At 62.0% G+C, this 216,283-nt stretch overlaps 1 protein-coding gene across 15 annotated transcripts; it reads right to left on the reverse strand.

The window, feature by feature from the left end:
• Nucleotides 1–44,723: 44,723 nt before the first annotated feature.
• TSNARE1 (t-SNARE domain containing 1) lies at nucleotides 44,724–195,232 on the reverse strand. Of its 15 annotated transcripts, none has more exons than XM_053896404.1 (15): nucleotides 173,703–174,458; nucleotides 158,603–158,728; nucleotides 151,935–152,084; nucleotides 150,419–150,913; nucleotides 137,866–137,943; nucleotides 136,977–137,046; nucleotides 128,544–128,634; nucleotides 125,813–125,887; nucleotides 125,267–125,326; nucleotides 114,821–114,982; nucleotides 104,823–104,895; nucleotides 103,161–103,592; nucleotides 99,443–99,525; nucleotides 57,915–58,021; nucleotides 44,724–44,869 (listed from the first exon to the last, which is right to left on the reverse strand). In XM_053896404.1, the coding sequence occupies exons 1-14, from the start codon at nucleotides 174,073–174,075 to the stop codon at nucleotides 57,926–57,928; spliced, it is 2,364 nt and encodes a 787-aa protein (XP_053752379.1). In that variant the 5' UTR covers nucleotides 174,076–174,458; the 3' UTR covers nucleotides 44,724–44,869; nucleotides 57,915–57,925. The 15 variants fall into 15 exon arrangements, 14 of the variants coding, with proteins under 14 accessions (XP_053752379.1, XP_053752383.1, XP_053752381.1 ...); XR_008419971.1 differs by lacking the exons at nucleotides 44,724–44,869; nucleotides 57,915–58,021 and adding exons at nucleotides 76,748–76,938; nucleotides 77,840–77,947 and having other exon boundaries at nucleotides 173,703–174,459; XM_053896408.1 differs by lacking the exon at nucleotides 103,161–103,592 and having other exon boundaries at nucleotides 114,821–114,979; nucleotides 173,703–174,460.
• Between the last annotated feature and the right edge of the window lie 21,051 nt (nucleotides 195,233–216,283).

The following is a 216,283-nucleotide window of genomic DNA, read 5'->3' on the forward strand; positions in this document are numbered from 1 at the left end:
AGTGCCCCCAGGTCGGCCTCCCGGCCGGGCGGCCGTGTTCCGCTTCTGCAGGACGTGAGCGCTGCAGAGGCCGAGCGAAGGTGCCCGGGGCGTCTGCCCCACTTCTCGCGCTGCATGCGAACCCGCCCCCAGCTTCCAGCTGAAATCTCAACCCTCTCCCTTCCTCCTTCCACCTGCTCACGCTCTGAAAGGTGCCTTTCAGTTCTGGCCCCTCTTGCTCTGTCCCTCCTTCTCCCCTTTCTTCTCCCCTCCCCCGCCCCCACCAGCAGAACCTGCCAGAACGGAACGGGAGAGGGAGTGGCTCACTGGCACACGGTATAAAGGTCAGCCTCGCGAGACACAGATCAGAGGGGAGGTGACGATGATGGCCACCACGGTGGTGGCGGCACCGTGACAGGTGCCAGTGGAGCAGCCCCCGGGGGTGACGGCACTGGGACAGCAGCCAAGGTGCCATCGGTGGCCTCGACTGTGAGGCCGTCACTGTCTCCACGCATCCCAGAACGCGGCCTCGGTGCGTGGGCTGTGCTGTGTCCGCCCTGAGACCGCCGAGCGTGACTCCCCTGCCAGCTGAAGCCAAGCTGCGCGCTCCGTAGAGACGGGTCTTCGGTTGGGGAAGGCTCCCCGCAGGAGGACCGCGTGAGGGAAAGCAGACGGGGCGTCCGCCTGGCTGCCACGCTCATTAGGCCCCGTCCCCACCCTCTCGGGAACAGCCGTCCTTTCCACTGGCTCCTCCAAGCTGTAATCTGGCTAATTAGAGCCAATTTGCTTTGGATCCAAACAGCGTTTACTGTCACAGGCAGGCAGTCAGGGGACAGTGGAGAATAGCCCTCCAGACGCCCCGGAGAAGAGAGAGGAGGGCGTGCCCCGTGCACACGGGCCGTGTGAGCAGCGGGAGGGCGCTTCACCCCCGGGGCCTCAGTTTCCCCTGCACCCCACAGAGGTCAGGAGGGCCCCTCCCAGGGCCATGAGCGTGAACAAGGTGACGCTGGCTGAGGGCCACAGAGCCTGACGGAGGGGGGGGGGGCTCACCTCACCCACCCCTCCCTTGGCCACAAACGGCAGCATCCACACCATGGACAGGGACCCCTCTGCGTCCAGAGTACCCTCCTTGGTGAACGCCCGCCCCGCCCTGACCCTGAGTCTGCCCCACACAGGGGCTAAGGGTGCCCAGGGATTGTGGCGGGGCCCCGGGCTCCCGGCCCTGCCCGGCGGCAGGCCCGGCATGCAGTCCGCCATCAAGTGAGAACAGGGATACTTCTGCGCTCACGTGAGCCCCGCAACTACCAGGAAGCTGGAATAAAGGGCACAAGAGAAAACCTGCTCCCTGCCCCCAGGATTTGCAGCCCAGGGGAGACCCACCTCCGTCACATCCTGAAGACGCAAGTCAGGACATAAACACCGGCTTGGGTGCCATGGGACTCAGAAAAGTGACGGCACAGTCCGAGCGGGCCACCTGGAGGAGGTGGCGAGGACGTGTGAGAGGCGTGTGAGAGGCGTGCGGTCCGGGGGCAAGGGCGCAGGGGTGGGGCTTGCAGTTCTGCCGGGCTCTGCCCCTGCCTTGCTGTGGGATCCCGAGACAGTCGCACGGTCAGCCGTAAAGTGGAAATCTCCCTCGGGCGGCTTAGGGATGCAAGCAGGGGGTGCCCAGGACGCCCAGGAGACAGAAGGGGTCGCCATGGGTGTTTCTAGAGCTGCAGGGAGAGGAAGGAGCGGTGATCCCGGGGTCAGTGCGGCAAGCCCTGGCGCTCCTGGCTGAGCCGCTGGGACGCATCTGAACAAAAACGCCTTCGACTCCGGGAGAACGCGTCGAGAGGCAGTCGGGTGCTCAATTCAATCTCAATAGGCCACCGACCCCTGGAAGCCACCAGTGGGCAGGCAGCTGGGCCACTGGATGGTTAGAGGGGACCCAGGGAGCCGAGACGGTCCTCAGAGCTTCTCCCTCGGGTCTGATTCCGGACTTGGAGACCAGCTGGGCTCGCCACCCCTCCGTGCGTGCCGCAGGGCATGGCGAGGGCGGGCTTGCAGATGAGAGAGTCCGGGAGGGGTGACGCCTGCCTCACCCACCCAGCGTCCCCCAAGGTAGGGTTCCAGGTGAAATACAAGAGGCCCAGGTTGACCCGATAACAGATAAACAGTGAGCAATTGTCAGCCGTGTGCCAGGAGGGCTGAGGGTGGATAGGACACACTTATAATAAGAATCATTCATCCTGCTTCTGAAATTCAAACGTTCCTGGCCGGCCTTCCTAATCTGGCAACCTTACTCAGAGGTCCCCCCACCAAACCAAAGCCCTTGTGAGAAGAGTCAGGCCTTCCCCAGGGAACCCCAAAGGCAGAAGCTGTATGCCCCTCATCAGCATGCGGTGTCCCCCCAGAACGGGATCGTCTCTCCTGCCGGACGGGGCACCCCGGGAGTGACGACTTGGAACCCCAAAATGTCTGTCTTACTGAAAGGGGCAGCTCTGTGGCCAGCCCACTCCCAGGCATTAGACCCCGACCCCCACCCCCAGCATTAGAACTTCCCATCACTCTGGGGGCCCCAGGATGGGGAGGCTGGCCAGACACCCTAACGCCTCCCCACCCCAGTCCATGGCCGCTTTGCCCCCTGCCTGCCCTCAGCCCCACCAGTGCTGGGAAACCCCCCTCCCCAGAGCCTCAGACCTGAGAGGCCATGTCTCAGGATCCTACACAGCTCCAGTCCTGGCAAGTCTGTGTTTCTTCCATCATATTCCATCAGCCGCAGAATCCCTGCCCCGTGCCCCCCACGTGGGGCCACCCGGCATCTACTCCCCTCTGAGAAAGGCACCACCCCCCAGGACGGCCCGTTCCATTCTGGAACTGATTTGGCAAGCAAGAAGCTCTTTCCTGAACTAGACTCCAGCTGGCACCCCTGTGGCCACCACCCCCACGGCACGGAGCTGCCCCTGGGCTCTGGGTCCAGTGCCCACAGAGGGAAAGCCCCCTGTGGCACGAGAGCAGAAGCATGAGCCTTTCCTCCTGGCGTGCTCCTCTGGGCCCTGGAGCGGCCCCCACAGAGCCGTGTGTCCAGCGGGGCCCCAGCCCATCAGCTTCTGTTGTGTTCTAGAAGATTCCACAGCATCCTGCCCCCCAGCGGGCCCACGGGAGGCTCCTGGGACTTGTTAGTGCGAGGCCCCGAGGAGTGTGCAAACTGCCTCGGCCCGGTAATGAGAGGGTCGGGCACCCACAGCCTGGGGTGTGCTCCTATGTGTTCCCACCGCCCCCCACCTGGCCCATGGGACCACACCTGACTCACGCAGCCAACAAGGCTGCCCGAAGGCGGAGGAAAAATCAGGCTCATTTCAGGAAGGCTCTGTCGGAAACTAAGGTGAGCGGCAGCCCGGCCCAGGAGAGCTGGGGTTGTCCCCGGGCACAGGCCCCAAGCCACGGGGGACAGCAGCCCACCGCAGGGGCGGAGGGAGGGGGCCACCCAGCTCCCCAGGAGCGTCATTCCCACAGGCCCGGCGGAGGCAGGCGTCAGGACCGGCACGGCAAACGAGTCACTGGTGGGGTGGGACTGGAGAAGCTGGCAGGCTGCTGGGTGCGGAGTCGTGCCGGGCCTGTCCTCGCGGCGGCCAGGAGGACGGCTGGGCTGGAGCAGAGCGCAAGGGGGTCGCGGGCTCAGACGAGGCATCCTCGGGCCTGGAGAGGGTGCACCGTGCCCTGCGTGCGGGGGCCACGGTGGTCCTGGGCGGGGAGGGAAGCGTCGGTTTCAACAGGCCCCGCTCTTGGAGAATAGCCTCATGTTAAGGCGGACACAGGTTCCCAGGTGCGTCCTCCTCCCGCACCCACCCGCTCGGGGCGCTCGACTGGAGTTCTCCAGCGGGTGTACATTCACCGCGTGGCACGCAGGGCTCACTTTGAGCTGGCTGCCCCCGCTCTGGAGACCCCTGCGACCCTTGGGGTGATCAGGGCGGCCCCTGGGAGAGGGCCCTGTGAGGCGCACCCCCACACCCCGAAGCAGGGGCGAGCCCAGGCAGGGAGGCGTCTGAGCCTCGTGGCCACCCCCCCTGCATCTCACGACCCCCCGCCCCAGGCCCCCGCTGGACTCTGCCAGCAGCGGGGATGGGCTGATAGGACGGCCCCCTGCATGTACCTCCAGGGCCCAAACGGCACAGCCCAGGACAACGTGCTGCACGACATTTGAGTGAATAACCAATGGGGAAGTCAGCGGGGGAGCCTGGGGGCTGGGGGCTTCCGCTGCCTTGGCCACCAGGGAGGGGGCCGTGTCCCCCAGGGAGAGCTGCCGGCCGCTCTCCTGGGCATCTGGGGGCACATCTACCCGCAGGGCAGGAGGCCAGGCTACTTGAATATTGGGGAGGCATGGCCCCTCTCTCGGATCAGGAGAGGAGAAATCATTTCATCAGGTCGGGGCAGAGCCCTCAGGAAGCAGTAATGACACAATTCTGCATAATCGCCTCTTAAAAGCACTTTAACTCCCCAGAGGTGAGGGGCCTTTCGGTTTAATTGATCCTCAGGGCACCTAAACCGGGTTGGCAGCAGGAAAGGGGTCCTGACCCCAGCTCCTCCCGGCCTGCCGCCTCCAGCTCAAACGGGGGTCAGAGAGAGACAGGGCGCGTGGGGACAGAGACCACGCTGGGGGCACAATCCCTGTGGGCCCCCCTCCGACACCCCCAGCTCCCTGGGCTTCGCAGTGTGCCTGCCAAACACGTGGGGGACCCGGAGCGGCCACTGCCCTGCAGCGGAACGTAGTCTCCCTGTAGCCATGACCCCCGGGTCAGGGGTGGCCCTCTACCCACTTTTCTCTGCACAACAGGGTGGCCTTCCCCCACTCAGCCCAGGAGGGCTCGGGATGAGTTCACCTGGGTTGTCACAGCCGCAGCAGGGCTGAGCCTCAGAAGCCATGCCTGCACAGGGGACTTGTGGACACGGGCCGACCGCCACAGGACAGAGCCCCACCGAGCTGGGTTGGGTCTCACAGGAGTGGGTTCAGCCGGGCCGAGCCGCCACCAGCTTGAGGGAGGGGGCAACCTCGGGCAGAGTTGTCCACAGGGGCACGGAGATCTCAAGGCTGGACCCAAGAGAGTCAGTTGCTGATTTATTCTTATGATTGATAACAGTGATTATAATGTCAGAGAAAAGGATAATAAATGGCACTCAGGGAAGGGGAAATGTAGCCGTAAGTTTGAGCGTTAGGAAGGGAGTCCAACACAGCGTCCAGCTCGAGGGGCTGCGGCCGGGGCAAGAGAACGGGTAGAGAAGAGAACGGGTGGCCAGGGAAGAAACAAAGTAGAGTCAGATGCCAAGGAAGGTGCAAAAAATAGTCCCCGATATGGATTGGTGGGAGAGCGTTCTGCACACGGGCCACCTACCTCCTTCCAGGACTGTGGGCCTTTCGCTCAAGGAAGATGGGCTCTTTATAAAAGTATGGTTGTTTTCAAAAACACAGACCATGTCTCATTATCTGGGTAAATTGTCCCCCCCCATCTCCCCATCCCACCCTAGGTGGGAAAGGGGTCCCAGCACACAGTAGACACTCAAAAAATAATTGGTGACTGACTGGATGGCAGGTGGATGGTGGTTAGATGGTGGGTAGATGGATGGAAGGATGACGGATGGAAGGATAGATGGATGGATGGATGGATGGTTGATGGGCAGATGGATGGATGGATGGATGGATGATGGACAGATGGATGGATGGATGGATGGTGGATGGTGAATGATGATGGATAGATTGGAGAGGCAGTGTTATCTAGTCCAGCCCCTTCCAGACTGCCCAGGGTCACTGCGCCAGGATCTGTGCTGACCTCCTGGCCTCAGTCTCCTCTTCGCCTACCCCCACACTGAGGCCGGCACACCCTATCGCTCTGCAGTTGTCCTTTTGCCTTTCAGGACCCTCACTCCTGACCATAACCTGCCTTCTGTCTTGCCTCTTATTTACCTCCTGCACCCAAAGAATGTCTCTGATGGCCCGCTCCCTGATTTGCCCCAGGTGCCATGGTGCTGCACACCCGTTTCACCTCCCAAATCCCTCTGGGCCGGTCCAGGCCCATCACAGATGCCCCCTTCCCTAAAGCCTCTCTTCACCTGCCGGCAGATGGGAGCCTTGCTGCCCCCAAGCCCCCTCCCCTGCTCGAACCTGGGGCCAAGCTGGGCCCCTGATTCATGGCATTGATGAGTGGGTGAACGGGACCCAGCAGATGCCTGGGAGGGGACACGGCTCGAAGCAGAACTCCAGAGAAGACGGCTTGGCAGCCGTCCTCCCTGGCCCCGGGCCCGGAGGCTAATGTGCCCAGCAGGAGGCTGCCTCCACTTCCAGGAGGGGCCATGAGGGCCCAGAGAGGGAGAAGAGTTTACCCAGGGTAGCCCAGCATGGGCCAGGGAGGCTAGCCCGCACCCCTCCAAGGGTTGTTCCAGACAGAATTCTATGATTCCAGAGGCACAGCCTGGTTCCCTGGCTCCTGCCTGCCACGTGGCCCACGTATCTCATGTGTCACACCTAGGAAGAAGTCCGTCAACAGCCAGGTATGCCCTGCATCTGTCCTCAGAGAGCTGAGGAGATCCACAGCCGGGACCCAGGAGCCCAGGCTCTGGCTCCAGTGTGCTGTGTGCCCTAGGGTGGTCCGAGTTGCCTCTCTGAGCCTGTCTCTCCCACAGCCACGTTTGGGTGTCCACGGTCAAGAGCAAGAACTCGGCAGCCGCTCAGTCGCACCAGCAGGGAGCTTGGGTGCAGGACGGGGTGGGGGGCGGCGGGGAGGGTCCGCACCGGGCAGAGACGGCAGCCCCCTCCGAAACCCCCGCCCCCCGGGGCTCGCCCGTGCACCAGCCCCCCAGCGTGTTTATTCACAAGCCCGTCTTGCCTGCGCTGCGGTGCTCGAGCTGGCGTTCACGCTCTCGGACGCCCCGCGGGTGAAGCCGCCACACCGTCTGGACCGTCTCGTTCCCCGCGGATGCCGCTGTTTCGAACCCGCTGTTGCCGCGTGGACCGACAAGGGGTCCGTGTGCAAGAGGGCCGACCTTCTCTTCCCGCTCCTTCCTTATTTCTGAATGCGTCGCAGCTTAAATCAGTGCCGTGAAGGAATCAGACACACGCAGCCCGGGAGGCCTGACGGTGGGGTCCTCGGTCGCAGCAGAGAGCTGGAGACAGTGGGCGGGGCTAGGCGGGCCACGCGACAGCCACAGGCAGGGGCACCAGACACTACGAGCACGAGGGCCACGGCCTCGCCGCCACTCACAAGCAGACAGACATCGGGGTGCACGGAGGCTGGCGGGCCGGGGCTTCACGGCTGTGGGACACTGGGGGAGTCCTTGCGACCCTACACAGGGGCTGCAGACCCCACACGGCACCCGCCAGCTGCTCTGCTGGGTGTGAGGGCCCGGGAGGTCCAGGCAGCGAGTTAAGGGAGCCCTGGGCGGGGAGGGCCGAGAGCTGCACGGGCCTGTGGGGGCCAGGCCGGTGCCCAAGACCCTCGAGGGTAGGGCCACCGTCTGCCCGGGGCCAGCCCACAGCAAGCCGCCGGCAGGCAAACAGGGTGCAACGGCGACCTTCACGGTGACCCTCATGACAACCCTCCGGGGAAGCCTCCCTCTGTTTCTCCGGGGGCCTGTTCTCCAGTTTGGTAAGTCTGGGGGCCACCCCGGGAGCCTGCTGGGCCCGGGGAGCGGAGGCTGGGGGAAGGGTTGGTGCAGGAACCACACCCGCTCACCGCCTCCAACGTCCCCACACTGTCCCCCCCGACTGGCGGCCGCGGCTCGGGCTCAGGAGGCTCAGAGGCCACGGACGTTGCTGGAGCAGGGCTCAGCTAGAGCAGGTGCGGCCGCGGGCACCGCCCCCCGGGAGCTCACCCTTCGCCGCCCTGCCCTGGGCTCCCCAGACTCTCTGCCCTGTTTTGTATTCCACGGTTTACAGGAAGGAAGAAAAGAGGTCACTAACTGATGGGTTAATACATTAAGGACAAATGAGCAACGTTCTTTTGTCTCAAGCATTTTCCCACAAAAAGTAGCACCCAGTTATCCATGACAAGAAAAATCAAACGCCAACAAGCAGGAAGGGGGAGGGGGTCCCGCACAGTCCCAACCCCCCACCCGCCGAAGGTAGCTGGGTTTTTTTTTCTAGGCAGAGCTTTGTCTTAAAAAAAAAAAAAATAAACAAATGTTGCATTTATTCTTTGTGATTAAATTCCTCCAAGAACCCTTCCTGAGAAGGAAGCTGGGCCGGAAGGAATTTGCACATTCAGTTACAGGGTTTCCTCGAACCCCCGGGTGCCCCGTCAGGGGGTCCGGCCCTCCCCACAGTCAGAGCCTTCGCCAGAGGTGAGGACAGGGATGCGGTACCTGCCCAGGGTCCCAGGACCACTCGCCCGTCCTTTCCTGCCGTGACACTCTGGGACTCAGAAACCCGCGGGCTTCAAAGACCCCTCCACTCCTCCGATTTGCTTCCGGAGGGCCCGAGGGACAGCGGGCAGGGGGACAGCTCTCCTGTCCTCCAAACCCGTGAGCCACCACGTGGCTCGGGGTCCGCTCCAGACCCTCCTCCCCCGACTGGGCAGCCTCTGCTCCGGGCCATTCCACGAGCCCCTTGTGCAGGGAGCCGTCTGGGGACGCGCTCCTGCTGCTTCCTGAAGGCACACCTCGGGGGGTCTCCTGCCCAGGTACTTACTGAGCTCTTTCCAGAACATCCTGTTCCCTCCACAGCAGGTGCCCCAGGAGACGCACACCCAGAGCTCTGGCCAGCTCAGGTGCAGTGACCCCCCCCCCCAATGCCACGCCTGGATCACCCCTCTTCCTCTTATTCCGATCGCTGCACAGGCTCCCGGAGACCGCCCGCGACCTGCCTGGCCCTCCGCCCTGGACCTGCGCGCCTCCCCGCTGGTGGGGACCCGTGCGTGTCGTGTTGGGGCTCCGTGCTCTCAGCCCCGCCTTCTGCGCCCCTGCTCGGCTTCAGAGCCGGCGTGTCCTTGTGAGTCTTTGCGGAGGAATTCAGAGGCCGGCCTTCTCCTGGGCCTCAGGATAACGGCCCGTCCTTTGCCCCAGCAACTTCCACAGGGCCTTTCTTGCTCTGGTGTCCCCACCTCAGCGAGGTCCCCCTCCCCCAGTCAGGGACACAGGCACAACGACGCCCAGTTAAATTTCAATTTCGGACAATGTATTTGTCTCATTAGTATAAGTAGGTCCCCCGTGATAGTTAGGAAATCCTACACTAAAAAGTTCCTTGCTGTTCATCTGAAATTCAAATGTAACTGGGCATCCCGTAGTTTCTGGCAGCCCCACCCCCAGCCGGCTCTTCTCTCTGAGGCTAAGGCCACCTCTTTCCACGTCTTCTAAAAACCCTTCGCGGGCTCTGCCCCGGCCACCTGGAGGAGGCCGGGTCCCCTCAGGGGTGGAGACAGGTGCTGATATGTTTCACAGCACCATATAGGTGGCTGTGTCTGGGCTGGCGAACGTCACGGGGGGTGACACTGTTGACTGGAAGATGGGGTGACGGTGGTGTGGCTGGCCCATCCAAGTCGCAGCGCCCTGGGTAAAGTGGCATGCTGGTCACCAAGTGGCAATGACCGTCACACCGGGGCCACCGACATGGCACGTGTCGGGGTGCGGGTAAAGGCAATTGAGCCAGAAGGGAGTCTTGGATACGACCTGGGGAAGGGACCTGGGCCCCCCAGGCCCATTCTGAGTTGACTGGCTCTGCCCCACCAGACGGGACTCAATACACTCTCGGGCCAAAGTTCAAGAAGGGGCCCACGTTGGGGGGGGGCACGGCTTCCTGGGGCACGGAGGGCATGAAGAACACACAAGGCATAAATAAGACATCTAGTCGCCCCTCAGATGAGCCTGAGCCAAGAGTCACAGGGAGTTATTAACTGTGGGCGAGGCTTCTCTCGGGAAGGATGTGATCTATGAATAATGAAAGGCCCTCTGTCTTCCGTCTCAGGGCGTACCGTGATGAAAGGTGCTGTTCTGGGGCTTAAAAAACACTGACACCTTAAATCAACCTGAACGAACCTGCTGTCATCCAGGCTCGGCCCCCACGCCCGGAAACCGGCCATCCGCATCGTGCGGCTCAGAGACTGTTTTCTGGCTGCCGGGTAATCAGGAACCGTGGCTGTTTCCTTTATTTGCTCCTTTTCTGCTATCGTTTTCAGCCTGAGCGTGGCCCGTGGGCCTCTGCCTCCTCCGTGCCCCTCCTCGGCCCCTGGCTGCCCAGGGCGCCGACCTAGGGCCCGGCCCCGGGGACCTGGGCCCATCTGCGACCAGCCCACGTGTGGGGAGGCAGGTGCACAGGCCTAGGACCGCCCGGTGTCGGGGCAACGGTCTGTGAGACCTGGCGATGACTGTGAACGGGGGGAAATAGCACGGCAACCCGGGCCACATCCTGCCAGCCACCACCGGGGGGGCAGGGGGGGGCGGTGGTGTGGTGGCCACGATCTACTGGGGGGCCTGCTGGGACCCCCGCCTCCTGAGTAGGGGTGCGCCTGGGGCACAGGCACACACACACAGACGACAGTGTCACATGGCTGAAGCTAATAACCATGTGGCGAATGAGGAAACCAAGGCTCCGAGCAGCAGGGCGCCCACTCCGGGCCGTAGAGCTCCCAGCAGAGAGGAGCACCGGCTTGGCACTTGCTGTATACCTGGCCCCTTCCATCCATCACCTCTGTGGCCCCACAGAGCCTCGCCTTGTCTTCCTAGGGCATTGAGACTGTTCGGAGATGGGAAGCTGGGAAGCGAAGTGACTTCACTGGTAAGTGGCTCGGAATGACCTGTTCAGATTGGAACACGCATGGCTACGTTACGAACGCAGCATGGATTCGTAAGATGCAACAAGGGACGTCAAGGAAGCACCAAGGCGCTTACGTTTTCCTCTTCTCCTCGCTGGGCTCCCTGACTCGCCGGGGCCAGAAGTGACCCTCACGGGGTCCTGTGATGCAGACTTGATTCTGGCTAATGAGAAGGGAAGTCGTAGAGAACGAGAGAGCAAGCTTCTAGCTCAGGGTCACCCAGCAGCTAATAGGCAGATTCGGAGCTTGAGCACGTCTCACGTGGCCCCAGAAGCAGGGTGCCCAGAGAGGGCTACAGCCCGGGCAAGGCGGGGACATGGGGAGGTCTCGCCAGACGCAGGGATTGGAGCCTCCCTCCCCTGAAACATACACCTGACTGGGCAGTGGGACACCCGGGATTGACTCCATTGTTTCTGTTTCCAAATGTGCGTCCTGTCCCTTCTAGGCCTCAAGGGCCTTACCTCTACAGAGGGAGAAGTGACACTTGTCACATGGGTCTACAGGAAGGCTGGGCAGGGACATGTGTGGACAGCAGCCAGCCTGCACTGGGGCATCAGCCCTCTTGTGTCACCCACACCCTCGTGTGTCATCAGTTGTGTGCCCACTTATCTCACAACAGCCTTTTGCCTACAACGGCCCTAGCAATACCTTGTTCAAGGGTATGGATTCACAGCCAGGTCACTGGTCACCACCACCCGTAGATGCAAGGATGGACGAATGGCTGGGTGGAAGGATGGATGGACAGATGGACAGATGGATGGACGGACCAACAATGGATGATGAGTGGGTAGGCGGATGTCACGTGCAGGGGACGATGAGGAGAATAGATCAATGGGGAAGTGCCTTCTCCCGAGATGACCACCAGCTGGCCCTACGCTGACCCCTGAGGCCCTCACCCTGAAGGTCCCTTTGTGGATCTCCAAGGTCTCAGAATGGCGGAGGGTATTGGCCCCAGAAGGCAGGGTTGTACAGATGGGGTCACTTCTGAATCCCCCCTCCAACTGGGTCATCACAGAGAATCTTCTTCCGGCTGGGAAGGACAGTGACCTGAAGGAGTTCCACCACCTTCTCAGCACTCAGACATGACTTGGGACACATAGGTGTCCCTAAGGACGAACCGTTTTCCTTCTGGACACCACCCTCCCTGTTTTCCAGAGGGGAAAACAGAAGGCCTCGGGGTTCAGGGTGTCACCTTTGTCCCCAAGCCTTCTCCGCACTGGAACCCTCAAGCAGAACCCAGACCGGGAGCAGGGGTGGGTGGGCACTGGTGTCAGGGGGCAGGAAACGAGGAAAGGCAGCCCCCACCAGCACCCGCCCCTACCTGGCTGTGAACAGGGGTGCCCTGGACCCCGGGTTCCCCAGAGGCGGCCTGGCCTGGTAGGAGAGCGACAGCCACGGAGCCCTGTCAGCCCACCCTTCCTGACCGTGGGAGCTGGAGGTGCCCGGTCCCCCTCCGGGAAAATGGGGACGTAACAGTGCCCATGGTGCAGCCCAGCCCTGCACACAGAGCCTGACTCCCCCGGGGCCCAAAATGTCAGCTGTTTGTCCTTGCCATCGAGAAAAACAAGGCCTTGGAGAGGCGGAGGTCCCCTGCAGCGTGGCCCCCAGAACACGGAGGCCCTGGCTCCCGGCCGAGCCCAGTCCTAACCAGACCTCCCCCTCAACCTCCCGCCCTGAACTCCATGCTCTGCACAAACTCCGCTGTGTGCAGGGCGAATCTTCCTCGACGGCGGGTCCCGGGCCAGTCCCGTCCACGGATGGTGAGAGGACTCGTGGGGCGGAGTCTGAGTGGCACTGGCTCAGCGTGTCCTCCGTGGAAGGACGGGGGTGGGGGCTGGGAGGAAGAGCTCGGATTCCCACCCAGCACGGACCTGGCCCGTAGTAGATGCTCAATAAATGTTTGCTCAACTGAACTGAAGGGGAAAATTGACTTTCTGTGCTGAGTGCAGCCCAGAGCCCTCTGATCGATGGCGGCCATCGCTCCTTCCTGCTTTAGAAAGTGGCCGCAGTGTTTGTGTTCGTAATGGCCAGAGAAACGAGGAGGCATGTCTCCGACTCTGGGAAAACCCTAACCTCACGCCACCGTGTTGATGGGGCCTCAGGCCGCCTCTGGCTCACAGGGTCCAGGGGAGAAGGGGCCGTCCACACAGACGCAGGGATGGGGTTTGGGCCACCACTCCCTGCGGTCCAATCACTCGGTGGCCGGGAGGAGCGGCCCCCTGCCCAGACTGTCTCAGAGCAGGAGACAACAGCGTGACGACTGAGGTGAGCTACCAAGCAACGGGGTCGGAGGGGGCTCTGCTGTGCCCCCTCCCTCTCCCCACTGCCCTGCCAGCCTGCGGAGGAGGGCCCGCCCCCTTCTGGACTCTCTCTCTCTCAGCCCCTCTTGGCCTGCACCTCTGGCTCCTTTGTCCCCCAAGGCCAGGGTCTAGCCATCGGGGGCAGCCCCAGCCCCTCCTTCATCACTACCCCTGGGCCCTTACCTGGCATCCGAGACCTGAGGGTCCCGAAAGACTCGTTTCAGCAGGCTCCCCAGACCCCCCCACCCTGCGTGCCAGGCCATGTGCCAGGAGGTGAGGTGGGACCGGGGGGCAGACCAGGACCCCGCCTGGAGCTGGGATTCTGGGGCAGGAACCTGGGGCCCCCGTGACTGGGGTGGGCGGGAATATGAGGAGGAGGCCTCCACCGAGGAGGGAGCGGGGTTGGATGGGCAGACCCCTCTGGGAAGGCCGCGGGGTGGGGGGCTCCACGGAGGAGGTGAGGGGGCGGACAGGCGAGGGGCAGCCAGGGGTCGCGGCACCTGCCCGGGGGCTCCCACTCCAGCTTCACACCAGGAGCCCTCCTCCGGGTCCGGCAGGTGCAGGGCTATAGGGGGTCTCAAGGACACCTGGGGGCCTCTGCTCACAGGCCTGTCTCCCCCTCAGCCCACGCTGTCCTGAGGAGGCCGGAGCAGCCCTGGCCTCTGCACCCAGCTTCGGCGGATTGCTCCTGTCACCCCGTCAGGGCCCTAGAAGAATCCAGGCAGACGCAGGAGGCCCAGGCGTGGCTCCCCCCCCCCTCCCCCCCCCCCCAGGGACGTGCCTTCCCCAGTGGGTACCCTGGCCCTGGACTCCCTGGGCCGTTTCCAGATGACCCGGGGACACAGGGCCTGCCCACCGGCCACCCCTGCAGGAGGAGACATCCTGCCCCTCCCAGAGCCCCTTTCTCCTGTCTGATTGGTTTCTCCCCAGCTGCCCCCCTCCCAGATCTATGCAAATCCAACTGCCGGATTGTTCTTTAATGTCAAGCCCTGGTGGGTGAATGTCAGCTCTGGCCTCAGCCTCAGTCCATAACCGCTCCAGACAGGCTAGCTCAGAATTCCCTCCAAAGCCGGAGGGATCCGCTCTTCAAACCCGTGGCTCAGTGAACCCTCCCTCCCTCTCCACCACCCTGCCCACCGCCCTGTCCCTCCGACACAGTGACACCCACACCCCACACCAAGCTTCAGTGAAACCGGGGGTCGGGTGCTGGCATCGATTCTGCTCGGCAGATCGGGGGCACGAGCCCCACTGCTGTCACCTTGTCACCTTCCCCACCACCAGTGAGGTCACCCAGTCCACCTCCTCCAGCCCCCAGTCACCACCTCTACGATGTCATCGCCCCACCGGCACCCCGTGCCCGCCGGGCCAGGGTATGTGATGTGCCCAGTGCCCGTCCCTCTGTCCCAGCTCACCCCTGCCCAGAGCGCCCGGGGACACCAGCCCGTGAGCTCAACAATGGCGTGACTGACAGCATAGACCCCGGACTTGAGACACAGTCTCAGCCCTGCTGTCTGCCAGCCACGTGATCTCAGCCAACCCCCTTGCCTCTCTGAGCCTCAGTTTCCTCCTCTGTAAAATGAGATGGCAGCGTCCACACCGCAGGCTCAAGGGGAGACTCGAAAGGCGTGAGATAAGGGAAGGCCAGGGCAAGGTGCAGGTGAGAAGTCCTTGGGTGCTGAGCAGGGAGAAGAGACTTGGCCTGCCGGAAGCAAGCAGGGAGCCACGGAGGGCACTGGAGCTGGGGAGTGACACAGGCAGCCTCTCTCCCCTGTGGGCACGCCCCCAGGCCTGCAACCCCTTCCCTCTCCCTAGCACATGGGGATGGGGACAGAGCCCAGGTTTTCTCAAGGGGGCACCGGCCAGGAGCCGGCTCAGGAGCAGCCCGCAGCTGCTAGGGACAGGGCTGTCGTCACGGGGACCCGCGGTGTCTGTACTCACCGTCTAGGTCCAGGGGCCACCCAGAGGCGAAGCTGCTGAGTGAGAGAGGAAAAACAAAAATAGAAGCCCCTGCCTCACTGGCAGCAAGATGGTGAGAGATTAAAAGAAAGAAGTTGGGGCAGGGGGGCAGGGGGGCAGGTGGGCTGGGGGGGTTGGGGAGCCAGCTGGGAGATGTCAGGTGGGATATTTCTGGAATTCTCCAATAAAAGGCTGGGAGGACGCATATATTTATGATTCAAAGTGTCTCTCCTGAAACAATCAGGCTCCTTGGAAATGTATGCAAATTCATTTAAATGCATAGGGAGGGAGGGGGAGGGAGGGGGGCTGTGGGGGGCTCTGCAGAGGGCAGGGCAGCCAGTGACCCTAGACACAGCCCAGCCACCGGGCAGGGGTCGCGCTCCCTGGAGGGTCCTGCAGGGCCAGCCCACCCTCCTCCTTGTCCCCGGATGAGGGTTCGCCTCAGGCCCGCAGAGTCTCTAGGGCAGCGGGGAACCAAAGGTCTCCTCCTCCGGGAAGCCCCTGTCCTCTTTAGTGTCCTCTCTCCTGTGAGGACAAGGATTTCCAGGGCACTGTGCACCCTCCCCGCCATCACTTACCCATGAGTCTCTTCTACTCGAGCCCTACAGCCCTAGAGGCAAGAGGACCCTGACCGTCTTGCGCCCAGCGGCCCCCGCTCCCTGGGACGCACTGCCCCTCGATGGGATGGGTGAGGGAGAGACAAAGGAGCGAAGGAGGAATACCACCCCCCCCCCCCAGCCAACTCGCCCTCAGGGAGTCGTTCACTTTGTCTCCAGAACAAGCTGGTGAAAGAACTCACTTTGCGGCCAGAAACCTGGAGCTGGGGGGGCATGTGGCCACCTGCCGCGGTCTGGGTCCCCCAAGGCTCTGTGCTCCGGGGACGCGGTGCCAGCGCTGGACACAGACGCCTGACGGGTCTTCCTCTGGGACTTGCCAGCCACTCACGCCTCTCCCGAGACCTCTCTCCGTCTGGAGGCAGCAGTGGCTCCACTGTGGGTCGCCTGCGTCCCCGCAATGTCTCCAAAATCCCAGTGATGCGTCCGACACCTCGGGGGTGACCGTGTCCGGAGATGGGCTTTGTGAAGGTGGCGAAGGCACACGGGGTCACTGGGGCCCCCATCCGAGCTGGCTGCTGTCCTCATGAAAAGAGCCCAGGACACGAACACACCATAGGGACGCTCAAGGGACGCCCACATGAGGACACAGGGCGGAGACATGTCCACATGTGCAGGAAGGAGGCTCAGAGGACCGGGCCCGCCACACCCTGGAGCCACGAGACCACACGTTTCTGCCGTTTGAGGCACCTGCCTGCGGTGCTTTGTTACACAGCCGAGCTGACTGCTACACAATGTGGCTTGTAGTAAAGGAACGACCAAGGAGAAGCCGTCGGAGCAGCAATGGGAAGAGTGGGGCCAGGAGACAGTCCCCGCTTGTCCCCCACCCCCCTTTTGATTTCATTTTATAATGAATCGGTTTCAACTTAAGTAGACACATGCGGCCAGTGGCCGGCACCCCCGACGGTGTGGTTTTAGTTGGATCCTCTGGTGACTGGGGCGGACGGATGGTGTGGGGACAATGGGTGGAGCTGGGGACCGGCCAGGACCTGCTCATGAGGTCGGCCAGTGAGATTCCGCCAACAGGCCCTGCTGGAGACAGACCCAACCTGGAGGCCGCGCACCCGCGTGGGCGCCCGGACGGCTGTCCTCGAAGCAAGAGGACACTCGCGTCCACAAACCTGAAGGGGAAGATCCCGCACCCGAGGAGTTTCGGAGATGTCCTCCCACCCCAGTCCCCACCCAGCCTGCCGGATGCTCCTCCTGACGCACGGGGCCGGCTGGCACACCCGGAGGTGGGTGACGGGGCAGCGAGCGGGGGGAGGGCAGGGGGAGGAAGGACTTGGGGGGCTGCCGCCACCCTGAACACAGACAGAAGAGTCCAGCGCCCTCCTAGCTGAGAGCCCCCGCCAGCAGCCGCAATTAACACAGAGCCGTTGGCATCTAAATAATGTAAGAGTTATCATAAATAATATGCAGCCATGATGAAGATCAAGTTATTTATAAAAGAATTAATATTCGCTACGTGAGTTCACGGATGGATGAGCATTCGGTGGGGACACTGCCCAGATCCCTGAGCAGAATTTCTAAGGGGAATAATGAGTCCCAGAAGAAGACAAAGACCTTGAAGCTTCCTCTGCTATTTACAAACTCATTCCTGGGAACGAGGAAATTACTGTGGACAGTCACCGAGCTCTGCGGACAGAAGAGGCTGGATGCACAAGCTGGCCCCGGCATCCCGGCCTGGGGACAGCCACTTTGTCTGTTGTTCCAGAACAGGATGAATCAGATGAGCCTCTAGATCAAAGGGCCGGCCGCCGTCCAGAGCCTATGAAAGCACAGACCGCCCGGATGTGGGGTCTGCAGGCCCTCCGGGGCAGGGTCTCCGCACAAACCAGAGACAGAGGGGAGATCCGGGGGGGGGGCGGGGTCACAGGATGCCATGGGGAGAGGAGCCGGACCGGCCCAGGGGGCTGCCAGGAAGGCTGCCTCAGTTTACCTCTGCTGCCAAGGACCGGCCCCACAGCGGGAACAATGAAGGAGTGTCTGGTTTCCGGATGCCAGCCCGCCGCCAAGGCCCCCTTCCTCGGTCCTTCGCCTGGGACTCGGGCTCCGGGGACCCTGGGACGAAGCTTCGCAGCTGGCGGCTTCAGCAGGAGACATTTACCGTCTCGGCTCTGAAGGCCGGCAGTCCCAGACCAGCTGTCCAGGGCTGGTTCCTCCTGGCGCCTCAGGGACACTCCGTTAGGGGCCCCTCCCCAGCTCCCACAGCACCCACCGTTGCCTTACAGAAGCCTCGGGCCCTGCCTTCATCCTCCTGCGGGGCTCTCTCTGGGAGCACGTCTATACACGTTTCCCTTCTGCAAGAACCCCAGTCCTATGGATCGGGGCCCACTCTGCTCCAGTTTTTCCTGGAACGACCTCATTCCAAGTACAGCCATACTCCGAGGGGCCGGGACCTGGGACCCCAGCATGAATTCGGGGCGACGCAATTCAGTTCCGGACACCCGCGTGGGCAGGGTCCCCTGGCGACCGTGGGAAAGGGCGGGAGACAGTCCAGCCGGATGCCGGCGGTCCCGAGGTGCGGGAGGGCGGCGGGGCTGGGCACCTCGGTCCTGCACACCCTGTGTCCCCTGCACGGGCGTGGCTGCCGGGCGAGGAGGTTCCACACCCGCCCCCACGCCCCCACGCCGAGGGCAGGGGTCAGGATGGGGCTACTTACTCATGTGTTTGTTTTCACAGTTTACATGCCGACCAGGAGGGTAGATCCTTGGAACGGAGACGGATCCCCCCACCCCCCCCGACATGGCCAGGTTCACAGTGCCATCCGAGTCGTGATCCAGTCCCCAAGGAGCCGTGCAGTGGCTGTGGGGACACGGCAGGGGAGGCAGAGGTAGGAACACGTGTCCGCGAGTCTGCTCTGGGCCTGGTGACCGCAGGACGGTCCTCAGTTTGCTGTGTATCAACCGGGGCGGCCGCATCCCCTCTTTACAAGCGAATAGGCTCAGAGAGGCTCTGGGACACACCCAGGGTCACACAGCCAGCTGGGACAGGTGGCCAAGCACTCCAGGCCGTGCCAAGCCCGCCAGCCCCTCCCTGTCACTTCTGGGTGCCCTGAAGGGGCCCTGGCTCTGCTGTCACCTGCAAATCGGGGTCACAGGACTCACCTCACTGCTGGTGGGACGCCACCATCGCCCTGCCACACGCAGTGCCTAGCAAGCCTGGGGCCGGGACGACAGCTCCCTCCCCCCGGACGGCCTTTTAGGGATCCTGAGCTGCCCCCAGAGAACTGCAGAGAAGCCTGGGAACGTTTCCCAAGCCAGGAGCACTAATGGAGCTCCACTGCCTACCGGAAGCTTCCCAGCCCTCGGGCCACAGCCCTGCCCAACCCCTCCTCTCTTCCAGGTGCTTCTTTCCTGCAGGCGCTGCCTGCCGGGCTCCCGGCCTTCCACGGAGGCTCACACAGCCTTTACACGACGCATCGGAGGCCCAGGCACCGCAATCTGGAACTTACCTGCTTCGAGCCCTCCGACAACGCGCCATACAAATGGGAAAGTGATGAATTGCCTGCTCGGAGCTCCACCCCCTCCGTGGGCACCCACCTTCCCTAACTGGGCCTGGGGGGAGGCGGCCGCTCGGGGCGGGTGGGAGGGCGGTTAATGCTGAGCTGGCTTTATTGTCGCAAACAGAGCCTCAAATCACGAGTCCCGCAATGGGGTCAGACCCACCCCTAATCTGGGCAAAGCCCTGCCCCCTCAGGACCTCCCTTTCCTCCTTGGCAAAGACAGGCTGTCCCCCAGGGATGTGGGAGTCAGACAGTTGAGGTTCCCGTAATGCTGCTCACTGGGGAGGTTTGGTCCCTCCGATGCTCGCACGCCTTCCACCCATCTAACCTCTCACCACTTTCCAGGTTTCTCCTCAGAGGTCACCTCCTCCAGGCAGCCTGCCGGGCTCCTTCCCTCTGCTTCACTGGCATCACCTGTCCCGCCCAACCTCTCGTGTGGCCTTAGACCCGTCCCTGAGGCCTCTCTGGGGCGCTGTTTTCTCGCCTATAAGGTGGGGATGATTGTCGGGGCCACTTTGTAGGACCGTGAGGATCAGCATGCACGACAAGCACAGGGCCGGTGAGTAGTGACGTGCTGAGTAAGTGTCCACACCCCCTTCCCACCTCCAACTGCAGGACCCGGGACCAGGGGATTCCTCTTCCTGGACCCAGACTGGGCGTGCAGCGCCCTGAGGCTGGGACCAGCCAGAAGTAGGCCCAGACGTTCCCCTCGGGCCAGACTGTAATAGAGACCCACCCGGAGGGGTCAGCGAGGGGCTGCGACAGGGGAGGCCCCTAGGCGACTGTGTGGGCCAAGCCAGGCGGGGCCAGCTGCCTCAGTCAGACCTCATTCGCGGCTCCAGAGCTCAGGGGGGCAGCTGGCTGCAGACCACCGGCCCCGACTGTGGGCGACCAGGAGGGACCAGCACCCCAGGCATAGCCCGCCCGCCGTCCCTAGGTCCCCAGGACACGGGACACAGGCTCTGTCTTTGCCGCATTATTGCCTCCAGAGCGCGGGACGGGCCTCGGTTGCGTCCCTAATTGTAAGTGTCCTGAAATACTGCCAGAAACACAACCTTTTTTTTTTTTTTTTTTTTTTTTTTTTTTTTTTTTTTTATTTATTTTTGGGACAGAGAGAGACAGAGCATGAACGGGGGAGGGGCAGAGAGAGAGGGAGACACAGAATCGGAAACAGGCTCCAGGCTCCGAGCCATCAGCCCAGAGCCTGACAAGGGGCTCGAACTCACGGACCGCGAGATCGTGACCTGGCTGAAGTCGGACGCTTAACCGACTGCGCCACCCAGGCGCCCCAGAAACACAACCTTTGAGACGTTTCCTCTCATTTAAATTCTTCCGTGACATTTGCACGGCAGTGAACAGAACAAAGCACCAGTCCCTGTTCGAGCGCAGAAGGGGGAGGAGGAAGGAAGGGCCCGCGCCCAGGGCCAGAGAGGGGCCGCACAGGGACCAGGCATGCGGGGGCGGCGGAGTGGGGCGCCCGGCTGGGGCTCACTCAGCCCCGCAGCCCCGGAGGGGAACCAGTCAACCCCATTCCTCGGGAGGGAAACAGGCTCAGAGGGCCCGGTGGCCAAGGGCGCACAGCCGGGGAGGTAGTTAAAGCTCATTCTTGCAGGGCCTGCTGTCCGGCAGGAGCACGATTCGGATTCAGATACGCAGAATCCAAAGGGCGGACGCGACCACCTGCCCCGGGGCTTGGCACACCAGCTCACTGACTCCCCTCAGGTACTGGGGCCAGTGCCTCCCGCCTGGAACGCAGTCAGCTCTTTGCTCCGGTGCAGGGAGGGGACGGGCCTGACCCACCCCGGCCGGCCCTGTGGCCTCAGGCCGGCTCCCCCACAGACAAGATGGAGAAGCCCCCGCCCGAGGACGGCTGCTGGCCCACATCCAGTCAGGGTCAGAGAGCCACCCGTCCCACGACAGCTGTGTCTAACGGTGATGCTCGGGGTGCCCGAGACCCCCAGTGAGGGGTTCTCTCGGCCAGCGGGGCCTCCCCCGTGACAGCGATGTGTCTTCTCAGAGTATTTGGGATCTTGTGTATCTGCAGAAGGGGGGCTTCTCCCAGGGTCACGGCCCCAGGGAAGAGTAGGGTGCAGCCAGCGCTCCCGTGGGAGCTCAGGGGCTGGGGCAGCCACAGACGGCTCTCTGCGTGGCCCTCCCGCTCTTGACCGGGATCTGGGGCAGGCTCCCCCGAACGTCTGCCCCTCCCTCGGGCTCTGGGCCGGGGGCCAGCCACAGCTCAGCCACCGGCCCACAGACCCACGGCCCTCGGCCTGGGCAGCACGGGAAGGTCACCAGCGACCGTCCCACAGCCTGGGCTCCCTCTCAGATGCCGGCACTGCGTGTGGTTAAAGCTCCTGGGGCCTGGAGGAGCACCAGGGGGGTCGCAGGGGTCCCCCCTGAGCCACCGACCTGGGTCCTGGCACATGAACTGCCCTGCTGTCACCCTAGGCCTCCGTGTCCAGCCTGGACCAGCCCGGGCTTTGAGATGCCCAGGTTCTGGGTCTTCTCCGATGGGCAGCCCGGGGGCACATCCTCGGAGCTCCGGAAGCAACTGTCAAAAAACTTTTTCCGGGACAGTGACTCATGAGAAGAGGGGAGGCGTCTTCAGTGCCCCGTTGGACGAGCCGGTGACAGTGAGGAAAGGGCGATGCCCCTCATTCCACAGCCCACTGTGGGCTGTGAACGTGCCCACAGTGTGTGGCAGGCCCAGCAGGACACGGGAGAGGGACCCAGGCTGGCTCGTAGGGCCTCACAGGGCGCTACTGAGACCTTGGGAGCCTCTGGGGAGTTTGGGACAGGATGAGGGACGTGATCTGACCCTGGTACTGACCGGGACCCCTTGGGACTCTGTTGCAAATGACCGGAAGGGTACCGTGGGTGCCAGGAGGCCCTGAGAGGCTGCAGATGCTGACAGCAGCATGGACAGCGTGGACAGGGAAGGCACAAACAGGGCAGGAGGGGCCGCCTCTGGGTCTCCCGTGAAGACACAATCCAGCCCACAGGGCCTGTCCACAGATCAGATGCGGGGGGTTGGGGGTTCCGGGCAGCGCTCCGGCTCCCGAGTGTCTGGAAGGAGGAAGGACAGAACTGTGGACGGCACACGCAAGGTCTGTGGGAGGAGCTGGTGGGGACAGGCTGTGGGGCCCAGGACGGGGACGCTGCACCTGTGTGCCCGTGAGCCCCCGGCAGAGGCGGTGGGGGCCGCATGTGGGGGTCCTAGAGGCAGGCCTGGCACAACATGGACACGAGGGAGCCGGGGTGGATTCGGGGCTCAGAGGGAGCCGGGGCGGAGCCGGGGGTGGCACGCAGGCCTCGGGTCGCAGCTGACGCTGGCCCGGCCGGGGGGCGCCCCGCAGGGCCGGGTCAGCAGCTCCGGAGGCAGGACCCCGAGCCTGGGCTCTCCCCGCTGGCCAGGGCGGGCTGCCAGCCGGGCAGGAGGGGGGCTGGGCCCGTGTCAGGCCCAGCGGGTCCTTCCCAAAGCTGCATTCCGGAACGCCGGTTCCCAGGCCCCGGCGAGCAGGCGGGGTGCGCACTTGTTTTCCCTTCCTTCGATAAAATTATAGATTAATTAGCTCTCACCAGGCGATATCTGACCTACATCGGTGCCTCTGTAAGACGCGGAGCCGGGAGAAAGGAGCACCGGCTATATAAAGACAAGCGATCTATTTTAGAAGAGGCCTGTGTGTGGAGAGTCAGCTGTTCCGCGGCCCTGTTACATAAGGCTTATTTAAAGGCGGCGGGCGCTCTCGCTGCGCGCAAGTCACGGCTCGGTAGGTCCGAGCGTGGGGCTGATCGCCCGGTGGAGTCTGGACTGACCGTCGGGGCTCTGGCGGGAGAGCGGCCTGCCCGGGCACACGGAGGCCACGGGCGCGGCCTCACCTCCCCGTCCGAGCACCGGCCGCGCTGTGTTTAACCGTGGGAGCCTCTAGGCCAGGGGCCGCCTCTCCGAGCCGGCGTCCCCCAACACCGGGGAGAGCCCGGGGTGCGGGAGGCGTCACCGTCACCGCGGAGAATGAAGCGTGCTAACCATTGAGATAGGCAGGTGCTAATCTCCCCTGATGGCCTGGCCCCTGAGAGGTGGGCCACCTCAGAGACCCCCACGCTGACCCGCCTCCTGGAACTTGTGCCCCGGGGTCATTCCCTCCCCTCGACGTGGCCGGACTGCTTGGCTCACGACTGGCTTCCAGGCAACAGAAGGGGCAGAAGCGACTTTCCCGAGACGCCCTGCACGTGGTCCCTGCCCGTGCCCTCTCCCTCTGTGCTGCGGGGCCAGGGGCAGAGGCCTGCCAACGACCACACAAGTGAGCTCGGATGCTGACCGCCCCAGCCAGGCCACCCTCAGATGAGACCACAGCCCCGGACGGACGGCAGCCTGACAGCAGCCCCCGCAGGGGTCCCGGGGAGGCCATGCCCGCCTTTCCGGCCCACGGACGCCGAGGGAGCATAAGCCGTGCTGTGTCGAGCCCCCGGGCTGTGGGGTGACTGGGTCCACAGCAGTCGATTTTGAGTACACGGCCTCATTTTCGAACTGGGGGCACGGACACCCCGAGACGTTGACTCAGCTCAGGTCACACCACGTGGCCAAGCCCGATTCAAATTCAGATTCTAGAGTATGCTCTGGCCTCCCTGCTCTCCCCACACCTCGCCCCTGCCCTCGGCAGCACCAGCAGAGACCTGCCCTACCCGCCCCCCTCTGCCCCGGGGATCACACCTGCCCCGCCCCCTCCACCCAGGGTCACACCTGTCCCGCTCCAGGCCAGAAGACGGCCCAGCCATTCCTTCACCTCCCTGAGCCTCTGCCTCACCTGGAAAATGGGAGGGGACAGAACAACAGCTCCCGAGGCCCATGAGGCCCCAGCCCAAGGCCCCGAGGGGCCAAATGGCCCTGCAGAGGACGAGGCAGGACAAGTACACCACTCACAGGCTGTGGGTACAGTAGTCCCCTCCCTGGTGGCCCCGGCCTGGTGGCCCCGTCCGGGTGACCCTGTCCCAGTGGCCCTGTCCCGGTGGCCGTGTCCCAGTGGCCCCGTCCCAGTGGCCCTAGCCTCGGGGCTCGCGGGGCTGGGGGCCACGCGGGGCTGGCAGAGGTGGTGGGGTCCGACGGCGGGCCCCCTGCCTGTGGGCTCGCTGGAAGTCAGCACCCACATTCTCTCGCCCCGTATTGTGCACTCCTTCAGCCACAGTCCACGCCGCTGCTCCGGGCACTGGGACCGCAGCAAACAGCAAAGTGCTGCCTCGTGGACACCATGGTCCGGGGAGTGACAGACCGCGGAATGCACGTGCACGTCGGGGAGCGAACAGCATCTCAGAGGCAGCAGCGGTGGACACGGGGCTTTTCGGTGACGGACCGGCAGGTGCTCTCTGTTACCCCCCACCCGCTACAGGAAGTGACTCGGACCAGTAGGTCCTGATAAGAGGATCCCTTTGCCTCGTCCCCTCATCTTCCTGGTTATTTCCAGCAGGGCCCCAGCTGAGAGGCCCCCGGGGCCACGGCCACAGGCCGGAATGAAATAACACGGGTTTGTTTTCACTGTGTTTCCATCCATTCGTGGAGAAGGGGAGAAACCCAAGGTCTTTCCATGTGTAGACAGGGTGGAAGCACCCCCAGGTCATAGAAAAACACATTGTAGGAACGATGCGAGGTCTTTGCGTATCTGTGAAGACCGTGGGGACAGGTGTGGGCCACTGGGAGGGAGGGAGCTTGGAGGTATGGCCCCTGGGACGGGAAGAGCTCTGTGCTGTCCGCTGTCCGAGGGCACGGCTGGGGGAGGGGCCCCCCAGCTCCCAGACCTGCCCGGGCACCCAGCCTGGCACAGGCTGGGCCCCCGGATCCCGGCCAACGCCCCTGGACGGAGGCCGGCTGCCCCCTTCCTAACGCAGCCTGAGAACCAGCTCTCCTCCCCCCACCTTGTTCCCACTGCCTCCTCTCCTCTCCCTCGCGGCAACTATACTTAGGTATCCCTCTAGCACGGCACTCGGCGACACCGTGCTTGGGTGTTACACACGCCACGCAAGCCAGAAGGGGACGGCCGGGGACGTTAAGTCGCTTGCCCGAGACGCACACCAAGAAGCAGAAGCAATGTCTGTGCCCACACCCCCAGGCTGCCGACCCCCGCCCTTTCCAGGCCCGCCTCCAGCACAAGCCCGGGCACAGACTCCGAACCCCCACGTGGTGAATCCCCGCCTCCGACCACCCTGGAGAGGTAAACGGAGGCCAAAGTTCGATTCAAATCGGGCAGCATCCGGTCCAGCCGACGGCGCGGGGCTCTGCGGAGCTGGGCAAACTGAAGGACTTTTACGGACGGAGCCAAGAGGAGTGGTTGCTTGCCTACTTGCCTCCAGGGGCTGTTGGGGGTCCATCAGCCGATGACCTAGCCCTTGCTGATCAGACCGGTCCTGGCTGTCTGGCCTAAGGCGCCACCTCTGGGAAACGGCAGGAAGTTAGCCTCGGCTGAGCGATGTGTGGCCTTGGCCTGAGCGACTCCATTTGGGGGTCGGTTGTCTTGCTTTTGACAGTCTGAGCATTGACGGCTTTATAAACTGCCCGCGCTCTCCCGCCTAACATGGCAGGGTCGGAAAACCCCTATCGCTGGGGGATTCCTCACCGAGCTTGCTCTGCAGAGTGGAGTCTGGAGATCAGCAGGGCCGGGGGCACCTGGGAGGGGGCCAAGAAATGCAGAATGTCAGGCCCAGGCCCAGATTTGCCCAGGAACAAACTGGATGTTGACCGCACTCTACACGCGGAGGGTAGCTGTGGAGGGCAATGCCTCCTGCCCACTGAGGGTGGGATGCCGGGCACTGGCGGGGAAAAATCGGGAATTCAGGAGGGACCGCCGAGTCGGCTAATATTACGCCTGCTGACGGCTGCCCGCAGTAACGCTGGCTCAGACGGCCAGCCTCTGGCCAGATGGGCCCTGCCCGGGCCCGGGTCTTCCACAGGGTCCCCAGGCCCACAGGCCAAGCCAGGCTGTTGATGGAGTCTGGGCTCCTGGCCAAATATCATTCTGGCTTTGAGAGCACTTGATGTTCCTTCAACGTGTTATGCATCCACGTGAATTGCAGAGTGAATCCTTCAAAGCTGTTAAACAGACACACGCACACACGCACACACGCACACACGCACACACGCACACACACACACACACAAGCTAACCTAGTAGTCAAGATCTGTCTCCAGTCTAACCCCATTTCCACCATACCTGACCCCCGGGCCCAAACGTACTTCCCAGCTTCTCTCCCCTGACTCGGTCCAGAAAGAGCCGGGACTAGACGTTCTAATGTCAGGACTCCAGTTGCGACTCTGCTGTGTGACCATAGAGAAGTTGCTTTGCCTCTCTGGACCAGACCTAAGTACCAAGACTCCTAGAAGCTCAGATTGGAAGGAGTCTTGGGGCTCTCCCGGGTCAGCAACCCTAGCATACCCTAATCCTGTCAACAGCACCTAGTTCGGAAGGCGACCCATGGAATGCTTGAATGCCTCTGGGGATGTGGAGCCAGCCCCCAGATAAAATCAGAGACTTAGCACAGATAACTGAGGCCCCCCAGCTGTGAAATCTGTGATCCTGCCTTTTCCTCCCTCCTCTCCGTTCCCTCTGCCCAGAGAAATATTCTGGCACTGGTGGGTCGCCAACATACCAAATAAAATCAGGATGACGGGTAAGTGATCAGGGAATTGTTGATTGGGTTTCTTATCCTTTTCTTTTTCCCTTTCTGACACTTCAATTATCTCAGTTATGACTTTTTCATAAAACCGTTCATAGATTGCAGGGGAACAAGTAACCTTTAAGTCTCCCATTTAGCACATTCCAATAATTTCCTAGGAAATGCATTAGAATATCACAGGTGCTCACGTCGTATGACCTACTGCAGGCGCTTGATCAGCAAATTAATGTCGAGGTTAATTCAAACTTTGGGGGAAAGTGCAAACTTGACAAAGATTAACCCAGCCACTCACGGTGACGATCAGGGCAGCCCAGGCAGGCTGCCGGTGCCTTCAACGGGAGAGCAAGCCCGGGAGGCAAGCGAGCCTGTGGTATTTCATCAGAAGTTTCAGTTAGGAGCGGGCATCCCAAGATCGGGTTCCCGGGGTTCAAATTCCGGCTCCAACACTGGCAGACGTGGGATCTTGAGCAAGTGACTGTGCCTTTCCCGACCCCGATCTCTTCATCTGAAATATGGGTAGACAAGAGCATCCGTCGGGTTGTGAGAATGAGATGCGTTAATACACAGTGGTATTCGAACCATCATTCACGTAAGGACAATAAGTGTTAGCTTTTGCGATCCCCTGCATCACTGCCGTCAGCAGCAACACCATCACCATCATCACCTCAGCGGGTCCTAACAGCACCCCTGCCGCCCTGCTGCTGCCTGGCCCACCGGACCCTCGCAGGCCCGGATCCAGGACTCCACCCAAGCCTGCCCGCGTCACAGACCTCAGGCAGCATAGCCCCTCCCCCCGAGTCGTCACCAGCCTGCCTCCGTGTACTCACGGCACCTCCCTAACGGCTTGTTTGCAGCCGGCTCTTTCTCCTCCCGGGAAGGGAGCATCCCCAGGACCTAGAACACTGCAGACAGAAGGTGTTCAGGGAAGATTTTGAATAAATTAATTGCTGAAAGAGGGGACGAATGATCCAATGAATGACCCAACGAGCAGTCCCATTGCTTCTCCAAGCGGAAGGCCAGCATGCCTCCCTGCCCACTTCCCTACCTGGGAGAGGAAGGAGGCTGGACCCGATGTCACCGGAGTCTGAAGCTGCCCACACGCTGTCGCCTCTCCACTTTACTCAGGCAGACAACAGCCCGAGGAGACTATTTTACAGATAAGGAAAAGGAGCTCCTGGGGGTCAGGCGTCCGGGGACCAGGGCTCAAGCCCATTACTAGTAAATGGCAGAGAAAGGTTTCCCTGAATCAAAGCTGTTCCTTCTCTACCTTAACGCCCCTTCCCCTCCCTCCCCTAAATCTAAGAGCCAGGAGTCACAATCAGGATAAAGGACGTCTGTCCCCTGCTCTCCTGCCCTCCTCATGTGCCACGGTCTCACTTCTGTGGGCTCTGAGAGGCAGGACTGTGTCCTCATCCCTGGTCACCAGCACGGAACCTGCACACAGCAGGTGCATAACTAAATCTCAGATGGGGTCTCTTGAATTGCCAAACCCGGGACAGGATAGGGACAGCGGCCATTGGGGTGGGACGCCCCACGTCCCCAGATGCAGGGGTGCAGAGTGGCGATGGTCTCCTGCACTCACCCTGGACAGGCTGCATCCCAGCTGTGCAGATGGGCAAAGGTGCTGGCACCCAGAATCCTGGCAGAGGAAGGGAGCCCGAGGTGTGGAGAAGTATCAGGAAGGTCTGGGAGGGGCCAGGGCAAAGGGGCAGAGCCCAAAACCCCACCTGGGTTCCCGGTGCCCGGAGGCCTGGCCCATGCAAGGCTCAAGGTTCAGCTTCCTCCAGGCCAGGGTGAGCCCGTCAGCAGGACACTCTCCAGAGACGGGTGTGGGACAGTTTCCCCTGGGGCACAGGGTGGGGAGCTTCTGGGGTTCCATGCACCCCAAAATTATGACTCTTCACTAACAATTGCCCACAGAGCCGTAAGCCCCTGGACAGGGAGGAGCTTCTCACAGTGTGCCCTTGATCCTGGGGACCCTGTGACTGAACAGATTCTGATTCTGTGGGTCCACGGTGGCCAGGCTCCCGGGTGACGTGGCCACTGCAGGGCCCAGAACCTCACAGACCGGCAAGGCCTGGTCCCAGGGGAGCAGGGCCAGCACACAGGACCCCCAGGGAGAGCAAGCTGGTGGGATTAGTGGGCCACAGGGGACAGAGGGGGACTCTGCTGCATCTTGGGAGCATGGGGCAGGGGCAGATGTCCAGGGACCCTATGGCCCATTACCTCCTAGGGACACAGGCCCTCAGGGGACTGCTGGCTGGGGCTGGGAGCTCCTGGGGCCCTGCAGTTGTGGGGAGGGCGGAGTCCCCACACGAGCAGCAGAGGCAGCAGTGGGCCGCATGTTCACCACCGCAGGCCCCAGGAGGCGCAGGGCTCCCCATCATCAGGACAGTTTAAACTCGACCTCGCTCTTGGCCGTGACTTGGGAGAAGGGCTCAAAGGTCTGATGGGGGTTGGGCTGGGCTCCCGCAGGACCACTAGGCCGGGAGGGGCCGGCCGAGGCCCCCATTGCGTTGGACCCAAGAAGGTGTTTCCCCAGCTCGGGCTCTCCAGCTGCCGCCTGGTGCAGACTCCCTCCACTCCTCTCCCTCGGGGCTGGTTCCAGGAGCATCTCACGGGGGCTGGTGGGGGGGTGGGAGCACAGAGCTCACAGGAGACTCCAGGGGGGAGGCGGGGGGAGGAAGAGCATTTCTAGCCAGTAAGTGGTATCAGTTCCGGAGAAAAACCTACCAAGTTGGGACGGAGGCCCAGGAACCAGTGACAGCCGGGGGGTGCGTCCAGCTCCCCCAAGGGGCGTCTCCAGGAAGGACTTGAGGGCCTGGGGCAGAGACCCTGAGCAGAAGCCCGGCCGGGACCAGAGAGCAGAGGGCGGCTGGAGACGAGACTCCGCCACCGTCCGTTCATTCCTCAGCAAGTCAGAGCAACACGTCGTCGCCCCTACAAGTCCAGGCAGGTTCGCGGTTAGAAAACACGGCAGGCGGCCTGCCGGCCGGTGTTTGGGCAAGGGACCCGGGGACACCCGGCCGTGCCCCAGCCCAGTCACCCCGAGGGGCTCGCGGAGGGGCTGTGCCCCTAGAGAGGCAAAGACAGCAAAGGGCCCGCTCAGGCTTAGTCAGCTTTGTGCCTGGACCCCCTGCTCGGGACATGTGTCCGGCTAGCCCCATGGGCCCGGTGAGAGGCCGGGTGCCCAAGAGGATGCGGGCAAAGAGCAGCCACACCCACACACCTCACCCTCCACACGCTAACCCGGTCCTCCCGCGAAGGAGGCTCCTCCTGGTCCCAGACAGGGCAGGCGCACTGGCTTTGCTCTCTGGGCGGGAGGTGGGGCCTGCCTGTCCGTGCTCTGGGCCCTTGGTGACACAGACCGTGAGGCAAGCCACCTGGGGGACATGCCGGCTGCCTCCTGACCCACAGTTAGCCCCACACGCAGGCCCCAGATCCACCCGGCGTCCCCTCCAGGCTCCCCGGACCCCGCCTATGGTCAAATCGCCACCATCAGCAGGGAGGTATCCCCACTCAGAGATCAAAGGGACAGCACGTGCCCCGGACCCACAGCCGCTGGGGCTGGTGGCTCCCGGAGCAGGGCCTGGGCACATGGACCAGCCCCGTCGCGGCTCTGCCCACAGCCTCCCCACCCATGTGTACCCACGGCCTCGGGTTCTGAGCCCAGCCTCCCACCCAGGGCCACGCGCTCAGCAGGGGCAGCCAGGATTTGCCCCGCCCCGTCCAGCAGGGCAGCCCAGAGGACCTGGCCAGGCGTCTGACGTCAGCACCAGCACCATCCAGGCAGGGCTGAGGGGGCAGGGCCGAGGGGGCAGGGCCGTGGGGCAGAGTCGGGGACGGTGTGGCCTCCAGGCCAGGACTCGACCTGCTCCCTCGGGGGAGAAGGCCATCAGCAGGGCGCTGGGGCCTCAGCGGGCTCACCTTGGCTGACCGGGCCAGGATTCCAGCCCCGCGTGGACACTGCCACCACCCTAAGGCAGGGCGGCCCGTCAGGCCCCGGCTGTGGCTTCCCCCTCCACGTCTGGTCACGTTGACCTTTTGCAGAATATCCCCTCCTCCCTTCCCTGGTCCCTCCGCACCTCTTCCCAGCTCCGAGCTCCTGCTGGTCTGGCAGCCCAAGCGGCTCTTTCGGCTCTAAGAGGGGACAGACGTAAAGTGCGGCTGACGACGGGCCCTCGTCAGTGCACGGACCGGAGGGTTCCCGGCAGACGGGCGTTCGGCTGGATTTTGACGGATGTGTAGGAGTTCACCAGCTGGTCAGAGGGCCAGTGAGAAGCATTTTGAGCACAGACGCAGAGTGTGGAAAGTGGGGGGAAGGAGAGGGACCAGCAAGGCTCACGTGAAGAGTCAGGGCCGGGGAGGCCTGGGAGGTGACTGAGTCCCCGTAGGCGTCGGGCACAAGGCTCCGGACTCTCACCGGCAGGAGCGCAAAGGGGACCTCGGAGGTCTGGGAGGGGCAGGGTCACCTGGCCGCTGCTGCCGGATCTGGCCGGACCCTGGTCCCGTCGGGCCCGCCAGGGCTGCCAGGAGGAGGGCAATGGATAGGGCCATTCAGGAGGCAAAAATAAATGGAATACTTATTTTTGGTGCTTTTTATAGATTCAAAGTCACTTTGTTAGCTTAAGAACATAAAAATGTATAATGCATGGCTTGATTTGTTCATAAAATTACCATGTTTTGGTCTATTTAGAGAGAAGGCCAGAGGGAGGGGGCCGCGTGGGAGGAGACTGCTTTCTCCAAGGATTTGTTTAACTCACTTTTTTCAGGTCTTTGCTGCAACGGCAACCTGTCATCTGGGTTACGCTGCAGCGTGTCAGGGGTCAGAGGTGGGAGGTCAGCCCGGTGGGTGAGCCACAGCCCCTGGTCCCGGCCAGTGTGGGGGTCGGAGGAGGGACACCTCTCAGAAGGAGTCTGGGGAAGACAGATGGCCAGCTATCCCGGGGGGGGGGGAGGGGGTGGGGGCGGGCTCCTGCCGTGGGACCAGCCCCTCCCACAAGCCCCGGGGCGGTGGCCTTGGTGCCTGCTCAGAGGCTGGGGACAGCCAGGCACTCCGGGCCTCTGCTTGATTTTCCCACCTGGAACCCACTCTCCCTGGGGAGGCTCCTTGCCCCACACCCTCCCCAGTCCTGCTCCGAAGGCCATCCCTCGCCTGCCCGTTGGCTCCTTTCCTGGGGGTTGTGTCTGATGGCCCGGGGGACCCCTGCTGCCCCGCCCAGGACCTGCCTCAGAAAGGGGCCACCACGCGTTTGTTGAGTTACTTGATGACGGGCCTCTGGCTCTTGGCCCAAAGCCCCAGCCAGGAGGGCCCGCGCTAGGGTCCGGCTCCTCGGCTCCGGCTGGGGGCCCGAAGGCGGAGCAGGAATGAGAACAGTCTCCTCGCCCCCCCCCCCCCCCAGTAGTTTCAGTGGCGGAAGTGATGCCTATTGCTGAGCACGTGTGCTTATGAAGACATGTGACCCCTCAGCAGAGCCCGGGGATGCCCGCGTTGCACACTTAGGGACTCGGGCGCAGGGAGGTGGCAGGGTTGTGCCCGGGGTCACGGCCGCACAGGGGCAAGGCCTGGATTTAAGCCCAGGCTCCCTGAGGGCCCGCTGCACTGCCTGCCCCAGGGGAAGGGGAAGGGTAGGGCCTCTGACGTGGGTGGGGCGGGGGCCTGGGAGACGGCCGGGGACGGGTCGTGCCCTGCCGCCTCCTGGAAACGGAAGGTCAGCTGGACACTGAAGCGGCCGTCCCCTCGCCCGCACCAGGGCCGACCAGCCAGGGCCCCCAGGCCTGCCGGGAAAACGTGCTGACCCTCGCTGCCCCGTGTGAGGGTGGCCGCTGGCGTGGGTCCACACGCACACCGCAGCGGCCGGTAAGGACCCCAGGGGCAGGTGAGGGATGGTCTGCAGGGCAGGACTGGGGAGGCTGTGGGGCAAGGACCCTCCCCAAGGCAGTGACAGCGGCAGCAATGGGAGCCCCTGTGCCAAGTGTTCTCCAGGTGAGAACGTTCATAAATTTTGGTAAAGTTTATTGATTTTTGAGAGACAGGGAGCGAGAGAGAGAGACAGAGCCTAGTGGGGGAGGGGCAGAGCGAGGGAGACCCAGAATCCGAAGCAGCTCCAGGCTGCGAGCTGTCAGCACAGAGCCCGACGCGGGGCTCGAACCCACGAACCACAAGATCACGACCGGAGCCGAGGTCGGACGCCCCACCGGCTGAACCACCCGGGCGCCACTGTTGAGCAACCATTATTTTGTTCTGGTTTTTCGGGGAGCTGTGACTCAGTGGGGCTCTTGCCTGCACCACCCACCGACAGGGGCGGGTCACGTCCACGAGTCCAGCCCCACGATACATGAGCACCGTCTACAGACAGCAGCGAGGGAGCGCCTGCCTCGGCCTCCCCGGGACCTGGGGCTCTCTGAGGAACGGGCAAACCCCACCAGCCCCTGGACCCCACTGGTTGGGAAAAGCAAGCCAGCGCCCGGGGCACCGTCAGCTCCTCGGAAGAGGGAAGGGTTATTAAGCAGAAGAGCCATAAATGTTGTATTCTGCTGGGTGTCCTGCCGGCCCGGAGAAGATCGATTATTTCTGGTTTATGGACAGCTTACCCGCGAATGTTGCCGGAGCCCGTGACGCCCCATTGGTTTGTCTCTGCCTCTCCCGCCCCGGGACCGGCGTCAGGAGCCTGGAGTGCTGTGATGGATGGCACCGGCCGGTGCTCCCGCCGAGGCCAGAGTCCGCTCTGCGTCTGCAGGCCGCCCCGGGGCCTCACGCGGTGCCGCAGGTGATCACGGGGGCACTGCCAGGCAAGAGGGCTGGGGCCCGGGCTCTGCCTCTCGAGCGCTGTGTGGCCCCGGACAAACGTCCTGGCCTCTCTGGGCCCCTGTGTGTGACTACTCTCCTGCCCCCCTGCCTGGGCTGAGGGTCCGTACAAAAATGGGGCGCCGTGCGTGAGCCTCGCCATCGATGCAAACTCCCCACGGGCCGACCGTTCGATCCAGAACCTTCCGTGCCTGTGCTCACCTCACCCCCAGGCAACTCCGCAAGGTTGCCCACGTGCCCGAGCACAAGCGACCCCACGGTGGACTCAGGCCCGGACTCCGCGTGTCTCTGAGACTCGCTTCCTCTGGGTGTCAGGTGGCATGGAGGGCAGGAGGGGCGTCGCTGGGCCCATAACCCAAGTGCCGGTTCAATGTCATCACCCCCAGGCAGGGCCACGGAAGGGGAGGCACGGAAGGACCACGTGGTCAGCTCCACCCCAGCGGACGCAGCCTGTCTTCCTGCCCAGGAGCTGGGGCGGCCCCTGCCCACCGGGGCTCCCAGTCACGAGGACCCGGCTGCTTCCAGGCACGAGGCGAGTCCCCCGCGAACGCTGGTCCCTCTCCCCTGCCGGCTCTGTCCTCGGCCCAGTCCCACTCTCCCTCTCCCCGCTGCCCCTGCCCTGTGAGAGGCTCTGATCCCGCGGGATTCCTGGCACTTCCCAGGGGCTCCAGGCCACGCTTCTCGGGGACGGAGGGAGGGGCCGCCAGCCCTCTGGGGACAGGGCCGTTTTGGCACCTGCTGATTGGGAGGCCTGGGTTTGAACCCACATTTTCCGCAGGCTGAAGGAGCCTCCGCACTGATTCTGGAAGAGGCCAGATTCCTCCTTCCACGTTTCCAGCCCTGCCCCCCCTTCCCTGGAGCCCTTATTCTACAACAGGACCGAACCACCCGTTATTTAATAAAATTGTCAGAACAACTGATCTGTGCGACATACACAGCTCTCTCTCTCTCCCTCTCTCCTTTCTTTCCAGATTCGATAAACCCTGAGAGTGTTCCAAGAAGCCAGGAAAGTGATAGGAGGCATCAGTCACACGTGAGATAACGTGGCCGTGCAGCACCCAAGCCCAGTGCGGGGAAGCCCCCCCTAGAAGAGGTCAGACCGCTACTCTGGGCAGGGGAACTGGCCGCACGCAAGGGCAGCAGCTCACAGGGAGGACAGGGCAGTGGAAGAAGCTTTGGAGGATGGATGCAATCCGGGGAGGCTTCCTGGAGGAGGAAACATCAGCACTGGGTCTTGAAGCACGAACAGGAGAGTTTGCCTGTGGGAAAGAGCTGGGAGGGACTTGCCTGCCAGAGGAACACTGAGTGTGCACGGCCACGGGCAGGACAGCAGGGGCTATGGGACGATCCTTGGTGGCCGAGTGTGAGGCACCTGGGGGGCCAGGTCAAGGCCACAAACTGGATGTGGACGTGAGGTCCTTGATGTTGGTGGCCCTGAGATCACTCAACGGCCACAGGATTTCAGGAGAGGGGTTGCTCTTAACCACAGGCCCTGGGCCCTTCACCCCCTGAGGGCGAAGGCATGATGGGAAGCCTTCTCCTAACTCGTTGCCTGGAGGGCGTCACTCCCCACCCACAGGGCTGTCTGGGTGGACCCTGTCCCCTCCGCACATCTTCAGCGTCTCCTGTCCCCACAATTTAGGGCCCTGAATGGGTGACAGTCCTGGATTCCTGGGTGAGTCCTAGTAGTCACAAGGGTCCTGGGGGGGGGGGGTGGGGACGGTGGCAGAAGGCCCGCCCACACGAGCAGATGTGGCCACAGACCAGGAAGGCAGGCGCCTGCAGGAGCCAGGAGAGGCAAGGAGCGGGTTCCCCCGGAGCCTCTCGGAGGAAGCAGCCCCCTGGCCACGGGGGTTTTAGCCCCTGACCCCCAGGCTGGAGCTCTGGACCGGCCGCGGCCGCGCAAAACTCACGCGGGGCGCTGGCTCCCAGCCGCAAACCTCAGCGCCCCTCCTTAACCTGGCTTCTCCCCACCAAACACCGCGGCCCCAGGATTTGAGGAGGACCCCTGCCCCGGCTGACACACGGCCCGGGGGCGGCGACATCTCCCTTCCACGCCGAACAGGGCCCGGGGCTCCCGTCAAGGCCTCGGTGGCCACATTACCGGCAATGGCTGGGTGTTTTATGCCGAACATTAAAGATATTTTACACGGGAGATTTACTACGGAACATTAAGAACCATTGAGATCACTCATATCAATTGAAGATACAGTAATTGAACCCCATAAAGATTACTGAGAAGCTGGGGCAGCTCTGAGGAGAGATGCGCACAGAGATAAACTGGGCCCCTCCCCCCTCACCGTCCCCTCCCCCCCCCCCCCCCCCCCCCGCCCCCGGACGCACTCCTTCCAGAAACGCAGGGGCCGCTCCCCGGGGGCTGCGGCGGAGACCGGGGCACGGACAGGTGGGCCCGAGGCCGCTGGTCTCAGAGGGCCCGAGAGGTCCGGAAGTTTCTGTGCATTTCAGATATGTGGCTAATGGAGAGAGCAAAGGGCCCGAGACATTAGCAATTTCATTTCATGTGGCCAGAGTATCTCACTCTGTCACAGGGCAGTGCCCCATGCCCTGACCCTGGTCAGACCCTGAGTCCCGACCTGGTCATACAATGAACCCTGACTTTCTTGCCCAGGAGAGTCCTGATCCCAGGGGTGGAGAGCCCCTCACCCACTCATTCACCAGCCCCTCCCCCAGCGCCCCGTGTGCCCGGCCCCGGCTGCCTCTGTGCGTCTCACGCAGGGTCCCTGCCCTCGGCGAGTTTGAGCGGTGGTGGGGGGTGGCAGGGAGAGACCGCTGTGGTCGCCCAAGTGTTGAGACACAGTCCCAGGTGCACCTCCATGGGGGGCAGGGAGCCCCCCCCCCTCAACTCCCACGCCCCGGCCACCAACTCTGACCCCAGGGCCCTCCAGCTTTGGCTGCCCCTATTTGGGGCCCTCAAGCAAACCGAAGTCCTGCTCCTGGATGTCTCCTCCCTGGTGCTCTGTGCGGGGTCCCTGTCCTAGTCTGAAGTGTGTATAAGCCGAGGTCATTCAGGCCAAGCCCTGGGGCTGAGCCCAGGCCCCGCTGCGGGGCCTCACCCCTGCTGCCCCCCAGCCTAGTTCAGAAAAGCTGAGTGGGAAGGAAGGTGCACCAGTCAGTCTGTCTGGCTTCAAACCCCTGGTCTGGCCCTTCTGCGTGTGACACCAGAGCAAGTCACTTAACCTCCCTGAGCCTGGCTCTCCCCTGCAGCCCGGGATGATGATCCATCGGATTCCCGGGGCAGGGGGTGGGGGTGAGCATCATCGCAGGGGACCCAGGTAACCCCTCAGCAAGTCCCTGGGACACGCAGCCCTCGTGAGCTGGGCTCTGGGCCCAGGTCCCGCGGCGGTGACCACGGCGGGTGAGCGGCCGCTGCCCCCGCCGCCCTGCCGGGTTCGTAGACCTGCCCCAGTCCCCTCGAGCCGACGCCCAGCCAGGCTGCCTGCACCATCTCCTGTATTTCATTTACAGGCTGGTCTGCTGCCTGATTCATGACCGATCTGTCACCCTGAGGGATCGATGCATTCCTGGGGAATCACATACATAACACCTGGTGCGTAATTGGATTTGGGCTTCCTGGCATCTCGGTGCGGTTCAGGGCCCCTCCCCGCTCCCAGCCCGGGGCACGGATCCCTCCTGGCCCCGGCACACCGGAATGGGGTGTGATCCCAGCAGCAGGGCACAGGAATGTGATCTCGAGGACAAGGGCAGGCCGGTCAAGGGACCAGTCGCGTCGGTGACTGGAGGTCACCCTGGAGGTCCCGCCTCTCTCTTTGACCTCACTTGGAAGGGCCTCCGAGGCCAGCCCCCCAGGCCCGAGGGCGCAGGGGACAGTACTGGCCGAGTACCCACCTACGTCGGCTCGGGTCATCTGCTCAAAACTCCTGGGGAAAGCTATCATTTTCCCATCTTATGGATAAGGACCCCGAAGTTGAAACGCCAGCTTCCCCGAGGCTGCAGTGCTGGCTGTGAGCCTGTGTCAGGGCCCCGGGGCCTGCCCCCTGCAGGGGTGCAGCCGTGCCCGCAGGCGCTCTCCCAGCCCCCAGTCCGTGGGGCTTGCTCGTTCCCCGGCCCGGCACCCCTGCCGACATCACCTGCAGCAGCTGCAACGAGGCCAGGCCCTCCCCTCCCCCAGATCTTTCTGGAAGGCTGTGGGGCCGGCCTCCCAGGGTCAGGCTCAGCACAGGGCTCCCGCTCGGGGCCCTCCCCTTCCTCACTCTGCAGTTAATGATTCTTCCTTTCACAGACGGGGCGCACAGGATGATAACGGCATCTTGGCTGCTACAAAGATCTATATCCCAAAATAGCAAAAAAATCCCCATCGTGCAAGAATTTTTCAGGCCGAGGCCGTGCAGGATGGAGTTATCGGGCTGTGTTTCCACAGGTTCCTGATTTATGGACACACCTAGCCCTGGGGACCGCCAAATAAATCTGCTCGGAGACCCGGGAAGCCATTCCCCTCCCGGGATGCACCAGGGTGGGGAAGGCTCCAGGGGACAGAGACCAGACTCTGGGCCTGCTCGGCCACGGTCCCTGTCCTTGGTTTCCCCATCCATCACAGGCAGGTGACTGACCCCTGCCCCACAGTAGTGTAAGGGTCAGGCCACATCTGGCCATCTGTAAAGGGCCACACAGATGTCCCTCATCCACAACCCACATCACAAATGAGAAACTGAGGCCCAGACAGGGACATGAACTGCCCCAGGTCTCCCAGGGCGGGCCAGCGTGGAGCCAGGACGCTGTTCCCTCAGGCTTTGAGAACCGCCCTGGTCACACAAACGTGTGCACACACAGGCACAAAGAGACACACACACACACACACACCCAGAGAACAGTTTTGTTTCATGTTTAGGGGAGTGGCCATGCGGTCATGGCCTCTTGTTCCCTGGTGGCCTGGCCTGCAGGGTCACCCCCTGGCCGTCTGGGTGCCGAGGTCCCCCATGCCTCCCACAGGACATGCTGGGACAGGGTGTGGGGCTCAGCCAGAGAGGCGTCTGCACAGCCACCCCGCCCTGGGCTCCAAGGCTTCCCAGACGCGGGCACTGGGCAAGTCCACACTCTGTCCCATCCCTCTGACCCTCTGTTTCCCGTCTGGAAAGCAGAGGTGGTGACGATGTCCACCTGCACACCGAGGTGGCCTATGCCAGCCCCCAGGCACGGAGCCCAGAGCGGACAGTCCCGCTGGAGGTGACGGTCCCGCTGGAGGTGACGGGGGAGGGTGATGGGCAGAGGAAGCCCCTCTCAGAGCAGCTGTGCGTCACAACAGGAGAGGCTCTCCAGGCAGGACAACACGAGGAGCGGGGTGGGGGCGGGGGGGACAGGGGGGCCACAGAAGGCCCGATCCAGCACCGCGTGCAGTCCTTCTTCCTGATCCTACTCACAGAACGTCACAGCCGCAGGACCCCACGACCTCCGGCCCACCTTGCAGATGTGGAAACTGAGGCCCAGAGAGGAGAAGAGCTTTGCTCAGGAATACCCAGCAGAAGCAGAGCCCTCAGAGCTGAAAATGCCTCTTGCCCGCCTCCCTCCTGCAGGGGGACCCAGGAGCAGCACTGGGCAGGGCAGGATCCCCGCCTCCCCCGGTGGCCTAGCGCCAGCCCGCGGGGCCTGAGCGGTGATGGGGGAGCCCCCTGGGGAGACGGGTTTTATGGGGACCTCAGATCACAAGGGGTGGCAGTCTGGAAGGGAGGACACAGGGAAGGAGACGCCGAGGCCGCGGCAGCTCTGGGAGCACAGCCTCTGTGAACTGTGGCAATTCGTTATCCTTCTTCATTTGATGAGGATGAACTCCAGGACAATTAGTCTCGGAATGACTGACGGAAGAGAACGTTAAGAGAAAAATAAATTAAAAAGAAATCCATTCACGCTGTAATTGTAATACCGTGTATCATAGTCAATTGAATCTCAAATACATGCTGGTCCCTTGTCAATTGATTTCAGCGAGTAAACAATTTGGGTATTTAAATTGGAAACTCACAGGGGAAGGGAGCAGGGATTTGGTGAAAGGGACAACTGAAGACTTCGGGCCCAAAGTTGGCTCTGAGCCTCCGGTGCTGCTAGACTGAGCCAGCAATTCTGGGCTGGAAAGAGGTCACTTGCTCCTGCCCTGCCCGCGGCTCACGGGTCACCTCTGGGTATCATCCTAGACCCCAGCCGAAGCACACGGCGACCTGCTCTGTGACACCGCTGTTCCTGTGCCCTTCCACCGCGCCTCCACAACAGATTATGGCTTCTCTGTTTACATGTGTGAATCGGCCTGCACACCGGGAGCTCGTGGTAGGAAGGGGTCCTGGTTTACTTCTTGAAACAAGACCAAGTGGGAGGACATGCGGCTGACAAGAGGATACACAAATGGATACGTGGATGGTGGATGAATGTATGGTGGGTGGATGAATGGAGGGATGATGGGTGGATGAATGATGGGTGGGTGGGTGAGTGGATGGATAGATGGATGGATGGGTGGATGGATGGATGGGTGGATAAATGATGGGTGGGTGAGTGGATGGATAGATGGATGGATGGATAGATGGATGGATGGGTGGATGGGTGGATGGATGGATAGACGGATGGATGGATAGATGGATAGATGGATGGATGGGTGGATGGGTGGATGGATGGATAGACGGATGGATGGATAGATGGATGAATGAATGATGGGTGGGTGGATGGTTGGGCGGGTATGTGGATGGATGGATGGATGGATGGATAGATGGATGGATGCATGCATGGATAGATACATGGATGGACAGATTAATTGATAGATACATGGATGGATAGATGGATGAATGAACGATGGGTGGGTGGATGGTTGGGCGGGTATGTGGATGGATGGATGGATGGATGGATAGATGGATGGATGGGTGGATGGATGGATGGGTGGATGGATGGATAGACGGATGGATGGATAGATGGATGAATGAATGATGGGTGGGTGGATGGTTGGGCGCGTATGTGGATGGATGGATGGATGGATGGATAGATGGATGGATGGGTGGATGGGTGGATGGATGGATAGACGGATGGATGGATAGATGGATGAATGAATGATGGGTGGGTGGATGGTTGGGCAGGTATGTGGATGGATGGATGGATGAACGGATAGATGGATGGATGCATGCATGGATAGATACATGGATGGACAGATTAATTGATAGATACATGGATGGATAGATGGATGAATGAACGATGGGTGGGTGGATGGTTGGGCGCGTATGTGGATGGATGGATGGATGGATGGATAGATGGATGGATGGGTGGATGGATGGATGGGTGGATAAATGATGGGTGGGTGGGTGAGTGGATGGATAGATGGATGGATGGATAGATGGATGGATAGACGGATGGATGGATAGATGGATGAATGAATGATGGGTGGGTGGATGGTTGGGCGGGTATGTGGATGGATGGATGGATGGATGGATAGATGGATGGATGCATGCATGGATAGATACATGGATGGACAGATTAATTGATAGATACATGGATGGATAGATGGATGAATGAACGATGGGTGGGTGGATGGTTGGGTGGTGAGTGGATGGATGGATGGTGGGGGACACATGGATGGATGGGGGGTGGGATGGATGGATAGGTAGGTGGGTGGATGGTTGGGTAGATGAGTGGACAGGCAGATGGATGGATACATGGGTGGATGGACAGATAAAAGAGACTGATGGATATTTTCTGAGCTCTTGAGGACAAGTGGCCACTTCTCTGCAAGAAACTTTGTGCCTGAGACTTTGGAGCCTTCCTCAGCTTCCAACCAAGAAACCCTTTCCGAAGCCAAAAAGAGCAAACCAACGCATGATGCTCAGAGGACCCACTGGTCTCCCCATCACCCAGAGCAACTAGCCTTGAGCACAGTGGAGACCCACCAGGGACCACACAGCATCAGGAGTGGGCGCCATCTTGCAGGACGGGCGTGTGCTGGGGCCCCTTCCCCCACCGTCAGAGCAGATGAAGCTGGTGTCTCTCAAAGTTACGCCCTCCTCCAAGTTACATCGTCTCCACCCGGGGACTGCCCATGTTAGTGCCCAAGGGAAGAACGTTCCTGCTGGCGGTCGCGGGCCCGGCTCTGCTGCAGGGGCGGCCACTGTCCACTGCCACTGAGGGCAAAGAAGGCACGGAGGCCGTGGCCGGGTGATTGGGCCTGACAGCCCAGAGCAAGAAGGTGGGGGCGAGGCAGAGGCGGACGGAGCCCAGAGGAAGTCCCGGTGCCGTGCGTGTTAACGCGGTCGCCGGCGGAGGATGCCTCGGCCCCCCCCCCAGGCAGGACCCCCACGCCGTGAGGCCCTCAGAATGAATACGGAGGAAGAACTTCCAGCCAGCTGAGACCGAAACAAAGGAGAATTGGGGCAGATTGCATCTTCTAAACGCGGTCATTTGACCCCTCCCAGCGAGAGGGCTCGTCTCCTGGCCCTTCCCTGGGACCCAGACAGCCACAGGAGCGCTGCAGAGGGGATGCTGAGACGGGGTCCCGTAAAAGGACACGGTTTCTGCCCCGCTGTCCCTCGGGACGCTCCTGGGGACGCTTGCCCTGGATGTGTGCCAGGCTGCGAGGAAGCCCTGACCACGGGAGGAGCCACGGCCAGCAGCGCCCGGCAGGCATGTGACCGAGGCAGCCATCAGGCGATCCCAGCCCCACAGGCAGGTGGAGGATGCTTGGCACCCGGTCTGTCACGGCAACTGGCCGTTTCCCTTCTTTACTGCGCCGCTCCCCACCCCACCCCCCTCCAGCACCACACGACCCTGAGGGGACTAGTTTGCCACTTAGCACAGGACACTGCGGTCGCCTGGTGACAGCAGTGCCAGCAAGTGTGCTGATTAAGAGCAAAGCCGCATGGACGGACCTGAGCAACCCCCCCCCACGGGAGGGGGAAGGGGTTTTGCTCTCTGTCGTCTGTCGTTTGCTTGTTCGCCCAAGTTCTATCCTAAACGGAAAGGCTGGGGACACAGTGTCCGCCCTGAGCTGCAGGGCGCCCTTGCCTGTGGCCCCGGCAGGGGCTGGCTCGGCTGGGGGCTCTTGCAGACCCACGGCTCACAGTCAGAGGGGCCCAAAGCGCCCGGGGCCAGCTCCTGGGCAGAGGGTCCCCACGGCAGGGTCCTCGTGGGCTCCTTTGGCAAGGAGGGTGCCAGACGGCCCAGCCAGGGTGGGATGGAGGCTGAGCCCCACACCTCTGCAGCCTGCCCCCCACCCGCCCCCCTGTGATGAAGGCTCTAATCCCCTCCCCCCCTTCATAGCAGAGGAGCTCAGGCTCCCGAGGGAGGGAGGTGTGCGGGGGGCTGCGGGGTTGGGGGGCAGGGAGGTGTGGGCTGACGATGAATGGGGGAGGGAAGGCTCCGTGGTTCTTGAGATGCGATCTGCGACGGCCCCAATACCCCCGGGCCCCCATGAACCCTGTCCGGCCTGGGAAAGTCCGGCCTCCAGTCTTGCCTGTGCCTCACGGTCCCTCTCTGGGTCCTCCTTCCAGAAGGGGGATGGGGAGGGTCCTTCCACCCCGAGCCGCCGGTTCCACCGGGTCCACGCCGTGCCCACGCCAGACAGGCACCCGCAGGCGTCCCGGCCTCCCTCTGGCTCTTAGCCAACCCCTGCCCCCTGCAGCGCGGGCTGAAGGTCACTCGGACACCTCGCTCGAGAGCTCAGAGGCTGAGTCCCGCCAGCTGGTGGCAGCGGCCGCCTCCATCAGCACTGTCCGCGGTGCCCTCCGCCTGGCCCCGTGCTGCCCTCGGCCCGCCGGCCTGAACTCCTCACCTCAGAACACCTGCTCCCACCAGGGCCACCGACAAGTGCCGACGGGGCCGCGGGGGATGCCTGGGGCCCTGTGGATCCCACCCCCACGTTCCAAGGTCACGCAGCCAAGAGGGAGTCCCAGCCGGTCTCCTCCCCGGGAACACTGAGGCCAAAACCCCAGCCCGGGGACCTCAGTGTGCGGCCCCTGAGCCATTGCCCTCCACCACTCTGGTCTCCCGGTCCCCCATCCCCATTCCAGGGCTGGCCTTGCCCCCGGGGCCCATCCTGGACGCGGCCACCAGCTGCAGGACTGCGGGCTCAGACACGGGCCAAGTGGCCGGCTATGTCTCTTCGTGTCTTCCCTCGCACCTGCAGCTGGAGGTGTAAAATTCAATTTGCTCCCAACGCCTCCTCCGGATCCCCCCGGGGCTTGGCCGGCCCGCAGCCACTGCGCAAAGCTGACGAGGCGGCCACAGCTCAGGCGTCGGGCGGGGGTGGGGTGGGGGGGGGGTCCGTGCACACCCACCTGTCCCCCCTGCCCACACCTCAATGGTGTCGCCTTTCAGGCCCCTGAAGGAGAAAGAGCTGAGACACGCAGGGCTTCACAGAATCTTCTGAAACATCTTTGGAACAAAGCAGCCAGGATGCAGAAAGCTTTAGAGCTGCCCCAGCCCCAGCAGAGGACCGGGGCTGCGGGAGGGGTGGGGAGGGGTGGGGAGGGGCGGGGCCCTCCGCTCCTGCCCATGTGAGCTGGAAGCAGATTCTGGCAGGCCTTTCTGGAATGTGCCTCCCAGGTGGGCTCACCCGGGGCATCTGGTGGGCAGCCACGCGCCCCCTCCCCCCGTGAGGTCCTGAGCTCGGCAGGGGCTCCGGAAGGGGCTCCGGAAGGGCGCTGCTGACCCTGCACTGTGCCGTGGGGCCCTCAGTCCCTCCCCCGCGGCACCCACTCCCCACCGTGAGAGGAGCTGCCTCTTGCCCTCTCCCAGGGGCCTCTCTGGCTCCAGCCCCTCCTATTTAGGGGTGCCTCCCCCACTCCCTGCCCCCTTCTCCACGCCCTGCCCCTCAGCAGGATGCCCGGAGACAGAGAAGCTTCTAGCTAGGGAGCAGGAGGGGGCTTCAGAGCTGCATCCCACCCCCAACCCCCGGCCACTGCTTCCGGGGTGGGGACACCGAGGTCCAGGGAGGGGCTGGGTCCTTGCTGTGGGGGGAGGGGCAGCCCCGGTCCAGCCACCCGGGTTTCACACCCCTGTCACCATGCCGCCTGGAACACACTCACGACACGCACACACCCTCCCACTCCGGCCACGGCCTCTCCTGCCCACTGCAGCCCAGGGTCCGTCCCCAGGGGCCCCGGAGCCGGAAAGGACATAGACCGGGGCCAGCAGCACCACGGCCAGCGAAGCGGGCGGTTTATTAGGCCAGGCCCGGCCAGAGGTCGGAGTAGAGATGTCCGGTAGTGCCCTGGAGGGAGGCAGGCAGGTGGCGAGCTCTCCAGGGTCCCTGCAGGCCAGGTCACAGCATCGATCTGCAAAACAGACTCCATCAACTCCCAGCTGGGAAAGCGGGGGCTCAGGCGTGGGGAGGAGGCCTGGGGGCAGGATGGGAGGGAGGCGCTGGCTTCCCCCTGGCTCTCTCCACCACGGCCCCTTCCTCGGGGAGCCCACAGCTCCCCCACAAAGTCAGGCGGGGCCCCCCTTCCGGCTCACCCGGGGCGGGGGTGGGGGGGGCTGGGGGCTGGGCAGGAAGGCCTGAGGCAGCAAGTTCACCCTGGTGACCCCCCCCACCTGCCATCCTCGGGTTTGCCCCAGGAGGGTGCCCCCCGCCCCGAGGAAAGGTCTCTATTTCACGGATCAGAAGCCAGCCTGTGACTGCCGGGGACCACGGCTGCCAGCACGACTCTCCCGGCCGGGTCAGGCTGCCCTCCCGCCCCGCTCGCCCCGTCCTCACCCCCCGGCCCGCCTGAGCCCCCGACTCCGCTGCCCTTTGTGCACGCGCCCGGGGACCCCACCAACAACCCCAGCTCCAGGGAACCGGGGAACCCTGCCCATTTCTCCAGGGCTGCAGCTGGGCCGGGGAGGAGGGGACGGAGCTCCGGGACCTCTGCGAGTCTCTCTGGGTGGTGAGCCCACCAGAAAGCGGACTGCCCGGAACATAAGTGGACACCGGACAGAGGCCCCCCTGCCTGCCCATCACGCTCGGGCCTCAGGTCAGACAGGGGGGCCTCTCCAGCATCCTCCCGTGACATGCCAGCTCCCACGTCCCTCCACGGGACTCCTCAGGCCTGGGAGGGTCCGGAGGCGCCGGGCCTCGGGAAGGACCGCCCCTAGCTTGTGTCCCAGCCCACAGACTGGGCTCTCTGCCGGGGCCCTGCCTGGGGTCGCCTCCACCTCCCGGTGGTTACACGCCGTTCCGTCCATCTGGAATGCTTTTCCCTGAGATACTGGGCAGCTCTTCAAACGTCACCCTCTTGACGGGTGGCCCTGAGCACCCTGCTGAAAACCACGAGCAGCCTCACCCCCAGCCCCGAGGTCAGGAGGCGCACCCCCTGTCCCCTGATCCCGGGGCCCAGCCACAGGAGGTCCCCAGCACGAGCTGGGCCCAGGCAGGCCCTGTCCCGAGAGCCGGGTGCGGGCCATGCCTCCCGAGCCTGGTTTCCTCCGTGACAAACTGAGGAAGTCTCAGCTGGCACCCCTCAGGCTGGCTTCGTGGCTCCGGGGACCTTCCCGGAGGGCTGGGGCCCGGCTGGCCCGTCCTGGAGTCAGCCACGCTACCCCAGCCCCCTGCCTGCCTCTGGGCGTGGGGGCACCCGCAGCTGAGTGGCCTCGTGCCGGACGGGGGTGGGGGGTGTCTCAGAGGGGGACCCACCCCGTTCCCAGCTCTTCTAGGTGCCTCCTGGCCGCAGGACCCCAGCGCGGCGCCATGGCAGTGTGTCCCCAGCCCCCAGGTGCCCGGCCAAGTCCCCCCTCGGACAGAGCCTCAGCCACAAGCCACATAGAGGGAAGCACCAGCACACGGGATTTGGGTGGACCATGGAAGGGACAGGGGCGAGGCAGGGGTGGGGCAGTTGACGCCCAGGCTCTTCCTGAACAGCTGGGTTGCAGGTGGCCCCTGGGCTGGGGTCCTAGAGGGGCCTCTGGGACCTGCACTGCCAGCAGGGCATCTGCTCTCAGGGGGCTGGGGCTTGTCCCTCTCCAGGCTGCCCCTCCCCCTCCCCGGTCGGTGGCCCCCGTACACCTCTTCCCTTGGCTGGGGCCCCCCAGAGCCACCCCTCCCCGGGCCCCCCCGCACACCCTGCTTCTGTTTCTGCCCCGTGTTGCCTGTCAACTCTCAGAGAACCCTCACGCGCGGCCACCTTCTCCGTAGCCACCTCAGATACAAACTTCCCTGTCCTGTGTCCCTCCTCTGGCTCATGCACGTCCCCGCGGAGAGGGGGCGGGGGCTGGTCGGCACAGGAGGGGTCAGGGAGCCCCTCCCAGCTGCTGTCCTTGGGCAGCCCACTCACCGCATCTTGAACACGGGTGCACGTTTTCACTGACCCCTCAGGTTGAATTCGATTCTCCTCCCAAGCAGCAAATGTGCCCGCATCCCTGGGCCACACACACTCTGGGGTGACCCAGCAGACTCGCAGGCAAAGTCCACAGGGAGCCCGTGGATGGACACAAAGAAACTGCCCAAACTGGCCCTGGGCAGAGAGCGACAGGGCTACTAGCAAACTGGACGGTCCCTGCCTGGCCCAGGGAGGGCTCGGGGGTGTCCCTCACCAGCTGTGCCACCCGCTGTGTCACCGGAGCGTGTGGCTGAGGGCCAGGGACCTCAGGGATGCCAGATCACAGGACTTGGCGCCAAGGACGAGGAAAACAGAGCCCCTGCCGCGGGCAACCCCATAGGCCGTGCTCCATGATGGTGGGGCCCTCCAGCCCCAGGAGCCAGATGCCTGGGCTCCCAGCTTCACTCCTCCCACCTGGCTCCCCAATGGCTGAGTGGGGGCAGGGACAGCGGGTGGCAGGGTCCAGGCCTGCTCTCTGGCCCTCCAAGCCCCCCTGCCCTCCACCCTGGAGCACCGAGCCCAGCCCCTGTCTCCCAAACCCCTGTCCCACCAGCGAGGCCCACACCGGCCTTCCCAGCAGAGCCTAGGCAGAGGGCAGAGGCCGCTCCTCTCAGCTCCCGGGAGAGCACCTTCACTTCCAGTGCCTATGGATGGACGGAAGGGGCCTGAGGGGCCTCTCACCCGGACCCGCAAATGCCCCGAGCCCCACGATCACAACAGACCACACTTACTTCCCAAGCGCCTGTCACACACTAGGGGTTCCCCTGGATTTGCTCATTTATCCTAAAAAGAGCCTGCAGGGTGGGGACTCAGCCTGGGGCGGGGGCGGAGCTGGGACCCCGCTGAACCCAAGCCCTGACCTGCCAGGACGCTCAGAGGAAAAGTTAGGCACCTCCTCCTCCTCCTCCGCCCCCTCCACACCTCCTCCCTGCGCCTCACCCCTGCTCACTGGCTCCTGCGGTGACTTCTCAACCTCTCCTGTACCCGGGACACCAGCTGCCAGGAGCCCCGGGAGGGGCGGACGGCCCTGCCGCGTGGGCGGGCAACATGCAGGACGCCAGCCTGCATGTCGCGGGAGCGGTGAACGCTTGCGTTAGTGCAAGAACGTCCCAAACGTTGCACGGGGCACGCTCACACCAGCAGATGGTTTGTTCTTGATTGGAAGTTCACATTTAACCGAGCTCTTTTGAGTCGGCTGAATCTGGCGATTATGGCAGGGGCGTCCACTGGCTGAGCTCTGCCTGGGGCCTCTCGGTGCCCACTGCTGCTCGGCCCCCGACCGCGCCTGGGGGATCAGGGCGCTGACACAGAGCCCCGGGGCTGAATTCGGGTGCAGAGCCAGCTGGGGCCGAGCTGAAGGCCGGAGGGCCCAGTGGAAGGTGAGCCTCAGGCAGTAGTCCCAGCAGCCTCCGGCCCGGCCGAGGGAGCAGGGCCTGGCTGGATCCAGCACAGGCTGTACCGGCCCCAGGCAGGCCCTCCTGGGGACCCACCGCTCGCGGCGCCCGCCCCTCCGCTCCCCCTGCCCCAGGCACGGCGCACCCCCTCTTCCAGCCCGGGCCCTCCCACTCAGCCCCAGTCTCCTGGGCAGGGGCCACCATCACGGGGCCAGCACATCCAACAGCCCCACCACCCCTGCCACGGCTCTGCCTGGCTCCAAACACCCTCAGTGCCCCAACGACACTGGACTGAGACCGGTCCCTTGGCCTGCATTCGCCGCCCTCCAAAACGTGCCCCGGGCCTGCCTACCTTCTCCACCATCACCGGCTTTTTGCTGCAGCCGAACACAGTTGTCACGGTCTGAGCTTTCTCATCTCTTAAAAAGAGGTTCGGGACCAGCTTCGTCATGTGACCAGGGTCAGGGCTCAAGGAGTGACCAGGGTCAGGGCTCAGCATGTGACCAGGGTCAGGGGCCAGAGTGTGACCAGGGTCAGGGCTCTGAAAGGGACCAGGGTCGGGGCTCCGGGTGTGACCAGGGTCAGGGCTCTGAAAGGGACCAGGGTCGGGGCTCAGAGTGTCCAGGTCATGCCCCGCACGCACCCTGGAGCATGCCCTCTGACCGGCTGAGGCCAGGCCACCCATAAGCTCCCCCAGCTGCGTGGTGATGGCTGAGAGGCCTGGAGCACAGGTGTCACACAGAGCCCTGGCCTGGCTCACCAGGGTCCTGGTGGGGACAGTCCCCACCTCTCAGGTCACCGTCAATGTCCTTCAGGTGCGTCCTTCTCTCGTCCCCGAACCACTCCGCCAAATGGTGCTGCTGCCCTCCCACGACGAGGGGCCTCGGCTGCCAGGGAGGTGCCACCCAGACCCTGTGGGACCTCCTCCTGCCGATGGCCCGATGCCAGCCTCATGGGCCTGCCGGCTTCCTGGCAGAGTGTGGCCAGGGCGTGACAGCACATCCGGGCTAGCACACTGTCTCCCTCCTGGACCGAGGCCCGTGAGGGTCAGTCCCGCCCCGGGAAGGGGGTTCCTGGGGGCCTGGCGGGGAGCACCCTGGGGCATACATATTCTAGTGGTCCTTGCTGGTGACACTCTCTGAATAGCTTATTAGAGATTAATATTTAATTCTCTTCTGTGGATTTAGCTTAATTATTCAATTTATTATTGCAATTGCTGAGAAGCACCCAGAAGCAAAACTGCCTGCTTGGAGCAGGGAGATGGCACCAGAGGAGGGGCTTGCCACCTGCAGCTGGCTTGGCCGACTCTGCCCAGCGGGGGTCCTCCTGGGTCCCCCTGAAGCGTCCTTTTCTTCAGAAAAACCCTCTTTTCTCTGTCAGGATGGGCCAAGGACGCTCCCGCCCAAGTGTCTTCCCTTCGGTGGGGCCAGAATCCCTGCGTCTAAAGGGGCCCTGAAGGCAGAGTCCCGTCTCCTTCTGCTTTGTGCTGGAGGCCACAGCCCAGAGAAGCAGGATGAGGAAGACGGGAGGAGGAAAGCGGTCAGGCACTCCCATGTCCCCGCTGACCTGCTCTAAGGGAGAGACTGGTTCATTTCACACCTGACGCCAATGTTCCACGAAGTTCAGTGGCTTAGTGGGAACAGTAGGCGGGGACTCAAACCCAGGGCCATCCCACCATCACAGACAAGGTCTTTCGTCAATCGGGTCCTCCGGTCATCGTGCCCTGCTTCCAGCAGGGGGCTCACACCTCCCCAGTGAAGGGGAGGGTTCCTCCCTCCCTTATCTGCTGCTGGGTGTTCCTTGGGGGAAGAGCAAATGTCCTGGGGCAGGCAAGCCCGTGTCTCCTGCCACCTAGTGAGCAAGGGACACAGCAATGCCTGTGTGGCTGGCTGGGAGGGCTGACCCTGAACTCTGCCCCAAGGCCGAGGTGGGCATGGGGGTCAGGCCTGGCTCTGACCTTCTTCCTGCCCTGGATGAGCCCCTCAGAGACTCAGCCGACACCCATCAGGTGTGGCTACAAACTCTCGCTCCCACCCTCCTGCTCACTGAGGGCCCAGTGCCCTGGCACAGCCCTCAGGCTGCTGTGTGTTTGTAGTGACCGTGGTCACTGCAAGGAGGGCGTGGCCCAGTGGAGGGGCGCTGGCCCAGAGCCAGGAGTCGTGGACACCAAATCTGAGGCCATTGGGAGCTGGGGATGAAGGGAGGTAGGGTGGAGAGATAGATGGCAGGGGCTAAGCCCGACCCTCTTTCCAGGAATGAGGGTGGGGTGGCCCACAGGGCTCACGCTCCCTCCCTGTGACCGGGACAGGGGCCTGGCAGCTCAGGTCTGGGGGATGTTACCCCAGGCCGAGGTTTCAGGGCTCAGCAGGGGAATTCGAATCCCCACTCTGGGGAGCTACATGGTGGGGGCAGGTCGGTGGCCAGTCTGGGGACAGTTCGCTCGAGATGGGGCTGTACAGAGAAGAAGGGGTCAGGCCAAGGCCCAGAGCAAGACAGGACGTAGGGAGGGGGGAGGAAACGCACCAAATGTGTGCACCAGCTTCGTGCACCAAGGGCACCCATGGCTTCACCCAAGCCGTATAAAACACCCCAGCGAGGTCTGAGTGTCCCGGGCCCAAAGAGGAGGAACCTGGGACTCCACGCGCCACCTACCCAAGGCGCAAGGTTGGAAAGCCGGAAGGGTTCGGCCCGGGTCCTTTGACTCCACTCCCAGACCAGTTCCGGCCCTCCAGCCCCGGCCCCGCCCCCAGGTCTAGACCCGCCCCGCCCCGCCCCGCCCCGCCCACAGCTCCAATCGCAGGCCAGTCCGGCCACCAGTCCCGCCTGTCAGCCCAGCCCCTCCCTCAGCCACGCCCCCAGATTCGTCCCAGGCCAGCCCCGCCCCCAGACCCTGCCGGGTCCACCAGCTCCAGCACCGGCCTGCCCATGCAGCACCCCACCTGCGGCGGGAAACTGGCCAACCCGCCAGCGGCCCCAACTGTGTCCCATGGTCCCGCCGTCCTGCCGAGTCCCACCCAGGGACCACGGGGCAGCTGTTCCGGCCGTAGATCCCAGGCTGGGTCTGGTAAGATGCCACCCCCTCTCCATGCTGGCTGACAAAATGCATCATGTCCGTCGACACCTCCCGCGCCACTCACACACTTGCCGCCTTCTGTGCCGGCCACCAGCACGCTCGTGCTTTTCTTTTGCTTTTTTTCATCTTCTTCCTGGCCAAGAGCCGTTTCCACTGGCTGCTTCAGTCCTGCCCTCCTCATATGGCCATCTGCCCGGCCGCGGTGGGAGTGCCAAGGGGCGGGGCAACCACATGCAAAGGGAGGGGGTCTGGCGTCTGCTATGGCTCCCTCAGGCCCACTAGGAAAGAACTGCTCCGGACAAGTGCCCCAGGGAGCCTCTGGCCTCTCGGCCTCTCCACCTGCCACCTCTCTCCTACTCAAGGCCCTGCACAATCCGGCCCCACCCAGCTCTTGCCTCAGTGCTGCACCCACTCTGCCGTCACACCTCTGCCTGGGCTGTGTCCTGGGCCTGGAGTGCCCTCCTCCTGGGCTGACAGAGGAGCCATACCCACCTCTCAATACTCCGCTTTCAAGAGCCGCCTCCTCCAGGAAGCCCTCCAGCAGCACTGCCCCTATTACGGCTCCTGGCAGTTCACACCTCAAGGGCCTCCCTCTCCCTGAGGCTGTGAGCTCCTCAGGGTGGTGCTGGATCTGACCGCACCTGCAGCTGGCCAACAGGGAGGGACTGGGGTAGTTACCGAACCACATGGACACATCACCAACCTCTAGGTGGCTCTGGGCCCTGCCGTAGGCAACAGAGAGAGCAAGATATGGCCCTGCTGGCTGGAGGGCCACACGGGAACATGGGAGGGAAAAGGCCAGCTTTGTCGCACCTCCATAAAGCAGAGCAGGTGCGTAATAACAGCGATACGATTAATTGTGGTAGCAATGATGGGGACAGTGAAAACAGCCACCAGCATGGAGTGCAGACCCCCTCCGGGCCAGGCGCCCAGCAGGCTTTCATCACTAATGCTCACCGTGACCCCAAAAAGTATGCCCCCATTTCACAGAAGAAACCGAGGGTGAGATCAGGGCCATGGTGAAGCCCACCGCCCTCAGCTCTGCTTCCAGCCTTCTTACTGGTCTCTGTCCCATCTGCCTGTGACCAGGAGCTCTGGGAGGCAGGACCTGGGCCCCAGAGGAGAGATTTCCATGTGTAAACCCCCACAGAGCCCCCAGGACACCCAAGGAAGCCTCCAGCATCCCAGGCCTGGGCCAACCTTGGCCGGCGTGCTTACAGGCTCAGGCAGAGCAGCAGGGCGGCCCAAAGCCACCAGATCCCCGGCGACCGGACTCTCGGGACTTTGGCTCAGCACAGAGAGTTCATCCAATTCATCTCCCAAACTTTGGGGATGAAAGGTGCCACCACGAACGACCATGCCCCCACCATGAACGGTCACCACTGAGCCATCTGGAGCCACCCGGAACACACGCAGACCCTGGGTCCACCTCAGGGGCACGAAGACCGGGTCGGAAGCCCGGCCACGGCACGCCCAGCTGTGTGGCCCGGGGCTGCACTTCACCTCCGGGCAAGGGTTTCTCTAACAGTCCCAACAGCGGATGATCATCCCCTCCCCCATGTCGCCCCCTTCCGGGAACGGCCCTCCATCGGCCTGCACCTCAGTTCACTCGTCTGAACAAGGATCCACCAGCACCTCCTTGATAAGGCTGTGGATGAAGTGAGACAATCCCCAGGCGAAGCTCCTACTAAGCGCTTGATGAGCAGACAACAGAGCCACTGCTGTGTCCTGCCCTCCCAGGATGACGCACTCAGGCCCTTATTCGAATTACAGCTTCGGGGAGCGGGGCCGGGCAGGGAAAGGTCTTTCCTGACCACGCACGTGGAAACACGCACACACGCAGACACACGCAGACACACATGAAAACACATGCGTGTATGCACAGCAGAGAAGCATGGACATAAAAATCCAGGCTACACGTTTCCCAAATGGAAATCAATGTCTTTTGGCCGATATTTCACAGCTTTCAGAAAACATTAAAAACATGACTTGCTAGAAGCCTCCATTTAGCCCCTTAAATTTTTGGGGCTCATGGAAAACACTCCATTGACTGTTGCCTAGATACTGTCATCTTCTGTCCCTCGAAGCCCAGCCTGTGACTCCAGCAGGGAGCCGGGGACCCGGGACAGGCCCCCGTCAGCGCTCTGCTGGCCCTCTACCCCTTCACTCACCCATTCTGCCCCGGGTGCTGCACTTGGCCGGCGACCACAGACGGCTCACATCCCACAGGGACCCACGGACAGTCCACGGCAACCAAAGTCCAACACGAAAAGCGGTCCTGGGCTCGGCCGCTGCAGCCGTGTGTGCTCAGGAGGGCGGTGGGGTGGGGGGCTCTCCGGAGCCCAAGGACTCCCCTGCTTCTACGAGGTTCCACAGCCAAGATCTGGACAGGGGCGCACCGGGAGCCCGTCCCCGCGGTCTGTTCAGACGGCTACTGTGTGCCCACTGCAGCCCGGGAACGAGGGACACAGGGTGCACCTGCAGCCAGAGCCCTCTGACCCCTGGGCCCGAAGGACTCCCAGCTGGGCTGCCGGGGGGGAGCTGTGCCCACCTCTAGACACGTCAGTGCTGTGGGCAGTGCTGGGGACCCAGAGTTACCCTTACTTCCTCTTCCAGGCCCAACATGCGAGCCTGACCCCGAACTTCATCTCCAGTGTGAGGCCTCCTCACCAAATGGCCAGGCTTGGACATGCTTCTGGAAACAGTTGCACTTTCCTGGGCGGGAAAGGGGGTTCCAACAGGGACATCGGGGCTCGAGGCCAGGGCGACTTAAGGAGAATGGGCACGTGGGCTTGTCCCACTGTGTTTTGCCACCTGCCTGCCAGGGCCAAGGAAGCCCAGGCCTGACCACAGACTCAGTCTACACTCTGGTCACACCCGGAGCCCCGACTCAGTCCCAGACCAGCCTTCACGCTTACATAAATTGAGCGCGGGGACTCTGGGGGCACCTTCCCCACTGTGGAGCCTCCAGACGCCTGCTTGGTGGCAGCCGCTGTCCCCACCTGAGTGAGCTCCCCCTCCTGACTCGTCCCTCAGGCCCCGTGAGGACCGGGTGCGAGCTGGTAAATGGGAAAGAGCTGAGCCACGGTGGGGGTGCACAGGGGGTGACCCAGACCGCGGTGTGACGTCGGTTGGGGGGGGCTCCTCTGCCCCCTTGGAGCTGCCCGGATGGCAGGGTCTCACCCGTCGCACAGAAATGGGCACGTGCACCCGGCCGTCATGTGGGGGGCCTTCTTCCAAGTCGGGGAGCCGAGCTCCTCCCCCAGAGACTGCTGTTCTCTGAGGAAATCATACCCCAGCATTTGCATCAAGCCTCTTCCTTCCTCAGAGTGCTGTTTATATTTAGCTGCCTTCGTCCTCAGAGCAGCTCGGTGGGGCGGCGAGGGAAAGAGGGCAGCCTCCCCAGGCCCGCTTCTCTGGGACCCGAGCCGGAGGGCGGCCTCCGCGTCCCCCAGCGAGACCCTGCAGCCCCGGCCGGCTGCTCACAGACGGCGTCCGGGGTGCCCGGCCCCTCTTCTGGCCCGGCTGGCGCACCTGAGCTGATGTGTCCCTGCGTGGCCCGCGGGGACCCCTGGCCCAGGAAAGGGCTCCAGGGTGCAGAGTGGGGAAGCGGCTGGGTGGCCACGACTGTTCCCCAGCTCCAGAAGGGAAGGAGGGGGAATCTGAAGGGGAGAGAGGGTGTGCTGGCAGGAATCAAGAGACCCAGCCCTGGAGGAGGAGCGAGGGGAGGGTCTGGCCCTTACAGCCCCGCCTCGCCTCGCCTCCAGATCACTGGGCATCCGTCTGTGGGGCCCCAGCTTCCTCCCAGGCACCTCTGTGTGGCTCCTGCAGACGTGGGTCGTGGCTTCAGACAGCAAGATGTCCCCCAGGCCCCCTCTGTCCTGCTGCCCTGCCAAGCCTCTTCCGCCCCTTCTTCTGAGCTCGGCACACGAGGGGCCCAGGCTTTGCGTGACCGAGGGCAAGCCCTGAGAACGGGCCGGTGTCCCCGGCAGAACGGGGCACCAGTGCTGAGGGGCGTCCATCCCGTGGGTAACATGCCTGCCAGCCTCAGGTGTCACACAAGTGGAGCTCTGGCAGTGTCCTGGGGCTGTGGTCACACGTGACCGCAAATGGAGTGACTTAAACCAACAGGAAATGCTCTCCCACAGCGTGGAGGCCAAAGTCTGGATGCCCGTGTCCACAAGGCCTCCAGGGGAAGATGCTTCCTGTTCTGCCCAGGCCCCCACACCTCCAGCCGAGGGGCACCAGCTGTGGACCCCAGCAGGAGGGGGCCGGGGACAGGCTCACTGCTCCTGAGTCCCAGCTGGGGACCTCCCGGGTCGGGGGGCAGGAGGCACCGGCTCCCCAGGTGCCCAGGAGGATGACAGTCCCCACCAGGGCAGCCACGAGGGCGGGGCAGGGAGGCTGCCTGGGCCCTGGCCCCCCCTCGCGGGGCTCCAAGGCCTCTGCCCCCTCGGGGGTCCCACCCCACCCAGCCTGCCACTTGAGGCAAGCTGCCGACCTCACCTGGAGAGCAGGCCCCTCCCATAGTCCCACCACCCAAGCAGGAATTCTCTCTGCGGGCCCAAAACTTCAGCAGCGAAGGGACCCCGGGGGAGCCAGGCCACGCGGGGCTGCCGTGTGTCCTCGGGAAGTTCTGCAGCAGATCCAGGGATAAGCCGAGTACTGGGCGCCAGGGCCGGTTCGCACGCAGCGTGCTCCCGGGGAAAGCCAAGACCTTCTGAGTCCGGGGCTCCCTTGGCCCCGGGGTTCAGCCAGGGTGGGACCCTGCCCAGCTCGGGGCACCAGGAGGACCGGTCCCTGCAGGCTGACAGCAAACGGGTCTCCCTCTCCACCCCCACCCCTCCTTGTTCTGGCTGCCTGCATCCCAGCCCAGCCGTAGGGACAGTGTGACCCAATCAGAGGCTGCCCGCCAGGACAGGGCTCTGGGCTGCCAGGGCTCCCCACTCCTGCCTTGTTGGGGTGGCTCTCAATGAGAGTGGCACTCGTTTTTGTTTTTAATGTTTATTTATTTTTGAGAGAGAGAGGAAGGGAGAAAGTGCGTGTGCATGGGGGGAGGGGGCGCAGAGAGAGAGGGAGACACAGAATCCGAAGCAGCTCCAGGCTCTGAGCTGTCAGCACAGAGCCCAACGTGGGGCTTGAACTCATGAACCACGAGATCATGACCTGAGCCAAAGTTAGTCGCTCAACCAACTGAGCCACCCAGGCACCTGGAGACAGCAGGACTTCTAAGACAAGTCTGGATGCGGGACCCTGAGGGCTCTGGGCTGTACTGACTGTCCACAGAGCACCCTGCAGCCCCCCCTCACCTGCTGCCCGCCACAGACACTGCCGTAGGCTGTGATGGGGATCATGGGGACAATGACTGGGGGGGACACCGAGGGAGGCTATGGAGCCCAGTGGGGTCTGCTTGTTCCTCCCTGAAACCCCCGCCCAGCACCCGCAGTGTCCCAGAGCTGGGCCCAGGTGCTGGACACCAGGGTGCCCTGAGGAGACAGACGTCCCTTTGCACCATTGCCCCCCTCCACCCACCCCCTCCCTGCAGCCAGAAGGACCCTTCTAAAGTGCAAAGCCTCTGCAGCGGCCTGGATACAAAAGCCAGCCTCCAGGGTGACCCCCTGGTCCGCCCTCCCTGGAGTCACGCCCAGTGAGGCGCCCCTCACACCCGCGGGGGCGGCCCCGAGGGAGTGGTAGGGTGCCGCAGAAGTGACTAGGTGCGGCGTCTGCCTGGCTCCCTGGGACCCCTCGCTCTGGGGGAGCCAGATTCCAACCGGATCGTCCTGCCCCTCATGTGCTGGGCCCCTCGTGTGCTGAGCTCAGGAGAAGGGGAGGAGGAGGCTTGGCAGGGCAGCAGGACAGAGGGGGCCTGGGGGACATCTTGCTGTCTGAAGCCATGACCCACGTCTGCAGGAGCCACACAGAGGTGCCTGGGAGGAAGCTGGGGCCCCACAGACGGATGCCCAGTGATCTGGGTGCAGCCCCAGCCCACATCTGCCTGCACCCTCGGGAGAGACCCTGAGCAGCGCTTCCATATTCCTGACCCACAGAACCTGTGAGATAGTAAGTGTTTATTGCTGTTTTTAGCCACTAAGCTCTAAGCCAATCTGTTTCGCAGCCACAGAGAAGCCAGACACCTGCTCAGCACGCCGTGCCGGCTCCCACTGTCGCTGCGGCCGCGTCCCATGCCCCGTCTCAGTCTCCCATCCGCTCCAGCTCCTGCCCAGCCCCAGGACAGGCCCAGCACCTGCTCTCCACTGTCCAGCACCCCCACCAGGGTCCCGGCACCCGCCCGCTGCACCTCCCAGCATGCTCTGCTCGCTGGCCGGCCCAGGGGAACTGCCAGTCGGGACCCTTCGGAAGTCGGTGCCTATATGAAGGGAGCTTTGGGTCAGCCGCCCACACAGCTGTGGGCTCCAGGAAGGGGGCCCCCACCTGCCACATCCCCTGCTGGGTCACCGGGGCCAAACCCTCGCCTGGCACAGAGGAGGCTGGATGGATGCACAGATGAGCGGAAGGGTAGAGGGCCAGATGGCGTGGGGGCAGCTGGGACACTCACCGTCGGTGGCATTACTTTCGGATAGAGGTGGCAGTGATGAGGATGATGACCAGCAGGACAGTGACTCCAGCCGACAGGAAGCAGCACTTGATCTTGCGTCTCTGGAGCTGGGAGACAGAGAGAGAGAGACAGACAGAGACAGAGACAGAGAGAGGGAGAGAGGTTGTTATGGTGACCTGTAACTCAGCCTCCCATCCTGGGGGCATTTGGTACATGCCTGCTTCGGGCTGTGGGCCAGGAAGAGCCTGTCCCTTGCCAGGCGCTCTGCCCTGAGCTGGCACACATGCTTCGCGCTGGCCCTGGAGCCAGGCCCAAAGGGAAGGAGGCAGCCAGGCCTCGATGTAATGCCCAGTTGGCCCCCTTTAGCTCGGGAGGGGGGGAGTCCTTAGCCACAGCCCTTCTTCGAACCTTGTTTTCTTTATAAGCACAGGTTGATGCCCCTGACTCCAGGGGGGACATTTGAAAGCCTTAATTAAGATGAGGCATGGAAAGTACAGAATGTAGCCCTCACCAGATATTCTTATTCCTGTATATTGTTGTGGTTGCTATTAATTGAACAGGTTCTGGGCCCCACCAGCAAAGTCCTCATGGAGAGAGAGACATACAGATCTGTGCTGGGGACTCATGGGTGGATGACGATTGGGAGGCTTCTGGAAGAAAAGATACTTTATCTGGGCCCTGGAGGAGGGGTGGGGACTCTCCAGGAAGGCCAGGAGGTGGAAGGCAAGGGACCAAGGGAGAACCCAGGGCAAATGGGGGCTTAAAATGATCTGGTAGGTCACCAAGTGGCCAGCGTGGGCAGGGAAGGTAGGAAGGCAAGGGAGACAGATGGGATGGGCCTGCAGATTGTACAGGGGTTTGGGCAGCAAATCCAGGGACAGCACAGAAGACAGTGAAGAATTTTAAGCAGGGAGAGAGTGTAGTGAAGAGGCCACTTGGGAAGCAAATAGAGAAGGTGGGTTGGAAAGTGGAGAAGAACCATGAAGACTGGTCACAAGGAAGGCTGATCCGTGGAAGGGAAGGTGTCTGGAGAGAAAAGGGAGGATCAGAGGGGACAGAGGCAAGACCAGGAGAGGAATCCTCAGAATCACCTGGTTGTGACTGAGTATGCAAGGGAAGTGAGGTAAATAAGTCAAGGATGACTCCCCCAGGTTGCCCATCTGGGTCATCAGGTGGGTGCTCTGGCTGTCCATTCATTTATCCATCCATTGATTCCACCCATCCACCCATCCACCTATCCTTCCATCCATCCATCCATCTGCCCATCCATCCATCCATCCCTCCATCCATCTACCCACCCACCCACTTATGCATCCAATCATCCATCCATCCACCCACCCACCTACTCATCTACCCATCAGCCTATCCATTCACCCATCCACCCACCCATCCATCCACCCAACTCCCTATCCATGCACTTATACACCCATCCACCCACCCTTGTCCATCTTTCTCAAAATGGCTATAGGTGGGGGTGGGGGTGAGGCACAGAAACTCAGCCATGAGTGAGGGGAGGAATTGGTGGTGATGAGGGGAGTCAGGGGGCTTCTTGGAGTAGGTGTGACTGAACTTGGGTTTGGGGGGGATGGTGTCCACAATGAGTTTTGGGGTGAGGGTCCAGTCCCACTGTAGGGTGGCGGGGGGGGGGTCTGCTGGGTGTTGGATGGGTATTTAGCTCCTTCAAGCTGCCTCGGTGTCATTCTGCTTTGGAAGGGACGCACACGCCATGTGAAGATCAGCCATCATCTGAACAGCTCTGCTTCCCAGCCTTGAGTGCAGTATTACTACCCCGGGGTTCCAAGATGGTGCATACAGATCTGAGACTCAGGTCTCCCTGCCCCCAGCTGTTGTCACCAGTCACATGCCAACTGTGTGTGGGAGGGAGGCAAGGAGGGGCCGGGAGGCCCAGAGTAAATGAGAAACAGACCTCTAGTTGCTAAGAGCCGGGGGTGGGAGGGCAGAGAAACCCACAGCCCTGCTAACAGGGAAAGAGAACCTGAGCCAAGGAGCAGTTCAGGACCCAGGACAGCGCCTGGGCTGAGGACCCTGGTGTCTCTGTCCGTGGTGCAGACGCACAGGCCCCGTCCTCATCGGCAGGACAGCTGCCCTTTCCCGAGCCTTGCGTGGTGCCGACAGCAGGCTGTGTGGATTTGTTCACACTACCCTCACCCAGAGCTCAGAGGGTGCCCTGTCAACACCCTGGTCTGCAGATGATAGCTCAGACAGGTGAAGTAGCCTGTCCAAAGCCACCGGCTTGTGAGCTGCAGGGTCAGGATTCAAATCTGGCCTCCAGCGACGCAGCCAGCTCTTAAGCACTGCACGCCCCCCACAGATGGGATGCCCCGAGGTCTGACCCTCCACACACATCCGGCCCCTAAAGGAAGCTTACGCACGGAACCGGTTACACGCTTCATCACCCGCACGGATCTGGGAGCCCCCAGGGGAGGCGATGTGCCGTACGGAGCACAGCACCGTGACATGCGACATGCGTGACACCGTGACATGCGCACAGCGACATGACCTAGGGCATGTCGCTCGCCTCCCGGAGGCTCCGGTGTCTGGCTATCCCATCTGTGCAGCCCAGGCGGAGCCCAGCCAACGGGACCCTGCATGGCCTCATGCTCACCATCTGCCAGGGTTGTGTCCACACCTGCTCTGCCTGGGCCCAGATCAACCTTCCCGGACCATGACCTTGTCCTGGATGGCAGCCAAATGCCTCCTTGGATGTTATCTGCACTCAGACCTGTCTCTCCACCTCTACCCTCCAACCCTCCACCTCGCTGAGGCAGGGAAGGGAGGCGGAGAAGCTGGGAGACACAGGAACAGCCAAAGGGACTGGGCTAGGGTGGAGAAGGATCCCCAGAGAGGCAGGAGAGATCACCTGGAGAGGAATGGGGGGGACAAGTGACTCCTTGGCACCTTCCAAACCTACAGCAGCCTCCACCAAGCCTGGCCCCTTCCAGTCCCCTCTCTACCCCACCAGCAAACTGCCACTGGGTCTCTCCACTGACTTCAAGGGGAAGAGGCAGGTGGGGCCGTGACAGGCAGGGCCCAGGGGCTGCCAGAAGCCCAGGCTAGGACATATGGTGGAGGCGGAGGCAGTCCTTTGATGAGGAGCTCTGCAGACCCAACCCGCAGCTCCCCTCCTGGCACGAGGCAGAGCCCCACCCCCAGCCACCTCGGCTCCAGCCCCCAGCACCTGCCGCCTCCCCTGCAGGGAGGGAGCCTTGTGCAGAGGCACCAACTCCTGAGGGGGCCACTGGCCAGGAGCTGAAGATGTCACCTCAGTTCAGCGTCCAGCAGCAAGATGAGGGGCAGAGGGCAGGGCATGGGTCACCTGATGGGCTGACCCCTCTGGCTCCCTGGTGACCTTCCAGTAAAGCATGGAGAGACTTCCTTAAGGAGGTGGGAGGGTTTTCCCATTGAATATCGCTGACTCTGAAAGGGGAGGAGGCCACACAAGGCGCCAAGCTCGGGCCATTTTTAAAGGCTGGAGGAGGGCCCTGGACCCAGGCAGGGACTGCTGAGTGGGCGGATGGCTGGGGCCTCAGAACAGCGCCCCATGAGCCCCCCATTTCCCTGTGCTGGGGAGGCACCCTCATCTACAGCAAGCCCTTCAGTGGTTAGAGGGAAAGTGCCAACAATGATGCCACAGCACTGACCTGGGCGATCTGGTGGCACGGGCTGAGCTGTGTCCCCCCAAAAGGATATGCTAAAGTCCTAGCCCCCAGGACCTCAGAACGGGGCCTCACTTGGAGACGGGGCCTTTATGGAGGTGATGCCGTTAAAGCGAGGTCATCGGGTGGGCACTGATGTATCATGACCGGTGTCCTCGTAAGATGGGCAATTTGGACCCGGGTCCACAGGGAGAACGCCGTGTGAACACAGGGACGGCTGTCTGTCTACCGGCCAAGGAGAGGGGCCTGGAACAGATTCGCCCTCACGGCCCTCAGAAAGAGCCAGCCTCGGGGCGCCTGGCTGGCTCAGTCCATAGACTCTTGATCTCGGGGTTATGGGTTCAAGCCCACGTTGGGTATAGACATCACTCAAAAATTAAATCTTAGGGGCGCCTGGCTGGCTCAGTGGGTTGAGTGTCCGACTCTCAATCTCAGCTCATGATCTCATGGTTTGTGGGATCGAGTCCCAAGTTGGGCTCTGTGCTGATAGGATGACACCTACTTGGGAGTCTCTCTCTCCCTCTCTCTCTCTGCCCCTCCCCACTCACTTGCACATGCTCTCTCTCTCTCTCAAAATAAATAAGTAAACCTAAAAAAATCTTTAAAAAAATTAATTTAGAAAGAGCCGATCTTGCTGACACCTTGACCTTGAACTTCTGGTCTCCAGACTATGGAACAGTAACGCTGGCCTTTCAGCTGCCCCATCTGTGGTGATTAACTGAACAGACCGGGAGCCATTTCCTTGCTGACCCTGGAGAGTGGCCTCCTGATGGAGAGCTCAGGGGCGGAGCCAATTCTCAGCCTCACCCAGCCCAGCGTGGGCACCCTTGCCAGAGAAGAGCTGTCCCTTCCTCCCCTGCCCGGGTCTCCCCAAAGCCCTCACTGCCCAGAGGTGGGGAGCCCCCGCAGCAAGGGGCCACAGGTCACTCTCTGGGAGTAAGGGTGGGGTCCCCCAGCCCTCTACCCATGTCCAATACCCAAGGGGCTGTCACGAGGCCCCCAGTGACCAGACTTCCAAGACACAGAGTCCCCCTGTCCTGATGGCTGCCCGTCTCCGTCCTCCTAGGGATGGCGCTGGGCACCACACACCGGCCACGACGCTCAGGACAGCCCGTTTCAGAGATGCAAACACCGAAGCTGGGAAACGCCCTCCCAGCCCCTCAGTGTGGTTTTGGGACAAAGCTGTCCGGGGACCGGACAGGAAGGAAAGGGCAGGGAGAAGACACCACAGGGGACAGGGACCCCAGCCCTGCCTTCATGCCCAAGTGGGGTCTGGATCCTCTCTCCGCTTGGCTCCCTCACACTCCAAGAAGCCACTGTGACTAATCACTCTTAAATGACAGCCCTGCATTGAAGGAGCTGATGGGGCTGACAGTGGGGGGGCCAATTAACCCAAATTATGAATTAAGCTCTTGATGGGGGCCCAATTAGTGTCAGCTGTGCGGTCAAAAGCTCCTGCGCAGTAACAGCTGGGGGAATGCGGCCCCTACCAGGCCTGCTCAGGCCTCCGAGGGGGTGGAGGGGTGGAGTCTAAGTTACAGGGGTGGGTGGAGACAGGGAGGGGGTGGAGTCTAAGTTACAGGGGTGGGTGGAGACAGGGAGGGGGTGGAGTCTAAGTTACAGGGGTGGGTGGAGACAGGGAGAGGGTGGAGTCTAAGTTACAGGGGTGGGTGGAGTCTAAGTTACAGGGGTGGGTGGAGACAGGGAGAGGGTGGAGTCTAAGTTACAGGGGTGGGTGGGGTCTAAGTTACAGGGGTGGGTGGAGACAGGGAGAGGGTGGAGTCTAAGTTACAGGGAGAGGGTGGGGTCTAAGTTACAGGGGTGGGTGGAGACAGGGAGAGGGTGGAGTCTAAGTTACAGGGGTGGGTGGAGTCTAAGTTACAGGGGTGGGTGGAGACAGGGAGAGGGTGGAGTCTAAGTTACAGGGGTGGGTGGGGTCTAAGTTACAGGGGTGGGTGGAGACAGGGAGAGGGTGGAGTCTAAGTTACAGGGGTGGGTGGGGTCTAAGTTACAGGGGTGGGTGGAGACAGGGAGGGGGTGGAGTCTAAGTTACAGGGGTGGGTGGAGACAGGGAGAGGGTGGAGTCTAAGTTACAGGGGTGGGTGGAGTCTAAGTTACAGGGGTGGGTGGAGTCTAAGTTACAGGGGTGGGTGGAGACAGGGAGAGGGTGGAGTCTAAGTTACAGGGGTGGGTGGAGTCTAAGTTACAGGGGTGGGTGGAGTCTAAGTTACAGGGGTGGGTGGAGACAGGGAGAGGGTGGAGTCTAAGTTACAGGGGTGGGTGGAGTCTAAGTTACAGGGGTGGGTGGAGTCTAAGTTAGTTCGGGAGGGCCCTGCTCCGCGGCTCCTCCTCTGCCTACCCGGGCGTCACTCAGAGAACTCCTGCTCCATCGGCAAAACCCAGGCCGGCACCGCCACCTCCAGGATGCCCTCCCCCAGCCCGTGCTTCCTCCCACACAAAACCTGCTGCTTCTGCGCCAGCTCGGCCCCTTTCCTCCCACTAGGAGACCGCAGGTGGGAGCGTGTTGGGCCGACTGCTGCCCTGACCTGGGCAGGGCTTAGCGGAAGCCAGAGGACCAAGGGGAGGGGACCGGCTGTGCCCACGTGGGGCCCTGCCGCCGCCCTCAGGCCTCCACAGGCTCCGTGTCCACGCTGAGAGAGGACGGACGCCGGGTCATCAGTCCAGGGGGCACACACGCAGGTGCCGCCACCCTCCGCCTGCTCCCCCTTCGCTAAAATGAGGGAACAGGGTGTACCCCCAGCACAGGGACTGAGGCGGCAGGCCTGCAGGGGGCGGGCGGGCCCGGCTGAGGGGAGAGGGGCTTCAGGGCCTGCAGAGGTGCGCAGTCAGGTGAGAAGCAAGGCCGGAGCCAGCCTCAGAAGCAGGGGAGGGTGAGCGGAGAGACTCCCAGGCTCCCTCCTCCCCACCCCTGCAATTCTCTGGGACTCCAGGCCCAGTGGAGGGAGCCAAAGCTGTGATCACAGTAGGGGCTGGCCGGCCCGAACCTGGGAGAGCTTTCTCCAGAGGCCCACGGGCCAGGCTCTGGGAATACCCCATGCAACCCCTGGCCTCTGTGCGCCCCAATAAAGGTCACGGCCAGCTCACACTAGGTGAAGCCCCAAGGCGCGCGCGCACACCCTTCTAAGCAGCATTTCGGTGCCGCAGCCTCAGATACAGCACCGCGTAAGGACCCCACACAGCGGGGAGCACTGTCATCACAAGGGACGGAAAACAAAGCAAACAAAAAAAGAAATTCAAAGAACCAGAGTCTGTGCAGGAACAGAAGGAAACTCCGCACAACTGACAGATCCTCGGAGAGCAAAGAACACGCCCCCGGGACAGTCTGGGGGAAAGGCCTGGGGGGAGGGGCAAGTCCCCCAAGCTCTCCAGGCCCTGCCCCCTGCACCTGCAGGCTGCGCGAGGGGCGGGGCCCGCCTCCCAGAGCCGGGCCAGGGAGCAGCCAGGCGGGACTGTGGGGTGAGAGGACCCCGGGGCAGCACGGGAAGGCTGCTCTGCCCACTCCCCAGCTGCCCGACCAGCACCAGGGGCGGGGTCTGGGGGCGTGCCGGTGACCTAGTGACAAGCGTGGCCGCCCAGACACTCCCTGAGGAACTGAGGACACTTGCCCACGGAGCTGCCACGAAGTGGGGTGTCAGGCCTCCAGCCGGCAGGCCGGGCCCCCTAACCTGCTCCCCTCCGGCCTCCACCTGGCTCTCCCCGCCCGGAAAGGGCCTGGATGGGGCTCCAGGGCGACCCGCCCTTCCCTCCAAGACTCCCGCTCTGAGCCTGCTTCCTCGTGTGACAGGAGGGGCGATACCACCCCTCATGGCTTCTCTGAAGGTGTTCGCCTGCCTGGACCCGGATGGCGCATCTCTGCACACCTCGGCCTCGAATTCTAGGGCGGGCCCCTGCACAGGCGGCCGGTGACCCAGGCCAGCAGGGCCTGCGTCCGGTGGGTGCTCACTAAAGCCAGAGCCTCTTCAGGGGTCCAGGGCAGCTGGAGGCCTCTATGCCTGACCTGACGCTGCCCTCAGCCTCTGGGTCCTGCTGTCCTGTGTCACAGCGGTCCAGAAGGGCCAAGTGGGGGTCCTGGAAACCCGTCTCCAGCAGCCATGGGCTCACTGGGGAGAAGGGAGCCAAGAGAAGGGAAAGCAGGATGGAGGCTGAGGGGGGCGAGGGCATCGGGGCATCAGGTGCTGGGCTTGGGACTCGGTGGGACCAAGGGCAGCCCCTGCCCTCGCCTCCAGGGACCCTTGCTGACACCCAAGGCCTCGAGTACTGGGCCTGGTGGTCCGGGTGAGGACGCAGCCCAGGGAAGGGCAGTGACTGGCCCAGGGCCTCCCAGTGAGGGGGCCGGACCCCTGGGCCAGACCCCGTGCCCCCAGCCCACACAGCTCTGTGCCCTCTCTCGGCCGGGAGCTCGGCCCCTCCGCCCCTGCCCTCTGACCCACCGGTACCCTCCTTCCCCGCCCCCCCCAAAGCTGCCCAGCCCCCACCCCACTCCTCAGAAGCCGCTTCCCATGCAAATGTATTCAGAATACATGACATTTCAGAAACATCTATTTGTATATATTTAGACTCCATTTCAAAAGAATTATTCAAAATCGGAGCCATTTGGATAGATGGGTGTGGAACGGATTGTTTCTTAAGTGTTCACGTTAAAAATATCATGTTTTCTAAGTGGATCACAAATGCTGTAATTATTGAAATGGGCACATTCTGCTGGGGGAAAATTACAGAATCATGACTTGATTTACGGATTCTGTGTCCTGAGGACAGTGCTCAAGGGGCACCTGTCCCAGGACAGCACTGGGGCACCTGCTCCAGAACAGGGCACGGGGCACCTTCCCCGGGACAGGGCGCAAGGGCACTCACCCCAGGATGGCATTGGCCAGAGACCCGGGGGCTTTGGTGGATGCCACACTCCGCCAGGTGAGTGCTGGCCCCACTGTGCTGGGACCCGCCCCAGGGGACCGACAAGGTGTAGGGCAGGAGGGGGCCGGTGCAGGTTAGTGTCTGAGGCCGAGGTGGGGCTGGAGGTTCTGAGGTCCGGGGAAGGAGCTGGCTCATCCAGGGGCCTGGGAGTGGAGGGGCTGGGGCTGGGGCGGCCAGGCCTCATTCTTCTCTCCTGGGCTGAACACCTGCCTGGCCCCCCAACCCCAACTCCACCCACCCCCACGAAAAACCCCACCTGTACACCTGCCTTTCTCAGCTTGATGCAAGGCCTCACCAGACTGCCTCCTCCTCCCTAAATATGGCCCCAGCCCCAGGACCTTTGCACTGCTGCTCCTACTGTTTGAACCATCCTAACTCCCTTTCCCACGTGGCTCAGGTTCCAACCTGAAAGTATGTCCTGATGCCTCAGGGGATGCCCACCTGCCCACCCCTCGTCGCTGCCCTCTGTGATCAGGATGGTGGGCTTGTCTTCCCCTCCCCTCTGAGCCCATGACTTCTGGTGGGCAGGGCTCAATCATGCCAGGCTCAGGACTCCTACCCTGGGCAGTGTCACTGGTGGGGACAGAAGCGGGCCAGGGAGCCAGGCTCCGTGCACTGCGGTCTTCACTCGCTGGCTGTAGAAAGCAGGCTTGGTGACCACCCTTCACGCGTGTGTGCAGGGGTGAGGCCGGCATCCCTCCGAGGGGGCCCCGGGGGTTGGCAGAGCACTTGCCATATGCCGGACCCAAAGCACCTACCAGGGCCAGTCCCTCCAACAGAACGTCTTGTCGGTGAAAGGAACCCAGCCTGTGCTTTCACGCCGGATGGAGTCAACCCTGACCAACGACTCCCTCCGTCGGGGACCAGGTGTCTCCGGGCACTCAGGGGAGGGTCCCCTGGTGGGACCTCCTCAGGGCTCAAGGGGACACAGCATTAGGTAGAAGCCTCCGAACAAAGTCCCCAGGCCCAGCAATGCCTGGGGCAGTACTTGGGGAGTACTTGGGGGACAGCTCATCCCAAGGCCGCTCTAGCTTCCGAAGGTCACTGGCCACATACTGGGCAAGTGCATCGGCCCCTCGGCCAGCCTCCTGCGGCGTCAGAGGGGGGTCCGCTGCGTGTGCTGCCGGGAGAGAGGCCCCGAGACGCGCGAGTGGGAATGAGCGTGAGACGGTGCCCGTGGGCAGCCGTCCGCGTCACAGACACACGAGCACACGCAGGACAGTCGGGTCACTGCAGACACGTCACCACTGTCACTTCCCAGCACTGCTCTTCTCCGGGGGGAGCTTCTATTTTGTTTGATTTTTGCTTTTGTGTTTTGGCTTCAAGGAGCTTCTGTGATAAAGACACAAGTCTGAACGGGGAAGCCTTTTAAGACCCACTGCGGCTTCTCCCAGCTGCCCGGGCTGTGGGACGAGGGACAGTGGGGCCAGAGCGTCTGGGCTGGGACTCGTGCCCCCAGGAGGTCACGGACAGGACCAGCCCCCACGAGCCAGGGGCCAGTTTGCAGGTGTCAGGCACGGACGTCCCACCGAGGTCCCGGCCCCCGCCCCATCTCCGTGACTCAGTCCTGAGCTGCTCCCCACCAGCTGCGTCCCCAGACCCCCTCTTGCCAGAGCTCCCTGACAGCCGTGTGAACAAGTGAAGGCCCCTACCGACATCCACCCCCACCCCCAGCTGATTGCCCCGAGCTCCTCTCTCCTTTCCCAGAATTAGTAACAAACACGCATGGGCCCCCCCACCCCCCGTGTGCCAAGCGCCGTCCCAGCGTTGGAGCGGCAGCAGGGAACGACGATGCCTCGGCGTGGAGGCGGCTTCCCAGGAGGAGCCAGGTGAGAAGCAGGCTCTCGGGAAAACCCACAGGGCGCAGGGGGGGCAATGAAGAGTAGGCGAAGAAGCAGGGCTCAGGGCCGATCGGCGAAGGCATCACTACGAAGCTGACTTTTCCATCTAGACATGAAGGCAGGGAGGGAGGGAGTCAGCAGATTTGTGAGAATGGTCCAGGCAGCAGGTCTGTGCGTGCCAAGGCCCTGAGGCAGAGAGTACCTGGGCGCCCCCGGAATGAGGGGGTAAGGCTGGTGTGGTCTGAACAACGGAGAGCAGGACTGAGGCCTCGGGCCTCAGGACGTTTGCACGCACTGTTCACACCACCTGGGCACAGCCCAGCCTCACCTCCTGCAGCTCTTTGCTCGTTTGTCAGCAAAACCCTCGCCGGCCATCCTAAGAGGGCCCGGCCCTCTTCATGCACACCGGCCGTGCCCACCCTGGCCTCCTCGCCCTCCGCTCGGTTCCCCGCGTGCGGTGCTGGGTACCTCCCGCACTCCCGATTGTGTCCGGCTCTCCCGACTAGCGTGTCCGCCCTACGGGCCCAGGACCGGGGCTGGCTCACAGAGGGGCTCGTATCTGGGGGAGCCGCATTGCTAAGCATCACCACATGGGGAATCCACGGCGATACGCCCGCTCGTCCCCGGAAGGGGCCTGGCGTGAAGGCGGCTCTCACGGAACGAGCAGGTCTCCCAGCTCCGCCCCTGGGCGCTGGCCGGCACCTGGCCCCCTGAGCCTCGGTTTCCGGTCTACGAAACACGGTAACGAACGGTCTCATGGAATCCACGGCGGGGACGCCCGTGGTCCCTGGTGACTTCACTTCGGGCTGTAAACGCACACCCTCTCGTTCCTGTTAAGGAAATGTCCCCAAACTCTAGGATATGGTGCCGTGACGCTGCTGCCCCAGCAGGCCGGGGACCCCGCTGGACCCCGAGCGACAGCTGGAGGAAATGCGCATCTTGGTGGAGTGGACACTGCTCGCCGGGCAGGTGTGTGTGATGACACCGCACGCGGGTCCCCGCGTGTCACTCAGGCGAGTGTCGGTCGGGGCCGCTGGCAGGTCGGTCGGAGACAGCTGTCTGCTTGTCCTTCCCTCCTGGCCCGCGCCATCCGCCTGGGTCTGTGCGTTCCTACCGAGGGCGGCGGCCAGCCCCACCCAGCGGAGGAAGCCGGGCCACTTCGCCGACGAGCCCCCGCCCCCCGCCTGCCTCTTCTCCGGGAGAAGGACGCCCCTCTGTCTCTTTGGGGCCCCAGGACCCCCGCCCCTCCCAGGCCGCGCAGGAGGTACTCAGCTCCCCCAGACCCTGCCCCCCATCAGCACCAGTCCCCAGCTTCGCTCCCCCGCCTCCCACCTCCTTTGTGTTCCGCTAGCTGAGCTCGTCCGGCTGGGGGGGCGTCCCGGACAAACATGCAGAGACACAGAGGACAGAGGGAGGGTCCCACCTGCAGCTCAGCCCACCGTGCCGCCAGGGTGCCAGCTGCCAGCCGCTCCCCAGAACCCCATTCTCCAGCAGGACCCTCAGTGGGACATCAGCCCCTGTCCCCTGCCTGCAGCACCCACAGCCGCCTCCACCCCCCTGGGTCCCCCCCCCCCCCCCCACGCACAGGCGCTAGCCGGGCCTGGGGACAGGAGGAGAGGTGCAGGTCGGGGGGAGGCTCCCGGAGGAGGTCCTGGGGGCGAGGGCAGGTGGAAGGGGAGAGGGTGGATGGGCCGGAGCTCCGAGGTCAAGGTCCTGCTAGCAGTCAGAGGCCGCACCGCGGCCACATCCCCCTACCAGGGCCGACCTTCTTCTGCGTCAGTGTGGCCCACTGCGGCCCCTTCCTAGGAGGAGCCTGAGCCCTGGGTCGGCGCCAGCCCCCACCTCAGCCATCTGCTTCTGTCTCCCCACGACGCCGAAGGTGGTCCTGACTCGCAGGTCCCCACCCTGCGCCCTCCCAAACCCAGTCTGCCATGCAGGCGGGGAAGGGCTCGAGCCTGTGTGGAGGGTCCTGCCCCTGTCGCCAGGGCGCTGACCCGTGCATGCCACTTCAGGGGCAGCAATGACTGCCACTGCCGCGCGGGGTCCCTGCTCCGTCCCAGGCCCTGCGTGGCCACCTTCGGGATGACAGGAGAAAACAGTCCCTACCGAGCGCTCTCACGAGCTAAATCCACGCCGGGTCCGCCAGTGCAGAGCATCTAAGGACAGGGGCGCCTGCAGGCGCTGGGGAGCCGACGGGGGGGGGGGGGGGTGTCACACGTGGATGATAAACACAACGTGTCTTGAAATCAGACGGTAGGTGAGCAGGCAGAAACCGTGGTGGAAAGAAGATGGTGTGCGGCGAGGGCAGAGGCGAGGCGTGGGCAGGGGGTGGAGATTAAAAGGCCTCAGGGTGGAGCTCACTGGGGGGATATTTGAGTCGAGCAGGGCGGTGGAGAAGTGCATCTGGGCAGAGGGAACAGCCAGAGCAAAGGCCCTGAGGCAGGAGTGTGCTGGCGGGGGTGAGGAACCCCAAGGAGCCTGCTGGCCGGTCCCAGTCCTGCCCCTGTGCCACGTGCTTTCTCGGGGACCTGGCAGCCTGGCCCTGGGGACCCCCGCCCGCAGGAGACCCCAAAGATGTGAGCAGAGGGAGAGATGCCTGGGGAAGCTTTGTGGCGTGGGCAGTGAGCCTGCGCCTCCTCCAGGGTGACCCCCTGGGATTCCACTCTCCTGTGCGGGGACAGGTCTGCTGGTGAAGACACGGGCACTGGGACAGACGCCCCGACCTACGCCCCGACCTTACCACTCCCTAGCTCTTACAAACCGTGAACCTGTCTGCGCCTCGGTGTCCTTCTCTGACACGGGCCGAGCACCCCCCTTCTAGGGCTGCGGGGGCACCGAGAAAGGTCACCCCAGTGAGCGCTGAGCGCGGAGCCTGGGACGGAACAGCTGCCCAGAAACGACAAGCGTCTGCCTGTTGCTGAGGCTGTGGCCGCCAGCCCCGCCCCAGACGAGAGGCCCACAGGGCAGACGAGGAGAGGAGACCGGAAAGGGGTCCCCTGCAATGCCAGCACTGGGACCCTCCCCCCGGTCCGTCACACAAGGCGGTGGCTGGCAGGAAGCTCAGCCCCCCACCCCCACCCCCACGCCGGCTCCTGGTACTTAGAATTGCACCATTAGAGAGTGTTTCCTTCGGGGTCAGGAAAAAAAACCCAGATCCAGCTTGAACCACTAGCGCGTGTTGGGGAGGTGTGGTGTGGACACCGACCTTCCTGAGCACAGGTCACCCGCTGCCCCCCTCCCAGGGGGCGTGCCCGCAGGCTGCCACAGCTGCTCCCACCCCACCCGATTCCTGGCTGGGACGGAGCCTGCCCAGTGCAGGCCAATCGGCCGGCTCCGCTCAGTGGCGAGGCTCACGGTGCTGCCGCCTGGGCGGGACCCTGCAAGGGGCACTCTCCGGGACACGCTAGTCCCATTCGAGGTGGGCCTGGTCCCCAGGGACGCCCCTGCTTCAGAGAGTGCAGCCGGCAGGGAGGACAGGGGGCGACGGCCGCCTCGACGGTGAGCCCCACCTCCTGCAGGGACGCCAGACCCCAAGGCCAGCTCACAGCCCAGCGAGGGCCCTGGCGGCTGGGAGAGCGCAACGGAATGCCCTCTGGAAGAGAGTTTCCCGGTTCCTGGTGAAGCCCAGTCACAGGCTCGTAGCCAGACGTCATCCAACAAGCCAGAAAGCCACACGTCAAGAACGGGCCAGACAAGCAAAGGATATAAAAGTGGCGGGGACACAGGGGTCAGGGGTCTGAGGAGTGCAGGATGTGGCCATAGAAGGCAGCACGAGACTATCAGGAAGGAGCAGATATCCAAGAACAAAAGAAACTTTCGGAAGCGAAACCGTAATTTTTGAAGACTTTGCTGGCGGCCTGGGCAGACTCCACCCAGCTGCAAAGCAGGGGATACGCCCCAGTAAGTTACCCAGACGCCACAAGACGCCCAGGGCTGCAAACCAGGACGCGGCGACGCGGGTCTAACACAGGTGCCGTCAGCGCCCCCGAAGGGCCGCCGGGACAACGGGCAGAAGCGGCATGTGACGAGTGACAGCGACCACTGTCACAAGTCACGAAAACGGGAGTCCACCGACCTGAGAAGCACAGAAGGCAGAAGTTAAAAAAAAAAATCCATACCAGAGGCGCCTGGGTGGCTCAGTCAGTTGAGCGTCTGCCTCTCGATTTCCGCTCAGGTCATGATCCCGGGGTTGTGGGATTGAGCCCTGCGTCAGGGTCCATGCCTAGTGTGGAACCTGCTTGGGATTCTCTCTCTCTCTCTCTCTCTCTCTCTCAAATATAATTTAAAAAAATCCATCCCCAGACATATCGTGGGAAAACTGCAGAGCCCTGAATACAGAAACAAGACCTTAAACTGGCCAGAGGAAAAAAGACAGATCCCTAAACGATCAAGACAGATGGACAGACAGCGATGGAGCCCAGAAGGTGCAGGATTAAGTTCGCGCCCAAACCAGGAGTCTTTGTTGAGCGACGTTCTCCGTGAAACACGTGAGCAAACAGCACTACAGACACACACACACCGTCAGGGTACCAGCAAGGGGCCCGCACTAAGGAGAGGCTCTGGGAAGAAGGAAAAGAGGCCGGAAGACCTGAGATAAAGGAAAGAGGACCGGGCAGGAACACATCGCACGTCTGTGTAAGTCCCGCTCGGCCCCAGCTGCGTGAGTGACCGCGTCCCGTGTGCGGGCAGGAAACAGTGGGAGGCAGTGGCACGTGCTTAGGAAGAGCTCGTGCCACAAGGCACCAGCCTTAGGTGGGGGCCGCGTCAGTCCGACTTCAGACTCCGTTAGGGAGGGGTCACCTGGCAAAAGCTCAAGAAAATCAAATGAAAGTTTGAAATAAAGTATATAAGAAAATTTTAAAAAATAAAAGAAGAAAAGCATGAGCTAATTTTTAAACACTCACTTGATTAGAGCCACGGCAATGAAGCATAACAGGTGGTCCTGGCCTAGATCCTGGCCCAGATCCTGGCCCAGATCCTGGACCAGATCCTAGACCAGATCTTGGATCAGATCCTGGATCAGATCCTGGACTAGACCCTGAACCAGATCCTGGACCAGATCTTGGCCTACATCCTGGACTAGATCCTGGACCAGATCCTGGCCTAGATCCTGGCCTAGATCCTGGATCAGATCCTGGACCAGATCCTGGCCTAGATCCTGGCCTAGATCCTGGATCAGATCCTGGACCAGACCCTGGACTAGACCCTGAACCAGATCCTGGACCAGATCCTGGCCTAGATCCTGGACTAGATCCTGGACCAGATCCTGGACTAGACCCTGAACCAGATCCTGGACCAGATCCTGGCCTAGATCCTGGACCAGGTCCTGGCCTAGATCCTGGATCAGATCCTGGACTAGGCCCTGAACCAGATCCTGGACCAGATCCTGGCCTAGATCCTGGACCAGATCCTGGACTAGATCCTGGACTAGACCCTGAACCAGATCCTGGACCAGATCCTGGACTAGACCCTAAACGAGATCCTGGACCAGATCCTGGCCTAGATCCTGGACCAGATCCTGGACCAGATCCTGGCCTAGATCCTGGACCAGATCCTGGACTAGACCCTGAACCAGATCCTGGACCAGATCCTGGCCTAGATCCTGGACTAGATCCTGGACCAGATCCTGGCCTAGATCCTGGACCAGATCCTGGACCAGATCCTGGACTAGACCCTGAACCAGATCCTGGACCAGATCCTGGCCTAGATCCTGGACTAGATCCTGGACCAGATCCTGGCCTAGATCCTGGACCAGATCCTGGACCAGATCCTGGTCTAGACCCTGGCCTAGATCCTGGACCAGATCCTGGACCAGATCCTGGACTAGACCCTGAACCAGATCCTGGACCAGATCCTGGCCTAGATCCTGGACTAGATCCTGGACCAGATCCTGGCCTAGATCCTGGACCAGATCCTGGACCAGATCCTGGTCTAGACCCTGGCCTAGATCCTGGACCAGATCCTGGACCAGATCCTGGTCTAGACCCTGGCCTAGATCCTGGACCAGATCCTGGACCAGGTTCCGGACAAGACCTGGACCAGATCCTGGGCTCTTAAAGAATGTGCTAGAAAAATCGGCACCACCTGAATGGAATCTGTGATTACACAGTGATTGGTGTCTGTGTGCTGCTGATGGCGAGTGGCATGGTGTCCAGTGCTCATCCACCGCGGCTGCGGGACAGAGGAGTGCGGATCCCCGAGTGGCAGCGAGGTGGTGACGGGGAGCATGGCTAAGGTATGTAGTGACCCCACATTCTATCCCTGCCACTGCTGTGCACATTTGCAGTTTTTAAGGAAATAAAAAGTTAAAAACTCTCGTACTAAAAACCAGAGAAGCTTTCAAAAATAAAGATAAATACAAATCAGAAAGGAAGATGTGAGAAACCGGTGCGAATACGTCAATAATGGATTATACTCACCGGTGGAAAGACGGGAGTTGTTACAGGAGATTATTTACACCCAGACACACGTTATTCACCGCAGATGTATCGGAAGCGTAGAGGCACAGAAACGCTGACAATGAAGAGTAGAAAAACATATCATGAACACACTAATCAAAAGAAATTTGGCACAGACCGACTGACGACAGACGCCACGTGGGGTGGAGAAGTCACGTCATAGCACTGACAGCTTCATTTTGCCAAGAGGAGATGGCGATTCTTAACCTGCAGCCTGAAAACGACAGCCAGAGAATACAGAAGACAAACATTCACAGACCTGCAGGGAGGAATCTCCAAACCCAGTGACGCGGCGCAAGACTTCACCTTATTTCCTTCATTCCGTGACGGGCCCGACTGACCACACACGGCAAAGACACAGACACTCTGAGCTAGCAACTTAACGAGCTCGACTCACGGATGCCGACAGAGGGGTCCACGCACGCGGCTCGCACGGCGTGCCCCTTTCTCAAGCACACGTGGGACACCTGCAGAAATGGCATTCTCTACGCCTCACGCAAAGCAAGTCTTAACAAATTTCACAGAACCAGCATCACATAAAAGACATTTTCTGAACGAAATGCAGTAGAATTAAAAAAAAAAAAAAGCACACTTAAAATGCTCATGGGTTAAAAAAATTTGACAATTCGCTTCTTAATAGCTCATGGGTCAAAGAAAAACTTGTATAGTGATCATACATCACACTGGGCACTGATGAAAATACACGGGGTTCCAGCGTGCGAGGCGCAGGAAACACAGGCTGCGGCTCGGAGTTCTAGAAAGTGCCAGGCTGGAGCTTCAGGCCTTGGCAGCGAGAAGAAGGGGCTCAGAAAGCCCCACCGTGAACCCCAACCAGCACGAAGCAGAACGACAAGGCACAGACGCTAATGAAAAAGACAAGCGTCTAGAAAGACTGATCAGGGCGAGAAGTCACTGGACGAATAAGACTGGGACTGACTGGGCACAGGACACGGAGTGGGGATCACGCAGAGGCGAGGGAACAGTATGAACACGCTTGCAGCCTTGCAGTCTGAACCGGGAAGACGGACGAATCCCCGTCTTAGAAAAATACCATTTACCCAAAGCGACTCCAGAACAAGAGAGAACCCAAGCGGTCTTACATATGCTGTGAGCACAGAATATGTGGTACATAACAGAGGAAAAAGAGTGATCCCTGACTCGTTATGTGAGGCTGATATAAAACCGATACCAAAATCAGACAAGATCGGAGAAGTCAGGACAGGTAGAGGCCGAGACAGGTGCCAAATCTCTAAATAAAATAGGACCGCACAAGACGCTTCCATGACCGTGAACCAGCCGCGTTGAATTAGAGCGGCTCAGTGCCAGACGTGTGTGCGTGTGTCGCTCACGCTAACCGAGTGAAGGAGAAAACTGAGCCATCTCAATGGATCGAAAGCATATTAGATGAAAATCAACAGCCGTCTAGGATTTAAAACAAACGACCACCCAAAACTTTCGAACCCTTGGCAAACTTCCTCGATCTGACCAGAGTATCTACAATAAATGTACAATTTCTTCCCTCCGTGGGGCAGGACCGGAACCACGGGGCCTTCCCCCTGGGCCGGCACTGCCCCCACCCCCCCCACGCAGGACCCGGGAGGGCAGCCAGCGAGGTCTCTACGCCAAGGACAGACACACAACCAGGTCATCGGCAATGACAGGATTATCCCGAAGCCTCAAGCGACGCGCCAGAAATGCTGAGCCCCTGGTGTGGGGCTGGCTGGCGCTCAGCTTATGGGATGACACCCATCCGTGCACACAGGCAACACGCTGCCACGTGGGCCATTCAGGGAAACAAACAAAAACATACGTTTAGGAATCAATCTGAAAAAAGATCCGAAAGCTATACACGGAGAGATTCATCGTCTAAATGTATGTAACAGCGTTGAAGAAGATAGGAATACACGGAGAGGTACCTAGGTTCACAGACAGGCAGACCCAGCGTCGTGAAATGTTCGAGTTCGCCGGATTACCTCAAGTCAGCGCAATGGCAGTGACGCTACCGACTGGGTGACTGACGGAAGCGGACGGGGCGGACACGGAGGGCGTCTTACACGCGGTGCGGGGCCACTGAACAGCCGGGGGAGGAATGTCAACGCACAAGTGCCAAGTCCTTAGAAGAAAACAAAGGAGAAGGTCTTCCAGACTCGGGACACGGGGAGTCCACAAGCACGCACAAAATCGGGGCGTCTTCAAGAGACCCCACGAGGGACGGGGCAGGAAAAGCGCAGCGGGAGACGCTATTTGCAACACGTGCGGACCAAGTGGCATCCAGACAGAACACACACTCGCCCATATGTGTGTGTGTATATGTTCCACAAGCCATTAAACGGGGAAAAAACAAACAATCCAATTCTTAAAATGGGCAAAAGGCATGAACAGACTTTTCACAGCAAAGGAAACACAAATATAAACATATGAAAAATTCCAACCTCGTTAGTAATCAGAGAAATGCAAATGAGGACCACAATTAGATACTATTTCACACCCACCGCATTGGCAAAAATTAAAGATTCTGACAGTGTCAAATAGCACAGAGGCAACGCTCTCACGTCGCTGGCGAGCGCAGGACAACCCACAGCCGCCCTGGAAAACCACGCGGTCTCGCCCGGTAAAGCGGAGCCTCGCGCCCCAGCACAGCCACGACCACGGACGGGGTGGCCCTGGCCCCGAGCACAGACCCAGGGAAACTCCACGCCCTGCAGCGAGGCGGACACGCGGCCTCGGGGCAGGGCTGGCCCGCTGGCAGGAGAATCACTGGCCACAGCAGAGGAAGCACAGCTCTGCACGAGCCCGTGGCCCGGTCTTGGAAACGAAGTGGAATGAAAAAAGCGAGTCCTGGAAGAATACAAATGGTGCGGCTTGATTCTTATGCAGCTAAAAATAAGCAAAACTAGACAATCCGCCGCTCAGCGAGCAACACGTTTTACCGACGTTGTCTGTTTGATGCAAAGCTATTTTAAACTATGTGACAGCAAGAGGATCGCACGCGCAAACTTTAGGGGAGAGCTTACGTGTGGCGAGAGCAGACGGCAGGACGGGGACGCGAGGGGTAGTTTGGGCCGTCAGGTGAGGAGCGGTCAACCCAAGTTCATCATGTTACACCTTGTATCATGTTGCACCTGTGATACGTACGACCTCGTGTGAGTATCGAGTAACAGACTGGAGGGCGCCTGGGCGGCTCAGGCGGTTCAGCGTCTGACTTCGGCTCAGGTCGTGATCTCGTGGTTTGTGAGTTCGAGCCCCGCGTGGGGCTCTGTGCCAACAATTCGGAGCCTGGAGACTGCTTCGGACTCTGTGTCTCCCTCTCTCTCTCTCTCTCTCTCTCTCTCAAAAATAAACATTTTTAAAAACTTAAAAATATATAATAGATTGGAAAATATCACAAAAAATGACAATATTGAGACCTGCTAGGGCTTCCCTGATACATCATCTCGGACCATCACAGAACCTTCCCTGTCTGTGAACGTGACTCTAAAACCCTAGGGCTCTAAGATTCTAGCAGAATTCATGGCTCTTCTCATGCAGCGATGCTGCCTGTGTGCCCAGGGGTAAGATCCTGACATCCAGCATGAGACCCCCCACCAATGTCAGGTCCCAAAGACCCATCCCATAAGGAGAAAGGTCCCAGGAGATGTGTCTGCTTGCAAGGCCACGGGGGCCCCATCCTCGCCGGCCAGCACTGAAGAGGGCCGTGCCTCACACACCCCCAGCCCACATCCCACAACCCCCCCCACGGCAGCCCCCCATGAGAGGCCCCCACAAACTTCCCCCTGTGCTGATGGTCAGGGGTCCCTTCTCTCGGGCTCAGCCAAAGATGCTCCAGCTGCCGTGCCCCAGCCCCAGCCTGACCCCAGAGCCAGAGTCAAGAGCCAAGAGCCAGCTTCCAAACCTTTGCCCACCGCCTGCCCGGCACGCCCCCCGCCCCCTTCCCCTGCCATCTCTGGGCACAGTCCTGGCTCCTTCCTTCATCCTCAGAAGAGGAGGACAGCCAGGCCCTTGGCCTGGGGTTGAGCACACAGGGTCCCAGTCGAGTGTAGTTCGGGGAAAGCCCCTCAGCTGCGCTGAGTGTTGGCCCTGTCCTTGCACACAGACTGAGGATTCCGTGAGATGCCGTCTACACAAGGCAGAAACTGGTCGATTCTGAATCCCTCCACCTGCGGGGGACCCAACACACGCCTCTTCCTGAGCAATTTCTGCCAGCCTGTGGAGCACCTGACAGGTGCCAGCGTGCCCTGGGCTGTTGGGCACGGGCTGAGTGAGGATATCACAGAGGCTGCTGCCCACAGTGGCCACAGCGTGCCGTCCTCCACGTGCCCATCGAGCCCTCACGGATTCAACAACTGTACATTCGTGCCCACGAGTGCCAGGAGTGGCCACAGCCACACAGCGCCCCGCACGCACGGCTCTCCTCCTCGACCGGCACGCCCTCAGCCCTGGATCCACTACACCCGCAAAGCCCCGAGCCTGGGTGCCCAAGGGAGGAGGGAGGGGCGGGGAGTGGGGGCTCCTCCAGGGCCCTGAGGCCCCACCTGGACCAGAGGTGGAAGCTGAGACCTGACAGCTGGCTGAGGCCCTGTGCCAGGCGAGTCCCCTGTCGGGGCTGGACTGAGCAGCGGGGGAGGGCTGAGGAGAGCGGGGCCCGCAGGGGTGGTGTGAGGAGAGCAAGGTCCAAACGTGGAGGGTGGCCAAGCTGAGTAGGGGGGACAGGATGGCACCGGGGCCCCTCCCTGGCACAGGGGCAGTCTGCTACTGGGAACTCACCCCAGAGAACTGAGTCCGGGAGCGGAGGAGCAGCGGGTGAGTTTCCCAGACCCCCAAGGTGGGCGGGGCCTGGCAGAGGGGAGGGGAGGAAGGGCCGATGAAAGCCGGGGGGGGCAGGGGCACGGCAGAGGGGGGCGGCAATTCTGGGGATGTGGAGGGTGCATTCTGTTCCGTGATGCCCACCGCCCTCCGCTGCCTCCCCCAGGGCAGGGGGACCGCCCCTGGAAACCCGGGTCAGCGCACCCGAGCAGGAGTCCCCGGCTTCCTCCACGAAGACCCTGCAAAGCCACGGCGGGCTCTTCCTCCACTCTGGTCTCTCTACCCGGAGCCCGGCGACGTCTAGGAGGGCGCTGCCCCGCCAGCCTGGGCCCCCGAGTCAGAAGCACAGGAGCAAAGCCACCACCAACCCGCCATGGACGTGTAAAAACCAGGAAAAACCAGCCACGAGACTTGGGATCCTTCGTGACCACGGCCACACAGCCGACTGAGGCCAGGAGGCGCGTGAGAAGCTCCGATCAATGGAAGGGCTGTCGGCAAATCCCGCCACTAACCTGCTGTGTGACTCTGGGGCCCTTGCTCCCTTCCTCAAGGTGGACAGGGAGGCTCTGGTGGCCGCCAGCCGTAGGGACCATGGGTGGCACGGTGGCAGCTCGGCGGGGGGTGCGCCGGTCACACACGCAGGCTAGGCCAGAGGAGGGGGGGCAGCCACGCGTCACAGCCTCGTCAGCGAGCGGGAAAGCCTGCTCTCCGATGAAAGCATGTGCGGCGGTCTCTCAGTCCTGGGACCACAGGCGTCCCTGTGCTTTTGTATTTTCCTTCAGGGCCTCTTCATCTGTCTCGCCAATAGTGCCATTAACCAGCGCTCGCTGGCGTTCCCGAAGCAGCCAGTACAGAGGGGTGGAGAACACAGTCCATGCAGCCCGGGAACGCACAGACCGGATGGCCGCCCGGCACCCCTGACCCCACCGCGCACAGGGGCAGGCGACCCGAGGGGTCAGGTGGAGAAGGGCAGAGCCCCACACACAGACGGCCTCCCCGGCTGTCCCCTCCCGTGTCGCTCGCACAGTGACGAAGGCACACCACTGCTCCCCGAGGCCGGGGTCTGCACCTGGGCAAGGAGGGCACGGGGACCCCGCACGACTCAGCGGCCCAGCCTCGCCCCTGCCTCCGGAGGGAAAGGGGGCTGTCCGTGGTGCTGTCGCTCAAGCCCGAAACTCCCTCCGTGGACCAGAGAGCCCATTTACAGGATGAGAATACTGAGGGGTGGATGACCCCAAGTCATCTGTAATCAGATGCACACCTCCCACCCCATGCACTTCGGGCACATCCTTGTTCTCCAGACTCTGATCCCCTGTTCACTGGGTCCTCATCCCGAGAAGCCCACTCCGGGGGCTTCTCTCGGAGCTGCGGCTCCACGAGACGTGGCCATGGCTCATCAGGGGAGCAGGTCACGTCCTGCGGTAACTTCTTAGCGGGCCGGGCACCGTGTTCTATCACAGAGCACGCGCTTTGAGAGAGAGCTTGTTTGACGTCTGAGCGATTTATTTGGTTTAATTTTGTTCTTCTCCCTTTCTGCTGTCAAGAGGTAAACAGACACACTGCTTCATCTTCCGAAGGTGGGCCAGATTAATAATGCATTGGAGCAGGCGGGAAGAAGGCCAGGCAGGGCCACCGGCCGGCTGTGTGACCCAGGCTAAGTCACTGTGCCTCCCGGGGCCTCTTCTCTTCAGATGTAGCTCGGGGCTGGGACCTGGCCTGGCCCTGAGTTCAAGGCGGTGCTGGCAGTGGCTGTGTTCAGTGCGAGAAGAGGCACCCGCGTGTGCTGAGCTCCTGGCAGGCAGTCACCTGCATGGTGTCACTCGAGTCCCCCAGACCTGGGAAGGAGACATTCCGGATGACGAGGGACGGCTCAGAGACGGTGGTTTCAAAGTCCCGCAGCAATTAACTAACACAGCCAGGACGCAGGTCAGGGCACTTCCAACCTTTGTTTCTTCCGTGACCCTGAGCTGGTGGGGACAGTGAGGTGCCCTGGTTTACCGATGGCCGTCACCGCCCTCATCATTCCTGTCTGCAGTGGCTTGGAGGCAGGCCTGAGGTGGCCTCGGCACAGAGTCCCCATCCTGGCTCCTCCTTGCGCCGGGCAGTTCCCCTAACCTCCCTGCGCCTTGGCTGTTTCATCTGTGTGATGGGCATGTCACTTCCTGCCCTGTCTCTGGCCTAGGACAGGTGTGAGGCCGGGCTGAGTGACGAGGGGACAGGCTAGCTCTTTGTCAGGTCCTGCCCAGGTACGAGGACATGCAAAGGAGCACGCAAGGCCCCCTCCCCTGTCCTGCACCCCGGAGGATGGCATTCTGTGGCTCACACAGATGAGTGGCCTCAGACCAGACACAGCTCCCCCTCAGGGGGCATTTTAGGGAGACTGGACTGGGCAGGCCGTGCTGACGGAGGAACAGGCTCGGTGGCGGGAGGGGCTCTGAACCACACAACCAGGCCCCGCCCAGCCAGGGCTGGGCGTGACCTTTCTCGGTGACGCAGCAGGGACGGCGGGGGCCACACTAACAGCGGGGCTAGTGAGAGGGCAGGAGATGGCCTGCTGCTCATTCCTGCCGCCTCCAGCCCCCTTCAGACGCCAGGCTGGACTGGGAGGAGGGATGTGGGAAGAGCGGAGCCCTTTCCAGAAGACAGGAATGATTTCACGCAGGTATTCCCAGCTTTTTGCTGAGAGCAACACAATTCTGTGTCTCCTTTCCCTCTTTCCTGGCAGAAAGCACAGTGGAGCCGTGGGCCCTGGTCCCGCGGGCCTGGCAGCATTGAGGTGTTCCAATGAAATCAAACCTGTGTCTGTCTGTCTGTCTGCACAAGGCAGGGCTCCGCCAGCTGGACTCAGCCGCCTCCAAGGCTCGGGCTACACTGGCTTCTCCGGCGGCCACCTGCACGGCCTGGCACGCGGGCCCTCCCTGCCTCCATGGCTCCCTCAGCCGAGCTGCCCAGCCAACCCCCTTCGGCCCCGAAGGAAGCTGCCTGTCCCGTCAAGCCCACTCCAGACTCCAAGTACACCAAACAGTCCCTGAGCTTCCAGAAAGTTCAGAACACCTCTCTGTGCACGGTGGGTGGGAGTGAGGGCTGCCCCCTGGGGCCGCTGCACCCGTGGTTCTCCCCGGGCCACCGTTCTGTGGCTCTTCCCTCATACCGGTCCTCCCTGCCTTTCTGGCTCTGCCAGAAGTGTTTAGGGACCTGGGAGAGCCTGGCCATCAGAGAGACCTAGATTCCAATCCTGCTCCATCACCTCCCAGGTGCACGATTCAAGGCAAACGCAAGCCTTCTGGGGTTTCAGTGCATATCTACAAACTGGGCAGACAGCAGCCAATCGTGGACGGCACGTCGGCCCAAGAGTGGGATAAGGGACCGGACCACACCCGGGGAGCTCTCGGTGCCCCATGCCCTCTACCACCCGGCAGTGCCCCAGGGGGAGCTCCGAGAAGGCCAAGCGGGGCCCTCTGGCAGGTCCTGTACCCTCACTCTGCACTTAGCCCCGTGCCGACCCCCAGAATGGCAGCGAGAGACAAGATTGGGCCCTCCCTCTGGGAGCCGGAGGCCAGCTGGGAGGCAGGCCCCTCGGGTGTAATGAAGACAGCGGGGTGGGGGCTCTGACGTACTGACGAAGTCACAGGGCCCTGCAGCCCACAGGGAAGACAGGACAGGGTGTGGTCCTGGGTGCCAGGCCATGTGGCCACAGCCTCCCCTATGCTCCCGCCTGCCTGGCGTGGCTCTTTTCCAAGGGCTCTGGAAAAGGTCAGCCACGGTCCCCACTAACAGGAGAGGTGGCCGTGGAGAGAAGCTGAATAGTGGAGCTCTTAGGGACAGAGGCCTCCAGTGCTGAGAGAGTCGGGACACAGGGTGGGGTAGGGACACAGGTTGGGACACCGGCTCCACACTAGGGAGGCCTCTGCATAATAAACAAGCGTCTCAAAGACACAGATGCCTTTCTTCTCCACTATCCCAGTGCTCTGTGCCATGCCTGGGAAGAGGACCCATCATCACCACCACCACTGTCATCAGAACAAGTCACTCTGCCAAGTGCCTCGCATGCAACCCTCTGAGGCATTACTGGTGTGTATTTTACAGAAAAGAAACATGAGAAGTGGAGAGATTAAGCAATGAGCTGATGGTCAGACACAAGCAGTTCATTCACAGAACTGGGATTAGAACCCATGTTAAGTAAACAGCAGTAGCTGGCCCTAAGCAGCACAGCTTCTGGAGAAGGGGATTCTTGCTGTGAAGGAGGCAAGGGGCTGGGCTGACTCTGGGCCTCTAGAACATGGTTGCTCTGGGCCACAGGTACTGGAAGGAAAACGGGTTCATTTGCATATAATTTGCATACAGCTGCTGAAAATAAGCCCAGATTCCCGGTCCCTTAAAAACTGCATTGTTTCGGTCTTGAATGGGACCTTCCCACGCATACACCCACCCCCAATCACCCTGCTGTGGGGTGGCGTCCCCTCGTCACCCCTTTCAAGGAGGCAATTCCCCACTTGGGGGTGACCTTAGACACAGAGCCCCTCACTCTGGAGGACCTAGGCCTTCCCACGGCCCTCCCAGCTGAAGCCTGCAAAGCTGGCCCGGGGCAGGGTGGGAGGCCGACTTCTCCTGCAGCAGAGAGGCCGAGCAGGTCCGCTTGGCGTGGGCACGGGTTCTTTGTGAGCCTGTCACATCCCTGACAGCCGGCCTCGTGCATCTGAACACAGGAGCTGGGCAGGAGGCCAGGTGCTTCTCCAGGGGCAGGCTGGTAGCTGCCCGCCCAGCCCAGAGCCTCAGGGCGCTCCTCCCTCCTCCCCGGCCACCCACCGTCTTCCAGGCCCGGCCCTCCCACCTGCCTGCCCTGTGGCCAGGGCTCAGGGACGCTGAGCAGCTTCCCTGCAGGCACAGTCCTCCTCCGGAGCTCAATCTGGGACCTGGAGCTGCCGGGCTAGCCAGAAGCTGGGCTAGAAGGGACCCCCGGAGGCCGGCCCCCCAAGTGCAAATCCAGAGGCACTTGTGGATCGGGTCTGGGCCTCTCTGGAGATCCACCCTAGACAAGGGTCTGTCTGGCAAGCGGCCTGGGTGGTCGTGAGGTGCGGCCGGACGCCCTTTCCTCCTCGCACGGTGAGGTGGACAGCTCAGAGGCTGGGGGTCGGGCCCCGGGCCCGCTGCTCTTCCCCGCCCCCCACCCAGCTCCCTGCATCCCCATCAGCCCTCAGCCGCTTCCTGCAGAGCTGGCCAGCTCCTGGAGAAGCCATATCCGGAAAATGGGCCACTTCTTCCTCTGTGCTCCTATCACCGCCCCAGAAGGCAAGTGTGCTCAGGTGTACACACACCAGCGTGCACACACGCACTTGCACACACACACACACACACACAAAAGCTCGCCGGCGCCCCCAGGGCATGCCCGTGCCTGTCTCCCCCGGGGCTGTGGGCAGGTGCTCCCTGAGCGCTTACTGAGTCTGGGACAAGTCTCCAACTCTCCGGCCTCAGGTTCCTCACCTGTGCGATGGGGTGACAGGCTTCTCGCCTCATGGGGTCGCTGTGAGGACCCAAGTCTGAGTTCCCCCACCCTAGGGGGTAGGCCTTTCCAGCTCTAAGATCCCGCTGGTGTCTCAAAGCAGTTTCATTCCCCTCCTCTGGGAGGCCTTTCCCAGTCAACCTAAGCCATGCTGATTTATCCTCCACCTTTGTCCGGCCCACAGTGCTGGCATTTAATTAGCCTCTCTCTCTGGCAGTTTCTCCTGGGCCTCAAGGACACCCCTGACCCTGGCCCATAAAATAGGAACACGGTGGCCAGGCTGGCCAGCCGCCTCAAGTCGCCCTCCCACAGCTTGCTGGCCGGCGTCCTGCTGTCCCTCCCAGCGCCGAAAATGCGCGCCCACTTTCCTGACCAGCCAGACAAGAACACGGAGTGGGGTCGGCACACGGGGTTCCACAGCCACGCCCCAGGACCAGCCCTGTTCTCCATCTGGGCAGATCAAGAAAGGGTAATGAGGCCTCTGCCGGGGAGGGGCTGGAGGGCTGCATCAGGCTTGGGGGGAGCCCCCTGCGGGAGCTCCCTGCAGCCCAGAGCAGCCCGGAGGCCTGGCCCCAGGACCCGCACCCGTCGCCCCGCGTGCCTGCAGGCTCCACAGGCCCCAACCCCAGGATGCCCCCACCGCCAGCCCAGAGACCAGACCTGTCACCCAGTGTCCCCGACATCCTGGGCGTCGTACGGCAGGCTCAGAGGAGTGGGACCACCCCAGAGTCACGATGGAGCAGGGCTGTGGCAGTGCCGGCCCTGAACTCAGGCCTGCCCGATCTGAAGCTGCTCCGAGTGGCCAAGGACAGTGGGACAGGTAGGTGGGGGGCTGAGTCAGGTGCAGGGCCCTGTCAGGAGCTCATCTCCCAGGGGGCTCTGGGACAGAGTGCCCGGCTGCTTCACACTGATGAAGGTAGGAGAGCATCCCCCTCCCTCGCTGGGCCCCCCTGGCCTGTCCTCCACCCCAGCCCCGCCCTGCAGGTGGGAGGGGGTCTGCGGCTCTGGCCCCCGGGCGCTGCGCGCAGGGCATTTATTAAACACTGAGCGGATTGATCTAAATCTTGGCCGAGGGTTGTTTTCCTGCACGGCGCTCATCCAGAGCAGGGCCGGTGGGTCTCCGCACAGCCGCTGCAGACGGGAAGGGCAAGGCCCTGGGGCCCAAGTGCACACAGGGTCACCCTCTGACTGCCCCCCACGTTCCCACCAGCTGTCTGGAACACAGTTCGCATGTACATTTCTCAGCAGACGGAGGAGAGAATCTGTAACAATCTGATCACGAAAATGAGATTGTTCCCTTCACCCAGGGACATCGCACACACTTGGGCCCTCACAAAATCAAATTGCTGCTTATTTAACCTGCTCAGTCTCCAAATGAAAAGGCAGCCCCAACCCCCGTCGATACACACTCCCCTCCCCCCACAGCAGGCGTCAACAGGCCCGGCCAGGGGCAGCGGGGTCTCTGGGCAGTGGTGCTGAAAACACCCCGTCACCAAGAATGCCAGGAAGAGCGCGCCCAAAGCCTCCTCTGGGTGCTGGCTGGTGGCCAGGAAGCCAGCTGGCCTTCAGGAGCGGGAGAGGGGCTCCACCCACCCAACCCGGGCCCAGGGATGACCCCTTCCTTGGGCCTGGACAGCTTGAGCCCAGAACCTGACGGCTGGCAGGCACCCAGCAAAAGTATCTGAGATGCTGACCAGATCCAAACCTCTAATTTTACAGAGAGGAAAATGGAAAAGGTCAAGTCATGATCAGGGGACAAGCAGCCCAGAGCCTGAGCACCAGGGAAGGTCAACTGACTCTAGAAGGAAGGAAGGAGGGAGGAGGGGAGTGGAGGGGAGAGAGGAGGAAAGGAGGGAGGGGGAAGAAGGGGGGATAAAGGAACAGAGGAGGGGAGGGGAGGGAGGAGGGAGGAGGGGAGAAAGGAGAAAGAGGAGGGAGGAGGGGAGAAGGGAGAGGGAGGAGGGAGGAGGGGAGTGGAGGGGAGAGAGGAGGAAAGGAGGGAGGGGGAGGAAGGGGGGATAAAGGAATAGAGGAGGGGAGGGGAGGGAGGAAGGAGGAGGGGAGAAGGGAGAAAGAGGAGGGAGGAGGGAGGGAGAGGGAGGAGAGAGGAGGCGAGGGGAGGGGAGGGGAGGGGAGGGGAGGGGAGGACTCCAGGCCTGACCCCACAGGACCTTCATGTGCCTCCTCACCTCACTGCCCAATGCACCAGGCCCAGCCTTGCCTCCCGGTGGGGGGGGGGGGGGCGCCTGTGAAGCCCCACCCCCACCAATTCCTGCACGACGTGCTTTTACTGAGCACCTACTGCATGCTAAGCACTGTCCTAGGCACCAGGCAGGGACGCAGCCAGAGCTCTGCCTCGCGGAGCCAGTGTCATACTCGGGAGAGACGGTGCCCCAGCAGACAAGTCGGCACGGGGTCAGCACGGGGGTGCCAGCCGCAGGGGATGAACCAGGGGGATCCTCTGCGATAGGAAAGCAAAGGGGAGGGTGACCGGGGTTGAAAGGAGACCCACACTGGTTGAGCACCTGCCCTGGGCCAAGATGGACATTCACCACTTCCTGCTGCCAGTCGGGCCGGTTATTCGGTTCCCACGGGTCAGGCAGCTGGGCTCGTGGGCAGAGGGCCAGGCAAGGGGCCGCAGGGCGACAGTCAGTCAGCGTGCAGCACACAGGTATTGTCGTCAGCCCTGGTCCTTGCAGCAAAGACCCCTATGCGTGCAGGTGTGTGTGTGTGTGTGTGCGAGTGTGCACGTGCATGCATGCATGTGTGAACACGTGTGTGTCCTGCACCTCAAGCTCTGGAAAGGTCGGTCATGGACACAGTGTGGCTGGCTGATGCTTTACTCGGGATTGCCGTGTCTATGGTCCTGGGACAGGCGGGCCCGCCATGCTCCTTTGCCGTGTGGCCATCTCTGATTTGACCCTGTATCACGAATTTGGAATTCCCCTCTCTCTGCTCTCTAGAAAAGTCTGTAGAGGCCGGACCTCTTCCCTGGAGGTCAGAGGAGCATACTTGAGAGGCCACACGGGCCCAGTGCTCTCCGTGGCAGCCGCTGGGGGCCCTGTGCCTGGTCTGTGGCGGCCCAGCGCTTCTCCAGGAATCGGCCCGTTTGATTTCTAAGTTTCTAGCTAGGGTGGCATAAATTGTTCACAGAATTCTTATTTTGGAATTTCTGCTCTTTTCCTCCTGCATCCATCTTATCAGTGGCTTGTCTATTTTCACGGCGTTCCCGAACAATCTGCTTTTGGCTTTGTGGAGACTCTATTATGACTCACTGTACATGCCCCGTGTCTACACGGTTCTCCCTTCTAACTCTGGTTTTTTTCTGTGGTTCTTTTACTTAATCTCTTTAATATCTTCATACAGTAATGTTCCGCCTCTTCCTGGTTCGTGGTCGAGGCGTTTCGGGCCAGCAATCTCTGAAGCGTCCGGCAGACGAGGACATGGCCCGCTTCATCGTCACTCGCTCACGTCTTTCTCGCACACCCGTTGACGGTTTCTTCTTTGACCTGAGTTACTTGGAGCTCTTCTTAAATTTCCAAACATACAAAAAAAAACGTATTTTTCAAGTTACTTACATCTGAAGACTGCATTTGTCCAACTGCATTTTCTAGAAGTCGCTGTTTTATGCAGCACTGACTCGGGCTCCGCAGTCTATTGACCCTTTATATCTGATTTGTGGTCGAAGCGTGCACGGGTCCCAGGCGTACCGGAGAAGGGCCACGTGTGCTCACCGGTGCAGTTCAGTGAGTGTCGGCAAGCGGAACCCTGTCTGTCTGCTAACTTCCTGTGCGCGAGCCCCGCGGGCGGCTGGAGCCTCCGGGACGCTGGGCTCCCTCTGGGGAGGGAAGGCCGTGACTGACCTCATTTTGAGCTGTTCTATTAGGTGTATCCAGGTGTGGAGTTTTCATTTTCCTGCTGGGAGGCCACTGTTACAGGATAATTCTCTTCATCACATTTAATTCATTTACTCCTTTTCCTAGTATTTACGAACATGTGTGTGTCCTAACGTCCACTGTCTGAAGCCAACACTGCCTCCTGCACTGTAGGCGGTGGGGCGGGGGGAGGGGGTTTCAGCGGGAGCAGCTACATCGTCACCTTGTCCTCTTATAAACGGCAGAGACCTTTTGCCTCCAGTCGGACGATCTTGGACATTCCCCGGGCTCTTTGAACCCACCTGCGGAAATGTGTTTCCCGGACAGGACTGCCCATTTCCCTTTTGCTGTATTTTTTTCTTCTATATTATTTTCGTTTCCTTGTTTTCTTCTTTTCATGTTCAAAGAGAATTTTTGTTTGCTTAATTGTATTCTTACTCCATTTTTACTGGTTTGGAAGTTAGATACCCTAACCCTCCTCTTTCAGAGGTGACCCTGGCCTCAGATCTCGCACTTCTTACTAGTTCCTTCTGTGCACGTCCGGCCTGTGTGATCCTCCCAGACGCACAGACTCTGGCCAGCACCGTGGTGACCCACACACCTCTGCCCTGCGGCGCTCGGGCTCCCTCGGGCAGCCCCCCGCAGCCACGCCCGGCCACCTCGGCTCCCCTTCCGCCACGCATCGCCACAGCGCGGCAGTGGTCAGTTCCCCTCCCTAAGGAGCGAAAAGCAACCTCGAGGCAACCTTGCTCTTTGCTTACTTGACAACATCCGTCACGACCTTGTAACATGAGATCACCGAATCAGACTACACGTTTGCGTGTTACCATATATGGGAGTCCAAGAAGTAGAAGATACAGAGAAAACCATGCCACACGGCGTTCGGGGCTCAGTCCTTTGGGTACGAACCCAACTGAGCGGTGCCGGCAAGAATAAAGTTGCTTCCGGAAAGAAGAGCCTCGGTGTCACGACTCTCTGTGCGAGACTCCTGCTGCACAGCCACTTGGCGAGCGTTCTGTACAGGGACACACGCGGCACATGACCCCCAGGCCTGGCCAGTGGGCTCAGAGCCCGCAGGCTGCTCGTCCTCCTTCACCGCTGGGCAGCCCTCCGGCGTGGACACGCTGCAGTTCCCATCTACCACGGAAGGACACCTTGGCTCTGTCCGGTTTGGGACTCTCACAAACGCAGGTGCTGCGAACATGTGTGTGCAGCTTTTGCTGTGAACGTGACTCTCTGCTTCTCTAGGGTAAATGCAACTGGTGGCAGTGTATTTAACTTAAGAAACTCCCAAACGGGCTTCCAGGGTGGCCGTCCCGCCGGCGGTGCACAGGCAGCCCGGGCTCCCCGCGTCTGGGCGTCTCCTCCTTTGGCCACTCGGGCAGGCTGGCGGCGGGAGCTCCTGACGTGCCAATTTGCATTTCTCCAACAGCTGGTGACGCTCCGACGCCATCTATGCATCTTCTTTGGTAAATTTCTGCTCAAATCTTTTGCCCATTTTCTTCCTGCTGAATTCAGAGAACTCTTTATATATACAGGATACAAGTCCTCTGTCAGATGGGTGACTTGCAAATATTTTCTCTCCGTCAGTAACTTGTGTTCCCAACCTCTGAACAGGGATTTTTGCAGAGGCTAAGTTTTTAACTTTGATGAAGGAACCCTTGAGTTTTTACCAAGTGTAACTATTAACAGAAGCTAAAATTAACCAATATTTAACTTCCCTGCAGATAACAGATGGGATTAACCATTCGTCCCAACCGGCATACTAGCTTTGTCCGACTGTTGGCCTGTGCTTTCTAAAAATGCAACCCGCGAAACAGACGCTCTTGTCACAATTATTATTTTATCGCAGGATAACTTTATTATTTCACACGCCCGTTTGTTGGACCCGCCTCCGTATTCACCTGTGTTACAGACCCTCCAGCTTTGCTCCCTCCTTCCTGCAGTCCAGCCTTCAGAAACCCCTCTGGGGAAAGTCTCCTGGTGGTGAGCCCTCCAAGTTCCCACATGTATGGAAACATCTGCATTTTGTCTTTGCTCCTGAAGGACCGTTTTGTTGGAAACACAACGTTACGTTGACAGTTTGCTCAGCGCTCGGTCAGCCTCCCTCCTGGTTCTGCAGTTGCCCTCGTTGCCGACGTTGATGTAAAACAGTCGCCTCTTCCCTTCTCTTCGCTGCGACGAGATCCCTTCCCTGGGACCCTGGTGTCCACGCTTCTCCCCGCAGGCCTGCCGCCCGCGTCCCTCCGCCTCCCCCGTCCTGGATGGCGGGCTGGACGAGCTCCTCTCTTCGCCGCCGCCGGCTCACAGCTCTAACACTGTAGCATTTCCGGGGTTCCCTTCATCTGTTGTTTGGCACTTTCTGCGACCAGACGCCCAGACACGCGGCCCTCCGTGAACTTCTTCATGACTTAAAGTTGCACTTGATTTTCCAGACACACTGGGTCGCTTCTGATAACCTCTCATTGTTCACTTTTGTGATTCCATCTTATTTGAAAATATTTCGTAAGAACTATCTATGTTACATGCTTGATTCATTCCAACAGCTGAAGCCACTCTGGGGCCTGTGTGGTCAGCTCGGCGGACAACTGACACCACGGGCTGGCGCCTGAGACCACGGATACGGGCTCCTCCCGGCCGTGGCAGCCGTGGGTCCGAGACCCAGGAGTGGGCAGGGCCGGTCCTCCTGAGGCCTGTCCCCGGCACATGGGGCGCGTCCCTTCCCCGTGTCCTCACGTGGTCGCCCCCCCAATCCCCGTGCGTGTCTGCGTCCTGGCCTCCCCTTCTTGTGGGGACACCAGCCTGGATCAGGGCCCCCAGTGCCTTCCTTTACCTCAGTCACCTCCGCAAAGGCCCACCTCGGAGCACAGTCACCCTGCGGCCCTGGGGGTGGGACTCGGGTGTGGCTCCGGGGACACGGTTCGGCTCATAACGGGGCCTGTTTTGTCATTCCTGCCATTGTTGCTGTGTCCTCAGCTTTCCACTCAGCGGCCCCGTGACTCACGGGGTGACCTCCGACTGTGGGCTCGCGTGGGCCTCTCGTTCTGTGCGCAGCACAGACGCCCGACTGTCCTGTTCCCTCAGTGAAGGGCCCTGGCAGGTCTGGGATCGCAGGTCAGCCAGCCCTAAACTTGTTCCCCATTCCAGCACATTCCATCAGGGCGGTGGGGGGAGGCGACGGCCGGCAGGGAGCCAGGCCAGTTACTTTGTTTATTCTTTGCAAGGCAGCAAAGCATTTTTCTTTCCTTGAGGGAAAGACAGAGAGAGCACGCTGGAGCAGGGGAGGGGCAGAGGGAGGGAGAGACAATCCCAAGCAGGCTCTGTGCTCAGCACCATGCCAGACACGGGGCTCGACCCCACCACCTCGGGATCATGACCTGAGCCAAAATCGAGAGTCAGACACTTAACCGACAGCCACCCAGGCGCCCTGGAAGCTTTTTAAATCGTGGGTTTCCCACGTTGAACTGTTCTATACCGGAAGAGCCGTCTGGGCTGGCTAAGCTCCAAGAGCAGATGTGCCCAAAGGCCCGCATGTCCCGAGGCGACTCCAGGGCGGGACCCGGCCTCGCTGGTCTGCGGGGAGAGACGTGAGGGGACAGGGCAAGGACCTGGGCGTCACTCCTGCACCCCCAGTGCACCCCAGGCTCTCAGGTTTGCCACCTGTACAAGGGGCGCGGTCAGGTGACCCGCAGCCTCTCCGGCCTTCTGGAACACACCACGGAAGGCCCTGTGGTCAAGCCACAGAACCACAGAAACGTCTCCCGTCTCGGTCGCAGACACCTTCTGGATGCACCCAAATCGGGTGCGAGGCCGACGTCCAGGACCACTCGGCTCCCCTTCCGTGCACAAGGACCCGCACTCGGGGCTGGCCAGGGCCCCTGCTCTCCCCGCATCATCGCCCGGCCCCCTCATGCCCTGAGTCCGGGCCGCTGTCCCCGCCATGCTCCTCCCCGGCCCTCAGTGTGCGGCACAGGGCTCCAGCCGCAGGGGCCGGAGGGCGCACGGCAGCCTCAGGACCTGGACGCCCCACCTCTCAGGCCCCAGCAGGGTGGGGTCGCTCTTCCCCAGCCTCACCCTGGACTCTCTGCCGGCCCTGCCCCTCTCACCCGCTCCCCTGGCCGCATTTCTACCCGGTCTTCAGGGCCACTCGGTCGTACCACTGGCTCCCATGGTGGGGTCGCCCGTTCATCTCCCTGCCTTCAGTAACAGAACCTCCATTTTGGGCTAAAGCTATAAAGATACTTCCCAGCTTCTATTAGGACTTAGTGGGGGCACCTGATTAACTTCCTAGCCCATGGGAGGAGACGCAAGGAGAGGCGTCCTCAGAGGGAGTGGATGTGCCTACTTATCCCTTCTCTTCATCCTGCTACCTGGGACATGAGCGCAATGGTGGGAGTCCTGCAGCCATCCTGGACCATGAGCATCGCCACGGAGCAGGGGGCCATAAGCCACGTGGGTCCTCGAGGACCACAGGGCCACCCTGCCACGCTGGACCACTCGCCACAGAAATCTCTTAAGTAATTAAGTCATACTTGTAGTCATTATCTACAACATGCTACTCGGGGTTTCTTCCAAATACAACCAGATCTAGTTTTGACTTCTACACAGAAAACACTTACCTGACACGTGTTTACTTGCTTAGTGTCGTTTCCTACAGCAGACCGTGAGCGCTGGGAGGAGAGGCCTCTGGTCTCCCTTGGTCACCTGTGCATCTACGCACTTAGTACAGGGCCAGGCCCCAAGGGGGCTCCTGATGGACATTATGGAAGTAAGTGGGGCCAGGGCTCAGGGTCAGGGCGCAGCATGTGATCAGGGTGAGGGGTCAAAGTGTAACAACAGTCAGGGCTCAGCATGTGACCAGGATCGAGGACCAGCGTGTGACCAGATCAGGGCCCAGAGTGTGACCGGGGCCAGGGCTCAGTCTCCACTGGAGGTGGCACAAGCAAGGGGCAGCAGTGCTCATGGACAGTAGGGAGGTGAATGTCAACCAGTCAGGCACGTTTCATCGGACAAGGACAGCCCATCCCTTCCACCCACAGAGAAGACTAACGGTGGCTTCGAGAGCGTGTGGAGAAGGATCCGAGGTTTGCGGGGCGGACGGAAGGCTTCGCAGGGCGGGGCCACCTGAGTAAGGCGGCCACTGACAAACGGCACCCCCTGCAACTAGAGGGAGAGGAGGCTGCGAGGGCGGCCAGGCCGTGTCGCGGGGGGCAGCTGGCTGAATCGCCAGAGAGCTCTGGCTCCCTTCTGTAGACAAAGTCACCGACACGCTGCTGGCTCACGGTGAAAATGGAAAACCAGAAGAGAGTCCGCCCAATGTGCCAGTGACGCGGGTCCGGGCCCTCCTCAGTGCGGGGGCTTCCCCGGGAGCCCTGGCACCAATATGCTGCCCGGCCCATGCCGATCCTTCAGGCTCCTGCGTGAAGGATTTTATCCACAAGGGTCAGGAGAAGGAAGTAAAGGGGAGGCGGGCAGAGGGCACGAGGCCCAAGACCAGCGAGGCCCTGGGGAACCCTGCCCTCCCCTCCTGGCCCCCAACAGCCTCCCAGGCTGTGTGGCTGCAGCCCAAGCTCGGTCTGAGAGGGCCAAGGGCTGGCCCCAGCTCCCTGAGGGACCCCCCCCTTCCCCCCCCTCCCCCCCCCCCCCCCCCCGGGGCACAGGAGGTAACGGAGAGAGCAGATCTGAAAACCCAGCAAGCGCTCAGGGCTCCCTGCCGGGGCCGAACACAAAGGCACAGCCGCGTGAGGAACAGGACCGGGCTCCGTCTCATTTGCTCGCGAGCATCACCACCGGCAGGGCCTTCTCTGTTGTTATTTTATGCTTATGTAGGAAAAATAATTCTTTTTGCAAGAAACATCAGTAGGTACAAAATGGTATCCCGCCCCATACAGTACCAGGTGACATATATGCACACGTGTGTCTGTCAGACCACAGATCTAACACCGGGCAGAAATGACCGCAGGCTGCAAGACGGGGGCGTCCTGGGCAGAACCAAGAAAACCGCAGGAGCCCAGCCCGCAGCGTCCACACGTCCAGGAGGAGGAGGCTTCCGGCGGGCCCTCCGGGTCACCCTCTGGGGACCTTCCTGACACCCCGCTGAGCCACCCCTCCAGGTCTGGGGACACCGAACCCTCTATACCCCCTGTGGCCGCAGGGGGGTGCTGGCTCTGCCCTCCAAGGCACTCGGCACAGCAGGTGAGAGCGCGGGACGGGAGCGGAGGCCGGGCCCCGCCAGCGCCCCTCTGCGTCTTCCAGCCACAACGTCCCTGAGTAGACTTCTGTCCAGGACCACCGACCGGCCCCAGAGCCTTTCCCTGCACGAGTGTGTCCTGTGTCCTTGCCGGCTCCATCGAGGCCCCAACTCCGCCCTGCTGTCCCCCAGCCTGCCTCTCAGAAGGGCTGGGGTCCCCGCTCCTCGTGCAGCCCTCCAGGGACCAGACCCTAGACCTCCTCTTCCACCTTCAGGATCATCCCTGAGAAGACCTCCAGGCCCGGGTGGGGGCCCTGGGGGCTGCCCTGGGGGCCTCTGGTGGGCCCAGAGGCCACTCCCCCAGCAGGGGTGCCGTCCAGGACTGTGGGCGAGGCTCCCCGGGCCGGGCAGGCCTCCACCAGCTTCTCGAGGGTCCGGTTGAGGGCCTCGACGCCGTCGGCCAGCCGCTGGGTCTGCTCGGCCAGCCTCTGGAGCAGCAGGTTCTGCTGGGCCATCAGTGCACTCTGCTGCTGAGACCAGTGGGAGAGCAGGGCGCCCTGTCGCCGATGGGAGTCCAGCAGTCGCTGCTCAAACTCAGAGGCCTCCGCTGCGGGCCTCCCAGGGGGCGGGGGTGGCACAGTGGAGGGCGGGGAGGGTCCAAGGGCCCCTGGGAATGCAGCTGCAGGGGGCACCGAGGCCGGAGAGGCTGGCGGGGAGGGTGAGGAAGCAGGTGCAGGGACAGTTCCTCGTAGGTCCAGGGGGTCAGGTTCGGGCAGGCTTGGCCCATCCAGGGTCCGCAAGGGTAGCCACAGGCAGCTGGGGGCCTCGTCTTCCTCGTCCGCTGGTGAAGGGGGACAGGAAATGTCAGCCTCCAGCAGCCATGACTCTGGGGCAACACCTCAGAGGGATGGGGAGGTGACGGGTGGGGGCCCTCTGCACATGGCCCTACTTTGGTCTCCTGATGCCCCTCCATGGTGGGCAGCAGTACCCACATGAGGAAACCAGGACTCAGAGGTGAGTCTTCCTCTAGTAACACTTAAGTCCAAACCTCAGCCTGGCAACCGCAAAGCCTCGGTGCTTGTCCCCCATGCCGCCATTTGTCTACACTCCACCCAGCTGGCTGTGGTCTACCATCCAGTCTGTCCATCTGTTCACCTCCGCATACCACCCACCAATCTATCTGCCCATCAATTTCTTCGTCCGTCATCCATCCATCTCCTTCCTTCTTTTCATCTCTCCTTATACTCATCCACCAATCTTCCTTCCACCCATCCATCCACCCATGCCTCCGTCCGTCCATCCATTCACTATCCGTCTATCGTCCATCTACTCATCCATCCACCCATGCCTCTGTCCACGCGTTCATCCATCATCCATCCTCTATCGACCCATCCATTCACCCACCCCTCTGTCTACCCATCCCTCCATCATCCATCCTCCATCCACCCATCCATTTACCCATGCCTCTATCCATCCACCCATTCACCCACCCACCCACAAATCATTCATCCACCCATTCATTTACCCACACCTCTGTCCATCCGTCCATCCATCCATCCATCATCAGCCTTCCTCCATCCACCCACCCGTTTACCCCTGCCTCTATCCACCCATCAATCCACCATCCGTCCACCCATCCATTTACCCACGCCCTGTCCACCTATCCATCCACCCACCCATTTACCCATGGCTCCATCCATCCATCCATCCATCCATCCATCCACCCATCTGTCCATCCACACCTCTGTCCATCCGTCCATCCATATCCATCTTCCATCTACCCATCCATTTACCCATGCCGCTGTCCATCTGTCTGTCCGTCCATCCATCCATCCATCCATCCATCCATCCATCCATCCTCCATCCACCTAGCCATTTACCTATGGCTATTCACCCATCCGTCCATCCACGCCTCCATTCATCTACCCATCCATCCAGGAACCCATCCATCAACCTCTGAGTGCACGCCTCCAGCAAGGAGATGTTCCAGGAGGGTGGGAGGGTGTACATGAAGCAAAGCTTTCCCAGTGCAGCAGGAAAAGCCCTGGACGTGAAATCCTACAGCCTAGGCTCCAAAATCAGCTTTTCCCCTTGAGACCCATGTGGCTTTGGGAAACCCTTTTGCTCTGGACCTTCAGTCCTCAATCTGCACCTGAAAGGTCTGGCTAAGGACTAATCCTCCCTCCTGTCTGGGTGTGGAGGTTACGTTGGTCAATGCCCCAGGGAAAACCTGAACCTGAAACGTGGGGCTATGTCATGCCCTGTCTTGGTGGACACTTCCACCCCTCCATCCAGTGGAGGTGAGAGGAAGGACATTCCTGCGTGGCAGCAGCTTTGGGCCGCACCTGTCAGTCTGAGCCCCACTCACCTCACCTAGGGCACAGGGGCTCCTGAACTGCCACGGAAATGGGGTGGTGACGGCATCACCCCAGAGGACAGGGTCCGATGAGCAACATGGGGCTGGGGTAGGGGTCTGAGCCTGATGAGGTGTCCATGGACACAGGTGGCCCCCCATGCCACCTCCACCGCCTCCTGCTGCTCCTCCTGCTCCGCTGTCACACCTTCTTTCTGGGGTCCTGGCATCTGCAGGTCCTGCTCGGATGGCCCCAGGGCATTCGTGGAGGGAGCCACCCTGCTGGCCTGTTGCTTCCCTCTCAAGACGAGGCTTTCTGTTGGTGAGGGCTTCGGGCAGGCACTGCCACTCGGAAGAGTTTCCATCAGAGAGAGGCCGGGCCCTGAGCTTCTGGCAAGTCTGTGTCGCTTCATTCGCAACCTGAACCTTCCGCTCCGGGAGGCCCCGGAAGGACCAAGCCTGGTGGAGAGGCCCCAGGTGACGGCCTGGCTGCCCTCGGTGTACCACAAGGTGGCAGGGGCCGTGGGCCGGGTGGGGAGCACCGAGCTGCTGTTCTCTTGCCTCTGCTCCCATCTTGCAGATGAGACCTTGCCACGGCCCCTGTCTTCTCCTGGTGTGGCACTGACCAGCTCCCACGTGTGACCCACCCATAGGCACCCTGACTTCAAGTCTGACGGCCATTGACGGAGAAAAGAGGAAGCCGACACGGCTTTGACTTCCCGGAGACCCAGGGAACGAGAGCCCAGGGAACCATCCGCCCACCTCTCCCGGGAGCCCTCTGCCCCGCTCCTGCCCGCCACGGCCCCCACACAGGGGTCACGTCCAGCCTGTGTGTGGCATCCTGAGCTTGCCCGGGCAGCTCCTCCTTTGGCCTCCGAGCACAGCGTCCTTTCCACCGAGACGATCCCACTTGGCCTTCAGGACGGAGCGTGTACTCTCCCAGGAAGCCGTCCCTGCTCCGCTAGCCCGGGGTCCCCCTGTCACCAGGCTGGACCATCCGCGCCGCCCCACCCCCCCCTTAGGATGTCCACTGGTGGAGAGGCGGGCTCCATGGGGTCCATCTGCGTGTCAGAGCCCAGCGTGGAGCAGAGGGCAGTGTGTAAGCGATGAGTGAATGGGTGCTGGCTCCCCAGCCCTCCCTCCCGGCCGGACCAAGGCCCAAGCCCGCCTGGCCTGATCAGGTGCTCACATGGTCGCCGCGGGTCAGCACAGAGGCCCAGTGGTCCGTCCCCAAGGCCGCTCTAAGCCCCGTCTCAAGCGAACAAAGGTCTGATATTTGCTCTCTCTCCCTCTGAGCCACCCAACTGGTCCCAAGCCAAGCTCCACTGGCTCCAAGAAGGGAGGGTCCCTCCCAGCTTCCAGCCCGGGGCCAGGCCAAAGGCAGACCCGAAACACACAGGCACCTAGACTGCAGGTGCAGGAACAGGAGGGTCGGAGGAGCCCTCTCCACGGCCGGTTCCCTCTGGGAAGGAGGCAGACACTGCCCGACACACGTCGCCCTTCTGGGGAAAAGAGACCACAGAGCTTTCCATAGGGCACCTCGGTGAGAGTGGTCCTGGGAAACCATGGGTGTGCACCCACACAGTGAGACCTCCCGGGCGGGCGCCGCTCGCACTCTCGACCAATTCCCTCCCTGCAGCTTCCACAGAGCTAGGCCGGCAAAGGCCCTGGCCGCCTGCCTTCGCGGGGGTGCAGACGGCGGGCGACCGTGCACAGCGTCCTGGGTGCAGACCCCGCCGTCCTGCCTCTCCCCTCCCGGACACCGGTCCACCTCGGCTCGGAAAAGACCCTGTGGGCGTGCCCCTCCCACGCACAGGGCAGGGCCTGGGCCTCCCAGGGAGACAGGGGACGGAGGGGGCCACGGGCCAGCCGGGCCGTCCCCTCAAACTGACTTACTTGGTGCCGGCTGGCTCCGGCCAGGAGCTCGCTGGCCGCCTCTGTGTGCGAGGACGCAGCCTCAAGGCTGGCTTCAATACTATCTGCAAATCAAGACAACGGAAGCAATTACAGAGTGGCGACCCTGAGGGCGTGACGAGGGCGAGCCCAGGGAGCCCAGGCCCAGGGGCTTGGAGTGGGGCCTGCCCTCCCGTGGCCACTAAGGCCCCGTCCTGGCCTCACCAGAGGCCAGGTGAGGAGTCCAGACTCCAGAGAAGCGGAGGCTGCAAGGCGCTGGGCCACCTGGCTGGGGCAGGCGCTGGCCGCCAGAGCCGTCAGAAGGTGCCCTCGGGGCAGGGGCCACCCACTCGGGAAAGGTGGAGGCCAGCCTGGAAAGAGGCCTGGCCCTGCTACTTTTCTGCGCCCTTGGGCCGTCCTCCAACTCCTGACCATGGCCCCTGCTTCTAAGAAGGGGCCAGAGCCGCCGTGAGGACGACCGTGACCGGGTCCGTGAACGCAGGTGCAGGGGACCGGGCAGCGGCACGCGCTGGCCTCTGGCCACTTCAGCGCGGGGCCCCGGGCACGGACCTGGTGGGGGTGTCCACATAGCCCCTGACACCTCACACCGGCAGCAACACCTAAGCCACCGTCCCGAGGCCCAGAGCGGCCCCAGGAAACCAGAAAATTCCACTCAGCAACGCTGGCGGGAAAGAGGCGGCATCATGAGAACGTGTCCGAATTCATAACCAGACCCATTCGGAACACGCAGCCAGGCCGCGGGGCCGTGCGGAGCAACGGTGAGCTGAGACGAGGACGTTCGCCCACGGTGGGAACTGGCTTGGAGTCCCGGTGAGGGATGCGGCTACACCGTTTCCTCTCCTACCACCAGGGATCCTGGTGGCGCCGGACAGAGGGAGCGTGTGACCATAGCAAGAGGCGCGCTCTCCCCAGACCGGCTGCTCTCACTGCTGGCCACTGCAAACGCGCCGAGTCCCCTCTTCAAGGAAAAGGAGACAGGCCTCCGAACGCCTGAACTTTGCTTAGGACTTCGGAGGCAGAAACAGGTCAGTTCGAGTGGCACCCCTCCCCCGGGGCACCCCGGGCGCCACCTGAGCCGAGCGACGCGGGAGGCCCGAGGCCGGGGACAGAGAAGGTGCAGATGGACACAAGCGCCTCTGGGGCACCGCGCCCTCTGCCCAGTGGGTCGCTCTGCGGGGGTGTCTTCCCCGGGGCTCCTTCCCCTCGGACTAAGCACAGCCCCTCCACGCGGAGCCCCACTGGAAGGAGAGGAAGGAGAGCTTGGCCCCTCCTTGCGCCGGGTCACCCCTGCTTCTCCCGCAAGTGCGGCGCCCACCCCCCAGCGTCCATCCAGGCCCCCGCCCCTGCCACGGCCCAGCTCCTGTGCCAAGAAGCCACCTTGCACCCCCAGGCCATGGGCGGCAGCAGCCCCACCTGGCTCCCGCTGAGGAAAGAGGCGGGTGCAGGGGGCAGGAACAGCTGCCACCAGGCGCAGGAAGACAGCGGGGCCACGGCCGTGCCGGGCGCTGGGGGCCGCACTCCTAGCTGGTGTCTCCCGTGCCCGGCAACCACACGGAGCCTGGGCTGCCCCAGGACCCTGCGCTCAAGCTCCGACAAAGCCCAGGTCTGGTCTGCACCCAGCAAGGTCCTGGGGACACCGAGAGCCCAACTCTGATGGTAAAATACTGCCCGGATTCACAAGTGGTCCCCACAGCTGAAGCCCAGCTGAGACCAGGAACGGGCGCACTCAGCACTCAGCCAGCAAAGCCCTCCCCAGATCACAGTTCTGCCCCTGGCCACCCGCTCACAGCCAGCTCCCTCGTCCTGAGCCCCAGGGGCAGCCAGGCAGGCATGGGGCACCCCGGTGCTCCGCTGGCCGTGAAGCACACGGCCTCTGCCTCACCTTGGAGATCCCAGGTGGGTCAAGGGCAAATTGCAGGAGCCCTGAGCTGACCCCCAGGCCCCCTGCAGGGCTGCTCAGTGGGAGCTACCTTGCAGGGCTCTGCTGCGGAGAGCTACAGGGCATCTGGGCACCGGGCCAGGCCTCCAGGGCCCAAACAGACCCCCCATTAGCACTGCTCCCCCAAACATTGACAGAAATCAGGGGGATGCACCCCAAGGTGCAGCAGATAGCACCCTGTGGAGGCCCCACAACACTGTCAGCTGGCTGTCCTCACCCCCGTGGCCTTGACGGGGCCCCTGCAAGCCTGCCCCTGCCCCAGCCCCTGGGCCAATGCTGACCCAGATAGAGGAACTGGTGGGACCTTCAGCAGCAGTCTTTGCACAACCCCCACCCCCCCGATCAGGCTTTGCAGCCACCTCCCTGCCCCATAGCTCAGCCCTGCCAGGGAGGCCGGCCCCATGCATTCCCATTCGGTGACAATCAGCACTGTCCCAGGAGGGACACTCCCAGGAGGAGCCCCAAGCGCTAAGAGACCAGTCGGCTGTCCCCATGGGGCTGCAGGGTCTAGGGAAGGGAGCGCCTGGTTCAGCAGGGCAGACAGAGTTGTCTGGGCTGGACTGGGCCCCACCATCAGCCAGCACAGGGCACCTTCAGGAGCAACACAGCCACCAAGTTCCTGCCCTGCTCCAGGGCTGGGGACTCGGGGGGTGGGTCCAGGCACACCAGTGCCACCTCTGCCAGTACCCCCTCCAGTGGGCACACCCTGGACCCCAAAACCGGGTCTTGCTCTGCCTGTAAGGAGAGTGGGGTGCCCCCTCATCCTGAGAGTGCCCCCCAGGATGACAGGCTGGCCGCGATCAAGGCCAGCCCCCAGGGACGGCAGCAGGTCCACACACGTCCCCCAGCGGGTCACCAGCAGCTCCGAAGCGGCCATCCGTCATCAGGGGCTCGTGGCCCTGTCTCTGCAGGGCCGAGTCCCGCGGTCCACTCCGCGGCCTTCACGAGGGAGCCGTCCTGCTCCAGGCTTCATCCCCACCATGCTTCCAGCAGCGGCCCGAGAAGCGCAGGGTTCGTCTTGGCCATGAGGAGGGGCGCGGCCCCCGAGCAGACTGACCAGGACGTGCAGAGGTGTCTTGAGGAGGAGGAACAGCAGGAGGGAGCACTGAAGGAGGCGGCACAGGAGTCCGAGGCGGCACCACTCTGGAGGCCAGAGGAGGCTGGGTGCGGCAGAAGAGCCCATCGAGCACCCTACGCTTGCCTCACCAGGCACAGAAACTTCCAGCAAAGGGGGGCCCTGGGGGCGGGCGCGTGGGCTCAGAGTGGGGCGTCAGTGTGCCTTGGGAAGCTGAGAGCCACCAGAGACCGGCCTGGCCTGGTCTGGGGCCTGAGGGGCCCTGGGGAGAAGAGCCCCCACAATGAGAGCACAGGAAGGGGTCAGAGGTCAGGGGCGGTCTCCCCCGCCCCACACCAGGAGAGTGGCACTGAGTGGGGACAGGGAGAGGAGCGCGGCCCCTGGTCGTCTGCTCCCTGAGCCTCCAGAGGCACCTGGCTGTGCTGGGTCACGGTGGGGGCACCCCCAGAAGGGTCCCAGCTTGGGGCCAGGATGAGCCTGACTCTGAGCCCCAGCTCCTTTGCTCCCCACGTGGGCCGGCCCCTCCCCGACCCGAGGCTCAGTTTCCCATCTGGAAGCAGAAAGGCCCCACGTGGGTGGTGGTCACGCCCACAGGCCCGCAGCCCTCCCCTGAGCGTCCTACTCCCCAGAAGCCCGGGTACGGGGCGGGGGTGGGGGGCAGGCCCGGGGCGGTGGGGGCCACTTACTTGGCAGGGGCTCGGCAGCCTGGCCCTCGCCTAGGGGGGCTGGGGCCGAGAAGGTCTCGGCCACCATGCGCTCGACAGGGGTGAGGACGAGGCCGGGGGCCCGCGGGCGCTCCGCCAGCTTCTTGCGCACCGCCCCTCGCAGGTCCCTCCACTTGTGCTTGAGGTCGCCCAGGTCCCTCCGGCAGTAGCCCAGAGCGTTCACGGCCTGCAGGATCTTGCTCCACACTCGGTGCTTCCGGGAGGGCGTGCCCCGCAGCGCCCCAAACAGCAGCGGGTAGTGGCGGGCCACCCTCTGCACCAGCACCTCCGTCTCCTGGGGGCTGAAGTTGGGCTTGCGCGTCTTGGTGCGGGAGTGAGGGCCCGGCCGCAGGGGCGCCACGGCTGGCTCGGGGCTGGAGCTCCGCCGGCACGTGGCCCTGCCGCTGCTGGACCCTGGAAAGGCACCAGAGGCTGAAGGAGCAGGCGGGCCGGGAACAGCAGAGCGCCGCCCGGCTCACAACCCCAGGCGTGCACTGTGTCCACAGGAGCGCACACGGGCCCCTGCCCGTCATCCATCGTGGTGGGATCACCCGCGTCAGCACGCGGCGGGATGCCGAAGTCCCAGCCACTCCGGTCCCCAGGCCCGGACCACAGTTGCCACAGGTCGGCCCTTGCCCGTCCCTCTCCCCTTCCCCGCCTGGAGACGGTCCCTCCCGATCAGCCCGTCACGGGGACTGAGTGACCATCTGGGTGACATGCGGGTATCCAACTGGAGCGGACACGCACTCTGCATGCCCGGAGACAGCCAGCCAGAGGTGGAACCAGCCGCAGCAGCTGTGCTGAGGCCAATGGGGGCGAGGGGTGGGGGACGTGGGCCCAGGCAGGGGTCTGGGGAGAGAGCGCCTCGAGGGCACGCTGGAGCCGCCCGCTGTCCAGCTGTGGAGCAAACCCCTGCCTGCAGCCCAGGCTCTGAGAAGGAGGGAAGGGGAAGCCTGCCGGACAGCAGCCCCAGGAGGGAGCCGGCCCCACCCTCCCCTGGGGGTGCAGCATGGCCAGGGGGACGGCCGGGCTGGATGCCAGAACCTTGGAACGGGGGTGCAGAGGCTGGCGGGGGGCTGCCTATGCCGGCCAGTGGCTCTGGCCTACCCCAGACACTCTGGGTGCCCAGGCACGCGAACAGTAGGAGGGCCCACGTAGCCACGTAGGGTGCAGAGGCCAGGCTGAAGGGGGCTGAGGTCCTCATGCGGAGGGAACACAGAAAGAGCAGGGACATCAGCCTGCTCCCGGCACGGCCCTGCCCCCACCGCACCCATTTCCCAAGAAGCGGCCCCTCCAAGGTGACTCTGGGCGCCACACGTCCAGTGCTCTCTGCCGAGGCACCTGCTGCAGCCTCGACCCCTCCCCCACCCAAGGATAGTTTGTCCTCGCCCGGGAGGGGGGGTCCCTGGGTGGGAGAAAGGCCCGGGCTCTTCAATGAGCAGAATGGATGGGCCACCCTCTCGCACGAGGCTCCCTGACTCCGGCCTTCCTGAGGGGCTGGGGAGACCTGGGGACATGGAGAAGGAGGGCAGCAGATCCTCAGATGCCTGGAACTGCCCTGGGTCTCATTCATCCAGGAGGCGGCCCTGCCCACACGTGGGGGAAAGGGCAAGGGGCTGTGGGGCAGGTGGCTCAGATACCCACCAATGGCATCTCCTTGCTCTGACACCATGGAGGCCAAGTCCTTGATAATCTGATTTACATCCAACAAGTCACTCTGTGGAAACAAGAAGGCAGGTGTTAGGTGCAGCGGTCAAGGGCACAGCCATCAGGGGGTGCTAGGTGAAGCCAAGAAAGCCTAGGGTCCCCCCTCCCAACCAAGTCAGAGACAGGGCTGGGATCTGAATACTGTTTCCTGACTCCGAGGCCAAACCCCAAGCTCTCTGAGAATCCCAGGGCTGTAAGCTCCCTCACTGGGTACAGAGGACCCAGGGTTGGCCCTCAGAGAGCTGCAGTCAAGTGCAGAGCAGTGTCACCAACACTGCCTGCACCTCCTACAGGCCCATCAGTCCTGTAGACACCTTGTTCCCCACACTTGCTTTGGGGCTCCTTGATAGAAGGATAACTTTCCCTCTCTGTACAGCCAGCACCTGGCATAAGTCAGCACACGGGTGCCACTCAAGAAATCCTGAAGAAGCAGGATGGGTTGATGGATGGATAGATAGATGTATGACTGGATGGTGGACGAATAATAGATAGATGGACAGACGGTGGATGCACGGATGAACAGTGGATGAGTAGATGAGGGGATGGTGGGTGGGTGGGTGGAGAGGCAGGTGGATGGATGGACAGTGGATGGGTGGATGAACAGACGAGTCGGTAGATGGTGGACAGGTGGATGAATAAACGATGGGTGGGTGGATGAGCGGGTGGTGGATGGATGATGGATAGACGGCGGATGGATGGACAGGTGGGTAGATGTGGGCAGACAAACGGATAGATGGATGGGTGGATAGATGGTAGGCAGATGAATAGAGAGTGGGTGGATGGATGGATGGATGGATGGATGGATGGATGGATGGATGATGGATGGGTAGGTGATACAAGGGGATGGATGGATGGATGGATGAATAAATGATAGATGGGTAGGTGATACAGGGGGATGGATGGGTGGATGGATGGATGGATGGATGGATGGATGATGGATGGGTAGGTGATACAGGGGGATGGATGGGTGGATGGATGGATGGGTGGGTGGATGGATGGATGGATGGATGGATGGATGGATGGATGGATGATGGATGGGTAGGTGATACAGGGGGATGGATGGATGGACGATGGAGAGACGGATGGAGACGGTAGGTGGGTGGATGATAGACAGTGGATGGTGGACGGATGGCAGTCCCACTGCCATGGAAAGACTGAGTGGCTTCATGAAGCTGGTGAACAGGGCAAGGACTAGAAATTTGGCCCAGGGGGGTCTTGCACCTCACTCCTTCATGCTGCCCAACTGCTTAACTCCATTTGCCAGGAAACTAGCAGTGATGCTTGTGAGGGACACGGCCACTCCGTTCACAGGCCACATGCTGGGGGCATGTCACACACCATCCTGAGGCCAGGTCAAAACGCCCAACTGACGGTAGATGTTGGGCGCTCAAGAGGCTCCGTGACCTCCGGGGCCTCTCAGACGGGGGGAGGGCTGGTACCGGCACCGGGGCCCACTGGCTCCAAGGCCACCCTTTTTCCGAATGCCACCCTACAGGGACCAGCTCTTCCACTGGCCAGCCAGGTCGCCCTGGGCAAGACCGTTCACCTCGGGGCCAGGTTTCCTCACCTACCGTGTGATCCAAACCAAAGCTTCCTCCTTCGGTGCCTGGCTTGTGGCCAGGGATGAGCCCCAGTCAGGGAAGGCTCCTCCAGGCCAGTGAGAGGGGCGGGGAGGGGGCGGTGAGAACCCTACCCCAGGCCCACCCACTCTACAGCTCATTCTGGAACTCAGATCGATTTCCACAGGGGTCGCTGCAAAATATTACGGGGAAACTCATTTTCTTTTTAGGAGTGTTCTCGGAAATGAAGCAATTAGCATGATCTCAAACCCACGTGTGCTACCAACTACAATTCAATTACAGGCTTAACCATGGTGCAGGCAGATGGCCACCCTGTGGAAGCGGCCCATGGCCGGGAGGGTGGCCGTCAGGGTGGAGCCTGTGGGCCTCAGCCCCGGGGACTGCAGCAGGTGAGTGGGTGCTGGGTAGCCCTGGGCCTGGGCCCATTTCTGGGATCTCGGTCACCACAGCCTCCCCTGAGTGAGGCCACCGGTGGTGGTGCTGAATGCTCATCATCCCCCTGGCCTGTCAGGACAAAAGGCTTGGGAACAGACTCTGAGCTCAGTGTGTCTGCTGCCCGGGCCTGGACACCCCCTAACCCAGACACCTCACCCACCCCTCCACCAGACACAAGAGGATCCCCGCTCCCCGGCTCTAGGGGCGTATGCACAGCCTATGGCCCTGGAGGTCACCTGATGGGAGACATCCGCTTGTGACGATCCTTTTGAATAAAGACTCTCCTTGCTCAACAAAGCAAGTGAGCCCTGTGGGGGAGGAATGAGGGGTGTGAGAGTGTCCCAAAGTCCCACGTGCTGCAGCTGGTCTCTGCCAGGTCTGAGGGCTGCAGGCACGGGAGCGGGAGGACAGGGACGCCGCGAGGGGGCCGGGCTGACTGCCGGGCCCCTGTGCAGGGCCAGCCCGGTGAGGTAAGCGGGATGCACACACCCACCACGAACAGCAGACAAGACCACAGGGCAGGGCTGCGTTCCGATGGCTTCCCTGCGGGGGCCCTGGCAGGGCAGCCGTGCTCCCCAGACAGGTGGTCCCACAGCTGTGCCTGGTTCTGTGGCTCCTGAAGGGTGGCTCAGAGGCGCCGGGACATCCCGGCGGTGCGGGGTTTGTGTCTCATTCGCCCCGGCATCCAGTGGCTGTTTGCAGAATGGATGGGGTCATGAGGACTAGGCAGGCTCCGGGGACAGAGCCCCCGATGTGCCGGGACAGGGAGGGCCCACGGGAGGAGGCGCAGACGGGCACCCCAGCAGCAGAGGGCAGCACGCAGAAAGGGAACATCTGGGCAAAGGCAACTGACACTGACAAGTGTCCCCCCAGCCCCTGTCCCGGGCGCCCGGGACCCTGGCAGGCAGGCCTCACTCAGCTCCCGGAGGAGGACGCCAAGGGCAGGCGGGCCCAACTCCCAGGCAGGCCCAGGGGCACCCCTGAGACGTAGATCCCACCAGGAGCCGGGGTGAGAGCCACGCACGGGCACGGCTCGGGGCCAGGCTGCCCACGGGCCTGAAGGTGAGCTTCCACTGGGGGCCCGGAAGCCCCCAGAGCCACCCAAGGACGGCGCCCACCAGGGACGTCAAGCGGCAGCGGCTGTGGTGCGCGAGGGCGGCGGGCGCTGGGAGCCGTGCGCCTGGCGTGGGCACCAGAAAGCGGGAGAGTGGGTGACGGAGAGACTCAAAACACCTTAACTTAGTAAATGTTTAAATCATGCCATTATTTTCCTGATTGCTTCTAAAACTGGGGCTCATTAAAAGCTCTCATGGAATCTTTTTTCTGTTCCTTTGCTGGCACCACGTAATAACAACCTTGCACGGGACATAATAAAACCTCGATAAGCGTGTGTGTGTGTGTGTGTGTGTGTGTGTGCGCGCGCGCACCTGTGCGTTCCCTCACTTTTAAGAAGGAAAAGAAAGAAAATACCACTGCGCTTTTTCTATTACGCGATCTCTTCTTATAATTAGAATCTTGGCAACCATCCGCCTATGAACACGACTGTTCCAGTTAATGGAACAGCCAAACTTCACTGATTTATTCCCATATTTATAGGTATCGGCCACGTCACCCCCTCCCCGCCCCCCGCCTTCTGGCTGCACAATGCCACCTTCAGGGAGGGTAGCTGGGCCCCGTGGCTCTGCCTCCTCCCCAGCCTCCTCCCTCCCAGGCCTGCCAGGCAGCCGTGGCAACAGACCAGCTGGTGTGCTGGGTCAGGTGCACACGGCTCCGGAGGGGGCAGGGAGCACCAGTCCTCACAGGTGAGATCAGGTAAGGTGGGCTTGGGTGGGGGGGGGAGCCCCGCGCAGACACGGCCGTCCGGCCCGGGGGGCTGCCCAGGCTGGGAGCGGACAGACGACCAGGGCTCCGGTGCGGTCAGCCAGACCCGAGCCCGGCAAGCCTGCCCCACGCTGGCAGTGGCTAGGGGCACGCGCCCATCTCATTCGACCTCCCCCCACCCTGGGAGACGAGGCACTGCCCTCCCTCCAGACGGGAAGAGCCAGCCTCAAGCAGGATTAAGTGGCCGTGGGCAGGGCAGGGCTGGGGCTCAGGGGCTGGCTCCTTCCGCTCCCGGCTCCCGGGCCCCGCGCCCCCTCGGCGACCGCCTGCATCCTTCCCATCTGGGAGAGAGGCTGAGAGGCTGAGAGGCAGGGGTCAAACACTGCAGCCAGCCGGCACAGCGCCGCTCCTGAGTCAGGCAGCTCGGGCTCGAATCCCTGCTCTGCCACACACGAGCTGCATGGCCAGGCCAAGTGACGCGGCTTCTCGAAGCCCCCGCTCCGTCTCCGATAAAACTGGAACACGGGAGTGCTCACTCTCACAGAGCTTTTGTGGGGGCTGCTAAAATGATGCATATAAATAAAGGCAACAGAGCCCTCTCATTAAGTCACAGATCTGCTGTGGAGTCCCAACACTTAAGACACATTCATCCATCCACCCCCCCATCCATCCACCTACACGCCATCCATCCACCCATCCATCCATCCGCTTATCTGTCCACCTACCATCCGTCTCCCATCCATCCATCCCTCATCCTTCCACTCGTCTATTTGCTTGTTCGAGGAACAGTCATCAAGTGCCCAGATAGCATCATGTGTCCTTTGTGGTGCTGGGACCGCTGCAGTGACTAAACAGACAAGGATCCCTGCCGCCGTGGGGCTTCATTCTCACGAAGAGAGAGAAATATTAACATAAAGCACTGAACAGTATGCTAGACAAAGGAGAGGGACACTGGAACTCTAGACGGCCAACATTTGAGCCAAGACCTAAAGGTAGAAGGAGTAAGTTGCTCGAGTGTCTGTGCCAGCGTGTGGAAAGAGCCAGGACAGCTGGAGGACAGGGACGGGGAAAGCGTGGTCCACGAAATGGCGTGTGTGTTGGGGGGGGTGGGGGGACCTGGAAGCTGCACCTCCCAGAGATGGCCACCCCGACATACCTGCTGTGCTTCTCCTAAGAAGGGACCCTGGCATGCCCCCACCAAGGGGTGGGCCCGCACAGGCCGCCGGAAGTGCCGTAACCAACAGGGCAGAGGCGAGGCTGTATGACTTCCAAGGCTAAGTCACAAAAGCACCACGGGCTCTTCACGCTAAGAAGCCGGGAAGATCCCAGCACCTGGAGGCAGCAGTCTTCCTTCCCTGGGAAAACGCCGGCACCCGGAAGGCCCACCCTGCCATTACCGCATTGGTGCCCAGGCTCTCGGCCGACCTCAGCACCTCAGTGACAGCGAAGCCTCGCACCCGGGTGAACCCCCGGTCGGCAGCAGGCTGCGCCAGGCCGGGGAGGGTCTGACCTGGGGCAGGGGCCTCAGAGGAGCTCCCCAGGGAGGGCGGGGAGGGGCCGCCGTCAGCTAGGCGCTGCCCCAGCCACACCTGCCGGCGCTGACTCTGCCCAAGTGACGTCCCTGCCGGGCAGCTCAGCTCTGCAGCACGCTGTCACCCGTGGGCTGACAAAGATCTTTCATGGTCCCTTAACCCTTTCAAGGAGAGACTGGTGTCACTGTCCCCTCTCACAGGCAAACTAAAGCCTCCGCAAGAGACCCCGGGGCTCCCATGGCCAGGCAGTGGCATGGCTGGGGCTGGGAGCCTGGGCCAGACTTCTATTTCCCCTCTGTGACCAAGAGATGCCCGAGGCCAGCCAGCCCCTCCCCACAAGGGAACAAGGAAGCTTCTACCTTGGCCACTGGGGGGGCCTCCCCTGCCTCCACCCTCCCTCCAGGCTCTGGCCTGCCTGCCGCCTGCAGCGAGGGACTGTTCTTTCCGCCACAGCCCGCAGCTCTGGTGGTGACAGGCCACGAGGGCCCAGGGATGGTCCCGGCTGCAGCTGTGAGGACAATGGGCAAGCCACCTTCCAGGGGCAGGCTCGTTCCCGGGAGGAAGAAGCGAGGGGCAGCCTCGCCCGCGGGCCTGCAGCACAGGGTCCCGGACACGACCTTCTGCTCCCCTGGGAGGTAGGCACCTCCCAGGGCAGGGAGCTCAGCCAAGGTCTCGAGGGGCGCCTTCCTGTTACTGACCCTTAGCTCCACCTGAAGTCACCACGGTGCCCCCAGGGATCCCCAGAGCCCATTGTCTGAGGTTCCCCATTTCTGACAGCCCCACAGGACCAAGAAATGGGCCTAGAGAGGGGACCTGAGACCAGAAGGGACGGGAGAGGTTGTGGCTCGGAGAGCTGGCTCTGCCCAGGCTGGCGATGGCCCTGCCGTATGTGCTCGGTGGCCGAGGGTACGTCGTCAGTGGGAACAGGAAGTAGGGACTCACCCCTGCGGGCCAGACTCCCAGGAGAGGACGGCCAGAGAGGAGGGGTCGGCCGGCAGTGCCGGCACTGGCTTTGGCACAGCTTTGGCAAGGGGCAGCACGCGGGCCTGGGGACAGAACGCTCCACCGCCCGTCACCTGCCGACCCGCGGTGGGAAGGGGCAGCAGCTCCTAGACACGACTTAACTGTGTGGCTCGTGGATCCTGCTTCTTCCGCCCACGCCCAGTTAAAGCCTGAGCTCCCACTGGGACGTGCAGTCCCTCCCTTCCTTCCCTCTGCTCTACTGACGGGGCCGCTGGCCCGGAGGCTGCCAGGCACCAACACCTGCCCCAGCATCCCTGACACCCTGCCCCCTGGAACCCTGGGAGGTCTGGGGTCACCTAGGGCCTGGCCCATCTGGGACCAACGTCAGGAAGGGGCCTTAGGCTTGGAAGCCAGAGACCACCTGCCTCCAAATCAGGGGCCAGGAGAAGGAGCCCCAAGGAGGCCAAGAGCTAGCCCCGTGGAAAGTGGGCTGTGTCCCAGCCCCCTCCACTCCCTGTGGGAGGGACTCACCCGCCGACCTGGCTCGTGCAAGTGCGCTGCTCACCTCCCCCAGGAGGGGCCAGGGCCCGGGCCGCGTGGGCCCCAGCAGCGTGGCCTCCCCCATCGGGAAGTGGGGGACAGGGCCCTGACTTGTGAGCGCGTGCCTGGGACCAGGGTGCCCGGGCTGGCACGGCTCCCTTCGCGGGTGCAGGGCTCCCGCCCTGCGCTTCTCACTGGAAAGGGCCGTCTGAGCCCGAAGGCCTAGCGCGGCCGTCCCTGGGGCGGTGAGGCTCCTGACACAGCCAGACGCAGCTCTCTGTGGGTGGGTGTCCCCAGAGCTCTCCCTCTGAACCCTAGTCTCCCCGTGGGGAACAGAAGGGGGAGGCCACCAGCCCGGGCCTCCAGACCGTGAGGGAGTGTCTGGGGCAGGGGTGTCTCAGGCTAGCCCTACAAGGCAGCCCTGCAGCCCTGCTCTCATACTCCACAACTCCGGCAGCCTGATGACAGCCAGCCAGTGCTTCCCACGGGAGGGGATGTGAGGCCCAGGGAAGGCCTGGGCCCGCCACAGGCCTGCCGGCACTTGGTGGCAGGAGGATGGAGCCCAGGCTGGGAAAGCACGCAGAGTCCAGGCCCAGGAGGCCAGGGGTCAGGACAGAGGACAGCTGTGCTAAGGTCATCTGTGAGCAGGGAGGAGCCGGACTGAGCAGGGCCGTCAGGGGCATGGCCCTGGAAGGGCACAATGGGTCAGGGCGAGGCAGCGCAGGGCGGAGCCGGGCTAAGGGCGGAGCTGAGTGCGGCTGGGCGGGGCTTCATTAGGCAAGGCAGAGTGGGGGGGAACTGTGCTGAGCTGGGCAGGGGGCGGGGCGAGGCTGGGCAGGGCAGAGTAGGGAGGGGTGGAGATGGGGAGGGCGGGGCTGGGCGGGGCTGAAGCTGGGAGGGGAGGGGCGTGGAAGGGCGGAGCTGGGCGGGGCTGAAGCCGGGAGGGGTGGGGCGGGGCTACCCCGTCCCAGGGCCAAGCACTTCCGCTGGAGAAGCGGAAGCAGCAGAGCTGGATGAAAGCAAGGGATACAGGGACACTGCTTACAGCTTTCTGGGCCAGCGGTCTGGGCACAGGGACCCTGCGTGGGGCCGGCGGGGAAAGGACGCGGGTGATGGCACCGCGTCTGTGGGGCTCCAGGCCCCCTTCGCAGCCCTGCACAGCCACCTGGCCAAAAAGCAGGTCCAGGGCTGGGCAAGCAGGCAGAGACCCTCCTGGACAGCAAGCTGAAGGGCAGCAGCTGATGACCCTGGTGGACAGGAGCAACTTCCCACATGGGAGCCACTAGAGGATGACAGGCTGCTTACGGGGGTCCTTACCCGGCCTGGAGGAGGGCGGCCCAGACACGGGTGTAGGACACAGGCCTCTATCGCTAGGGGGAGTGGCCCCTGTGGTGGGGGGGCTGACCACTTGTCTGGGTTCATTCAACACGTCTGTCGAGCAAGCTGCTGAGGGCCCTGGGGATTGGGCCGGACACCTGACAGGTGAGGCCCCTGTTCTGCTGGACAATAACAGGCTAGCAACCAGAGACAAAGGGGAGACCGTGGGGGGCAGGTTGTGGGGGTGGCAAGAGCCTGCTCAGCTCCACAGGGAAGCTGCCAGCAGCTCAAGTGTGAGCCACCCCTGTGTCTCCTGAGGCTGCTCCCCACAACCCGCCCACACCACGGTCCGCTGTCCTCTCCAGCTCTGGACAGACAACCCCCATCACCCTGAGCAGCTAGGCTCCAGGCTGGCCCCGTGGGGGCCGGGGGACACCCGTCTGTCCCTGGGACTCCAGCCTGGCCTCTGCCCCTGGCTCACTCATCACATGGAGAAGCTGTCACTGGGACCAGCTGCAGCACTGGGGGAGGGAGAGGGGACGTCGCAGGTGCACTGGCAGGCGGCCTTGGGAGCACCATGGCAAGCCCCTGGCTGCTCCCACGCCACCCTCGTGGGGCAGAGGAGGGAACTGAGGCTCAGCACGCAGCTGGCCACAGCCCGTGCGGTCCCCCGCTGACCCCCGTCAGGCTCCGAGGCCCACAGACAGGACTGGCCGGATTCAGGCCCCAGGTTGGCCCGCAGCCCCAGGCCCCTCCAGCTCAGCTGCCCCGCACAGGCCTCCACGTGGGGCCCATCACCCCTGGTGAAGCCCACCCCTCCACCTATGCTCACCACACAGAGAACCACAGCAGGGCACAAGGAACCCCACAGCCCACCTCAGAGGTGGGCCCTCGACCTACTCAGGGGCCCCAGGCCATGCACTTGGTCGGCAGCGTCAGCTCCCTGGGCGCCAGCACGAGGCCCCATCATGGAGAGCAGCCTGGCCCCTGGCCCTGCCCCCACCGCCCACGGTGCCAGCAGGGCTGCGGGCCCTTCCTGCAGGACCTCAGTTCTTGAGCCAGCGACAACAGCAGATCCCCCTCTAGGGACCCCAGCCCCCCATGTCTTTAAGGGTGACCATGCCTGGACTCCCTCGTCAGCCTCTGGCAGAAAGTCAGTCCTGCTGTGCCAACAGAGAGGCGTGGGCGTGCGTGTGTTTGGTCCTTATCTGGTGTCTCAGGGAGAGCAGAGGCCTGTCTCCGGTGCTGCCTCCTGCCAGGGCCCCGAGCAGGTGCACCTTCCCCTTGGGGGAGCAGGACAGGGTGAGGGGGTGGGGCTTCACCGAGGCAGCGGCTGCAGTGGGGGGACCCCAGAAGTAAGGGGCCGAACCCCGCCTCTCTGGGGGGGCATCCACCTCCTTCAGGGTGGGACAGGAGACGCGGCAACGGGTCCTGAGCTGGTGACTCAGTTTACCACCTTGCCCAGGTCCCTGTTTCTCTAGACAAAGGTGCTTTCAGAGGACGTTTGTCCAGAACCCCAGCCCCTGCAAGAGGCTCCCCCTCCCCCTGCAGATGAGCAGAGGGAGGCCCAGGGGAGAAGGGGGGGCGGGGCTCACAGGGCTTCAAGCCCCCCACTGGCAGGGCCAGCAGCCCTCCTGCATTCCCGATGCACCTCCGGTGTCCAGGGACAGGGGCCACCGGTACAGGGATTCACACGGTCACGCCCCTGCTTGCACACACGCGCACACTCGCCAGGCCAGGGCCTCACCTCAATCTGCAGGATGGCCTCCTCGCGCAGCCGGATGGCCTCCTCGTCCTCCTCGGTGATCTCGGGAAGCAGCGCCTGCTCCTGGCCCTGCCACATGCCGTCACCCCCGTTAAAGATCTTTTCATCGTCGGGCAGCTCAGCAAAAGGGGCCCGGGGACTCTGCTGGCAACAGAGACAGGCCGGTTAGCCCGGGTGCGGCCCAGGAAATGGCCTTGTCCCGGGCCGGCAGCGGCAGCTCCACGTCGGGGCTAAGCCTCGGCTCTGGGCACCAGGAGCCTCCGGGGCTGTGCACGCCCCCCCACCCCGCACTCCTGGGAGGGAAGAGGCCCCACGGCCCGGGTTCTGCACCCCCGACGGGGCCTCTGGCGGGCCGCCTTGGGGGGGGACGCCCTCACAGGGCTGCCCCGGCGATCAGCGTCCGGTGGACACGCCGTGCCGGCCTCTGGCCATCCCAGGCCCGGCTGCGGGGCGCCCCCGGCAGACCCCCACAACCCCGCGGGAGCACATGAGTCCCGGCATCCCCAGCTCCTGGTGAAACCTGTTCACACACCAACACAAACCGCAGCTTCTCACGGGAGGCCATGCGCCCACCGGTTCCAGAGGCGGCCGTGGGTCCCAGCGGGAGCTGCGGAAACCGAGGCATGGGCTCCCACACGGCTGGGGGCGCGTGCCCCCGGGGACCGCGTGACGTCCTGCGAACCCCTTCGCTGTGACCAGGCCACAGGGAAGAGAAGCCAGAAGGTTTTTCACGTGGTTTCATTCTTTACTGATTTCTTTAGTTTACCAAATTTGGGGATCCAGTAAAATGGCGGCTCTTCCCTTCCATTAACCATCTGCTCTCCGATGGGATACTCTGAGTACAAGCGAGGCGAGTGTCAGGTCCTGAGCGGGGGAGCTGGGGTGCCTGGGGGGGGCGCTGTCTCCACCCTGGGCACCGCACAGGGGAGAGGAGAGCGGGAGGCAGGGGTGAGCCCCACGCCGGAGCTGTGACTTCACGCAAAGGATGTGCGCGCCTCGGCCCTGCCCCCATCAGGATGCCGGGCCCGGCACAGCCCAGGTCCCCCCCCGCCCGCCACCCCCGGGTCAGTCAAGCTCTCCTTCATGTCAGAGAGGTGAGTGTGGGTACGCGTGTGTGCATGTGTGTGTGTAAGAGAAAGACATCAAAAGGGCAACCGGGAAGGCTGGAGGACAGGCGGAGCCACCTGGCAGCCCCAGGTCCCACCCCCAGCCCCCCAGTGTCAAATCTCCTTCGAGCCAGCTGCCTCTGACACTCCTGACCGCCTGCAAAAGACAAAGCACTATGGGCCCGTTTTACGAACGAGGACACTGGGGCCGAGAGGCCAAGGAACCCACAAGAGGCAGCAAGTGAAACCCAGCTGAAGGCTCCGTGGTGCACCCAGCCCAGGGGTGGCAGGGGGGCGCGAGCCTGAGCCCACGGCTGGAGCAGCTTCCTCCCCAGCTGACTCCGTGCCCCAAGCCGCACCGGGGCCTCCTCAGCTCCCCTCCTGCCCTCCATCCGGCCCCACGGCTCCTCCTCCTGCCCAGAGACAGAGAGCAGGACACAGCTGCCGCCCCCAGTCACCCAGTGCCAGCCCCGAGCTCCGTTGAGCCCCTCGTGCGTGCCGGCGACGGGCCGGGGCCGAAATGCAGGGCGGGACGTCCGTCTCGGGGCCTCCCTCCCCAGACTCCACGTCGCTCTGCGGTGGTCAGCCCGCAAGGAGGCTTCAGAAGCTACCACCTGACTATCCTCTCCTTTCCCTTCATGACGAGACCACCTTCCTGCTCTCCTGTGCCACTCGGCCACGTGGCAGGGTGCTGGCCGTGCCACAGCCACCACGGCCCACCAGGCGGCCTTCAGATGACCTGGGCAGCAGGGAGAACACAGCCTGTGCCGCGCGCGCTCAGGGCCCGTGACCGCCCACCCTGCGTCAGGCCTGGGGACACGGCGGACGGACGCCAGGAGCTCCATGCACAGACACAAAGGCTTCAGCGCAGTTCTCACCGACGCCAGCACGGGCAGGCCCAGGACACCCTGAAAGCCACGTGTGCATGTGCGACGACACCGAGGAAACACAGGGACGGCTGGACGGCCCGGGCGACCTGCCTGCGGGAGGCCCTCGTGACCACGGGACCACCGCTAGGAGCCCCGGAGGGACAGGTGCTCTCTCCAGTGCCACCCACACCCCATGCGGTGGACGCGCTCACCCTTGTGCAAGGAAGGCACCGTGAGGCCCGCACTCACCCAGCTCTCCTTCCAGAGCCCACGTCCTCCCCCAGTCCACATGCCACGGGCAGAGCCCCTTCCCCCAGAGTCAGCAGAGGCCTTTACATAAATAAATACGTGGATACGTGAATATAAAATAAAAGACCAAAAAATCCGCTGACAAGCACTACTGGTCCAAGGTGGCAATTACCACCCCCCCTTCCCGGTGTGGGCGGGAGGAAGCGAGCAGTGCCAGGAGGGGCTGGCACGCAGCCGAGCCACGGCGTCTGGCCCAGCGCCTGCCGGCACGCTCTCCGGGCCTCGGCGTCCTCATCTGCAGAATGGGACGACGACCCCACACCCCCGGGTGCCCGCCACACAGCAGCGCCCCCCCCAGGAGCGACCCTGTGGGGCCCCCCTGCTGCCTGCCGGCGCCTTGGCCTGGGTGGCAAGGCCCTGGGGAGTTCCCCGGATCCCCCAGCCCAGGGTCTACCCCCACGGCACGGGGCTGACACCCCACCCCGGGGTCAGGACGGGAAACCTCACTGCCGTCCGCAGGCGCACAAGGAAAGGAGGTGAGCGCAGGCAGGCTTCGGGACACAGACGCGGGTTCCTGCGTGGAAGCCACGGTGCCGCCCCCAGACGGGAGCGTGTGCACCGCCTCCCCCCCCACCCCCGCCCCCCCAGGCCATCCCAGAGCAGCAGCGGGAGGCTCCACAGGGCCTGGTGCTTCCCAGGGACATGCGACAATCCCCCGTGGTGACAGCTGCCCCGAGGCCCCCTCACTGTGCAGCCGGGGACAGGACACAGGAACCCTCACTGCATCTGCTCCCGGAGAAGGGACTGGAAGACCACAGTGCTCCTATACAAGGACCCCTACAGACCCACTAACGGAAGCAGTCAGACACACCCGTGACAGACGTGCCACGGGGCACCACGTGACCTCCCCCGGAGTCTGGGGCTCCGCGGAAGCAGCACGAAAGCTGGGAGCAAAGGGAGTCTGCGTGCCTCGCCTCCCCAGGTGCCCTCACCTCCCGGGGTACGGCCCACCCACGCCTCCCCAGGTACGGGCCGCACTCCCTGAGCGGCTCGTGACAAGACAGGGCAGCAAGAAATGGCTTGAACGCCTGATCTCGTGCAAGGATCAGAAAGTGTCCCTTTATTCTCCTCACAAAGACCCGATTTGGGGATTAGGGATTTGCTGGCAAGACGCTGGGGCCGGCGTGGAGGGGACAGCCCTGTGATGGTTTTCCAGCTCAAGAGGCGGCCAACAAAGAGGGCTTTCTCCTCCCTCCAAGGCCGACGGTTTGGGTCCCGCTCTGCACGGAAGAGACCCACAAACCAACGTGACTGCCGGACCTCGGGGCTGTGAGTGGTTTCCCGTGAGAAGAACCAAGGCCTGCGGCGCCTTCAGGGAGGCGGGGAGGAGGCACACCAGGGTCCCAGGGTTCCCGGGGGCTCTGGGAAACGGGCCACTTTCTCGCGCACTCCGACCCTGGGCTCCGCGCAGGAACACCCGTGACCCGTGGGAGGGCAGGGGTCAGGGTGCGAGCCGGTCCCAGGCCTGGGAAAACTGCTTCTGTTTCGCAGCCCAAGCCTGGTCATCAATTTCCCCACAGAGTAAATGACTCTGTTTGTGAGCTAACGGAAGTTTCTGGAGACTTGTCAAAGCCCAGAACGTCGGAACTGGCAGGACTGTAGCAACCCTTCCCCCAACACCCACATGAAATAACAGAGCCGGGGCCCTCCCGCCCTGTGCCCAGCGGGGCGGTGAGGCAGGATTTCCGGGGAGCACAGGAAGGTGAGGCGTGCTTTTCCCGCCGCGGCCGCGGCCACGCGCACCTCCGGTGGAAATCCGTGCCGAGCCGGCCGACGGCAGCACAGACTGTGGACGGTCCCCCGTGAGGGGCGGGAGCCAGCCCACACACACCGCCTGGGCCTCACCTGGTCTGAGACTGGCCCACGTGGCCGCCAGCCACGGCCCAGAGGGCGGACACTCGGCTCAGATGGGAGAAGGGGGCCGCCGGGCACCCCTCACTCCCGCCAGGACCGCCGCCGGCAGACAGCAGCCACACAGTCTGTGGCATCGGGGCAGCAACGGTGCCCGCGTCGAACAGGGGACGATTGTCATCGCGTCATTTCCAGTCTGCAGAACTCCCGGAAATAACCTGATCTTTCACAATTTCTCAGAAGCACTGCTGACCCTTCCCTTCCTTTTCTAAAAATTCTGCTGAAACACAACACATCTACGTACAGTCCGATGCCCAAATCAGAAGCGTACGGGTCCTTATTCTTAGATGGGAGAGACCGCGAGCACTGCCAGCGTCCCAGCACCCCAGAAGGGCCGCTCCAGCCCCCCGGTCATTCGGCTGCCTCCAGCCCAGGAAAACACCGTCTGGCTTCTAACACTGTCCACCACTTTGACCTGCTTTTGATCTCTGTCCTCCTCGGTTTCAGGCTTCTTTGGCTCGCCATCCTGTCCGAGGTCACACCGGGGGGCCTGGCTGGCGACAGGCTTCTGCGCGTGAATTCCGCACCGAAGATCTCGCCGTTCCGCTGAAGGCTGGCTCCCTTCCCAGGAGTCTGCTGTCTCGTGTCCGGCTGCCACGGGCATTCTTCAGTGTGACCTCTGGTGGGCACACGTGTGCGTCTCCCCCGGCTCTGTGCTTGGGGTGGAACGGCGAGGTCACGGGAAAGAAAACGCGTGACTCCAGTGAACGTTTCGGCGTCCCCGAGTGGCGGCGCCGCTCCGCGCCTCCAGTGGGAGGACACGAGGCTGCCGGCCGCCCCACATCCTCACCAGACTGGGTGTTTTCCTGCGTGTCTGACTGTTCTTAGTTACTTTGGTGGTACAGGGCGACGTGTGGTGACAGCACCGTGGGGTCGCTTTCCCTCTTCTGATGGCAGATGCTGAGCACACGTGTCCCCACCTGCCATTTGGATGTGCCCTTCTGTGACGTGCCTATGGCTTTCGTCCTTTTAGGTTTTTGAAAGCAGCTGTCTGCCTTTCTCTTATTGGTTTGTTGGAGACCTTTACATGTTACGGACATAAATCGTTTTCAGGTGCGCGTTATGTAAACACCTTCTTTAATGCCACAGGTCGCCTTCTTCACTCTCTTCAGGGTGCATTAATTTAACAAAGTCTCTTCTTTATACTTAGTACATTTTCATCTGTGTAAGAAACGTTAGCTCACCATAAAGATGTGAAGATAGACCCCTATGGTATCTTCTAGAAGCTTCGCTGCTTTATCCTTCACATGTATGTCTGTGATCCAGCTGAAGTGCTCTTTGTGCACGGGGTGGGTTACGGTAAAGGATCCGCTGGCGACGGCAGTCGCGTGCACGCGGGCTCCCGGCCCCTCTCGGCCACGTAAGAACGGGCCGTGGCCTGGGGCACTTTCTCACCAAGAGACAGAGCCTTCACAGCTGTGCCGGGCTTGGCGCCTCGGACGACAACGTCCTTCCCTGTTTCAGACTCAACTCGTCCTCCTTTGTTCGGCCAAAGCACCTGCATCACGTGGCACTCCGCCAAGCCCACTGCGGGTGGGGGGCGGGGGCGGGGTGGACAGGGGCCCGTCGCTGCAGCACAAGAGGGACGCGTGCAAGCCAACGACCCCGCCTCATCACCAGGAGGGCCCCACTGGCCACGGAGGACATGCCCACCGCAGGAGCTGGCCTTGCCAGCTAGTCTGTGTGTGAGCACGGCACTGTTGCATCGGTAACTGACGGCACCGTTTCCCTGGCGACCCCGACACCGGGATGCAGGGGCTGGGGTGTCTGCACTTGGACTGGTCATCTGCTCAACAGGATCCTTCTTCCCAGTTCCAGCCCCCGGCCGGTCCGGCGTCGAGCCCCGAACGGACCTTCCATTCCCCACTGCAGGGCGGGACTCTTGTTCAAACAGCCGCTCAAAGGCCTCTTTTAGTTTTGATGCTAATACAAGGGGCATCACTGTTTTAAATTTCACTTTCAAGCTGTCTTTTGCTAGCACGATGTTTTCTTGTCTACTGACCCTGTTACAGCCACTCACTAATTCTAAGTTTATCTGCAGATCCGATCACCTCTTCTAGTAATGCAGTCATGTCTCTGAAGTGCTTTCCTCCGCCCCAATTCTCCTACTTTTCATTTATTTTTCATGTCTTAGTGCACTGGACACGCCCTCCAGCGCAGCGGGGAGTAGAGGGGATACGACTAGACACAGGGTCTTGTCCGCGGTCGCAGGAGGAAAGATCTGAACATCTCCCCAGGAGGTGCGATGCTAACTGTGGGGCTTTTGAAGACACCCATCATCAGACTAAAGGCATTCCTACCTACCCGTCCGCCGAGAGTCTCTCTCCTCACCCTAAATGGGTGCTGAAGTTCACCAAGTGATCTTCCCTACTGAGACTATCAAGTACATTTTCTTACTTACTCCATTAACATGGCAGCTGACACAGGTTATTTCTGGATGTCAGCTAACCTTGCATTCCCAGACTAAACCCACTTTATAATGATGTCACATATTGCTAGATTCGGTCTATTCGTGATCTGGCTAGGGCTTTTGCTCCTGTGCTCACGAGAGAACATGGTACTTTCCTTTTTGTGATATCCTCGGAAGAATTTGGAATCAAGGTCTGGTGGCCTCCTAAGGCCAGGTGGGAGGTGTTCCCTCTTGATATTTAAGATACTTAAGAGTTTGTATAAACTGGTAATATTTACTCCTCAAACACTGGAAGAATTCACCAATAAAACCATCTAGGTCTACGGTTTTCTTGGTGGGATTTTAACTATGGAAATTACTTAGTTATTGATTTCATTTTTTTAATACACACCGGACTTTTCAGACTCCATATGTCTTGGTAACTTACATTTTCCTAAAACAATTTATGTTTTACCTAAGTTGTCAAATTTATTGGCATAAAGTTGTATCACAATATCGTCATACCTCCGTTATTTCTAATTGGTAGGATCCGTGCTATATTCATTGTCATTCATGATACTAGTAATTTGTATTTTCTCTCTGTATTGTGATTAATCTTGTAGGAGTTCATTATTTTCATTAATCCTTCTAAAAAGTCAAATTTTGGCTTTGTTGAATTTGTCTACTATGTATCTATTTTACCCTTCGTTGATTCCTGGGGTTTTTTTCCTATACATTTTCTTAGGATTTAATTTATTGTTGCTTTTCTAGCTTCTTGAGATTGAGAATCAGATATGTGATTTTTCATCCTTCCTTCTTTCCTAGTGGAAGACTTTAAAGCTGTGAGTTTCCCTCTGGGAGCTGCCTTGGCTGCACCCACAGGTCTTAACTCGGTGCCACTCTCATTTTTGTTCATGATGGTTTCTAATTGCTGCTGTGACTTCTTCTTTGATTCATGGGTTCCTTCAAACTGTATTCTTTCACTTCTCAAGCGTGGCAACTTCCTTTTTGTTACCAAATGTGAGTTTAATTGCGCCACCTTGAGAGTGTTCTCAGGGTCCCACCAACCCTCTGGAACCCGTTGAGACTGGACTCGGCATGTGCCGTGCACCTGCAGAGAACGCTCGCTCCCCTGTGGCTGGCTGCAGTGACATGTCCACTTGGGCGGAGTGTATTCCTTAACTGTGACGAGTCTTTTAGATCCTCACTGAACTTTCCTCCGTTCACCTCATCAGTCATTTGGATGGCTGTGTTAAAACTTCCAACTACGGTTGTGGATTTGCCATTTTTCCTTTTATTACTATCAGTTCTGCCTTGTGTGTTTTGAGGCTTTGTTATTAGGCACCTATACACAATTACATCTTACATCTGAATTACCGTGTCATCCCCGTGAAGCACACCTCTGTCGGCAGTGACATTTCTTCACACGGACTCGCTCGTTCAGATATTAGCACCGGACACAAGTCTTCTTTGGTTTCACAGTTATCTCTGACCGTCCTTGTCTTTTCAACATTCTCCTGGATTTCAAGTGTGCTGCTTACAAGCACTACTTTTTTCTTTTCCCCAGATCTGACAACGTGTGCCTTTTCATCAGAGGGGTTAGGCCAGTCTCCTACAGTCATAAGTGAATTTGCTATAAGTCGACCATGGTGCAACTTGTTTCCTACTTTCCTTCCTGCTTTTTGTTGATTTTTCTCTTTGTTTGCTTTCTTTCCAAATTTTTGAGAGAGAGCGAGAACATGAGACAGACACAGACAGAAAGAGAGGGAGAGGGAATCCCAGGCAGACTCTGTGCTGTCAGTGCAGAGCCTGATGCAGGGCTTGAACTCACAAACCGTGAGATCATGACCTGAGTCAAAACCCAAAGAAGGACACTTAACCGACCGAGCCACTCAGACACCCGTGTTTTCTTTTAAATTAATCCTTCGTCATCTCGTATGTTCCTCTTAGTTTATAATTCATGTTCTTATGCTGTCCTTTAGTGTCACCTGCCTAATGCAACAGGCAGCCGCCTCAGATCAGGGTTCTGGTCACTCCTCAGAGGACGGGGATGCCGCACGCTCTCTCGCAGCTACTCCTCGTCCTGTGCCGCCGGCCGAGCGCTTCCACCTGCCCCACAGCCAGGCCCCACGGCCGGGGCCACCATTCACCAGCCGCACTGCCTCACACGCGTCCTCACGTCAGCGTTCCCGGGACGCACCGTCCCTTCCTGCTGCCGCACGTCCGCCTGGGACCACTTTCCGTCTGCTACCGTCAGAGTTCTGTTGACGATAAATGCCCTCGGTTTGTGTTTCTCTAAAAATGTTTTCATTCAACCTTCATTTCTGAAAACTATCTTCACCAAATGCAAACTTCCACGTGAGCGATTACTTTCTGCCCGTTGTCCTCCGGCTTCTCCTGATTTACCTTAGAGTCGGGTGTGAGTCTTGTCGCTCCTTTAAAAGTAACATCACGGGGCGCCTGGGTGGTGCAGTCGGTTAAGCGTCCGACTTCAGCCAGGTCACGATCTCACGGTCCGTGAGTTCGAGCCCCGCGTCGGGCTCTGGGCTGATGGCTCGGAGCCTGGAGCCTGTTTCCGATTCTGTGTCTCCCTCTCTCTCTGCCCCTCCCCCGTTCATGCTCTGTCTCTCTCTGTCCCAAAAATAAATAAAAAACGTTGAAAAAAAATTAAAAGTAACATCACTTCTGTGGCGCCTGGGTGTCTCAGTCGGTTGAGCGTCCAGCTTCAGTTCAGGTCATGATCTCGCGTCTCGTGAGTTTGAGCCCCACGTCGGGCTCTGTGCCGACAGCTCAGAGCCTGCAGCCTGCTTCGGATTCTGTGTCTCCCTGTCTCTCTGCCCCTCCCTCACTTGTACTCGGTTTCTATCTCTCTCAAAAATAAATAAACACTGGGGTGCCACGGTGGCTCAGTCAGTTAAGCGTCTGACTTCGGCTCAGGTCGTGATCTCGCGGTTTGTGGGTTCGAGCCCCGCGTCAGGCTCTGTGCCGACAGCTCAGAGCCTGGAGCCCGTTTCAGACTCTGTGTCTCCCTGTCTCTCTGCCCCTCCCTCACTTGTACTCGGTTTCTATCTCTCTCAAAAATAAATAAACACTGGGGCACCTCGGTGGCTCAGTCGGTTGAGCGTCCGGCTTCGGCTCAGGTCATGATCTCGCGGTCCGTGGGTTCGAGCCCCGCGTCGGGCTCTGTGCTGACAGCTCAGAGCCTGGAGCCTGTTTCAGACTCTGTGTCTCCCTCTCTCTCTGACCCTCCCCCGTTCATGCTCTGTCTCTATCTCAAAAATAAATAAACATTAAAGACAAACAAGCATTAAAAAATAAAATAACATGACTTCTTTCCTCAGGCTTTAATCTGCTGTTAGGATTTTATCTTTGTCTTAGGTTTTCAAAATCTTATTATGATACAAGTAAGGGTGGTTTTTAAGGAACAGGGTAAATTCATCCTCTGTATGACGGAGGCTCTTCAAGCCGTGGCTTGAAATATTCGGACACTTTTGGAGAAGTCTCAGCCACTGCACCTTCAGATGCGGTTCCCGTCCACTCCCTGCCCTGTTCGTGTAGGACTCCAGTTTCTACCCGTTTCTCCCCCGGGGAGGGCTGGCGGGAACAAGCCCGTCCTGAAGGCAAGCAGACGGTCAGCCCCCAGTACCCCGTCTCGAGCCTGCGCCGCAGGACTGAGGCCAGAATACCGGCTTCCTAAAAGGTCCTTCGTCAACTCACATCCCCCTCCCCCAGATGGGGCCTCTGCCCTCGGCGGCCCCTGCGCCTCCCCAAGCACCGAGGGCAGCGAGTGGACTCTGTGCCGTCACCTAACGCCCCCCGACCGTGGCGGTCCCTCAGCACCCACCTGCTGCGTGCCGCCCCTCTGCGCGGCAGGAAGCAGGGCTCTGGACTTTTCTGCAATTTTCTGTTAAATAATAGAGGGAGACGGGAGGAACAGAAGGGTGGGGAGGAGAGAAGAGATGGTCAGCTGAGCACGCAGTACGGGACGGTCACCGACAGCAACGCACACCGTCAGCTCCGCGGCCGGAGGGAGACGTCCCAGGTCTCAGGAAAGCCGGGTGCTCGGCCGGGCACCTGGACGGGCTCTGCCGACAACCCCGGGGGCGGCCCCCTCCCACACTCTTAAGCTCCGGGTCTCCGTGTCCTTCCGTCAGGACGAGGGTCTCCCGTCTTCCCACCTCCCGGCAGGGCTCTGCTGATGCCTCCTGGGCGCCAGACGGTAAGGTTCCTCCACTGCACACACGGGGAGCCTGTGGCTCCCGGCCCAGCCCTCTGCTCTGGGGGCCAGAACCACACCAGGCCAGCCCGGGGACAAGAGGGCCCGAGCGGGTGCCCGAGGGACCGAGACCCACCCCCGCCTGGCCGGCCGCCCCCGCCAGGGGTGCCTCACCTTCTGCACCGCGCCGTAGCGCTGAATGGCATCTGACAGCTGAGTTCTGAGGCGGTCCAGCTGGAGACGCTCCTGCTGCAAAGAGGGAGTGTGGCCTCAACAGGCAGCCGAGGCCCCGTCCTGCCCCGTGGCCTCCTCCAGCCGCTCAGTTCCTCACGCTCCTCGGCCCCCCGTCCCTCAGGGCGCGGGCCGCACCGTGCCCCCAGCCCCCATCCGGCCCCACACTGCCATCACGCCTCTGCCCTGGGAACGGGGCTCGGCCCCATCCACTTCGCCCCATGCCGTCTCGTGCCACCTCAGACACCAGCACGGGCTCCACGGGCTCGGCCTGCGTCCCCGCAGACGCCTCCCCCCGCGATCCCACGCACGACGCCCTCGGCACCCGCCGCGGAGCCAGGCGCTGGGCCGACACCATACGCGTGTCTGGTCCGCACAACGTCTCGCTACCTGAGGGCTCGGGAGACCTCAGTCCGAGTTCCACGGGGCCGGTTCAAGGCCACACGGGTGGTGGAGCCAGGCCCCAGAGCCAGGCCACTGACCCAGAGCCCTGCACCCAACCACACGCAAGGCTGCAGCTGACGCCCCCAGTGTCGGACCGTCCCCCTCACCACTGAGCTTGGCAGCACGCACGGCCTCACCCCTGCACCGAACAGGACTTGGTGTGTTTGCCGGTGCGCCCTGGTGCCCAGAAGGACACCTGGCAGAAAAGTGGCGCTCGGGCATACTTCCAGAGCAGGGAAGGACGAGCAAGCCCTGAAGGCTGCCTGCTGGGGTCGTGTGAGCTCCACAGGCCGCCAGGAGCCCCTCCCCTCCCCTCCCTCCACGCAGCACCGGCACAGACAAAGTCACACCGGCGCCCTGTGCCCTCGCCCCAGGACGGGACACCGACGAGGAACCTGGGCACCTCCAACCTGAACTCGGCCCCTGGGCTTGGTGCCCACCCCCCCCCCACCACCACCCTGCGCCCCCATGCGAGCCCGCGGAGGACCAGCTGCGGCCGCGCAGGCAGGCTGTTCACCCTCAGCGATGACAGCAGGCGCGGGTCTGCGGAGCCCTGTCTGAGCGTCCGGCTCAGGCCCTTGCGAGGGGCCCCACACGCGCACCTCGGGACAGAGCTAAGAGCCCAGGCACTGAGAAAACGCCTCCGGCTCTCCGGTCCGTGAGACCCAGCAGCAGCCCACGTGAGGGCACGGCCTTTCTTCTGCGGGGACAGCAGCCCCTGCAGCCCCTCCGGCCACGTGTGCTACCACGGGACCACGAGCGCCTCAGAGGGAACCCCACTTGTGTCCTTCTCCCAGGGGCACAGAGTAGGTGCTCAGCGTGTGCTGGGTTCTTACGCGGGCGGGTGGCTGGACACAAGGAAGGACACGTTAGGCTAAAAGCGATCCCTCTGACCCCCGAGGGATTCAAGCTCTGATCCCTGGCCTCCAGGGTGCACACCGGCAACACCACGGACCCTGGCCCCAGAAAGACCAGGGCTGCGATCTAGCCAAGGCTCCTCCCTGGGGCTGCAAAGCTCGGGGCGGGGCCCTCTCCCAGCCTCAGGGTCCTTCCATATAAACGGGGGTGGGAACAGCAATGCGCAGACGCCAGGAGCGCCCAACGCGAATGCGACGTGCAGAGCTGCGCACGGGAGGCCCCGGAGACGTGCTCTTGGATGAAGGAGGCAACACGGAGCCCACGAGCAAAGAGCCACGCCACGCGTGAGGAGGCCACGCACGTGGCCAACACCACAAAAGCACCGTTCCCCGTGCCCCCGTCCACCGGCCCAGAGAGCTCCCGGGGCCCCGCGGGCCGTCCCACCTCCCCTCCGGCCACGCAGCCCCCACCCCTGCTGTCCGCCCCGGTCTGCATCTTGCAGACCCTTTGTGCGAACGGGGCCACATGACACAACACGTGGCTTCTGCACCGGCCTCCGTCACTGAGCGGACCTCAGGCAGCACAGCTGGCATCTCAGGCATTCCACCGGAAAGCCACGGTGCGCCTTCCTCACCAGCGTCCCGCCTCTCTCTGCGGAGGCCGGACTCGAGCGTCCCCAGAACCCGCGTCAGCCGAGGCAGCGGGAGGGGGCCCCGGCACCGTGTGACGGGCAGGGAAAAACTACAACTTAAGAGCACGATCCCGCTCTGTGGCGGCTGAGGGTCTGAGGGTATTTACCGTTTCGTGACAAGCGCCCTCCAGCCTTTGGGGACTGGGCAGGGCGGGGAGGGACAGCAGACAGGGGCGCGCTGACCTAGCAAATGGGGGTGGAGGGAAGTAAGAGGCCGACGGTGAAGATGACAGGGGAGGGGCTGTGGGGGGAGGGGCTGCAGGACAGAGGGGATGTGGCCATGGGGGAGGGGCTGCAGGGGGGAGGGCCACAGGGAGATGTGATGAGGGTCAGGGCTGTGAAGGTGACCACAGCGGTAATGCCTGTGCTCTGATGACGAGCGGCGGCGTTGGCGAGGACAGAGATGACGGTGGTGACAAAGAGGGTGAGGGCTGGCAGGCTGGGTGGCAGGGAGATGTGGGGGGGGGGGGGGAGGTTCATCCGTCTCCGTCGGGATGACCCAGCAGGGACACGGACTCCACAGCAGCGCCCAGCATACAGTGGGCGCCCAGTGAGCGCGCTGAGCTTCGGCCCGTGCAGCCACGTTGGCCGATCCCAGGCCAGCGTGGGCATCTTGGGCACGTCAGTGTCCCCGGGGCCCCCCGCCACGGCCCCCCTCCCACGGCCTCCAGGACCACCTACCCGGGAGCAGCCCCGCAGGAGCTCCGCCATCTGCTTCAAGGCGCTGGCGCTGGCCGCGACGGTCTTGTTGGTCCCCTGCTGCGCCGCGTGCCTGAGCCAGGACGGGGTGGGGGTGGGAGCAGGACCAGCACGGACGGAGGGGGAGACGGAGAGGAAAGGTGGCCAGACAGACGAGGGCAGGGGCGGGGGGGGGGCAGGAGACACGCGTGGTGAACGAGAACACGGGAGGGGAGAATCCCAGGAAGGAAAGAGCCAGAGGCACAAGAGACAGCGGCCATGGGAGGGGACAAGGATTGGAGGCCCAGAGAGGGACGGACAGACACCCCCACAGACGGAGAAGGCAGCAGGGAGCAGAGAATTGGGGCAGAGACAGGGGTGAGGAAGGGGGAGAGAACGATAGGAGTGAGGCCTGGATCAGGACGGACCCCCTCTGTGCACGGCGGCCCCACACCCCACAGGCAAGCACGAGGAGGCCGGCCACAAGCCCTCCCTGGGGAGAGGGCCACCCCCCGCCAGGGTCAGCAACAGTCGGGAACCTGGGGGAGCAGGGGGGCCGCAGACACGCCTGGGACCACGGCTCTGTGGGCCGGAGGGACACTCCCACCTCCTGACCCAGGAGCACAGGGAGGCTGGGCCCGGGCCTCCCCCCGCTCACAATTTACGGTTCCGAGGGTGACCTGGAAGGGACTGAAAAGACCAGCCCCTCATCTGCTTGGGTTGACCGCTGTCCCTCTGGATGGAGTGACACGGGGCCGGGGGGAGTGGGGGGGGGGGGGGCGGGTGGCAAATCCAGCCCTGGGGCCTCTGCAGGCACACACGTGGGGCAAGGAAGGGACCCTGGCCTGGCTTTGGGCCTGACAGACACCAGAGAAGAGCCCTCCTGACCCTTCAAGCTGCAGCCTGATGCTCCCCTTTGCTCCCTGCAGGACCCCGTGTGGCAGAGGTGGGGGCGGGGGCACCATCTGACAAGGTGGACGCCTGGCAGACATGGGCCTGGGTCCCTGACCCCTGCCTGTGGGCCGTACAGGCATGTGGCATAAAGAGGGGGAGTCGCCCACGCCGGAAGGTGAAGGGGGGAGTAGGATAGGAAGGAGACCCCAGGCCGGCCTGGGGGATGCAGCGTGTGAGCCCCCTGCCGCCAGCGGAAGGGTTCACTAACACAGTCGTACCCACCGAGCCCTCCATCCACCTTGCCGCACCTCCTCCCGTGGCCCCCACACTGCCCCCCACCCCCTGGTGCCCACACTGCCCCCCATGCCCCGCGGCCCCCACACTCCTTCCCACACCCCCTGGCCCCCACACTTCCCCCCCACCCCCTGGTGCCCACACTGCCGCCCCTACCCCGTGGCTCCCACACTCCTTCCCACGCCCCGTGGCACCCTCCCAGCTCGAGGCCATCCTGCACAAGGTGCTCAGCTGGCCCCTCGTCCCTCTGACCTCCTTGTGTCTCAGCTGGGGGCTCAGACCCTGGACCACCTTCTTCACTCCCTGGGCTCGGCTCTTGGGTGTTCTCATGCAGCCTCATGGCCTGAAGTCACATGTGTGCCGCCGTCCCCCAGTCACACCCACACCTGGGCCTGAACTCGGGCCCAGCCCCTCCAACAGCCCCGGAGGTCCAGCGGACATCTCAACGTCCACGTGCCCAAACCGCCCTACCCCCTTCCCAGCCCGCCCTCCGCGGGCCCCCCCACGGCAGCTCGGGGCAGCTCTGTCCCTCCAGAAAAAGCCCTGGGGCCGCTCTTCCCGAAGCGTCTCTCCTCTCATTCTTGAGGGAGGCATGGCCCTCAGACCTGACCCAGACCCAGACTCGGGCCGCCTCCCGCCGGCCCCCCCACGCCCTCGGTGCCCGCAGCTCCCCCACACCCTCCGGACCCCTGAGCTCCCCGACGTGGCCGCGTGTGTTCCTGCAGAAGTGCAGTCCCCACCTGTGTCACACGGTCCCACGGCCCCCTGCACCCAACGTGCCGGAAAGACCCCTGCCTCGCTGCCCATGCCCCACTGCCACCTCCTCAGACACCCTGACGGACGGTGCACGCAGCCGCCTGGACAGAGGACGCTGCCGCGGGGGGGGGCAGTGGGACAAGTGCCTCCGCGAACTGGGAAGGGCAGGCACGCCCCGCCCCGCCCCCGCCCCGCCCCCACCGCCCTCTCCACTTCTGCCCTCCCTGATGCCACCAAACTCCTGGCAGGGAACGGGTCACAAAGTGCCCCCGCTCCCGCCCAGCCATGCCCGCGGCTCCGCGGAGCCTCTAGCGAGAACACAGAAATAGTGTGAGGAGACGGTCGGCCGCTTCCCGTGCTGGGGGCGGTGAGCTGTCTCCCCCAGGAACGGCGACCGCTCGTGCAGCGAGCGAGGCCTCCCTACCCAACCCGGCCCTTCCCAGGCACCACACCACTCTGCTGAGGCCCCTGGCAAACAGAGGGATGGCAACCAGCACACCCCAGAAGTGACTGGGGCTCCCAGAGGCTGGGGAAGGGGGGCGGCCATCAGTCAGGGCAAGGCAGCCAGGGCCACAGGGACGTCTGGACGTGGCCCACCTCCATGCTGCTCGTCTTAATAAGGAACCCCATCGAGAGACGCAGCGCGGAGCGGCGTCTGGTGCAGGCCACCTGTGCCGCCATGAACAGAGGGAAACCGGGAGGAAATGAAACTCAAGGGACGAGAGCCGCGGACGCGGCGCGAGCGGCCCTGGAAGGGGAAGCGGGGCTCACCTGCCCACAGCAGAGAAGACGGAAAATGAATGTCTTACGGCTGCCCGAGAAGCCAGCCGCCAACCGCAAAGGAAGTAGAAGAGGAGAGACACGACAGACACGATGAAGCTCAGGAGTTAATGCAGTACAGCAGACCAGTAATAGAAGCAATCCACAAAATCACAAGGTATTCTTTGAAAGTACCAAAAAGCTGCACAGCTCTCGAAACACCGCGTCAACTACGCAAAAATAAAACAAACTGCACAACTCTGTCTAGACAAGTTGAGGAAAAAACTCACAGATTACCAATACCGAGACTAAAAGAGAGAACAGGACTCCAGCTCCAACATGAAAAAGTTTATTAGGAGGTCTTACGAATCTATTATGATAACAGATTTCATAACTAAGACAAAACATGAAAATTTCTCCAAAGGCACGAATCGTCAAAACTGACTCAAGAAGAAAGGGAAAACCTAAGTAGCTCTGTCTCTATCAGAGGACTTAAATATGTTCTTAGAAACATTCCCACAAACACCCAAGGACAGACGGCCTCTCCACCACATGTTTAAAGCAGAGGTTGTACCAACACCACATGCTCCCCAAACACCGATGGACCGCTCACCTCTCCTGAGGCAAGCGTTACACCAACACCAGAACCCAAGCGAAGACTCTAGAAGAAAAAACACCTCCCATCACTCACAAACACAGGAGCAGAAACCCTTAACACCAGAGTCACTGAATCCAACAATACGTAAGAGGAATGATACATCGTGGCCAAGAGGAGTTCATCCAAGGAACGCAAGGTTGGCCTACCATTCCAAAAGCAATTATGAGGGGCACCTGGGGGGCCCCTCCTCCCGGCTCCTCGAACGTGCCACGACCACTGTGCTCTACAGCGTATGGCAGCTTGGAAAGAGAGCCTCCCCTGAGGTGGAGCGGGTCCCTTCTCCTTGGTCCAGGGGGTCACCTCCACTGTCTCTGCAGCAGCGTTTGCGTGGAGCCCTGTGCTGAAGCAGCACCGTGAGGCCGCCGTGCCACAAGAGACCGTGTGCAGACGCTGCGGGTGCTGCCCTGGCTGGGCCCATCGTCAGTAAAGAAGCTTCCAGACGCGCCAGCCCCAGCTGTGGCGTCGCCTCAGCTCTGAGTGTTCCCGGCAGAGTCCCAGACGTCTGGAGGCAGCACAGGCCTCCTCACTGGCCCTGCCGACCTGTGGTTCACCAGCTCTGTGGCTTTCGGCCCCACTGGCCTCGGTTTCCCCTAGAGACGGGGCCCAACATCACGTCCAGGTCCCCAAGGCATCTCCAGGCCCAAGACGACAGGTGCACACCACGTCCACTTCCCGGGGAACGGTCCTCCACAGCTCTGCTCTCACTCCGTGGCCCCGAGAAAGCCCTCCCCTCCCCAGCCTCAGTTTCCTCATGTGCTTAAAAAAAAAGACCTGGTCGGTGAGGCTCCGACCCCAGAGGCAGCTCCAAGGAGTCAGGGGCAGGTCTCCGGTCAGCCCAGGTGATCAGGATCCATCACAGATCAGCGGTAAGAGAACGGGCTGCAGAGGGCGCCCCCCTTCCCCCCCAGTTCTCGAGCAAACTCCGGCTCGGTGTCTGCGCAGCTGTGGAAAGGCTGGAGTCAGGAGCTCGGGTGGTCTGAGTTCTGGGAAGAGGAGGGACAGAGCCTGTCCAGTGCCCCTGCAGCAGCACCGGGCCGTCGGCACGAAGCCCCTCCGAGAGCCCCGGCCCGCGTGGTGCGGACCACCCTGATCCAGGCCCCCCTGGTCCCCTGGGTGCCCATCCTGACACACAAATCCTTGCCGTGGGGAGGAGAGGGAGGGCTGCTCACTTGGGCCAAGGGCCCCACCCCCTCCCTGCACACCCCGCACCCCGGGGTCTCGGCCCTGCACCCTGGGCGGCAGCTGGGCAGACGTCTCTCACAGACACCCCCGCTCAGGGCCACCTCGACTTGCACAGGGTGAGGCCAACAGCCCCGCAGACCAGAGGCAGCCAGTCAGAAAGCCCCAGGGAGACGGTCCCCTCTGTCACACACTAGGAACGGAACACTGGGTGGTCACCTCCCTCCTTCAGGGTGCAAGCCCCCCAGGGAGACGGAGGGCGGCCGCCGGGGCCGGGACGCGAACAGAGTCCGGCTCCAGGGATGGGACCGGGCCCTCGGCACCCCATCAGGTGCCCCCGCCAGGCGTGGCCTCCATTATCAAATGTGCACCTGTGTACCTGTGACTCAGGTGGGACGGCCCGGTTACTAAGGGAAGGGGGCACTGCCGAGACCCCCGTGAGGACGGGGCAGGGCCCCACACCACCCAACCTACCCCCACGCACACCTGCCCCATCCAGCCCGTCTCCAGGCGGAGACCCCACAAAACACCCGGTGGACTGGTGAGCGCCCACACACAGGCCTCAGTCCCGAGACGCCACCATCTCCAGCAACGGGGAGGGAGGGGCTTGGAGCTCTGGCGACTGCGGCAGGGACCCTGAGCTGTGGGCCCAGCGGCCGCCAGAGCCTCCAGGAGCACTGCCACCCTCCCCACACCACCCTCTGCTCCCAGTGTGCACCCACCCCCTGCACCCGCCCCCCGGATCATCATCAGGCTGCAGCCAGGCCTGACTGGATCTCTGTGGGGCCGGGCCCAGCACCAGGCGCAGACGCCGTCATTGCCTCCTCCAACAGGACATCACCCAGAAGGGTCCGGGCCCACCCAGGTTACAGGGCCTGTCACGCAGCCGGGAGGGGACAGGCTGGCCCTCCCCACGCCCCACTGCCGCAGCCCGTCAGCACACGGGTCTAGGGCCAAGCCGGCCCAGGCACCAGGCTCCAGAGGCGGCAGGGTGCTGGGGGGTGCGACGGGGAACGGGGGAGAGCACCATGGGGCGTTGTGGGGGTGCGCTGAGGGAGGGGTTCTGGAGTAGAAGAGGCAAGCCGTGCTGGAGGGTGGGATGGCCGATGCATCCCTAGGGTCCCCTGCTTCACGGGCTCAGGCCTGTACCCGAACAACGGCCCGGGGCCGTCTGTGGTCACGGGAGCAGGACGCAAGAGGCCAGGTGTTTCGGGTGGAGGAAGGTGAGTCGCAGCCCCTGAGGGAGGTGGCACCAGGAGGGCTCTGGAAGAAGTGATGCCCCCCGTGAAGGTGGAAGGGTGGGAGGCGGGGGCTGGCGTGCACCCCTGTGCACCCCAGGCAGGGCCGCCCACCTGCGTCTGCTTTCTGCTTTTGGAGCCCGGCTCACTGCAGCCTCCAGTGCCCCGGCACCCCCTCGCTCTGTCGTAGCGAGGCCGGGGCCCACGGCCCGTTCACAGATGGCACCGTGAGAATCAGAGGGGAGGGCCTGTCTGGGCGTTGACCACCACCGGACTCGGGCAGTGTGCCCAGCCCCATGCCTGCTCGGAGCCGGGACCAGCAGAGCGCCGGAGCTGGGGGCCCTCCTGTCGGCTGCGAACCCAGGCTGATGACAGCTAGGTCATCCAGACGCCGTGCCTGGGGCCCTAGAGACAGGAGCCAGGGCCGCCCCGCTGCGTGGTTACAAGGCTGAGGGTACCACGGGCAGACTTCCCGTCAGGGCTCCTGGAATGACCATCCATCTGTTCAACAGCACTCTGGGTGACACCCCCAAGAGACAGACAAACCAGGCCCCGCTGTCACCTAGCTTCACACCACGGGGGAGAGAGAGCTACAACCCGGCCACCCTGGCCAACCTGGGAGCCTACGATGGTGTGCCCAAGGCAGGGTCCCTCACGGTCCCGACAAAGATGGCCAAGTCCACACCTGTCTCGTGCAAGGCGAGAAAATCACGTTCAGCCCTGAGGTTCACAGGTCACTAGCTTTATTCATCTTGAAGGAACGTCCTCTCTCCCAAGACCGGATCCCATCTACTTCCGTCGCACTGAAATGTCTTGCCTTCCACAAAATGATGGCAATAACAGATGCCATAACGGACTTTTTAAAATGTCCTTATCTGGCAAAATAAAAAAGCCAATGAATGTCGACGTGGAGAAAACAGAGCTGCTTGGCCCCCTATGCTGGTCTCCATCGTTTAGAAAACACTAACGGTCCACGATGAATGGGGCCCTGGAAGGTTCCAGGCTTGTAGCCTGGTTAGGAACTGCCCCTCGGGAGGAGGAGCCAGATGGGGGTGGGGGGGGGGTGGGTATGGTCAGGAGAGGGGGTGCGGGGCAGGCAGGTGCTAAAGGCCAGAGTGGCTGCATCTGAAGGTGGAGGCGGACGGGGCAGAGGCCCCCACAGCCCTCAGTCACCGCGGGCAGGCCCAGAGTCCGGCCGGGAAGGCAGGAGCCCGCTCTCCACTCCAGACCCACGTTGGTGACGTCGGCCTTCGGCCAGCTGGGCAACACAGCCCAGGAAACGTGTTCGAGGGCCAGGGGCCCTGAAAATGCCATCGCGTGACCCAGGGGACACCACTTCAGGGACCTACCCCGGAACAGGCAAACACGGAGACCAACCCCAGCGCCCTCCCGGGGTCTGGTCATGCCGCTGACAAACGGGAGGAGCCACAGATACGGCTCCAGGTCTCAGCGCAGTGACTGCGCACATTGGACAGTGTCCTCCGCGGCTCCACAGAGCGTGTTTTTAGTGTGTGATTAAGGGCACACGCACCCCAGAACCTGAACAGCAAAAGGCGGGACCGGAACATTATTCACTGAAATCCAAATCTGCAAGACGCGTAAGGATCTGAGAAGAGGCTGGCAGGAAATACCAAAATGTTAACAGTGCCTCCTCAGACATCCTGTGTGTCCAAATTTCCTATAATGAGCATATGCTACTTCCACAATCAGAAAACAATACGTTATTTTAAAAAAGAAATAAAAAGAATAATTAAAAAAAGAATTGCACAGAGAATCTGCAAGGGCCCTCAGCTGCCTCAAGCTCTGGACCCCCACACTTGGCAGGAGTGGTCTCAGGCAGCCCGTACGGACGGCCGGAGGACAGGCGGGCGGGTGGGCGAGGTGGGTGGGCGAGGCGGGTGGGTGAATAAACAGACAGAGGGAGCCGTGACCTCTCCAACGGACATCACTGCCAGGAAGAGACATGAGGTCTTGGCCGCGGCCCACACCCCCCCGAGCACGTTTGCTCCGGCATCCACACCGTCGTCTTTCCCAGGCAGGAGGCCCAGGCTCACACAGGACCCGCCCGGGGTCCCCTGGCAAGAAGGTGGCAGGGGGAACACCGGCTTCACGGCAAGTCTCAGGACCCCGCCTCGGGGCCCCCCAACCCACGCCATGCCGGGACCACGTGGCGGCCTTGTCACGTCCCGCCGGGCCCAGGGTGGCAGGGCGTGAGCAGCGCTGCCCCCTGCCCCCTGCCAGCCAGGCTACCCCCCTGCAGAGGTCCCCTTCCTTCTTCCCCAGGGACCCAGCCCCCGAGAAGCCTTTCCGTCAGGAGAGGAACTCACCCGAGGCCACTGCTTCACCCAACCCAACCCAGGGCCGGCCTCTAGGCAACCCCAGCGGGAGCCCCTGGGGGCAGAATCAAAACCACAAAGCCACTCTCCAACCCAGCCTGTGTGTCCACTACGTGCAGGCGGCACGAGTGTGCCCCCCAGAGGGTGACGCCGGGCACGCGCGGCCTCGGGCTCGGGGCGCAAGCGGGGCTGGCCCTCGGGCGTGTGGGGCAGGTGTGGGGTCCGGGCAGCTGCCGCGCTGGGACGTGGACAGGCAGGCGTGCGAGGGGGTGCAGGGCACACCCGGGCACGCCCACAGCCACGCACACGATCGCACACTCACAGGCTCTCCCTCAGCTCCTGCGTGTCACTCGGTGTCCCCAGGGACCGGAGGCTCTGCTCCAAGGAGGTCACTGCCAGGAGAAAGGAAGGACGTAAGGAACAGAAAGACCTCCCCCCCGGAGACCCCCAGACTCCAGCAGAGGAGGGCCGGGGGGGCCCCAGGACATGGGGGCCAAGGCCAGGGAGACCACCCAGGTGACTGGGGGCAGCTTCTGCCACGGCCCAGCCCCAGCCCCGCAGAACCTCCCAGGCAGGGACCCTCCCCCTGTTCGGGCACAGGCCCCCAGGCCCTTGTGGGCGCAAAGGCTCTTGGGAGCCTCCTCCAGGGCCCTCAGCCTCCAGGGCCCCTGGGTCTGGGGATCTCTTTCTCCTCTCCTGGTCAGCACTCTCCGGCGGGCCTGACAGAACTCAGGGTTCACGGCAAACATCAGCCCTCACCCACAGAGTGCGGCGAGCCACCCCTGTGTCCCCATGTCCTCCTGCCCCCGCCCCCCCCCCCCCCCACTGTCTGCAGAAGCTAATAAGGATAAGGCCTGGCCCAGTCCCATGAGGCGTGACTGTCGCTCCTGACCCCAGTACCCTCGACCGTGAGCTGACCTGCACTGACGGTCTGAGGGAGGTTCTGAGGCTGCCCTCCCCCTCAGGGATGCGTCCAAATCACAGCAGCCGGGCCAGGGAGCACACACGGGCCCGCCCCGCCCCGCCCTGAGACCCCAGGGCTCAGCCCATGCTGTCCTAAGAGAGACGACAGGGTCTGGGCTGCAGGATGCCAGGTCAGGGGAGGGCGGTGGGCACGCCACCTCCCCCAGTCGCCTCGACCTCCTGGGGCGTGTTCGGTGGCCCGGGCGGCCAGGTGGGGAGGGGTGAGGCTGGGCCCACCACGGACTCACCGTTGGAGTTGATCCGGAAGACGCTGGCCGATGTCTGCTGGAACAGCTCCTGGAGGTCACCTGGGTCCACCCGGGTGGCTAGAAGACAGGAGAGGGAGCACACAGGTTCACAGAGCGGGGGCAGCAACACCCTCCCAGCTGGGGTGGCCCCACGGTGTCACAGAGGGAACAGCAAGCCCACCCCGGGGCACCCAAAGCCCCTGGAGAAGGAGGAAAGCAGGGGCGGCCCCTCAGAAAAGCCCCACCCGGGGGCGCCTGGGTGGCGCAGTCGGTTAAGCGTCCGACTTCAGCCAGGTCACGATCTCGCGGTCCGTGAGTTCGAGCCCCGCGTCAGGCTCTGGGCTAATGGCTCGGAGCCTGGAGCCTGTTTCCGATTCTGTGTCTCCCTCTCTCTCTGCCCCTCCCCCGTTCATGCTCTGTCTCTCTCTGTCCCAAAAATAAATTAAAAAAAAAACGTTGAAAAAAAAAAAAGAAAAGCCCCACCCGGGCACCAGCTGCCCCCAGCGCCCCTGCACCTGCACACGGGGCGCCCTTGACAGAAACGAGGGCCCAGGCCCACACGAGAGCCTGCACAGCCGAGGTCACTGCAGCTGTACGTGAGTCACAAAACAGAAACAACCCAATGGGGGCGTCTGGGGGCGGCCCGTTAAGCATCCGTTAAGCGTCCGACTCTCGATTTCTGCTCAGGTCATGATCTCACGGTTCACGGGATCCAGTCCCACGTCCAGCTCTGTGCTTGACACAGCACGGCCGGCTTGAGATCCCCTCTCCCTTCTCTCCGCCCCTCCCTGGCTCGTGCTCAGCTGACTTTTCTCAAAATAAACACACGTTTTTAACACAAAGAAGGCAGCAACAACCCAACAGCCGGCATCTGACGACGTGGGGTGCGAGCCGAGGGCGAGCACCACGCAGCCTCGAGAAGGAGCGGGTGGCGACAGCACAGCGACGGTGTCGCACCAGCGAACGCGGCCGGACACGGGCCTCCCACCACGCGGCTCCGCATACGGGAAGAGTTCAGGTCCAGGGACAGAAAGCAGACCCGTGGCTGCCGGGGGCTGGGCCAGGGGACGGGATGGCTGCTGACGGCCGTACGAGTTCTCTTGAAGTGACAGAACGTTCTGGATTACTCGCGGGGATGGTCGCGCACACTGCAGGATACGCCACCAACCACAGAAACGTCCACGTGAAGGTGGATAACGTGGTGAATTTTACGTTGTGTGAACTTTATCTCCATCTGAAAGACCACGCCGAACATCGTGTGGTTACCACCCACTCCTGGGGGGACGGGAAGGCCCACTCCACCAGGCGAGCACGAAAGTCTTGCGGACGCTACGGAAAAGTCTGCCCCCTTCACGGGACGAGGCCCGGCCCGTGGCCACGGCCTCTTGGGTAGCTACGCGCAGAAACACAAACGTGCCCGCACGAAGCTTGTGTAAGACACTCACGGTGGCTTCATTCTCAGAACCTGGAAAGGCTGCCACCAGCCGGCAACGGAACGCACAGGGCCCCTCACCTGATGGAGCCTGGGACAGGAAGGACTCCCACGTGTGTCTATACTACCCACTACTACCGGCCCCCAGGGAGGCTGGCGCCTCGGCCTGAATGGGCCAGACACGGACAGGGATTTGTGCACCACGACAAGGTCAGGGTGCACACTCTGAGCTTAATGCAGAGGCAGACGGGTGGGAGGCTGTGGCCTCCGGGCCCCGCCTGGGCTGTGCAGCCTCAGCCCACACGTGGGGAGGCTGGTGTAGGTCTTCCTACAGGACAGACACAGGCAGGGACGCAGCCTGGCCGCCTGCCTCACCCGCTAAATGCTGGGAGGAGAGATCCAGCTCCAAGAATCGTTCCTATTCTCCAGGTCTGTGTGTAAGTGATCCCAGAGGCCACTTACACTGGGACAAACAGCCACCCTTCTCAGAGCCACCTTCCTCTGGACATCTCTTCAAGCCCGTCCCCTGGCTCGTCACCGTGGCCCGTGCCCTGGGCCGAGTCCTGCCCCCGCCGGTGCCCTGTCTACTCCTGACCCCACGGGGCATGCGTCTTTCCAGAGGATACCGGCTGATGGCCTTTGAGACATTCTGTGTCCAAACCAAGGATGACAAGGCTGAGCTCCCAGAGGCGCAGAGAGTGGCCCCAGGGAAGGGCAAAGGGGGGACTGGAACTGCAGCCTTTACAAAGGTCAGGAGAGCTACATCCCGCAGGGCAGGGCGGGGCAGGGCTGCTGAGGGTCTCAGCAGGAGACCAGGCCTCAGATGCAGCTCTCCAGCCTCCACTCCACCCATCAGTGCAGAGCCCTCGGGGCGGGCAAGCGGGTGATCGGGCCCATTACTGGCTAGGGTCAGGGTGTCGGGGGCAGGGGTGCAGGGTGTGGGGGGCAGGGCTGCAGGGGGCAGCACGGCAGGGGTGCAAGATGTGGGGGGCAGGGGGGCAGGGGGTAGGGGCATAGGGGGGCCAGGGCTGAGGGGCAGGGGCGAGGGGTGTTAGGGGGGCAGGGTATGGGGGACAGGGGTGTGGGGAGCGGGGTACAGGGGTGCGAGGGGCTGGGGTGTGGGGGCCAGGGGTGTGGGGTGTGGGGGGCAGGGGTGAGGGGTAGAGGGGCGGGGGCATAGGGATGCAGGGGATGGAGGGGTGGGATGCAGCAGGCAGTGGGGGCTGGGTCAAAACTGCCCCGAGGAGCTGCATCCAGGGCCGGCATGGACTCTGGCCAGCGGGCAGGTGCCTGGGCCTGGGAGGCCCCCAGCAGGGCGGTGGTGGGCATGCCAGCCCGGTCTACACCACCACCACCGTGGGATTTGGGGCACATCTCGGAGCCACTGTGGAAACCAGGGGAGGGGGCAGCTGGCAGATGCACAGGGCAGGTGCGGGGGGAGGGGGGGACTGGCAAACATCCCAGCCCCGCAGCAAGGACAGCAAGTCCCCCACCCAGACGGCCTTCCACCTCCACGGAGGTCTGGGGGAGGCCGCGGGGAGGCCGTGGGGGGCTCCTACCTCAGCAGAGGGGATGCCAGGGATGCCAGATGCCGGCTGCAGCTGTGGGGCAACTCGGGCTGTCTCCCTCAGACCCGGCCTCTCCCTGGTCCTGGCACCTGACCACACAGCCCGGGACACCCCCTGCGGCCAGGAGGGGCCGCGTGACTAATTCTCACCCTGGAATTAGAGAACCGAGGGCAGTTTCCCCTCCTGTTCTCACAAGGAGGCTGGAGCCCTGGACTGCCCCTCACCCTCTCCCTGGCTGGGACACGATGGGGTGTGATGTCCCTCCCAGGGACACCACCGAGGGGGCGCAGCCACGGCTGGGGGGGGGGGGAGCCGCGGGGGTGGGGGGGCTGCATGAGGGGAACGGGGGCTCCGTGTTATCACGGGGGCAGCTTAACCTCTTCTTTACTTTTCGCCAAGGAGGGGCCGGAACCCCAACAGAGGCCGGCGTCCGCATACACGCGGCTGGGGCGCTCAGGGCCCGGGTTCACCTGGAGCACGTGTGCCCAGATCCCACACCGAGGCAGCCGTCAGACAGGGAAGCAGCAAGACGGTGACCACACAGCACGAGCAGGGCCTCTGCACGCAGCACAGGGACCAATGCTGGGCAGGGACCGGGGGCTGGGGGAGGGTGGGAGGACGAGGTAATGGGACTGGAGGAGGTGGGACTCACAGGGGCGGAGGGAGGATGTCGTGTCTGGTGGGCATGATTGGGGATGGAGGGGGGCTGGCCACCAGCTTAGAAAACACAGAGGAGGAACAGGGACATTAATCCCCCAAACATAAGCCACTTTTTCACGGAATGACAACGCAGGGTGGCAGATCAACTTGAGCTTCTGTGGGGGGGGGGAGGGAGGGCAGGGCCCAGGCCCCCCCCTCCCCTGCATGCAAGCCGGGAAGCGGTGCTCTGACCACAGACAGCCCTGGTGCGGCCCCGTGGCCCCCACGGCTCGTCGCCTGGTGTCTCCTACAAGCAAGTCCAGACTGCGAGCAAGGAGGGCGGGTCGGAGCGGAACCGGCGTCACTGGGTCCGGGGGTGGGGGACTCCGGGGCCTGGCAGGTGCCACGGCTGCCCTGGGGCAGGAGACAGGGTTGAGGCGATGAGGCAGGAGGGGCTCCAGAAGCCGGTCTCGGTGCCCTGGTCCCTGGCCAAGCACACGTCTGTGCTCACACAGGGAAAGACGCCCCTCGGCCGAGGACCCGGGGAGCACAAGAAGCTGGAGGCCGCTCCCCCCTCCCCCACACAGGGTCAGTGTGCGTGGGTGGAAGTCACACGAGGAGAGAGGAGAGGGCGCCGCCCAGCACCCGCGGCGTCGGGCAGGGCCCGCGGAGGCCGCAGCCACAGCACAAGTGCCCTGAAACAGCACCGTGACCCCCGCGCAGGTTTACTGCCCCTGGACAGAGTCCAGTCCTCCCGCAAGGAGAACAACCAAACCCGGGGAGGGAGGACACAAAATTCACACTCGCAACTCGCGGGCCATACGAAGAGGCAGGAGCACGTGACCCCAAACCGTGAGAAAGGTCACTCAACAGGAAATCAGGCCCAGAAATGGTGGCGGACAACCTCACTAGTGCAGAAAAACAGGCGTAAAAGTTGCAAAAGGCTGACGGGACACCGAGGTGCGTGCAGAGCAGCAGGGGAGACCCGGAGAGGCCGCAGGCCTACCACCCCCCCTCCCCTGACACCCAAGGAGACATTGAAATGACTTCCCACTGCACGGGGTCAGCCACGGGTGCGATGCTGCACCGAGGTTCCCTGCGGTGACAGGGCCACGGGGCACCTCTGGGCGATACCCGGCGACCCGGCAGCCACGGAGCCACAGAGGGGAGCAGAGTTTCAAGAAGTAAGAACCCAAAGTATCCAAATTCCGTCCAATAAAAACCGAGTTCCAAGAACTTCATTAAGTCACAAGCAGAATAAATACTAAAGTCTAAGGGCGCCTGTGGGGCTCAGGTCATGGCCTCGCGGTTCATGAGTTCCAGCCCCGCATCAGGCTCACTGCTGTCAGCACGGAGCCTGCTTCAGATCGTCGGTCTCTCTCTCTGCCCCTCTCCTGCTCACTCCGTGTCTCAAAAATAAACATTTAAAAATGCATATATTAAAAATTTAAAGCCCAAAGCACAGTAGTCAAAACCACAGAAAGCCTGTGGCGAAGGGGCCCCTTTCGGAGGGGCCAGAGAGGCACGTACCCCACCCCAGAAGGAAACACAAAAGTCGCCCCGCCCCCGTCAGAGCCGCGGAAGCCAAGCCCAAACACGCTGCAGGGACATCTTCAAAGTGCCAAGAGAGAGAAAACAAAAAACACCTTTAGACCAAAATTCTACATGCAATGGAAATATATTTCAAAAATACAGGCAAAATAAAGATTTATTTTAGACAAAAGAGCCGAGAGACTGTCTCAGCCAGATGTGCACCATAGGAAAAGCTGAAAGAAGTCTGTCGGGTCAAAAGAAACAATAAAAGGCAATTTGGATCCACACGAGAAAGCAGAGTGCGGGAGAGGCACACGTCTCATCTTAAAGGTATCTCAGACGCCATCGGTTGATAAAGCAAACTGCCAGCCAGGTGCTTCCAGCAACAACGTGGCGTCCGGGGTCGGCTCTGTGAGGTTCCCACGTCATGCGGCGCGACACCGTGTTACCCGCAGGCAGGCTGCGAGCGCAGGTGTGGGTACGGCTAGCGCTAAACCACAAACGGAACAGGTCACTAATACGCCAAGAGCGGACTTACCATCATCAGCAATGGAATCATCATCAACACAATTACCCCCAAACAACAAAGGGAAATACCACAAATATCGAGATGGGGGATGTAAGCCTGAACATATCGGTATTTCTGCCTAAACCTGAGGCACCCTTGCGGTCCCCAAGTGGCCAGCGGTGGCCACGCCATCATCACCAAGGCCCTACGGGACAGCACCACTGCCACCGCTCTGGGCAAAGTGGAGACAGTCAGATGGGGCCAAGGGCAAACCCCAAATACACCGGCTACGAGGAGGGCACTTCCTACAGAAAATCAGACGCACCTGTGAGTAAAGGGACCGGAAGATTCGTTGTGTGACATGGCTGTGTGAAAGCTGCCACGCTAACATTAGAGAATTCAGAACAACACATGAAAAGAGAGATAAAAGAAGGTTTTACAGTGACAAAGGGGGCAATGGATGAAGAAGACAAAATCCTCAACGTTCAACACGCCTAACAGCACAGCTGGAAAACGTGCGAGGCACAGACTGACGGGCTTGAGGGGAGAAGCAGACACATCCACGGCCGTGGTCATCAGCATCCTCTCAGCAGAAAATAGATCGGGGGACAGAAGATCTGTGAGGATACCAAGACCTGAATGGCACCGTCGATCACCTCGGCCCGAGTGACAATTATTGGACACTCATACCCAACGACAGATGGACACACTCTTGTCAAACACACGGGGAACACGCACAAGACACGATGCACCTCCAGTGTGCAGCAGGTCCCGATGCATGTGTAACAGCTGAAACCATATGAAACATTCGCCAACCAGGACAGCACGAAACCAGAAGTTAATAACAGAGAGGTATCTGGAAACAAAGAGAATTATTTGAAAATTAAACAATACCCTTCTAAGCAACCCTTAGTTAAAGAATAAACCACAAAGGAGATTAGAAAATATTTTTAAATGAATAAAATGAAAATACGATATATGCAAAATTGTATAAGTAAAGCAATGCACAGGGAAAAATTTACAGCAATAAATACCCGTTACTAGGGAAGAAGAAAGGTCTCACGTCAATGATCTAACAAAAGCAAATTAACCCCAGAATAAGGAAAAGGAAGGAAATCATCAAGATGAGCAAAAATCAATTAACTCAACATTGAACAAATAGAGAAGATTAATGAAATCAAAAACTGGTTCTTTAAAACAATCAATAAAATTGATATACTCACAGTGAGACGAGTCAAGTATGAAACAAAGAAAACACAAACCAGCAATACCAGAAATGAAAAAGGCAGTCTTACTACTGACCATACAGGCATTCAAACAATACTAAGGCAATATGACAATTTCGTGCCAGTACGTTTTACAAGTCTGATGACGTGGGTAAGTTCCTTGAAAACACAAATGATCAAATTTGACTCATGTGAGTAGCAGCAGAAACCTGGGCAACACTGCAGCACGGTGACACGGTGACACGGTGACGCGACAGCACATAACACTGTGTCACTACAACGTTGCCACCTACGGCTGTAACACGTAACACCACAGCACCATAACGCGCTATGGCTACAACATTAACACGTATGCCAGGGCGTGTACATTGTGATACCGCAACATTGTAACGCTGTACCATGTAACGTGACACGGCAAGGTTAAAGAAACTGCAGTCTCAAATCTTCCCACGAAGAAAATGCTCAGCTCACATGCCTCCTTGGAGAATTCCGCCAAATGTTTAAGGGAAGAATAATACCAATTCTACACATACCCTCAGAAAACAGGAGAAACCAATTCCCGACTCGATTCAGGACTCACTTTATAGTTACTCCAGTCAAGGCAGTTCCGTATCATGTTAAGTGGAGACCCAGGTCGATACGGACGGGTCAACACCCAGGTGAGCAGTCACGGGGTTTCAGACACAAGCGTCGAGGTGACTCAGTCATTTCCCCCAACGATGATGACCAACTGGACAGCCACTGAACCCCGACCCATATCAACAAAACTGAGAACCCACTCAGCCTGGCTCACAGATGCAAACATAAACGCTGGAACTGTAAGACTTCAAATCACAACAATTTGCGGCCTTGTTGTGGGTAAGAACTTTTCAGGTGGGATACAGACAACAGAAATCCCAAGGAAAACGCTGGTAACACTGAAATATAAAACCTTCAAAAAAGACACAATTAAAATAAAAGGCAGTCCAGGGGGCACCTGGTGGCTCGGGTCACGGGTTTTGAGATTGAGCCCCGTGTTGGGCTCTGCGCCGACACCACGGAGCCTGCTTGGGATCCTCTCCCTCTCTGTCTGCCCCTCCCCCACGCTCACTTGCTCTATCTCAAATAAACGTAAAAAAAGTTTTTAAATAAAAGGCAGTCCAGAGCCTGCAGAAGAGGTTTGCAGTCCAGATCTCAGACGGGCCCCTTGAACTCAGAGGCAACGGACATGTGCAACACAGGAAGGCCCACAGATCAGGGCAGCCTCTGGTGACAGCAGAGGAGACACCAGGCAATGCTCAGTGATGTGTGGGCAGACACAGAAGTGAGGCCCCACCCTCCCCAGCACAGCCCCGCCCCACCACAGCACAGCCCCACCCCCGTAAAGCCCCGCCCCAGCACAGCCCCACCCCACCTCAGCAGGCCTCACCCAGCCCCGCCCCCTCAGCACAGCCTCGCCCCGCCCCCCAGCCAGCCTCACCCCGCCCCACCCCTCAGCACAGCCCCACCCCCGTAAAGCCCCGCCCCCAGCACAGCCCCACACCACCTCAGCAGGCCTCACCCAGCCCCGCCCCCTCAGCACAGCCTCGCCCCGCCCCACCCCCAGCACAGCCCCGCCCCCAGCACAGCCCCACCCCACCCCAGCACAGTCCCGCCCCACCCCAGCACAGCCTCACCCCGCCCCACCCCGCAGCAAGCCCCGCCCCATCCCAGCACAACCTCACCCGGTCCCGCCCCTCAGCACAGCCCCGCCCCCAGCCACCCTCACCCCGCCCCGCCCCCCCAGCAAGCCCCTCCCCATCCCTGCACAGCCTAACACAGCCCCGCCCCACCCAGCAAGCCCCGCCCCCTCAGCACAGCCCCACCCCCAGCAAGCCCCGCCCCACCCCAGCACAGCCCGACCCCTCCAACAGCCCAGTACAGCAAGACCAAAATCAACCCCAAGTGGTGGTGGGAATGAAGAGTAAACCCAAGCTCATGGCTACAGGACCCAATAGTGGGACAGCCAGTTTCTTAGACACTTTCTTGGAAAGTTTATCAATCAACCCCCACAAGAGTGACACTATGTCAATGCAAAGATTTTATACAAATGTTCCCAGTACCTCCACCCGGCCAAAAGCTGGCAACCACAAAACCATCCATCAGGGCAGACAGAAGGACAGGCTCCCGGGACACAGACACACGGACGGCCCTCCAGCACCCCCGCCCTCTGCAGAGACAATGGGACGCTCCTTCCTGAGCACGCAAATCCGGGGAACCGCCTGAGCATCTCCACACAGGTGCCCAGGGCAGGACGGGGACTCGAGGCTTCCAACGCACACTTGGCAACGCCCTCTGTCCCCTACAGGGCCCAGCTCCACGTCTGCTCTGGACCCTTCATGCCGCCGGGTCCAGAGGCAGCGGCCCACCCAGCAGTGCTGGAGCGCCGGAGCCCCCTGGAGCCAAACATCGCCCCCACCCACCCCGTCACGTGGGCTGGCCGGACAGCTGGGCTCTGCCCCGCTGCCGAGGGCTGGCTGAAGGACTGCGTGCCCACTCGGGCCGGGCAGGAGGAGGCCGAGTGGCAGTACGGTGCCCCAGACGCGGGACGAGCAAGGAAGTCAGGGGGCCTCTCGGGTCCAGAGCAGACAGGCCTGGGAGAAACCCAGTGGCCCAGTGCGCGGGCACTGCTGCCCAGGTGGGCTGCCGGGGGTCCGCCAGCACCGCGCCCGCACAGACCCAGGGCCCCGAGGAGGCTGGTGATGACAGCAGCAGCCCGTTCCCCGGACGACACTGGCCGTCCCACAGACAGGACGCAGGGATGTGCGAGCCCCACGCTGAGCAACCCCCAGTGAGGGCAAGTCCAAGCACACCCAACGGGCACCAGCGGCAAAGGGCAGGACAAGGCCCCCTGGCCGGCCCCTCGGCTCCCCCCCCCACACACACACACAGCCCAGCCTCCACAGGGGACCACGCACCTCTGGCCTCCGGGCCCAGCCAAGCAGCTGCCGATTCCGTGGAACCCAGCGGGGTCACCAGTGCCCGCCTGCCTCCCACCCCACGGGGCCACCGTGCACTGGGGCAGACAGTGAGCAGAGCTGGGGGACCAGTCCCCTGAGGGCATCCCCCTTCTGAGCCTTACATGCTCATCACAGCTGCACAACACGGGGAGCCCCACCGGGTGCACCCCACACCCCAGAACACGGCTGGAGCAGAAGCACAGGGAGACCCCCTGGCCAGCCCCACCTCTGCCAACCGGAGCGGAAACTCAGAACCGAGGCGCTCTAAGAGCAGACCGGAGTCACCACGTTCGGGCGTCACAGGACGCTCCACTTCTGGGTCTATTCACCCTGCGGACACAGGCTGGATCTCTGCCCCTGCACCAAGCGGAGGGAGGAAGCGGGGCGGCGGTGGGGGTGGGGTGTGGATCCCGACCCACGTGTGCATGAGGCACAGGAAAGAAAGAGGGACAGCACGGGATCCTCTGAGCACCAGAGGCATCCTCCTTCCTAAGCAGCAGGGAGCCCCCACTGGACAGGGCGAGAGGAGGTGTGGGGCTGGGGGCGCCTGGCCTGGCTCTCGGCCCGGGGCCCGTGCTGAGGGCACCAAGGAGGACCCAGGGAGGGGCTGCGTTCCAGGGAGAGGCAGGGACAGCACCAAATCTCAGGGGGATGACCCTGAATACACAGGTACTCTGTACTTTCCTGTTTCTCCCGGAGAGATCGTCTCCTTGTTCTGCAGCAACAGCCCCCCCGCAAAGTGCTCTGGGGAAGAAAGGCCATGTGACCAGATCCAAGTCTGGGCGGGCAGCAGGACGTCCCCGGTGCGGAGCGAGGCCCGCCACCTGCACCCGGGCCACACCATGGAGCCTCCCACACATGCTCAGCCACCCCCCGAAACCCAGGTGTGCGGCAGGCCACGGTGCCAGGGAGGTGAGAAGGTGTGTGGACAACCATCGCAAAGCCGGGAAAGCCCGGTGCTGGGAGCCAAGGGCCCGAGGGGCCCGTAGGGAGCCCTGCCAGGGGGGCCACACTCCTGCCTCAGGGCCTGCAACAGGGACAGGGACCTGGGGGGAGGGGGAGGGGGAGAGTGCTGGAGGGGGAGGAGCCGGAGGGCGGGGCTGTGAGGAAGGTGTGCGGTTGGGTCCCCCACCGGTGAGAGCACCTCCACCCTGAGCCGAATGCACCGGCCCCCCTCCCCCCACAGGGGGAAGGGGAGACCCAGGAGGCAGAGGGGAGCCCGAGGGACCGCGCAGGGCTCAGTCTGGGGCCAGGGCCAGGGCCAGAGCAGGGCCGCAAGCGGGCTCAGGGTCAGCAGGGCCAGGGAGGAGGGGGCCTCGAGCTCGGGGTGCGGGGCAGCAGTCCGGTCTTGGAGGAGGGAGGCAAGCGTTGGGCTCCGTCCGGGAAGAACACGGGAACCAAGGAACGGAGGCACAGGTTCTGGGCACCTCGAGCTCTCCCGCTGCCCACGGCAGGCCACGGAGGTGTCCACGCCTGCCATTACAGAGCAGGAGGCCCTCAGCCTCGGGATCCCACTGCTTCGTGGCCCCCGGCCAGCACCAGGTGCCACTGAGGACACCGCAGGCAGCGGCACCCAGACCACCGCCTTGCCCGCCACCGGCGGAGACGACGTCCCCAAATGCGGGGCTGGCGGGGGAGAAGCGAGGCAACGCCTGTCCTGTCTGCTGCACAAACACGTGTCTGCTTCTGTTTTGTTTCTGACGTTCTTTGTGTATTTTCTGGCCCCGTTTCAAAGCCGAACACCAGGTACGGACTCAGAAACGGTCCTCAGGACCTAACACCGGCACTCCCGATGACCAAGGAGTCACGCACAGATGACCTGCACGCCCCCCACACCTCCCTTGTACCTGCCGTCCCCTCCCCCTCCCCACCGGCCTTCCTCCGCCTCTGGCCCCAAGGCTGCTGCCGCTGCAAAGCCCCCCTGCTGTGCGTGACCCTGCACCTGTCTGGGACCCACCCACTGGGCTCTCTGACGCCCCGCTGGACCTCCACGGGTCCCCCGACCCCCTGTGCCCGACAGGAACCTTCGAGAAGCGACCCCCACAGGGCAGCACGCCCCAGAGAGCTCAAGGTGCCCACCCCCCCCCACCCCCGCCGCATCCCGATGCCGCGGGGCCGGCTCTGGACGTCAGGCCAAACCCCAGCTCTACCACCCAGGCCTTAAAACCAGAGAGTCGGCGGGAGCGCTTTACTCTACGCACAGGCTAAGAGCCCTGGACGGGACAGGAGAGCAAGAGAGGGACACGCCGAGGCACAGAGGGTGACGTGGGGTGAGCGCTCGAAACCCGCGTGTTTCGGGTGTGTGCGCGTACACGGGACAGCAACAGGAAACGCGTTTCCTCCTGGGGGCCGGGGTCCAGAGGCAGGAGGCGGAGTCCTCGGGGGAAGACCGTGTCTCGACACGACCGTGTCGTGTGCCCGGCTCCCCGCTCTGCAGCCGCGAGGGTCAGGGCTGAGGTGGATTCACCTGCCGCGCCCGGACATTCAGAAGGCTGTCCCCGCGCGGGCAGGCGAGTGCGCGAGTCCGGGGGCGGGAGTCACCGGAGGTGGTGCAAGTGGGGAAGAGGAGAGGGGAGGAGAGCGTGGCGGGAGGACCGAGGCCTGGCCACGAGCAGGCCACCGCGGGCCTGCGCCTCCAGCCGGCCGGACGGCCGGGGCAAGGCACTCACCTCTGAGCGGCTCCAGGCCGAGGCCCTCCGAGGCGGGGGCCTGGCAGGAGAAGGTCTCGGCCACCACCTGCTCCACAGGCGTGAGGGCCGAGGCCTGGAGCCGGCCGGGGCCGTGGGCCACGTGGCGGAGGTCGCCCAGCTTGCGCCGCACGACAGCGCGCAGGTCCCTCCACTTGTGCTTGAGGTCCACGACGTCCCGGCGGCAGTAGCCCAGGGCGTTCACGGCCTGCAGGATGCGGCTCCACACGCGGTACCTGCGGGTGGGCTCGGCCTTCAGCAGCCCCGTGCCGAACAGCAGCTGGTGGTGCTTGCTGACCTTGGACACCAGGACCTCTGTCTCCTGCGGGCAGAAGTTGGGTTTCCTCTTCTTGGCCCGTGTGGCGCCGGGCCCCGCCAGCCGGCCGTGGGCCCCGCCGGCAGAGTCCTTCCTCGGGCTCGCGGCAGGCGGTGAGCCGGGCTCTGGTGTCCCACTGCCTTCGGGGGCGACCCCTGGCCCTGGAACGGCACCAAAAGGCGGGTGTGTAAGGCCCTGGGCCGGCGGGGTGGCCCCCAGGGCGCCTCCTCTCCGGCTTCGGCTTCAGGACACTGCCGGCCCCTCCCTGTGGGTGTCCACAGGTCCGACTGGGCTCCGCGGGCAAGGCGCTTCACTTCCGGGCTGCGGGGCATGTCTCCAGAAAGGGCCACCTCTGGCAGCCGTCATCGGGAGCCAAGGAACCAGACAGGCAGGAGCATTCCTAGGTCATCCCTCCCCAGGGGACAGCCTGGCCATGGACGCGCCTGGCGGCCCTGGCTGAGAGGCCCCGCCCCGCCCCTCCGAGCCCCCGCAGCCTGCGGTCTTCAACACACAGGGGTCCGGGGCTGGCCGTGCAAGCAGCAGGTCCTGGGGCCTCTGCCCAGCTGGGAGATTTGTCCCCAGCCGGCACATGCCTGCCGGGGGTGCAGGGGGCCATCTGTAAGGGCAGAGGAGGCAGCTCCCCCATCAGACCACAGGTTTCCCAGACGTGAGGAGAAAGCCCCCGAGGGGAGAGGGATGTCTGAGCCCCACGGAGCACGCAGAGAGCAGCCCCCCCGCCCCGGCCTGTCTCCCTCCAGGTCCCCGTCAATCAGAAGGCGACCTCTACAGAGGCCCACAGCCCCTGCCCTCACTATAGCGCACGCCAGGGACCCCGACTCTCCCTCACCAGCGCCCCCTGCGGGGAGAATCCCGGCTCCGGAGTGAAGGGGCCGAGTGAACCAGTCCCATAGGTCTGAGCCTCATCCCTGGAGCCCACGGGGCCCCAACCAGCACAAGTCCTCATGCCGCACCCCTCTGTCACCAGTCCAGCCCGGCTACACCATCTGCCGTCCCTGGAGAAGGGAAAGGCTAGCGGGGGTGAGGTACAGACCAACCAGAATCCCGGCCAGCCTCGGGCCGCCTCGCCCAGCTCCCGCCTGCTGACCCTCCCTCCTCGGCGCTGGGCGTCTCTGGGCGGCCTTCCCCGGAACCCTCCCGGACCCAGCACCCGAGCGGAAGTACCTCGCTTCCTGGCCCTCGGGCCTCTGGGCGTGCCCGCCGACCCCAGATCACCTTCCCCATCCTTGCCCACACAGGGGTCCTGCGGGCTGCTCTCTGGCGACGGGCAGGGGAAATGGCGTATTCCATACTCGGTCCAACATTTAGCGCACTCTACAGACAGCAAGGGACAGTCACAGTTACACCCAGCCCGTCCACAGAGCAGCTCGGGTGCTGCTGGCAGAGCAAGGCCCCCACACAGGACAGCAGGTGCCCTGAGCCCTCCAAGCACCCTCGCCAAGAAGCTCCATTCAGTCCCACCTCCTCCAAGGAGCCCTCCCAGACTGCCAAACCCTCTGCCGGAGGCCAGCTCCGAGTTCAATACTTTAAGTGCTCCAGATCTTTCTTTGAACCACAATTACTCCAAAAGGTGACCCCAAACAAGGACGAAATCGCCTAGAGCAGGGCCTTCAGGCACGGCCCACAGACCAGGCCAGGCCTTCAGCGGGTGTTACCTGTCACCCGTCTGCAACAAATGATGTACGTAAACGGGGAGCAAGGCCTTAGGGATGTTTATGGCAGTTCAAAATCACCACAGCAACCAGGCACGGGGGCATTCTGTTGTAAGAACGTTGTTCCGTGGCTTCTGGGCAGTGAAGATAAATGTAAAACCCGCCCTCCTGCCTCTCGGCTGCACAGCTGAGGGGCAGTTGCTCCGGGCACCTGGGCGGCCTCCTCCTGCTCCCTGGACCCCAACAGGCTCCCATCATGGGGTTGGTCCCCCAGGGGAGACACTTGGTAATTTTCATGTATTCAAAAACACTTCCTGGACACATTTTCCCGTAACGTGTCAACCAAAGACACGCCTTATAAAAACACCTTTACGTCTCTGAGAGATGTGCCCTTCAATCCATGGCACCTTGAGTCGATGAGGGGGTGCGTGCAGCCTGGGGCCACACAAACCAGAGCCCGGGGCTGTCTGTGTGACCCTGTTCTCTCTGGAGCTCTCTCTGCAAAGGCAGTTTTCAGGGAGCGAGCTCTAGAAGGTGTCGGCTGACCTGACCACACTGACAGCTGCTCTGAAACCCAGGGACACGGCCTGTCCCAGGCCATTCCCAGCTCAGAGCTCCTGAAGGGGCAACTCCTTCCCGGAAAAGGCCTGAGACTTGCATCTCCCCAGAGGAGATAGCAAAGGACACCGCTCTGCAGGGGGTGGGGGGGTAGGGACACGGCGGCCCAGTGTGACAGGAACAGAAGGGCTGCACCAAGCAATCCCCCTAGGACCCCACCCGGGGTGGGAGAGGTCTCCAGGCAGCAAGAACCCAAAGCACACAGGCAGCCCCCGGGGCCCCCGGCCAGACTCGGGGAGGAGGGCACCCCTCGGGAGGAGCCTCCACCCTTCCGGGAAGGTGGCCCCCGTGCCTGTGCCATCAGGGGAAGGACGCGGGACGGCAGGACGGCAGCAGGCTTACTCGAGGGTGGAGGTTCCCCGGCCACGGAGAACTGCAACAAGCAGGTCTCCGAGTCAGACCGAGAGAACTCTCCTCCGTGTGTGGGGAGGCAGGCGCGGCCCCGGATGGTCACGGCACGTGAGAGAGAGGCGGGGGCCGAGGGCCGACACGGAGGCATCTGCGGGTCTGAGCACGAGCCTCCAGGCCAGGGCCCGTCTCCCGCAGCCCCTCTTCCTGAAGGGCTTCGTGGGGAGCCTGCGGGGCGGGTCCTCTCCCCAGACACCTGCCAGGCGCCCCTGCAGGCGCGCATTCCCCGGGTAACAGCGTCCAGGTACCTGGCAACTGGGGTCACCCTCTGCTTCGGGCCCCCCAGAGCTCCCCCCGTGGGGGCAGGGAGACTGGAGGCCCAGCTGGCGCCCGCATCGCCACCCGATGACCTCGCCACGCTGGCATCTGGCCACGGCAAGCCCGGGCCCTGCCCACCTCCTCCTGCTCAGTCCACACGGTCCCCAGACGCCTGTGGAGGGGCCCGCATGGCCTGCCCTCCGGAATCACATGACCCTTGAACTTTGAGGGGGTCCGGAGACAACTATTGTTTCTGACTATTAGAACACACACGGTTGCGAGAAGTTCGAACGCAGACAGTTACAAGAAAACGATACAGATCGTCTGTGATGACGGCATCTGGAGACGAACACTGTTACCGCGGGGGCAGGGGTCGCGCACAAGTAGAACACTCCGGGCACGGCTCCGCGTCCTCCAGTCAGCACACCCGTCACCACGTCTGGACGTGTGCAGAGGCCGCCCAGCCACCTTCAACTGACGCTGACACCGCCATCGCAGCCCGACCCAGGCTGCGCCTCGCCCCGCCGGCTCGCTCAGCGAATCCTCTGTCGGCCACCGCCGCACCCGGCACCCCTGCCCACAGGTCGGTGACTTCCCAGCCGTCCAGGAGGCGGCGGCACCGGGCCAGGAGAGGGCAGGTTGCGGGGTCCGGGAACCGCCCGTGCCCTCCCCTCCGGAGCGAGCCGGCACGCGGTCACCTCCAAGTCCGTCTCTCTGGGCACGGTGAGGCCCGGGCCTCCCGTCCGCAGTGAGCTCGCGAGTTGGCCCGCTTGCGTGAGGACTGTCGGGTTTCCCTTCGATTTGTGTGAGTTCTTCACGTGTTAGCAGTCGGCCAGTCAACTTCCTGCTGTGACTCCTCCACGAAGAGGTCACCCTAAGCTCTGCATGACTCCCTCCAGGGTCGCATGCACCCCAGGGCTCGGTGCACAGCGGGTCCCGGGTGACGGCAGCCGCTCCCGCACACGGGGGTCTCCGCCGGGCCCCACCGCCCAGGCCCCTGCCCGGACCCTTTTCAGGGCGCCCCGCAGAGGACACAGTATAAGCAGCCGGGTCCCGACAACTGTCAACAAATCAGGACAATATAGATCCTCTTCTGGCAAAAATGCAATTAAGTAGAATCATTTTTTAAAGATAGCCAGAAAAAAACCACATATATTTGGAAACGATGAACCACAGTTTGAAATAAATCCCGAGTCAAAGAAGAAATCATAACGGAAATGAGAAAATACACCCGAAGTCTAACTTAAGAATACTATATACTTTTAAATGTCTGACGCTCAACGAAAGCAGTGATTATTTGGACATTTATAATCTAAAGTGGTTTTATTACAAAAGAATAAAAACTGAACACGAATGAGGTAAACATCCTCCTCAGGAGTCAGAAAAATCAAACAGCTCCAGCTTCAAGAAAAAAGGGAGAAAACAATAAAAATGTGAGCAGAGATCAATCACGTACAGACGCATGCACCGGAAGGTGTCAGGAAAGTCAGGAGTCAGTTCGTCAGAGAGACTTACAAAACTGCCAAGCCTCAGTCAACACGATCGTAAAAGAAGAAAATAAGGAAGGTACAAATAAACTCTATCAGGAATAAAAAAAAGAGTGCGATCCAGACACCGTGGCTGTTAGTAACACAGCAGCCACCGCAAGAGTGGGCGCTCCCAGCCTCTGGGATTTGCCGCGGTCCGTGGGAGGTCACGCACGTCCAGGCGGTGGGGCAGGGGCAGCGTAGGGCAGGCGGCCCCCGGCCAGGCCCTCAGCGACGCCACAGGGCTGCCTCGTCAGCAACCAGCGGCTACTGTCTACATTTCACTTCCATAGATTCGAACGTTTACATGAAGCAGACGGAGGTCTCACTTTGATTTAACCAAAATGACCCAAGAGGAAATAGAGAGCCTGGGTAGTTTTTACAACTGGAGACATGAAGTGCTAATCTAAAAAGCATTCCCCAAAGGGAACACTACGCCCGGATGCTTTTACAGCAAAATCCAGAAACACTTAAGGAACACGGAGTCCTGTCCCTCCAGAGACTCACACAGGAGACAAACACCCTGTCGCTCAGCATCACAGAGGCTCTGAGCGGCTCAGGAAGGCAGAAGAAGGGCGAACGCACTGGGGAAGAAGAGAAAAAAGTCACTATTTACGAATGACACCATCCAGACAGAATGAGTACGGTCAATAGGAGTTTGGCAAAACGGCAGCATATAAAGTTGGGGGCAAAAATCAATTATGCTCCGCAGGAAAAACGGGGTTTCTTCAAGAAATAAACTTCAAGGAAAAAAGGGCCAAAACGATGGAGAAGCTCGAGCTTCCGAGAGACGTAGGAGGCCTGTCAGCACACGGGTCTTCCCAGGGTCCCGCTTCCCAGCTCGAGGCCACCGAGCTGTGATTGACAGCGGGGCACATCCGGCCAGGCCCTCTGGGGGCGCTCAGAGGCACGTGGACACGTCAACAGAGGGTGCGTGCTATGTCTGGGACTCTCCACAGAATGACGCAGGGGCAGGCCAAGGGCACAAGGAGCTGGACGGGCCACGAGTAGACACCTGACGAGGTGGAGCGGGCAGCCCCGGGGCTCGCTACGTTATGGTGTCTACTCCTTGTTTTTCTTTTTTTGAGAGAGAGGGGGCATGAGTGCACACACGAGCAGGGGGACGGGTGGCAGACGGAGGGAGAGGGAGAGGGAGAGGGAGAGGGAGAGGGAGAGGGAGAGGGAGAGGGAGAGGGAGAGGGAATCCCAAGCAGGTGCTGTGCTGTCAGCACGGAGCCCGACACGGGGCTTGATCCCATGACCCTGAGATCATGACCTGATCCGGAATCAAGAGTCAGACGTTTAACCAAGTGAGTCACCCGGGCGCTGCAATGTCCACTTTTCTGTTTGAAACCGTCCACATCTTGAAAGTTTAAAAAGTAAATAAAACGTCAAGACTGCTTTTTTAAAAAACCAGTTACTATGTATGTGAACCAGCAACAAAGATTTAAAACACGTAATATTCAGAACGGTGCCGCTTACGACAGCATCGACAAACACGTTTTCTTCATGAAAGCAAAGCTAACGAAAGGTATGTAAGATTTTTACGGTAAAAGTTCTAAGACTTTACTGAACGATACGGAAGAAGATCTGAGGAAGAGAAAGGTGCGTTCACGGACCGGAAGCCCACGGCGATGACGGGGCCAGGACTCACCTGTACCAGGTGAGTGCAGCAGGTGCACGGCAGCTCCCGCCAATGCTCCAGGCCCGAGGGGCGGGAGTCTGAAGTTCATGTTCAAGAACGAAGGGCCAGAAACACCCAAGCCATGTCTGAGAAAAACAAGTAGGGCAACTTACGTAAAAAATACCAAAACCCGTAACTCTGAAAACTAAGGCGGGATTTGGGGCAGGAAGAGAAAAACTGACCAAGAGGGCCCACGTGGAAGCTGTCCCAGAACTCTGGCTCTGCGGGCCTGCAGGATGGGACGGCATCTTCGGAGACTAGCCCCAGGACTAGAGAAACAGCATCACGGCCCCACCCCCGCACACACCTCTCGCGGTAAACAGAAGTCCAGGTGAGTGAAAGACTGACCCCGGAAAACCAAATCTCGTCGTAGGAAAGGAAACAAGCCGGTACCAGCTCGTGCCAGGATTTGTCACACTGAACCAAAGTGCAAAGGTGACAGAAACCACAAGCACGCTCAGGCGCTCCAACAGCCCGCACCTGCCCAGCAGGCACCACAGAGGGAAGCAGGCCCCCGCCGGGCAAAGATGCGGAGGGCCAGCTGACGACGGGTCCGTCCAGGATGCAGAAGGGACCCTTACAAATCAGCAGAACACGGCAAACTTGAGAGGAGAATTAACGGGAAGAGTTCTCAGCTGGAGAAGAAATGGACCCGTCCCATCAGTCACCAGAGAAATGGAAAGCGAAGCCAGAAGAGACCGTTCCCCACCCACAGACCGCGAACGGTCACCGCCCGCCACCGGCTGCCACGCGGCATGACGGGGACAGGCGCCAAGGGCACCGGGGTGGCGCCAGCACAGCTGACCAGGACGGGGCACCAGGGGCACCGGAGCGGGACCAGCACGCGCCTCAGGTGCGCGGCAGCCCAGACAGAGCCAACGGGTCCCCTGCACCTGCCGGGCAACGGCGCCCCAAACAGACGCCCACGCTGGTCCTCGCACGTGGACCCGTGCAGATGCCACGCAGCCACAGAGCAGGAAGACTCAAGGGGACAGCGACATTCCACATCAGGGATTCAGAAGCAAAGCCAGCAAACGGCAGAATAATAAATTGTACGGAACAAAGTTCCGAGACGTGCGAAGGCAGCAGGGGGCCCTGTGGGGACGGACAGACACACACACACACACACACACACACACACACACACACACACACGTAGGCAAAACTAGGAAGAAGACAAAGAAGCCAGAACCACGCTGTTCAGAGTGAGGCGGTGCTGGGACAGGGCAAGGGGACTTGGGAGTCCTAGAAGGGGGTCCCCGCTCTGCCCTGCACCAGCTGCATGGAGCCCCGAGCCCGCCTGGCCTCAGTTTCCTCCCCTGTGTGTTGCGAAAATTACACCCCTGCACCACACTGTCATTAGGAAGACCAGTCTAGGCCATCCATCCACTCAGCTGTTGGCCAGGTACCCCAGGCACCCCCAGACCAGCTCGGGGCACCTGCTGAGTGCCAGCCTGAGGCCAGAATGGCCTCAGACACCAGGTCCGTCCCCACGGCGGGCCGCCTCTCCCAGTGAAGCCTCTCCTGGTGCTGACCCAGTCCAGCACCAACCACCCCGCCCCAGCCCCTGGCCACAGGCAGCACTGTTCCCACAGCCCACCTACCCCTGCCACCACCGCGACACAGCAGAGACCCGCCCACTGCCACCCCTGCCACCCTTCCAACGCCACGAGCCACTGTCATTACCTAGGGGCTGATAGCCTTGTCTGGAGGGTCCCCCGAAAGGGCTGTGGCTCCCCAGGCCACCACTGCCAGCGATGGATCCATAGGACATCTTTTTACAGAGAGCAGGGCCACTGCCTTCCCACAGAGCTGGAGGAGACAAAAAGCAGGAAGGGAGAGGAGTTAGTGCTCCAGACCCAGGGTCACTCGGGCCCCTGCCCGCCCAGCCCACCGGCCTGGCTTCACGTCGTCCCCACCCCTGCATCTCAGCCCAACTGAGCCCCTTCAGGTGCCCACCTGTCCCACTGTCCTCACGTGAGGACAGACACCGGGAATCACCTCTCCCCTGAGCAAGCCCACCCCTGCCGAGCTGAGAACCCACGGGGCTTGTGAACCCGCCAAGCCTCTGGCTCCAGCTCAGTTCTTCTGAGCCTCGCAAGTCGGCGGGAGGGCTGGGGACAGGCTGCCTGGGCCGGACCCACCTCAACACGTGGTACCGATGCAGCTCGGACGGGACACTGACCCTCTGTGGGCTCAGCGACCCCATCTGTAAGATCAGGGGGACGCGAGGCCCTGCCTCCCAGGCGCACAGAGAGCAGGAAGTGACACCCACGGTCCCGGCACTCTCGGAACACGACCGCCTGTATCGCCGCCTGAACACGACACCGGCCGTCCCGGCCGCGGGCACTCGGCCTCCTGCCCGCCCCACCTGCTTCTCCGGTGAACCACAGCTCCAGGGCGGCGGAAGGGACATCTCTAGACATGAACTGCCCCCCGGGACCCTCCAGGGTCATCAGCTTCCCGGGTGGCCGCACACGTGCCGTGTGCACAGAGACCCGTCCGGCGAGCGGCTGATCGGCCACGTCACGCTCCCAGCAGGCCGGGCTGGGCTCCCAGCACATCGCAGCCACTACTCCACTGCCCTGGACAAAAGCCCACGTGAGAGTGCGAGAGGGCAGGACTGTGACCTGCGAGCTCGGGGCCGGTGGGGGCCCACGGAGCGGGCTGCCCGAGCCGTCTGCCAGCCAGGGCCCCTCCACGGCCAGGAACTCCGGAGCACCCCAAAGAGCTCTGGTTTACGGGCGGGACGTCCACTGGTGCTTACTGGGTTACAAATTAAAACAAGGTTGTAAAACTATATTCAGTAACTCATCTTAGAATAACAGTAAATCCATCAGCTGTTAAATAAGCGACACAACTTTAGGACACACAACTGCATGTGCCCGGACAGAACAGCTCAGCAAGAAGACGGGCCGGCCGGCTCCCGGTAAATCCGCAGGCGGGCTCGACGGACGCGCTGGTTCTCACAGCTGCTTCCGGCTGCGACGTGACGGTGGTTGGAGCGGATGACGAAATCTGGCCCCAACAGGGCAGCCGTCGGGGGGGCCCCGGGGGCCCCACACCTGCTCCAAGGAGCGCGGGCCTCACATCCCGGACGCCTGCCGAGGTCACCGCTGGACTTGGCTTCCCGGATGCCCCACGAGGGGAGACGGGCCGTGCAGGGAGAGCGGGAGGAGCCAGCAGCAAGAGAGGACGCAGGGGTGACCGCCGGCCTGGAGGGGAGGTCTCGGCGCGGCAAGCCGGGCACCCGCACGCTTGCCAGCCCCTGACGGGAGCACGTCGGACGTGGAAGACGGAGCCCAGGACACACGGGGACACAACCCGGAGCGAGCGGCACCGGGAAGAGCCGTGTAACGTGGCGGGGAAACGGCCGGGGCTGGCGCCCAGAGCAGCGGGCACACTCACGCTTCCCTGCGCGGCTCCACGGGCTTGCACGCCGTCCTCACGAGCAGCTGCGAGGACACCCCACCACTGCTCACACCGCAGACGGGGACACTGAGGCACAGAGGGGTAAGCGCCCAAGGCCACACGGCCGGCAGAGAAGGGTTTCGGACCTCACGGGGCGACCCCAGTGCCCACGACCTCCCCAGGTGGCCTCCTTGGGGGCAAATCCAGGTCACCCAGCCCCTCGCCATCCCTGGAGACAGGAGGCACTGCCCCCAAAGCCCCACAGGACGCTGTCCGGGGCGCCCAGGGCACACCAAGGTACTGGGGACACCACGGCACCCAAGTGCTGTGCTTGGTGCAAAGGTGGGAGACGTCTGCCCCAGGAAGCAGAACAGAGACAGAACAGGCCCAGAGGCCAGGATGGGCCTCCTCCCTCCGAGGGACAGGAATCGTGGGGACAGAGGAAACCAAGGGAAGGGGATGAGCAACTCAGAAACTCAAGGCGACGGCCCTCATGAGCCATGAGGACAGAACCTAAAACCACGGCGGCCCCGTGAGGGCACAGAAGACACTTTCTGACACGGTGCAGGCCCTTCCCTGCCCTTCTTGGGAGAGGACAAGAGTCCACACTCCCCCTAGGACGGAGAACCCAGGAAAACAGGCACGACCGCCTGCGGCACGAGCCAAGAGGCCTGGGGCCCAAGCTGTGCCAGGGCCAGGGAGGCGACTGGCTGACAGAGCGGCAGAAGGTTCCAGACACACATCCTCGGGAGGGTGCAATCACGGCCGCGGCGTCTGGACCTAACCGAGCCCCAGGGAAACACGGTGAAGGGGAAACGAGGACGATCCCAGTAATGACGAGGCTCAGCCCTCAGCGGCTGCAGTTAGGAACGGCCTCATCCACCTGCCAATAGGATGCAGCACAGAGCCGTGCTGGAGGAGGGCAAGTGTGTGTGCGAGTGTGTGTGCACGCGCAGGTACGAGTGTGTGGGTGTGCTCGAGCGTGTGTGCACAGGTGTATGTGCTCGAGCGTGTGCATGTGTGTGTACGTGTATGCTCAACCAAGCATGCGTGTGCTCAAGCATATGCGCGTGTGTGTGTGCATGTGTGTGCTTGGGCGTGTCTGCACATGTGTGTGCGTGTGCTCGAGTGTGTGTGCACAAGTGTGTGTATGCATGTATGCATGCATGTGCTCGAGCGTGTTGCACGGGTGTGTGTGCTCGTGTGCATGTGTGTGCACAGGTGTGTGAGTGCATGTGTGTGCTCAGTGTGCATGCGTGTGAGTTCAAGCACACGTGTGAAAGGACACTTCAGTCGTCATCTTGCAAGACAGTGGATAGTGTCTAACTGCTGGAAACGACGGAGAAGTAGTGAACAAGCATGTTATTCAGAGAAAAGTTACCCAAAGATCTAGAAGATCAAAAGTAGCAGACGCTGGGAAGAAGAAACTGGAACCCCTGTTTTTCTCAAATAACCACTGTAGGGCTCATTTTTTCTCCACACTCTGTATGTGTATAATCCTGAAACATTAAAGCTTCATTTTTAAGATTCCACTGAGATCATCACGCAGAAAGAGGAGTCTGGAAACAGAGCGGCGGGCTGCGGGGGAGTCTGCCTTAAGCAGACGACCCAGGCAGAGACCCACACTCTCTTCAGATGCCTGGAGGGTGGCCCCAGAGTCACCATGTTGTCCTGGGGGGCTACGAGGACCCCAGGCAGGCACAGGGCACTGGGCACCGTGTCCGGTGTGAACAGGGTGGGCCCCGGCACAGCCTTGGGGTCGTGAGCATCTGTCGGGAGTCGGCGGGAATGTCCCCTGGGACAGGAAGCTGTGGGGACCGGGGGCCATGGCTAGAGCCCCGGACTGGGCGGGCTTGGCAGCTCCCCAGAGGAAGCAGCTCAAGCGGGGTCCAAACGGGCTCAGGAAGGACTGGCCGACTGGGTCGGAAGGGAGGGGCGGCCCGCACACAGGGGAGCCCGGGGCCTGCCAGAGGAGGTGACAGAGACTGGTGGGGGGGGCAACACCAGGGACTCCCAGCCCAAGCCCACAATGTGCCCAGCACAGGGAGGGCAGCAGAAAGGGACAGAGGGGCTGAGCCCACAGCACCACTGAGGGGCAAACGGAGGCCACGGGGGCCACCCTCGGCTGCATCCGGGCAAGCAAAGGACAATGAGCAGCCCACCTGCAGAGGCAGGGAAGGGAAAAGACCCCCAGCCTGCCGCCTCGTCTGGCCCGCAACCTCCTCTCGCCAGGTACCGCCCGCAACATGTGACACCAGTGTCTGCTCGGCAGACGGGGGGTGAGGCTGCCCCACTGCCAGGGCCACAAAGAGGCGCCCCAGCCTGAGGACCAGAAACACCAAACACCAGTACCTGTCCTGGGCCCACTGCTCCAGCCCCTGGGGGACCCAGAACCCAGCAGGGCCCCCCCCCCACATCGCTGGGAGACAGCGAGGGGCCGTGGGCACACACTCAGGTCCCCCAGGCGCCCTGTGCCCGGGCTGCGCCATCAGCTTCCTCCACACCGCTCCCACTCAGCCGCCCGCAGCCAGTTCGCGCCCCGACCCTCAACGGGCGAGGGCAGGCGGCAGGCGGCGGTGGAGTCAGACGGGGAGGGGGAGCAGCTGGACAAAGGCCGGGGCGGCCACTGGGGGCCCAGGCGGGCGGAAGCGGCAGCAAGGCCCACGGGAGGGCCGGGGGGGCGGGGGGGGGGGGGGATGCTGTTGGGCCGCAGTACCCAGGAAGGGCCCTGGACCGCCTCGGAGCTGCCGGAGGCCACGGGAACACTGCCTGCTCCCGAGCAGGCCTCCCATCGAGCGGCTTCCTCGAGCCGCCGGCTCCTCGGACCCTGCGCCCCCAGGGCTGGCGCCAGGCTCGTTGCCAGCAGCCTGAGGGAGCCATCTGTCCTTGTAGTGCCCAGATCCTGCTTTTGGGGCAGCAAAGGAAGCAGGGGGTGCCAGGGAACGCCCCAGCAACACAGCCCCACCCCCAGGACAAAGCCCCTAGGCCCCAGAGGAGAGAACAGATGGACAGCAGGACGCCCCCGGACCCTGGTCGGGAGAGAGCAGCGGACACAGCTCCAGGCTGGAGTCCAACGGCCTGGCCTCCAGGGCCGGTGCCAGGGCCAGGACAGGGCCGGCTCTGCCCCGGACGGGCTCCCGAGCAGGACATGACCTCTGCCTGCAGCTTCCTTCCATCGGCCTGGGGCTGTCAGAGGCAGGGGAGTCCCGAGACCCCGGCTGACCTTGCTGGCAGCAGAGAAAGGACAGTATTTTCTAGACTGGGGTAGCCCTCAAGCTGGAGGGGACCCCAAGGATGGAGAGCAGGCGTCTGTTTTCTCAAGTGTAAAATGGGCAGCTGTCCAGCCCTCAGTGAACTAAGCAAGGAGTGAGTTCATCTTTGGGTCTCATTCCCTGGACCGCTGACCTGCGCTGTGATGGGGACACAGCAAACTCAGCATCACACAGTCCCCCCCTGCCCGTGGGCCTCAAGCTCCAGCTGGGCACAGACAAGAAAGGAGGCAGGAGACCGATGCACCATCATGGGGACCCTGCCTCGGTCCCACCCAGACTTCGCCCTGCTGACGGCCCTGGGGACCTGGCCCTCAGGCCTGGGCTCTGGCCTGGGGCGCTGTCCTTCACCTGAGTCCTCGCCCGTCTCTACCCTGCTGCCCCTCTCTTGCCCTTCTTCCCCACCCCTGCACAACCACACCCCTGGTTAATCTGCCTTTCCAGGCAACACTGCACCCGCCCGCCCCTCTGAGACCCAAGTGGGTGTCGGGCCGCAGTGGCACCGGGACCCCCCTGCCCCTCCCTGGACTCATGGCGAGCCCTTCTCTGGGCACAGTGCCGGGCTGAGGGACAGGACCCAAGCCATGACGCAAAACGTGTCCAACACAGAGAGCGGCAAACGGGCACCGGCTCCCTTCAGTGCCTGCCGTGTGAGGGGTCAGCAGGGAGGCGGGGAGGCTTCCTGGAGGAGGCAAGGCCGGGTAGAAGAAGAGCATGGTACCAGGCGGTGCAGAAGGAAAGCTGGCCGGGGCCTCCCCCCACTGCCCGGACCGTCCCGCTGCGAACCACCTTCCGCTCACCCGGCCGCACGCCTGGCACGACCGAGGAGGCCCGCTGGGAGGGGACCCGAAGCCAGCGCTGCCCCGCGCACGGCTCCGCCCGGGGCCCAGCCGCCGACCCCGGCCACGCCGCTCCGGGGAGGCAGGAGCCCCAGAGCTGCGTTGCTCAGAGACCGCAGCGCGGCCCCCGGGGAGGGCAAGGCTGGAGGCTGTGATGCCCAGTCCCGCCCACGCTGCTCCAGGCAGAGGCCGGGCAGCCCCGGCTTGCCGATCGCGGCAGGCGGACACCACGAGTCAGCCCAGGGGAGCAGCGTCAGGCTGGGCCGCTACCCTCTGCGCCCGCGCTTCCCTCGACGGACTGCTGCCCGTGGGCCCCCCAAAATGCCTGTCTCACCAACGTGCCCTCACGGGTGCTGCGGAAGCCAAGCCGGCCTGGAGACCCTGGGCGAAGGCCACGACGTCACAAGACCCGGCTACCCAGCACGCTCGCCGATCCGGGCACACCCAGCACCAAGACAGGAGTGTCACGCAGGCAACGTCCGGGGCGCGTCTGGAGTCACAGGCAGCCTTGCGTGAGGACGGACGTCTACCATGCATCCGTGGCAGGGGTGGGGTCACCTGTGCCGAGTACTCCCTGATCCAACCCAAACCCCAATTTTTAAGATGACAACACTGAACGCACAAAGAGAAAGTGACTTACTCCAAACCACAGAGACAGGCAGGACCTGGGAGCCGGCCGCCGGCCCTCGGCACCCTCCCCCGGCAGCAGCAGGAGGACACCTCCCCTCAGCCTGTTTCACCTCCGCCCAGCACGCTTCCCCTCCCCAGGGAGCACCACTCGACCGGAGCTTAGAGTCTCCCGTTTGGATTCAGGTTTCAACACGCACAGGCCTGTGCAGGTCGATGTCACCACAGGCATGGTCCTGTGTGTGTGTGTGTGTGTGTGTGTGTGTGAGAGAGAGAGAGAGAGAGAGACGCTCGTTACTTCCTCGCTTCCTCGCTTTGTCTCCCCACAGCAGGAAGCACACCCAGCACGCTGATCTTGATGCTAAAACACCATTCTTCCCCAAGAAGAACTCAGACTCCCTGGAGACACGGCTGATCCCAGGGCTGGGGCAGAGCAGGGAACAGATACACCGGGAACAGGGTGTTCCCGCTCGCTCGACAGAGCGGGAAGTGCTCCAAGGTAGGTGGGGACGTCACCAAAGGACGCGGGAGCCGGTGGGAAGGCTTCCACCGCCACATCCGGGACAGTCTGAACCCCAAAATAAGTAACAGTAACGAAGGATTACAATCATTGCACAAAATAAAAACCCACGGGTCCACACGGTCACAAATAAATAAATGAGGGAAAAAAGGAAAAGCTCCTCCTTCGAGCAGAAAGCCGATAATGCCGAGGGAGTGGGGGAGGGGCGGCCGTCACGACCCTGATTCAGACAAGCGTGTCCAGGGTGCTACAGCTGCCGGGACAGGTCTGCTAAATGAGAGGCCAGGCACACAGGCTCCAAGATCTTCCCCAAGATACCTGCTAATTAAAAATGGAAAAATTATAACTTTTCAGAGGCAGCTGGCAGACATCCCCTTAACCAAATGATCTAAGTGAACACGGTCACCGCGCACGGAGGAGCACGCGACAGCACCTCCGCGATCCACGCCCCCCCCCCCCCCCCCCGCCCGCCGAGGGCCTCGAGAAACAGCAGAAACGACCAAACTGAGAAGCCGTCTACTCAATAACTGACCTGCCATCTTCACAAATGCAATCTCGGGACACAAAGACCAAGGGATCGTCCCAGAGCAAAGGAGGCTGAAGACACGTCATCGCTTAAACTAACAGGCGGTCCTGGATTTCTTTTGTAAGAAGGTGCTATGAGGACAATTCACAAGCTCTGCCCCGATGAACACGAACAAGATCCCGGGACGAGAGCTGCACCTGTGTCACTTTCCCGACTGGCACTGCCGCGCCGCGGTTGCGTAAGACGGTGTGTTTGAGGACCAGGGAGCATCCTGTCTGCCGCTCACCATCCAGCGGTCCAGAAGGGAACACGTACGCGTGCGTGCACACACGCACACACGGAAGGACAAAGCCAAGGTGGGGAGGGGCACCGGGGTGCACACTGGACGTCTATCCATCTGGTAACTCTTCTGTAACCTACAATTATCGTGCCCCAAAACTTGTAAGTTAAAAATAAAATAGGGGCGCCCGGGTGGCTCAGTCGGTTCAGCGTCTGACTTCGGCTCAGGTCACGATCTCGCGGTTCGTGAGTTCGAGCCCCGCGTCGGGCTCTGTGCCGACAGCTCGGAGCCTGGAGCCTGCTTCGGATTCTGGGTCTCCCTCTGTCTCTCTCTGCCCGTCCCCTGCTCATGCTCTGTCTCTGTCTCTCTCTCTCAAAAACAAATAAATATTAAAAACCGAAAGAAAGAAGGAAAGCAGAGCACACGTACGTGAGTGAAGAAACATGCCGTGTCCACGGACGGACGCTTGAGGCTGGGGAACCAAGGCACTGGCGTCAGCGTGATCGTGTATTTTAAACGTGTCCGAAAACCAAGAAGCCCCTCCCATTTTAAGCACGATCCATTAGACAACTCTTAGGAGAAAAAAGAAAAAATACAAACAAAACTTTGGAAATTTCCAAAAAAGAACCAAACAGTGAAAACATCGCACAAACACATCGATAAGATACATTTAAGAGAGTGACCAGAGGAGAATCCACGACACTGAACATTTCGTGAAAAAAGGTGAAAACAAGCAAAATTCTTAGTTTAAGGGTTTGGAAAAAGCCATGCGTTTACCCACGCACTGCCAGCTAAGGTGCCCACCGCGCACAGCGCTCCGAGGGTGGAGGACGGTGTGCCAGGAATGACGTCGACTTCTGTGCCTGCCGTCCGTGTCCCCTCGGCTTGCAGCCGTCCTCTGACCACAGGCCCGGGGGGCCTGCAGCAGCTCACGCACAGGGGAGCCACGCGAAGGGAAGCACGGAGAAGCGCAGTATCCCCAACACCTGCCTCCTGCCCGCCTTTGCTTTCCCGTGAGCTTCGTGGGCTGTTTCCACGTCACGTAAGCTCACGTCAGTTTGATTTCCTGTTATTTGCAGCCCAAGATGTTCTAATGAATACATCTACTCTTAAAAAAATAAGTTAAAAAAAGCAGTAAGATAATTCAAGAGTACCCACAGAAACAACATAAATAAAAGCAAATATTAACGAGGTAAGAAGTGGAAAAACAATAGATCTGACTTGTGAATCAAAACCCTATTTTCTCGACTACTGACAAAGGAGACAACCACTAACACGCTCAAGAAAAGAGGGAGGAAGCAGAGATATGTCATGTGAAAAATTAGAAAGAAAGAAGAATCGCTGAAACAGAAAAAAGGTTACGGAATCGCAAGGCTGTGCTTTCCAACGTCTACACGCCAAAGTGGTGCAACACAGATGAAAGGGGTTGTGTCTCCGGAAAGTGAGGTTCGCCAAAAGTGACCCACCCGAGACAGCCTGAACAGACAAATCTGGAGAGAAGAAATAGAAACCGTTATCATAAAGCCACCCCCACAAAACACCAGGGCCAGATGGTTTTGCAGGGGAATTCTGCCACATTTCCAATGCTCCATAAATTATTCCGGGGCGCTGACGATGGAGGGAAACTTCCCGACTCTCTTCGGTGAAGCACGTATAACATTGGTACCGAAACCTGATAAACGCGGTCCAAAAACAAATGGCGAACCGGTTTTGCGTTGATGTGAAAACACTCCATAGGTTACTAAGAAAACAAAGTCCAAACCCCCAGGTGTTTCTTTCGCCCTGAATGCAAAGCATATTCAACGTTAGGAGCCTGCAGCCACAGCAGTGGACCAGAGGGAAGCTTACAAGCTGTCCACAGATGGCCACCAAACCCTTGACGGAAACAGAGGAGAACTTTCTGGAGATGATGAGGTCAACGCCCCTTAGATAGAAGGCCCAGGAGAGGGCAGAAGCACCGCCACGCCCAGCACTGCCCAACGCCGGCCCACGCGGCCTGACGGCAGAGGCCACCGAGGGGCGACAAGGAAACGGAACGCACGGTCTCTTTGCCACTGACACGAGGGCATGTGTGTAAAACCCAACCTGAATGCCGAAAGTCAAAGATGCGGGTGTTGCGGGAGGGTGCGAAATTCGCCATCAGAGGGCAGGAACCTCCACACACGGATGCCAGTGAGAGGACAGAGCAGCAAAGACACCGCACCGACGACGAAAAGGACAGGACACCCGGGAACACACGTGCAGGAACGAGAGAGGAACCGGGAAGCATGACTAAGAGGAACCTGTAAATCACTCCAGGGGGACAGAGGGGCAGAACCGCTCCAGCAGAAAGAACCCCCTGTTCCCGGATGGGACGACCCGGCCTCGTGAAGATGTCCGCTGTCCCACCCTGATAAAAACCCCAGCGAGCTTCCTTAGGGAGCTCAGAGGCTGAGGGTGAGTCCGCGTGGAAAGGCAAGAGGAACAGACGATATCCAGGAAAACAGCAAACAAACTAACGGGAAGGACCACTATCCCCAGACCCGACATCCTGAGAATGACGGGCGGGCAAAGGCCACGACACGGACGGACCTGGAGAACATTCTACGGGCAGAAAGGATCCGGCACGGAAACAACACGGGTGTGATTCCACTTAGGAGACACGTCCAGCACGAGCAAATCCATGGGAACAGAAAGCAGACAGGTGGCTGCCGGAGGCTGGGGCAGAGGGATGGGGACGGACTGCTCCTGGCTGTGCGCTTTCTTTTAGGCCGGCGAGAAGGTTCTGGAAAGAGAGAGTGCTGACGGAGGCACAGCTCTGTGAACAGTCCGAAAACCGCTGGGCTATCCGTTTCCAAAGGGTGAACTTCAGGGTATGTGAATTCTCTCTCCACAAAGCTAGTACAGCAAACACTGGAGCGCCTCCATAACTGCCACTCTGTGCGTGAAGACGTCAACCGACGGAATAAGGAAGTGTCAAGACAGACCCATGTACACACACACGTGCAGCAGACAAGAAATGGGGATTCTCAGCTCACCCGAGCGCAGGGAAGTTTCCTAAGCAGGGTGCACAATCCCAACATCGTCAAAGGAAAGACCACACACGGGACGGGCGCCCTGCCCTCTCCCCAGCCTCCGGGGTGCTGGGGGGACAGTGAGCCTGTGCAGAGGCCTCCGAACACTAACTAGTGAGCCCTCCTGCCACTTCCCTGCTGTCTCCTGTCAAGGCACACTCGGCGAGGCCACCCCGCGGGAGGGCCCGTGGGGTCTAAGCGCCCGCCCCTGCTTCCGCTTTCTTCCTGTTCTCTCCTCCAGGCCCCTTGGCCACTCAGGCTTCCTAGCACTTTCCTCCCTCACCCGTCTGCGGGGACTCTGGGCTCTCAAAAGACACGCGTGCGTGCATGCGTCTGTTCTGGTGCCACAGGAAGGAGAGACGGGGAGACGGGAGGGCGGTGCCCAGGACCAGCTCCCTGGGAAGAGCCCCCTCCGGCCTTTGAAGCAGCTACAAGTCAGACGGGGCTGGTGTCCAGACCGTCCCCACCCCCTTCAGAGGTCAGGGCCCTGGGAGCCCAGGACCCGGCCCGGCCTCACACCAATGGGAGGCAGGGAGACGACAGGGACAACCCGGACCCTCCCCCCGACACCTACTCAACCCCCAACGTGCCCAAGAAGCCACAGCAGAGCGAATATAATTCAGTGACCGCCGCCCTCCAGGAGGAGGCCAGGGTGGGGCTCAGAGCTCCCGCCAGGACTGTCCATCGGCCACCGTCCCCGGGACCTGCCTCAGGCTGCGGCGGGAGCCCAGGTCGGTGACAGGTGGGGACTCGGACATCAGGGACCCCAAGACCACCACGCAGCAGAGGGCCTTGGCCCTGGAGCTCTGCGGGGCAAGCCCACCAACAGGTCCTGCTGCCACACAGGGATCTGCCCCAGCACAGGCTCTTGGCCGCAGGCTGGCGCTCCAGAGACGGGCCACCAGGCTGAGCCCCGTAGGCACTGGGACCCCTGAGGCGGAGGCAGGGAAGCAGACAGACAAGAAGGAAGGAGGGAGGACTCAGCACACAGGGTGCACAACACAACCCCGCAAGATGAAGCAGCAGAAAGAGAAGGCAAACCTGGGGTGGACTGGGTGGGGCCGGTCACCGGGGACATGGCTTCTCAGCACGTCACTTCAGAAGTGGGAACTCCGTGAACCGAGGCCCCTCAAGAATGCTCTCAAATGAAAACAGTTTGAAACGGGAAAGAGGCACTGGGAGAGGGGGCAGAAAGAGGCCAGACGGCAAAGGGGGACCCCCGGGGCCCCGTGCCCTGCCCTCAGGGGGCCTGGAAAGGCCTCTGTGGCTCGCAAACCCACCAGACCGTCACCGCCACACAAGTGCACGCTGGACACGACCCGCGGGGCAGGCACCCAGACACGGGAGCTCCGGTCCCCTTTCCACCAGAAACACGGGTGCGAACACAAGGCGCGACCCGGGAACACCTCGCCTCCAGGGCCTGCCCAGCGGGGGCCCCCCCCCACCTGGGTGGCGTGGCCAGAGGACAGCACGCCTGGGGCCACGGCACACCGGGCCCCATTCTCCGTGCTCCAAGACATCTCTCGGGGCCGCCGGGCACCCACAGTGCACTCCGCATCCGGGGCCCTGTGACAACGTGGGTGATCTCCCAGCTGCTGTCCACCCTGTGCCTGTGGGGGGCAGGGACAGGTCAGGATCACCACAGATCAAGGCAGTGTGGGCAGCAGCAGGCCCGTCCCTCCTCGCCTCTAGGCCCCTGCATAAGACATCCCCACCTGGGGAAAGAGGACGGTGGGCAGGGGGAGGGGGCGGGTGGAGGGGAGGTGGCGGGTGGAGGGGGGTGGGCAGGAGGAGGGGGAGGGGGCAGGAGGAGGGGGCAGGTGGAAGGGGAGGGGGAGGAGGAAGGGAAGGAGGAGGGGGAGGTGGGCGGGGGAGGGGGCAGGTGGAGGGGGGTGGGCAGGAGGAGGGGGAGGTGGGCAGGTAGAGGAGAGGGGGTGGGTGGAGGGGAGGGGGCGGGTGGAGGGGAGGGGGCGGTGGAGGGGAGGGGGCGGTGGAGGGGAGGGGGCGGTGGAGGGGAGGGGGTGGGCACCCAGGCAGCACAGGCCCTGGGGCGGGCACCAGCTTCCTCTCTCCTCAGCATCTGCCAGGCAGGCCTGGTAGCAGCCAGCCACAGAGCCACCCGCCGGGCAGTCCATGATGCGTCTCCGGCCGAGTCCCCGCCCCCACCAATCTGTGCCGGCGCAGGGGGCACAGTGTCTCACAGCCCTGATCCTGGAGTGAACACATCAGATCATTCACACCGAAGACACCATCGCACCCACCGGCCCACGTCACGGTCCTCGCGGCACGGCCCCAAAAGCAGGAGCCTGCTTCCACCCCCGGCCCCCACACCGGGGGTCCCACACGGGAGACACGGCTCGGTCCCTACCAAGCCCAGGCCCAGGCCACAACAAAGGAAGAACAACGTGTGGACGGAAGAAGGGAGGAGGGGGGACCCCAGGCGGGAGGCTGGTGACCAGCTCCCTCTTTACAGGGCAGTACCAGGCCCAGGCCCCCACGTGCCACTCGCCAGCCTTGTGACAGGACAGAGCCGATCCTGTCCCCGCTGTGTGCACTCCGCATCCCGCAGAGCCGCCCAGGAGTGAGTGTGGGACAGCGGGGCAGCCGGGGCCACAAGGAGCGCCCGTCCCTGCCATCCCTCGCAGGGAGCCTGAGCCCTGGGGAAGGTGCGGGCGACAGGACAAGTTGAGGACCAGAGGCCCTGCCACCCGCAGGGTGCAAATGAGGAACGCACAAACCCACCAGCGGACACTCCGGCCGACAGTCCACCTGCCCTGGGGAAGCAGGGGCTTCAGGCGGCCCCGTCAGGACCCAGGCTGGGCAGGGGCGCAGCCGCAGACCAGGGTCGAGGAGAAGTGACTGCTGAGCTCACAGCCACCCGCAGGGGCCCTGCCCGACCCGCCGTCCTCAGCAAGGACTCCAGGCACACGGAGGGATGGAGGGATGGAGGGATGGAGGGACGGAGGGACGGAGGGACGGAGGGACGGAGGGACGGATGCTCACCGGAGTTCACACAGGCGCCAAGGAAGGGGCCCTCCCCTCCCGGAGCTCACCCCTCCCCCCACCAGGCCACAGTGTCCTCCCTTACCCCATGCTTGACACACTGGTGAGCCCAGAAGATCCAGAAGACACCAAGCCAACTGGTTCCTCATCTAAAACCTAAACAAAGCTAATCCAGAAGGACTAAAGGGTTGAGGATTTAAAAGAATTTTTTTAATGTTTATTTATTTTGAGAGAGAGAGAGAGAGAGAGAGAGCATGAGCAGGGGAGACACAGAATCGGAAGGAGCTCGAGGCTCTGAGCTGTCTGCACAGAGTCCAAAGTGGGGCTCAAACTCACAAACCATGAGATCGTGACCTGAGCCAAAGTCGGACGCTCAACCGCCTGAGCCACCCAGGCGCCCCAAGATTTTAAAAACGTATTAAATATAGAACATTAGGGGCACCTGGGTGGCTCGGATGGTTGAGCATCTGACTCTTGGTTTTGGCTCAGGTCATGATCCCACGGTCTGGGGATCAAGCCCCACGTTGGGCTGTGCCTGCTCGAGATGCTCGCTCTCCCTCTCTCTCTCCCTCTGCCCCTCCCCTGCACTCGCTCGTTCTCTAAAATAAAACAATAATAATAAAATAAAAAATAAAAATAAATAAAACATTAAAGCAACCCAAAAGACACATCTCAGAAATACAAAAGTAACATTAAACACACGCACACACACACACACAAGAAAACACATTTGGCAGCGTATTAAACTTAAAAAAGATTTTGTAAATCAAAATGCAATAGAGGCAAGATTAAAAGGCAACAACGCTGGAAAGACAACAACGCACCACAACGGGACAGAGGCTGCTCACGTCCACACGTCAGGCACCCCTACAAACTGATCTTTAAACACATTCGAGGGTGATGAAAAGCAGCAAGGCTGTGTGTAGATAACCCAAAGAAGAAACGCGCACGGCCCAGCCACCCGAGAAACAAGCCCGGGGGAAACCACAGGCGGGTGGGTCGGTGTCCCCAGGGGGAAGAGACAAACCCGCACCCGCCCTCCAGAAGATGGCGGGCCTGCAGACACAGGACACCCGGGGACGTCGCGTCACACACGGGAAGCCAGACCACGGAGGGTTCACGTGGTGCGACAGCACGCATGTGAAATTCTAGAACAGGCAGCACTCGCGTCTGGTGCGGGGGGACCTGCCGGCGGGCGGGAACGTTGACCACGGTGGCGGTGGCGGTTTCACGGGCGGACACAGCCCTCAAAACTCACCACGCCCGGCGCAGGAGAGCTGAGAGCGTCGCCGTCCGTCAGCTCCGTCACGGTCAAGGCAGCCGCGTGGAAGAGTCGGATGAACCTGCTGAGACCGCCACCCCGGCAGATGAAGCGGGACAGCCGTGAGCGCCACGGAGAGCCACGCGAGGGCGGATCCCACTTCTACGAAATGTCCAGGACAGACGAGTCTATGCGGACAGATGCAAACCAGGGGCTGGCAGGTGGATGAGAGACAGGAACGGGAGTGACTTCTGTGGGCCAGGGCTTTCCATCTGCAGGGGTGAAAGCGTCCGGCAACCACAACCCGTGAGTGTGCTACAGCCGCTGAAGCGCACGCGCTAAATAGGTGCCCTGCGGGGGGGCAAATCATACGTGTAGGCGGTCACAGAACTGCTCGGAGCTCTGCGGCTGAGTGGCAGGTCAGGGGAGGCCGTGGGCACATGAACCGCGCTTGGGTCCCAGCACCCAGGGTGTGAGCTGCTGGGGCTTTCCGAGTTCTCTGCCAGGCACACGTCACTTCTTATTTTCGGGAGAAATAAAACGAATGCCCTCACTTAACCAGGCACACACATCAGCGCTCCTGGGCTGGGCAACAGGGCAGGACGACGGGGAGGACAGGACGGTTTCAGGGGCTGGAGGGCGGCGGTACGCGCAGGCATCCAGGCCACGGCACGTGTCAGCCTTGGTCACGGATGCGTCCCCGGGGCCGGAGCGGCGAGCTCGAGTCCTTGTGCTGGCTGAGGGACCCCTGGCACTCCAGCACTGGGCACAGGCTGCCCCAGGCAGCAAGGACCTGGAGCAGCCAATATGTGATTCGACATAGCGTGAACCTCTGCAAATGGCCCACCCCGTGTTGTTCATCTCTGCTCCCTGGGAAAGACGTTCACTGGGGACACTTGGTCCCCACCGGCCACGGCCTGGCCCAGGATGAGTCCAGGCCGACCCCCGATTTGGTCACCAGCGGCAAGTGGCTGGGCCACACGGTGAGCGGCCCACGGCCGGTGCCCCATCTCGGCCACTTCTGCATCACCGGCACCTGGCCCACTCCGTAAATGTCTGCAGACGAGTTATTCCCTCCCGCAGCCGGGTGCCGGGGCCATGAGGCACCAAGGGAGCCAACTGGTGGCCAGGCCCAGGTCCCCGCGCCTTCTCCTTCCCACACCCAATGCACCCTCCAAACAGGAGCAGGGGCGGCCATGGTGGACGTCAGGGCGTACGCGGGGCTCGGGGCTGGCGGCAGTGTTAGGGGAGCAGAGGCAGGGAGACTGAGGGCTGGCGCTTTCCTTCTTTTCCTCCACGTGGTTTTCCTGACAGTAAGAGCGTGGACACAACCACCTTGATGCGACAGGCCCGACAAGACCTTCCCAGACGTTACCACCCGACTCATTCCCACAAGGCAGGCACAGCCATCACCCAGGTCTTGGCCACAGGAGACCCTTGGTGGAGGCCCAGGGGGTAGAACTTGCCCCAGACCACCAGGCAACTGGGCAGAAGCAGGTCCCCCAGCCGTCTGTCTGCCAAGGTGGGCCCGTGTGTGTGGCCAGGGGGTGGCTGCCGGCTCCCACGGATGCTGCCGCCTCAGGCTGGCCGGCCGGCTGGAACCCAGAACCCCTCCCCGAGGGGAGGACACGGCAAAAGAGGTGTTGGGGAATCGTGACTACTGATGTTCTTGTTTCCTTCCGCGGGAGAGTTGGCTGCCGGCCAGGGCGAGTCCCCTCCCACGGGGGACCCGGGCACACACCCTCACCTCTCTAAGGTGCATCTGGGCGCAGAGACCCGGAGTCAAAGAGCCCCAGTTCATGCTCTCACCCACTCTCAGGCCACCATCCCCCTGACCGATTTCTGCCCTGCCCCCCCACACGCCCAGGCCAAACGCTCGGCCCCACGCACATGTGCGCCCGTGTGCACCGCAGAGCCAGAGGCAGAGGAGGCCAGCTGGGGGAGCTGCGATGGCGCGCCTCGGAGTGTTGTTATAGCAACGTGGACTCCGCGTCACGCAGAATGCCAGCCAGGCACCCCAGGCACCTCGCGGAACAGCGCCCAGAACGGGCCACGGAGCAACAGAATGGCTGACGGCACCGAGGGGCGGTCAGGACACCAGCCGAGCACGCCCTTCTCTGTCTCCACCTGCCTGCCGCGCCGCCCCCGCCCCAGCCCTCGCTCCCCTCTCTGGGAAGGCCACAGGAGGCCAGCCCACCGCCCAGCTGCCTGCTCCACCAGCGGAGCCCTCGCCCAGGATGGTGGCAGCAAAGGAGCAAGAAGGCAGCCTGAGTCACAGGGGTGGGGGCGGAGCCATCCACACAGCTGCTCGAGGCCCAGAGACTTCTGACGGGGGTGGGGGCAGGCAGCGGGGGCAGGGTTGGAGCGGGGGCTGGGCTTGGGCACAGCTGGACCGGTCACCATCTAACCCTCGGACCCACGGCAAGGGAACCTTAACCGTCATACTTCACGGCTGGGAAACTGAGGCTCGGAGAGAACAAGAACTTGCCCAGGAAGCCCTATCAGAGGCCGAGGCAGGATCCAGACCCAGGTCCCTGTCCTGCCAAGGCCTGTGTTGGCCCCACCCCACTGGGCCTCCGCCATCGGACCAGACCGTCAGGCTGCAGCTCAAGCCGTTCCGGGGCATCACACCCCAGCTCTGCGCACAGAGGCCAGTGAGGGAAGGACAGCCAAAGCACCAGCAAGAGCCGCCGGCAGGACGGCACAGCCCCAGGACCCCTCTGCGTGGGACCAGGCGCGGAGGGGCCGAGTCCACCGGTCACAGGGAAAGGAGGCAAGGGCACACAACAACCTCACTCGTGACGGCACCCCCTGTACGACCCCGTGCCCAGAGCACCTTCCCCCTCAGGGAGGGAGGACGCAGGGTGCTGGGAGCACAGTGAGGAAGCCCTGTGTAGGGGGAGCAGGGGAGACGTGGGACGGGGCCTTCTCCCAGCAGGCACCGTCACCACCACCAGCACCATCAACACCGTATGTGTCTAGCTTCACCTCCAATCCCGCTGTCCCATCACACTGTCCCAGCAGGAGCAGCCCCACAGCAGCAGGACCACCAGGAAGCCCCCCGGGCACTGCCACCTGCCATCACTCCCACTGCAGTGTCCTGCCTCCCATGAGCCCCCAGCCCCAGGGCCACCGCCCAGGCCATCAGCAGGGATGGGAGGCTGGTGGCAGTTTGTTGTTTTAACGGGAGGAACTTCAGCAGGGTACCAGCTGAAGAGCAGAGACCCGTGCGGCTGGAGGGGGCAACGGCTGCAACAGGATCTCAGGGAAGATGGCGGGGGGAGAGGGGCTCCCCTCTAACTTTTAGAGTTAAATCACAGAGGGGTGCCACCACTCGCCCAGGGTGGCAGGCAGCAGGCACAGGCCAGGGCCCCCAAGCCCACACTCCACCACAGCACTGAAAACACAGACCCACCCAAGAGGGGTCTCCCGGTGAAAGGAGAGCTTTCCCTCACCCCCAGCCCCCAGCAATACCCCACAGCCCTCCCCTGACTGCACGCCCCAGCTGCTGGTACCGAGTGCCAGGCCAGTGGCTCTGACACCAGGACAGACCTGCACCTCCAGCCACTTGCCCCTGGGGCCTGGGGTCTGCAGGGAGGAGGCATCCCTGTGGGCAGGATGGGCTGCCCGGGGCGGAGGCACCCCCACTTCCGAGGCTCCCGCAGGGACACCCTGGAGCTGTCCACGGTGCTGACTGCAACAGGCCCACTCAGCTCCGAGCCCCCACAGGGCCAGCCTCTCCAGCCTGGAGCTCAGCCCTGCAGGGCTGGTGGCCCTTCTGTCATGGCAGAAGGGGGCCGGGGTGTGGATGAGTCCTACGTGCCAGCACCGGAACAGGCACGGGAACCACACCGACCTGTTTTCCTTCCCACAGTCTGGATTACTGAATACAAGGAAATGAACTGAGCATAGTTTTTCCTATTTCCTCCCAGAAATCACATTACGATGGTGAGGAGAATGACCCTCCCCCCACCAAAAGGTAATCAAACAAAAACCTTAAAACTAACTGAACACTTCGTATTCAGAGGAAGTAAGAAATGACTATAATTTGCAGCCCTACAACACAGGAAAAACCCACAAAGAGCAGGTGAGCTGAGCAGAGTCCTCACAGGAGGAAGTGCAGGGAATCAGAGTGGCGGGGCGGGGGGGCGCAGCGCAGGGGCAGGTCTCGGAAGGACCTCACATTCCCTGAACGCCACAGACTAACCCTGAGTCACTGAGAACAGAGCCAGACAAGGAGGGATGTCAGAGGCAGCCCGAGAGGCCAGTCAGGCTATGTCAGCACAGCAGCCATGACTATGGGGAGAAGTGCCCAGATGGGTGGCCTGCGGGCACAGGCTGCTCCCCTCTAGGCACCCCCTGCCCCACCTCTCTGAGAAGGGGGCAGGGAGAGTCTTACGAGGACTGATCCAGGGAAAAAAAAAAACAATTTGTTCCAAAATGAACAATAAGGTCCCAAGAGCCAAAACAATACTGAAAAAGAACAGAGTTGGAGGCCTCATACTTCCTGATTTTAAAACTTACTACAAAGCTACGGTCATCAAAACTGTGGTGTCGGCATAAATGCTGGCATAAAGACGGACACACAGACCAGCGGCAAAGACCAGAGAGGCCAGAAACAGACCCTCACGTATGCAGTCGAGTGATTCCAACCAGGGTCCAGGACCACTCAACAGGGAAGACCAGTCCCTTCAACACACAGCTGGGAAACTGGACATCCACACGCAGCAAAACGAAGCTGGACACTTACCTAACCCCATACACAAAATTAGCACAAAAAAAGATCAAACATGGGAGCCGAAGTCTAAAACTCAAGAGAGAAACACAGAGCGGCAGTTTCGTGGCGCTGGACGTGGCCGTGGCTGTTCAGTCTGGCACCAAAAGCACAGGCAAAAGAAGAAAAAAAAAAAAAAAGATGAATCAGACGCCATCAAAATTAAAGACTCTTGTGCATCAAAGCACACGATCAGCAGAGTGAAGAGGTAACCCACAGACCGGGGACAAACGTTTGCCAGGCATGTCTGATGAGGGATTAATACTGAGCATATAAAGAAACTTCCTAAAACTCAACAACAGAAGGGCCAGTCCTATTACAAACGGGCAAAGGGCCCCGCACAGACATTCCCTCGGAGAAGACGTGTGACGCGGACCCACGCTCGACATCGTGTGTCAGAGAAACGCAGGCCACGGCCACAGCGAGGTGGCACCTCACACTCAGAAGGACGGCTACTGTCAGAACAACCCAGGAAGCAACAAGAGTTGGAGAGGATGTGCAGAAAGGGAACCGCATGCACTCCCGGTGGGTGTGCAAAATGACAGCATTCCCACGTGCCCCAGCAGCTCCACGTGTGGGCAGATACCTAAAGGAATTGAAGGAAGGGACGGAAACCACGTTGGCAGTGGCCAGAACACGGAAGAAACTCAAGCGTCTGTGGACGACGGGTGGGCAGATGTGGTCCCTCCACCGCGCTACCGCTCAGCCTTGAAAAGGAAGGAAATCCCGACCCTCCGGCACAGATGAACCTGGAAGGCACGGTGCTAAATGCAAACAGCCAGACAGCAAAGGTCACAGGCTGCGTGACTTCACCAGGAGGAGGTCCCCGGGGGCCTCGGGTTCTGAGACAGGAAGTAGAACGATGGAGGCACGGGCTGGTGGGGCGACGGGAGCTGGTGTGCAACGGGGACAGAGCTCCAGTTTGGGAAGAGGAGAGTTCTAGAGGTGGACGGTGGTCGTGGCTGCACAAGCTTATAAACGCATCGAATGCCACAGAATGATACACTTAAAAGTGGTTGGAGTGGGTGGCGCCTGGCGGGCTCTTGATCCCAGGGTCATGAGTTCAAGCCCTACACTGGCTGCAGAGTTCACTTTAAAAAAAATGATCATAATGGCAAATTTTATGCTACGTATATTTTACTAGAATAAAAAAAAAAGATTTTAAAACTTTTTTAAAAAGACCAGTGAAAGAATTGCCCAGCATTGATACAGACACTAATGAGGTGGGGGTGAGGGACAAAGAATAGAGCAGGGACACCTGCCGAGAGGTGAGGGACACCCACACACCCCACACGAAGCAGAGCAAAGCCCTGAACTGCAGAGTCACAAGCACTTGTCCCTACGTGGGAAGTCCACAAGCAGAGTTGCAAGAACTGACTCAGAAAGAGAGAGAGAGAGAGTCTCGGCCCAGAAAACAAAGACAAGGGTCACAAAGGACAAAGACAAGAGAGGTGACCCGCTGAGGACAAAAGAAAGACAAGACAGCCTCAGGAAGAAAACAAGCTGGGCAGGCCCGGGCGTCCTCGGAGGGAGGAGACCAAGGAGGGGCCTCTACAGGACGTGCAGAGGTCAGAGGGTCCCTTCAACACGCACACAGGCCCCGCCCATCAGCCATTCTGAAAAAGCAAGTGCAGGGCAACCCTCCGCCTTCGGGGGGGGGGGGGGGGGGGGCCGACGGGAGCATGATGAAAAGGGTGGGGAGCACCAAGCAAGCTTCCCCGTAGGTGCAAGACAGACAGACGTGGGGCTGGAGAGACAGACAGAAGGCAAACCACACAGGTGAGTGTGGAGAGGGAATGGAGGAGGAAGGGGACAGGAAGGGAGGTGGGCGAACCAGGTCCTCGCCTGGGCAGGAAGAGCTCCGAGGCAGAGGACGGACGGACCGCCGACGCTTTCGTGACAAGGTACAAGTAATAATGGCACGAAGGTAGAGCCGAGGAAGGGAACCAACTGTGCTGACCACACCCGAGTGAGGAGAAGAAAATAACAAGGCGCATCATCACAGCCACGACTCGCGGAAGGGGTACTTGTTCCTCGCTGCCGTCGAGCGACGACCACGGACTTGGTGGCAGACCACAGATCCGCGGTCTCAGTGTCTGCAGGTCAGGACTTTGCCTGGCCGCCTGCGGCTCTGGGAGGCGGCTGAGACCCCTGGCTGAACACGGGTCCGTGCGGCCACAGGGCTGCGGTCAGCTGGTCAATCCTGGGCCAGAGGCGCACCCCCCCCTCCGGCCCTGCACCACAAGTCCTTCTCACTCTCAGACTCTCTCACTTCTCCCTGGACAAAGTCCTCTGCTTTTAAGGGCCCAAGGAATCACTTTCAGCCTACCCAGATAATCCAAGATCAACTCTTCCTTTTAGGGACCACAACCTTAATTACACCTGCAAAGTCCCTTTCTGCCCTAACACACTCCCAAGTTTCATGGCTTAGGGTGGCTCCACAGGGTTGAAGGGTCGGGGGGGACGAAGACAGGAGGAGATAATATTCTGCTTGACACAGAAGGTACTTAATAAGGTGGTCCCCACACACAGAGTGCTAATGGCATTACGTGAGGCAGCAAAACAAAGGGAACCCTTACGGCAGATACAGACTCTGCCTAAATGCCAGAACTATACAGACTTCAAAAAATAAACAGAGAAGAAAAACACACCAGAGAGTAGAAGACGTCAAACACACACACACACACACACACACACACACACACACACACACAGAACATGAGAGAACTTAAATCAAATATAACTGATCTACCAACTATTGTACCTTAGTTTACCTTCTCCAGTGAAATTAAAAAAAAAAAAAAAAGATTCTCAGATTGGATCACACAGCCAAATGCAACTTCATGTGGCACATAAGAGACACATCTGAGGTCCTTCAAAAGGGTCAGGAATAAAAGGATGTGCAAAGGCATACCAACAAATGCAAACTAGAGGAAGCACCATTTGTCACGACCCGAACGCAGGCAACACAGAAATGGGACGGAGAAGGGCACTTCATGATACTAACAGGTGCAATTGAGAATAAAAATAAAATAGTTTTAAATAGCCGTGCCCCACGCCACACAGCAGCCAACATTCACAGGAGAGACAAGGAGAAAGAGACAGAAATGTGCCAATGGCAGAGACCACGATTCACTCGCCTTGGTCCACAGCAGAGCTAGCGCACAGGAACCAAGGGGACGTGTGACCGAAATGACACCGCTGAGGCTGTGGAACTGACTGGTACACACATCAGCCTCCATACATCCAGGTTCAAAAACAGAGCCTCTTTCCAAGCACCTGTGACACAGTGACAAAAACAGACTCCACATTAAGGCCACAAGGAAAACTGCATAAAACCCAGAAAGTCCAAAAGGGAACAGTCCGTATTCCCTGATCAAAATGCAACTAAAACTTTCGTTAATGACAAAACCAATGACTCAAAAGGCACGTCACTTGGAAATTTTAAACCTTGCTCCTGAACGATCCTTCAACCAAACAGGATAATATGAGCCAAAATCACAGAGCTTCCAGCAGTGATGATACAGAAAACATATTTGATCAGAACTTAAGAAAAAGCTCTTCCACGTGAAACACTTTTTGGAAAAGAACATAAGCAAATGAATCAAGCATACAAATCAAACACCGAAGAAAACGGACAACCTGAAAAAAACGAAAGGAAGTTTTAACTGTAAGCAAAAAGCGATGAGTTACAAGGCAGAGAAGCAGAAAAATGAACTTAACGAGAACATCTTAAAGCCGAATCTGTGAAGAACAGCGAGAGTCATAAAGGAATCGGTACGGTCGGCCCTTGAACAAGTGGTGTCCAGGCTTCAGGAAGGCTTCCAGCCAGCAGGCGGCCATCACTGGCCGAGCCTCTCTGGGGAGGCGCAGGTTACACACAGATTTCTGGCCGTGCAGGGCGACAGTGAGCCCACCCCCCACTGTGTTCAACGGCCAAGTGTAGCAGCTAACCCAACCAAGCAGCGGTGGGAGCAAACGGGAGGGAAATAGCCCCAGAGACCAAGAAAATTAAGACTCATAAGAGACCATTTTCCTCGAGTCTATGTGAATTAATCTGGCAGCCCGGATGAGACTGATATTTTTCTGGGAAAATGTGTGTGATTTAGAAGACTGACCCCAACAGAGAAAACTTAAAAAAGAACTCTCTTTCTTAAAACGGAAACAAAACAAACCAACAAAAAAGCCCCAGCCCCCTCCCCCACAAGCTTCACAGGGGAACTCTACTTGCCCCGTAAAGACCTCGTAATTCAAAATAAAAATAATAAAAAGTGAAAACACCGTGTAATTCAATATTATCAAACTATTCTTGAGAACACACAAGATGTCTTTTTTTTTTCTATTTTTAACGTTTATTTATTTATTTTGAGGGGGGCAGGAGGGACAGAGAGAGAGGGAAAGAGAGAATCCCAAGCAGTCTCCGTGCCATCAGTGCAGAGCCCAACACGGGGCCCGACCCCACGCACCGTGAGATCATGAGCTGAGCCGAAATTAAGACAGGCTTAATGGCCTGGGTCCCCCAGGCGCCCTGAGAACACCGAAGATTCCTAAGTGACCTTCACGAAGCAAGCGCAGCACTGGTACCAAACCCCGAAGAAGGCACGGATCCACCTGACTTGTAACGAGCAGCACACGGACGCTGAAGTAAACGAGAGCAGGAGCACCGGGCGGCCCTTCCGCGCATTACGTATCAGACCGCGCGAGGCACGTCCACCGGGTCAAGAGCGCACCACCCTCAGCGACAACACCAGTATGGGGTCTCACATTTACGTACCCAAGGAGAGACGTGCTGCGATTGTCCCACACATGATCTTCAGAAAGGGAACTGACCGATTTCAATGGTGATTTTTGCTTCAAAAGGAAAAAACACAAGAGAAAGGACAGGCTCTTCCTGGGCTCGTGACACATTTGTACCTTACTCCAAAAGCCACGCCCACCAGGCGCCCATGACCACCGCAGCTAGTCACTGCCTAACAGTGCGGGAACTGGCCCCCACGACTGGTAACAGGCAGAACCCAGGGACGAGACTGGAGAGGGAGGGGTACACAGCACTGCCTGCTCTGCCTGGACACCTGAGAACCCACGATAACCACACTAAACCACAGGAGGGCCCAGCGAGGTAGCAGGGGACCGAGTTTTATGCAGATACCGACAGGATTCGCACACGCTCACGCAGACAGAGGACAGCACGGAAAAGGCTCCTCGCGGTAAAAAGGCCAAAACGTCCTGCAAAGAAAGCGTGGCGATGCTGAAGAACGCAAAAGGGGACCAAAACGAGTGGGAAGATAAGCCACAGCTCGAGCGGAAGTCCCGGGATCACAAAGATGTCACTCTCCCGAGTCAACTTACAGCTTCACCACAAGTCCGACCTGAAACCAACCTGAAACCAACCTGAAACCAAGCTGGTTTGGGGGTTCTGAGTGTGCGCACGTGTGTTTGGTGGACGGGCTGGGCAAACAGACAAGCTAATTCAAAGTCCACATGAAGACAATCTAGAAAACGCCCCCCACAATTAGGACAGACGAGCACTGTGTTCTCAGAGATGTGAAAACACACAGTAAGGCGTCAGTAACTGAAGCAGCGTCTACATCTGCACACGCGGACAAGGGAACAGCTCGCAGAAAACAAACACCGTCAAGTCAACAAAGAGCGAAAAGTTGGGAGACATCACACGCCTGGACTTCAAAATACATCACAAAACCACAGAAGTTAGAACAGTAGCAACTAGCATGCAGACAGACATACGGACCAACACAACAGAGAGCCCAGGAATAAACCCACACAGCCAACTGACCTTCGACACGCGTGCCGAGAATACACGGCAGGGAAAGGACAGTCCCTTCAACGAAAGGTGCCGGGAGCACTGAAGCCACACAGGCAAAAATGAAACTGGAGCCCATCTTACACCGTGCACAAAACCAACTCAAAATTAAAAATGCAAATGTTTATAAGACCCAGACTGTAAAACTCCTAGAAGAAAGCCTAGGGGGAAGCTTCATGACATCGGTCTTGGCAACGACTTCATGGAGCACAAGACAACAAAAACAGAGAAATGTCACTTCATCAAACTAAGAGGCGTCTGCAGACCCAAGCAAACCATCAACAGAGTGAGAAGGCACCCAAGGAACACGACGTGTGCAAGCCAGAGATCTGATGAGGGGCTAATCTCCAAACCATACGAGGAAATGCCACAGCTCAACGGTAAAAGATAATGACATAACTCAATTATAAAACGGGCTGAGGACTTGAACAGACATTTCTCCAAAAAGACATACAAATGGCCAACAAATACGTGAAAGGATGCTCAACACCACTAATTACCAGGGAAATGGAAGTCAAAACCAGTATGAGATACTACTTCGCGTCCGTCAGGATGACTATCAAAAAACCAAAAGCTACCAAGCGTCGGGGAGGATGTAGAGAAACTGCAACCTGTACACACGGTTCATGCAAAACGGCACGGCCACTGTGCAAAACGGCGTGGGGCTTCTGCAAAAGAATAAAACTGGAACCACCAAATGACCCGGCAACCCCACGTCTCCGTATTTACCCAAAAGAACTGAAACCAGGATGTCGCAAAGAGAGGGCAGCACTCCCGTGCTCACGGCAGCACCCTTCACAGGGGCCGATACAGAAACCACCTCCACACCCATCCACAGAGAAACGTCACCTCCACACCACGGAATGTTATTCAGCCTCGAAAAAGAAGGAAGGTCTGTAACACGCGACAGCACAGATGAGCCGTGAGGACGCTGTGCTCGGTGCCATTGGCCAGTCACAGGACAAACACCGCACGACGGCATTACACGACGCATCTGAACTAGCCAAATTCACGGAGTCGGGGGCACGGCGGCCGGGACTGAGCGGAGGGGGAAACCGGGAGCTGCTCATCAACGGACACAAAGCTTCGGTCGAGCGAGACGAGTACGGCCGAGAGATGGGCTCTACGACACCGGGCCTCTGGTCAGCAACACGCTCCATACACACCTGCATTTAAGACTGCAGGCTTCGCGCTGAGTGTTCTCGCCGTTAGGAAAAAACACACCTTTAAGAAAAACCTAAACAGAGATGGGAATTCAGGGCATGACTAAGCTAGAACCTAAAACTGGCAGGGTAAGACCATCGGGATGGGACTCCTGCTGAAGCATCTGGAAAAGGCTAGTCGGACTCGTACCTCACACCACACACCGTAACAGACACACGGATGGAAACTTTAAAAATAAAACCGCGAACACTAGGAGAAAATTGCATTGCTTTGTAAACGCGAAAAGCAGCCCTTGTTAACTATACTCAAAAGCCAAAGCCACGATATAAATGTTGATGAACTGAACCACAGAAGAGCTTCTAGATGGCGAAAGAGAAACAATAACCAGAGAAGGCAAGTGACCTAATGCATCTGACACTCAAAGAGCTAATTTCCATAGGATATAGGAAAAAGATCAACAACACGCTTTGTAAAAATGAACAAAGAAACAAAAGTGCACAAAATACAAATGACTCTTCGATGTATAAAAAGATAGCACACTTATTCCTAACGAAGGGAATCCAGACGTGTCCCCATCTGAAGCTTGCTCACTGCCAGCACGGAGAGCACGGGGGCAGTCGGGCGCCTCTCGGCCTTCCCGGGGCACAAAACACACTGCGCTCGGGAAGGCGGGTTGGCAGTGTGCCTCATAACCCAAAAAGCATGTCTCTCTGGGCCCGAGTCTGCACTGCAGGGCACCTACCCTGCACACACACTGTCCTTAAACAGGGACGAAGGCTGTTCCTTCTGTAACACGCGAGGACCGGAAAGCACCTACGTTGCCACCAACAAAGGGCTACTGAGCTGATTCTGGCACATCCGTGCTGGAAACACCCTGTAGCTGTGCTCAAAAGGAAAAAGAGAAGCCCTCTGTGTCAGTATAGAAAGATCTCCAGGGCATTTTGTTTAGAAGGAGGAAACAAACACCAAGGCGCACGGACTTGTCAGCACACGACTCGCGAGACACAAAGGAAAAATGTTTGGCTGATACTGATATTCACAGACCGGGCAGCGTAGATCAGAAACCAGGAACAGCGTCACCTGTGGAGCTGAGGACGGGGCCGGCTGCCACGGGGGGACTTGGAACTCTGGGCCGCGTGCGTGCTCGCGGACCACATAAGCCGTTCGAAGTGCAGAAATGCGAGGGCACCGGAAGGGTTCCCTGCGGTGCATCCACACCGCAGAGCAGGACTCAGTCACGAAAAGAAACAAACTGCTGATACGTGTGGCAACCTTGGGAGATCTCCAGGGAGCTGCGCCAAGGGACAGAGCCAGTCCCCAGAGGAAACATGCCATACGGGACTCCGTTTAGGTGACACTCTTGACGTGACACTGGAGCAAGAAGGGCGCATTGGCCGGTCCCAGGAGTTGGGGGGCGGGGGGGGGGGGGGGCAGGGCAGGAAGATGGGCGTGGCTGTCCAAGAGCCACACAGGAGGGGTCCTCTCAGCGGCAGAAAGGAAAACAGCCTGTGCTTGAACTGCAATCCTGGGTGTGACAGCACACGACGGCTTTGCAAGACATCACCGCTGGGGAAACCGGGGAAGGGTCCACAGGATGGCTCAGAATTCTTTCTCACAGCGACATGTGAGTGTACCATTGTCACGAAATTAAACACGTAACAGAAAAAAGGCACCAGGCTGTCCGTCTCCGTGCCCGGAGTCACTGAGTGGGCAGAGCAGGGGCCGTATTCACTCTGAGCTGGTTTCCTGAGCACCTGCCTCCTGGAATGTGGGACTAGACAGGGCCCAAGCTCTCTGTGCACAGGGGACCCCCCAGGAGGAAGAGGGAGGAAGCCCAGGAGAGGAGGGTGGTCTTCCAAATGCACAAAGTCGCCTGGCCAGGCGGTGTGAGCATCAGCAGAGCTGGCCACCAAGTCTGGTTCCCTCCCTCGGGAAGCAGGGCGGCACCACTGTCCCCGGCCCCCTGAGGCAGAGCCACCGGAGTCCTTCCGGACAACGAGTTGGGAACAAAAGCAACCCAGCTCCCTTCTGAGCCAAGCGTTTAGTTCCCAGGACCAGAGCCCCAGAGTTCTTTCCCTGTGGCGGGAAGGCTACATTCTCAACGGTGCCTGCTCGGTCAGCCTGGGTCTCTGACGGCACCGAGCCCGTCCGGCCGATCCCTGGGGGGTCGCCTGGGGGGACGCTGTTACCTACGGCGGAGGCGAGAGCCAGCCTGTATCCTTAGGACCCCCACCCGCCCGATCACATCCGCGCCTACACCCGTCTGTCTGACCTCACCCCCGCCAACCTGGCCCTCCTCCACGCTGCCCGTGGGGCCCCTCTCCCACGACGGCCTCCACACCCTCCTGCAGGTGGCCAGAGGCACAGAGGTAGCAGGTGGTCCGCCCCAACGTGCCGTCAGACCGGGAGGCCGGGCACGGCTGGGGCCACAGGGGCAGGCAGCTCTGGCCTCTGCCCCCCGCGTGTAGCATGAGTGCCGAACCAGGTTCACAACTGTCCCCGGTGACAGAATCCCTCCTTCGGACGCACGGTACTGGAAAGTACAGGTGACACATGAATCCAGAGCTGTTCTGGGTAACAGGAGGGGGCGCACAGGGCAGGGGTGACTAGAGCCCCCATGCCCGGTCCCCGTGAGCGATGTCAAACCTGCTGGCCTAGCAGCTCTCCACACTCCAGGCTCCAGGGTGCCACGGGGCAGCCAGCGAAAGACAGAGCCCAGATTCCACGGCCCACACGCGGGCTTCCACTCCCAGCTCTGCCGAGCTTGCTTCCGGCCTTGGGAGAACGAAGTCCCCTCTCGCAGTCCAAGAGAAGGGACCCGCCCACTGCCCTGCTCCCATCAGTGACACGAAGACCACCCACCGTGCACTCGGCTCAGAGCCCGAGGCGCTCCTCAGGGCCCCCGCGGCACTGCGCACCCACCTGCCAAAGGTCTGTGGCGGCCGGCTCACCCCTATCCCGGGAAGCAGGGAGCTGGGAGTCACCCCTCCCCCAACCCGCCCCGCCCCGGCTCCAGCTCCAAGAGCCCTCTCCTTTTGCTGTGAGGAGTGCACACGGCACACGTGAGTACCCTGCTCAGGGCGGGCCCACCCATGCTCTCAGCGCCCCTCACAGCTTCCCACCCGCAGGAGATGTGGGGGTGACCCCAGGTGCACCAAGGGCCCAGCAGAGGGTAACAGCCCTTTCCAACTGCTATCTGGTGCTTGCACAAGTGTCTATCGAGCGCCTACTACGTGCCAATCCCTGCCTGGGGCCACGGGTGACCCAGGGGAGCGCACGGGGAGCCCGACACCACGGGCAGCGAGGAACCAGCCAGGTGAGACTCTGTGTGCCCTGCCCTCCCGAAGGACTCAAGCAGGCCCCACAGACGGGGCAGGCTTCCAGACAGCAGAACTCAACCCAGCCTTCACCTGGAGGGGACCACCCGGCAGGGCTGGCACCAGCTGTTCCAGACAGACAGACAGACAGACAGCAGAGCTGACATCTGGCTCGGGAGGCCAAGAAGTCGGCAGGGCAGGCTGACCGAAGGCCGGAAAGGTGATCAGGTCAGACGGCAAGGAGCTGCAAAGCCGAGGGAGGGAGGCGGCCCTACCGTGCGAGCACCCCCCAAGTGCTGCCCGCAGGAGAGGGACGGACCGACCAGCACCACGCCTCGGCAAGGACAGCCACAGCCTGAGGAGTGAGCGAGGAGCCCCGGCTGGAGGCTGCAGACTCTCTGGACCCGGGGCCAGGAAGGAGGAGACGGGGCTCTGCCCCCACCACCGGCCCACACTCATTAGCACCCTCGCTGTGGGTGCCGCGGCAGGGGAAGGAGGTCAGACCTGAGTAATGAGTCCAACTCCTCGACTCTAAAAGCCGGTGCGGAGCAGGAGCCCAGCCCGGGAAGGGGGCTGTCGTGCTGAGTGGGTCTAATGTGGGGGAAGACTGATTCCGGGCTGCTGGTTCAAAAACATGCCCCCTTCCAAAGACTTGGCTGGGACGGATTATGGATCCCAGTGGAAGGCAGCCAAAGGTGGCCGGGGGGTGCACCCATCTCCTCCGTGCTGCCTCTGTCCAGCACCTTAATGCCCCCACTGTCCCTCAGGGTGCCTGTCTGCCCCCTCTCCCGCCATCTTCCCCAGAGGCCATCTCCCCTCCTCCGTCACAGCCACCTGCAGCCCCAGTGTCCCCTGCGGGCCCAGTCTGCACCCCTCAGACCACACCCAGGGTCTGCCCCGGGGGACAGGAAGACACACGTGAACAGGTGGGTGCCCAAGCGTGGCACCAGGCCCCAAAGCCCTGAGAATGCTGACTCAGTGACAGGACATCTTTCCGTGGGTCAGGGAGAGCCAGCCACCAGCCACCGATGAGCTCATTCCATCCCCCCACCCGCTTCCATCCAGCCTCACTGGTCCGCCTCGGCCTCCAGTCCCCAGGTGCTAGTTTGCACTTTGATACCTGGGTTCCCTAAAGCCCTCAGACCTTTGCCAAGCTCTCCTTTAGAATGAGCCCGATGGCAGCTCCAAATGGGAGAGGGGCCCAGGATTAAGTCTGTATAACATAATCACGGCGCCATTAACACGGCCACTAACTCACAGGGCATCCTTCAGGGCGGAGGCGCCTTCCAGTCCCCAAGCAGTGGGACAAGAATGCGGGGCAGACGGGGCAGCTCAGGGATGACCAGACGGGTCCCTTATGGGCCTGTGCCTGTGGATGAGCCACCCAGCCCGGGGAAGTCTCCTGATCTGAGGAACACAAGGAGCCCAGCAGGGGCCAGGCAGACACCAGAGGTCAATAATCAGGGGTGACTACGGTCGGTCCCCCCGCATTCCTGCTAATCCAACTCGAAAACGACCCACACCTCACCTTCCCCGTCCAGCAGAGCCGGCCCTCCAAAGGGGGGGTTCCAGCCGGAGGTCACTCAGAAGGGGGGCACTCCCTCAGCCCCACAGCACCCCCCCTCGCCGCACCCTGGGCACCCCTCCCCCACCCCAGGGCTTCAGTGTCCGCCCCTGCGACGGCCCCCGCTGCCCGGATAGCTGCAGGACCACAAAGGGCCAGCTCGGGGACACACTAATGAGGACATCAGTCAGCACGCTACAACTAAGACCCTGGGTTGCCACATCTGCAGGGCCTCGCTGTTTCCGTAGCAGGATGCTAACTCAGTCAGGGCTGGTCCCAGTCCCCTCTCAGGGGACATCAGAGACAGAAAATAAGACCATTTCCCGTCGATCCATTAAAGAAAACAGTAAAGGTTTACCGGGCCAGAGCTCCAGGCTGGGGGCTCATGGGGTCAGCGTGACGACCAGGCTCTGCTCTCCCAAAGCAGGAGCCCCGCGAGCACCCCGCCATCCCGGTCCCCGGCCCGTGATCCCTCCACCGAGGGGATCTGCGGCACTGTTACACCACCACGGACCCAGCCACGTGATACTGAGCCACGGGGCCCATAGGCCTGGACCTCCCACTGCCCCCGGCAGCCTCCCACCACCAGCCCTGGGTGCCATCTGGCCCAGACCCCTGCTCCGCCCCCCAGCCTAGTTCCCCCAGCGATCCTCAGCCGGGCTGGCCTGTGGGAGACCTGCACCCCTTTATGCCTTCCCTCGTGTCTCCTGCTGCCTGCAGCCTCCTTCCCGCCCCCGAGCCCGGATGACGCTCAGCTTTCAAGAGTCAGTTGAGGCCTCACCAACACCCAGGACCCCTTCCCAGGTATGTACCCAGACCCTCCAGCCCCACCCACAGCCACACGCAGAGCGGGGGCCCTCTCTACACCCTCGCTGACCGCTCACTGTGACCTCACTCTGTGACATATGCACGGTAGCATCCTTGAGGACGCCAGGAAAGCCGTCGGGGCGGCCCCCAGCTGCTCACCATGTACCCTGAGCCTCTGTGCAAGACCCGGCCTTCGAAACTCCCGGAAGAGTGTTCCACACCTCAGATGGCAGCCCTGAGCAGAGACCGTGGGAGGGGCCCTGCCAGAGATCCTGTGCGTTCAGGCACCGGCCCAGCACACCTGTAAGGACACCTGCAGCCCCCCAAACTGGGTCGAGTCCTGACGAGGCTTCCCCAAGCCTGGGGCGGACCTACAAGCGGGGAAGGGCTCCACCCAGTGTGGTTTGGGTTTGAAGCCAAGTGTGGAATTACCTTTCCTTTACTTCACACCTGTCCCAGCCCTCACTAGGGTTTCGGGCTGACGGGGACAGTCCCACAGCTGTAACAGGCTGCGGAGGACAGCCCTGGATTGCAGGGAACGCACGGAACCAAGGGCCCCCGGGAGACACCACTGTCCCCGTTGCTCGGCTGGCTCAGGCACCTGCAAGGCACCGGGTTCAGCTCGTTGGCGAGTCCTGTTTTCTCCACCGGGATGTGGGCCAAGACAACTAACTCCCTTCCTAGGAGAGGTTCCCTGGCCCCACAGGAGCGCTGACCGCAGGTTCCAGCCGGCTGTGTCACAACCAACCTCACTTCTTCAACAAACAGCCACCAGCAGCCACCGGCTCCAGGCCTGGGCCACAGACGGGCTGCCATTCACAGGCGCGGCTCCCGTGGGTGGGGGGTCGGGGGGCAGGCCGGCTGCATCTGCCACGGAGGCCCAGCTCGGGTGCAGGAGGAGCCCTCCCTGGGCCCCAGGCCGCCACCTGGAAACAGGTACAGTAACTCTCGTCACCTGCCTCCGCACACCCAAGCGGGATCAGGCTGCTCACGGCAGGGCGCAGAAGCACAGGCCGGCACCAAGGCTGAACCGCCAGACGTTTGGCCGCGCAGGAGGGCCCCCACCCCGTCCCTTTGGTCTGTCTGCTCTGTCACCCAGGCTGCGGCACGGGCCCGGGGTCGGCTCAGGAGACAGGCGGCACGGGGCGGCCGGGGGCGCAGAACCGGAGTCCAACAGGACGCCCACCTTCAGATTCCCAGCGAGTCCGCCCGACTGTCGCCACCCGAACCGGATTCTGACAAATGGCATTGACTCCAGCCGCCCTGAGCCGCACACCCGGTTCCACTTGCACACACACGGCAGTCAGAACGGATCCAGTGACCACACACACAGCATGTAAGTTAAGTAAGTAAGTAAATAAGTAAAGCGATCAATCAATCAATCAGGCCTCGGCCTTGGCCAGCTGTTCACACCCCAAACAGGAGTAACAACAAGGTGCCCGAACCTTGGAAGCTCCGGTGTCCCAGGCTGGATGGGTGGTACCTTAGGACTTCACAGTTAAGGGACGTGGGGCAAGTCTCCTTTCCTGTGCCTCAGTTTCTTCATCTGTACTATGAAAACATACGAGGCCCTGTCCCGGGCTCACTGTGGAAATGAACTGAGCTAGGGAGCCTAAACAGCTGAGGACCAGAGCCTGGCCCCCAGAGCACCACGTGAGCACGGCAGGTACGACTAGTGTTAAACCCCCACGACACCCACCCACCCTTCCTGGCCGACCAGACATCACCGTGCTGCCTGGCCCAGCTCAAAGCCCATGACCTGCGAAGCCCCCCTTCTCTGCGACCCCGGAAAGACCCCTTCCTTCTCTGAGACCCCAGGAAGACCCCCCCCTTCTCTGCGACCCCGGGAAGACCCCTCCCTTCTCTGGGACCCCGGGAAGACCCCCCCCTTCTCTGGGACCCCGGGAAGACCCCTCCCTTCTCTGGGACCCCGGGAAGACCCCCCCCTTCTCTGGGACCCCGGGAAGACCCCTCCTTCTCTGGGACCCCGGGAAGACCCCTCCCTTCTCTGGGACCCCGGAAGACCCCCCCTTCTCTGGGACCCTGGGAACCCCTCCCCCTTCTCTGGGAGCCTGCAGCACACATCCATCCTTGTCGTTAAGGGCCCAGGGAGTGCTTGGTCCAGTATGAGTCTTCTCTCCCCAACCGGAAGGTAACCGAAAGGTAAGCCGGCCTCCTTGCCTCTAGCTTCCCCTCGTCTTGAACACACGCCCAGCCATGATTGCATTTCTCAGCATGCACTCTTTGCTGCCCTGTGTCACCAGTCCACTCTCTCATCGCAGCCTGCTGGGCGCCCACACCACTCCAGACTCTGGGCTAGGCACCCAAGATGCAAGGGTGACCAAGACGGAGGTCCCTATGCCCCAGGGGCTCTCAGCCACGTGTGCGAGATAAACACACACACACACACACACACACACACACACACGGATCACTTCAGTGCAGCAGAGAAGGCAAGCTAAGCATCGGGGCCCTGGGCCACGAGCCTGTGGGTGAACCTCATCCAGGGGAGGCAGGGGACAGGAAGGTTCCAAAGGGGATATCAGGAACACTAGGGCATTCCAAGCAGAGGACCTAACTGTCATGTCGGTGAAAAAACGACGTGGGATGCAGGAAACAAAGCATCCGAACTGGCTGGGTACCTGAAGCAGGCCGTGGAAGATGTGACTGGAGGGACAGGCAGCAGCCACACCCCGACCTTCACCCTGCAGGCTGCAGGGAGCTGGAGAAGGGGTTTAAGGACGCCTGCCTGCCTGTGAGCCAGCAGACAGCAGCTCCTGTGGCCAGGCACCCATCTCACCCGCACAGGGAAGTCATCTGGACACAGGGCAGCCAGGCCAACGGAGGACAGATGTGGAGGTGGCCCGGCCAAAGCGCCACTCTTCCAGGAAGCCTTCTCGGATCTGCCCATCTCCCACAGCCGCCTGCAATGGCGACTTGGCTCCTGATCCCGTGCTGTCCTGGGCAGGCATTTGCTGCACCAGATTTCTACCGAGGACCCAGCACAGGAGAGGCGGAACCTCACCAGAGTACCCTCTTAAACAGGCTGGACACTGCAAGACTGACGAGCGTCACCTGTGTCTTTCACCCAAACTCGGTGCCCCTGCTGGGGTAGAGTGGAGAACCCCCATCCCTGCCTCCCAGGGAGGCACACACACGTGGCAGTGACAGAACAGGAGAAGCCACAAAGGCAGGGAGGCAAACCCTGGCGGGAGAGGTAGTCAGGAGAGCACCCCAGCCCCCAGAACTGGGAGCAGGGCCGAGGCGGGCAGCGGAGGGAGGGGGCCAGGTGAGGCTGCGACGGCAGAGGCCTATCTCGTCCAGCGGCCAGGCCCGCAGAACTTTCTGCGACGGGGCAGCGTTCCATACCTGTGCCACGCGTGGCTGCTGCCACCACGCCGGACGGCGCACACGGAGCCCCGGGCCCCGGAGCAGTGAGTGAGGTCCCCGACAGGAGGCCCCAGCTGGGCTCCCACGGGGCCAGGTCACACCTGGTCACCTGCAGACTACTCGGGCGGGAGGACCTCGCGCTCAGAACCGGGAGGCGCCTCGTAAGCCAAACGTGGCTGAGGGCAGAAAGGCGCGGAGGGGCCGCCCCCGAGGCCTTGTGGCCGAGGGCCGCCCCCTGCGCCCCACAAGTGGGAACCGAGGCCTCAGGGAGACCGCGCGCATGCGCCCTCAGGTGGGTCCCAGCCAGGGCGCCCTGGGGGCGGAGCCGGAGCGCCCCCGGCTCTCCCGTCCGCCCCGCCCCCGTCCACCCGGGCCTCCCGCCGAGACCACGCCCCCTTGTGACCACGCCCCGCACCGGCCCCGCCCACCTCCCGCGGCCAGCCCCTCCCTCGGAGGCCCCACCCCCTCGCCCCGCCCCCGCAGGCCCCGCGCGCCCCTCCCGACCCCCGACCCCCGCACCCCCACACCTCGGGCCGCGCGCCCTTCCCGGAAGGGCCCCCCTGGCCCTGCCTGGCCCCGCGGCCTGACCCCGCCACCTCACCTGGGCCGGGGTGGTTCGCAGGCGCGCTCCGCTCGCTCTCGGCGGGAGGGGCGGTGCAGGGGGCGGAGCCGGGACCCAAACATCACGTGACGACCTCTCCCGCGCCGGGCGAACGCCGCGAGACCGCCCCCCGCGCCCCACCCTCCAGTCCCATCGGCCTCGGCGCCTTGCGCCAGCCAATGGCCACTCGAGCCGCGCCGCGCCGTGGACGGCGTGCGCCTCAGGACTACAAGTCCCAAACTGCCCCGCGTGGACGACCGGAAACGGCCGGAGACGGCGGCCGGCTGGGCCAGAAAGCCTTCTCTGACTGGAGCTCCTGGCTGGCGTCGAGGCCGTGGTCCTCGAGGGCCGCACGAGGGTCCCCGGAAACGCTCAGTCCCTTCCCCAGCCCCTTGAGGTGGCAGGTGCGCTGTCACCCCCGAGCCTCGGTCTCCCATCCGTGGAACCAAGGCGGGCGGGGGTGAGGAGGATGAGGATGAAAGTGAGCTTGGACAAGGCGAGCCCAGCCCTCAGCCTCAAAGGCCTTCGCCCCGGGTGGCCTCTGCCCAGGAGCGGCACTTGGCCCTCTAGAGACCTTCGTGGGGTCGGGCTCCCTCCTGCACGCTGCCTGCGCCCCCTGAAGAGCTGGACCGGTGGCTGTGTGCCCTCCGGCCCGCATGCCCTGTGCCTGAGCCTGCTTGCCCACAGGCGAGCCCAGAGGCGCCGCTGGGGCTGGGTCCTTCCCGCCTCCGTACCAGCCCTGCCTCCTCGGCCCAGGTCCAAGGCAGCGTCCTAACAACTGCTGGTGATCAGGCCTGGAGGGGTGTGGGCAGGGTTGTCCCCACAAGGCCAAGCATCTCCATGCAGGGGTTGGGCGCGGGCCGCCTCCTGTCTGCCAGGACTCCTGGATCGCCCTGCTCCCTGATGCCCGTGACATTACGGGATCTTCAGTTTGGGCACAGATGTGCGTGTGAACAAGTCCTGGGTACGTGTGTGCACGGCACACAAGTGCAAGGCCGTGCACATGGACACTGGGCAAATGCGTGTGCACGACACGAGTGTGAGCACAAGGGTGTGCAGCGGGTATGCTCGGATGGGAGCAGGGGGATGATTGTGTGTGGTACGTGTGTGTGCTTGTGTGTTGCCTGCACGGGTGGGGAGGAAGAGGCGACAAGAGCAGGCCAGCACACGTTGGCTCAGATCAGCCTGTGCCGGGGCTGGGCCTCGTGTGCTCACCACAGCCTTGGGGCCGATGGCCTGTGCCCGTTTCACAGGCCAACCCGACTTCCGTCAGAGCTCGTGCCCTGCCCCCAGGACAGCTGGAATGCAAAGGAAGCCAGTCCCTTGCCCTGCAGAGGCCGTGATGGTGACTGCTGACCACAGCTTAGGCCCTTCCAGGGAGAGGTCTCCCGAGACAGATGCCCGCCTGAGAGCCGGACGCTTTGGCTCTGCTGGAGTGTGAGGCCAACCACTGGGCTGAACTCTATGGCCCACAGGACGAGTGACAGGCATCGGCTCCTGCAGGGAGGGTTGTTACCTGAGAGCAGGGATTGGCTTAGCTCAGAGCCCCCCCCCCCCCCACCGTGTGGATCTTCCCTTTAGGCCTCAGCAGGGGCGTGAGCCACAAGGTTAGGGATGGGTGGAGGGTCTCCAGAAGGAGCCTCCGTGCAGCTCCCACTAAAGCCGCCCTGGAAATGCTTGCTCTGGCTTCAGGAGCAACACGGGCTTCTCCATGGTTATGCTGGATCTCCGGGTCAAGCACTGTCAGCGTGGGGTCTGCAGTGAGCCACCCTCCCCCACCCTTGCTCTCCATGCTCTGGAGCCTGGCTCCCTCACCCCTGCCCAGACTGCAAGGTTTGCAGGTCCGCACTGCTCCCGTAGCCCTCATTTGTCCATCCATCAAGTCTCGTGAGCACCTGACTCGCTGTGGCCCAGTCTCCAGTTGTCCCTTACGGACAGAACTCCAGTTTTGTTCAGGGCGGGAATGTGCCCAGCGTCACTGGCAGCTAGAGCTGGCCATGTGACCGTCCTGACGGGGGGATGATGGGAGAAGGCACAGTAGTCTTCAGGCCCCCCCAAAAGGGATGGAGGAGGCCGGCCAGCTCATCTGACTGTCCTGCTCCCTTCTGTGCCAGCCCAGAGTGTGGGCAGTGTGCAGAGGACAGCAGCTATTCCGGGAGGAAGAAGATGGGTCCCAAGCCGAGGACGGGGAGCCTCTGCCCCAAGTGTGCCCCCAGACTCATCGTCACGGGAGAAACAGGCCCCTGCTTCCTTCGTGCTGCTGATGACACCGTTCCCAGCAGATACAACCCCTGTGCGCCTCAGGATGGAACCATCACCCTGGTAGGTGTTGTCCTGCCCACAGCAGGAGGGGTCCCCTGAGGGGAGGCTTGCACAACAGCACACAGAGGACGGCCTGGCGCACGGCGTGGCCTCAAGGGCAGCGCCGAGGGCATGAGTGAGCACGTGAGCTGTACCTGCCGGTCTCCCTTTTCGCGCGGTGTCCCCCGTATAACTCGGTGAGGCCGGCCCAAGCGCGGGCGACGTAGAGGGCTGGGCGAATCCGGGAGCGCGGGGGTGCCGAGGCTTCTGTGCAGGGGACACGTGGAGAGGGGCACACACGGGGAAGGTGTGGCAGGGGCCCAGCACGTGGCAAGCGTTTGAGACCGCTCTCGTCACAGCCCTGGGCTCCTAGGAGATCAACTCTGGCGTGAGACTTGTAACAGCCTCCCAAGGTATTTGACACCAAGAAGGAGTGGCAGAGAAAAAAGCAAAAGCAAACCGTGAGTGTTGTCTCCGCCAGTCACATCTTCAGTGAAGGATGGGTTTGCCACCCCTCCTGGGAACGGCAGAGCCCACGCATGCTCCGTCCCCAAGGGAGGGGGCGTCTCCACACCCCGGGCTCGCCACCTGGCAAGGCGCTCCCTCCTCTCTCGCCAAATCTCACCCTGCTCTCCGTCACTCATTCATTCAACAATCTTTGCTTCCAATGTCAAGGCAACATGCCAGGCCCTGGGGATACCATACGATTAGATTCAGTTGCTAAGGACAGAAAGCCCCAATAACGTCGGCTGAGACAAAATCGGTGTTTGCTTCTAATGTTGCACACTCGAGTCCAGGCAGGCAATAGGGCTGCAAAGGTGACCTCATGGTCACCAGGACCCCAGATTCCTTTAATCTGGTTGCTCCCGTGACCCTCAGATAAGATCTTCTGCCTTGCGGCCGTCATGTCTGCTCTCCAGCCTGCAGGAAGAACGGGACCCTGGAGAGGCGTATAGGCACGCTCCCACCCCGGTCCTGCCCTTGTGAGGACACCTCCCCGATCCCCACCCCCTTGGCCAGAGCCGGGTCCCTTGTAGCGGCACGGGAGGCTAGGAAGTGGCTTCATCCCCGGGCCTCGGTTCCCAGCTGCCCTCGGAGCCCTTGTGCCTAATACGAGGCGGGGGTGGCTCCCCTAGCAGTCGCCGTCAGGACACGGCCTCTGACACGGTGCTCACAGTCTGGCAGCCACAAATGGGCCCTGGGAACCTGAGCGGTGGCCATGCGGGAGCAGAACGGGGGTCTTGGGGAGCAAGAGGCCCCCCCCAACAAAGAGGCTGGCATAGGGAAGCCTTGAGGGGTAGCGATTCCGGGAGGGGGCTGTGGGTATCCTGAGGTAGGCGAGGAGCCTGGGGACGTCCCCGTAGGGCTGTCACACGCTCCTCTGTGCCCACTTCCTGACCCCTGCAGCCACCGCTGACTCCAGAACCCCTGCCCTCCACCACTGCTTCTGCTGTACATCCCCCAGGTGGGAGGGGCACACGGGGCCGCGTCACCCCGGCCACAGCAGACACACGGACTATGGACGCGGCCCTGCCACTCCCTCTCTTCACGGTCGGTGGCACACAGCTCAGCCTTCTCACGCCGGCACCTGTTTGTGCGATAGACCCCGGCCCCCGTAGGGTGGCACCAGGGACCTTGGCCCGACACCCAGGCGGCCAGCGACAGCTCATGGTGAGAAGGAGTGAGCAGGAGGTAAGCACGGGAGGGGGTAGGAGAGGCACCGTGGCCGGGACACTTCTGACGCTCATCTCTGTCCCCCTGGAAGCGGCACAGTTCCCAGCCTCCCTGGCGGTGCGGTGGCTCCCGGTGGCCCCCAGACACAGGACCCTGAGCAGAGGCAGGGCTCAGCCTCTCCGGGCCTCATGCTGACGCACCGGCCACAGGAGGGAGAGGACGGGCAATTGGCTTTCTTAGGGAGTGACTGATTTCGGGGCGACAAAGGTTGGGTTGCAGGAGGTGGACAGAGGCAAGGGCACCGCCCTCTGCAGGACCCGGGCTTTCACCTTTCTGAGCCCGGGCCGCACCCGCGGGTTTGGGGGCAGGTGCATCAGGCCGCCACCATCTCCCAGGGACTCGGTAAGCACAGCAGTTTCATCAGAGAGAGTGGGGGGCTTGAAAATCGGGGGCAAGAGAAGTAGGCAGCAGGGGTGGGCAAGCCTCAGGGGGGAGCCCCCCTCCACTTTGCATGGGGGGCCCTCCCCCAGACTGGGCTTCGGGCTCCTGGGGCGGGGGGGGGGGGGCTCAGGGGGAGTTCTCTCAGGGCAAAGCTGGAACGACAGGCCTGGCCGCAGAACTTCCCACGAGTGAGGGGCAGAGGCCCGGGGACCCTCACACCGGAACTAACCTACCTACAGCCTGCAACCTGCTGTGGTTTCTTCCGAGGTGCTCTGCAAACACGACACGTTGTCCTCCTGGTAACGAGTATCCGTTTAGGGGCAGGTGGGGTCCACCTCCCCACCCCCCTCCCCCCGCCGCTGCCCTTCTTCTCCCTCCGGCTGAGCCGCCAGCCCACCGGCCACAGCCAACCAGCAGCCCCAGCCTCCCGCTGGCCCCGTGGCGCCTTCCCTGGGGTGTGTGGCTCGACCCCTGGTTCCACCACGTGCCTGCCAGGTGGGCCGCAGTCAGACACCTGCCCCGAGCCGGCCGCCTCCTCACGCGTGCGAGCGGCACAGACCACAGTGTTTCCAACTCTGTGGCGTTAACGGAAGGCTTGAGGGGGTCGGTGCCAGGGAAGCTTTCAGGAGCCCTCAGCCCAGCACCTGGCCCCCTGGCCTTTGGCACATGAGAACATGCCGATGGCACCCGCAGAGCATCTCAGAGGAGCAGAGGGGACAGACAGGACCGGAGAATCCCCTGCTGAGCCATAAGGTCATCGTTAGGTTGTGTGAGGAAACAGCACGCCATTCCCAGGGTGTCGGAAAGGTTTCCCGGAGAAGGGGCATTTGGGCTGGGTGCTGAAGGGTGAGTAGGAGTTTGTCAGGCAGGAACAGCGTGAGTCTAACATAGATGCTGAAGAAGGCTGCCGCATCCACCTCCTATGTCCGTTTCTGCCCAAACTCCTATTTCAAACATAGCGCTCGGGGGTTGCCCCAGCCCCCACCTCCCTTCCCCCCTTCCGGGCACCACAAACACAGTCCCAGACACTCACGGAGCAAAGAATTGACTTCGGTATGCTCCCCCCCACCCCACCCCAGGAGCCCGAGCCCCCAGCCCCCACCGTTGTTGCGCAGAAACGTGGTAATGAGATGCTAATGAGCGAAGGTAAAAATCACAGAGAATAGCAGTTTGCAAAATCACAACGCTTTGTGCCTCCGGAGGCTCCCCCCCTCCCCCCCCCCCCCCCGCCACAAGCATGCCACCAAACCTCACGACAGCGCCGTGTGTGTGGGCAGAAAGCACCCACGAGCCCCACTTCTTGGGGTTGTTGACGGGGTCCAGGGAGGGCAGGAAGAGGAGCCCCTGGCCCCAGGCCCTGCCCAGGCAGGGCTTCTATTCTGCCTGGCTCATGCGCCTGGTCTGATCTGGGGGAGGGTGGGGGGTGTGCCTCTCCTGGACCACCCGTCACACCGGGGTCACATCCAAGCTCCCTGCCTGGCGTCCCGGACCCTTCCGGACGCTGCCCCGAGCCCACGACCGCCACCTCTGCCCGCACCCCTGGTCTCCACCCAGCCTGGTTCCTCTGCCTGGAAGGTGACTTCCTCCGGCCTGCGAGGCTACCCTCCCCACACTCTCGCCTCTGCTCCTCGGCCTGCGTGTGGGGCCTCCTCCAAGCTTACCCCTCCCACAGCACCGACAGCACCGTCTGCCCCCCCGAACCGTCAGCTACTTGTCGGCAGCGACTGGCACGTGGCTGCTTTTCTTGGTGTTTGTCGAACGAATAACCAAGTGAGGGAATGAATGATGGGCTTCGTGTGGCTGAGCTGAAGGGGTCTTGGAGATGATCTGGACTATTCCAAGGGAGGCTGAGGCCCAGAGGGAGGATGCGGCCTCCCAAGGCCTTGGCCCTGAGCTCCTGGCCCCCAGGCAAGCTCATCCTCTCCCAGCTGTGGTGGCAGGACAGGTCCTCGGAGCTGGGGACCCTGCCTTCGCCCCACTGTCTCTCCCACACCCCTGGGTCCTCACTGCTGCCCACGCTCCATCAGTGCCCTCCCAGCCAGAGCCCCTAGCTGTCCCTCCTCTGTCCCGGATACCTGCCCCTTGGCCAGGCTGCGGGCTCTGACGAACAGCAGGCCGAGGGGACTTGACGTACCACAAGGGGCTTCTGCTCTGGGGCTGACGGGCCCTGCGCTCCTTCACCTCCAGACCTCGTGGGGCCTGAGTGGGCACCAGGGTGGACAGCATCTCTGGCCCCCTGGAGGTCGTGGAGGCCGAGAGAAAGGTGACCTGGGCTGGACCCAGGTGAGCCGCTCCCTCGGCCCCTCCGCAGGGAAAGGGCTGGAGCACACGGGGCTGCAGCTACCTGCCGTTGACCACCAGGGTCCCAGATGGGTCCGTCCAAAGCAAGTGCAGGGGGTCTCTGGGCCCTGCGCAGGCAGGGGTGGGGCCTCGGGAGGAAGGGAGCCTCCATTTTGAAGATCCTAGTGTGGGTTGATCGGGCTCACGGTGGCAGAGAAGGGGGCTGCGGGCAGGACTCCGGGCCGAGGGGCTGGCCGGGCAGAGCCGGGTGGGGCTCCCAGCAGCGGCAGCGCTGTGATGACCACAGCCGGGGGATCCAAGCTCCCCTGGGCCACTGGGCACCACTCTGTTCCACGGCCCAGCCACGCCCCGTGAGATGTGGCTCCCGGAGGCAACCCGGAGCCTTGTCCCGGTTCAGACCTGGCTGCTGCTCTTCCTTGCTCTGTGACTCTGAGAGCAAGTCCCTCTGCCTCTCTGAGCCTCAGTTCCTCCCGGGGCAATGGGTGCCTGGGACCAGCCACGTGGCTGGGACGTACGCAGAGCCTGGCACGCAGCTCTTTGTATTTCGCACCCTAACTGGAAGAAAGGGGAGTGCTGGGCCGTCCAAGACGGAGCGGAGAGGAGGTCTGTCCTCGAGAGCCTCACGCACCTGTCCCTGCCCCGTCCCTGGCCATGCAGTGTACTGCCGCTGGCCTCCCCTGGTGACCGTGGGCCAGTGCCGGGCTGGGAGGTGTTGGGCGCATTGCCTGTGTTTGGTGATCACTGTTGTATTTATAGGGCTTGATGGGGATAAAAATAAAGTGAGTGCAGTCTTGGGAGTTACCGCAGAGCACAGCACAGTGTGGTCTCGCCGTTCCTGCTTGGAGGCGGGGCCTGCAGGGGACAGGCAGGGGCGCAGGGTGACGAGCGGACGTGTTGGTGGATGTCAGTGGGCTCACGTGAACGACTTGAAGCAGGGTTCGCGCCGCTCCTGCCCTCTGCTTCTCCCACCCAGGCCTCCGTGGGGCCAAAGCCTGTGTCAGTACATATCAGCCTGGGACCAGGGTCAGGGCTCAGGGTGTGACCAGGGTCGTGTCCCAGAGTTTGACCAGGGTCAGGGCTCAGTGTGTGACCAGGGTCAGAATGTGCTAGGGGTTGGGGTTTAGCATGTGTCCTGATCTCCAGGCAGGACCAGTACTCAGGTCCCATCTGGGAACCTATGTATACTTGAAAGTGTCCCCATCAGGCATCCTGTGGTCTGGATCCCTCTGCATCACAGACTGTCCTGAGTGCTTCGCGGCAGGGACAGTGCTCCACACATGATGGGAACCCTGTGGCCCCTCCCTGTCTAGGTCTCCCCATCCCTGTCCTCCAAAGAGGGCAGTCCCCCCCCCAGCTACATCCCACCCCCCACTGGAGCCTTCTCACCCGGGAGACCCTCGCCTCACGTGGGGAAGCCTCAGAAGCAGGTGCTTTGCCACCAAGCCTGTCCCCTTCCCTGGCCGTACAGCCTGCGGTGGCCTCCGTGGACACCCCAGATTCCCCTTCAGGCCAAGGCAGCCGGCTCCCCGCCGCTCGTGTGCCGCCTCCGTCTGTGGGACTGACCCTGGCTGACCAGCGTTCACTCGCTCGCCGTCCGTGGGGCAGCCCACACCCAGGACTGGCTGATGTGCGCTGCAGAGGCCCGCACCCTTGTCCCTGCTTGGGACAGCTCCTCAGGGCCATCCCTGCTCCTGTCAGCCAGCTGAGGCCTCGGGGACGCGGCAGCCTCTCCCTCCCTCCCCCCTGCCACATGTTCCCGCCAGCTTTCCCTAGGAAAGTCCCAGCAGGCAAATCTCAGTCTCAGGGTCTGCGTCCTGGCTGAATCCCTCTTTCCTGTGGACCCCGTTCCTGATGCTCGCCGCTCCCAGTCAGGCCCTCCCTCCCAGCCTTTTCTGCTGTGAAGGCACCGGCTTCTGTGCCGCAGGCGGGAGCTCGTCTGAGAGCTGAGGAGCAAGATGGGGTGTGTGCAGGACCCCCCGGGCTCCTAGATCCACCCGCGCCTGAAGCAGTATCCTGCCAGGAACGTATGGGAGTTTATTGGGTTTTCTTTCCCTCTGAGTTCGGAGCCCCACCGGCCTGGCCGTGAAGCTCTGTGAGTCGGGAGACACCTTGCCGGTGGGGAGGCTGGGGACGCTGAAGGGCCGCCAGGTGCGCTGAGGATACTGGACGTGGCTCAGGGCCGTGCGAGCCACCAGGAGCTCGGGACACCAGCTGCTGTGTCCCCGAAGGTCATCTCCGGCCATCACAGCCCACCACCGCTGGCTCCAGGGGGCAGCGCCGGGGTCCCTGTCCCCCGGAGAGGGGCAGGGGTGGCCCCTCCGTCAGCTGACCCGGGCCCCACTACGAGGCCCTGCACAAGGGGCCGTGGCCACTGCAACTTGGCCCCCCCCACCCCCCCCGCCGGGTGGAGGAGGATCCCAGGAGAAGCCAGGTCAGCTCGGGCAGAGAGCGGAACCAGGCCCGGTGTCATCTGGGCCATACCCAGCCCACCAGCACGTCAGCTCGCCGTGGAGGGGACTCCTGCCTGCCTCACTCCCGTGCAGGCCCCCCCCCCCAGCACCACGCCTGCCATCTACCCCCCAAAGCTGCTGGCCAGCACAGACATCCCTCTGTTGGCAGAAACCAGGGTGCCCGGTAGCCGACCCCGAGCTCTCCCTCCCTCAGCCCTGCCTGCCCCCCGCTCCCTTGTGGGCCAACGGCTCTCTCTGCCTTGGGTCCCTGGGTGCCCCTTTGCCCAGCCACCCGGGCAGAGTCTTCTGGAACCTGCAGTCCATGAAGTGGGTATGAGACACGGGGAGGCGGAGGCTCTGAGAAGGGGAGTGGCTAACAGCCCTAAGACAGAGGGACAGACCTCTCTGCTGCCCCACTGCCGGGGACCTGCCAGGACTCAGGCCACTGAGGGGCTTGGGCCTGATTCCAGGGGTCAGGCCCCTGCCAGCCCTCGGCGTCCGGCTGCGGGGGGGTGGTGGGGGACGGTGGGAGGGCTGGTGAGGACAGCCCAGCCACCTCGGCTGTGGAGAGGTGTGCCCGCGGCTCTGAGCGGTGTTGGCCACACTCGGGGGTGAGAACAGGCTGGGAGGTGCAGAAGGGGCAGGCCGCCTTGAAACGGGGTCAAGGAGGCGTGGGCGTTCGCAGGCCAGAGGTCAGCGAGGACACGGGTGCGAGGGCGGGGGGCTGGGGCAGCAGAGGCAGGAGGCCTCCCATGGGCGCCCAGGCAGGGAGGCTGCTCAGGCCGTGCTGTGTGGGTGTGGTGGGCTGGCCACCCCCCGGGCTGTCCCCGGAACACCTCTCTCACGGACACTCTGCTCTCCCGGCCCTGCCCCTGCTCCAGGGGTTCATCTCACCCACTGTCCAGCAGCTTTGTGGGGCCTCTCTGGGCCTCCATTTTGGGGCTGGGAGATCTCAGCAGACCACCTTCCACCCTTCCCCTGGGCACAGGGGCCCCACCCACAGAGCCACACTAGGCCGTCGGAAGGGTCTCTGGGGGGCTGGGCTGCCCCGGAAAACGTCGTGAAATGCCCATGGCTCTGCAGGATGGGCCCTCGGGGTCCTGGACCTGGCCACCCTCCCAGGCCCTCCCCGATGACCCCCTCCCCAAACCTGGTGGGAGAGTCTGGTGCCCTGACTGGAGCTTTTGATTCCCAGAAATGCTCCACACCAAGAGCGGGACCACCTGAAGCTGTGCTTCTTCCATCCTGAAATCCAAAGTCGCTCCTTCCAAGGGGAGGCCGGCAAGGACTCGCTGTGCCCGCCCCCCACCCCCGCTCACCCTGCCCCCACCCCAGTCCTGGCTTTGGCAGGTCCTCCCGCCCCCATCCCCACGGCCAGACCCCCCTCCAGCCTTCCAGCGCCCTTCTGTGAGCCCTGACCTCCCCTCCCCCCGCCCTCTCCACTAGCACCCGGGCTCACCTGCTGGGCCCCCCGCGAGGACCCAGGGCAGCCTGGCCTTTCTGGGGCCTGTCGCACTTGTCCCTCATGCATCCTCCCCAGCGTCCCGGGTCCCCACGAACCCCAGCACAGGTGTGCACTCCCGCCCTTCACACGGCAGAGGGGACGCGGCCCCTGGCCTCGCTGGTGTCCGGACCCTTCGCACACTGCTTCCCGTCCTGGAGGGGCTCCAGCCGGTCAGCATCCCCCACCCGTCAGAGTGCAAGCTCCCTGCGTAGAGTGGGAGGACGGGCCCCTCCCACTCGTGTCCCCAGGCCCCCACCCGCGGACCCCTCGGAGCTGGCCACTGGCCTCTGCCGGGACGGTCCCGCCCGGCACATTCTTCCTGTCCGCCTCCCAGACTGACCACGTGGCTGCAGCCCTGCCTCGTGAGGCCCCTGGGCCGGGCTGCCTGGGTCTGCTGCCCACGTGGCCCCTGCCTGGGCTGTGCAGAAACCTTGGCTTCTCCGTGGTTGCGTGTGAGACATCTTCACAGGACGGCTGAGGGATGGCAGGAGTCAGAGCGTAAGGCTCACGGCAGGGCAGCCCCTGGCCAGGACCCCATGCTGGGACCTCAGCTCCCTGCTGCCCTCCTCTGTCACCCCCCGCGGACAGTGAAGGGGTGTCACTGGCGGGCCCGGGCCCTGGCGGGGTGGCCAGAGTCCAGAGGGGGCTCACAGTTGCCAGGGGACTGGAAGGCTAGCCCGGTGCCCGCGCCCCTGTGGGCTTTGGGCCGGCGTCCCATCCAGTCCCCGCATGCCTGACTCGGCCACTGCCCGATGTCGGGATGGGCTGCACCAGAAGGCAGGTGGTGGCGGGGGGGGGGGGGGGGTGCCCGACGTCGGGTGGGTCCGAACGTTCACAGCAACTTCACATCTCCTCCTGGACGCCACCCCTGACCCCTGCCATCACCGCGGGGTCACCAGCTCCTCCATCGCCACCACCCTCGGTGCCACGGGGCCACCCGTGTCCCTTCTGCTGCACCACGTCACCGTGCAATCCCCACCTGTTCCACACCCGCTGGGGGGCCCGCCGCCATGTCACGGGCTCCTCGTCCCCCGGAGGCTGCACTTGGTCTCACAGATGCTTGGCTTTCCCGCCCAACTGATGACGGGAAAGGATGAGAAGCTTGGGGACAAACATCTATCGGACCACGGGCCGCATCCAGCGAGAAGATAAAGGTTTTTCTGAAGGGTCAGGGAGGGACGTTTAGTCTGAGCAGTGCAGGGAGAGAACATTTCACTTTATGAGAGAGTCAAAGAATCTTCGGGCCAGACAAGAACCCATACCCATCTGAACTCAGGAATGATCCGGGAGCAGTGCGCAGGCCGCATGGTCAGTGACAGCTTCGGAGGGTGAAGGCCCACCCATGGCCTGCCCTGTCATTAGGCCTGGTTAGCTTTGCCCCCACCTTCCACACACGGGGTGATGCCTTGGCTTGACAGGTCAGGCTTAGACAGGAGGGTCTGTGACTCCTCACTGTTGGAAAGGCAGACGGTGACTCGGGGGAACCCCCACCCCCTTGTGCCTTCTCCTCCCACTTGGAAATAGGTAGGCACCCCCGGGGTTGAGACCGTGGGGAGGAGGGGGTCTGTGTTAAAAGTACCTGGGGTTCAGGTTCTCGGTGGGACAGAGAACTCACTGCCCCCTCCCACCGAACGTGGCTACGACACCCAGACAGAGCGCAGGGAACAGCCGTATCAGCACTCTGGAAAGTCCGCGTCAGCCGGTGACTGCAACTCGAAGGAACCCTCGGGTCACCCCTCTGGTGTCCTCAAGTCCAGGGTGGGTGTTGGTGTCCAGCCAGAGCTCAGAGAAAACCCCTCCAGTTCTGGTTCCCAGAACAACAAAGAGGACTCCTATCACGGAGAGTGGGAGACATTCCTTGCTTGATTTTCCTTCTCTGCTGTCCCCACACCCGGCCCCAGGAGCACCTGCGGTGGCTGGCACAGCAGCAGTGGGTCTGCGGGCACCCGGCGTGAATGCAAGAGGAGAAGAGTCCCTCTCGGATCAGGACCTGTGCCCCCAAGAACGTGAGACGGACCCACGCTTTTCCAATCTGTCCTCATCCAACGTGGCCCCAGATGTAGGCACAGCGGCAGGCAGTGAACACAGAGCGTCCTAATGAGAATCCCCACCTTTTGACCGGAAGACCAAAGGGAGGGTCCCAGGAAAGGGCAGATACCCGGGGAACATAGAGAAGGGGCCGGGGAAAGTAACTGCGTATAGTCCTTTCTGATTGGCGAGGACAAACCCAAGCCGAACATGCGTGGCCCCTAAACGGCGCACCACCCACGGTGAGAGGCGGCCGCGGGGCGGACACAGCCAGTCCCACAGCGGCCACGGAGGCCCGCATGGGGCAGATGGGAACAGCACCGACAGCCTGTCCACACTGACTGGTAGGAGGAACCGCGACCCCTGAAGGCCGGTTGGAACTTGCAGCCTGCACGCAGCTGGCCTGTTGCCTCCGCGAGTGAAAGTGTCTACACCTTCACACGACTTAGAGCAGAGCCAGAGCCTTCTAATACAATCTTCAGAGTTTCCAGGACACGATCCAAACGGCTTGGCAAATGAAGAAACGGGAGAATCACAACTTGCGTTCCGTACGGCACAAAACAACAAACAGAAGCCAACTCGAGATAACACAGATGTGAAGATTAGCAAACAAAGACGGAAAAGCTGCTATCATAAAAAGTATTTCAATAGGTAAGAGCAAACACTCTAGAAACAAGCAGAAATACAGAAAGGCTCACCAAAAAGAAAGAGAGAGAGAGAGAGGGAGAGAGCACATATAAAGAGGAACCAGAAGGAAACATGGGAAGTGAAAGAGACAACCAAAATAAACGTACTCGTGGTTTAAGTTCAAAGCTGAACAGACGGGACGGAACGACCAGGGGCACAAACAGCACAGGAACAGAAACAGAACCTCCGGGACCTAATGTTCACGAACGTGGGGTCCCAGAGGGAGATGGGGAGGAGTATGATGCAGAAAAAAAATGTGAAGAAAGAGTGACTGACATTTTCCCACATTTAGTAAAATGCACACACCTACAGATCCAAGGTCAACAAACCAAAACGTTCATCCTTGGGCGCATCAGATTCAAACGAACAACTAGCGATAGAGGACAAGCCCTCGAAGGGGGACAGAGAAGCATCACAGATCGCTTATGAGAAAAGTCATCCAAAGGCTTTGGATGCCTCGTGGGAAACCGTGGCGTCCAAAGGTGAGTGAGGCAATGCGTTCAGAGCTGGGGTCCAGAGTTCTGTGTCCAGCTAAACTATCCTTCGGGATCGGAGGACAAAAAGAGATGCTCCCAGAGGCAGGAAACCCACGGGACCTATGCCAGTCCCCATGAGCCTGTCATGGTCCTGAAATAAAGAGTTAAGGAAAAGGGCGAAAGAAGAGACACCCCACCCAAGAGGGCGTTGGGTGATAAGAAAGCACGCGAGCAACATCGTCAGTCCCCAGGGAAATGCCGACCCAGACCCTACGGGTTTCCACCTCACACCCGTTAGAGCAGCTGAACTAGAGGTGCCAGCGAGGGAGTGGGCGACAGGGATTCTCGCTGCCGGCCCTGCCGGCGGGAACACGCACGGACCCCCGCTCTGCACAACAGCTTGGCGGCTGCTGCCCGAGTTGCACACAGGTGTGCACGGGCCCCGATGGCCTTCTGGCAAGAGGGTGTCCGCCCGAGGCATTTACCCACGTGCAACAAACAGCCCACAAGCGTGCACGGCGTCTTTGTCTGTGCGAGCCCCGAGTTGAAAACCGACCAGCAGGCTTCCGTGCAGGACGGCAAAGCCACCTGGGGCAGCCCCACGCCCCGGAAGAGTCCCCAGCCGGAAGGGAAACAAGCTGCTGGTCGACCCAACGACGCAGCTGCATCTCAGGTCCGAGAAGCCAGCCCCCGGGGGCTGTGAGCCTCGCGAGCCCACCCACAGGACGTCCTGGAAAGGACGCGACGATTACGACAGAGGTCACAGGAGTGGTGGCCAGAGGCTGGGGTTGCGGTAGGCGCGACGGCAGACACCCGTCTTTTCTCCTCCCTGCCTCTTTGAGCAGGTCCGTACCCGAAGTCAAATGTCTAGAGGGTTGGCAAGTGTGGAGCGAACCAATTCACGCTTGGCCGGGGGGCCCCCTCCCCCCACCCCACGCAGCCGCCTCTGGGGCTGCCCGCCCGCCTGCCCGGGCCGTCTCCTTCTGGCTTGGTTCCCAGCACCGCTGCCCCCTGTGTGCCCAGCGTTGGCGACTCTCGGCCCCGCCAAGTGTGTGTGGTGATGGCGTCGTTCCATACCCAGACTGTGATGACAGATTCGCAAATACAGAAACATGTCAAAACTCCTAGAATTCCACGGGTTAATCTATTATCTTTAATTGTTGAGGATAAAGCCTCAACCCCAGGGACACAAGGCTTCAGGACCACTCCTGGTGGGAGCATATGGGGTGCAGGCGGCCGCGCCCTGGCTGGGCCCCCACGTCCTTCTCGAGGTGACATCATGGCCAAGGGTGACGCTTGGCCCCAAGCGTCTCCTCTGCCCCCTCTCTATTTGCACCTGTGGCCTCCCGTCCTCCGCCTCCCTCCTCCTCTCTCTGGGTGTTCTGCCTCCCCCAGGGGCTCTCCAAGGGCGGGGGACCCCCTCCTCGTCAGACTGCCTGCTCTCCAAGCAGACTGGGGTTCCCTGGGTGCCTCGAGTGTTCTGGCCTCTGCCAGTGGACACGCTGGCCCCACGCGACAGGCACAGACGCCCAGCCCCAGGGCAGCCCAGGTGCAGGAGGGACCGGGATTTGAAAGCAGGACGGGCCGAAGCCAGCAGCCACCCTCCCGGCACACAGCTGACCTCTGTTGCTTCTGCCTCGTCCTCAGGTTGGGTCCGCACCACCTCTGCCCACCGTCAAAGGGCATCGTGGAGCCTGGGCAGCCGCCGTGCTGGGCGGGGGCAGGAAACCCGCGCAGAAAGCCCGAGAGGCCTCCGCGCGGCCCCCAGTGTAGGGGATGCCGGGGTGGGGGCTCGGCACCTGAGGGCCTCTGGGGTGGGGGCCCGGACTTGGGCGCCTGCCTGCCAACCGGCCCTCCGGTAGCCGTCAGAGTCGGCTGTGCTGAGACCCTCCTGCCAAGCAGGGGAGGGCTTGTGAGCTAAGTACATGACACGCGGGCTCCCCGGACGGCCCGGGAGGACAGCCCTCATGGCTCTGAGGATCCGGGTGAGGCGAGGAGGGCAGGAAGCAGGCAGCAGGGGCGGGTGGGGAGGGTGGGGAGGCCGGGAGCCCGGGGCCCTCTCTGCCGGTCACACGCCACCTCCAGCCCGTTGTCACCGGCCGGGCATGGGCACTCGCTTCTCCGCTCTCCGGGCGGCAGGCCCCCCATCTCCTCGGCCGCACAGCACACCTCCGCGTGGCCGCTGTAGGGCGGCCGCTGGATCGTGTACCCCACTGCCACCCGTGGGGTCCTCTCTGCCTTGGCCTGCCCGGCCCTGCCTTCTCCCTGCCCGAAGCGTTGGAAGGAAGCCCGTCCTCAGCTCTGTCTGGCTCTCTCCCGTGTCCCTTGCTACCGCTGCCTTGCTCTAAGGCTTGTCTCCCCACCAGGGTGTGGGTGACCTAGGGGAAGCACAGTGTCTGACTCGCCTGCTGCCCCGTCTGCTGCCTTGGAGCAAGGCGCCACTCTGCTTGCCCGTGGGCACTGAGTCCCGGCTGCCAGCTGAGCCTGGATGCCAGGCCCTGTGCTGGGATGTCCCGGGGGCGGGGGGCTCCCAGGAGGTGGTGTCTGTAGCCATTTGGCCCAGGCTTCATTACCTCCTGCCCCTCTTCCACAAGAATGGAAGCCTGGGTGTCTCGCTGGGTGAGAATCTGCCCAAATAAACGCCTCACTCCCCAGCCTGCCTTGCAGCGTGGTCTAAGTTCTGACCAACAGAATACGTGGGAAGCTGGAGCCCCGATCGCACTTGACCTGAAACCCACAAAGTTCAGACTTCTCGTTTACGTGAACCAATCCAACCCCGTTATGGTTTAGGCAGGCCCGGGTGGCATTTTCTGTCACAGGCCAATGAAGCTTCCCAAAAGCTACTGTGGGGGACACATGTGCTGTGAGAGAGGCATACGGCTCAGTCCTCCTATGCGAGGAGAGTCCTGGCGAGGGAAAGAAGCCTGGGGAACACGCAGAAGGCTTCTTGTAGGAGGAGGAGCCCCGGAGGGGAGGGGGAAAGAACATTCCATACGGGGGTCAGGGGATTAGGGCATAGGGGCTGGCCACACTCCGGCCAGTCCCACAGACAGGGAGAAGCCACGGCCCCCAGCCGCAGCCATTCTAGGGCCAAGAGCCTGGCCACCCGCGGTTGCCAAGCCCCGGACACTTTGCCAGTCTCCACTTGGCCCAATTTAAAATTCACAGGTAGCTCCCCACACCTTCCTCCGAGCTGTGAAAAGCACAGCATGACCTTTACACAATCTGGGAGGTTTATTTCACACGCCACCCGGATTTTTCGAGGCCACGGGGATTTGCCACTCCATTCTCCGCCGGCCACGGGCACGTGTCAGGCATGCGCACACACGTGTGACAAGCACAGGTACCTGTGCCCTCATACTGTGGGGCCTGCACACCCCTCGTGTGTTCATACGTGTCCACGCGTGCAGGCTAGCCACGTTTGTGCTCTGCCCTCACACCTACATCCACGCCCAAGCGTGAGTGTGGGGTGCGCACGTGTGTGAGTGTGCGTGTGCATGTCTGTGTGCACTCCTGTGTGTACGTGATGCGTGTGCGCACACCCATGTGCACACACACACACACACACACGTGTTGCACACAGAGGCACCTGCTAACACACACATTCCCCCTCCAGATTCAGCAGTGACGGAGGCCCTGGGGGCGGGGAGAGCCAGGTGAGCTGGGGCCCAGTCACACCTGAGGGGCGTCCCCACCACTAACTCTCCGGCCCCCACTGTGGCAGAGCTAAGGCTCTCCGATCAGACGGGGACACGGCTACGGCCACGGGCAGAGGCCCGGGAATCCAGCTCTGTGTCCGCTGCTCCGTACGACATCAGAGCTCGGGCCAGAGCCCCCTTTACAGGTAACTCATGTGTGAAATGGGCGTCCCCTTCCCTCCCGGGCCTCTGAGGAAGGCAGAAAGGGACGGGGCTAGGGGGTATGCAGAAAGCCTTGCGTCGGGAGGGCCGCGGTCCCCCCTTGCCTGGTCCTGGGGAACCGCCCTCTCCCTGGATTTCTAAAACGAGGCTCCAGAGGTGCCGAGTTGGTGTGTCAGAGCCCCAGAGTCACCCTGATGTGGCCGCTGCTCCCCAGGTCCCAGGGGACCTCGGCGAGAGCCGGCAGGGGCTGGGGGGTGCCGTGAGCCAAGCCCCTCCCCTGGCAGGAAACCGGCCTCCGCTCCTGGTCCAGACGGTCCGACCCTGGGGCGCTGCAGCGGGGGGGGGGGGGGGCTGTGCGGCTAAGGGTGAGGGAGAGTCTCCAGCACCGTCTGATCGGCTCTGGGCTCCAAGGGCCTGTCTGTCTGACTCCTGTTCCGACCCGGGGAGGGGGGACGGGGAGAGAAGTCCTTGCGTCTTTGCTCCTTCACGCACTGGGAAGCGGCCTCCCCACCTTCTCGGGGTTTGGGGAACAGCTGTCCTTCACACCCTCTAAATATGGGCCCTAAGGAGGTCAGCCCAGGAGGGACAAGTCCCACAGCCGTGGCCCCGTTTGTGACCCACATCGCCTGCCTGTCCCACCCTGGACTGTGCCGTGCACGCTGGCGTGTGGTTCTGGGGGTGTGGGTGGGAGTGGATGTGTGCCAAGGCCATCACCTCCTTACACACACACACGCACACACGCACGCTCCCAGCAAGCTGTCTCCATAGACACCATTGGGGGGCGTGCCCCAGGCCCGCGCCCGCCCCCCACTCCCCATCCTAGGAGTGGGACTCTGGGCCAGCCGGGGTGGGAGCTGGACAGGCAGCCCCTTCACGTGGGGACCCGGCCGGCACCCACTCCATTGCCCGCGTTACCCCAACCCCACCAGGGACGCTGCCCACCTGCCGTGTTCCCACCCACCTCTGGCCCTTGGGGACTATTCTGTCTGCAGGACATGACCTCAAGGAACACAGGCAGCAGAGCAGTAGGGTGGTGACTCTTGGGGGCCCGGCTGGGCTCTGAGCTGGCCCCACCCGGCAGAAGGTACTAGGTGCCCCCACCACCGGTCTGACATCAGCATCATCCCGGCCCCCCAGAAGCCACCTAAACCATCGGCACCGCCACGTCCCTGTCCCCTTAATGCCGCGTCATCCTCCTCTGACCAGTGCTCCACCCCGCCAGCCCAGCGCCACCACCAACGTCCTCAGTGCTGTGACGTCACACATCACGGCAGCAGGGCGGGGGGCACACGGCGCGGGTCTGTGGCCAACCCTGCCTTCTCCAGACACACCCCAGACACCACTGTGGCCCGGCCGCCACCCGCCACGCACCCTCCCTGCACCACCGTGGGCTCTCCCTGTGCCAGGCACCAGGTGACCCCCCCCCCCACGGCCGCGGTGCCCCCCAGGCCTGCGCCGCCCCTGGCCCCGGGCCCACCTTGCTGGCCGCCGCTCCCCTCCGCTAACTCCCTGAACCAGCACTGAGGGAACCCTCCGGGCTGCGTTTCGGTCCTGTTGCCTGTTTGTTTTTTCTCCTGCGCGCCTCACTCTTTTTTCTCCTCTAAATTGGCACGGCGTGGGGATTCGCGATTCACCCTCCTGGTTCCCATTCCACACGCTCTCCTCTCCGCTGCCTTAATTATCTAATTTGTAATATTTCGTCTCCCCGCCCTTTCATCTCTCTCCGAACACCCCGACCGGTTAAAATAAATATGTATTTTTAATTTTGAGGCGCCTAATTTAATCTGGCAGGCAACGCTCTGCCACTCGCTGGCACACAGCTCTGGCTGAGTCACACTCCAGGCCACCGGGCGCACCAGCCTCCCGCCCGTCCTGCCAGCGGTGTGCGGGGAGAGCCCCGGGAGGAGGCCCGGCGCGGCCAGGCGCTTCCCCGGCCCCAGCGGCGTCCGTTCCCGCAGAGGGCCCACCGCACGCCACCGCGGAACCCCGCAGGAAGCTCCTGGCTGCGAGCATCGGCATCGGGGGCCCAAACCCTCAGCCGGAGCCGGGGTGGTGGGGGGGCTCTCCAGGGGCCCGTCAGGTACTAAGGGAGGGCTTGCCCGCAGGTGAGGGGTGGAACCCCCCAGCCAGGTGCATGTTGCTCCTTCCTGGTACCGCTTTCCAACCCTTCACCCCCTTTGCCAGGCTCCTCTCAGACCACCCGGAGGCCGTTGTCACCTCCCTGGAGACCCCCGACCGCTCCCACAACCCCATCCTTGCCGCCGAACTGGAATCTGCTGTTCTGCTCTCTCTCCTGCCCGCAGCGCTCCAGGCCGGGCCAAGCCCCAGAGGTAAGGGCTGCACCTGCCAGTCCCCGGGTCCTTGAGCCAAGGGTGCCGGGGCACAGGAGGCAAGAGCCCGCCCGTGTCCCCTGGCCCCACCTGGGGAGACCCCGGGCCTCCACTCGCCCAGAGATCTCCTGCAGCCCGTTGACCGGAAGCGACCGTCACGTGCCTGAAGTACTGTGCACCTTGCTCCCAAGTGAAGTCCGGCAGGCTTGTCCATTCATCCGTCCACGCGGCCTCCGGCTCATTCGCTTACCCAAGTGTGTGTCTGGCTGGCCGGGAGGACATTCTGAGTCCAGGGATTCAGAAGAAGTTGTGTTGGGGGATGGGGTTCTGGCGTCCGGAAGGCTCAGTGTTGCTCAGGGCTGGAGACCACGGGAGCGAAGACCGCCGCCAGGCCTCAGGGTCTCTGGTCCGGGCTTGGCTGCCACCCCCACTGGTGCTCACGGCGGAGGCCTGAACCCGGCCTTCCTGCCCCTCCAGGGCCGCTGGGCGGGACATCTGCCAGCACTCCTGCCTGGAATGGGACTCACCGACCTGTCCCAGCCTCCCCGCCCCGGGTCCCGGGTCCCTTTCCCCGTCAGTCTCCAAGGCCAGGGGGGATACATGAGGGACGGGGACAGACACCAGGAGACCGCAAGATGCTCATCCTCGGCCCCCAGGCGGGACCAGCACCCCCGACGAGCATCCATGACGGACAGCAAGGTGTGCCCGCCCTTTGACCTGTGAGCGTGTTTCCAGGCCCCCCCCCACCGCCCCGCACCTAAGAGGTCACCAGGAGGACGTTCCGTGCAGCCTGATGTGGAGGGAGCCCGCGAGCCTTCCTGCACGTGCTGGCCACTGCTCGGGTGTGGTGGACACGACACCTCCTCTACTGTGGGCGATGCCCCGGGGGCTCTGGGCTTGGGGCCGGGACAGGAGAACGGGTGGAAGATTGTGGCCTGTCCCTGACGGGGCGTCAGAGCGTGGAAGAGGACGCACGGAGCTGTGCCGTGGGCGTGGCTCTGTGTCACAGAGAACGACGCCGGCTCCTGGGGGGGGGGGTCCAGGCGACCCCCACCTGGGGCCCCTGCAGAGGCTCAGGTGGCATTGAA

The sequence above is a fragment of the Panthera pardus genome, unplaced genomic scaffold, assembly GCF_024362965.1.
Source record: "Panthera pardus isolate Hobbes unplaced genomic scaffold, ASM2436296v1 HiC_scaffold_7, whole genome shotgun sequence".
NCBI classification, from domain to species: Eukaryota; Metazoa; Chordata; class Mammalia; order Carnivora; family Felidae; genus Panthera; species Panthera pardus.

Coding starts and splice junctions, on each gene's coding strand:
- TSNARE1 (XM_053896396.1), bottom strand. CDS start 174,075: ATGATTTGCCCCCCCGCAGGGCACCTATTTAGCGCGTGCGCTTCAGCG. Junction 137,944..150,418: donor CGGCCTGGAGCCGCTCAGAG/GTGAGTGCCTTG, acceptor CCTGTCTTCTAG/CCACCCGGGTGGACCCAGGT. Junction 128,635..136,976: donor CAGGAGCTGAGGGAGAGCCT/GTGAGTGTGCGA, acceptor GTCCTGGCTCAG/GCACGCGGCGCAGCAGGGGA.